This window comes from Equus asinus, chromosome 14, assembly GCF_041296235.1.
Source record: "Equus asinus isolate D_3611 breed Donkey chromosome 14, EquAss-T2T_v2, whole genome shotgun sequence".
In the NCBI taxonomy this organism is placed as follows: Eukaryota; Metazoa; Chordata; class Mammalia; order Perissodactyla; family Equidae; genus Equus; species Equus asinus.
The window spans coordinates 14,445,797-14,658,757 of record NC_091803.1 but is presented as its reverse complement, the minus strand read 5'-3'; the positions used below and the strand labels follow the sequence as shown (position 1 = coordinate 14,658,757).

Below are 212,961 nucleotides of genomic sequence, written 5' to 3'. Positions count from 1 at the left end.
GAGGGCTCAGAGGGAAGAGGGGAGGGGAAACAGTTGAATCCTCTACATTCTCTCATTGCAGTTCTCAGAGTCCCATTCGTTCCCCATCGGCACCCTAACTTTCACATAAGACAGCCGGCAAAACGACGAACTTCAGCTGACGCTGTGCTTTGGTAAACATGGGATAAACTCTGTTTTTGAACTTTGGCTCTCAGTAAGGAGGCTCAAGAGACAAACTAACAGGGTCTCTGAGTTTCAATCCATGCCTTGAGTCAAGATTTGCGTTGGTCCTTCTCCTGTAGGCTGCGTTGTTCTGTTGGAAGCAGTCACCCCAACCCCCATGTTCATTCATGTTCTTGTTGCCATTCATTTATTATGACCACTTTGTCCCAAGAAATCTTGCCTTCAGTGGGCACTTTATTCCCAGGGACCACAGATGATCATTGAAGTAGCTGTTTCTATTACTGCATGATACTAATTCTACGCCTTACTATTTACTAACTGGGTCTCTAATGTCTTCAGCCCCACTGAGCCAGACAACTAATCCCAGATTCTTACATTTCCTGAGGAACTGTTTGATGAGGATCAAGGCCGCCCCAGGGAGAGAAAAGCCCAAGGCGTCCTGGCCTTACCAATCTATATCATCTTCCGGGAATTATTGGACGTATTGACCTGATTTGACCTGATTCGTATCCAAAGTTATACGACCACCCCATAACCAGACCCCACCTGCACTGATACCGTTTTAACGACTTTTTTTACATGATCTTTCCTTTGTCTTGTAAAGAAGTAACTCATATACCTATGCCTTATAAATTTAGCCCTGCCCTCAACCCACTGCAGCTCTTCACTGCCCACGGGTCCTGTCTCCATGCTATTCTCTGAATAAAAGAGCACTACTACCAGACCTTAAGAGTCCAAGAAATCTTTCTTTCAGCTCCTCAGCTCGCCAAGCCCACATCATTGTTGTCTACGACTCACTCACTGGCCCCAATTTCTACACTGAACAGTGTTCTTGGTTGCAAAGAACAGAAGCAGAAATTGCGTTTATTGGAATGTTATTAAGTAGCTCAGGGAATTTAGGTGGCCAAGACTATAGTCAAATCACGCAATGGTTAAAGTGTAGTTGGTTGCTTCTCCACCCACAACCAGCACCACCACAGGTGCCAGCCTTGGACACTGATGCCACAGTCAGCACTGCACCAAGACACAAGATGCCACTGCCACCTCCTACCACCATCGTCAGAATGAATTTCTGAATAATTCCCTGCTTTATGCAACACTCATTCCACATTCAAATATCTAATTGGTCCAGTTTAGGTCACAAGCCCATGTTCTAACTGCCAGAGAACCCGAAGGGGAACTCGATGCCTCCATCCAGTTTCCATGATGGGAGGTGAAGCTGGGATTCCACCATCTTAAGATTTCCCAAAATGAGATTGGATATTTCTATACTTGCCAGCCAAAAGCAACAGATTACCTGATAGGTCTGTTCTATTAGAGAAAAATCAGAAAAACTAGTCTGTTAAGTAATCATCCTAGGAATTTTAGTAGAGGTGGTGATAGTACTAAATATTGTTTAAGTGTTGAGAAAGTATAAGCAATGTTGATGATCATTGTGGAAATTGTCCATGCACTAGAGATATTGGGAGTGGTGGCCATATCACTTGTGTATGGTATTCCTAGAACAAGGGTATTTAGGAAAAAATTAGTGGTGTTGACAATAAAATACCAGTAGCTGGCTGTTGGTTACTTATCGAACATCTATCCTCTGCCCTTTTTCCTTTCTAACACACTCCTTTTTTGTTCCCATAGTCAGTATGAGTCAGGGAAGAGTGACCCCATCCCAGCGCTATGGGTAGATCCTGCGTAGTCGAAGGCAATCAGCGCGATCCCATCGCCCTGCCAACGCCCAATGGGTGAATGACACCATTCTGATCAACAAGGCGGTGAGGGAAAATCTGCTAGGGGCTCCCGGGAAAGAGTCCCTAGCAACTAAGAAAGAGACACAGGAAGGATTATCTCTCTTGTTGGTCTGGACCTTCCAGTTCTGGTCCATTCCCTACTTTCAGCCTGAGTTAGGCAGATAAGAGAATTGGTAAGAACCTGGGCTCTTGATGACGTCACTGAGCTACTGACTTTCTCATTCCTAGAGCCTGATCTGTCTCCGGACTTTTTATAAGATAATACAAATGCTAATGTTTAACCAGTTTGAGTCATAATTTCCATAACTTGCAGCCAAAACATCCTAAGTGACATATAACTAAGGAGCCAGTTGTAGGTGAGACAGTGTTCGTTTGACTACTTAATATCAACACCACACTGTTGATTACTGTAGCTTCCTAAGTCTTGAAAGCAGGTAGTGTTAACTCTTCAACGTCATTGTTTTTCAACGTTGTTTTGGGTAGTCTATGTCCTTTTCATTTCTACAGGAAATTTATAATCAGCTTATCAATTTCTAAAAATAAAAAAGCCTTCTCGGATTTTGATTAGGATTACCTTGAACCTATAAGTCTGTTTAGGAAGAATTGACATTTTAACAACGTCATCTTCCAACCGATGGACAAGTGATAGCTCTCCATTTGGTTAGATCTTTCATTTCTATCAGCAATGTTTTATAGTTTACAGTGCACAGATCTTGCATGTCTTTTGTCAGATTTTTCCCTAGGATTTCATATTTTTAATGCTGCTGTAAATGGTATTATTTTTCATTTTAATTGAATTTTGTTCATTGCTAGTATATAAAATACAATTGATTTTTGCTTTTGGATTACATTCTACAATCTTGCTAAACTCACTTATCAGTTCTAGTAACACTTTTGTAGATTGCATTGGTTTTTCAAATAGATGATCATGTCATATGACAATAGTCTTACTTTTTCCTTTCCTATCTGGATACCTTTTGTTTCTTTTTCTAGGCTGATTGCTCTGTCCAGAATCTCCAGTACAATGCTGAAAAGAAGTGATGAGAGCGGACATCCTTGTCTTTTTCCTGATCTTAAAGGGAAAGCATTCAATCTTTCATCATTAAGTAGGCAGGTTTTCCGTAACGCCTTCAGATGTAGAGCAAGTTCTTTTCTAATCCTAGTATGCTGAGTTTTTACCAGGAATGGATGTTAGACATTACCAAATGCTGCTTCCAGGTCTATTAAGATGATCATATGTCCAGTTTTAAAACAAATAAGTTGTGAGGATGTAAAGAATGGTGACTATAGATAATAATACCGTCGTCCCCCTTATCTGTGGGGGATATGTTCCAAGACTCCCAGTGGATACCTGAAACCACAGGGAGTACAGAACACTATATAGACTGTTTTTTCCTATACATACATACCTATGACAAAGTTTAATTTATAAACCAGCTGCAGGAAGAGATTAGCAACAATAACTAATAATAGAACAATTATAACAATATACTGTAGTAAAAGTTACTGTGCATCTTGGCAATCTCAGCATATGATTTTTTTTCTTTCCTTATTAAGCTGAGAACTTTCACCTTTTCACTTAAAAAAAGCGCCTTACGGCTTCTCTCTGGCATATTCGAATTGCTGGCATCACTACTCTTGCACTTTGGGGGCCATTAAGTAAAACTGTGGTAAGGACAGTTGATCTGATAACCCAGCCAGCTACTAAGTGATTAGCAGGCTGATAGGTTATAGAGCATGGATTTGGAGGACAAAGAGATGATGCAAGTCCCAGGCGGGATGGAGCAGAGGCACAAGATTTCATCATGCTACTCAGAACACCAAGCAATTGAAAATTAATTATTGTTTGTTTCTGGAATTTTCCATTCAATATTTTCAGACCACGGTTGACTGTGGGTAACTGAAACCTTAGAAAACGAAACCTAAGACAAGGGGGGACTACTGTACTGTTTTGCATATTTAAAAGTTGCTAAAAGAGTCGATCTTAAAAGTTCTTATCACAAGAAAAAAAATGTGTAGCTATGTATGGTGACAAACATTAACTAGACTTATCGTGGTGATAATTTTGCAATATATACAAATGTTGAATTATTACATTGCACATCTGAAACTAATACAATGTTATATGTCGATTATATCTGAATGTTAAAAAAAAATTTTAAGATGACCCTGTGCTTTTTCTTTTTTTTTAGTTTGTTAAGATAGTGAATTACATTGATTGATTTTTAAGTGTTAAAACAACCCTGAATTCCCGAGATAAACTCCTCTTGGTCATGATATTTTATTCTTTGAATACAGTGTTGAATTCAATTTGCTAAAATTTTGTTTAGAATTTTTGCATCTGTGTTCATTTGGGATATTGGTCTTTAGTTTTGTTCTTCTCTTCTATTTTCCGGAAGAGTTTGTGCCCAATTGATATTATTTCTTCCTCTAATGTTTGGCAGAATTCACCACTGAAGAGATCTGAGCCTGGAGTTTTCCTTGTGGAAAGTTTTTTAACTACAACTTTAATTTTTAAAATAGATATAGGGGTATTCAGGTTATCTATCTCTTCTTGAATAAACTTTGGTAGTTTGTGTCTTTCAAGAAATTTTTCCCGTTCATTTAAATTGTCACATTTACTGGCATAAAGCTGTTCATAATATTCTCTTATCGTCCTTTTAAAAGCTACAGAATCTGTAGTGATGTCACTTCTCTCATTTCTTTTTTTTTTTTTTTTTTTTGAGGAAGATTAGCCCTGAGCTAACTACTGCCAGTCCTCCTCTTTTTTCTGAGGAAGGCTGGCCCTGAGCTAATATCCGTGCCCATCTTCCTCTACTGTATATGTGGTCTCATTTCTAATATTGATAATTTGTGTCTTCTTTCTTTTTCCTGATTAGTCTGGTTAGAGACTTATCAATATTATTGATCTTCTCAAAAAGTAAGCTTTTGGTTTCCCTTATTTCCTTGATTTTTTTTTCTGTTTTCTATTTCATCAATATTGACTTTGATCACTATTATTACCTTTATTCGGCTGGCTTTAGATTTAATTTACTCTTGTTTTTCTAGTTTCTTAAGATAGAAACTGAGGTCATTGACTTGAGATCTCTCTTCTTTTCTAATATAGGCATTTAGTGATATAAATTTGCCCGAAATATTCTTTTTCTTTTTTTTCTGCTGAGGAAGATTCACCCTAAGCTAACATCTGTGCCAATCTTCCTCCACTTTGTATGTGGGTCACCACTTCAGCATGGCTGATGAGTGGTGTAGGTCCACAAGCGGCTCTGACCCACAATCCTGGGCCACCGAAGCAGAGCAAGCCAAGCTTAACCACTATGCCACAGGGCCAGCCCCACCCCTGAGATATTCTTTAGCAACATCCTACAAATTCAGATCTGTTGTGTTTCCATTTTCACTCAGTTCAAAATACTTTTTACTTTCCATTTTGATGTCTTATTTGATCTATGGATTACTTGGAAGGGTGTTTTATTTTTAAATACTTGAGAATTTTCCGTAGATCTTTCCGTTATTGATTTTTAATTTAGTTTTATTGTAGTCAGAGAACATACTTTGTGTGATTTGAATCATTTCAAATTTATCAAGACTTGTTTTACGGCCCAGAATATGGTCTATCCTGGCAAACGTTCCGTGTGCACGAGGAGAATGTTTACGCTCCTGTTGTCAGGTGGAGTCTTGTGTAAATGTCAATCAGGTTAAGACGGTTGACGGTCTTGTCCAAGTCCACTTGATCTTGCTGATTTTCTGTGCAATTGTTGTCTCATGATTGAGAGCATCATACTGAAGTCTCTGACTATAATTGTGGATTGGTTCATTTCTCCTTGCAGTTCTATCAGCTTTGCTATGTATGTTTTGAAACTCTGTTATTAGCGGAATTAAACATCTAGGATTATTATCTCCTCTTGACGAATTGACCCCTTTATCATCATGGAATGACCTTCTTTATCCTTAGTAATATTCTTTGCTCTGAAATCTACTTTTTCTCATATTAATATACCCACGGCCCCTTAATTCTTCCTCTCAATCTACACCTATCGCTTTATTGGAAGTTCTTTATGACCAATGGACAGAAGAATAAAAAATTCACACCTGGCTTACAGATGGTTCTGCACAATGAGCTGGCATTACCTACAAGTGGAGCCATACAGTCCCACTGTGGGGTGGCCCGAAAGAAGAGTGGTGAAGGAAAATCCTCCCAGTGAGTAACAGTCCAAGTGATGTGCCTGGAAGGAGAGATGGCCAGAGGTACTGACATACACTGATTTGTGAGTAGTACCTAATGGCTGATGATTTGGCTTGACTTGGAAAGAACATGACCGGAAATTTGGTGACTCTGGTGACCAGGAGGTCTTGGGAAGAGGTATATGTATAGAACTCTTTGAATAGGCACAGAGTACAAAGATATTTGTGTCCCAGGTAAATGTCCACTCAAGAATAGCCTCAGCAGAGGAGAGTCTGAATAATCTGTGGACAAGATGATCTGTTCTGTGAACCTCAACCAGCCTCTTTCCTTAGCAGCCTCTGTCTTTGGTCATGAACTAAGTGGCCAAAGTGACGGAATTGGAGTTCATGCGTGAACTCAGCAACATGGACTTCTACTCATCAAGGCCAATCTGGCTAAAGCAACTGCTGCGTAAGTAACCTGTCAACAGCACAGACCAGCACTGAGCCCCTGATAAGGTATCAACCCCCATGAGATCAACCAGCATCTGGTGGTGGGTTGATCTCACATAAGATCACTTTCAACATGGAAGGGACAGAGCTTTGCTCTCAGTGGGATAGACACTTATTCTAGATAAAGATTTTCCTTCCCTTCCTGCAAGGCTTCTGTCAAAACCAAAAGCAAAATTTATGGTATTCACCATCACAGCACTCCACATAGCATTGCTTCTGACCAAGGAATTAATTTTACAGCAAATCAAGTACGGCAATGGGCTCATACTCACAAAATTACTCATAAAATTAACTGATCTTGTGATGTCACCCATCACTTTGAAGCAGCTGGCCTGATAGAACAGTGGCCTTTCAAAGACTCAGTTATGGTGCCAGTTGAGTAACAATACCTTGTGAGAATGAAATAATGTCTCCCAGGATATAGAACAAATTCTAAATCAGTGATCAATCCTCCTGTTGCCAGGACTGGTGGGTTTGGGAATCAAGGGAATGAAATGGGAGTGGCTCCTCTCACTGTTGCCCCTAATGATTACCAGCTTCTCAACTCCTCAACGTTGAGCTTTCTGGTCAAAGGTCCCAGTTACCAAAGAAGGATGCTTCCACGAGGAGAACAGTTCAATTAAACTGGAAGTTGAGGCTGCCACCTGGTTCAAGCCAGTGAACAAACAAGCAAAGGATGAGATTATTGTACTAGCTAGGGTGATCGATCTTGACCAACAAGGGGAAATTGAGTTACTGTTATTCAGTGGAGGTAAGGAACAGTATTCTGAAATACCAGGGATCCTCCAGGATGCCTCTTAGTACTCCTACGACCTGTGGCTAAAGTTGATGGAAATCTACAACAACCCAATACAGGCAGAACAACTAACATCCCAGACTCTCCAGGAATATATATTAGGGTTACTCCATCAAGAAAGAAACCACAATCAGCCAAGGTACTTTCTGAGAAAAAATGGAACACGGGATAGGTCCTGGAAGAAGATAGCTATAAGCACCAGCTATGACCATGTGACCAGTTGTGGAAAAGAGGACTATGGTAGCTATAAGTATTACTTTGTTATGAATATACTTATTATATATTAACCATTTTTTTCTTCCACTCTCTCATCCCCCTAGCATCTGAAACAAGCTGTGGTTTTAGTAGTTAACCATATATTTCAATACGTAAGTGACAGGATACCAAAGAGGGAATGGACTCAGCTAGAAAAGGAATGAGCATGACCCACAGAGGATGGGGGACTTTGAATTCTCTCTTGGGGGAGAGAGTTAGCATGTTTTCACTTGCGTAGGAGATAATTTAATCATGACAGGCAGAAGCAGGATTTTGCTAATGTCTCAAGTTGGAATTTAATTTAAATATGGTTAAAAGAGGTGTATATATAGGACTTCCAGTTGATAAGGGGTGGACTGTCATGCATTTTCACTGGCACTCAGCTGAAGTATGTTTCCTAGAATCCCTCCCCTGCATAATCCTGGGTTTGCACAGCCACGTCACCTCACACTAGATTTGTCAGGTGGAAGCGAAGCAGTCGCTATATTCTTTTTATGCTCAAAAGGTCTGTGCGGGCACCAAGGCGCTGTTGCAGCTCATGCACAGACACTGATCTATAGGCCTCCTTCATTGGCATGGGACGGCAGCTGGGCCTGTAGCTCCTGACGTTCCCTGCCCCCCGACCTCTGACCCCTGAGCCAGCTGTGTGCTTAACTCCTTGACCTGCTTCTCCTGCGGATCATTTGTATCATCAAAGCTGGAGGCTTAGAGACTGGGAGAGGCCGACGTGTGGTCCAGCTCATCACTGTGGGCTCCAGTTTGCTCTCCCCACTTCATGTTCCTCTCTCCTTTCCAAATGCCTGCGCTGCTGGCTCCAGGCCCAGAAGCAGAAGCAACAGCTATACAGAAACTGTTCAACTTGTTTCTACAATTGTGAAAGTCCCTATAATAAATTTCATATTCTGTATCATTCCTAGTGGTTCTATTTCTCTGACTGAACGCTGGCTGATGGAAGAACCTTCCTGTGGCGAGAGATTTTTCAGATGTGCCGTGAGTGCTAATGTGTGTCGTTCAAAATGTGGAAGTTGACAGAGGTGGGGACAGCTGTTCAGTGCCAGCAGAGCTATGACTGTGATTGAGAACTGAGTTGTGGATGTTGTCAATGAAGTGCTGATGGTGGGACAAGATGTAGTTGGCAATGAACTTTTGACTGTCCTAGTGGTGACAGGCAGTAGGAAGGTGTTGTCAAAGGATAAGAAGAGAAGGAAGAGTTTGTTTCAGTCGTTAATGTTCTCTAATTGGTAACCAGCGATTGTAGGAGAAGAGAGGATTGTGAGTACAGGTGGCGTCCTGCTGGGGTGTATGTGCATAGAAACGACGCTCATAAAAATAAGTGTAGTCTTCATGGTGCCACTTTGTTCTTGAACTTGGGCAAGGAGATGATGATGCCTGTCGATATTGTCAGCATATTGGTGGCAAGGGGAGAAATGGTGTTAGACAAAACCATAAAGATTTTAGAAGAATATCTTCATGACCTCAAGGTAAGAAAGAATTTCTTACACAAAACATAAAAAGCACTAGTCAGAAAGATAAAGATTAATAAACTTGACCATATTTAAATTAAGAACTTTTCCTGAACAAACAACCCAAAAAAAAGCCACATAGAGAAAATCCCTTCAACATATAAACAAAAAAGACTCGTTAACACAACATATGGAATTCCTACACATCGAAAGGAAAAAGACAACCCGATAAAAAAGTGGACAAAGGACTTTGTAGGCTCTTCACAAAAGAGGAAAATCTGAATGGCTAGGAAGCATATGCATACTTGCTTAATTCCTTAGTAATCAGAGACAAATTAAAATTAAAATTATAGTGAGATACTAGTTTACCACTGACCAGATTGGCAAAAATGTTTAAGTCTGGAAACACCAAGTGTTGGCAAGAATATGAAGCAACAGGAATTCTCCTGTACCGTAGGCGAGGTATAAATCGGCGTCAGTATTTTGGAAAACAGTCTGGCATCATTTAGCACAGTCAAGGATGCACACACCCGATCACAGCCCTGCTGTCCTGTGGTTAAGATTTGGTGCTCACGGCCACCGCGGCCTGAGTTTGTTTCCTGGTCAGGGAACAGCTGCGTGTTGCTGTGATGCCAGGTATTTCAAATACCAGCAGGGTCACCCACCATCCAGCCCAGACTAAGACAGGCTAGGAAGAAAGACCTGGCCACCCACTTCCGAAAAAATTGGCTGTGAAAACCCTAGGAACAGCAGTGGAGCGTTGGCTGATACAGCACCAGAAGGTGAGAGGACAGGGCAAAAATCTCAGGGTCTTAATTCTGTGGAGAAATAAAAGCACGTTTCTCCCTCAAGTCTGATAGAGCATGGAGGGTCAAAGTTCTTAAGGGCCAGGCCACACATGGTGGTTTCCCTAAAAAAGGAGAGCCTGGGGACAGTGACAGCCCACATCCTAGAGACCTGCTCAGATTAAAGAGATTCAGGCTTGTCATGTGGGGCCGTCATTAGGAAAGAAAACGCAGGTTTCGACTATAAAGGTCAAGAAAGGCCTCCCAAGGGCTTCCCACTTGTAGTGAGTGAGCTGGCTGGACAACGGGTCCATTCAGCCACTCACTGTGGAACAGCTAGGCTTCCAGGGCAGACTGAAGAGCGGCAGCAGCGGCTGTGGTCGGGGCAGTTAGGGGACACTGATTTGCAGAAGGGTCCTGCAAAAGGTTGAGAATCCTGGCCCTTTATGAGTTTCCTCCAGTGAGAACCCAACAGATTACCCTCATCTATACCTCATCCTGCTGGTTCCAGAAGCCCGGGTGGACCCGAGAGCTCATACCACCTCCCAGCAGGCTGATGGAAATCCCTTTTCCAGCCAAGAAGCACAGAGTCGTTCCCAGCCCCAGTCATAGGATTGCCCGCAGCGTGTGAACAGAGGCCTGGCCAGCCAGCGCTGGCCTTGAGCTCTGAGTGTCGGGAGTGGGAGCAGAAGGCTGCACGCTGGATTGTGTCAGCAATGGGAGAAATCCAGCCCCCTTGGGGAAAAAAGACAGATACAGTTGTGTTTTGTCTTATTATAAGAGAAATGCATTCGCATTGCCAAAAAAAATGTGAGGAAAAGTTATAAAGAAGAAAATGTAAATCACCTATAAAGCCATATACATCACTCAGCATGAGTCACTGTTGCAATTCTGGTTCATCTCTTCATACTTTTATCTATGCGAATAGATTTTTTTCCTGTAAAATGGGATAACAGCTAACTTACTCCTTTGCCATTTTCACTTAATTATATGTCATGGGCATTTTTTTACTCTTTTTTTATTGTGAAAAATATACGTAACATAAAATTTATCATTTTAACTATAACCTGCATTTTAACCATACCACGCAGTGGCATTAAGTCCATTCACAATGTGGTGCAACCATCACCACCATCCATTTCCAGAACTTTTTCATCACCCCAAGCGGAAACTCTACCCATTAAACACTGACTCTCCATCCCCCGCCGTGCGCCCCCCGCTCCCCGCCCGCCAGCCCCTGGTAACCTCTAATCTACTTTCTATCTCTATGAATGTGCCAGCTCTTTCTCTGTGAATTCCACCTCACGATAGTGGAATCATACACTTATTGTCCTTTTGTGACCAGCTTATTGTACTTAGTATAATGTCCTCAAGTTTCTTCCATGTTCTAGTATGTGTCAGAACTTCCTTCCTTTTAGGCTGAATAATATCCCATTGTGTCTTTATACCAGGTTTTGTTTATTCCTTCATAAGCTGATGGACATTTGGGTTGTTTCCACCCCTGGCTGTCGTGAGTAGTGCTGCTATGAACATGGGTGTGCAAATATCTGTTGAAGTTCCTGCTTTCAACGTCTCTCTTGTTTCCAGCATGAAGCGGGGTCAGCAAGAGTCACCCAAAGCACTGAGAGGGACAGGCGCTAAAGCCTCGTCTCTCCTGCAGTTTGGGTTTGGGGTTTTTTTCACTTAGAATATGTTTCGGGCACCTCTGTATGTCACTGTAGCCGTGGCAGACTGTTCCTAATGTGGACACCTCACAGCTTCTGGAAGCAGGCCAACTCAGTGGACGTTTGGGTCATTTCCTCTGTTGCACTAATACAAACAATGAGACAATACACTTTCCTATTTACATCTCTTGGCAAAGGGGCAAACAATATTTTTTTAGTTTTAAGAAATATTCCCAAGTTTACCTCAAATTGCCATTTCTCCACATTCTTGCCAAAGCTATGTGGTAGGTTCCAGAGGCTTGTCCAGAACCTGGCAACTGGGACTTTGCCAAAGAACATAGAAATTGGGACACCAAACCTTAAACGACGATTATTAACGCAACACTTGTCTAGCAAGAACAGGTAGACAAGACGGGAAGTGACTAGATGGCTGACTGTTTTTGACACTCCACATACACACAGACACACAGACATGAGCCTCCTTAGAAATGCTGAAGTTGTGATGCTCACCCGGGGGCCAAAATGACTATTCCCTCCTCTGGGGCACAGATTAGGTACACACACTGCCCACAGGGGACCCATAGCTGCCCCTTCCCCACCCAGCAAGCTTCTAAGTGCTTCTCTATAGATGGAAGGATTCATAAAGGCACCTTTTAGTGAGGCTCATGGCTGTGACCCCCTTGAGGGGTCTCCACCTCTTGTCCCTGCACAGGGTGGAATCTTGAGTTCCCCATCTTTACTCATCAAACGAGCTAGCTGGCCAGGAAATCTCAATGCTGACAGATGCTCTGGGATCCCATCGTGTGGAGCTAATGATGGGTGGGCTCTGAGGAGGCCTGGCACGGACATTGGTAAATGTGGCCACAAAAGCCAGACGCTGGCCTGACAAGGACAATGAAATCACAAATGGATCATCCTCCTTGCCACCTCCACACACCATGCCCATGTTCTTAGTGCAAGAGAGAAAAGAAGATCAAGGAAAATATTTGGATTTAAGCATATTCTACTTCTTTTTTTCCTTTCCTGATGGCCAAAATGTGCACAGCCAAGACTCCAATTTGTCCCCCACTATCAACTTTTCCCTTCTTCCTTCCTCACTGAATTTTGGTAGGAAACATGATCACCCAGCCAGGAGATTATTCCCCAGGCTCTCTTGCAGTTAGATGTGGCCATGGACTCAGGCCAAAAAGACATCAGTGAAAGTGATGTGTGCATCCTCTGGGTCACATCCTCAAAAAGGAAGCTGTTTCTGTTCACTTCCTCTTTCTCCTTTACTGCTGGCTGGAGCATGGTGATAACCAAGATTGTGACATTCCCAGATAAAGAGAAACTGAGAGAATTTGTCACTAGTAGGTCTGTCCTACAGAAAAACAATACAGGCAGTCTTTCAGGCTGAAATGAAAGGACTCTAGACAGTAACTCAAATTACACGAAGAAATAAAAAGCCCCAGTTAAGGTACCTACATAGGTCAATATAAAAGACAGTATAAATTTATATTTTGTTTGTGACTCTTTTCTTCTTCTACATGATTTAAATGACAACTGCATAAAGTAATAATTATAAATCTATGTTGATGAGCATAGAACATATAAAGGTGTATTTGTATAAGCATAAGAGCACAAACACTAAAATTCATATGGAAATTCAAGGGACCCAGAATAACAAAAACAATCTTAAAAAAAATAATAACAAAGTTGGAGGACTCATAGTTCTCAGTTTCAAACTTTACTACAAAGCTGTAGTAGTCAACACTGTGTGGTACTGGCATAAGGATAAATATATAGATCAATAAAAAAGACCTGAGAGTCCAGAAATAAACCCTTACATTTATGGTCAATTGATTTTCAACAAGGGTACCAAGAAAAGTCGACAGAGAAAGAATACTTCTTTCAACAATATCTTGATAGGACATTATCAAGAAAGTGAAAAGATGATCCACAAATTGGAAGAAAATATTCGCACATCAGATATCTGATAAGTGCTAGTATCTGGTATACACAAAGAACACTTACAACTCAATAATAAAAAAAACAAAGCAGGGGCTGGCCCCGTGGCCGAGTGGTTAAGATTGCGCGCTCCGCCACAGGCGGCCCAGTGTTTCGTTGGTTTGAATCCTGGCCGCGGACATGGCACTGCTCATCAAACCATGCTGAGGCAGCGTCCCACATGCCACAACTAGAAGGACCCACAATGAAGAATATACAACTAGGTATTGGGGGGCTTTGGGGAGAAAAAGGAAAAAAAATAAAATCTTTAAAAAAAAAAGCACTGAATTTTAAAATAGGGAAAGGATTTAAATAGACCTTTCTTCAAAGGAGATACACAAATAGCCAATAAGCACGTGAAAAGATGCTCAACATCATCAGTTATTAGGGAAATGCAAATCGAAATCACATAATACTACTTCACACCCACTAGGATGGCTATAATCAAAGAGATGGACAATAACCAGTGCTGGCGAGGATAGGGAGAAATTAGAATCGTCATCCATTGCTGACGTGAACGTAAAATGGTTCAGTTGATGTAGAAAAGAATTTGGAAGTTTCTCAAAGAGTTAAATACACAGTTACCACATGACTTAGCAATTCCACCCCTAAACATATATCCAAGAGAATTTAAAACATGTGTCCACACAAACACTTGTACATGAACGCTCATAGCAGCATTATTTATAACAGCCAAAAAGTGGAACCCAGTCAAAATGTCCATCATTTGATGAATGGATAAACAAAATGTGGTATAGCCATACAATGGAATATTACTCAGCCAAAAAGAAACGAAGTTCTGATACACGCTACAGCATGGATAAACCTTGGAAACATATGCTAAGTGAAAGAAGGCAAACACGAAGGCCATATATTGTGTGATTCCATTTGTACGGAAAGTCCAGAATAGGCAAATCGATAGAGATAGAAAGATAGTTGTGATGGCTGCACGACTTTGTAAATATACTAAAAGCCACTCGATTGTACACTTGAAAAGGGTGAATTTTATACTATATCTCAATCAATAAATGTAAAAAAAACCTAGAAAATATTGCTCTCATGAGCCCTTTTTGAAAGGAAAAAATACTAAAAGAAAAAGTTCAGTCAACCAAGAGATGAATGGAAAAACTATTGACTCTGATCATTGAGTCTCTCTAAGTGATAACATAAGATTACAAACAATATGAGGACTGTGGTTAAAAGACAATGTGGGGGTCGGCCCAGTGGCGTCGTGGTTAAGTTCAGTTCGCACACTCTGCTTCCTCGGCCCAGGGTTCACAGGTTTGGATCCCGGGCGAGGACCTAGCACTGCTCATCAGACCACGCTGATGAGTGTATCAGGCGGCATCCTGCATACAAAATAGAGGAAGATGGGCACAGATGTTAGCTCAGGGCCAGTCTTCCTCACACACACACGAGAAAGACAATGTGTGCATTATAAAACCTAACAACCTAAAAATAACACGTATCGTGAATTGAGAGGGGAGGAGGGGAAGAAGACAGGAGGATGTTCAAGTATGCTGATATCCTCACGTTTTACAGCTGGGGCTTTATAGATATTTAAGCTGATCAATCAAGTAATAAACTTATAAAAATATTTAACAGTACCAAGGTCAATAAGAAAGATATTAAAATCAAATCATGGAGGGGGAGAGGAAGACAGAAGAAAGAAAGTATGTTGATCTCATTATTGCTCCTAGCAGGGAATCAGTTCCTAAAGAAATAGAATTACACATCTAGTATTAGTTATATACTCTATAACAGTAGCCACTAGTAAGAAAATTTAAACATCCTGAATTATCAGAAGAAACATACACAAAAGAAAGCAGAGTCCACACAACGAAGGCGTTTTTAAGTTATAAAACATAATGCACAGGGAAAAAATATGAGAAAAAAACCCAACACAGCTGTCTTATAAATAAAAGAAAATGAGCTAAGCTCACCTACTTTTTTAAAAGACTTCAACATTGACACACAAAGGGAAACCCAACTCTGCTGTATACAAAAAGTCACATCAAAGACAAAGGGATTCAGAAAGGTTCCAAATGAAACGAGAGCCAAAATTTACTAGGCAGATGCAAACAAGAAGAGAGCAAGGGTCATAATATTTATTTATTCTTTTAAAAAAATTCTTTTATTCCTCAATTCCTTTCTATCAGTTTTGATTATTTTTCTTTGGACTGCCTGCCAGGCATTCAAGGATAATGATGCTAGCCATCTGTCTGCCAGCACTCTGTGCCTGGCAATTAGAGCACAGTGTTTTGAAAATAGCAAAGATCCAGTATGTTGATTCACACACATAGTTGCAACGCAAAAGACTGCCAGAAAAATCCAAGGACTGAAGTATATCCTGGTTACAATTCTCCCATTTAAATTACATTGAGATGTAACATAATACTGTACAATTTCATTTTTAATCTTATTTGCCATGCCTTAGAATCATTTCTAAATTAAAAATCAAACAACTCTGGAAATTTACACAATGTTATAAGACAATACGACCTCAATAAAATAATTTTTAAAAAAAATTAAACAGAAACCCCACAGAAGAACATTTGTTTAGCATTGCTCTGGTAACCTGTGCAACTTGTGTGCAAGTGTAGAAATTGCTAACCTGCACCTACAATTTTATATTTTAAGATGCTTCCATCTGTTGCTCACCTCAGATTAAATGAAATCCGAAATAAGCATACAGTTAAAATATGCCAAGTTTCCCCACCCAAACTGAGATCACAGAGTAAGCCACAAAATGCATAATGTATCAATCCAAACATTTTAATTAATTGTTATATTTAGCAGAAAGAGAGGTGGCAAATTCTAAGGGTTTCTAGTCAACTAAGTTTTGACTCATTAAAATTTGTTCTATTTTACTGTTTAAATTATCTTACAGTAAAATTGATTTTCTGCTGTCCAGTGCAATGAATTTTAACACGTGCATAGATTCATGCAGCCACCACCACAATCAGGACACAAAACAGTTCTATCGGTCCCAAAGCCTCCCTCATGCTCTCTCATTATCGTCGCCCCGTCCTCCTATGCCAACTTCTGAAAACTACCAATCTGTCCGCTGTCCCTGTCCTTCTGTCTCTTTGAGGATGTCATCTAAATAGGTCTTTTGAGATTGGCTGCTCTCATTCAGAATACTGCCTTTGAGATGCGTCCTAGTTACTGGTGTATCCATAGCTCATTCCTCTTCATTGTTGACTATTATTCCATGGGTGGATGTACCACAGTTTGTGTATTCATTCACCACTGCATGGACATTTGGATTATTTCCAATTTGTGGCCTTTCTGTATGAACTGAAATTTTCACATCTGTAAGTGTAAATACCCAGGAGAGTGATTGCTGAGTAATAAGGTGAGTGTATGTTTACTCGGTAAGAAACTTCCAAACTGTTCTCCAGAGTGGCTGTGGCATTTTGCACTCCCAGCAGCAAGGCACAGGAGTTCTCTTTGCTCTGCATCCCTATCACCACTTTACCAAGTGTCAGGACTTTTTCCATTTCAGCCACTCTCATAGGTGTGTAACGGTATTTCATTGGGGCTTTAGTTTGCATTTCCTTAATGACTGACGATGTCAAACATCTTTTGACATTCTTATTTACCATCTGTATCCTCTTTGGTGAAGTGTCTGTTCAAACCTTTTACTCATTTTTTAATTGGGTTGTTTGTTTTCTTATGGTTGAATTTTGAGAGTTCTTTATATATTCTGAATACAAGTCCCTTGTCAGATACGTGATTTGTAAATATTTTCTCCCATTTTATAGTTTGTCATTTCATTCTCTTAACTGTGTCTCTCACTGAGCGAAAGTTTTTAATTTTGACAAAGGCAAATTTATCAATTTTTGTCTTCTATGGATTGTGGTTTGGGTATCACAAAAGACACTTTTTAATGACAGGATGTACAATTCACAATGAAGACATGACAGTTATGAATATCTATGCACCAATTTGCAAAGCATCAACATTTTTATATCTAAACCTATACAAAATATAAGAAGAAATAGATAGAAACAGATGAGTAATAAAAAACTTTAATTCATCTCTCTCAGCCCATGATAAATCAAATGGGCCAAAAAAGAAATGAATATAGAAAGGGTTTCATAGAACACAAAAAGCCTAAATAACACAGTGAGGCTTATCTAATTGATCAATATAGCGAATTCTGTATCCTGCAAACAGAGAATAGATCACTTTTGCAGGTCCAATGGGACAGTCACAAACTTTACCATGCATCAGACCAGAAGAGAAAACACATTCCCAAAAGAAGAATTATACAGTATTTCATTAGTTCTAAGGTATATGTTTTTTTCACCTGTTGATGTCTCTAAAGTGTGTCCATCTTACAATTGACTGTGTCTTACATTTGTCATTGGCAACACCTTTTTTCTTTCTTAGTGGCATTTAAATAATATAGTGATACTTATTAATTGCAAAGGGAAAAATTGTAACTTTACAGTTGAGAAATCTGGCAGACACCTCCCTAACCAAGTGAATAAGTCATAGCAACATCCTGTACCTCCTGAAATGATGTACCGTGAAGGGCACAAGGTCACTTCTGCAGTATTCTGGCCAAAAGTAGGTAACCTTAATTTGCTGATGAGGAAATATCAGACAAACATAAACTGAGGGACATTCTACAAAGTAACGGGCCAGTGTTCTTCAAATGTGTCCAGGTCATGAAAGACCAAGAAAGACTGAGGAACCGTCTAAACTGGAGGAGCTTCAGGAGACACGACAACTCAATAGACTATGTGGTCCTGGACAGGCTCTTGCAGCAAAAATAGGACAGTAATAAAACAACTGGCAAAAGTTGAATGAGGTCTGTAGATTTTTCCACAGTATTGTATCAATGTTCATTTCCTAGTTTTGATTATTGTACTCTGTTGATGTAAGATGTTAACACTTAGGGAAGCTGGACGAAGATATACAGGAACTCTCTCTGCTATTTTTGCAACATTTCTGTAAACCTGAAACTATTTCAAAAGAAAAAGCTAAAAATTTTCTCAATTTAAAAATAAAATAATGACACATCTGACAACTATAATATCTTAGATTCAATGAAATACGGCAGTGCGAAAAACATTCTCTCATCATAATTCAATAAACCTAGAAATTAGTAGCGAATCCATTAAAAAATAAACCCTATCACTTGGAAATTAAAAACTCTTTCTTAAAAAGTCTTGAGACAAAGAGGAGGTATAAACAAAAATTACAGAACATCTAGAAGACAGAAATAATAAAAAGAATACAGCTAAATACAATGCTCATAGGAAAATTCATAGCATTAATTATATCAATAAATAAGAAAGAATGAAAATAAATTAAACATACAACTCCAGAAGTTCTGAAACACTAAAATAAACCTAAGAAAAGCAGAAGGAAGAAGTTAATAAAGATAGAAGCAGAACTTAAGAAATTGGAAAACAGAAAAATGGGGGCCGTTAAACACATGAAAAGATGCTCAAACTCACTCATAATAAGAGAAATGCAAATTAAGCTTTACAGAAACACCATTCACCTCTTAAATAAGCTACGATCTTTTTAATAAAATTGTGACAGGCTGTATTGGCAATACTCTAGGCAACCAGTAACTTCATAGATTACTGGAAATAATGACCCAGAAACACAAGTCTAAGAATATATTTGTATATACAGGATATACTTGCAACACTGCAAAATGGTTCATGTACAAGGTTTGTAATGGCAAGGAACTGAAAGCAATTTAAATGTCCCGTAGTGGAGGATGAATTAAATTGTGTTACATCCATGCAATGTAAAGTATGCAGCTTTTCATTAAAAAGAAAGAAAATTTAAAAAATGAAGAAGTCTGTATATCAGTTTGGAATTATCCCTAAGATAATTGTTAGGTTAAAAAAAAAAGTCAAAGTGCAGAAGGAGAGTGTGTATAGGATGCTACAATTTACAGACAAATGCGAGTTGGGGGCAGAAGAGTATCTGTTGCTAATAAACGCCACACAACCAACAGAACCTTTGTTCTAGGGATAAGAACTGGGTGCCTGGGGCTTCACACTTTATAGCTTTTGAATTTTACAAATTCGTGAACTGTTCAAATAACACTGACCTGTGACTTGAGACCCACCTCTTTTCATTTCCTGGACTCTAGAAGTTAATTTTCTGGAAGTTACAGAAGAGCTGAGTGGCTGCGAAGCACATCAAGCCCATCGCAGGCCGGAGTTCTCCTCCAAAGTCCAGGGCCTCTACTGTTACCAGGCGATGAAAGTAAGCAAAAGGTGTGTCAGCTTCCAGGCTGTAAAGTTGTCAAGCTAATAGGGCGTTACCCCATTGGAGTGTCGTGAGAATTCAACGAGATGACGTAGAGAGAGCGTTCAGGCCAGTGGCTGGCAAACAGGCCCCCAGGAAATGCCAATGTGGAAGTAACTCTGCATCTGGGCATCTCACCAACTCCACCCTGATGTCCCCGATATTGCGGACATTCACCTCAGGGCTCAGTTGTCTACAGGACCACTGGCCACGCAGCCAACCTGGCAGCCAGCCTGTACTGTCCCAGGCAAGGTGCGGGGTCCCAGACAGGCCCTCCCAGCCCCTGCACCACTCCTGTGTCCCGTGCTTGGTGACTATGGAACCACAGCCAGGTTCAACGGAGGAACTCTGCTTTGGAATGGTTCTCATGGGCTGGCTGGCACCTGCAGGGCAGCCCGGGGCAGCTGGGAACGTTTTCAGGAGCTCTCTGGGCGTCAAACATAAATAGTACCTAGTGGACCCTTGCCAGCTGTTCCCAAGAGATCATCCAAGATACACTGCTAACATCTAAACTAAAACCAGCACCAGGGTTGGCTGGAGCCAAGCTGGTGTGAAACCAGGATCTGAGCAGGCAGCCTGTCGGCATGCCAGGGACCCTGTCAGGTGGGTGCTGAGTCATACTCCAGGATGCTGAGTTCCTACAGGGTTCTGACACCACAGCAGATGAATGATAACAAGGCCTAAATAAATCCCTGTGAATTAAATTACGAATTTCACTCGCTCCAGAACCATTACAGTCCAGGGGCGGAAATCAACAGAGAAGGATACTGTTGTCTATACTTAATCAAACAGAGTGCAAGGATATGAAACCCCCCCTCCACCCTACCCCCAGCTAGAAAGGGGGTGAGAATAAGCAAAGGATATTTGATGAATTGCATGGGGATTACTGTAAACTGGTTCAATATTTAGCAGAATTGGGGGCGGGGGCGGGGGGGGGGGTAGAATGAGACTATCCAGAGACAGGGTAAAAATTGTGAAATGCTCAAAACTAGCAAAAGAGAAAAAGGTGCAAACAGGATGGACAAATGAGTCTGAGGAGGAATCATGTGAAATGGTGTCACTTGGATTAAGTAGGAATTTTAGGCTAACCTTCAGAAAGGGTCACAGGAAGGGGTAAGGAGCGGAGAGGAAAGTCCCGGGCATGGCTCAGGCTCCCAACGCTGCAGGTCAACGAGCCCGCTTTATGGGATTTGGGGCAGTGGCCTCAGCAGGCGCCCTCCAGCCTTAGGTGGGGGCAGCCCCCGAGGTCACCCTTGACCTGAACCACTGCCCGTGCCCTGCTCTACGCACCGGGATGGTGGGAGCACCCATGTCAGGCAGGTTGCGCGGTCAGGGCAGGGCCGCCGCATCCTGGACCCCGGTGCCGCCCTCCACACCACCGCGCTCCCGAGCTTCCGCCTGGGCCGCCCCACCTCCGCGAGCGCGCGACGAAGACGCTCAGCGCCACCACCCGCAGCAGCAGCGGCCGCAGCAGCGCCGAGGCTCCCGCCCAGCGCCCTCCAGCGGACGGCCACCGCAGCACGACCCGAGAACCAATGCGTGTCCGTGGAGAAGCAGCTGGGGGGAGCCCAGGTCACAAGACACAGAAATTGGAAGCAGGAGGCGTCATCCCTGAGTTGCAACATTTTAGAAATGTGTTTCAGCCCTGCGCTGACAGCGGCAAAGGAAGGCATCACGTGGTGTGATGGACAACGGGCTAGCCCCCAGCATCTGCTCCCTCTTCTTCCTCAGTCTTAGGACAGCCAAATTTTAGGTAAGTACACAGTTATCCAGAACAAAGACTACATCTCTGAACCTACTGCATAGCTAGTGATGACCTGAGGATTAAGTTCTGGCCAGTGGGCTCTAAGCCGAAGTGCTGTGTGTGTGATTTCCAAGAAATGTCCCTCAAAGGAGGAGCAATGCCCTTCTTCAATCCTACCTCCTTCCTGCTGGCTGGAATGCAGATGCGATGGCTGATGCTCCAGCAACCATGTTACACCATGCAGTGGGAGCTACGTGCTGAAGACAGTTAACTAACAAAATTCTGTCTAAAGGAAGCTGGTCCCTGACATCGAGGGCACCCTGCCAACCCTGCATGGCCTACTTCTGGGTTTCTTGAGTGTAAGATTTCGTTCAAGCCATTATTGTTTGGTTTTCTGTCTCACAGAGCTGAACTGAATCACAAGCAATAAACAGAGGAGACGAGAATCCTTTTTATTGGCAAAGGCGGGGCAAGGACTGTAATAGAAATAGGCGTTCCCTGTGTTGGCAAAGGCAGGAGACAGAGATGCAAGTGAAGCAGAACTGGCAGACTGGTGGCAGATGTACTCCTGGATAAACAGACGTGGTGAAAGAAGAAATGCAAGACTCAGGGACATCCCTGTAATGGGGTCACAGAGGACATCTGGGAGGTTACTGTGTTGGACCCTGTAGGGAAAGGTGTCATGGCTAGACAGGCAAAGTCCTTGTGTGGACAAAGGTTTGGGCGAGGCTGAAGGTAAAAAGAGGAATCGTTCTTGGAAATTCTATCCATTTTTAAGAACAGGTTCAAATCTTTGTCCATCTCCCTTTGTGGCCAGAGGTGTCCCCGTTAGTTCTTGTACCCACTGACTGCTCACAGCACCTCCTGCTGACCCACACAGCCGGCTGGCCCTCAGGAGGTCAGTTTGGACTGACCTCAGGGGTACCTGGTCCACCATTTTTCTTCATGGGGTCCTCAGGCCACCCTCATGCGACTGCACTGATTACAATAAAAGGACAGATTTACGGACCCCCCAACCCCAAATGGATCAGCCCCTCTGAGTGGCCCCTGTGACTCTGACATACGCCCAAGTTCAATCCTCCATTTCACAAGTGGGGAAACTGAGGCCCAGACAAGGAGCATGACTCCCAAGAGGTCTCACTGCCAGTCAGCAGCGCACTGGGCAAGAATGCAGGACTCAGGACCTTCCAGTCCAGAGCTTACTCCAACGCCCTGTGGACCTCCCAGCACCCGTACCCTTTATCCTGGCTCTCTCGAGTGGTCCCCCTGCTAATTTAAAAACTCTCTGAGCTGGAGACACAATCTGCATGGTCTCGTCCATCCTCACAATCCTGGGACAAACTGCAGGCTGAGGACAACCGTGGCGCCTCAGCACATCTCCCAGAGCTGCGTGCACCTGCAGAGCCCCTGGCCTCCTTCTGCAGCACCTACCTCGCAGACACAGGCCTGCATGCCCCAGGACTCCGTGCGGACTTGCAGATTCATCTGACGGGACATCCAACTGACCCCTCCCTGACTCAGGGCCTGGGGAAGTACATCTGGGGCTCCCGGAGTGGGACACCCTCCTCGGATCCCAATCTACCCCCCTAACGGTCCTGCCTGCCCTTCCTCCCATCTCCTCATGCCTGGGGAATGGGGAGGAGGGTAGTGACATAAATGGTTGCATCGTCTTCCTGCCCCAGACACTCAAGCATCTTGGGAGCTCCCCCTCCCTCTCCTGCTGGCTGACCTTCCATAGCCATACCCCCCACCCCCGAAAAGCATGTGCAAAGTTCTGACTGGCTTCAGAAGGCTCCACAACCCACCTTGTCCTCACCTCCCATGGATGCCCCCATCACCTTCTAAGCTATTACTAGTTCATGATAATCCTGGGCTAGAAGCTGTCCCTGCCCGGTCTATCTCCATGGTACAGCCTGGGAACTCCTGATTAGAGGAGTCACGCGAGGTGCCTGCATCGTACAGCCCCTTTTGGAGAGAGACAGGGAGGCAAGCCCCCATCACTTCCAGGGCCTTTACGGGTCAAAAGTCCCTACAGCCTTGGGACTGGGGTAGGCCTCTGTTCACTCATTGATAGTCTGTTTTCCGCTTTCTAACAATTCATAATTACCACGCTGAGAAACCTGCCTCAGATCCTCTTCTCCCGCAGCAACACAAGACTGTCCAGTTTTCCATCCCTACCCCCGCCCACAGCCCTTTCGCCTGCTCTTCAGGGAGCGGGGCTGGGGACGTAGTCAGATCAGCGGCGCGCTCTCAACCAGTCGGGCCAGGACGCTGAAGGCCGGATGCAGGGAACCTCCGCGTCCAAGCAGGGGATCTGGGGTGCCTGGAGAGTGCAGGCGGAAACGGTGGGAATAGACGGCTGGGCTCGTCTCCGCAACGTCCCCGCCCCATCCCAGTCCTCGAGGCCGGAGAGGCTGCCTACGGCGCCACCTGGCGGCCGCCGCCCGTGAGCGGCACGCGGACCCACCGGGGTCCCCGGGCCTGCGGGGCCCAGTTCCTGCGGGGCGGGATGGGGGACGCCCAGCTTGGAGAGCCGGACGCGCGGCCCAGGGCCGGGCACGTCTCCGGATTCCGGCGACCCCGCGACCCTCCGCGAGACCTCGAGTCCGCGGACTCTCCGCGCCCTCTCGGCGGGGAACGCGGGTCGGGGGCGCCGCAGGGCTCACGGCGGCCAGGGAGCGTGCGCGCGCCCGCCCCACGCAGCGCCCCGCACGGCCGCACGCGCGCACGCACGCCCCGACGCTCGCCCGCCCGGCCGATCTCCCCAGCAGCGGGCCACTGGCTGGCGAGCCGGCCGCCCCGGGAGCAGGAGGTCGTTCGGCGCGGCGCCCGCGCGCGGGCACGCCCTGCACACTTGCCACCCTCCCCTCGGGCGTGGAGACGCCGCTGCAGCCGCATCGTCCCCATCGGTGTCCCCCTGGAGGGTGGGACGTGGGGGTCCGTGCACCCAGGCCCCTCGGAGCAGGCTGGGGGCGCCAGAGCCAGGCCGCTCCCACCTGCCGGTCGCGGCGTCCAATGAGAGCCTGGCCTGGTGATGTCATGCCCTGACCGGACCCGGGTGACGAAAGTCCGAGGTCACCCATCAGGGAACCAGCGCAAACCCACCCGCGGGGGTTCCGGAAGTTTCCATTGCGGCGGGCGGCGGAATGCGGCCTCGCCCCGCAGCGGTGCGCGTGCTACCACGGTGGCCTGCCTTCTCGGGTGTCCCAGAGTCACCTCTCCCTTCCCCGGGGTCTCCTTCCACGAGGGCCCCCTTCATTTCCACTCGTGATCTCATGTCCATATCTTCATTCCCACAGGTGTGCCCTCGGCCCCAGGAGTGTCCCACGTCACCTTTTCTCCACCAGTGCCACCCGGACCCCTGAGGGGGTCCTCCCATGCCACCCCTGCTGTGTCGTGGCCAGGGATGCTCATTTATTCGGACCCCCCCCCACCCAGCCCCGACAGAGGCTGTCAGTGTGTCTGAGTGTGTCCGTCCGTCTGTGAAAGCCGGTCACTGCGTTTGTCTGTGGCTGTCACTGCATGAGGCCGTCTGCGTGCGTCTGTCTCCGCGGGCTTCTGTCCGTCTGTCACTGTGGGCGTCTGCTCCGCCGCTGCGGGTCTCTCGGTCTCGTCTGTCACCGCGGGTCTGTCCGTCTGTCGGCGTCTGTCACTGGAGTCCTTCTGGGCCCCGGGGTCTCTGGGTCTGGGCTCCGAGGGAGGGAGAGGGAGGGGAGGTGGCGGCCCGGGAGGCGGGGAGGGGCGGGGGCGGAGACAGTGGACGGGGGCGGGCGGGGGCGCCGTGCGGCCCGGAGGGGGTGTGTGCGGGGGGCCGGAGGCGGCGGCTGTCAGAGTCGGCTCAGCCTGCGCCGGGGAACATCGGCCGCCTCCAGCTCCCGGCGCGGCCCGGCCCGGCCCGGCTCGGCCGCCTCAGGTGAGTCTCCCGCCCCGCCCGGGGCCCTCCCCCCGGCCCGCGGCCCGTTCCGCGTCCGAGGGACGCTGCGCTCCCCGAGAGATCCAGGCCCCCAAACGGGACGCCCACCGTGCCCCGGGCCTGCCCAGCGACGCCCCCCGCCGCCCCACACTCATCCTTAACTCTTCCCTCGCCGCCGCATCCTTACGGTCGCCCGCGCGGGAGCCGGCACCCCGCAGGGCCGGCCGCCGCCTCTCCTCTCGAATTCCTGTCGGGACCCCCGAGCGCCCCTTCCCCGCTCGCACCCAAGTGTGGGGCCACTGGAAGACTCGCCCTGCTTAGGGCGGCACCCGAGCTGCGCAGGTTCTTGGCGCCGGGCTGGGCCCCCCCGGATCCCGCGCGCCCAGCGCCCCTGCGCAGCGCCAAGCCGAAGCCCCCTTCGAGGCCCAGGCGTCCCCCTTACGCGGGGACTCCGTCTCTATTTTTTGGGAAGGGGAGGCTCAGCGGAAGCCCCGAGTTATAATTAGCCCCACTCGGGTTCCCTAGTTAATCTCCAGCACCACCACCCCAGCTCAGGGCGGCGGGGGCTGGGTGAGGGGTGACCACCGGCAGAGGGGGGAGTTCCGACCCGGGGAATTTTGATCCCTTGGCTGGAGATGCCGGAACCGCAGCAGCTGCTGCCCAAAAATAGCGCCCCCGCCCCTGCAGCCGGGGATCTCCGGAGCTCCGAGAACACAGGCGTCCCGGCTCGCCCTTCAGACCCTCCTGCGATGCCCGCGAGCCCCCAGACCCCCACCCCAAGTTGCAGGCTCCTGGACTCGGGGCGGGGAGCGCCGTCCTTTTCTGGGTCTCTACTGCCCCCCGCTGGCGGCAGCGTGCCTCGCAGCATCGGACGGACGGGGGCTCGAGTCCTGGGGGGCCAGGGCTGGCGAGCCTCTTCTCTGAGGCTAGGCGAGGGGGCTGCGCAGCTGACCGCCACCCGCTGGCACCAGCACGCTGTGCCAGACAGTGGATGAGGCCTGGCAGGGTGGCGCAGGATGTGGAGTCGGCAGGGTTGGGACCTGCGGCTTCCACACCCTGAATGCCCAACCCACCCCCCAGGGCCCCAGCCCTGGCCAACGCAGGAGAGGCTGTGCCTTCATGCCACCGCAAGGTCCCCCATGGGCGCCTCCCATCACTGAGGGCCCCGCCCCTGTCAGGGGACCTGTGTGTGGACTGCGGCCTCTGGTGCTGGTGCCCGCACTGCTCACACTGGGCCCAACCCAGTCCACCCAGCCCTGGGAAGGAGGTGAGGGTGGTGGGCTCTCTGCGGGACAGGGAAGGGTATTGCTTGGCAGGGCTCAGCACCGTCCCTGCTCTTGTCTGTCTGGGTGTGTGTGTGCCTGATCTCTGTGCCCTCTTGTTTCTCCCTGTCTGCCTGTGTCCTTGTCTCTGCTGTCTCCCTCCCTCCATTTCTCTCCTCCTCTCTGCCAACCTGCCCCACCTCCTCTGCAGCTCAGTGATAACCCCTGGGCAAGAGAGTTACCTAATCTTCTCCCTCCTAGCAGCCTCAGACCTTCACCCTCTGCCTTTCTTTCTCTCAGCAGACGCCTGCCTGCCCTGGCAGCCATGAGGCCCCCGCGGTGTCCCCTCCACTTGCCCTCCCTGGCTGCCCCACTCCTTCTTCTCCTCCTCTTCCTCCTGGGAGGAGGGGCAGAGGCTGAGGGCCCGGAGGATCCAGAGCTGCTGGTGACAGTACATGAGGGCCGGCTGCGGGGCATCCGCCTTATGGCCCCTGGGGGCCCTGTCTCTGCCTTTCTGGGCATCCCCTTCGCAGAGCCACCTGTGGGCCCCCGTCGCTTTCTGCCACCAGAGCCTAAGAGGCCCTGGCCGGGGGTGCTGGACGCCACAGCCTTCCAAAGTGTCTGCTACCAATACGTGGACACCTTGTACCCTGGCTTCAAGGGCACCGAGATGTGGAACCCCAACCGTGAGCTGAGCGAGGACTGCCTCTACCTCAACGTGTGGACACCATACCCCCGGCCTGCATCCCCCACCCCTGTCCTCATCTGGATCTACGGGGGTGGCTTCTACAGCGGGGCCTCCTCCCTGGACGTGTATGATGGCCGATTCCTGACCCAGGCCGAGGGGACTGTGCTGGTGTCCATGAACTACCGGGTGGGAGCCTTTGGCTTCTTGGCCCTGCCGGGGAGCCGGGAGGCCCCAGGCAACGTGGGTCTGCTGGATCAGAGGCTGGCTCTGCAGTGGGTGCAGGAGAATGTGGCCGCCTTCGGGGGGGACCCAATGTCAGTGACTCTGTTTGGGGAAAGTGCAGGTGCGGCCTCGGTGGGCATGCACCTGCTGTCCCCACCCAGCCGGGGCCTGTTCCACAGGGCTGTGCTGCAGAGCGGTGCGCCCAATGGGCCCTGGGCCACGGTGGGCGTGGGCGAGGCCCGCCGCAGGGCCACCCTGCTGGCCCGCCTCGTAGGCTGTCCCCTGGGTGGCACTGGTGGCAATGACACAGAGCTGGTTGCCTGCCTGCGGACCCGGCCAGCTCAGGACCTGGTGGACCACGAGTGGCACGTGCTGCCTCAGGAAAGCGTGTTCCGCTTCTCTTTTGTGCCTGTGGTGGACGGAGACTTCCTCAGTGACACACCCGAGGCCCTCATCAATGCCGGAGACTTCCACAGCCTGCAGGTGACTAGTGGCCGGAGCGGGTGGAGCTGGTTCTTCCAGGCCTGTTCTCCCAGCAGCCCCTCCCCCTGGGGACCCAGGCATGAGGGCTCCTCAAGACCTGCTCCCAAAGCCCCTGGCTTCTGGGACCCTGGCCACCCCCTCCTCCCTGAGGGCTGAATCCCCGGGTGGTCAGTGGGAAAGAGGAGAGGAATTGTAGGTATATTTTCTCTTTCTCTCCATCCCTTCCCCAATCTCATACTCTCTGCCTCCACGGTTCTGGGTCTATAACTGTTCATCTCTCTGGCTCTTTGTCTGTTCATCTGTTTCTGTCTGCCTGTCTGTCTGTGCCCACCCCCGTCCCTCCATCCTGTCCCCCCAGGTGCTGGTGGGTGTGGTGAAGGATGAGGGCTCCTATTTTCTGGTTTACGGGGCCCCAGGCTTCAGCAAAGACAACGAGTCTCTCATCAGCCGGGCCCAGTTCCTGGCTGGGGTGCGGGTCGGGGTCCCCCAGGCGAGTGACCTGGCTGCCGAGGCTGTGGTCCTGCATTATACAGACTGGCTGCACCCTGAGGACCCGGCGCGCCTGAGGGAGGCCATGAGTGACGTGGTGGGCGACCACAACGTCGTGTGCCCTGTGGCCCAGCTGGCTGGCCGACTGGCTGCCCAGGGTGCTCGGGTCTATGCCTACATCTTTGAACACCGTGCGTCTACACTCTCCTGGCCCCTCTGGATGGGGGTGCCCCATGGCTACGAGATCGAGTTCATCTTTGGGCTCCCCCTGGAACCCTCGCTAAACTACACCATCGAGGAGAGAACATTTGCCCAGCGACTGATGAGATACTGGGCCAACTTCGCCCGCACAGGGTCAGCAGTGCTGAGGGGAGGAGGGCCTCCGGGAGCCAGGGGGCATAGAGGGGACAAACAGAGAGAGGAAGCAGCAGAGACAGACAGAAAGGGCCAGAGAGAGGGTAAGTTCACAAAGGAAAGGAGACAAAGGGGGAGCGAGCACAGCAAAGGAGACCCAGAAAGGAAGGCAGGTGAGATGGCAGATCCTGAAGAGCCAAGGACGGAGGGAGGCCGAGAGAAGAGATAGAAGAGGAGAGAGTCAGGAGCTGGACCTGTACAGCTGATCAACCAGACCAGTATCAGCTGTGCGCGTTTCTGCACGCACACACACCAGTTTACCTGTCTGAAGAAGGGGACAATAAATCCAACATCGCATGGGTGTTGTCAAAAGGACCCGTGATGTTTGTAGAGATAGGATGGTTGCATAGTAAGGGCTCAATAAATTGTAGCAATTTTTTAAATGGGAGAAGCACAGACAAAGAAGGAGCAGAAAAACTGAGGGAAAGGGAGAGGAGAGACTAAGGGAGGGCAGGAGGAAGGGGCAGAGTCCAGATGATGGGGATACTGGAGAAGAGAAAGAAGGGTTAAAGAGGTGGCGGGAGGGAGGGGCTAGGGTTCACCATGGAGCCGAGGAGGGCATGGGTCAGGAAGCAGTCTGCCTCCTCCTATACTCCAGCCCCCAGGGCGGGGCAGGCTTGCCTGAGGCTGAGCCTTCTCTTTCCTCCCGCAGGGACCCCAATGACCCCCGGGAGCTCAAAGCCCCGCAGTGGCCACCGTACACGGCGGGAGCGCAGCAGTACGTGAGCCTGAACCTGCGGCCGCTGGAGGTGCGGCGGGGGCTGCGCGCCCAGGCCTGCGCCTTCTGGAACCGCTTCCTCCCCAAATTGCTCAGCGCCACCGGTACGCAGGGACCAGCGGGCCGGGGCTGGGAGGACGGGGGAGAAAAGGGGCGCGGAGAGAGAGAGGGGAGGAGCCGGCCGGGTGTAACCCCTCTCTTCTTCCCCCAGCCTCGGAGGCTCCCAGCACCTGCCCAGGCCCCGCCCATGGGGAGGCTGCCCCGAGGCCCAGGCCCGGCCTCCCCCTACCCCTCCTTCTCCTCCTCTTTCTCCTCCTCTCCTGGCTCCCGCGGCTGTGACCACGGCCTCTTCCCTCTCCGGCCTCAGGGGGCCCCTCCTCTAAGGAGTGGTTGGACCGTGGGGAAGGGACCCCCCTCAGGGATCTCCGACCCAGAGCCCCCTCCCTCCTCAAACCGAGACTCAAACTGGCCAGGGATAGAGGGGTGACCTATGACCCGTCTCAGGGACCTACACGCCTTTGTTATTTAAATGGAAATGAAAAAGCCAATTTTCTTTTTTTATAAAATGATTCTTTGGAACCTGAGCCCGGTGTTGGGGGGACAGGGAGGACCTGGGGCTATTAGCACCCCCCAGTGAGGCTATAACCGTCAACCATTTCTGTCTCTTCTCTTTTCCCCACCAACCATGGACCCTCCCCCTTCTGATCCCGTCTGTTCCTGTCTTCCGGTCATTTTCTCCCCTTCCCTCCTCCTTCCCGCCGTCCTTCTCTGGCCCCGCCTCTACCCTCATCCTCCCGCCGGTCCTGTCTGCTGCTTATCCTCCTGATCCTCTCTCCACCTTCCCACGTGTCCTCCCTGCACTCACGCCCCCCACCCCCATGTCCGTTCCCGGACCTTCCCTCCGTCCTCCCCGCACCCACTTGCCGGGCGCCCTGGCCGCAGACACGCTGGACGAGGCGGAGCGCCAGTGGAAGGCCGAGTTCCACCGCTGGAGCTCCTACATGGTGCACTGGAAGAACCAGTTTGACCATTACAGCAAGCAGGATCGCTGCTCCGACCTGTGACCCAGGCGGGACCCCCACGTCCCCCGCCCTGCCCGCCCCGCCCGGCCCCCTAGCTGTATATACTATTTATTTAAGGGCTGGGATGGAACACAGAGGAGCCCGAGGCTCTGCCCACCCCGACTTTTCCCTGGGGCTCCCCGTCCTCTGCATGTCTTGGGCCGAGCCCCGTCCCCCGCGGTGCCTTCGCCCCTCTGGGCCGCCAATAAACCGTTACAGCCACTGGAGTGTGCGCGACTGGGGAGCGGGGGCCAGGGCAGGATGCCTCAACCACCGGGGCCGAGCGACCGGAGGGGTGGGCGCCGGAGGCAGCAGACTTGCGGCTCGCCGCAGGGAGGCGCAGGCACCCGTGTCCCGCCGCCGCCGCGTGCCGCGTGCCGCCCCGCCCCACGAAGTGGAGCTCGCGCCTGCGCAGTAAGAACGGCGGCACGGGCGCGTTGGTGCATTGTGGGAGCCTTGCGGCTCGCCGTCGCCCCGCTGCTGACTGGGTCTCTCCTGCCCGCCGCCACCCCGAGACCAGGGGCCGAGAGGAAGCGCCGGAGCCCGCAGTTCTCCCCGGAGTCCCCGCCGTTCCCGCCCGCCACCCTGGAGCCACTGAAGGACGTCCATGTGGGCCTAGCCCCACCCGGCCGCGACCCCACTCGCCTGGCCGTCCTCTCGGGCCACTACCTCTACTATCACTACGGCTGCGACGGCCTGGACGACCGGGGCTGGGGCTGCGGCTACCGCACTCTACAGACGCTGTGCTCGTGGCCAGAGGGCCGGGCCGCGGGCGTGCCCGGGGTTGCTGCCGTGCAGGCGGCCCTGGAGGACATGGGCGACAAGCCCCCCGGGTTCCGGGGCTCCCGGAGCTGGATCGGCTGTGTGGAGGCCAGCCTCTGCCTCGACCATTTCGGAGGGCCCCAGGGGCGCCTATGCCACGTGCCCCGTGGAGCCGGGCTTGAGAGGGAGCTGGAGAGGCTTTACTCCCACTTCGCAGGGGGCGGAGGGCCTGTCATGGTTGGGGGCGATGCGGATGCCCAGTCCAAGGCCTTGCTGGGAGTCTGTCTGGGGCCAGACACTGAAGCCTACGTCCTGGTATTGGACCCTCACTGCTGGGGTGCTCCGAAAAACTCCACTGAACTGCAGACTGCTGGGTGGGTGGGCTGGCGAGAGGTAAGCACAGCCTTTGACCCCAACTCGTTCTACAACCTGTGTCTGACCAGCCATAACGCCAAAAAGCAACAGCACGCCCTGGACTGAGGCTAAGGTTCCAGAACTGAGACTGGGTCTCTGGCCCCATACACATTCACCTACCCGCCTCTCAGGCACAGGCTGCTTGATGTCAGGCCCCCCAGGAACAGGAAGTCCAAGCAGAGCCTGCGCCCTTTGGGCTCAATAAAGAGGCAAGACCCAGCTAACCATGGCCCCAGCCAATTTGGGGGAGAATTGGGGAAATACATAATATATAGTCAGTCAGGAGTCTGTGGAAGTGCTTTTATTGGCAGTAGGGCTGAACGTACAAAAAATTCTCAGAGCTGGATGGGACAAGGCAGTCAGAAGTACAGATGATATCAGGAATAAGGAAAAGTAGGCGGCTCAAAAGAAATCCACATCATCTGGAGCATCCAGGTCACGATATTCCACAATGGCCCGTGGGTCTCCACGGACCATCCTGTGAGATAAGAAAGAGGTAAGATGGCATGAGAGTTGAGGGTCCCTGAAAGAGTTTGAAGAGGCAAGAAAGCCTGGGCATCTTGGCTCATTCTCACCTGTTTCGAGGTTTTCCAGGATAACCTCCCTGGCCTCGGAAGGCATCATAGTTCCCTCGGCCAGCACCATAGGGGGCATGCGGGTATGGAGGCCCTCCTGTGGGGACTGCAGGGCGCACAGCACCAGCTATGAGAAAGATCAGTGTTGAGTTGGAAAACTATGACCTCAACTACATCCCAGCTAAGTTTTCTTTCTACCAGCCCCTCACAACCACCAAGCCACTCTTTCAGCTCCCCCTTATGCTTACCTCCATATCCCAAAATGGGGGGCCGAGGCTGACCATAGGGCATCAGGCCCTGGGGGGTCTGGTGTGGGTAGGGGAGTCCCGGAGTCAGGCCTGGGGGGAGTACAACACGGACAGGGACATGAATTACTGCGGGGGGGGGGGTGGTGGACGGACACACACACGGAGACAACAGGAAAACGACAACTGGCTTTTAAGAATGTGGCCTGAGCGTAGGGTAGACAGATTTGGAGAACCAGGAGTCTCAATGGTCCAGGGAGAGGAATGTGGCAGACTCTCACGGATCGTATCTTACTCTGGGCAGGGCCAGGTGGCTGAGCTGGCTTGATCTCAGGCAGAGCTGGGCGCTTGGCATCAGTGAGAAAGTTGTTAAAAAAGGCCACCTCCTTCTTCACTTCCTCAATTTTCTCTGCATGCTTGTTAAAGATATGTTTCCGTACAAACTCAGGGCCCTGGGTGAAAAGAGGAGAGGGTCAGAACAGAGCAGCAGTGGGGCTTCCGTAACCCCAGACCCAATCTGGAAGGGTAATCAACCTCCCCTCTCACCAATCCCACTAAGCAATTTCCTCCCCAGGCCTTGAGGCGGCTTCATGGCTCAACCCCCACCTCCCACCATTTTAACACACAACTCTCTAACATTCCAGACCTTGAATTTCTTGCCACTGAGAGGGCACAGCCACTTATCCTTGCCCAGTTCCTGGGTGTTAGAGGTGACAAACTTTTCCACTTCCTGCTCAGGGTCTTTGCGACCCATCTTCTGGGCCTCTTCCTCTGAAAGAGATTCCCGCACACTCAGCAGCGGAGTCAGCTTCTCCTCAAATGTCTTCTGCCACTCTAGCACTGTGGTTTGGGAACAGAAACCGACAGCAGGTTGGAGAAGGGAGCCAGAAGCAAGGAATACAAATGGGATTAGACAAGAGGGTGGTGGAGCACTGCCTCCAGAGGAGAACTAAGACCAGAGGCAGCTGGGGAGAAAGGGAGACCAAAGGGGAATCAGGAGCGGGGGGAGCTGGGAGCTCACCTTCTCCATGACTGATGCGGTTGGGTGGCATGGGCCCCCGAACATGGATGATGCCACAACGGTTGGGCATTTCATCCTCATTGGGGTACTCGCACGTGTTATAATAATCCAGGGAATGCACAATGCGCAAATAGAGAAGGAGTTTGTCCAAAACCTAAGAGAAACAAGAAGCCGTGAGTTCACCACACTCTGGCCCCTTTGCTGCCCCGAGCCAGGCTCTCGCACACCCCACACTCTGCTCTCGCTGGCACCTTGATAAGCTTCTCATCCCGTTCCACGTTGATCTCTGCTGGGTTCCCTTCCTTAGGGGGCTCCTCAGGGGGGGCACCCCCACTGCTCCCCAGCAGCTCCTCCTCCTCGGCACTCACTTCCTCAATCAGGTAGTCGGTGATATTCTTCAAGATTGGGTTCTGAGAGGGCAGACTCTGGGAGGAAGGGAGATATGGGGCAAGTGAGGCAGAGAAAAGCCCTCAGGGTAGGCAGCCTAGGAAGCCCCCCTCATGTGAGAGGCAAGGTGCAGCAGGAGCTCAGGGCCCACTCGGCCTAACTATAATCGTTGCCTCGTTACTTGTCTTCATTCTTGTATTTGGTCCACCCTAACATACAAATCATCACTAATGCCAGTCTGTTCTGTTGGAAGCAAGAGGTGCTCCCCGACAGAGGCAAACAAGCGGGTGGGTATAAGGATCAATGCCAGAGGTGCCCACACATGAGGTGGTATCAGCTGCTTTTGAAAAAGCCCCATGGGAAGTGACTGACTGTTGGCAGAGGAGGTGTCCCGGGCTCAGAGGCCCAGAGCTGAGTCCTGTCGTCCAGCGTATGGATCAGCTTGGCGGCCAGCTTGATGTCATTGCGCACTATCTGCTTGTGTTGGGTGATGCCGTTGATGTTGCGGACGCGACGGGTCAGGTCTCTGTTCACGCCAGGGCTCAGCTCACACTCTCGGAGCTGGAGGGAACAGAGAGCTTACCAACACTTGCCCAAGAAATGGCAACTCAAAGGCTGGCCCTACTGAGGGCAGAGTGATTAGACCGTGAGCACCCTGAGGACAGGGACCAGGCGTGTCTTGTTCCTGGTCACAGGCCCAGAGCCTGGCCCAGAGATGGAAGTATATAGTTAATGTGAGCAGACTGAATGGATGAAATAGGGGGCAGAATGAATGAAGCAATCAACGAACAAGGGAATCAGAGGTGTGTGCGGCATGGAGCGCCCCACTTTCTCTTCCTCAAAATAGTCCCACTCCCAACACTCACTCGAATATTCTGCAGGTTCCAACAAATCTCCTTGATGTTAACACTGCGGTCAAAGGTCACCCAGCCACGCCGGAAAAACCTATACAAGAAAGAAAACATCAGCATAATCCTGGGGTGCAGATGTTCTTGGCCATTAACCTTCCCTGCACCTTTTCTTCAACTAATCCAGGGTCACACTTCTTTCCATCCCTCACCTCCTCTCGGGCTGAGGCTCCGACAGTGCCACACGCATAAAGCCTGGATATCTTTTACAAAGCTGGAAAAGCAGAGGAACAGAAACCCCATTTAGTGATTCAGGGATTCACTTCGTCCTCCATTCCCCATGTTCTCGGAACCCTGGGGGACTGCCTTTACAACTTTACTCGGGCAAGAAAAAACCAATAAAGGGCTTAAGAATAACAGCACTCGAAAGCAAATGGTGCCGTCAGGGTCAGCCCTCGAAGGGCATGGGCCCATGGAAAGAGGGCCTCCCTATTAGAGAAGTAGGGATATGTGTCAGAAGCAGTGCCAGATCATCCTGTCCCAGCCGTGCCCTAGCTGTCAGCCCCACCCCAACACCATTTTCGCCACTCACAGAAATGATCTCAGCCCGGGAGATGTTGGGGGCGATGTTGCGCATGAAGAGAGAGCAAGTCTTATGCAGTGGCCGGGGCTTACACTCCAGCCCAGGGGTGTCCTTAGGCTTCTCCCTTTCTTCTTCCTTGGGCTTCTCCTTTTCCTTGAGTGCTTCTTCTAAGCAGAAGTGGTGGGAGTTGATGAATTTTTATCGGTGATTTTGCAGTGGACGATATAGAGGTTGTCAAACCCCCACCCCCCAACAATTTCTCACCCCCCCACCTGTTCAGTAGGAAAGAATGGACTAGAAACAGAAAGTAAAACCCACCAGCATCCTCCTTCTCCTCCTCTGCTTGGCCGCTCTCGGACTCCGACTCGGACTCCGACACACTGCCCTCGTCAAAGCTGTCCTCACCACTGTGCTTCCTGTTCCGCTTCTTGCTGCTCTGTGAGAGCCACAGCCAGAGGCGGTGAGGAGACAGGAGGCCCCAGCCCTGCCAGTGACCCCATGCAACAGCTACCCTACCTTTTTGGCTTCTTTCTCAGCGTCGTCTTTCTTCTCTTCCTTTTCCCCATCACCCTCGGATTTCTTAGTTTTGTCATCACTAGAACTGTCATTTTCAGCCTACAGGTGGAGACAATCACTGAGGATGTCGACGTTCCCTTCAACCTCTATCAGAGGGCCCCTCCCATCCTCTACAACTGAGCCCAGAAATTCACCTCTCCTCCACCCAATACACAACCCCCTAGTTCCAGCTTCTCTGGAGCCCACCACCACCCAGGCAGCTCCCTCCTCCCAGGCCCTCACAGGCAGCACCCAGAGGCCCAGCACTCGGACCTGTGTGCCATCTTCTTTCTTGTCATCCTTGTCGTTGGCCTTGCGCTCTCCATCCCCCAGGCCTGGTCCAGCCCGGCCTTCCTCTTTCTTGCTAGGCTCCCCGGGCTTTCCTGCCTGTTCCTCCTCCTCCTCTTGCTCCAGGATGCGTAGGTCATTCTCTGTACCTCCTTCCATCTTAATCACAGCTACCAACAAAGGGAGCAAAGGTCACAATCCAAGGGCCCTGGCCTTCAGCCTTTGGCTTTGTGTCAACCTACTTCTGTTTCCCAACCAAGACCTTGGTCACCAGACACCCCCACCTCTCCCAATCCACACACCTGCATCCAGCATCTTGACAATGGCATCAGCTTTGTCTATGTCCAGGAGAAGATTATCAAACCAGCCACTCTCCATGAGGGACAGGAATACCCTCAGGCGGTTTTGCAGGGCCCCCCGGGCCTCCTGCCTACGCTTCCCCACCTCATCTGGGTGGTACTTAGAGCGAAACCTGGGAAGGAAGGGAGGAGGGAAGAGACAAAATAGTCACTGGAGGCCAGGGCCAGGACATGGGGAGGGGCCCAAGAAAGTTAGGGCATAGCCCCCATCCTCTCACACCCACAAAAGATTAAAAGCAGAGAGACTGGGGAGAGCGGTGCATTAGAACCACCCAATACCCCCAAAAGGAAGCACAGGTTATGCTCGGAGAAGATTTGGGGGAGAGCCAAGAACTAAGAGCTCTGGATTTGGGAAGAGCAATGACTACAGGGCTAGGCCAGGACTGGAGAGGCAGACTGATTGCCTTAAGTCTCTGGGAAACACTAACTTTAAAAAGTGTAGTTTCCCAAAGCTTCTGAGAGGAAGGCTTAGGAAATACAGGCTCCAAAGAACCTCCCTCTCCTCGCCAGCCCCAAACTAGAGTCATTAAAAGGACTGTTCCCACCAACTCCCTCCATCCCTAGGTGGAAGACAGAGGGAAACCTGAAATGCACCAGATAGGAAAAGCCAAAAAGGCAGGATACCTTTCTCCCCCCTTGGGAAGACAAGCAGATGGTAAAGGAATAGGGAGAGACCAAAGGAAGAAACGAAAGTGCCCTTATAACCTTAGGTACTGCCCACAGGGAGAGCGAGAGGAGGGGGGAGGGGGAGCATGAAAAGAGAACATTTAAAGTAGGAGGACCTTGGGGGAAAAAACAGAAGAAATTAAAGAATATGAGAAAAAGGAGAAAGAGAAAGTGTAAAAGTCCCAGAAATCAAAAACAAAGGGAAAAACTAAAGATTAGACTGAGAAACAACAACAGAGTAAATCAGGAAGGAAGTGTTAGGCAGGGAGCAAGAACAGGGACAGAGAAAGAATGAAAGGTACATGAAAGACTGAGACAAAGGGACAGAGAGAGAAGAAAGAGGGGACAGTGAAAGACAGAACAGAACCACGAGTTGAGAATAAGAGCAAAGGAAAGCCGCAGGCGTCACCTCCAGGATCTTTACCTTGGCCGCTTGGTCAAACAGAGCTCAAGATTTAACTAGCCGCGCCCAGGGCCCATGCTGGCAGGTGGGCACCGGCTGGCTCCTGGCTGGGGCGTCCCGGCCCGGATGCCCCACCCCGGCGGGACTCCGCGGTGGGGCCCTGACTGACTAACTGCCTGAGCAATCACATTCAGCTAAACCGCTGCATTGTGCACAGCAGTGCCCTGCCTGTCTGCCTGGCCGGGGCAGCGCGGTCAGCCCAGGGGGCTCATGTATGGGCTGGGTATGGTGGGGGTGGAGGTGGGTTTGCTCCGAGCTCCGTCGATGGGCGGGTGTAGTTCCCAGTTCTGGCTCTTTTCAAGGAGGAGGAGCAGAAAGAGGATGAGGAGGAGGAGGAGCAGGAAGGGGGGAAAAGATGGTTGATTAAAATTAAAACATCCACAAAAGGAAAAAAATTAAAATTCTTTTTCTGTCAAACGACCCTGAGATCTTTGCTTTTCTTGTCTGGATTCACTCGTTGCTTTTGGGAGGACGCCACAGCCACACAGGGTCCCGGCGATCAGGGATGACAATGACCCAATATCAGCAAGTGGGAAGCAGTCTGCCTGCTGCCCCAGGGGAACAGGTGGCTCTGGCCAGCTGCCTGGAGGTGTCCCACTCACTGAGGACAGTGGGGAAGGGAGATGGGGGGCCGTGGCAGACACTGAAGTGACAAGGAGAACCCATCAGCCAGTGCTGCTGTATTCCCATCCCCCACCCCCAGGAAGTTCTGGATTGGGGAAAATGGGAAGAGGACAGGGCTGCAGGCTCCACTGGCGGGGCCAGGGGAAACATGCCAGGGAAAAGACAGCAGGAGGGTAGGGGCACTCACCACTCCTCATCTTTATGAGCCAGGAAGAAATCCTGCATCTGCTGCCTTCGAAAATCCAGCTTGTAGTCATTATAGCGCTTAACTGCCTCGGTCTCATCCACAGAGTCATCCAATGACAGGAGAAACTCCTTGAAGGTCTTCATCACCGGTGGTGGCACACCCAAGTCGATCTCTGCAATGCTGCCCAGCCTGGGGGGGGCCCGGTCAGGAAGTCTTGGTTGTAGGGGAAGAGGGTGGGGGATGGGGGGGCCAAGGTAGCCAGCTGCCCCCTTCCTTTGCCCACCATGGACATCACCCCAGGCACCAACTGCTACCACCCCCCCCAGGCTCTGCTCTGTGTGCCTAACCCACTTCCTGGCTCCAGCCACAGGCTGTAGCAACCCCAGTCCATCCCCCTAGCCTACCAACTCCCTTCTCCCAAGGAACCCCCGAATCCCAGGTCTTTACCTGGCCTGGATAGGCAGAACATGATGCTGCATGATGTGGACGTCTGGGTGGCCCCAGGGCTGAGGGGGGCCATAAGTTGGGCCCCCACCCCCCCCAGCATAGGGCATCTCATAGCCACTGTGGTATGGGTCAGAGCTGTGCTCATCCCTGAGGGTGGGGGGACACAAAAGTCAGACAGAGAAGGAATCATCTCCCAGAGCACGAAGGAGGATGCGACACAGGGAAGGGCATATGGAACATGGTCTCTTGCCCAAAGGTTTAAAGGGACAAGAAGGTGGGTTTACAGCAAGTTTGAGAAAAGGAAAGGACACATAAAGTTCTCAGCAGAAGTGAGGGAAGACAGCGGAGGCCCAGGGGGAACTGAGAGCAAGGAGAGGAGACAGGGAAACTGTTGCCATCTCACCAGTCTCGCCGCATGCGCTTCTGCGGGGGGCTGAGCTCGTGGCGGGGAGGAGAGAAGCGCTCTCGCCGATTCCGGTCATAGTCGCGATATTCACCCCGACTGCGGCGCTCCCGGCCACGGTCCCACTCTCTGGAGACCAGGACGAGCACCAGTAAGTAAGGCACCGCTAGATAACCTGAGTTTACACTCCTGGACAGGGACTTCCTGTCCTATCTGAGACACCAGACTAAAAGCCTAAAATCATGAAACTACTCTCCAAACAGAAAAAGACCCTTGCCTACTTCCATCACTTAGCCATTACCCACAAACTGATGGCTCTCCAACTCTCCCTCCAGTCTGGCCTTTTTCCTGAGCTCAGGACCAACATCAACAATCCCCCGCTAGACAGCCACTGTCACCTAACGTTGCGCATGTCACAACTGAGCCTATTATTTCTACCACTATGGGCCCAAACTTGCTTCCATCCTCCTTGTCCACTCTCAGTTATATCAACGTTATCACCACGCATCCAGTCACCGAGTGTCACCCTTATTTGTTACAAGCTTGTTGATCCTCTGCCTCAAAGCCTATTAAAACTGTCCTCTTCCCTGCCATCCCCAGACACTGTGCCCTAGCCCATGTGCCTGATCCTGGTCATTCCTCCTGTAACTGCAGCATTGGTTTTGGTTACCAGCCCCTGGTCTCTCCCCCTTCTCTACTGTCAAAGTGCTCTTTCCCAAACACAAATCTGCTGATGCCATGCCCTTGCTTAAATGCCCTTGCTTAAATACACAACACTGTTCAAAACCTTGGTTCCTGGGTGTCATTCCAGCCTCTCCACCAGTCTTAACCGTCACAAATCACCTCCATCCCCATCTTAACGAAATAGAAAAAGGAAATCCTTGCTCTAACCCAGTGGGTTTCAAACTTTTTGGTCTTGGGATCCCTTTACACTCTTAAAAATTGTTGAAGATTAAAGAGCTTTTGCGGGGCCGGCCCAGCGGTGCGGTGGTTAAGTCCATAGGTTCTGCTTCTTGGTGGCCCGGAGTTCGCTGGTTCGGACGCCGGGTGCTGACACGGCACCACTTGGCAAGCCATGCTGTGGTAGGCGTCCCACATATAAAGTAGAGGAAGATGGGCACGGATGTTAGCTCAGGGCCAGTCTTCCTCAGCAAAAAGATGAGGATTGGCAGCAGATGTTAGCACAGGGCTAATCTTCCTCAAAAAATAAATAAATAAAGAGCTTTTGCTTATGTGGGTTATATCTAGCCATAATTCTACTCACATTTGAATACTATACTCAAAATCAGAACAGAAAAAAATAATGCCTATTAATTTTGAAGTTAAATATTAACATAAACTACATCTTTTTATGAAAAATGCCTATTTCCAAAAAAACTTCAGTGAAAAAAGTGGATTGTTTTACATTTACAAATCTTTCCAAAGTCTGGCTTAAGAGACAGTTGGATTCTCACATTTGCTTCTACATTCAATCTGTTATATGTTGTTTGGTTGAAAAACATGAAGAAAATCTGGCCTCACAGATACATAGTTGGAAAAAGGAATACTTGAAGAGCCTTTTCAGATAACTGGGGACATTCTTCCATACCACCCAAAACTTGACGAAAGAGCTTCTTAAAGGCTAGCTGCCATGTTGAATCTGAAACCCAATCAATGAACATTCTGTACTCTGCTACATTCGAATCTATTGTTCTACCTGGCTCTTTGAATGGATCTTGACACATCTTTTTATACAATATCAAAACATCATGCTCACTAGTATCACTACGTATCTCCTCAGAAGAGCCTTTAAGTAATGGGATACTGTCAAGCTCACACTGGTAGATACAAGTTTTCCAAAATTTCAGTTTTCACTGGAATGTTTCACTTTCCCACTTGCAACAAAACTGACAAATTTCCTTGAAGTAACAGGTTCTCTTAGTCTGTTTTCAAGAAAATGTCTGTCAAATACCCAAATATGAATAACCACTATTTGACAGTCTTTCATTCAGGTAAAAATGACATCCCACAAAAAAAATAGTTCAGCTCGCAACTCAATCCCACAAATACTCTTCCTCAAGGTAGCCACTGTACTCCTGTATGCAGAAGTGCTTTACGCATACTTTTCATTCATCACGTGTACTAAAACGATGTACAGGGGCCGGCCCCATGGCCGAGTGGTTAAGTTCGCGCACTCCACTTCAGCAGCCCAGGGTTTCACTGGTTCGGATCCTGGGCGCGGACATGGCACCACTCATCGGGCCATGTTGAGGTGGCATCCCACGTGCCACAACTAGAGGGACCCACAACTAAAATGCACAACTATGTACCGGGGGGCTTTGAGAAGAAGAAGAAGGAAAAAAAAAAAGAAAATTGGCAGCAGATGTCAGCTCAGGTGCCAATCTTTAAAATAAAAATAAAAAAGGGGGGGCTGGTCCGGTGGGGCAACAGTTAAGTGTGCTTGTTCTGCTTCGGTGGCCCAGGGTTCGCCAGTTTGGATCCCAGGTATGGACATGGCACTGCTTGGCACGCCATGCTGTGGCAGGCGTCCCACATATAAAGTAGAGGAAGGTGGGCAGTCAAGAATCCAATTTAATAAAATTAAAAATTTCTACTGCTTCATGAAGAACATTAAGTGAAAGTGGATTGGCTGAGGCACCAGCAGTTTCTTTCACCAATGCTATAGCATCAAGAATGTAAATGTCCCTACGGTGAAAACGACAATACCACCCTTAGCGTTAGCATAAAAACAGATGTAACCTCACAGATCCTGAACAGTCTGTGGGCCACACTCAGAACCACCACTCTAAAAAACATTAGAATATGTGCTCTTTTCTGCACACAGCGTTATGTCCCCAACTCCAAGCTGTTCACGCCACCTGTGTCTGGGGAATTCCCATTCGTCTTTCCAAGTCTTGCCAAGTGTCGCTTTCCTGCAGCTCTCCCCTCCCTGAGAAGATCTGTTCCCTCAGCGCTTACCATCTTCATAACGATCTCTCATACACACTCACTCGCAGCATATACCCAAGGCCATTCTGTCCCTGACTTCAAGCCCCAGACTGTAAACTCCTCAAGGGCAATAACCACATCTTATCCATCTTCAGAATTCAGAAGAGCATCTCTGATTTCCTTCCTTCTCAGAAAATACCAAGGAAAACAAAGAGCCACATAGAGCCTCCACGATGAAGAGATTCACTGACGGACAGACTGACTGATTTAGTCACTTTTTCAAAACAATACTGAATGAACAAATGTTATCACAGTAAGTCACCTCAAACTCTTTTTTTCTGGTAATCCAAAGGGAGCCAGTGCCATCAGCTCATTGGATATTTATGATGTCCCTTATATTAAAAAAGTCTTCCACAGTTCCTCTCATCTTGATTACTTTATTTAAAAACACGTTAGACATTTCTTAATGGAAACACCTTAACTATAATTAACTCAAGAACATCCCAGAAAGCTAATCTCTAGCTGACTCAAACCTAATCAATTAACCCAACCATCACCCTCCAAAGAACTCCTTCTGATGTTAGCCAGGACAATCACAAGAAATTTCACCATATTCTGCCAGGCAACTGGTCTGACAACCTCACCCGTCAAGCCAATTCTGTATGACTTTTTTCCAATCCACCTTCTCGAGATATAATTTACAAACACTAAAATGCGCACATTTGAAGTACACGTATAAACACTGCTTTTTCATACTCAAAACTCTCTTAGCTCTATTGCTTTGATCTCCCGGACATTTCAAAACCAAGCCAGAGCGAGCTCTTGGGCTAACAGCAAATAGGCTGAACCGCAGGAAACGGCCAACAACGAGAGGTCTCACCTGGTCCGCCCTGATAAAATTACAAGGGCAGCGCCATGAGGATGGAGGACAGCAGAACGAGACAGGGGCACAAAACTGAGGAAAAGCAGCGTCTCACCGGTCATTCCAATCGTCCCCTCGCCGTCTTTCATCCCTCTCCCTGGAACGGTCATAGTCGCTGCGCTCTCTTCTAAACTTGTCCCTGCGCCTGCGATCGTACTCGTCATCACTGTCACCCATGGCGCGGTCGCAGGGGGCCTGGAGCCCGGACAGGGGCGGTCAGGGCACCGAACAATGACGGGAGGGAAGGCTCGCCCCTCCGCAGCAGCGCGCCCGCCCCGCTCCGCACAGGCCAGCCAGCCGCCGTCCCCGCCATCCTAAGCCCTCTTCTCCGGCGGGTCGGCGGCTCCGACGCGGCGCTCGTCCCCACGGGTCTCCCGCCACCCCGCGGGCCCCGGGCCCCGCTCTCCGGGCGCTCCCCTCCCCCACCTGGGAGCGGCCGCGGCCGTTAGTCTCGCGCTCGGGCGGGCTGGCTTTCCGGGCGACCTGGGCCCGCCTCCGGCCTCGGGCGCGCGACGAGGACGGTGAGGAGGGTGAGAGGGAGACGCGGGGCCCTCAGCTAGGGGGCTGAGGCGACGAGAAGAAGGTGGGCCAGCGACGATGGGCGGTCGGCGCGCGCCGCTCGCGCTGCGCCTGCGTCACCGGCGACACACCGCCTCCAACAGCAGACTGGCCCCCGCGCGGCCCGAGCTGGAACTAAACCTAAGAGGGAAGGACGGGGAGCACCGGGGCATGACGGGAAGGGGCGGGGACCCGGAAGTCTCGCACGCTTTCCAGGACGAGAATTGCGCAAGCGAGAAGACCTACGGGAAGCCGGCTGGACCAAGCGCCGCCTCGAGAGGGCGGTAGAGCCCTCTGGGCGTGAAGGGGCGCTTCTCCGGGCCGAGGGCGACGGCCACGTTTCCTTGGCTTGGTCTTGGGTCTTTTCCAGTTCCCATCCAGCCGTTGTCCGGCCCGCGCTTGCTCCGGGCGCCTTCTAACCTCCTCCTGGGTGGTTGCGCCCCTCTCCTCGCGCAGCGCCGGGGCTTGGGGAATGCGTTCGCTCAGCATGATGGAGCAACCATTTTAAAGCATCCCTCCCACCATTTTGTGCTCCCACCAAAGAACCAGCCTTTATTGGTGACTCGGTGTGAGCTCCGTGGAAAACCCATTGTTCCTGCTCTTCTCCGACAAAGGCGCCCCATCTTTAAGCAGAACGGCCAAATCTCAGTCTTATTCCCAACCAGTACTTTGATGAGACAGGCAGGATTTGGCTTGCCCCAGATGAAACGCACCACCACCCCAGAGATAATACCACGTCCTGCTCAGTGAATTGAGTGGAAAGGCTTAAGAATAGGGAATGCTGCCTCCCCGGAGCATGCTGCTGCAGCTTTGCTCCCGGCACGGAGACCAGTGTCTAGTGTTTGGTGTCTAGACCAAACTACATTCAAAAAAGTGTATGATAGAGTTGCAAAAAACTGGACCAGGACTAAGAAAACCCAGGTTCTGAGCTTGGTTCTGCCATTTTGGAACCATGCAATCTGAGGAAGTCACTTCTCAGCTAAAAATGCAGATAGTCGCAACGATCGTGCTTGTGTTGGGCTGCTCTGAAAATCAGATGAGACAGCAGACTTGAAAGTGTTTTGTAAACTCTTGAGCGATTATTATTTCATGATTGGAGGAAGAGGAGATAGCATTTGGTGACAAGGCTGTAAAGGCAGATGTCAAGGAGGGTGGTCGTGGGAACGGAGAACACAGAGGGTGCTTCTGGGAAGACTCAGCAGTCGGTGGTGACAGTGGCTGAGAGCTCCTGGATGCGCCAGGCACTGCAGGCCTTGCACAAGATATGCCCATCCAGTGGGTAGCAGCCCTGACACTCGCCCTCAGAGGACAGCAGCAGCCCACACTCCTGTTGGGAAAGAAGCAACAGCTTTCCATCAGGCCCAAACCGCTGGATTCCTTCTCCCTTGTTCTCTCCCATACCCAGCACCCCAGACCCCAAGAACCCCGTTTCCCATTGCCCAGGCCCCCTGACCTCGCACTTGTAACAGCCAATGTGAAAACTGCGATCCAGAGCAACAATTCGCACCGTCTCCTCCTGACCTGGTTCAGGCATGATGGCCCCACCACACACTGAGCATCGTGGGGCAAACTTCCTGGGATGGAGGGGAACCAAGAGGCTGTCAAGCTGGGCTGGAGAGGACTAACAGTGGAGCCCAGAGAAGGTGGCATAAAGAAGGGAACAGGAGAGGCCAGAGGTATGGTCTTGGATCTTGGGGAAGAGATTGATGTTAACAAAAATGAGGCATAGCCAGGGGTAGGAAACGGGAGAGGCTGGTACTGAGACATGAAGGAGCGATGAGGAAGATGGGAAAAGCCAGACATCCTGAGACAAAGGTGGGGGACCCAGCCTGACCTGTGGAAGTCCTCAATGCAATGGATCTGGCTAGTGGCATCCACCGTGAAAGGGATGCCGTCGAGGCCACGGTGGCACACCACGCAAGTGAAACAGCCAGGATGGTAGGCCTTCCCCATAGCCCGCAGGATCCGGTCTAGGATGGGTTGGGAGCATGTGGAGCACTTCTCCAGAGTGGCCTGTTGGGAAGGCAGGCAGGAAGGCTGAGGGCTAGGAGACCCATGGCAGCCCCACAAGCATCCTGCCAGCCCACCTATCTGTTCATGGATCCGCCGCACGTGATTGAGTGAAAGGTGGCAAGTCTTGGCACTGTGGTTTTCTGGACAAATTTAACCTCTCTGAGCTTCAGTTTCCTTCAGTGGTAATATGTGCCTCACAGGGGTGTGGTGGGAATTTAACACATTCCCTTAACTCTAAAATAAATGCCTCACATTTGCAATGGGCTGTTATCCTTCCCTCCAGCAGCCAGTATTCAGCTACTTACTTAATCCCTCCCTTCTTGTATATCAGTTTTAGTTCCCCAGCTTCAAGCTCAGTTCCTCTTTGGGGCTTGGACATCTAGTTCCCACCTTGGATGGAGGCCCCCTGCCTCCTGCCCGCCCCAACCACTCACCACATAGCAGCTCTCACAATACGCCCTCCTCTCCACAGCATAGAAATGCTGGCCCCGAAGCTGGGCCCGGCACGTAGAGCACACAAAGCAGCCAACGTGGAAGACGCGGTCCAGGGCCACAACCCCGGCCCCATCCCCAACCACATCTTCTCCGCAGCCACCACACCGGCCTGGGGACAGGGAGGGACACCGTCAATCTGCATAGGCTGGGGAGCTGGATGGCTGTCCCTCTGACTCTCCAGCCCCACCTCCCCCTTCCCACCCCACCCTCCGGGTCAGCTCACCAAAGTACTCCCCGCTGGGCGGGTGGTTCATGTCGTGCACCAGCTTCTTGGTCAGCCTCTCAAGTTCCTCCTCGGGAGGCTGGCTCAGGGGGACCTGGGAGGTGAGAATCAGGGGTTCGGCCCTCCTTCTAGCTCCCGACACTGTGAAAATCACTGAGGGTGACCAAACACGTCTACCCAGAAAGCTCCTCTGAGAACATTTCAGCCCAGGGTCCAGAGCCACACCTTGAGGAGCCAGGGTATAGCTCTAGTCCCCTCCCTCCTGTATTTCCTGACCTGCCCACACCCCTGGGGGATCCAGAGCTCCAACACCCAAGGCCTCTGATGACCAGGACATTAAACACCACCCAAGCCCCACCCAATCAGTATCCTCTTGTCTGTGAGGACCCCAAATCCCAGCACCGGGGCTCACCTGGGGCCCATACCCGCCTCCTCTTCCTCCGCCTGCGTGGCCAGAGACCCCCGCAACCTCCTCTTTACCCCCTGGCCCTGGCTCTCGGTGGCTCCTATAGCCAGGCCCCCAGACTTCACCTCGGCCTGGGAGAGGAAAGTTGGTGCCTGGAAGGGGCCCAGAGGCCTGAGAGGCCCCCCGCCTGGGGGGGCCACAGCCCCTCACTGGTTGTGCCACCTTCACTTGCACAGGGAAGGCAGGGCCAGCAGGGGTGCTGGCTGTTGTGTAGGAGGCCGGAGTGGGGCCCCCATAAGGGGATGCTGGGAGCGGTGGGGAAGGAACACCCCCTCCATTCGGCTTCAGGGAGCCCGTGCGGTAGGCAGGGGGCTGAGGGGCCTCATAAGCCTGGGGAGAAATGGAGACCAGAAGGAGTGAGCTGGGCCCATTCCAGGACACACACCTGTGGAAACCCCCCACCCATGTGTGTGGGACCCAGGTAAGTGCTGGTTTTTATCAAGGGCCCGCCCTCGAGTAACTGACAACCTAGTAAGTTTTGGTGGCCCAGCTTCTTCCACGAGGTGGAGGTGGGGGGTGGACCAGGTTGAGAATCCAGAGAAGGGACTAGGCTGGGGGTGGGGGGCAGGGGACAAGGAGCAGGGGAGGGACTGGGGCAGGACAAGGGAGTCACCTGCCGGTCAGGCCGCCGTGGGGCATGACCACGACCCCCGTCCAGCTCAGCCAGCATGCTGGTCAGCGAATCGATCTCAGCATCCAGACTTCCTGGGCGTAAGCCCCCTCGGTCTGGGGGGAGCCCCTGGGGATGGAGCAGAAGCAGGGAGAAGGCAAATCCCACGGGCTCTTCTCCTGCCCCACCCCCACCCCCCAATCCCGGTTCTTACCTGTGAGCGCTGGGGTGCTCCATGGCACCCCACCCAGGCCAGCCCCCTATCCTCTGGTCCCCCCGGAGCCTGGTAACACTGCTCAGATGGGAGGGGGCAAAAATTGACCCTGGGGTGGGGCTGGAGTGCTGGGGTGGGGGGAGAGAGAGGGAGGGGGGATGGGGAAGGAGACGAGGGTGACACTTGTGGAGGCCGCCCTCTTGGGTTCCTCTTCTCCCCTTCCCCCCCGCACCTGGGCTCCGAGAATGGGGAGAATGGGGCGAAAGGCGGGGAGGGCTGCGAGAGGGCAGGGGCGGCTGGTCCCAGCGGGCTTCGGGGAAGGGGCGGCGGGCAGGCTGGGCGGGAGGCAGGAGCCGCCGGGCAGAGGTGGCCTCCTCGGCCCAATGGGGCTGCCTTACCTGCTCCGGGGGCTGGCGGCGGCCCTGGGGCGCCCCGGGGGAGCACTCTCCCCTGGGGGGCTCTGGCGGGCTCCGGCTGCTTCGGGGGGAGCCAGGTGGGCCCCGACATGGCCTGGTACGGGGGCCTCCCGACGGCAGTCAGGGTCCCACGGAGCCCCGGACCTCTGGCCTGGACCCCTTCTTCTGTCCCACACCGCGTTCGGGACTCCAGGAAAGAAACTTTTTCTGGCTTTTTTTCCCCCTTCCTCCCCAATTTTGGGGACAGCCACGCCCCCGGTGACGTCACCGCATTCCTGGGGGAGGGTCACGTGGCCCCCTAGGCCCTAAACTGCGGTCCCTCCCTAGTCGGCCCCCTCCTGCCGAGCGGGGAGGGCTTTCCGCCAAGCCGGCGTCTGGGGGGCTGCGGGCAGCCTCCATTTCCAGGAGTCCCCCCAGGCCCCGCGCCCCAAGTCCCGCACGTGGCCACCTCGCCGCTGGGGCGCTCCAGCGCTCCTCTTTGCCACATCCCCCCATACGGATGTCTCCGCGCTCCTGTCCCATCTACCCACCCCCCAGCAGTGCTCCGCCAGCCCTTAGTGTTTTGGTCTTTTATTCACGTTCAGCAGTTAGAAAAATAAAACAGAACGAAAACATCACAACCTCAGGGGTCATCAAGTCTTGTTGAGTGAGGGGGAGACTGAGGTAGCCTAGAGTCACATGCGGAGACCCAGTCCCCGTCAAGGCACCAGTGAAGGGAGGGAGGCCAACGTGGCTGGCGGCTGGGGGGACAGCTGCCCTGCTGAATGCACCGGGGCCCCTCTCCCAGGCATGGTGAGATGCCCCAGACCAGGATCCCCTAATACCTCCACCGGGTTCCATGTACCATCTGCGAGCAGGCCAGAGGCGGCCCTTCCCCTCCTCCTCCACTGATCAAGGTGGGCCTCCCGGACTGGGCACTCTCTACTTCAGGAATGGGACATCAGAGATCAGTACAGGTGACGGGGGTGACGCCATGAATGAGCAGCGTGGGGCCCAGATCACGGCTCAGCATCTCCAGGAGGGCCAGGTATCGGGGGTATCGGGCAGCATCAGCAGGCGGCCGAGGCAGGTACAGGAAGGTGAGGGCGGTGGCAGGCCCCTCCACGCCATCCCCACCCTCAGGCCCACCTGGCCCTCCTCCTCTGCCACGCCCCTGCTGGGCCCGAATCAGGGCGTTGGCACTGCATGCCAGGGCCTCTGCCTCAGCGTCTCCCCGCCTGCCATTCACAAAGTCCCCTTCCTCCTCCTCCTCAGGCTCCTGGGACCCAGCCCCCTCACCCCACACCACCTCCTGCACCTCGGCCCGGATCCTCAGCTGGCTCAGCAGTGCCCGGAGCCGCCCCTCAGCTGCCCCGGGGGCCTCCCGAGGCCCCAGGCACAAGAAGATCCGGAGCCGGGCACTGTGCCAAGCAGGCACCATGCCCAAGATGGTTGCCATCTGCAGCAGGAAGAGGCCGCAGACGTCCACATAGCCAGGCCCACCCCGGGGCCGCAGCAGGTTGAGGGGCCACACGTCCACGTGATGTGGCTGAGAGGTGCCCCCAGAGCCCCGGCTCAGCCGCTCAGGGGGCAGGGCCCCACAGGCTCGGGCCAGAACCACATTCTTGTTCATCTTGAGGGCATCCGCCACGGTGGCCACATAGTCCTGGGGAGTGAGAGCCCGGGGGCTCCCAGGAGCCCGTGGTGGAGGGAACAGGGTGCTCAAGGCTGGGGTCCCACCCTCCTGGGTGCCATCTGCAGGCTCAGAGAAAGCCGGGTCTGTCAGGAAGTGGTCCTGCGGTGCAGCATCATCGTAGAAACCCAGGACCAACGTGTTGGGCTTCATGCCACCTGAGGGCAGAGATGGGGAGGGGAGAAGGAAGGACAGGAATCAGACTCACAGGCTGAGTTGACCCCCAGGCTAATACGGGTGGGCCCACTCCTACATGCTGACATGTGTCAGCCATCAGGTATGACATTCACACTGTGCTTCGGCTCTTAAGGCAACATTATGCACGTTTGCATAATGACTTTTAGTTTTCCCAAACACTTTCACAAGCATTTATTCAATTTAGCCATGACTAATATCTCCCACTTAGGCAGAGGTCGCCTTGGGATTCTTTTAACTAATGAGCACTTCCGGTCCCTGGCAGTCGGATGCATCCACTCCAAGCTACTCCCAGCATACCTTTTCCATGATGGGAGACGAGTCTGACTCCACTGGGTAGACCAGACCCCCGATTAGTCAAGCTCATGGTCTGAATCCCCAGGGAGAGAGCACCCAGACCCTGCTGGGGGAGGATGAGAACTAGGACTGGGGCTGCATGATGTTTCCATGACTGCAAAGCCCTAATGATGGTGGGTCCAAAGCATAATCCCCAGAGAAGAGATGGCTAACATCCACCCACTAACCAGGGGCTCTGTCCTGTTGAAAGAAAGCACTTCGTGTTTTAACTCATCCGATCCTTGAAGCAACACTATGAGGTAGGGACTATTTACTCCACCCCCTCTTACACATAAGGCACAGAGCGGTGAAGTCACTTCCCCAAAGGCTTATGGCTGGTAGATACGGGCCGGCAGGTGAACACGATGCACGCAGCACCAGAGCCCACTCTCTGAGCCTCTAAGTTGGTGTGTGTACCAACCACAATGCCCCCAGTCCCTGCCAGCAGCTCCTGGCTTTTAATTTTTGGACAACCAGTATGGAATCAGATAATTCCCCCTTTAAGAGGGCTGCATTTACAAAAAGACGCTGAGAACTCTTCTGAAACCCCTTCTCGTGAAACAAACGGATTGCTCAAAATCTACCAGCAGATCAAATTTTACTTGCTAGGAGAATTTACTATTTAGAGAAAACCTTTTCCGTTTTATTGGAATCATTTTCCACAGGATACATTTCATGAAAGTAGTGGTCTGTTTGCACAGGTTTGCACGGGTTTCCCCAAAAAAGGTGGGGCTAAGGAGAGACTAGGCCCTCGGATGCTCCAGGGTCTGCCTACTAATGCTTGAAAGCACCCCAAAATACCTCAGCAGGGGTGAACTGCAGCTGATCTTGCAAATTAAGCTAGTTATCCCCCCTCCTGAGCGTTCTCCAGGATTCTGCTATACACGAAACAGGGCAATGTCCAACACTTGAACTTTAGCCAGATTCTAGATGGAGAAGGCAGCATGCACTCTGAGAGGGACTGAGAGAGGAGGAGGCGGCTGATCCTGGCTCTGGAGGAAGCTGGGGGGCAAGGTGGGGGGCCTCCTGGGTACTAAGACGCAGTCGCAAAGATGGGAATCTTCCACTCCATCCAAAAGCATCAGCCCCATGCAGCCTGCACGTCCTTTGCGGCCTCTGGGGACCACGTTACACCACTCCCTACTTCTCTGCCCCTTTCAAGGCCGGGCTGAGATACCATCTCGTCAAAAAACCTTTGCTGACCACATCAGCACACAGTGGTTTTTCTTTCTCTGCACTAGGGTGGTTAGAAACCTTCTGTCCTGGATTTGACGGGGCAGCCCCCAGCCTCAAATAATTGTCCCCAGAAATAGAAAATTCTCTTCAGAGCCTATGCCCCAATTTTTGGATCAGAAAAAAACAAGTGTCATCCCATCTCGAGTCCTTAAGCACCTCCTTTGAGATCTTATCACACACTGTCTGTTATCTTTGAGGCTGTGTCTATCTGCACTCAACTGTGAGTTCCTTTTGGAGTTTACAGTCTGTGGTTTAGACTCTGGGGGAGGGGAGCAGAGATTGAAAGGGGCCAGACAGAGGCCCAAGGGGGCCCAGGAGGAGCAGCTCACCAAGGCCCGAGATCCGCAGCAGATGCTGAGCTCCCTGGCGTACGGAGGGCGAGAGGGTGAGGTCCACGAAGGCCTTCACTTGTGCCCGGTCCACCAGGCTCAGCCACGCCCCGTACTGGGGCTGCACAGGGTCCGAGGGCAGGCAGTCTACAGAGAAGGAAGGCAGCAAATGTGAGCCAAACTCATTACTTTCTCTTGGAGTCCAAACCCCAAATGGGCAGAAGAAAAAGGTCTGGGCAGGGCTGAGGCTGGCAGGGAAGAAGCACAAGCCTCAGGGACACAAAGAACCCAAGGAGCATCTGAGAGGGAGAGGGAGAAGAGGAGTGGAGGGCAGCTCACCAAGGTCTCCCAGGGTGACATGGCCCAGCACGTAGAGTCCCCCCTTTTTGAGCTGGTTGGCCAACCGCAGTAGAGGCAGGGCACCCCGGGGGTTCCCCACCAGGAGCAGCAGCTGGGGCCGCCAGAACTTCACGTGATCCTTCCGGACGTCCAGCCGGAGCAGGTATTTACGCACCTGGGGACAAGAGTGAGGTGGTGGGGAGGAAGGGCTGGAGCGGGCAGCCCCCACTCAACACCTCTCAGCAGGGAACCCCAACTCCAGCCAAGGGAAGAGAAGGCCTCCTTGGGGCATGGGCGTTCCCAGACTGCCTTCTCCCCTCCCCCGCCTCTTTCAAGTCCCCCTGACCTGGTGGAAAAGCAACGCCTGGCTGACATAGCCCCAGCTGCTGGGACCTCCTCGAGCTGTGAGCAGGGCAGAAAGCAGGGCCATGAGAAGCAGAGAGCCACCGGCCGCTCCAGGGCTGATGAGAAACATCATGAGGAGGCAGGAGGCCACCCCCAGCAAGCAGGTATGCCAGGAGAACAGGCTGAAGGTGGGGCTGGGAGTGGATGGAGAGGAAGATGGAAACTCAGGGTCTGCCCTGGACACCATGCCACTCCACTCCATCCCCAACCTCGCCCCCTTGGTCCGCGTGCTTCCCATTCCTCTCTCTTTTTCTCTGGCGACACAGGCATCTTATTCTCTTACCGGAAGTTGGGGGCCGAGGCCCACTCCAGGCTCAGGCAGGACAGGTCCACCGCAGCATAGGCCACCAAGTAGAAGACGGTGACCACAGCGGCCAGTGTGTTCAGCTTCCCAGCCAGGAGCACCAGCTGGACAAGGACCAAGAGGCTGGGCATTGATGCAGCAGCCCCCACCAAATGCCAATGCATCCTGCCTTTTCATTCACATCTCCCAGCCCGAGCGAAGCCCCTCCTGGTCCCGCAAGCGTAATAGCAAGGGGCTTAGGGTGAGAGGAAGGGCAGCTTAAAGAGGAAGGCTCACCTGCACTAGGGCCCAAGAATACAGCACGGCTCCCCAAGGATTCCCCCCTCGGGACACAACCTTGGCCGGTGCCAAGATGACTCCTGTGCAAACAGAAACGCAGCAGATGCACCAGCCTGAGCCAAGCAGGGACGGAGACAGACGCGGAAGGGGGGCTCAGAGCTGGGCAGAGGCAGGGGACAACACACCGAAGAGGTCATCCTGGGCCAGGGCGTGGAGGATGCGGGAGGCGCCGATGAGGGAGCTCATGGAGGCTGAGAGCGAGGTGGCGTAGATACCTATCAGCACCAGCGGGGGCCACAGGCTGATGGCGCGAAAGAACCCATAGTCCTCCTGCAACAGCGTCCTAGCGGGAAGGAAAGGAAGAGGACATGGGTAATAAATGCACACCCATCGTAGGGTCCTCGTGAGAAGGTGCTCACGACCCTGTGTGCAGTTAAGATCCAGGTATTCTCAACTACCCCAGCCTCAATCTCAAGGACCACAGGAACAGATCGAGTGTGCTGGGGGAAAGACTTGGCATTCTTTGGTTATCATTGCGCTGCTTTGCATTTAATCACGTGGTGGACATTCCCTACATTATATGCACAAGAAGCCATCTGTTTCTGGAAGTACAAATTGACTAAAAAGCCATTCCCCACCCCACCCCCAAATAAGAGCCTACAGCAGTACTAGGCACGTGACAAATGCTGGCTGTGGACTGGCTCTCAGCACTTCACCAGCCTTTCCCAGCGGCGGCGGCAGCTCTTTCTCTCTCCCAATGTGAGAAACAGTCCCATTTTCCCTACACCCCGACAACTTGGGACCTGCCCCCTGGCCTGTGTTTCCCTTGGTGATCCAAGTGCACCAACCTTGTCCCGACACCCCACTCCACCCCCTCGGGGGCCAGGCTCACCCCCTCCCCAGGCACCTGTCACAGGTGAAGCTGGAGAGGAAGAAAAGCAAGATGTAGATGAAGAAGGTATAGGCTACGGCGATGATGGTGCCCAGAGGAATCGCCCGGCTGGGGTCCTTCAGCTCCCCTGGAACGGGGGAACAGAGGAGCAAGGTCAGCCTTCCATCATCCCTACACCCCTGAGCCTTCAGCATCCCAGTAGGGACACAGGGTGGCAGCCCCACACCCCTAGGAGACAGCAGGCAAGCCCTTTCACCTGACATGTTGGCCCCAGCCATGATGCCCGTGCAGCCATTAAAAAGGACGGCAAAGACGCCGGCGAAGGTCATCATGGCCCCCGTGGTGTAGTCCTTGGCGTAGCCAGCTGAGGAAGGAGTGTTCCCAGGGAGGAGAGGGTCTCAGCCTCCCTCCTAGGAATCCAGGCATCCTGGCCCTGCCACCTTCTCCTCACATTCCACAACCCCGTGCCTCCCCCAGCACCCTCACCAAGACCCCAGCCCTGACTTGTCTCTGGCCCTGGCTCAGCTGACCTCCTCACCTCTTTCTCCCCCTAAACTGCTCTCTTCCTCTCTCCAGGCCTCCAGCCATGCTCTGTCCCCACGACGCCTTCCCTCCGGCTCCATCTGAATTCCCCAACCCATCTGGGCCATGCCCAGCTCCACCTGCTCCCGCCCTCCCCGGCCGTGCTCAGATCTCCCTCCTCTCCTCTCTTGACTCTTGTCTACTTGACCCACACTCTGTCTGACTGCACTGTTTAATTGTTTCCTGAATGTACATCTTATCTCTCCAACCAAACAAGTTCCTCTAAGGCAGGGATTGTCTTCTGGTCACTCTCATGCCCACCAAGCCACACACACAGTGGCCAACACACGCCTGACAGATTCCCCTGTATGCTCCGGGGCCAGACCTCCTGCCCCTGATGCTCTCTGACATCTGTTCTCATCCGGGGATTCCAATGGCCTGGCCCCCACGAGTGCCCACCCCTCGCCCTGAGAACCCCAGCACCCCTGTACCCAGCTCACCACCCAGATTGGCCTTGAGAGTGCTGCTGTTGAAGCCGGTGAAGTGGCCGAACTGGGGCGGCAGGGAGGAGCCATTGGGACCAGGCCGAGGGGTCAAGGGGATGTTCCTGGGCCCCACAGCCACAAAGCTGACCAGCACCGAGGCCAGAGAACCCGAGACCAGCAGGAATGTGAGGAAGGAGGCGCGGGCGTAGAGGCCAGCCCCTAGTGTGCAGACCCCACCCACGAGGCCCAGCAGCAGGGAGCCGTAGAGCAGGCTCCAGCCGTAGCCCTGGGGCAGGACCCGGAGCCCCCCGGACCCCATGGCATCTGTAGAGGAAGGAACTGAGTTAGAAGGCCAGGGCCACCAGGAGGGACCCCAACCATGACTCAAAGCTAGAAAATAGCCCCTCTTTGGCCCACCTGTCCTCAGAGAGGCTGCCTTTCCCACTCCCCCACTCAACTGTACCCCAGCATCCTAGCCCTCCCTGGGGGGGCACCACCAATCTTGCTCTGTCAATTTTAAGGGTAATTAGCCTGGCCTCCCCAACTAGATGGTAAGCTCCCTGTGGGCCAGGACAATCTCTCAGACATCTAAACAGGGCCAGGCACACAGGAGGAGCTTGAGAACACCAAGCTAATGGGCCACTTTGCCCTTCTCCTGGAAAGGGCTTCTCTCCCTCGTGATCCCAGAATCCCAGACCCTGCAAACCCGAAGAGCTGCCTGGACCAGGGTGGGGAGCACGGACCAGCCCCGAAGGTATCGAGCACAGCTTCCACCAGCCCCAGCAGGGAGACGGCACAGCCACAGACGTTAGCCAGGTAGAACATGAGGCCAATGCTGCCCCCGACCTCAGGCCCCAGGGTCCGGCTGATCATGACTAAAAGTGGAAGCAGGGGCGAGCGTTAAGGGAAAAGAAACTGAAATGGAGGCTGAGGGAGGGCCCTGGCACAGAGCACTCTGCAGCTGGTTGTGCAGGCCTCATCTCCCTGCACACACCGGGACTGTTCCCTTGGCCATGTGTCAATGTGTCCCAGTGCAGCCACTCTCAAGCCACATGGTTTTGCCCAAGCCCCTAATGCTCCTGAGCTCCAGTTTCCTCATCTGTAGAATGAATACTACCTAATTGACAAGACAAGAGAACCAAAATGACAGCTGAGAAGACAGCCAGTGGACTGGAAAGTGGCAGTAACATGTAAGGCCATGTTGGTCACCTTCCCCATACCAGCCTACCCACCGGACATTCATTAGAACTTGCCTCCCTCTTGCCCTGCCCCACAGGAGATGGAGGAAGGGGTCCCTCCCCCTCCCCACAAGACAGAAGAGCCCAGGCCCCAGGCCATCAATGTTGGAGGATACAGTAAGCTCCACCCCCCCGGACAGCTCCATTGGTGGCAATGGCACAGACAGAGAGGACGGTGAGTGCCAGGATGAAGTAGGCAACCAGGAGCATGGCCAAAGCCTGCAGGAGCCCAGCATGGCCCACCACGAACCCTGGGAAAGAGTGGCAAAGCAGGTCAGAGGGTGGCCCACACACCCCAACCCCCAATCCCCACCCCACTGGTTGTCAGTTACCTTCACACTGGAGCTAAACACATGGCCACAAGGAGCCCTCTCCCTAAGCCCTTCATCCACCCACCTCTCCCAGGGCCTTTCCCCAACATCGTCCCAGTCCCACTTCTCCTCGCCACTGGGCCCCAAGTAAGCCCCACCATCCCACTCACCAATCCTCAGGAAGACAACTATACTGAACATGGACAGGACCGTGGGCACCACCACACCCAGGAAGGTGGAGAGCTTCCGGGCAGATGCTCCTCCAGGAGCCCCAGCCCCATTCGCAGGGAAGGCAACCCCTTCCTCCCCCAGGAGCCGGTAAGCCAGCAGAGGAGAGTTCTCACTGGCCATGGCCGAGAGCAGGCAGACAAAGCCACCAGTGAGTTATGAGGCCTGCAAGAGACAGGATGCTGAAGGGAAAGCAGCTCCACAGAGCCCCCCCAAAACACCTCTAACCAAACACCCAGAAGCCTCCCCAACAGGGAAACACACACACACACACACACACACACACACACACACACACACACCTGCAACTCAGAGTTAGTGGGGGGAAGTCTGGTCCTGGCCGCTGCCTGGACAACAGCAGGCTCTAAGCCCCTCAGCATTTGGGTACCAAGGCCCCTCCCAGCTCCTAGGGGCCACCCCTTCCCCCACATCCCTGAGACTAAGGATGGCAGTGGTCCTCAGAAGGGGCAAAGATCCTCTCTTTTCTTAACTGGCAGTGCAAGAGGAAGCAAATCTCCTGAAAGGGAAGTGAGTTATGGGCAGGAAGCCTTCCTCACCCCCGCCTCCAGAGTCCTAAGCCGCCCCCCTAAGCGGCCCCTTGCAATCACCTCACCCAGGACAACAAGAAACTTGCAAATCTTCCAAAGCCCCACCTCCGTCAACCCTCTCCCTCAACCCATCTCAAATCTGCTCCTCCTCTATCCTCAGCCTCACCAGATTCCTTCCACCCACACGAGGCGCCCCTCAGACTCTACCAGCCCCAACACACCCCTCGACTACCAAAACAAAAACACAGGCCGGCCACACAAGCCGGGTCCTCCTGCCCCCACCCGGTTGCTGCCCACTTTCTCCCAGGGCGGGTGGGAGGGGGCCGAGATCCGCTTCTCCCCGGCCAGGCACACCCCCACAGCCCGGGGGCGGCGGGGCGCTCCCCTACTCACCCGGAGGACGCAGCCGCTCGGGGGTGATCCCCGAGAGAGAGCCGGAGGGGGCACGGCTGCCGGAAAGACAGCTGCGGCTACCGGGATGCCAGGCCCGGAGCCTGCCTCCCCAGCGCACGCGCCCCATTGGTCCCCGGGCCGGCCCCGCCCCGTGGGCGCGCCCGGGGAAGCCCCGCCCTCTGGGGGCTCGGGCGGCCGGCGCAGCTCCGGCTCCACGTGCGCCCGGGATGCTACCCCGGGTCGCCCTTCGGGCGTACGTCTCCTCGGGAGTGTGGGCCACGGATCCTACAGCCCCCATCACCCCGGTGCAAACAAGCTCCCGCCGCGCGGGAGGGACCCCACTCCGAGCTCGGAGGCGCGTGGAGGAGCCAACGCTGAAGGGGGAGTGTGGTGACCGCGGAAGGCGGCCTGCAGGTGGGCGGGGCCGCGACATCTGGCCCAGGTGTGTCGCCAGGAACGCGGGGCACGTCGGTTGGCGCCCTCTGGGGTCCTACTCCTCCGGTCTCTCGAATCCCTGGAGTGTCCACAGGTCCCGAGCCTCTGCCCTCACCTCCACGAGGGCTCCCCTCTCGCACCGGGTCCAGCCGACCAGCTGCGCTCTTCGCTTCCGCCAGCGGAGGGAGCCATTGGCCGCCGATCCGGGCGAGCCCTGGAGGCGCAAGCCACCACAGTTCTGTATCGTCCGCCGCCCGCTCTCTCTCGTGCCTCCCCCCACCATGTTCTCCCCTCTAGCAGAGATGACAGGGCTTGTGAACCCCGGAGCTGGGGCCCTCCTCACGCTTTACAGGTACCATCAACTTCAGTGCCACCTGCAACGTTTCCTGATCTGTAAAAGGGGGGAAAACTAGAACCTCCCGCATAAGGTTGCTGTGAGAGTTCAGTGAACGAATAGGCGATGGGAACAATCCCGAAATGTTCAGTAAGTGATTATTTGCATGCAGTACTACATTAAGTATGCATAACCACTCTGAGGTAGAGACTGCTATGATTTCCATTTTTCGTTAGGAATTTATTAATTGAAGCGTGGAGAGCTTCAGTAATAAATTCCTAACTTTTATTACAGTCCTTTATGGTGACACCGTCATCTGAGCCTCAGGAAATGAACACTGCTTTGGCTGTAGATTATCTGCAGCATTTCCCGAGGAGACAAAGGGCTCCAAGCAGCCCAGATATGGCTTTGCCAGATACAGGTCTCATGAGCAGTTAAACTGTGGCATTTCAGTGGTCATCTCTGCTGCCCATGACACAGAGTTTGGCTCCTGGATCTCTCCAACACCTCTCTGGGCACAATTTCTGGTGATTTCAATATCTGCGTGGATGAGACTTCCCACACCCTGGCCTGACAGTTGCTTAAACTCCACTTTTGCATAGATCTCACCCTCCATAATACCCGATGGTTGTGCCTAGACTTTGTCGCTACCAATAACTGCAGCCTCTCCCTCTTTCCATTCGCCTCTTCTAGTACACCTGTTAAGGAAAAAATTAATCTGACACTTGTTAAAACAGGACGGACGACTTTATTCAGGACTGTGGCAATAGATGTCAAGACTATCACAGTAGGGGAAGGATATCAGGCTCAACTCCAAATACAGCCAAGACCGCTGGGGATTTATAGCCAACAAGCAGATGAGGGAGTCAGTGGATGGAAGATTACTAAGAGAAAACACCAAATGTGGGGGATTCTAGATAAACAGACTTAACAGGATTCTTGCTGAAGGCAGACCAGGGTGCTCACATATCAAGGGTTGAGGCATTCTCTCTAAACTGGGCTAGGTAGGCCCAGAAAGGATGGGGACCAAGGGCGAGGCCTAGTCCGGAAGAGGGCTCAGAGGAGCCTCACGGAAGTTTGGTCAAGGAGAGGGTCTTTGTCATGCCTGACCCCAAGGATCCTCCACCTCACTGGACCCCCAACCCAGTGATCCTGCCATCTTCTCACTGTCCCCCATCACTTCCCTTCTTACCCAGCTCGAAGTTCACGGTTAGTGGAAAGCACTCCCTTGCCGTCTCAGACTTTATCACACCTCCTGGCCAAACCACAGCTCTGGTAAACGCAACTCCCCATCTGCCATGAACCTATCCAAGCAGCTGAGTGTGGCTGGGGAAAACACCCAACCATAACCGTCAGTCTCATTTCAAATTTGTGACTGCGACCCTCAAGTGGGCCCTGATGCTGCCCAGCATTTGGACAGGATTTCTCTAGTCTGTTCACTCTCCCACACTCCTGGGTGACTGTTCAGTCTTCACCTGTCTTCAATCCTCTGGTGCTTCCCCCACTGTTCTCACTTTCAGCTCACAATCTTACTTCCCAATTCATTGAGAAAACAGAAGCCATCGGAGAGACTCTAAAAGCTCCTATCCACCCACCACCCTTTGCTCTGCCCTCTCTCCTGTTACTAGGGACGAACTGATCACGCTCCAGCTAAGGGCAACCTGCCACTAGGTCCCATCTCATCATTTTGTTTTCTCTCTCCACTGGATCGTTCCCGTTAGTATAGAAATACACTTTTATTTCTCATCTTAAAAAGGAAAAAAAATTTCTTAAATCCTTTACTCCCCTCGCCAGCTATTGCTCCATTTCTTTGTGGTTTCTTCTCTATAGCAAAACTTCTTACATGATGGTCTACACTAGCTGTTTCCAATCCCCTCCTCCCAGTTATTCTTAAACCCACTGCACATAGCCGCTTGCCCCTCAGCAAAAGGGAAACTGCTCATTAAGTCACCACTGACTTCCACTTGGTCAGTCCAAGGGTCATTGCTCAATCCTCATTTTACCAAACCACCAGCCTCATTGGACACACTTAGTCGCTACCTTCTCCTCCAACACTTTCCTCACATGGCTTCTAAGACACCACAGTCACGGATTTCCTCCTGCTCAGTCTCCCTTGCTGGAACTTCCTCATATCTCAACTCTGGAGACCCCTTGGCGTTGGAGCAACAGCCAAGAAGCCACTGTGGACTGGAGGCTCCACTGAGGACTGGAAGCCCAGTCCTCAGACTTCTATTCCCCATTTATGCCCACTCCCTTGGTGATCCAATCTCATCCAATCTCACAGTTTCAAATACCATCTCCATCATAGTGCCCCCACGGGTGTATGTATCCCCCGCCCAGATCTCTTCTCTGAACTTCAGACTGTATGTCCAACAACCTACTAACATCTCTGCTTGGACGTCAAAGGGGCAACTCGAACTTGGTATGTCCAAAATCGCCTAAACTTACCCCAACAACCTACTCCTCTGGTGGTCTTCCCACCTTTCCAGTTGCTTAGGTCAAAAACCTTGGGGTTATGCTTGAACACTTTCTCACAACCCACATCCAACCCATCAGCAATTCCTTTTGCCTCTGCTTTTAAAATATAGCCGGTACCCAAGCACATCTTACCACCCTAGTCCAGGCCACCATCATGTCTCACCTGCATTACTGCAGTAGCCCCCTAACTGGTTTGCCCGCTTCGGCCCTTGCTGCTACAGTCTATTCTCAACAGAGCAGTTACAGTGATACCATTAAAGCAAGCATCAGTTCATGACGCTTCTCTTTTCAAAACATTCCAATGGCTTCCCATTTTCCTCACAGTAAAAGCCATAGGCCCTTATACATAGGGTAACCATACTTTCCTCCTCATTCACAGACTACAGTCCGTCCGACTACAACAGTTTATGCCTGTTGCCTCGGCGTAAGTATTAACAGCGTTTCCTTTGCTCAGAGTGACCCAGAGTGGTCCGTACATTATATGGCCATCCTACCCAGAAGCCCCATCCGATCTGCATCGTGCCCCCACCTCTCCTCCTCTCCTGCCCCACAACGGCCTCTGGGCTGTCCCCAAGAATGCGCTGTGGCGCACAGGGCATGAGCCTTCTTTGTCTTCTGGATTCAAATATTATCTTCTTAGTGAGCTCTTCTCCGCCAAGCCCAACTAAAATTGAGCCACACCTTCCCATCCCTCTTTCCTAATTTTTTTCTCCAAAGCGTTTAACACCATTTAACTGATATATATCAGTTTATTTGGATATATACTGTTTATTTTGCTCATTGACTGCCTCCTCCCAACAGAAAGGAACTTTTGCTTTCTCCGCTGCTGTGGCTCCGGGGCTTCTAACAGTCCTTGGCATTCGGGGGGCCCGCATTAAGAATCCTTCCTGAGGGAACCATAGCCCACCTGGGCCTTGCTCCTCACGTGACACTGGCCGCCCCGCCCCCGCTGGCAGGGCAGGGAAGATGGCGGCGCCCAGGGTAGCCTCAGAGAGAGGGCAACCAACGAGAGGCGCCCGCCCGCTAGAGCGTCCCCGCTGCAGCCCTGTCTGCGGTTGCGTCCCGGGAAGGCGCGAATTCTGGGGGTCCGTACTGGTCCTCCGCCCAACCGTTTTTTAAGGGGAAAAAAACCTGAACTAATCCTCGGAGACGGCTTGGTCTGACTTGCCTGCGGCCTCTCCACCCCTTGGGATCCCCGGGACATGAAGCTTGTTGGACGAGGATGTTGGGATTCAGTATCTGAGTTTTTCTCCCCTGGTGTTGGCTCCCGGGTCCGCCTGTTAGGTGACTTCGGGGTGTCCGTCCAGCCTTCAGTTCTAGGGATCCCCGAAGACACACCCGGGCCGCCCCTCCGGGATGAGAACGTCCAGTCCGCACAGCCCTCCTCCCCCCACCCCTTCCCGGTGCCCTACTCCCGAGTTTAGACCCTAAATGCAATGCTAATTCCCGGCGAACTACCCTCCCCACCCGGGCCTGAGCTCCCCAGGATTAATCTGGTGAATCCGGACCCCCTCCCCCAGGCCCCAGGGGCAGATGAGCCCTTGGCCACCGCCCCTACAATTTCCTGCAGACCCAACAAACAAAAGGCTCGGGAAGAGAGGCGAGGCTGAGCTGGGCGCCCTTCCTGCAGGAACAGCTGATGGAGCAAAATGGCCCAGGAGGGAGCGGAGGGGAGGGATGAAATTCCAGGGGTCCTGGAGGACCGCAGTGCGAGGCCAGACTCCTGGATCCCGGGAATCCAGCGAAGTAGGTGGGGAGGGCCCAGGCAGGACACCTGAGTTTGCTGGGCTCTACCAGATCCCAAATGCCCTGGTGGAGGTGATGTCAACCTTAGAGAATGGAGGGGGTGGGGGGGACACTAGGGTTCAGGTGAACTCTCAGGCCCCCAGGGTGGAATGATGGGGGCTGGGAGAGGCCTGAAGCCCTGCGTCATCTCCTCCGGGGCCCAGCCCAGCCTACCGTCCCCTGGCCCGACCTGCTACCCTCTGCGCTGGCCCCACCCAGGCCTGGCTTCCTGCTCCTCCCCAGGCACAGAGCTTTCTTTGCCAAGCTCCACGAACCAGCCCGGGGGCTTCTGGTCCCTGCAGGACCCTGGTAGCCTAGCCCCCAGCCAGGAACAGTCCTTATAGTCCCTCCTTGAACCAATGCCCCTGCCCCCATTCCTGTCAAGGACACAATGGTAAGGGAAGGGCCATGTCCAGTGGGTGGGGGGATGCTGGCATGGAGGGGGGGCTTGGCCTCATATCCTGTCAGGCTGCCAAGGGAAGAGAGGAAACAAAAGACTTCCCCCTGCTGGGACAATGAGCCTCCCACTACCTCTCCCCTGCCCCCACTACCACCTCTCCCTTTTAGCTGTGGTCCCCAGCCCCTTTGCCTCCCATCACTCCACCTCCTTGCCCTCTGATAGCCTTGGCCTCTGCGGTGAGCTCCGCCTTCCCATCTGCTGGCACTGATGCTCGCTGCTCCTCCTCCTAGCTGTTTCAGTCCCCTGCTCTCCCATCAGTGCTCAGGGTTGCTTCCTCCATCCCCAACGCCAAGATGAGGGGCTGGGTTGTGAGGCTCCGGTGAATGTTAGGGGGTAATCACACCCCTTTAATGGCTAGTGGGAAGTGGGGGCTCCGAAAGAAAGGCTCCAAGGCAGAGGGAGGGAAATGCCCTCCGCCTGCCCTGGCCGAGAGAGGAAGGAGGGAAAGGGCATGCAGTGTCCAACAGGTCCTTGGAGGCGGGGCTGGCAGGCGTCCTGTATGCCAAGTGCAGTGGAAGAAAACCACAGCGGAGTGGGGCGGACCTGCTGACTACTAGCAGAGTGCACTGGACAGGTCACTTAACCTTCTGAGCCTGTCTCATCGTTAAAGTGGATGTCACAATATTGCCCCTCCTGCCTCTCCAACGAGGTACTTATGATGATTTAAATACGCTAATGTTTATTTTTAAAAAAAGAAGGGCCAGCCCTGTGGCCAGGTCATTAAAGTTCCACGCGCTCTGTTTTGGTGGCCCAGGGTTGGGCGGGTTCAGATCCCAGGCGTGGACCTACTCCACTTATCAGCCGTGCCATGGAGGCATCCCACATACAAAATAGAGGAAGATTGGCATGGATGTTAGCTCAGGGCAAATCTTCCTCACCAAAAAAAAAAAAGAAGAAAGAAAAGGTGAAGTAATAAAGCTTTCCTCAGTCTTCCCAATCTGCACAGGCTCCTCCACATCTCGTTCCCACTCCTCACAGCTTCCATCACCATCGTATGCCAAAAACTCCCAAACCTGCATCTCCAGCCAAAAGCTCTCTCTGAGCTCCAGACCCGAATATCTAGTCGACTTCTGGACCTGTTGCCTGAATGATACACAGGGATCTCAAATTCAACATGCTCATCATCTTCCCCCACTGTGGTCCCTGTTTCACGAGCTCCTACCTAGCTGCCCAAGTCTGAAACTTGAATTCTGCTTGATTCCAGTCTCCCTCACTTCCACAGCCAGGCTCCAGGTCCTGCCTGCTAGCTCCCTACTTCTCTTGAATGCTCCCCCAACTTGCTCTCTGTCACACACACACACACACACACACACATACGCACACCCTCTGTCGCTTCAAGCTCTCACGGTCATCAGAGAACCGCATTTGATTTCTCTGCTTTCAGTTTTGATCCCTTTTAATCTGTTCTCCAAAGTTGTATGCGTAGGATCTTTCTATACAAATCTGACAATGTTGCTTCTTTGCCTAAAACCCTTTGGCGGCTCCCAAGGTATTCAGGACAAGCCTGTACTCCCGGAAGTGCCTGTAATGACCAAGGCTGGCCCTTGCTTGCTCACCTCTCCAGTTCATCCATTGTCACTGTCCTTGCACTCTACACCCTGGCAGCATCGTGAACTTTGGCAGCTCAGGGACAGTCTCGCCATGTCCATCCTTTTGTTCTTGCTCCTCCTTCTGCCTTTAAACCAACCTTTCCTGCCAGTCTCCTCTAGGACTCGTTCAGACACCATCATCTCTCCAGAAAACTCACATTGAACCTGCAGGCTGGATTAGGTGTGCTGCCTCTGTGGTCCCATGGGACCCTCTGTGCGCCACCACTTCCGCTCAACGTGTAGCTTCTGGGTTCTGTTGAGGTTTCATGGCTATTTCTACCCCTGGGCTGTCAAGCCCTGGAAAGCAGAGGATGACTTTGGGTCCCCAATCCTGTGGCCCGTAGTAAATGTTCAATAAATAACTGCTGAGTAAATTAAAGAATGATTAGCCAATAAAGGAATAAATAGTTCAATATTTACTACGTATTTACCATGGGCCAGACCTGCACTGGATTTATAACCATAGCAAAACATATGTTGTACCTGCTTTTATGAAACTTTAGGGCTACATACAAGTAGATATAAAATCACTAATAAATTAATAAAGGCTTTATGCGCGTCTTTACAATGTTGTATATGATGAGTTCGGGAAGATCGGTGGTGGTCAGATGAGGAGTGGATTCAGGTTTTGTGGGTCCTGAACTTTATACAATTTGGGGAACCCTCCTGAAGAAAACAAAAACAAAATTATGAATATAAAATTACATATGAAAGTTAATGTTTATTTAGATTGAGAAATCACAACCAGTTGCAAATGTTAAGGTGATGAATACCATAAATATTACAAAATCTAGGAAAACAACATAATATTTGTAGCAAAAAACTGCCTAACATACCTCTATAATATTTTCATGTCCAACCTTTTTCTTTTTTTTGTTTTTGAGGAAAATTAGCCCTGGGCTAATATGTGCCACCAATCCTCCTCTTTTTGCTGAGGAAGACTGGCCCTGAGCTAACATCTGTGCCCATCTTCCTCTACTTTTTAAGTGTGGAATGCCTTGGGGCCGGCCCGGTGGCACAGTGGTTAAGTACACACGTTCCGCTTCAGTGGCCCGGGGTTCACCGGTTTGGATCCCGGGTGCAGACATGTCACCGCTTGGCAAGCCATGCTGTGGTAGGCATCCCACATATAAAGTAGAGGAAGATGGGCACGGATGTTAGCTCAGGGCCAGTCTTCCTCAGCAAAAAGAGGAGGATTGGCAGCAGATGTTAGCTGAGGGCTAATTTTCCTCAAAAAAATAAATAAATAAATGTGGGATGCCTGCCACAGCATGGCTTGACAAGCAGTGCATAGGTCCACACCCGGGATCTGAACCGGCGAACCCTAGGCAGCCAAAGCAGAACGTGTGAGCTTAAAGGCTGCGCCACTGGGCCAGCCCCCAACCTTTTTCTTTGATACGTGCTCTTTGACCACTTCTTCATGTGATAGTCATTTTGTAACATTATTTTCTATTCTTTCTGTATCTCAGTCTTTCCTTTAGTATGGCTGGATGAAATCTTTTTCTTTCATTATTGAGCGCTTATAAAAATTCCCTTGAGCTTTACGACTCATCATTGGTAATGTCAAAACCTCTATCAAATTCATTTTGTGTAAGAGCTGTGAGATTTCGGCCATTTCAAATGCTCTCATGCTGTGACTCACCTTGAAAACTGTTTAAATTGATGGCACTCATTAACCAGGGTGGTGGGAGGAGTCAAGCAGGTGAGGGGGCCTGAACCTTAAACTTCCTGAGCTTCCAGGTAAACTTAACTCCACACTTGACGGGGTTTGGTAGGCTGGACGAGAGGGGCTGGGATATGGGAGAAAGTGTGACGATTTCCACAATTTATGGTGAAAAGGGATGACTTGTTTATTACATATAGGAAAAGTCCAAGCTCCAAGATTGCTTAAAACAGCTATAATGATGTAGACAGCAAAAAGAAAACCCTACCAGCTATTTAGGGGCGCTCCACACAGTACTGCCACAGTGATAAGCGACAGTGTGTTGATCATGGGCAGGGGACAGAGGTGACAGCCTAATATTTGGGGCAGGGGGACAGTGAAGTGCTCTAACAATGAGGAAAGGAGGGCCCAAGATTTGTTTGGGCATGTGGAGCAAGCATGGAACCAGGTAGTCACAGGACGCTCACCTGGGAAATATAATTCGGTGGATACTGAATTAGCTTGCCTGGGAGGTGGTCCTGGGGCATTGGAGGATGCAGGAAAAGACCCCACACCCACGGGACAGACCGAGGGTGATTCCTGAGCACTAGAGTGAAAATTTCAAATATAATCTCCATGGAAAGGGGAAATAATGGGGTTTCCACCAGATTGTAGATCTTTGAGGTCAGGAGCCATGTTTTACAAATCTTGCAGACTAGAACAGTGATCACCCAACACATAGTAGATGATCAATAAAGCTTTCATTGTATTCATTCTTTTATTGATCTATACTGGGTACCAGGAACTGGGTACGAGGATTACATGCTGGGAGGTAGGGGCTGAGGACCCCATGATACGGGATCAACTGGGTATTTTCTTACCTAAGGCACTCTCTTCCTTCTAGCTGGGGGCGGGGGGGGGGGGGGGGAGGCGCCTGGTCCTCAGGGATCAGAAATACAGGGTTCAAACCTGCGGCGAGCTGTTATACCTGTTCACCCCTCAATCTCATCAACCCCTCACTCAACCCTGCCTCATTTCTCTGTGCATCTGGGTCTCTCTCTTCCATTCAGGCCATGCACCCCCTACACCCTCTAGTAAGGAACTGCATCCTCCACCAAATGAGACAATTCAAGCAATCAGGGGCCTGGGGGGGAGAGGGTTGCAGGCAGAGCCCACTAGGAGACAGAGACATAACTTTCAGAGGCTAGAGACTCCGAGTACAGAGAGAGCAGGAAAAGGTGTGTGGGGGGAGATGGGTAACCTGGAGGAGAAGCTGAACAAGAGAAGGCACACCGGGCTTGGATGGGGGGGGGGGGTGGGATTCCCAGCGCCAGGCTGGTCTGCCTGGCTCCAGCCAAGCCGGCTGTTTCCTGCCCTCTGTGACCCCCCACCCCGGAGCAGGACCCAGGCAGGGCGACAAGGAAGGGCAGGGGTGTGGGGAGCACCACTTGTGGCAGGAAGATAAGTGCGCTGGGACAAGAGGTCACTGCAGGTCTGGCTGTGCTCCCTGGGGGGTCAGAGACGCTTGGCAGCCCCCCAAGCGGCGAGAACGCCTGTTTCCCTCTCTCTTGGCTCCTGAGCTCCTCTAGACTCTGTCCCCCTTAACTACGTTGAGGCTAAGCCCTTCCCTTCCAGCTCTCCCACCGGGGCCCTCCTGCGCACCCCCTCCATCCACCCCATGACCCACCCTATAGGTGCCCTGACGTAGAAGGGGGTTAGTGGGAGGAGCACTGCTTTCCTGGACCCTCCCCCTAACTGATGGGATTGGCGGGGAGGGGGGCAATGAGAGGAAGGGCCCTCCCAGTCATCCCGAGGGCCCCCAGGAGCCAGACAGGAAACAGCTTCAGGAAAGACAGCAGCAGTCCGGGCCCCAGGCCCAGGGGTCAGGGCTGCGGGCGGCGCGGGGCCCTCCCCAACGCGGCAGTGAGAGTGACGACGATGATCTGGGAATCCCTCCGGACCCTTCACTCTCTTGGACCCACCTACCTTTTCTTTGCCCTTGCTTCCCCGTCTTTTCTATGTCTCTCCCTGTCTCAACTCAGTTGTCCCATTTCCTCCCCACATTTTTAGCACGACGTTGCGCGCACAGAAGGTCCCCAATACTTAATGTTTGCTGAATGATTTTGTGAACGTTCGCTCCAGGGTTATCTAAGCTGTGATCGCTGCCTCGGGACCCGCTGGGCCATCTTCCATCCTCAAAGTTTCCCCAAACATGGTCCCCTGCGCCAACGAGGGGGTAGTAGGCACATCCCGGAGAAGAATCTGGAGTCCACAGGAAGATCCGAGCGGGCTTCGAGTGTGTAGTGTACTTTTACGCGCACGTCCGTGCGACCCCCCCGTGCTGCTGGGTGTGTTTCTCTGCTCCCTGGCTTCTGCCGGGTCGGACCTGCCCCGGGGGTCCCTGGGCCCCGGCCCCGACACGCGCCGTCCAGACCGGGGCGCACGGCCACTGAGCACGTTTGGGCGGTCCCGGGCTCCGCGCCCGCCGCCCCTCCCCCTTCTCCAAACTTTCTCCCAACTTCCCGACCTGCTCCGCTCTGCACCCTGCTCCGCTTCCCTCATGAATTATTCAGCAGCGTGAGCTCCAATCAGCGCGCCCCAGTCCCCTCGCCGAGCCCCCGCTGGGGTGGGGGGAGCTCCCTCCGCCCCCCGCGCGGCCCTCCCTCCCCCGCTAGGCGCCGCCCGGCCCAGTCCCAGCCCGGCCCAGCCCCGGCCCGCCCGACCCCGCGCCGCAGTCTCCCTCCCTCCCGCTCCCGTCCCCGCTCTGGCTCCCACCCTCCTCGCCGTCGCGGAGCGCACTGGGCCGGGCGGCGCTAGCAGCGCCACTCCAGGGAGGGGGGGAGACCGCGAGCGGCTGGCCCATCCCTAGCCAGCTGGAGTGGGACCCCGAGGCCCCAGAGGGACCCCGACTCCAGCCACATCTCGTTCTGCGTCCGCCCTGCGCGGCCACTGCAAGGACGCCCCCAGCCCGCCTGCCTGCGCGCGCGCGCGGCGGGGACGCGGGGCCACACCTGGGCGCCGCCGCCGGGTGCCCAGCGCGCCCGCATGGGCCCGCGCTGAGGGCCCCGACCGAGAGTCCCGCGCGCGGAGTCGGCGTTCACCCGCTCAGGGGGGGTTCAGACCTGGGGGGGCTAGCGCCCCCCAAACTCGGATCGGATCCAACCGAAGTGAGGCGGCGCCATGGAGCTCCGGGCTCTGCTCTGCTGGGCTTCGCTCGCAGCTGCTGTAGAAGGTGAGTTTCCATGGGGGCACCCCGCCACTCCTGGGACCCCCAAAGTTGGGCCTCGGAGCGGAGGGTCCGACCTCTCTCTACCCCGACCCTGGCACCCCAACCCCGAACACTTCAGACCAATAGTGCTGGACCGGGCTGGGGGCGGGGAGGAGGCGGCCCAGCGGGCAGTGGAGTTTTCTTTTGTTTGGGAAAGAGATGGAGTCGGGCTCCGTCCCGGGACGTGCCCCTGCTCCGGTTCCCCAAACTCTTCCTCCCGACTCCACACGCCCTTGGCAGCCTTTCCTTTTCCCTCTGCTCCTGTCCTCAAAACTCTTTCCAAAGTTTCTGTCCCTCTTCCCACCTCCGCGAAACGTGAGGAAGCATTTCTGGAGGAACAACGCCAGACAAGGCAGAACTTTGTGCTAGGCCGTAAAACTACCCCCGCCCCCCATCCCTGGGCATTCACACCTTGATCCTACGATTCCACACTCCTCTGGGGATGGCCCCCTTCTGCATGCACACTCCAAACCCCCAATCTCCCCCAAAACTGCTGCCCTTGGGCAGAGAGGCCCCCCTCCCTGGTTTCCCCAGGCTGCACCCCAGCCCTTTAAATGCCGTCTACACCCCAGGTCTGCCCCGGTCCTGCCGGAGCCCCTCTCTCCAGCTGTACAACCAGCAGAAACTGACCTGCACAGCCCCCATGTCGCTGGAACTCAGCCTAACCACTACCTCCTAGTCTCTGTACATTTCTAATTTTTTCTGTATTTCTCTCCGATGGATTCATCGGTGAGTCTCTCCCCTCCCCTTACCCCCTAGAGGGGGAACCAAGAGTCCTTTAAACCCTCCTCCTATGGCCCTAATCTCCTTTCAATGAGCTGCTTCCCCCCCTCCCCCTGCCCCACCTTGATTGCCTGGAGTCAAAGGGGTCTCGGGAAGTGGGGCATGGAGGGCTGCTGAGGAGGAGGAATCAAAGATAGTAGAACCCCTCTCCCCAGGCTGGGCAGTGCTGCTCTGGGCTGGGGATCAAAGGCTGGGTGTGGGTGAGAGGGAGACTTGGCTGGCTCAGAGAAACGGGGAAGAGCTGTGGGAGAGAGAAAGGAAGGGCAGCAGGGGGGAAAACCCACCAGGACAAAGTGTGGGGAGACGGACAGAAAGACGGGAAGGGGAAAAGGAAATAATGCTTCTAATTCCTGTAACCTAAGTACTTCCCAAGCTCCAGGCCCGTGCCGAGGGCTTTGTATTTTCGTGGTTCTGACTACTCTGCGGGTGGGAGGTATTGTTGCCCCCATTTTACAGATGAGGACACTGAGGCTTGGAAGAGTTAAGTAATTTATCCAAGGCCATGTGCCCCAGGGGAGGTGAAAGGTGGGACACAAGACAGAGGAGAGAGAGTGACAGTCAGAAAGAGAAGCGGAGGTGGACTGAGAGCAGGAGAGAGAGGTGAGAGGAGAAGAATTGGCAGATCACGGAGGGCGCGAGGCAGGCCAGATGGAGATAGGATGAGAGAAAGTGAGCCGCTCTGGGCGCCAGGACAGCCCTGAAGCAGAGACAGTGTGTAAATTGGAGACAGGAAAACACTATCCAGGCTGGAACAATGGAGGGTGGAGACGGGCAGCCTCTATCCACCCCCTTCCCAGAACCCCAGCATCCTGTCCCCAGTGTGCTGTGCTGTCTCTTGCCACCCATGGGGGCCCGGGCCTCACCTCGGGCTGGCTGGGGGCCCGCCTGACCCCTTACCCTCCCTGGACATCACTTGGTCCCTGAGGGCTGCTGCCCCACCTGCATGCCTTCCCTTCTCTCCCGCAGCCTCCACTGAGGGGGGCAGGCCCTGGTCCCAGGTATGCTGCTGGCTCCCCTGGGGGTACCTCTCTGCTCCTCCCACGCGGCCTCGGCCCCCCACATTGCCCTGGCCTCGGAGGGGATTCCCTTGCTCTCCCTGCACCCTCTGATGCTGCCAGGGGCTGTGCAGTTTCTCCCAATCACCCCTTCTGGCAGAGCCCCACCCCTCCCCTGGTGCCCGGTGCCGGAGCCGAGCCAAGTGTGCTCAGCCCCCATACACACCCCCCGAAAATCTCCTCTTTTCCTTCCCGTAACCAAATACAGATGTGAGCCCCTGCAGGCAGGGGCCAGGGCGGGAACCCAAGCGTCCCAGACTCCAGCACTTCCTCCTCTGACAGCAGTGAGCCGGTGGGGGGCCGGGGGGAGGGCAGTCAGGGCTGGGCCTCAGGAGGCCAGCACCACCTTCAAGGATCTGAAGGACTGGAGTGTTTGCGCCCTTCGCCCTTCAAGTGGGGACTTGGAATAGGAGCAAAGTTGGGGGGAGGGAGGCGGCAACTTTGGATTTGAGGAAGGGACGGCAGAGGTCAGGCCCTGTAGGGAAGGTGTCCCCAGCCTGCAGCCCTTTGCCCACTGCCGGATCAGGGCCAGGTCAGCGCTCTGGTTTAACCCTGTCTGAGCTGTTTGCCCTTCTCTTCCAGCATTTGTGTCTCCCCGCTTCTCCTCCAGGGCACAGTTCACAGCGGCCTCCATCTGGGAGTCCTGAGGGGGCAGCCCAGTGCCTGCCAGCTGTTAGGGGTGGGGCTGGCACTCAGAGGCGAGAAATTGGGCACATGGACACACATACATACACACACACACACACACACACACACACACACACACACACGACTGACAGTGGGGAGGGCTTGCTCCCTCTCATCTCCGTCAGATCCGACTCCTCCAGCTTGGAGCTAAGAGGACCCACCTGTCTCCATTCTCAGGGATCTGGTCTTCCCGGTGTCTCCCCGAAGCACTGACTGACTCTGTCTGTCTGTCTGTCTGTCTTAGAGACCCTACTAAACACAAAATTGGAAACTGCCGACCTGAAGTGGGTGACATTCCCCCAGGTGGACGGGCAGGTAAGTGCTGGGCCCAGGAGCTGGGGCTCCAAGGGAAACTGAGGCGGGAGGGACGAGAGGCGCCTGTGCTGACCTGCTTCCCTGCCCTCCCACATGGCAGCAGCCTGAGCTAGTGTCCCCCAAGCTTTGCTCTCAGAGGTCCTCTCTGCACTTTATGACAAACACCCTCCCCCTGACCTTCCCCCGCTCGGCAGCCCCCAAGCTGACCCCCTTCTCCCACAGTGGGAAGAGCTGAGTGGCTTGGATGAGGAGCAGCACAGCGTGCGGACCTACGAGGTGTGCGACGTGCAGCGGGCCCCGGGCCTGGCCCACTGGCTGCGCACGGGCTGGGTCCCGCGGCGGGGCGCCGTCCACGTGTACGCCACGCTTCGCTTCACCATGCTCGAGTGCCTGTCCCTGCCGCGCGCCGGGCGCTCCTGCAAGGAGACCTTCACCGTCTTCTACTTCGAGAGCGATGCTGACACGGCCACAGCCCTCACGCCCGCCTGGATGGAGAACCCCTACATCAAGGTACCCAGGTGCCCGGTGGATGGCCACGGGCTAGGGGTGGGGACACACCTGTGGTCAGAGGCGACGGATGAGCTTCCCAGGCCCTTGGCGGGGGCCGGGGACTCTGAGGGCTGGAGCAGGAGGCTCAGGTCTGGGGAGGGAAGAAGGTGATCTGCCAGGTAGTGCAGCAGCATGCAGTTGGGCTGCTGGCCTGGCCCCTGGGGGAGATCATCTCGACCACTCTAGTCCACTGTGCTCTGGCCACCCTACATGTCCCCATTCTTCGAGGATACCTCGCCCCTTTCCAGCCCTGTGCCTTTGCACTAGCTGCTGCCTCGCTCTGGAATGCATTCTCTCTGCCTCTTCTACCACCTCCTACTGGTCTTCTAAGTTCCAGCCCCCAGCTGTCCCCTGGGACGTCCTTGCTGACGCAGCCGGCCCTGGGGTTCCTCCTGCTGCAGCACGCACAGTGTTTGCAGTTGTCTGTGTTTCCTTCGTGTCTGCTTCCTCGGCGCTGAGTTAGGGCCTGGTGTGGGTGTGGATAAATGTTTGTAGAATGAGTGAACCGAAAGAGGGTGCAGGACAGAGGCTGGACACAGGAGCTCAGCAAGTATCAATGGTCAGTGTTGGGGCCGGTAGGAAAGTGCACGTTGGGAAAGATGGAGAGAAAGTTCTGGAACAGGAACCGAGGCGGTCAGGGAGAGGGTGCGCTAGGAAGAAGACGACAATCCACTGAGTCCTTGGGAAGTGGAGGACGTCTGTGGTGAGGCTCTTCTCCCACCTGGCAGGTGGACACAGTGGCGGCTGAGCACCTGACTCGGAAGCGCCCGGGGGCCGAGGCAACCGGCAAGGTGAACATCAAGACGCTGCGTCTGGGCCCACTCACCAAGGCGGGCTTCTACCTGGCCTTCCAGGACCAGGGTGCCTGCATGGCCCTGCTGTCCCTGCACCTCTTCTACAAGAAGTGTCCCCAGCTGACCGTGAACCTCACCCGCTTCCCGGACACCGTGCCCCGGGAGCTTGTGGTGCCCGTGGCGGGGAGCTGCGTGGCGGATGCTGTCCCTGCTCCTGGCCCCAGCCCCAGCCTCTACTGCCGGGAGGATGGCCAGTGGGCTGAGCAGCCGGTCACGGGCTGCAGCTGTGCTCCGGGGTTCGAGGCCGCTGAGGGGAATACCAGGTGCCGAGGTGAGGGCTGGCGACTCCCCTGTAAAGCTTTGCTATCCTCGCGGGGGGCGTCGTGCACCCTGCCCTTGGACCCACTTCTTAGATTTCCATTTCCTCACTGTCCTGGGTACTCAGTTACTGGAGGGCCTGTTTTCAGCGCCCCCAGCAGAATTCTGAGTTCTTCCACACTCTTCCTCTTAACTACGACCCACTCCTTTCTGCCCATGGGAGGCTGTCCTGGGATGCAGGACTGTCCTCAGAGTGGGGGGACCTTGTTGGGCTCAGAGGACAAAGTTCTCATGGTCTCTCTTCTTGTTCATCATAGTTTCCTCTAATTTCCTGATACTGAGTTCTCACTTGGCTTTTTCTCTAGAGCAGGGGTTCTGAACTTGGGTTTACACACAGAATGTAGGGAATCTGTGAACCTGGGTGGAGGAAAAAAATGACCTCTTATTTCCACTCACCTCCGCCTGAAATTGGCCACTCCTCCCATGTGGAATGTGGGCAACAGAGCCCAGGGGTCAGAGCGGGACCTGGGACTCGGGCACCATTCAAATCATGGGTATTTTCACAGCCCGTGACCGAGGATGCAAGACGGTCAAAATGCTCTTTTTGCTCATCACAACTTCAGTGTTAACAGTGGCCATTAGATCTGCCACTACACCATGTTGATAAGGAAACACATTGCTATGTCACAAACTTGTTTTCATCATTGTATTTCAACTTACCTGGTTTCCTTTGTGGTCCTGTGTTTGCTGTGATATGCATTTGAGGTCATTATTCTGAGCAGGGGTCTGTGGGTTTCACCAGGCTGCCATGGCGGGGTGGGGGTGGGGGTGTCAGGGTTAATGAAGGTTAGGACCCCCGCTCTGGAGGGAGGTCTCCTGCTCCTCTTACATCCTCCGTCCTCACTTTGCACTGCATGCAAACATAATTAAGAGCACAGCATGTTTTTGATAGACGTTTTCTCTGTCTCAGCCTGTGCCCAGGGCACCTTCAAGCCCCTGTCCGGCGAGGGGTCCTGCCAGCCGTGCCCAGCCAATAGCCACTCCAACAGCATCGGCTCGTCTGTCTGCCAGTGCCGGATAGGGTACTTCCGGGCTCGCACAGACCCCCGGGGTGCCCCTTGTACCAGTAAGTGACCAGTGACCCCTGGGGTGGACCCCCACCCCAGTTCCATCCTCCCAGGCCTGCCTTCTCTTGACCCTGGCCTGCTGGTGCCCAGCCAAGACGAGAAGTCAGTGTGGCTGCCCGTCTGTCCCACTGCCCCCTCCCATGCCCATCTGCTCAGCCTCTGTCTGACTCCTGGTCTCCCGCAGCCCCTCCGTCCGCTCCTAGAAGCGTGGTTCCCCGCCTGAACGGCTCCTCCCTGCGCCTGGAGTGGAGTGCCCCCCTCGAGTCAGGTGGCCGAGAGGACCTCACCTACGCGCTCCGCTGCAGGGAGTGCCGCCCCGGGGGGTCCTGCACGCCCTGTGGAGGAGACTTGACCTTCGACCCTGGCCCCCGGGACCTGGTGGAGCCCTGGGTGGCAATTCGTGGGCTGCGTCCTGACTTCACCTATACCTTCGAGGTCACCGCCTTGAATGGGGTGTCGTCCTTAGCTACCGGGCCAGTCCCATTTGAGGCTGTGAATGTCACCACGGACCGCGAGGGTGAGACTTACAGCTGGGGGCAGCCCATGGTTGGATGGGAGAGATGTTGTTGGGAAAGGCCAGTGAGGGATGTGGACAGCCTAAAAGACTGAAGGAAAAAGTCAGTGGCTGGGGCATGGGGTCCCCAGAAGTATGGAGGGTCAGAACTTGCAGGGCAAGAGGCAGAAGAAGGAATGAAAAAGATGCAAAGGAGCCTGGAGAGGTAAGGGTGGGGCAGAGGGAGCCAGAAGGAATTCCTGAAACAGCTGGAGAACTGAGACAAGTGTAGTCAGCAGAGAAAGTTGGGAAAGATAAGGGACAGACCTGCCATGAGGAAGTCTCCCAACCGGTCTCTTCTGTCACAGTGCCGCCCCCAGTGTCTGACATCCGGGTGACGCGGTCATCACCCAGCAGCTTGAGCCTGGCGTGGGCTGTCCCCCGGGCACCCAGTGGGGCAGTGCTGGACTACGAGGTCAAGTACCATGAGAAGGTGAGAGCAGGCCCTGACCCCAGGACTAGGGGTGGGCAGTGGGACATCCTCCAGGCTTGGGGGACACCTGAATTGCAGGCATCCGGCAGGCATTAGAATTCCCGCTCTGCCATATGTACTCGCTGTGTGACTGTGGGCCAGCCCTTTGGCCTCTCTGAGCTCATTGTCCCCATTGTAAAATAGTTATAACAGAACCCCCCCCACAGAATTGCTGCAAGGGTTAAATGATATGATGAATGCATATCTAAGTGAGCACAAAGTCCTTGCCTGCCACTCAACAGGACTGAGAAGCTAGTGATGGAGACCCAGAGCCCGGGGAGGTGGGAAGAGAGCAGAAACTGGGGGCCCCAAGTACAGCCAGCCCCCTCCTCCTCCTGGACAGGGCGCAGAGGGCCCCAGCAGCGTGCGGTTCCTGAAGACATCAGAAAACCGGGCGGAGCTGCAGGGACTGAAGAGAGGAGCCAGCTACCTGGTCCAGGTTCGGGCGCGCTCCGAGGCCGGCTACGGGCCCTTCGGCCAGGAGCACCACAGCCAGACCCAGCTGGATGGTGAGCTTGGGGCGGGGGCGGGAGTGCTGCCCCCAGGAGGCCAGAGGTGTGGCCTCTGCCCCGAAGGACCCCCCAAAGTCACATTTGCGTGCTCCTCTTCCTCAAAGCCACGAGGCATTTTGGCCTGGTGAGGAGAGCACACAGTGCAGAAACCAAAACCAACAGCTGGGTGTGAAGACCCGCTCACAGCTTTCCAGCTGTGTGACCTTTAGCGGAATCTTGACCCCTGAGCCCCAGCTCTGTCATCCAAAAAATGGAAATATCCCGAGGCCTCTCACAGGGCTCCAGGGATGAAATGAGGTGACGCTTGTGAGTTCTCATATGCTAGCCCAGTGATTTTCTAAAACCTTTTAACTTTTTTAACAGTTTTATTGAGATATGTTTCACATACCAAACAATTTGCCATTTAAAATGCACAAATCAATGGCTTTTGGTATATTCACGGAGTTGCGCAAGCATCACCACAATTAATTTCCGAATATTTCAGCACCCCGAAAGAGACCCCATGCCCCTTCCATCAGCCCTCAGCCCCTGGCAAACACCAGCCTGCTTTCTGTCTCCATGGATTTGCCTCTTCTGGATATTTCATACGAATGGAATCACACAATACATGGCCTTTTGTGACTTCTTCCTTTTGTGGTTTTCGCGGCTTGTTTCACTCGGCATGATGTCTTCAAGGTTCATCCATGTTGTAGCACATGTCAGTGCCTCATTCCTTTTTATGGCCAGAAAATAGTCCTCATACGGCTACAGCGGGTTTTATTTGTCTGTTCATCCATTGATGGATATTTGAGTTGTTTCCACTTTTTGGCTGTAAACCTTTTCATTTTTAGCCTTTGGGACTTTTCATTCAGTTGGGACTTTTTGCGGTCACCGGGATTTATAACTGAACAAAATCAAACCCACTCTGGTGGTAATAAGATTGGGAAACTTCCTTCTTTGCCCTGAGGGACTTCTGGGGGCCAACGGGCCGGGGAAAGCACTTTGTAAACCATTGGGCTCCCCAGGCCCCTCCTCCCTCCTCCCTCTCTCCCTTCTTTCTCCCCAGCCTGCCGCGCTGTGCTTGGGGGCCTGTTCTCAGGGCACTCACGGCCCCTTCCTCAAGGCTGGTGCGGGGCCCAGGGGCCAGTGGGTTCTCTGATCACCAGTTTCTCTCCCCAGAGAATGAGAGCTGGCGGGAGCAGCTGGCACTGATCGCAGGCACGGCGGTTGTGGGCGTGGTGCTGGTCCTGGTGGTCATCGTCATCGCTGTCCTCTGCCTTAGGTGAGGACTCCGGGCCCTGGGGACCCTTGCAAAGCCCCACGTACATGGCCACCTGCCCTCTTGCTCCGTGGCAAGCCTCTTTCGATGCCCCAGGAGGCTGTTTTCACTTGGAATCTTTTCCGATCCCCGCTCCTCTCTTCCTGTTGTGTCCCTCTGGGAACACAGAGATGTGTGACTCAGTTTACCTTTTCTTTCCCATTGGCTATAGGAAGCAGAGCAGCGGGAGAGAAGCAGAATACTCGGACAAACACGGACAGTATCTCATCGGGCACGGTGGGTAGGCCTATCCTGAAGGAAAGAGGGCTGGGGCAAGAGCTGTGAGCCAAGAATCAGGGCAGCTGAGGGCAGGGGATGTTACGTAACTGATGGGCTCTGCTTGATCCCTCAGGTACTAAAGTCTACATTGACCCCTTCACCTATGAAGACCCTAATGAAGCTGTGAGGGAATTTGCAAAAGAGATCGACGTCTCCTATGTCAAGATTGAAGAGGTGATTGGCGCAGGTGAGAGGGAAGATGCCTGGGCGCCCGGGAGGGCAGGCAGGGCCAGACCAGGGCGGAGGAGAGCTGACCCTCGGTGTCCTCCCTGAAGGTGAGTTTGGCGAGGTGTGCCGGGGGCGGCTCAAGGCCCCAGGGAAGAAGGAGAGCTGCGTGGCCATCAAGACCTTGAAGGGTGGCTACACGGAGCGCCAGAGGCGCGAGTTCCTGAGCGAGGCCTCCATCATGGGCCAGTTCGAGCACCCCAACATCATCCGCCTGGAGGGTGTGGTCACCAACAGTGTGCCCGTCATGATCCTCACTGAGTTCATGGAGAACGGCGCCTTGGACTCCTTCCTGCGGGTGAGCCCCCCTGTCCCCAGCCTCCACGTCCATCTGAGCTCCCCCAGCGCAGCCAAGGAACTCAGAACCCAGGACAGACAGTGGGTCCCAAGTCACTCCCCATCCGCCCTTGGTTCTCCCTGCAGGAAAGGTTGAGTTCCTGGGATGGGCCTCTCCTTCCGCCGTGGGTGGAACTGGCCTCTCTATAGGGCCAGCTGACCCCAGGATATAAAGGGTCATCCTTCATCCTTTTGACAAATATTTCCTGAGCACCTTCTACGCACCAGCCAGCATCCTACGCCCCGGCATAGAGCCATGAGCATCTCTGCTCTTACAGACCTGACAGTGTAAGGGGGAGACTGAGAATTAACAATTCAACACGCAAGCTTTTATAGAAAGTGAACAAAGAATTTTAGAGATGAAAACAATTAAAAAGGATCATGGAAAAGTAGTGCCATTGAGGGGAAAGAGCTTATTTTCTTTTTGTCATTTTAACAGGTTTTAGTGAGCTTTATTATTTTGTTAACTTTACAATGCATTTTTAGAAAAATCAAAATGTTTTCCCACATAGCAAAATAACGTTACATTGAACAGAATTACAACACTCCCCTGGTATCATCCAGCCCCCAGTGGACATTCACTTTTCCCCAAAATGTCCCTTATTGCGGGTTTATCCAAACCAGGATCCAGTTCAGGATCAAGCATTGCACCTGGTGGTTACTGTTTTGAGCGTCTTCGAAATCCCTTGTCGTGACACTGACATGCTGAAGAGCTAGGCCACTTGTCTCCATCAGTGTCTCACTTCTGGATTTATCAGGTTCTTTCCTTCAGGGTCATTTAGCTTGTTTCTCTGTATTTCCTGTAGGAGAAGCTATATCTAATGCTTTGATAAGTTCAGAATTAAACGTGTGTGGCCAGCCTACCCCGGGGGTGCTGTGTACTTCACACGGCCCCCCATGAGGAGACACAGGCTGCCTGGCTCCCCCCATGAGTGATGCTGAGGCAGAGCTTGGGGTGGTGCGATGACGGCCTGACCCTCCCTTTTGGACACAGGAGTCTGTTCCATTGGTAGTGGACAAAGATCCGTTTACAAGGAGGGGAAAGAAGTCTGTTTTAGCAGCGACATTTGGATAGATGAGACAGAGGCAGCCCTGAGAAGATGGGGGGAGAAGCGTGTTGGGGGCAGAGAGGAGAGCCCCAGAGTGGGCAGGAACTCAGCATGTTTGAGAAGCAGAAAGGCCCATGAGGCTGAAGCTGGTGAGCGGAGGAGCGACCGTGACATAGGTGGTGGCCCGGCCAAGTGGGCCTCGTGGCCTTAGTCAGGAATTTGGCTTTGATTCGAAGTTGGAGGGGAACCCTTTGGAGGGATTCCGGCAGGAGTGTGAGACGATTTAAGGAGGTCCCTGTGGCAGGTGCTGGCGAGCAGGAGCAGAAGCCAGGAGCCGAGGGGGAGCCGTGCCGTCCTTCAGGCCGGGGCGGGGTGTGGTGGGGTGCGGAGACATGGTTGGACTTGGGGTGTGTTTTGGAAGCAGGGCCAGCAGAACTCGCTGAGGGATTGATTGTAAGTGGCAGGTGAAGGAGAGAAAGGAAGGAATCACAGTGATGCCTGGCTTTATACCCTGAGCATCTGGCAAGTGGTGTTTCCACAAACTGAGTTGTGAGGCCTGGAGTAGGTGCAGGCTGTGAGGACGGATTCAGAATTCGGTTTTCAGACTCTGTCCCTGGCCCTGCAGGGCTGCCGAGGGTCCCCTGCATTCTGGCTGAACCCAGAAGATGGGGTTAGTTAACTGTCCACGAGTGGTTGGCTTACCTGGTAAAGGCAAACTCAGTCAAGGTCAAGGCCGAGATTTAGACCCTGGTTTTGGCGCTGTGGTCACCGGTCACGCCCCGACTCCTCGCTGTTCTCTTGTGCGCTACACGTAGTTGGTCCAAGAGGGCTGAGGGAGATGCAGCTGGGTCAGCACCGGTGCATCTCCACCTGTGGACAGGTAGCTCAGAGCACTCCTAACCGTCAAGAACTCTGTTGCTGTCAGATAAAAAGAACATATCGGATCAAGAGCATTTGTTGAGAATTTCCTGGGTGTAAAGCATTACATAGGTTAAATGGAAGAAAATTTTAAAATATCTCCAATATAATCTCATTAAGAGAGACTGCTGCATATATTTGAAACAAGAACAATTATAAGCAATGTGTCATGATACTGCAGTAAGGGCCGAGAGAGCTCAGGGTAAGAGAGAGCAGGAGGGCTTCCCAGGCAGTGGGCAGCCCTGCCCTACAGGTGAGCATGAGATGGGTCTGGAGATGGCAAATACGGCTTAGAAAGAAGAGGGAACGGTGGGCCAGCTGTCCTAACCATGCCCCCACTCTCCCTTGTCCACTCTCCAGCTGAACGACGGACAGTTCACGGTCATCCAGCTGGTGGGCATGTTGCGGGGCATTGCCTCGGGCATGCGGTACCTTGCTGAGATGAGCTACGTCCACCGAGACCTGGCCGCCCGCAACATCCTGGTCAACAGCAACCTCGTCTGCAAGGTGTCAGACTTTGGCCTCTCCCGATTCCTGGAGGAGAACTCCTCTGATCCCACCTACACAAGCTCCCTGGTGAGGCCGGGGGATGGGCGTATGAACTAGGTTCTTAGGGCCAGGTAGGGAGGGAAGGTTGGAAGGGCGGGGCGCTGAGGGATGGTCAGCTCTGGTCCAGGGACAGCATATAGGAGCAGACCATGGAGGGGACGGTCAGCTTCGGGACCTGTGTTCCAGGTATCTAGGCAAAGAACAGAGTTGAGCTGGGTGCTGGGGTCCCAGAAGGAAGGGAGGCCTGAGCCAGGGGGAAAAGCAAAGGCGGGGGGAGGGGGCCTGGTTCTGTGGGTTCCTCAGCTCACCTTCTTCTCCCCCATCTTTAGGGAGGAAAGATCCCCATCCGATGGACAGCCCCTGAGGCCATTGCCTTCCGGAAGTTCACATCTGCCAGTGATGCCTGGAGCTACGGGATTGTGATGTGGGAGGTCATGTCATTTGGGGAACGGCCATACTGGGATATGAGCAATCAGGATGTAAGTGTCCCGTGGTCCTACCAACTGTTCCTGGAATGTTCTTTCACCTGGGCTGTGGAGTGGGGGGTGGGATTCCCAGAGTGCTCATCACTGCCGGATCTTTGAGATGGTGAGGGTGGCACGAAAAAGAGCTGGTCTTTGTATCCAAGACTTTGGTACAGCAGGTCTGGTCACAGAAGGACACAGAGATGGACAGAAGGGTTGAGAGGTTACATGTCTGGATTACAACCCAAGAGCTGCTGGGGCATCGAGCCACAGCTAGACTCGGCCTGGCCAGGAGGACCCCCAGATCTATCATTCTGGAGGGCTGTGGCACCGTCCCAGCATCTGCTCAGTCACCGTCTCCTTGGGGTCCTTTGGCATCGTCATTCTCCCCAGACATCTTCACCCAGTGCTTCTACTTGTCATTCCAGGTGATCAATGCCATTGAACAGGACTACCGGCTGCCCCCACCCCCAGACTGCCCCACTTCCCTGCACCAGCTCATGCTGGACTGTTGGCAGAAGGACCGGAATGCGCGGCCCCGCTTCCCCCAGGTGGTCAGCGCCCTTGACAAGATGATCCGGAACCCTGCCAGCCTCAAAATTGTAGCCAGGGAGAATGGCGGGTGAGGACCTCAGAGAAAGGGCCCTCCTTCCTGCACTCTGCCGCCCCTCAGAACCTCTCTTTCTCCCTTTGGTGGTATGTGGGATGGTCCCCACTGCCTCTCCAAGGCTGGGCTCAGCATCCCTGCCCTGGTACAGGCCTGGTACTCAGCACGTCCTCCCCATCCTTGCCTCCCAGGGCTTCACACCCGCTCCTGGATCAGCGGCAGCCTCACTACTCAGCTTTTGGCTCTGTGGGTGAGTGGCTTCGAGCCATCAAGATGGGAAGATACGAAGAAAGTTTTGCAGCCGCTGGGTTTGGTTCCTTCGAGCTGGTCAGCCAGATCTCCGCTGAGTAAGTCGTGGCAGGGGCTGGAGGTGGGGGTGAGGGCCGAGCAGTCAGAGGGGCACCTGGGGACCAGAATCAGGCCCACAGTTTGAGCAGGGGCCTTTGAGGTCAACTCCTGGTGCCAACTCTATTTTCTAGAGCCCCTCAAAACAGTAACAGCTGCTGGGGCTGAGAGCCCAGGGAATCTTCCAGACCAGCTGTGCCCGCCTCACCCCCTTGCACCATCTTAGCCCTGAGCTATCTCACTCCTGGCCTCTCAATCTGTATCTCTCTTTGTGCATCTATCTGCATTCCAGACCCTGCTCTCACATTAACAACGTGTCAACTCTGGATGTTTTCCCACCCATAAAAGGAGAAGGTTGGACTGGGTTTTGCAGATCCTTTCCAGCTTTAATATTAAATGGTTTTATGATTCCAGCACCTCCCAAAGACTGTCTTTCCCTAGTTGGCCTCTCTCTGGTACTCCTCCTTTCTGCCTTCTCATTTCTCTTTCGAGGACTCTTCTTGCCGAAGGTTTGAATAACAGAAATCCGGAACCTGAAGGTCCGGGAGGCCCTCCCTCTCCCCCCAGGGCAGGGTGCTCTCCTCCCTGACTTGTCCCAGCCTCATCTTGACACAGGTTCTTGCTCTCCATTTCCCACCTCATCTTTTTTCCCTTATCTCAGTCTCCAGGCGTCAGGATGGGGGGAGCAATTTGTTTTCACCCCTTCCCTCCCTTTCCTGTCCACCCAGCCCCTTCCTCTGTCTCTGGCCTTTTCCTTCTGACTTCTCCTCTAACGCAATCTGTGCAGTCCCTTCCCCCAGCCTAATCTTGTGGGCTTTTTTCTCTCTTTCGTTCCTCTCCTCTGATTCTTCTTTTCCTAATCCTTGCTCCAGCATCCAGGCCGCAGCCCCCACCTCGAAGCCGGCAGCCCCCACCTCGAAGCCGGCGCCTCCCGCCTCTGGGCTCCTGCGGGATACCTAGCCCCACCCCTTACTGCGGCTGCGCGCTTCTGCAGCCTGGCTCCTAAACCCTCCGGAAACTGCCTGGCAACTATTGACGTGTGCCCCGCTTCCCTGCTGGCCTTTCTGATTGGTTGACAGTCCCGACTCGGGACGGTTTCTGGAGTTAAGCTAAGAGAGCCGCTGGGAGCCCTATGGCCCGCCTCACCTAGCTCTCCGTTCTTCCCTAGGGACCTGCTCCGAATTGGAGTCACTCTGGCGGGACACCAGAAGAAAATCCTGGCCAGTGTCCAGCACATGAAGTCCCAGGCCAAGCCTGGAGCCCCAGGCGGGTCGGGAGCGCCAGCCCCCCAGTACTGACCTGCGCCTCCTCGCCTGGCCCCACAGCTCTGGAGCGGCAGGAACCCCCACGCCAGGGACCTAGCTCCCCTTCTTCCCTGAGGCAGAGTCGGGGGGTGGTACCCAAGAGGCCCCCTTCCGTGTGCCCCACTGGATTGCACTTTGAACCCATGAGGGTGGGGAGCTGGCAGTTTGGAGAGACAGGATCTGGGGATTCTGCCATATGGGAGTGTAGAAATGACATGCCCCCCGGGCAGGGAACCCCACACCGAGGGTGCGGGAGCCCTTCCCTCAGGACTGGGTGTGACCAGAGGGAAAGGAAGCGCCCATGCTATGCCAACTTCCCCGGGGTGGTTGGGCACGATGCCCACAGCCTCCCTCGGATCCCCAATTCGGGCCCCGGGTGCCCCTCCTCCCCTTGAAGGGCCGCGGCCCTGCAGACCAAAGAGAAGAGGGTGGGCAGCCTGCGAGCTCGGGGGTGGAGCGCCCTGGCGGGAGGCAGGGACAGCTGTCATGGCCCAGTGACAGAATCATTGGGCTTGGGTGTCCCGACCTTGCTGCTGTCTCCACCCAACTCAGTTTTCCCTTGTAAATGCCCCTCCCCAAACTGCTGCCTTCATATTGAAGGTTTTTGAGTTTTATTTTTTGTTTTTGGTCTTATTTTTCCTTCTTCCCTTCCTTTTTTTTGTTTTTGTTTTTGTTTTGTTTTTCTACCGTCCTTGTCATAACTTTTCGTGTTGAGGGGACCTGTTTCATTATCACCTCCTTTGCCCAAGTTGAAACAGGGACCCATCGTTGTGTCTGTTTTCAGAACAGTGCCTTGGTCACGCCGCCACCCCCCCAGACATTTCCCTGCCCCCCAAGTACCCCCAAGCTGTGTCCATGAGGGGGTGTGGGGGATGAGGTAGTGTTGTGGAAGCCAGAGACAGCCACTGGTGCTTGGAGGGGTTCTTAAATTATATTTAAAACAATTTTTTGTATAAATAAAAGAAAATGGGAAGTGTCGCAGCTCTGGGGGTGATTGTGGGCGGAGGATGGGATAGATTTCTGAGGAGAGTGAGGTCTGGGTATGGAGAAGCTTTCCAGCCAGGGGTCGAGGCCTTGAGACAGGGTTGTGGGGGGCTGGGTGCTCTGTTCGCATCCCCAGGGTGTGTTTGAGGTGGTGGGGTGGGGGCAGTGGGAGATGAGTCATTGGCAGCTGCTTCTAACGGCTCCAGATGGCTCTGCCAAGAGCCTGGGGCACCTCCGGAGTGGGGCTGCCCCCTCCCTCCCTTGTCGTGGTTCCCTGTCCCTGGCAGAGGCCTTGAGCTTACAGCCCCGCCCTGCAGCCCCCTGAAGGGGAGAAGGGGGTATTGGCTGGGGTGGGGTCCAGTCAGATGAAGGAGACAGATGTGGGCCAGATGTTGACAGCTGGGGTTGGTTTAGAGGCAGTGGGGGGAGCGTGTCTGCACTGGCTGTGGGGGAGGGGCAGAGGGCTGATGTGGAGGCCATGGATCCCCCCCTCCCCATGTGTACACGAGCGCGCACACACATTGATTCTGGGCTGGGTTGGGAGGACAATTCCTCCTTTCAAGATGCTGCCCAGGCAGGTTCTCCCAGCCTCCTGGGAAGAGGAGGGGAAAACCACCTGAGCGTCTTCCCCCAACTTCTCCCTCCCAAACAGGAAGACGAGGATGGGGTCAATCCCCCATTGTCTTTCTCGCCATCTTCTGTTTCCTTCTTTGCTCCCAATCTCTGCCCGCCCTCAGGGGACACCTGCAGGGGCAGGCCTAGGCCCCGCCAGCTTTGTTCACCTAGTGTAGCTTTGCCATATCTGTGTCTCAGTTGCCCCCTGGTGTCGTGTCAGGGTTGGTGCAGGACCCCACATCACAGTTGCTGCTCCTCCAGGCCAGGTAGCGTCGGGCGGTGATCCTGTCCTGGATTTCCTGCCTCTACAGCCCTCTTCTGGAGTCCCTAGTACCTCTGGAATCCTGTCCCCTCCCTGGATGACACACTGCCCATACCTCTGTAACCCCAAGAGGGGGTGGAACTCATTTCTGCCAAGAACGAGGAGGCTCTGGGTATAGAGGGAGGTTGTCTGGAGAATGCCAGCCCAGGCCACCCCCTTCCTTTGCCTACTAGAAATCCTGGCTACATAAGGTGACCTTAGCTAGCAAGGGAAGGAGCAGAGGTCAAGGGAGCAGGGCACGGATGAAGAACAGAGGCAGAAGGTCAAAGACCAGGTGAAGGTCAGGGCAGGTGTGCAGCGGGGAGCCCGTGATGCCCAGGTTAGAGCATGGCCAGACCAGTTCCAGAAACTGCCCAGACCCTTCCTGCCATGGCCAGCTCCAGAGTGTGAGCTGCTCCCTGCCAGCTAAGGGGATGTGGCCTGGCCAGGGGCAGCCCTCCCTTCCTGGGCTCCCTTCCCCACCCAGGTTGGGTCTCACTTCCTTAAACGAATGCGGTTGCAGGGGCCATCTCAGAGAGTAAGCACAGAGTAAGGATTCCTTTCTAGAACCCAGTGCCCTGCTTGATTTGGCATCCCCTGTCCCCTGTTCCCAGGGGTCCTACACCCACCCCTCACCCCTCCTCCAAGTTAGTAGCCTCTCTTTACTTAGAGCCCAAGCAGGATGTCCCAGCCCCTCTCCCAAGCAAGGACCTGTCCAGTGGAAAGTACAGGCATTGGGGGAGGGGTCAGAATGTTTGCCTTTGGCCTGAGGCTGAGTTGAGGGGTCACTCCTAGGATGGAGCTCAAAACTCCTCAGCATGCCGGCCCCCAGACCCCACCCTCAGTTACCACAGTAACCCCCAGGCACTTTTGGGAAATGGACCCGTGCAGAAGGTGGAGGCCTCCCCAGAGGGTCACAGGCTGGTTCGCCCTTTCGAAAAAGCCACATTCCCCATTCTTAGCCGCTACCCAGCGATTATTCTCATCGTTAGAAACGTCAAACTTCTCAGGGTCACCTTTCACAGCCCCTGGTGGGAACTCAGAGGCCCTGGGGTGAAGACAGGAAAAGTGCAGTCTCTTCTCCTGTGTCCAAGAAGCCAGAGGGCTGACAGCCCACCCCCACGTGGCTTTGTCTAAGGGACAGACACCTCCTCAGACCTCGGGTCCCCTCCCCGTTGGACATTTTGCAGAGCACCCAGCCCGCAACCCCGCACACCTGTCTCCCTCCTATTTCTCTCCCAAGACCCACCTCACAGACCCTTCCTCCACCATAATCATGTGGAAATTCACACCTCAATAATAAATCATTTTATTTTCTCTCTCCTTTTTTGAGGATAACTCAAAACTGAGTGACTTTGAAGGCACGCCTGGGAACATAATCTGAGGAGGAAAGCAAGAATACCCATATTAGAGGCTGACTCGACTCCTGGCCTCCAGGGTTCAGTGGGGTTGGTTCTCACCTGCGTCCGCCAGCCGGTCTCCATTCTGGCTATGCATTTCCTCCCTAGGGGGCAGTGGGGAACAGACAAGTGTTGGTGCCCACTCCCCGTGTTTATGCACCCCCAGCCGCCCCTCCTTGTCCCCTTTCCAGAACTCACTTCCTCCTCCTCCGCCTCTTCCTGGAAACGCATTCTCTGGTCAGTGCAGGCACCACGACTATCACAGGCACCAGCATTCCCAACAGGATGGCCACCAATGCGAATACTTCTGGGGTGCAGGGAACAGAAAGGGGCATGGGAGAGGAGGGGATGGGGGCAGAGACTCCCTTTAAGTTCTCAGTTGCCTCCAGGAAGGGACCACATCCCCCTAAATCCTGGGTGTGGCTGGTTCTCTCTCCTGGAGGCCATGGCTCCCAGGGCTCCAAAGCCTTAGCGCCACCCCCGGGAACCCCTTCTGTTTCTGAACACACAACTCCCACACGCCTTTTTAGGGGGCTGTTCATCCAGCTGGTTCCCTGGAGCCCAGAGTACCGTCTCGGCCAGTGCCTCTCAAAGAGTGGCAGCCCTGGAATCATGTCCTTCAGTTAAAATGCAGATTTCCAGGTCCACTGCAGACCCACCGAATTTGGATCTCTGGGGGTGAGACCCGGAGTGATATGGAAACAAGCTCTCCCCACCCCAATTCTGCCTGGGCAATCTTGGGCAAAAGGTAAAACTGGGGAACCAGTGGCCCAGAGGCTCAAGGAATGATAACTTTGAATAGAGAAAAACAATAAAAGGTACTGGAGAGGCTTAGAGGAATACGAGAGGGGGAAATAAGAGCGGGGCGAGGCATACAGGGGCCGTGAGGACACAGGGCTTGGGATGAAGTTCTTACCTGGCTTTTCAGGGGGTGGCACATCCCAAGGCTCCGTGCAAAGGTCTCCCCCGTAACCAAGTTCACACTCACAAGTGAAGTGGGGTCCCTGTTCCTGGCACCGCCCGTCATTCTGACAGGGGTTCCGTAGACACGGGCTTTCTGCAGGGATGGGGGAGGTTGGGAGGGGGTTCTAGGAGGAAACCTGCAGCCAGGGAGAGGCGCTGGGGGCTGGGACCCCAGGGAAGACAGCAGCGGCTCACAGAGACTGGCTGGGGTTCCCTGGCCTGGTGTCCAATGCTGGTCTGCACTCAGTAGCCCAGGGCTCTGGGGAAATCGCTCACCCTCTCTGAACTCCATGTTCTTGACTATAAAATGGGGCTGCTGTGCTTACCCCCAAGTGCTGAGTAAGGACTAAAGGAGCTCACAGGAGGCTAACGCTGGGAAAAGGGCCCAGCACAGTGTCTGGCAGATAGCAGATGCTCGAAAGCCAGGTCCTTGCCATTTGCCCCTCCCAAAAAAGGCAGGGAGCCAGTGAAAAGAGCAAGATTAAATGGCGTGAACTTCCTCACATCGATGGGGAGGAGTCGCAGGCAGAGGACTGGGAGGGAGGGTCCTCAGGCCTGGGGCCCCCGGGGTATGGGGGCAGCTGGAGCCAAGGGCCAGTCCGGGCTCACCTCGGAAGCAGCCACGCGTGAAGTTGCCCAGGGTGCAGATCTCCCCAGCGCGGCAGCTGAAGGGCTCACACAGCAGGACCCCCGAGCTGGCACAAATGCAGCGCTGAGAGCAATCCTCAGTCACAAACCTGTCACCCCGCTGGAGCGGGGAGGGGAGAAGGGCGGGGAGGAGAAAGTCGGGTTTCCTCTCTCATGTGGCTGGCCCCTCCGCCACCCCAGGCCTCCCCCTCCCAGCCCAGACCTGGTAGTAGATGCCGTTGTGGGTGCAGCCACAGTGGGCCAGGGGCAGGCTCCGAGCGCCGCTGTAGACGTAGCCGGGGAGGCTGGCACAGCCTTCCACACAGGGGCCCTCGCAGTCCCCGGGGGCGGCCAGGTTGGCACAGGAGGCGGGGCAGGGTGTCATACAGCTCTGATAGACAGTATTGGCCGGACACACCAAGGCTGAGGGGACAGAGTTGCAGTCAGAAGGTGGCTGGGCCGGGGCCAGCCCAACAGGTCTGCGGAATGTGCGGCCGGAAGCTAGAAAGGGACCAAGGTCAGCCAACAGAACACAGAGCTCTGTGCTGGCCGGGAAGCCAGGCCAGGGGGCTGGCTTTGGTTGGGTGCCTTTCATCTGGGACATTAAAGCATGTGAAGGAACTGGAGGAGCAAAGATGGGCATTGGTGAGGAGTGGGATAGGGTAACGTGGGTGGGGGTGAGGCTTCCCAGGTCGAGGCAGAGGGGGCGAGGTTGGGAGGACGTTGACAGGGTGAGAGTTGAAAGATGGGGAACCAAGGTTGGGGCAGCGGTGGGGGCTCAGAGCTGAGGGTAGAAATGGCTGATGGGGTCAGGGGCCAGCTGCTGGGGAAGATCAGCGCCTCACCACAGTGGGTGTGGTCTCGCCAGCTGGCCAGGGCGGCGCCCGCTTCCTGGCAGATGATGGCATACCCGCTGAGGACCTGGCAGCGCAGTTCCTCCCACTGTCTGGGGTCCCAGGCGGCACACAGATCAAACACACAGTGCCTGGGGGTGGCGGGGACAATTGGGGGGCTGTCAGAGATGGGAGGCCAGGAGACCCAGCCCTACAGAAGAGGGCCTGGAAGTCCAGCAGAAAGACATCAGGCCATGTGTGTGTGGGGCGGGTGGGGGGTGGCTTATAAGGAACCAAGGCCACAGAGAGAAAGAAGGGAGCCCAAGGGAGCACGAATCCCAGATGGCAGCAGGACCCAGAGAAAGGCCATTCCCGCATGTCTGGGGTCCTTGACTCACTCGTGGAAGGGATCTGGGGCCACAGTCTGGTGACAGGTGGCAAAAGGGCCCTGGGGGTCCACCAGCACCCCACAAGCCTGGGTGCTGTTGCTGAGCTCCAGCTGCTCCGGGCTGCATTCTGTCACCTGGAAGCCTAACTCCTCCTCTCCATCTTCCTCCTCTGGTATGGCCCTGGGGCAGAGACAGCGCAGGGCCAGGTGAGGCCCCCCAGGACTGTGAACTTAGGGGGAGGGAGAACTGGGAAGGGGGCGTAAGGGAACGCACGCACAGAATGGACGCCCACGGCAGGCGCCCCACAGCCGGTCTGAGGAGAATCAAGCATGGCTGGCTGGCTGGCTGGGTGCGCGCCTTGCGTGTCCTCCTCTGCTGAGATATGGCGTAAGAGAGTCTGGACAGATATTGGGCTGCTGCTCATCTCCCCAGGGCCTGGGCCTCCCTGCTTAGAGCCCCAGCCCTCTCACCTTGAGACGCGGGCAAGGTCTTCCTTGATCTTGACCTCCCAACTGTTGCCAAAGGTGTTGAGGTTCTGGGTGAGGGTGCCATTGGGCAGCATAAACTCGTTCCTCCGGTTCTTGTCGTAGTTCCCACACAGGCCGCGCACAAGCCCCTCGTACATGCTGGGCAGAGAAATCACTGCAGGAGGAGGGGGCGTCCAGAAGTCAGACTCCCCCCTCTTCTCTTTCCCACCCCTCCTGTCTGTTCCCCTGGAACTCGGGGCCTCACTCCCAGCCCACTCGCACCATGTTCAGCCTAAGACGTGGTTTCCCTCCCCTATTCCAGAAACATCTCTTCGGCTCTCCTGTCCCCACTCGCAGGTACCTGCGTTATTTCTTCCATCGAAGCTCACGACCAGCTCAAAGTTGGTGATCAGATACAGGCGATGGCTCCGCATGGTAACCCGCAGATGCTCGTTGACCTTGTAGGGGATGGCCATCTTCTGGTTGTTGACCTGGAGAAGGAAGACGGGAGCCCTAGGGCATCCTGAATCAACCTGACCGTCTACCACTTTTGCCTCTGCCTCTCTCTGCACATCTCAGTACCTCTCCATGCCGTCACTCTGTGGAACAAGATACCCAGCAGCCTTTGCTATCGCAAGTAGCAGAGGCCTCTCTGAGGTCTGCTCCTTTTGCGGCCCCAGCCCCTTCTTTGCAAAAAGCTTGGCAGAGTTCATGCCCCTGGTGCTTCTTCAGCCTCACTCCACCTTCACCCTGCACGCTCTCTCCTCTCTCTGCTCCTGTCTCTCGCCAACCTTTTGCTTAATCCCACTGCCCCTTCTACCTCTCCCCAGGAGGGGAGTGTGGCACTGATTCTGACTTCTAAAACTAGGCAGCCCCTGCAGGGACCCTCCCAGGGAACACAGAGTCCTGGCTTCACCTGCTGCAGGAGGCCCCCCATGGCCCAGCCTACCTCCCCAGACCCTCCCAGCCCCCCGGCTCCTACCACAAGCTCCAGGTTGGTCTGGAGCTGGATTGTATAGCCGTAGACCATCACGAGGATTTCGTGCAGGAAGATGGAGGTGAAGGGGGGAATCATCTTGTTGCGTCCCTCCACGACCAGGGGCTCCACCCCATCGGGGAGCACATCCACGGTCTTGACCAGGGTGTAGGTCATGCGGCCCTGGAAGCGGTAGCTGAGGCCATCAAATGTGCGGTAATGGGGGTCCCCGAAAACTGAGCATTGTTCCGACTCTGCCGAGAAAGGCCAACGCTGAGAAGGCACCCTGCCCGGATACAAAAGTCCCAGAATCCCTCACACGCCTCGATGTCTCTGTCGCCCTCACTCTCAGCCCTGGCCTCCCTGGGTACTTGATCTTTCAACTTCCTCCCTCTCCCAGCCCCAGTTAAAAACCTGAGAGGATCTCCTATCAGGGCCCCTCTTTTTGCCCTCAGTGTAGCAAATCCTAGCCAGGGGCATGACTTGCAGGCGGCCTCAGAGCTGGGGAGAGCCAGGATGAGAACAGCGGGTGGTGGGGGTGGGGGGGGGATTGTGACGGGAGCCACCACCCTTGCCTGCCCCTGCCGCTCTCTCTCCCCAGAGCATCCTAGCGGAAGCCCTGCCTCTTGCTCCACCTCAGCCCTGAGCACGCCTCTCCCCACCTCCCTGAGGGCCATCCTCACTGTCGGGAGCACAGGTGTCAGTGCTGGTGGCGTCGGGCTGGCAGTGGGAACCAGAGGGGCAGGTGAAGGGCTGGCACTGAATAGCTCCTGCTTTGCAGACACATCTCTGGGTGCAGCCATGGGACAGCCAGGTCTTACCCACCTGTAGAAGCCACAGGAAGAACAAGGGAGGGAGCATGGAAGAGCCAGTTCACCCTCTCACCACTACAGCCCAAGTCCACAGTCTGAAAGGTTTAACAGTTACGGGGCTGTTTGCACCTTATGTCCCTGGAGCACCCCCCAGAGGCACTGTGCTTGGGGTCTTACAGATGTTGTTCAGGAGGTACCACTGGACCCATCTTACAGATGAGGAAGCTGAGGTAACAGGGGTCCCTGACCCATGACTGGTACCGTCAGGAGTCGAACCAAGGCTGAGCCTCTCCCACTACATCATGCCACATCCCAGCTGTTTGGATTCCTCAGATCCAAAACCCAAATCATGCACCTCTAGCCATGCCTGGCTGGAGACCAGCCTGCCCTGTCCCCAACCTTCACACCCCAGGGCCAGCGAGACGCCCCAGCCGATGGAGGCACAGAAAAGGAGAAAGCTCCATCCTCAAGGTGTCTTATCTCCACTCACGGGGAGCAAGCCGCCCTGGGCGTCCTTGCAACCACACTGACTCCAGGGCACACAGTGCTGCTCACTGAGCACGTAGCCGGGCTGACAAACGCAGCCCTCCTTGCAGGTGGCGGGGACTTCGGTGCCCTTGCACCAGCCTTCCGGGTCCTGGCAGGAAGGTGAGCAGGCAGGAACACAGGTCGTGAAGGTGCTGTAGGTGGGGCACTCCAGAGCTGGGGGAGGGGGAGGGGAGACATTGACTGAGTGCGCCACATGCCAGGTCCCAAGGAAAGATGGGAACAGCAATGGTTCTCCCAGTTCCGCATGGGAGACGGCTGTCGGCCAGCAGCCACCGTGAGCCCTTGATGCATATGGTCAGCAAGCAGGTGGCAGGCATGCGGGTACGAGGTATAACAGGAGCTCAGAGCAGGGAGGCAGTGACTCAGGGAGGAGTTAAACAGAGCCCTTTCAGTAAAAGTGGTTGTGAACCAATGGAAACGTCCACGCATAGGAAGAGCCCGCAACATAAAGATGTCAGTTCTCCCTAAGTTAATTTATGCATTTAATATAACGCCAGTGAAATACACCAACAGGATTTCGTTTTGTCGTTTAATAGGACAAGACGATATTAAAGTGGAGATGAAGCTATAAACAAATCAGAAAAGCCAAGACAACTCTGAAAAAACAAAGAGTGGGTAGTGAATGTCGCCACCAGAAATGAAAATGCATTTTAAACTCTCAAGGAGCACGACATTGGGTTCCCGGTAAGTAATGAAAGATGGAGCAATGCAAGAGGAGAAAAACCTCAGATAGGGACCCAAATATGTATGAGAATTCAGTGTAGAATAAACTGTGGCATCTCAGTCAGTGGGAAAAGACGACACTAGTCATTTAATAATGCTGTAAAAAACCAAAAACAACAAAGTCAATTCATATGTCATACTACGCATCAGGATAAATCCCCGTGGATCAAACACTTAAATATAAAAAAATGAAATGATAAAAATACTAGAGCCAAACATGGGCAAATTCTTTTTGAACTTCAGAGTGCAGAAGGCATTTATAACTATGGCTTAGAATGCAGAAGCCATAAAACAAAGCCTAGTATATTTGACCCCATAAATACATATATATATATATATATTCTTTTTTTTTTCTCTGCATGGCAAAAAAAAGAGTCAAAGATGAAAAGAAAAGACCTGGAAAAATTTTTGTAACTCATGGCATTAATAAAAGGCTACTCTCTGTAACAGATAAGGGACTTCCATGAAATAGTTCAATAAAGACCAACAAACCAGTGGAAAATGGCGAATGGGTAGGAAGAGATAGTTCACAGAAAGGGAAATTCAAATGGCTGCTAAATATTTGAAAGAATGCACAACCTCCCTCATAATAGGAAAAACGCAAATTAAGACTCTTTTTATTTTTTACTTATCAGATTGGCAAAAATCCAAAAGCAGGATAACGCTCCGTGTTGGCGAGGCTGTGGGGAAACGGACACTCTCATATGGGGCGTGTGAGAATGTAAATTCCTCAAGCCCTGTGGAAAGCCAATTGGCAGCATCTCAAAGCACAAAGGCACACAGTCCTTGACCCAACAATTCCACTTCTAGGAATTTATCCCACAGACAGAAACATACGCATAGAAAATCATTATCTGCGTAAGGTTATCCACCGCAGCACCATTTGCAATAGTAAAAGATTGGAAACAACTTTGCCAATCGGAAAGTTCACCAAGAGGAGACTAGTCAAATAAATTATGATGAATTATGATATGATAATGGAATATCAGCTACAAAAGAGAGTATCTGACGCCAAAGGATCTGTAAGCCAGGTTGTTAAGTGATAAAAACTGCAAAATACTGTGTCTTGTATGCTGTTTGTAAGAAAATAAGGAAAATAAATTACACTTGTTTGCACGTGCATAAATACAAGATCTTTGGAAAAATACTCAGATGCTGCGAAGAGCAGGCTGGGAACTGGGCCCACAGGGTCAGGATGGGAGGGGACTTCGCACTGGGCATCTTTAAAATACTTTTTAAGTTTTTGAACCATGTGAATCTATCACATACTAAAACCACTTTAATCACTGTCGTAAAATTTAAAAGCTTCTGGAATCACATAGCAGTAGTGGTTGCACAATCTGGTGGGGATCCTAAAAGCCAGTGAATTGTACACTTTTAAAGGGGTGAATATTATGGCATGTGAATAATAATTTTTTTTTTAATTTTAAGGAAAGAGCTACAGAAGGATGCCTAGGCGTCTTCCAGGAGGAGAGAAGGAGGAACCTTCCAGCTGCAGGGAGCAGTGTGTATAAAGGCAGGGAGGGGTGGAAAGCGAGGCCCGTGTGGGGAATGGGGTCATGCGGTGCAGGGCATGCACAGGTGCCCGGAAACAGGGGTGAGAGAGGAGAGACTGGGGCAGATTGCAGGATCTCGTACATCTCAGAGAGGAGCTTGGACTTAATCTTTCAGGCAACAGCCATGCAGGGGGCTAACTCGATTACACTTCCTTTGGAAAGGCAGCGTTGGCGAAGGAAGAGATGAGAAGCAGCCCGCGCTCTCTTGTTGGCAGGGGCCCTGGCTAAGAGGTTACTGTAAATGGTTCACATCAGAGACATGAAAGAGTCAGAAATAGGTCAGGAATCAGCGGAAAGGAGCTTTAAGGGATACACAGAGGGGAGCAGGGCTTGGGAGCAGTTTTGGGGTGACCATAGGGGACACTCACGGCAGAAGCTGCTGTTTCTCCAAATGGGGGGCTTGAGCCCCTGGGCCTCGCAGGCGGCCCCGAAGGCTTGCAGAGCCTCGCAGAGGAGATGGTTTAGCCCTCCAAACTCACAGAGCTTATATGTACAGCCGAGCAGGAGGGGTTTGACAATCACACGGGTGGCGCACTCAGCCCAGGCCGGAGCGTGAAAGGCCGCTTCGCATTCCTTCTGGGCTGTCACTAGGTCAGCTGGCCTGCAGTCTGTAATCGGTTTCTCCTGCTGTTCTGTTGGGGTCACCGTCTGCTCATCTTGTTGGCATCTGGGAACGGAAGGGGGTCATCACAGGGACAGCCACTGCCCCACCTATGACAATGATTTGGCACTCCCAAATGACCCGAAGACCCCTCTGTCTTCCCCGCAAGCTGCTCTGAGCTCTGGCCAGCCTTCCACACAGACTTGGGCTCCTCTCACATTTCAAAGCCGAGAAAGGAAGACATCCATGTTTCCCCAAATAGATTCCTGGGACCCGGAAGCCACTGCCGTCAAGTTACACACGTAAAGGAATGCTCCTGTCTTCCTATCCTGGGTGTGCCAAACAGTCTAGAATGCCAGCTCGTGCTCCTATGAAAAGGCAGAGAGTCTCCGGGGACAATTACTTTGGGTCGGACTCCTTATCTCGCCAACTGTCCACAAATTGGGTGTCATTCTCGGCCAGCTCGTCACTGGGCATCATTAGTTCGTCCTCTTCCTCTCCGTTGAAGTTCCCGCACATGCCGCAGACCTGGGGGGACACGGGATTTTTGAGCACCAGGGGAGCTAGAGAGCATTTTCATTGGCGCCCCCTCTTCCAGGGTAAAGAGACAGGCACAGCCCTCCTCCCTTCTGGGAAGTGACCTCTTCAGTGTGGCATCAGCCCCTGGAGGCTGACTCTCCTAGAGAAGAGCCAGGTGTTTTCCCCACCTTTTCGTAATAGGCTCTAGGGAGTTTGATTTCTAAGAAACCACTGCCGTCGAACTTGACTTGCACCCCGATGTTAATGCTGAGCACGGTGTAGGCACCCCTGGCAGTGATGCTGACGCCCCGGATTTGGGAGGTCAAGGGGAGGCTGACTTGTGTGCCATTGATCTACAGAGGAGGACATGGGAGAAGGAAGAAGGACCAGAGCCCTCTCCCCAGAGCTCACGTCATCCCTCCCTGCCCACGCCACCCAGCTCACCAGCACACGGTGGCCCTGCTGCAGGGTGACCAGGAAGCCAAAGATGTTGACGTTGAGCTGGCGGAGGTAGAAAGTGGAGGTTTGGCCTTCCCTTTCCCCATTCTTGCCAGTGATCTTGAAGAAGGGTAGGTCCATGGTGGAGTGGCACACTTTGGCCAGGACGTAAGTGCAGGTGCTCCCCAAGGCATGGTAGGCGCCATCGAAGCTCACGTAGTTGGACTCCTCCAAGATACGGCACACTCCCATATCTGAAGGAGAGAGAGGGGGCTGAGGATGGCCCAGCCTCGAGCAAGAATAGGTGTTCTCCCCACCTTCAAGGAAACGCTATGAAGGGGGTGGGGAGGGGGTGCCTGCAAAGGGAAGGAAGACAAAGAAAAGACGAGAATCGAAGCACAAGGGCCAGCAGGTGTGAGGCGTAGGGTGGCGCGGGTGTTGTTCTGCCAGGGAGAGACTAAGTTCACAGGCACTTCGGAGAACCAGGGGTGAACCCCGAGAAGCCCTTCCCGACAGCGCAGGGGTCGTCTTTCCCCGCCAGAAGCTCTGCAGTACAGCGGGACTAGGAACCCAGAGAGGGTGTGAGGGGGTGAGCTCTTCTGGGCAGCTGTGGGTCCTCCTACCTGCGGCCCGGCAGCGCATCAGCCCATCCAGGGGCCAGCACATCTGGCTAGGCTTGCACGCCGTCTGGAGGCAGGAGATGTTGTGGGTGGAGCAGGTGCAGAGCTTGGAGCAGGTGTTGTCTGTGTACCAGCTCTCCCCGACCTGTGGGGCGTGGGCATCAGCGGAGCCAACAGAAACTTGGAAAGCGGAGATGGACGGGAGGCTCCCCCAGGCCGGGCCCCCACGAGGCTCACTCCACTTGGGTACTCTCCTCCATCCCTAGCCTTTCTCAGCCTTTCGGCTTCTGGACTTGCTCCTCAGCCCCTAGCACTGCCCGGCCCTACCCCTTCTCTGGCTCTGAGCCTTCCTGCCCCCATACTCATGGAGCTGAGCAGGGCAGTGTGCCCCCTGCGGTCTGGCCTCTCACCGGGTGATAGGAGCCCCACTGGTCGGTGCAGCCACACTGGCTGAGGGGCACACAGGAGACCCCACTCAGAACGTGCCCTTTCTGGCACTCGCAGCCCTCAGCACAGGGCAGCGCTGCCGGGCAGTCTTTTGGGGTGGTCAGGCTGAAGCAGGTGACTGGGCAGGGGTTGGCACAGTGGCTGTAGCTGCTACCCGATGGGCACTTCAGAGCTAAGAAGAAACCAGTGTTAGGAAGGCAGAGTGATTTCCATCTCCCTGACCTTGGGACATGAAGAGTTCCCGGGAATATCCATCAGATGAATGGATCAACCAAATGGGCTTGATCCACACAAGGGAATATGATTCAGCCCTAAAAAGAAGGAAATTCTGGCCACACTGCAAAATGGATGAAACTTGAGAGCATTATGCTGAGTGAAATAAGCCAGTCACAAAAGGACAAATACTGTGACTCCACTCATGGGGGGGTCCCTAGAATAGGCAAATTCATAGAGACAGAGGGGAGAATGGCGGGTGCCCCGAGCTGGGGGAAGGGGGTATGGGCGTTAGTGTTTAATGGGGACAGTTCAGAAAGATGAAAAAGTTCTGGAGATGATGGTGGTGATGGTTGCACAACAAGGTGAACATACTTAATGCCACAGAATTGGACATTTAAAAATCGTTAAAGTGGTAAATTTTATGTTACGTATCTTTTACCACAGTTGAAAAAAAAAACGTTCCTGGAGAGCCAGCCCTGGTGGCCCAGTGGTTAAGATTTGGTGCTCTCACTGCCGAGGCCCAGGTTTGTTTCCCGGTCGGGGAACCACACCACCTGTCTGTCAGTTGTCATATTGTGGCGGCGGCTCACGTGGAAAACTAAGCTAATAACTAGGAAACGCAACCATGCACTGAAGCTTTAAAAAAAAAAAAAAAAGTTCCTGGGAAAGAGAGGGAGAAAGGGAACAGAGCTGGCCCAGGTAAGCAGAGAAGGAGGCAGTAACTAAACAAGGGAGGAACTTTTCAGTGAGGTGAGAATCAGATGGAGGAGGCTGCCAGGGCAGGGAGACTAGCAGAGAAGGGGAGTCGGGCTTGGAGCGACTGGAGAGCCAAGAAGGGAGGAGGGTCCCAGTGGCGGCTGAGGGTCAGGCTGTGGAGGGAAGGGCAGAGGAGCAGAGTTCAGGGAAAGGAAGAGAGGACAGGGCTCCGGGGCTCTCCTCCAGGCTGCAGGGGTGGGACATCAGGTCACTCACGGCAGAAGGTGCTATTCCTCCAATCAGGGGCCCTGCCGGCCCGGGCGCACAGGGACGCATAGGCCTGCAGGGAGCGGCACAGGGTCAGGGGGTCGCCCTTGCTCCCACACTGGCCATACACACAACTGGCGAAGCTGGAGTGTGGTGGCACCACCTCATGGCACTGGGAGAAGGGACCTGGAAGATGAAACAACACTGGTGTGAGAGAGGAGAGGAAGCTTGGGAAGGGAGCAGAACCATGCCACTGCTTTGGGGGGAATTCGACATCCATTTTGATCAAAATCCATATTTATCGAGAACCCGTCAGGCTCCCAAGAAGGTGAAGGCAGCCTCGGCATGCCATTTGCCTTCCTCCTGATCGTCTATCTATGTCGTGTCTCACTCTCCCTCCCTCCCTCACCAGTCCCCCTCCTCTGTCTTCCGCCCTGGGGGAAGGAGAAGGGGCCAGCAGGGGATGTGGCTCACCCACAGGGTTCATTAAGATATCACAGTTCTTATTCCAGGTGTCTGCCGCTTCCTTCTCCTGGCATCTGGAGGGCTGGCCACCAGCGCCACCGACAAAGCAGCTGGATGAGGAGAGGGGGAAGGGCAGGAGTTAGGACTGCAGAGAACTTCCCCAAAACTGAAGCCAAAGTGGAGAGGGAGACAGGGCGGGGAATAAGGACAGGAGAAGAGAACAAGGTGGTGCCCTCAAGTAGGAAGGTCAGAGGCTGCAGCAGGAAGGTAGAAGGTCAGATCTCAAGATAGCTAATTTGTGACAAAGGAGCCAAGAACATACAGTGGAGAAAGGAAAAGTCTCTTCAATCAATGGTTGGGAAAACTGGACAGCCACATGCAAAAGCATGAAAGTAGACCATTATCTTACACCATACACAAAAATTAACTCAAGATCAATTAAAGACTTGAATGTAAGACCTGAAACCATAAAACTCCTAGAAGAAGACACAGGCAGGACGCTCTTCAACATCAGATAGAAGTATCTTTTTGAATATCACGTCTCCTCAGGCATGAGAAACAAAAGAAAAAAATTAACAAATGGGACTACATCAAACTAAAAAGCTTCTACACAGCAAAGGAAACCATCAACAAAATGAAAAGACAACTTACCAACTTGGAGAAAATATTTGCAAATCATCTCTCTAATGAGGAGTTAATATCCAAAATATGTAAAGAAATCACACAACTCATCAATGAGAAAAACAAACAACCCTATCCAAAAATGGGCAGAGGATATGAACAGACATTTTTCCAAAGAAGATATACAGATGACCAATAGGCACATGAAAAGATGTTCAAGATCACTAATTATTGGGGAAATGCAAATCAACACTGCAATGAGATATCACCTGACACCTGTCAGAATAGCCATAAATAACAAGACAAAAAATAACAAATGTTAGAGAGGTTGCAGAGAAAAAGGAACCCTCATACACTGTTGGTGGGAATGCAAACTGGTGCAGTCACTATGGAAAACAGTATGGAGATTTCTCAAAAAATTAAAAAGAGAAATACCATATGATCCAGCTATTCTACTTCTAGGTATTTATCCAAAAGACAGGAAAACACTAATTTGAAAAGATATACGCACCCCTATGTTCATCGCAGAATTATTCACAATGGCCAAGACTTGGAAGCAACCCAAGTGCCCACAAACAGATGAATGGATAAAGGAGATGTGGTACACATATACAATGGAATGCTACTCAGCCATAAAAAAGACAAAATTGTGCCATTTGTGACAACATGGATGGACCTTGAGGGTATTATGCTAAGTGAAATGTCAGACAAATGTGGATGACTTCACTCATATGTGGAAAATAAACAAACACATAGATGAAGAGAATAGATTGGTGGTTACAAAAGGGGAAGGGGCGGGGGAGGGTGTAAGGAGTAAATGGGCACATGGTACAGCGATGGATGGCAACTAGACTTTTGGTGGTGATCACGATGCAGTCTATGCAGAAGTTGAAATATAACGATATACACCTGAAATTTATATAATGTTATAAACCAGTGTGACCTCAATTAAAAAAAAAAACAAGCAGATTAGATCTCAGGAGAGACTTCCTAAGAGGGCTCTGCAGGGAGAGGTCAGTCAGCACGGGAGAAATCAGCCAGCAAGGGCATGGGAGGTCAGAGCAGCACCTCCTCGACCCCAGGCTCGGAGATTGGGACACACAAGGACACCTCTGGGCTGCCCACAGAGGCTCCTCTCCAGTCCAGCTCCCCGAGCCTGGCTGCCCCCCTTTCCAGCTCACCCTGGCTCAGAGTACTCATTTGACTTCCAGGAGATCCCCAGCTGGACAGAGCTGCCTACAGGCCTTTTATGCGGGCTCAGAATGTCGTCCAAACTGTTGTTGTTGTAGTTCCCTGGAAGAAGGAGCGGTTAACAGAGGCACCCTGCCAGCAGACCCGGCCCCAGGACCACCACCTTCCTCCCCAGAAGAGGCAGCCCTCGCTCTTCACTCAAGAGACCAAGGTCAACCCTTTCTTCTTCTTGTTCTTCTCCTTCGGCTTCCCCTAACACCTACCCTCACACACAACAGCCTCAACCGATTAACTGGTGGACAGGCACTTAGGACTCCTAAATGATCTGATTTAGGACCAAGATAGGCTCCTTGTCTTAGGACCTCGTCTTAGGATCAAGACAGGCTCCTGTCCACCGTCCCAGCTTTGACCGCAGGTGTCCAGGGAACGCACCGCACAGCCCGCAGAGCCGGCCAGCGTAGGTGGAGGGCACTGTCACTTCGACCAGGTGGTTCCCGTCATAGCGAACTTGAAGCCCAAAGTCCGTGTAGAGGAGGACAAAGGAGCCACTGGGCCTTATGCTCACCCGGCCGTGTGCGGGCCACAAAGGCAGGGCCACCCGGCGACCGTCCAGCTACAGAGGCAGGGAGGACCAGGTAGGGAAAGGCGCTTGGGACAAGGACAAGAACAGGGCCAAGACCAGGGAACAGGATGGGGATGGCGGGTGTGTCTCAGGAACTGGGGCTGGATCTGCTGTGGGCTACCCCCAGGGGCTCCAGAAGCCAGATGGGTGGGCCTGCGGGCAAGGAGGTGCAGAGATGCTGAGCGGGCGGTGGTGTGGGGCCTGGGAGGTGAGCAGAGGCACGCACCACGACCTTGTGGCCTTTGATCAGCGAGATTCTGAGGTTGAAGACCTGCACGTGGACAGCCTTGACGTAGGAGGCCTCCAGGTTCCCACTGCGGAACTCATTGGTGGCACTCACAACGAAGGTGTTCTCTAGGGACCTGACCAAGCACAGCTGGGTCAGGACGTAGGTGCAGGTGCCCAGGAAGTGGTGCAGGGCTCCGTCAAACGTCAGGTAGTGGGGGTCCCCTGAGACAGTGCAGGTGCCAGTCCCTGGGGAGGAGGAGATGGAGTTCAGAGAGCCGTGACCTCTGAGCTGCCATCCTGGCGAGTCCACATTGGAACGGTACCCATGGCTCATCGGTGTGGTTGGCTTGGCTCGGAGAGGTCAAGGACAGCGACTAGATCAACCTCACTCTCTGGGTCCTTGAAGACCTGCTCGGCTTGGGGAACTGCCTTCTAGCCCCTGGTTATGGCTCAGCTCTCTGGGGAACCTGCTTTAGGGCAGGGCTACACCCTTGCTGCATGGGCTGCACGGGCATTCCCCTGCTTGCCTTCCCCGACTGCTCACCTTGGGCGTGGCAGCCATAGATGCCACCCTGCAGACTGCAGACCTCCTGGGGCTGGCACCTCCAGAGCTCGCAGCGAATTCTGTTGTTGCCCTCACAGATACAGAGCTGTCTGCAGCCTGGCTTGAACCACTGCTGCCCTATCTGGGGGATGGAAGGAAGGAAGAGAAAGAAGTGATACCCAGGTCTGACTCTTAGCCACTGTGTTCAGATCACTGGCCTGCTCGCTGGGGAGGCATCCTGTCATCCCAAAGCTCCAGGCTTAGTTGCATAGGTCTGGCACTGGCTTGCTTATTCAGGCATCTCATGATGTCTTTGCTCCTTCACTGTTTCAACAGATATTTACCTGTCTACACTGTGCCAGGCGTTAAGGATTCAGGAATGAACCAGATGGATGATGTCCCTGCCCTAAGCAAAACTCACAGTCTAGTGGCGGGGGGTGGGGGGGGCAGGAAACAAGTAAACTAACAGACTTTGTGCTCCAACACGAGGTGGACCCAAAGAAGACAATCAGGGCACCCAGTGAGAGCTTTCTGCCATTGACAGACACTCAGCACTCCCTGCAAGATGCTTTCTGCCTTTGCTTATCAAGAAGGCTTCGGGGCTGGCCCCGTGGCCGAGTGGTTAAGTTCGCGCGCTCCACTGCAGGCGGCCCAGTGTTTCGTTGGTTCGAATCCTGGGCGCGAACATGGCACTGCTCATCAGACCACGCTGAGGCAGCGTCCCACATGCCACAACTAGAAGGACCCACAACGAAGAATATACAACTATGTACCGGGGGGGCTTTGGGGAGAAAAAGGAAAAAAATAAAATCTAAGAAAAAAGAAGGCTTCAAAGAGGAGGTAGCATGGCAACAGGGCCTCAAAGGAGGGGAAAGATTCCAATAGGCATGGTGGCTGGGAGGCAGAGTAGGGTGAAAAGGGGCACAGAGAAGGGGAAATTGAGAGGAGAGCCAGGCATGGACAAAGAGCACACAGTGGGCCAGCCTGGAACCAGGGTGGGTGGATGTTGGGTGGGGAGGAGAGCCAAAGGGGCATTAGGTGGCAGAGGGCTTTACCGGACATCTGTGTCATTCTCTGGCCTTGGGAGAGGGACAGGCAAAGAAGGAAGAGAGAAGCACCCCAGAAGAAGATGTGTCTCTAAATGCTGCTTCTGAGAAGACTGTGATGACAGCGCCCAGGGAGGGGCCAAAGTGCTTCAGCGGAGAAAGAGACCCTTAGCAGGAGACGTGATGGGCAGGGGGATGGACGGGGAGAGAACCAGGGGTGTCAGCTTCTGCCAGGCGGTGTGGGAAATAACTGTGTTATGACCCCCTGGCTTCCCCTCTTCTCTCTCTGGCCCACGAGCCTGCACAGACTTCAGAACGGGGGGAGGGCTTTCTGGCTGCCCAGCCCCGGCGCTCACCTTGAAGTAGCCAGCCCCGGGGGTGAGGCACCCACACTGAGACCGGGGGACGCACTGGAGACCACTGAGGACGAAGCCCGAGTTGCACTCACAGCCCTCCACGCACCGGTCCTGACAGGACATGCCGGAGAAGCCGGAATGGCAGGTGTCAGGGCACACCTTGGCACACAGGGTGTAGTGGCTGTTGGGTGGGCAAGCCAGAGCTGGGGGAAGGAGGGGCCCAGGTGAGAAGGACATGAGACAGGACAGGGCAAAGAGAAAGAAGGTCCATAGCTAGTTCACAGCCGAGTTCTGAAGGCCCGCAGCTAGCGGCTCATGCCCAATCTCGAGAAGAAGAGAGCGACTGGGAGAAGCCAGCTGAGATGCTCAGCTTTCACTGTGCACCCTCCCACGCCACGCGTCCATACTTCACATGTGGTCGGTGACCTGGGCATGCGTGTGCACACGTACGGGCACTGCTCTGCAGAGCTTCAGGTAGCTGGGAAGGCTGTGTGATTTTCTCAGTGGCTATTTCTGACAACAGCTTTCCCTGTCCTGGTGTGCAAGTGAAGGGGTCCAACTAGGGACCCCCAGGCTGGTGCTAGCATTCCTAGATGCCAGCCCTCCGCTTGCATCTGCATCTTGAAGGAAGGGGCCCTGCCCTGGGAGCGACTCACGGCAGAACTGCGGTCCTCTCCAGGGCTTCACTACATAGCCAGCATCCTGGCAGGTCTCAGTCAAGGCCGCCATATGGGCACACAGCATCAGCTGCAGCCCCTGGAAGTTACACAGGTCAAACATGCAGCTCTCGAAGAAGGGAGAGGCCCCGAGGTGAGGCAGGCATGCCCTGAAGAGAGAGGCCAGGTCAGAGGGAATGAGGGGACAGAACCTCCCACCTCCCACATCCCGCCCAGGAGGACCCCAGGTGCCAAGTGGCCGCCTGCACGGCCCTTCCTGGCCTCATTCATACTCAAAAGTTCCATGGGAGTCCGCGAGCCGTCCACAGAACTCTGGCCCCGACAGACCGTTCAGCAAGGCTGAGGTGCAAGACGGGGGAGTGGCCTGGTTCTTCTGGCACCTGGAAGAGACCCATCCCAAATGCCCTGAGGGCCGAGGGTCATCTCCATCCTGGCCCCTCCCACTGCAGCCCCGGTTCTCGGGCACCCCTAGTGGAGATCATTTGAACACCAAGCCCTAAAGGAGGGGGGAAGACCTGGAGTCCCCAAGTGAGAGGCAGGGCTGTTCAGAATGCCTGAGGACGACGGACAGTGGGGGTGAGCCGAGTGGTCGAGTTCGTGAACTTGGCCAGGAACAGGATGGGGAGAAGGACAGAAGTGGGGGGCGTGCAGGCGAGGAGAAAAGGCATGATGCCAGTTTTTGGTGTTTCGTTCTTAGAAGGGGAAAGGAGCAAGACGGTGGAGACGGAGATGGGGATGTCCCCACTCACTCCACGTCCTCATCCTCCACCATCTGCCAGCTGTGGCCCAGCTCCTCGTCATCTCGTTCCGGGCTGCCATCCGGCTCCTGGTTGTCATTGCTACTGTCGCCATCATAGTTGCCACACAAACCACAGAGTTTGCCAGAGTAGGTGCTAGGGGCATGCCAGGAGTGGAGGAGGCGTTAATGGAGACAGGGGACCTCAGTCATCTGAGGGAGCACAGCAGAGAGGGGATGAGCTGGGGGACCCAGGCTCAAGGTGGGCAGAGCACAAAGAGGTGCCGACTCAGAGGAAGGTTCCGTGCCAGGCGCCAGGCACACAAGGACCTCACAGCCCTTGCCCCCGAGCCATCTTTACAGTCTCTTCTTGAGCCCCCTTCTTCTCACACCACTTTCTTCCAGCCCTAACAAACCTCTGGCTGGCCCTAAGACATTCTAGTTTCTTCTTACATTTGCTGTCCACTGTTTCTATAAGGTCTTTTGGCCCTTGTTTGTGCATCTGGGGAGCCGCTCTTTCTTGAAGACAGGGGTCAAGTGACCACTCTTCTGAAAGCTCCCACAGCCCTTTAGGGACTCCTTCAAGCACATTCCCAAAGCATTGTGTGTATATCCTGCTATTCTCACGCTGCCCTGAAACCATTTCCTGCTGTCTCCTCATCCAAAGGGAGGCCTCTGCCAGCTGAGCGTGGGGGCTTCCTACCCTTGAGTGAGAATTAGTGCCTAGAGTGGAAGGGGAAGGGATGCAGGGGTCCTGGGGGTGGGGGCAGAGCGGGGAGAAGTGCCAGCTGCCTCGCTGGGTCGCCCCCTCACCTGGACACACTTATAAACAGCTGCTGGTCACCATCCCATCTCACCCGCAAACCAAACGCTGTCTGCAGCTCCACAAATCGCCCACTTGGAGCCAGGAAGACGCCTTTAGAAGGTATCGCTGGGAGGGTGACTTGCTGACCCCCAACCTGGAAGGCGGGGTCCAGGGAGGAGGCAGAGACACAGATCCGGAGTTCAAGGAGAACCCCCAGCAGACTCCCACATCCACGCTGGAAACCACAACACCCCCCACAGCAATCCTAATGACTTCTTCCACTGCAGCGCCCTGGAACTGACAAAGGGCCCCCGCCAGCCTTGTTTGATTTAAGCTCGTCCCTGAGAGGGTCTGGAGGCTGGAGGAGCCGGCCAGGACCAAGGCCACAGCCGCCCACAGGACAGGCTGCAAGCATAACTAAAGAAAGGGACTCACCAGCGTGCGCCTGCCCTTGAGCAGCGTGATGGTGGTGTCGGGCAGGGTGACATAGACTTTGCTCAGGCAGGACACACCTTCCTGTCCGCGCTCCTCGTTCTTTGCTGTCACCCTAAAGAATGGCTCTGGGTGGAGAGAGGGATGAAGAGGGCCCAGAGGCTCATTCGACAAGCATTTCTTGAGGCTGGGAGAGGTGAGGGTGGTACCCACACCCGGCACTGCGGGACCACAGACACAGCGGCTCTGCAGTTCGAGAGGAGCGCAGGGGAACTGTCCGTCTCTCCCAGAACAGCCTGCAACCATGCCGCGAAACTGGCTCCCCTCAGTTCCCTGGGACATCCTCCAGGGCAGCAGGTCTGTGCTACTTCTCTTGTCCCTTTATTGTCACTATGGAAGGCGGGCCCTCAATAAAAGTTGGCCAAGGAAGCAACTGATAAGGAGAAGCGTCTTAAACTGTATTTTTCCTGTTCATCTGGGCCCGAGGAAGTTCTGCTTCTGGGGTGGCTGCGTCAACCCTAGCTTTCCAGAAGGCCCTGCTCCCATCTGCTCTGGGCCCTTTCCTGCCACCTATGGGGCTCCCATGTCCAGCTATTCTGACCTCGGCCCCATGCCCAGGCCAGGGGCATCTCTAGGGCCCTACCTGTCAAATTGCCACGGGCCTGGGCCAAGATGTAGGTGCATTTGCCCATGAAGCCGAAATGCCTCCCGTCAAAGGTGAGATAATGAGGGTCCCCGTAGACAAAGCAGGTGGCAGTGCCTGCAGAGGGGAGAAAGGGGAACGCATGAGGCTGGTTCCACTGCCACCAGGCAGGCCCCATACACAGCCACCTCACCCACCCAATGCAACACCCCGGCTCCTCCGGTCAATGGAGGGCACCCTGGTGTTACACCCACTCTGGCAGGCTGGCAGGGGGGGCATGAGGGGAGGGGCTTACCATAGGGGTGGCATCCATACTCGCCATTCTTTAGCTGGCACACTGTGTGTGTTGCACACTGAGAGAGCTCACACTCCATCCGACTGCCCGGCCAGCAGCGGCAACGTTCCGTGCAGTTGGGGCTGAACCACTCTACCCCAGGCTGGGGGCAAGGGATCCGGGGTCACAGTGCTGTGGCTCTGGGGTCCTTTCCCCTTATCCTCCACCACTGCACCTGCAGATCTAACCTTGCTCATACTCTTCCACTTCCCACCACTCACCAGCTATTCCCGCACACCACAGGACATTCACACATGCCATTCTCTCATCCTTGAATGCTCTTCCCTCTCTCTCTAAATCATTCCTACGCAACCAGCAGAATTCAGCTCAAGGGTCACTGCTTTCTCAGGAAGACTTTGAAAACCTCTCTGACTAGGTCATCCTCATGGGTCATAGCTCCTTTCCAGAACTAAGGAAAACTGCACATTTATGTTTATTTTTGTGATGGTTTGATTGTAAGCACCCTTGTGAGGGACCACGTCTATCTTTCCTGTCTTAGCCCCAACACGCAGCACAATGCCGAATGAATAAATTCAATAAATAAATACGTGCTGAATGAAAGAGTGAACCAAGACACAGGGTGTCCCTCAGAATCTGACGGCATCAGGAGAGAAGGACCATGCCCTCTTCCTGGTGACCCCAACACCAGGAGGGCTGAGAGCACTCAATCAACATTTGCTGAATAATAAATGGATATATAATAAGTTAATACATGCGTCCCAGGGCAGAGGGAAGAGATGTTTGATGCTGATGCTTGCGACAGATCTTTCTACCCAGGCTGTGGCTGAAGCTAATCGGGGACACCCAGGAGACTGATTCAAGGGGGTTGGGAAGGAAGTGGCTCCCGAAGAGACAAGCAGCATGGCCCCCAATGACAATGGGAAGGACACCCAGAGCTGAGAAGAGGCACTGGACACTGATCAATAGCTTCATGCACTTTTAATTAATAGGCAGCATATGATATTTATCATAAATTGCTAATAATAATGACAATTAACATTTATTGAGTAATTGGCCTGTGTCAGGATCTAATTTCATCTTCACAACAATCTTAGGACGTAGGAAATCTTATCTGCACATTTTATAGATACAAAGACAGATGTAAAGAGCTAAAGAACCTTGCCCAACGTCACCCAGTGAACGAGTGCTGGAGCTGGGATTCAAGCTCAGACAGGCCTGACTCTCAGGTGGCTGTGGCCAAGACAGTGGCCACCAGCCACTTGTAGCCACTAAGCCCTTGAAATGTGGCCGGTCTAAATTGAGATATAGTGAAAGTGCAAGATACACACTGGGTTTTGAAGACTTAATATAAAAAAAGGAATGTAAATATCTCATTAATAACTATTGATTCTATGTTGAAATGAGAATATTTGAGATTGAGTAGATTATTGGAATTAATTTAACCTGTTTCCTCCTCCTTTTTGTGTGTGTGTGTGTGAGGAAGACTGTCCCTGAGCTAACATCTGTGCCAATCTTCCTTTATTTTGTATGTGGGATGCTGCCACAACGTGGCTTGATGAGTAGTGTGTAGGTCCATGCCCGGGATCTGAACCCACGAACCTGCGAACCCCAGGCCACCAAAGCGGAGTGTGCAGACTTAACCACTACGCCACCAGGCCAGCCCCCCCCTTTTACTGTTTTTAATGTGGCTATTAGGAAGTGTAAAGTGATGTTTGTGGCTTGCATGCTGTCCCTTTTGGACAGCGCTGGTCCAGAGTCTGTGCCTCTTCAGAGCCTCTGCTGTGTATCTCCCCGGGGGGGCCATCAAGGAGGGGAGACGAGAACAGTAACTTCTCTCCTTTGACCTTTCCTATTAGGATTTGCAAGTTCCTTTGGAAGAAGATTCTGGAATGTCATATTCTGCCTGGAACAACATGCCTGAAGCTCAACTCAGTGTGTGGGGCTCTCTGTATATGCAGGGACCCCCAACTTTCCTCAGGATGGAGAGGAGGGCGCTGCACCACCTGGCTGGTCTGGTGTCTCTTGCATCAGGGCTGCCAGGATGGGACACAGAAGTACAAAAATATCAAGACACTTAGGAGCACTTAGCACAGGGCCATGGGATGATTGAACCTTCTGTGTGCCCTAGCATCATGCCGGGCCAAAGCGGGTGCTTACCAAGTATTTATTGTACGAACAAGATGACAATCCAAAACCACGCACGAATGAATGACTCCACCATTGTGGAACCACTCCTGTGACCTGAGCTCCTGGGCACATTCCAGGGATCCAAATTCCCCTCCCTCAGGGAGCAGAGGGAGCCAGAACCCAGGTGTTGGGCTTGCAATCTCCCTCGGGCGTCTGGACACCCCCGTGGTCTCACCTTATAGTAATTGTTGTTGTACATGCAACTGCAGGAAGAGGCGCTGATGCAGCGGGAGTCGTTGAACAGAAAGCCAGGGTTGCAGACGCAGCCGGGCTGGCACACGAACTCACAGGTGGGCTTCGGGCTCTCGCAGGAGGCCGGGCAGGCACAGGATTCGTAGTGGGCATTTGGGGGGCAGCTCGCTAAGGGGAAAACAGCCTCAGTAAAGCCTCCATTTACAGCTTTTCTCAAGGAGACTTCCCCTCTCTCCTCTTCCCCACACTCAACTGCTTCTCTAAGAACTAGATCCTTATTATTCAGCCACAAAAAGGAATGAAGTCCTGCCACACACCACAACACGGATGAACCCTGAACACGTGATGCGAAATGAAAGGAGCCCCTCACAAAAGACCACGTACCATGTGATTCCATTTGTATAAAATGTCCAGAACAGGCAAATCCATAGAGACAGAAAGTAGATCAGTGGTTGCTGAGGACTAGGGGGTGAGGGGGAATGGGAGGTGACTGCTAATGGGTATGGGCTTTCTTTCAGGGGTGATGAAAATGTTCTGGAATTAGAAAGGGAGGATGTTTGCGCAATCCTGTGAATATACTGAGACCACTGAATTGTACACTTTCCAAGGATGAATTTTATGATATATGAATTACATTGCAATAAAAATATAAGAAGTAAGCTTAGTTCTGGGTTCCCAACAACCCCCACCCTACCTGTGCCCTGTTGACCCTCTCACTCAGGGTCATCAGTCCTCAACGTTTCTTCTAAAGTCACCATGTCTGATTCACTTCTCCTCTAAGACTGCAGTTTTCTTCTAGAAGCATCCCTTTTCCTAATTCTCTCTCCTAGTCACTGTTTCCTGCCTTCAGCTCATTGTCCAGTGCTCCATCACATACCTGGAGTGGGGCGAGGGCCTTCAGTGCTGGCCAGGGTCACAGCGGTCATGGGCATACTTGGAGCACCAAGAGGCATGGCCAAGACTGTTGGTTCAGTGGGTACAAGTGTTGGGCTGGGCTGGGGTGTCAGAGGAGCTGTGGGCCTTTCACTGGGGACGGTGGGCCTTTCTGTGGGGACGGTGGGCCTTTCTGTGGGGAAGGTGGGCCTTTCAGTGGGGACAGTGGACTCTTCAGTGGGGACGGTGGGCCTTTCAGTGGGGACGGTGGGCTTTTCAGTGGGGATGGAGGGCTTCTCTGTGGGGACGGTGGGTTTTTCAGTGGGGACGGTGGGCTTCTCTGTGGGGACGGTGGGCTTTTCAGTGGGGACGGTGGGCTTCTCTGTGGGGACGGTGGGCTTTTCTGTGGGGACTGTTGGTTTTTCTGTGGGAACGGTGGGCTTTTCTGTGGGGACGGTGGGCTTTTCAGTGGGGACGGTGGGCTTCTCTGTGGGGACGGTGGGCTTTTCTGTGGGGACTGTTGGTTTTTCTGTGGGAACAGTGGGCTTTTCTGTGGGGACGGTGGGCTTTTCAGTGGGAACAGTGGGCTTTTCTGTGGGGACGGTGGGCTTTTCAGTGGGGACGGTGGGCTTCTCTGTGGGGACAGTGGGCTTTTCTGTGGGGACTGTTGGTTTTTCTGTGGGAACAGTGGGCTTTTCTGTGGGGACGGTGGGCTTTTCTGTGGGAACAGTCGGTTTTTCAGTGGGGACAGTGGGCTTTTCTGTGGCGACGGTGGGCTTTTCTGTGGGAACAGTTGCTTTTTCAGTGGGGATAGTGGGCTTTTCTGTGGGAACAGTTGCTTTTTCAGTGGGGATGGTGGGATTTTCTGTGGGGATGGTGGATATTTCACTGGGGACAGTAGGTTTTTCTGTGGTGGCCATATGTTTTCCTGTGAAGACAGGGGTTTCAGAAGGGCCAGTCAGGGGAACCGGAGATTTGGAAGGAAGCACTGTTGGTGCAGGTCCTGCAAACAAAAAAATCCCTGGGGTTTAGTCAAAATCATACCACCACTCTCTTCACTCACATCTAATTAAAGTGGGTGGGCTCAAAGGGGTGACTTATTCACACCTCTCCTTCTACTCCCAACCCCAACCTTCACTCAACAAACACTCAAGAAACACTGTTTCTAATGTATGCCAGATATCGTGCCGAGTACAGGAAGCACAAAATGAACAGGATATCGGTCCTCCCATCAGGATCACCATTCACTAGGTAAGAACTTCTGGATCCACCATCAGAAATTCATGGCATCAAAGTCACATTCACTCAAGCGAGCAGCCTGATGGGGCCGGGAAGGTAGAGGTGGGCAGACTATAGAAAACAAAGCTGTGAGGGAACTCACACAGAGAGGACTCACTTTTTAAGCAGCAGATATAGAGAAGCCCAAGAGCTGGTCATCCCAGAGCATGGCCCCCTTTCTGGGGCCTTGGGTTTTGTCTTACCTTGACATGTCCCATGATTGATGAAGATGAAACCCACAGCCATGACGAAGGCACTGTTGGTACCCCTGATGGCCTCAAGTATCAGCTGAAGGTAATGAGGGAGCGAGAGGGAAGAAAGAAATGAAGGTGAATCCCTGGCAACTCGGTGACTCTGCTGGGCATGGAGTCTGTCCTCTGCCAGAACACCACTTTGTTCTAGCCTCGACAGTCCAACTCCACACTGCCCCTTTCAGGAGCTGGATAGCCTTCTCAGGAACACCAAGTTCACATCCACTCTGCTCCCTTGCCAGCATCTTATCTTCTCATGGTTGGGCTCCCAGATCCCAGGCATCACGTCCCACTCACCATGCCCCTTACAGACACTTCCAGGGCCCACTCTCTCCATCTCTCACCTGTATGGGCTGTTGACGTCCTGAAGGGATGGTGATGGAGGTGTTCAGCCAGTCAGGGCTCTGAGACCCCACGCAGTGCCAGAGAGGAGTTGGGGAACTGCCCGCAGGACTCTCCAAGAGGAGCCTGAGCTTGGCGCCCTCTCCGAAGCCATACATGTGGTAGGAGAGCTCCACACAGATCGCACCCGGGGCGCAGAAGGGCCGGCTCATCAGTCGGAAAGACTGGCCCGCCTGGGAGAACTTGCCAGGCTGGAGGTAGATATAGTGACTTTCTGGGCAAAAGGGAAGGGGTAAGATGAGAAGTCCCTACAGGACAAGTCTAGCGCTGCTTTCTTTAGCAACACCTTGCTTTCCAGATGGGGGTTTGACGAAAACACCAAAACTCCCTTCATTGTAGCACTGTTTTTTTTTTTCTGCCCATTTTGGCTTTCTAACTAAGAAGGAAGGATCAGAGAGAAAGGGAAAAACAAACCAGCAACCCAGAATCCTTTGTTAGCTGTACCACTAAATGTCTTGACTGACAATGAGATAGTGGATTTTGAAGCCCCGAGCTCAATGGAGTGAGATGCCTGGATTTTCTGGGGGTTTCAGTGACCCCACAGCCCTGAGAACCCTCAACTCACTCTACCTCTATCGTCTCCACAGCTCTGGCCCCATGGCAGCTTCCCAATAAACACCTGCTGGCTGACCTTCAGCCCCTACAACATCTTATTCCACCAATCACACCAGCCAGTCCCCTAGCTGGGAGCACATTCAGTAACTCATTGGCTTGAGGGGTCCCCAATCTCCTCACCGCCGTTAAGGGAAGCTCCGAAGGGGCCTGGACCCTGAAGGGACTGATTTTTACTTCCCCGGGCCCAGTGTCCACCATTTCCTGATGCCTGGGCCCAGTTACAGAAGGGACGGGCATCATCTTCAAAGTCACACTCAGGAAAGCTCTCTAGGGGATCAAAATGGGAGATTTGAGAAATTTTGGCCGTACTCTCCATCCCTCCTCCATCCCACCCCAGATTCTGAGAGATCTGAGACTTCCGGGGCCTCGCTCTCACCCCCACAGGGAGCAATGACGATTGCGTCCACTGCCACAGCTGGCTCTGGGACCACGCCAAAGACGCCCACCACGGCGAACTGAAGAGAGTGGGAGAGGGGCCAGGAGTGAGAAAACAGCCCACATGCCCAACCCTCGTCTGATTTGACTCTACTCTGGGACCCAGGCAAGCTCCTCCCGCGCCCAGACCCTCAGTCCATTTCAATATCGGGGGTGCCTACCACATGCAAGGAAACCTAATCTCTTGCTCCTCTGTACCTGAATCTGTCCCTGGCCTGTGTAACTGACAGAAACAGACTGCCAGTAGGGTCTGGGTTGTCCTGAGAAGAGAGTGTGTTTCCGGATGCTGCCTGCAATGGAAGGAATCCGGGAGAGAAGTGAGACTGAGGGGACTGGAAAATGACTTCAAACCTATACTCGGAAGGATGAGCAGCAAAGGGAATACTTGGAGTGGATCTCCCCACCCCGGTAAACTCAAGCACATCGTGTTTTCTCACTCGTCTGCACTTTTACCTATTTTTCCAGAACCCAGTGCCCTCCTGGCTCCCCAATTCCCATCTGTGGAATAATCTTGCACGTATCCCAGATTTTCCTAGACTCTGAGGGATGCCCCATATTTCCCTGTCAACTCAAGCCTGAAGATGAGCCTCAGGTCAGGGTAAACCCCGGAACCTCTCCACTCTTACCCAGGACAGAAGCATAGACCATGAGGGCTGCGCCAGGAGACTGGCCATAGAGGGTGTAGTGGAAGGACAGGGTCAGACAGCCAGAGGACCGGCTCAGAGGACTCAGGAGAACACATTTCTGCCTTGGTTTTGCATCCTTGGGGTCCAGGAGCATGTAGAAGCCACCTGCGAAGGAAAAGGCCAGTAAGGAGCGGCGCCTGCAACTGGGCGACTATGGTACAGGGAGAGGACCCTGCGAGGCGAGGGGGCCTGGCCCTAGGGAGCCCCAACAGCTGCCTAGAATCAACCGGCGCTGAGGTGGGCCTACACCGGTCTCACGACGGGCCGAAGCATTCGATCCTTCCAGAAGTGCTTGGCAGGGCCGGGTAAGGATGCGGGTGCCGCCATACGAAACGCAGCGTCCTCTCGGAAGCAGCGGCCAGAACCTTGTCCTTTGGGTTCTGACTTTTTAGGTCCCCCAGAGTCACATCTTCCTTTCCTTGATCCACTGGACATAAGCGGTTCACAAACTGGTGAGAGAGGGTCGGTCTGACACTGAAGACTGGGCATCTTCCACCCCAACCTCGGCCACCAGCTGAGGCAGCCAATCAGCGTGGACCGCGCTCCGTGACGCAACTGGTAGCTGGGGGGACATTGAAGGGGCCGCCGGCAGCGCGCGTGCGTGCACGTGCCCGACTCCCAGAGGGTCCACGTGGTGAGCGCGCTCCCCGGGGGCGGGAAAGTGGGCTTGGGAAAGGGAGAGAGGGGCTGAACAGGAGGAAATGGGCAGGAGTGGGAGAGAAGAGAAAAGAGAGGAAGCAACAGGGAAGGAGGAGGGAAAGGAAAGGAAGTGGTAAACGGTGAAAGAGAACGCAAGGAGTGGCGTGCTGGGACATCTGCGAAATGGAAAAGGAGTGAGACGAAAGGAAAGGTGAAAAAATATAAGGAAGCGAGCAAGATGGAAAAAGGAAGAGAGAGAAGAACTCAAAACAAAACAAAACACATTTACTGAAACTGCGGGGCCTGGGATATGTGCTAAAGGCTCCCGGGGATGCAGAGATGCGGGGATACAGAGATGGGCAGCCCGGCCCTGCTCTCCAGGGGCCTAGAATGAAGGAGGGTGGGGGGTTCTCAAGGTCTTTCTGGAAGGCAAACCTCAGGCAGCAAGAAAGCTCAGAGGAAGGAAAGCGTGGAGTTGGAGGGGACAGAAAGGGCTGTGGAGTAGGGGAGGGGAACATGGAGAAGAGAAAAGAAAATGAAAATGAAAAGGTGGAAGGAAGGGAAAGGATGGGGAATGGAGAGAGGCAAAGGCAAAGAGAAGAGAGAAGAAGTAGAAACTCAGAAGGAAATTAGGGAGCACGATTCTGTTTGACCTGCAAAGCTTGGCATGACGCCCACTCAGTGAGGGCTGCAAATGCATGTTGTGTGAAGATTGAGAGAGGAGGTGGCTGCTGTGAGGGAGAGAGAAGGAGCCAGAGAGCAGGGAGGGAGGAAGGAAGGAGGAGAGGAAAATGAGAGGCAGGGGGAGAGAAGGAATGGAAGGAGGGAAGGAAGGAAGGGGTGAACACTAGAGAGAAGAAGAAAAGCCAAGCTGAGAGCATAGGGAGGTGGTGGAAAAGAAGCTAGAGATGGACATGGATGAAGTAGAAGAGGAAGAAAGAGAATCGCCTGGATTATTGCAGAAGCCTCCTAAATGGCCCCCCGGCCTCTGCTCTTGCCGGGTCCGTTCAGTAGCTTCTCAATGCAAAAAACCCAGGTGATCGTTGTAAACATCCGTCAGATCAAGTCACTCCTCTGCTGCAAGTCCTGCAAAGGCTCCCTATCCCCTTAGAATAAAAGCCACAGTCCTGAGCATGGCCTTCAAGGCTCCACATAATCTGCCCCTCCTAGTGGCCGTCTGAGCTGATCCTCTCCATCCCAGGCACACGGCTCCTTGTTGTACCTCAACATCCGCCCCCTAGCCCACTGCTACCTCAGGGCCTTTGCATGGCTGACCCCACTGCTTAGAATGTTCTTCCCCTTGACATTTTCATGCCTCACTCCCTCACCTCCTTCAAGTTTGGGCTCAAATGTGACCCAGATGAGACCTATCCTGACCACCACCTGAGGTTATTTAAAACCTCCAGCCAACCTCCCCTTGTACGCCTAAGGCCCTTCCTTTGTTCAACTTATTTTTCCCATAGCACTGCTCACCTTATAACTATAGAATTTACTTCTCAGTTGTTTCAGGAGTTGTCTCCCTGTCGTCCTGCGCCCCACCTTGTCTGTTTTGTAAACTGATGTATCTCGGCTGCTTGGGACGGTACCTGGCCCATCATCAGTGCTCAATAAATACTTGTTAGGTGAATGAATGAATGAATGAACGGTGCCAGGGAGAGGAGGCAAGGAACAGGCTGTGTTGGGTCAGCCAGGTAGGCTTCTGGGGTGGCAGCGGAGGAAGCTGGCCGGGTGCTTGGGGTTTGCTTTCTGGCGGGGAGCTTGAGCTGGTGGAGGTTGGAGGTTGCTGGGATTCACCTGAGACTGTCCAAGGGAGTTCCCACTGGGTCTTCCAGCAAACATCATCAACTCCCACAGAGGTCACTAGAAGCCCAGAGTGTCAGAGGACGATGGGAGTGTGGCCATTACTCACAGCCAGGGCTAGAGAAGTCTTCCTCAGGCCCCACGTTCTGCACCCCCGACGACCCCTGCTTCTGGACCCACTTGGCCCCAGAGGCCGTCGGGATCCAGCTCCAGCCACAGAGATCATTCGGAGTGTCGAAGTCGCACATTTGCATCATGCAGACTGAGGGGGAAAAAGGAGGGAGGATTTAGCTCCTTCTAAGAGGGGACAGCTCAGAAAATCTCAGTCCAGAGTCAGAATTCTGAGTCCCAGTCTGGAGGTCTTTCAAGCTAGATCCGGTTCCACTCCCTAGTGGCTGTGTTCCTGACGCAGACTACGTAACCTGCCCAAGCCTCAGTTTCCTCGTCTGTAAACTGGGAATATCCGCCTCTTGTAAGCTGGATCATGTACAGGGAGCATCTACCACAGCGCCTGTGCTCAGTAAGTGTTAATTCCTTGCACCCAGCTTCTGGAATGTTCCTTCACTTAAATTTGCTCCCCTTGAATCTTTAACGTCAGCTTAGCGGGCTAATTCTGGATGGATCTGGGGTAACGGGGTGACCAAGCGTCCAGGCTTGCCCAGGACTGGGGGTTTTCCCAAGATGCAGGACTTTCAGTGCTAAGATGGGGGCAGCCCAGGGCAAGCCGGGATGGTTGGTCACTCTAGGACGGCTATCACCCCAACTCTGTGTTAAAGGAGAACCTCTCTTTAGGGGTGGCCTCTTCGGGAGTCCAAGGGTGTGGAGGGAAGCAAGGAACCCCAACCCTGGGAGAAACCAAGTCATGGTCCCTGAGCTGCTCCTGCCATCCTGGGCAGATTTTTGGGGCCGGGAAAAAGAGGAGGAGGGACAGGCTCACTCGGATTGCAGAAGCCCCGACGGACAGAGATGGCGTCCAGAGCGATGTCCAGGTAAGCTGTGCTGCCCCTCCTTCCTTCAAATATCAGCTGTGGGAGGGAGGAAGCGACCACTCACCCTGTGAGCCCCTTTGCCTCAGGCTCCCAGTTTCCTGCTTGAATTCAGATGGCCCAGCCCCCACGCCCCCTCCTTGTCCCAGCCCCTCCTGGGCCTGTCCGCCCCCACCTTGCCCCCCAGCACAGAGAATCCCCCTGGGGTCCTGGGCCCTGCCCTCGGCCTCACCTGGCTGGGCAGGGTGGACCTCCTAGGCACAGTGACGGCGGTGGGCATCCAGGAAGGGCTCTGGGTGTTACTGTGTTTCCAGAGCAGTCTGGGGATCTTGCCCTTCGGGCTCGTGAGCAGCAGCAGCCTGAGCTGGGCGCCCCACGACAGCCCAAACATGTGGTAGGCGAAGTGAACGCACAGGGGGCCTTGCTCCCAGATGCGGGGGCTGCGCAGGCGGGCCACCTCGCCCTGGTGGAAGGTGTCCGAGTCCATGTGCAGGTACTTGCCCTCTGCGGGAGGCAGAGCCCACCCAGCACAGTAAGGCCCTGCTGCCTCTGAGGGCTGCCCCTCCCACCCCCTTCTCAGAGCCGAAGCATCCACTTCCAGCTGCCTCCCTGCTCCCTGCACCCAGATCTGCCCGTGCCCACCTCCCAGCTGCCTCCCTAAACCTTAAGCGTCCTCACCGCCATTGGGGTACCCCCCAGGAGGTCCAGTGCCACTGAGGGAGGGCCCGCTGGCCGGAGTCCAGTCCCCATCATCTGTGGATGCTTGGCTCCAGTCACAGAGGGGTTTGGAGTCATCCTCAAAATCACAGTGGGTGAGAATGGCTGGGAAGAAAGGGCCACTGTGAGGCCAGGAGAGGGGGGGAGGGCCGTCACAGAGCCAGATGGGAAGAGGGGGCATAACAGCATTGCTAAGCTTAGAGAAGGCGCCCACCAAGATGTAGGGTCCAGAGCAGCTATTTGGGAAAGAATCCGAGAAAGGCCATCTCTTAGGAGAAATTGGGGGGGTTGCGGGGAGGTGCTGGTGCAGAATGACTAGGGCAGGGGTCGTATGTAAACTGAGTTCCCAGGGGCCTGGATTCAGCTGGGCAGATAGGCTGTGTCTGGGCAGCACACACTGTGTTCATTCAATGTGAATCTTTTTGGGCAGGCCTTGTGCTCTCCTCCGCCGCCCTCGATCATCTCAGGGCTGCCCTTCACACATTTATTGCATGTTTATGTCGTTGCCCGGCCCCCAGGGTACTTGAGGGCCCCCCGCCCCTCCCCCACCAGGGAAGGACAGAGGTCTGAGCAGTCCTGGTATCAAACTCACAGTCGTCCCTAGAGCTGCGGGCAACTGGCTTCCCGTCTGGAACCTTCTGTTTCCTTGGGGTTGATTTGGAGAAAGAAAAAATGTAATACTTGTCATTGTCAAGAATTACAGGCCTCAGTGATTGTGAGCTTTCTGAATGGTCGTTTATGGAGGATTGTCCCCTTTTTTTGGTATCCATTGTGGTATCAGTGTGTATGCAGTGAATCTATATTGATTTGTCTTCTTTAAGGTTTTCAGATAGGTCACCCATAGCCTCCTCGCCTTACGTTCCCATCTAGCTCCTAAAAAGTGTGTCGCCTCCAAGCTCCTCACATCCCCACCAGTTCCCTCCACTCCTCTGTGCCCTAGATGTCATGCGTGGTTGAGTCTCACGTGAGGGGGACCTGGTTTACACCTGGGGGATCTCCTTCCTTTGGGTTCAGGTCTTCTTGTGCTACGGCCCGGGTTGTCCCCATAGAGCAGGGACTACATGGGTTGCCAGATGGATGGCAGGGGTGGTGTTGTCCCAGCTGCACGCAACGGAGCGTACAGATGAGTAACACAGGGGTCGCCCTTCTTCACCTTACGAATCCACAGAGAAGCTGTCTGTCCCTCCCCAGGTGGCGAGGGCCATGTAAAACAGCCCTTTGTTTCAGTTGTTCAAGTTCTACTTGTTCAAATCCCCCCAAACGAGCTCCAGGACACCAAGCCGTCCATCACTTCTTGCTGCCTCCTACTTGAAGTCTCTCTTATCTGCTGGGTCTGCCCTGGATTTTGTCCCTTTTCTGAGGGCCTGACCTCTCTCTGCTCCCCTGCCATCCTAGGACCTGTCTTCCCAGCTCTGCGCCTCCTCCCTCTCTCCTCACATTTCATCTCTGTCCCACTCCTGTTGAGCTCTCGCGACACTTCATTCTGGGCTCTAGGGCTGTGGGGCTCCCCCTATTTCTGCTTATCATCTTTTTCCCACCCCGTCGTCGGGCTCCTGCCTTCCTCCCCAGGGCCACGCCCTTCATCGTTAGCCTGCTTGCCTCCTCCAGCTTTGCCCCTCGCTCTTCCTCAGAGCCACTCCCAGTCGCACCCTGAGCCCAGCTTACCGGACAGGCTGAGGCATGTGGCCCTGGCCCCAGGCAGCCCCCACCAGCAGCACCAGAGTCCAGACTGGAGGAGCCATGTGGGATCTCAAGGCAGCTCTCAGGGGAGAGGGGGAAAGCAAAGTGAGAAGCCCAGGCCACTTTATACCCCCCGGGCCCTCCTCACTTGGCTGCCTCCTGAGGATGCCATGAAAACTAGACAGTCAGGGAACATGAGACCACTCTGGGAAATGAACACTACCGGGGCTGAAATTTAAAATCCAATGGAAGGGTTGTAAGCTGAAATCAAGAGAAATAAAATGAGAGAGAGCGCAAAGGAAAGAAAGAGAGAAAAGAGAAAGAGACTTAGAGGATCGGTCCAGAGAGTCGAACACCCAATGAAAAGAGTTCAAAAAAGAAAGAACAAAGGAAAAGAGGTTACTTAAGAAAAAACGCCAGATTTCCCAGAATGGAAATATATGTCTCTTGATTAAAAGGGGTCCAGTAGGATGCGTGCAAAGAGACCCATGAAAGGCATGTCATGAAATTTCAGAATCTCCGGGGTGAAGAGAAGATCTTAAACACTTAGACAGCAAAAGGGAGGTCACCTACTGAAGATCAGGAATCAGCATGGCATCGAACTTTTCAACAGCAATCGTAGATTCTAAGCAGCTGTGGAACATTGTCTGCAGAATTCCAACAGAAAATCATTTCAAACCTAAAATTCTATAGCTGGCAACAGTGGCAGAGGCGACTGGAAGGTCAACGACAGTGAGAACTGAAAATGCTTGTTGGCGAAAAATCAAAAAAGACAAGTCACAGAGAAAGACATAAAACCACCCAGGAAACATTGGAAAAGATGTTCCGCTTCACTGGTAATGAGGAAAATGCTAATCAAAACGACAGCTGTCACCTTGACGACAATTTAAAGGACTGATGGCCTGAAGTGTTGGCCAGGATGCCAGTAGACACACTGACGTATGTGGATGCTAAGACTGTATGTTGGTGGAAACTTCTTAGAAGGTAACTTGACAATGACTGTTAAACTTTCAAATGTACGTGTCTTTGACCCAGCATGACCTTTCTAGGAATCTTCCCACAGAAATACATGCGTATTTGCACAAAGATGTACTTGCCTTGAAGATGTTCATTGCAGCATTGTTTACAATAGGGAAAAAAATCAAGATCACCTAAATGTTTAACAGTAGATATGTGGTCGTTAGATCATATTTAAGGAATATTATTCATATGAAAGAATATTATGCAGATATTAAAAAGAATGATGTTCCTCAAAAAATTAAAAATGAAATTACCATATGGTCCAGCAATTCCTCTTCTAGGTATATACCCAAAAGAATTGAAAGCAGGGGCCCAGCCCGGTGGCATAGCAGTTAAGTTCGCACACTCTGCCTTGGCAGCTGGGGTTCACCAGTTTGGATCCTGGGCGTGGACCTACACACCACTTATCAAGCCATGCTGTGGCAGCATCCCACATATAAAATAGAGGAAGATGGGCACAGATGGTAGCTCAGGGTCAATCTTCCTCAAAAAAAATTGAAAGCAGGGATTTCAAGAGATACTTGTACACCCATGTTTATAGTGGGATTATTCACAATAGCCAAAAGGGGACAGCCACGCAAGCGTCCAGAGACTAATGAATGGATAAACAAAATGCGGTCTATACATATAATGGAATATTATTCAGTCTTCAAAAGGAAGGAAACTCTGACACATGCTACAATATTGAGGACATTATGCTAAGTGAAATAAGCCTGACACAGAAGGACAAATACTGTGTGATTCCTCTTACATGGGGTACCTAGAGTCATCATTCATAGAGACAGAAATTAGAATGGGGGGTGCCCGAAGCTGGGGGACAGGGGGTGGAGAGTTAGTGTTTGATGCGGGCAGAGTTTCAGTTTGGGAAGACGAAGAGTTCTGGAGATGGATGGTTGTACTTAATGCCACTGAACTGTACACTTAAAAATAGTTAAGAAGATAAATTTTATGTTATGTGTATTTTTTCCTTTTTTAAAAAATTTGAGTTCATAATAGTTTACATCATTGTGAAATTTCAGTTGTACATAATTTCTTGTCTGTCACCACATAGGTGCTCCCCTTCACCTGGTGTACACACCCCCCCCCACCCCACTTCCCCTGGTAACCACTGAACTGTTTTCTTTGTCTGTGTGCTTGTTTATATTCCACATACGAGTGAAATCATCTGGTGTTTGTCTTTCTCAGTCTCGCTTATTTCGATAAGCATAATTCCCCCCAGGTCTTTCCATGCTGTTGCAAATGGGATAATTTTGTCTTTTTTTCTGGCTGAGTAGTATTCCATTGTATATATATACCACATCTTCTTTATCCAGTCATCGGTTGATGGGCACTTGGGTTGCTTCCATGTCTTGGCTGTTGTGGATAGTGCTGCAATGAACATGGGGTGCATGTGTTACTTTGGGTTGTTGATTTCAAGTTGTTTGGGTAGATGCCCAGTAGTGAGTTAGCTGGGTCATAGAGTAGTTCTATTTTTAGTTTTTTGTGGAATCTTCATACTGTTTTCCATAGTGGCTGCACCAGTTTGCATTCCCACCAGCAGTGTGTGAGGGTTCCCTTCTCTCCACACCCTCTCCAACATTTGTTATTTTTAGTCTTAGTGATTATAGCCATTTTAACAGGCGTAAGGTGGCATCTTAGTATAGTTTTGATTTGCATTTCCCTGATGATTAGCGATGTTGAACATCTTTTCATGTGCCTATTGGCCATCTGTATATCTTCTTTTGGAAAAATGTCTGTTCATATCCTCTGCCTGTTTTTTGATCGGGCTGTTTTTTTGTTGTTCAATTGTGTGAATTCCTTATATATTATGGAGATTAACCCCTTATCGGATACATGATTTGCAAAAATTTTCTCCCAGTTGGTGTGTTGTCTTTTGGTTTTGATCCTAGTTTCCTTTGCCTTCCAGAAGCTCTTTAGTCTGATGTATTCCCACTTGTTTATTTTTTCTTTTGTTTCCCTTGCCTGAGAAGACCTGGTATTTGAAAAGATCCTTTAAGTTCAATGTCAAAGAGTGTACTATCTATATTATCTTCCAGGAGTTTTATGGTTTCAGGTCTTATCTTCAAGTGTTTGATCCATTTTGAGTGTATTTTTGTGCATGGCGTGAGATAATGGTCTACTTTCATTCTTTTACATGTGGCTGTCCAGTTTTCCCAGCACCGTTTATTGAAGAGACTGCCTTTCTCCATTGTATGTTCTTGGCTCCGTTGTTGAAGATTAGCTGTCCATATACATGCGGTTTTATTTCTGGGCTTTCGGTTCTGTTCCGTTGAGCTGTGTTCCTGTCTTTGTACCAGTACCATGCTGTTTTGATTACTGTAGCTTTGCAGTACATTTTGAAGTCAGGGATTGCGATGCCTCCAGCTTTGTTCTTTTTTCTCAGTATTGCTTTAGCAATTCGGGGTCTTTGGTTACCCCATATGAATTTTAGGATTCTTTGTCACTGGGATTCTGACTGGGATTGCATTGACTCTGTAGATTGCTTTCGGTAGAATGGACATTTTAACTATGTTTATTCTTCCAATCCATGTGCATGTAATCTCCTTCCATCTCTTTATGTCATTATCTATTTCTTTCAGTGATGTCGTATAGTTTTCATTGTGTAAGTCCTTCGCCTCTTTAGTTAAATTTATTCCTAGGTACTTTATTCTTTTTTGTGTGTGTGATTGTAAATGGAATTGTATTCTTGAGTTCTCTTTCTCTAAGTTCGTTATTAGAGTAGAGAAATACAACTGATTTTTTAAGTTGGTTTTGTACCCCACATCTTTCCTCTAGTTGTTAATTATTTCTAATAGTTTTCTGATGTATTCTTCAGGATTTTCTACATATAAGATCATGTCATCTGCAAACAGTGAGAGTTTCACTTCTTCACTCCCTGTTTGGATTCCTTTTATTCCTTTCTCTTGCCTAATTGCTCTGGCCAAAACCTCCAGTACTATGTTGAATAAGAGTGGAGAGAGTGGGCACCCTTGTCTTGTTCCTGTTCTCGGAGGGATGGCGCTCAGTTTTTCCCCATCGAGTATGATGTTGGCCGTAGGTTTGTCGTATATGGCCTTTATTATATTGAGTATGTTATGTGTATTTTACCACAATTTAAAAAAATAATTGAAAAAATATTACTTAATGTTGTAATACTGTTTATTAAAGTTTGTTCCTGACTTAAAGAAAAAAGGAATGGTGGTGGATCTGTATAGTCTGATAGTGGAAAGAGCCCCTGGCTGTATTATTAAAGAGGTGAATCATAGAAAAATAATTTATAGTATGGTCCCATTTATGTAGAATGCTCAAATAAAGGTATGTGTCTATGTACATATATTTAGGTCGAGGTGTAGGGATGGAAGTAGAAGGACCCCCAGCAAGCTGTGCATGGTGGTTCCCTCTGGGAAGGGGTGGCTGGGATTTCCATGTGGTCTGCATATTTCTGCACACAGTGAGCGTGCTTCCAGGCCTTCCTGTGGAACAGATTTGGTTCATTATAGAGACCCTAGTGAAAGCCGCTTGAGGGGCCTAGTTGGGAGGAAGCCAGACTGGACGGTTTGAGGAGGGGGTGGAAGTTGAAGAAGAGGTCCCAATGGAGACTTGGAGAGTAGGTGCAGAAATTGGGGGCACAGTAGGGTCCTTTCAAGATAAGAGAAGTTTGAGCCTGCGTAAATGCTCATGGGAAGGGTCTGACAGCAAAGAGATGAGAAAGGGGCTCCTGAGGAGGAGGGTGAGAAGAGTCTAGAACACAGACAATAGGAGGGACAAGCCCGCTCTGTGAGGGGAGGGCGTGGGGAGGGCAGCTTTGATTCATCTGTGAAGTAGGAGGTCAGTGGAGAAGGCCCTGGTGGCGAGAAGGCACAGTGGTACCCCCCTCAGGCAAGCTCCATGCCAGTCCCACCCATGGCCAGCTCATCCCTCTCTCCAGCTGTGTGGTAACACCGCCGCTCTCTCTGCCCCACCCCTTCCCACCTTTCTCCACACTTGCATTGCTCAAGACTTCACTCCAACCAGCATTCCTCTGTGGGCAGACAGACAGGTGGCCAGGCAGACGAGTGCTTTGGGAGGGAGTGTGTGGAAGGAGTCCCTGACCCAGGTCACTGGCGACAGGAAGGGAAGGGAGCTGGTTAGGAAAGGTTTTTTGCAAGAGAGGACACCTGAGGGGCTTTCTGAACTACAAAGAGATGGTAAGTAGGCAAAGAAGTTGGGAAGGCACATTCCGTGAAGAGGGAATGTTCCAAGCTTACGGGGAGCACGAGCCTTGGAGAATGGCTAGGTGTGTGCGTGAGTAGACGTAACACTGGGAGGAGGCAGGGGCCGCAGCAGGGGCCGCGTCTTGGAGGACCTGGAATGCCATAGATTTGAGGACGAACCAAAAGTTTTTAAGCAATGGGGGTGACGATCTCATTTGCCTTTTCAAAAAGCTGCCCCAGCAGCGCCCCGCCTGCCCCCGGCAGAGATACATCAAAGAGGGGCTGGTCAGACCTCGGGAGTCAGGAGAGGAGGTTGTAGAGAGTGACAGATGGTGGTGCCAAAGAACGCTCACAGGGAGGCAGGGGGAATGGGGACATGAATGGATGGAGGGCTTCCAGGAGCCGGAAACAGCAGTTCTTGCGGCTAACCTAACTGAGTCTCGTGTCCTCTTCATGGCAAAATTATCGGCCTCTTTTTCCATCTGTGGATACGAAGGTCCAGAGAAATGACAATTGCCCAGCATAAGAGCTGCACGCTGACAGTCCCCACCCTGTGTCCTGCTGAGTCCCATAGTTCTGCGAGGTGCCCCTCGGGGGCTGTTAGGGGGCATCCAAATGGGGGCGGGGTCCCACCACCACCAGAGCAGCTCTGCTTTCATCAGTCTCATAAATGGCAATTCTACATAAGATTGCCACTAAAAGGACGATTTTGCCGCTTTAAAGAGCCCTATTGACTCCCATTGCGCACAGAGCTAGATCTAGGCTGGAGGGCTGGCCCCGCAGTGAGCTGAGCTATCCAGGGTCCAGATTTCCTGTATCCCACCACAGCCAGGTGTTCCTAGAAGCCTTCACTTCAGCAGCCCCCCCACTCCATACTACCAAATCTGTGCCTGGGGCACCAGGCCTTTGCCCCTGACAAGTGACAGTGATGCCTGGCCAGCCTTCCCGTGAGCTGTAAGGAAGAGACTGGCACAGTCATGCACTAGGCATTGAGAGGGAGGTCCCAAACCCCTTCGCAGTCCTGGGCACTCCTCCTGCCCAAATAAGCACCAGTAGGGCCCCTGCAGGAGTCAGAACCTGGGAGAGCGATCCTCTGTCCATTTACAGCAAAACTGGGGATACGAAGGCTGCTGGTCACGAGCCCTGGTCTACCCTTCCTCCACACCAGGTTAGAAGAACGATCAATGGAAGGACAGAGGCAGGAAATGGTTAACCCAGAGAAGAGCCTCAGAAGCCAATTGACCCCTCCCGGTTGGGCAATAAGGCCTCTGAGGGCTGCTTTTGCTGACCTCCCTTTGGCGCCACAGAGCTGGACAGCCAGAGCTTCCAACCTGTCTGGAGGTGGGGGTTGGTGTTCAAGGCAGGACAGGAAGGGATGGTGGTGGGAGGGAACCACTGGGATCTGCATTTTGGGGAATCAGGAACCGGCAGGCCCCAGAGGGTTTGTCCCTTGGCAAGACTGGCAGCTGCAGGAATAGATGTGAGAGACTTCAGTTGTGGAAAAACCTGGGAATCACTGCAGAGAACTGGAGCCAGTCTTGGCTTCACTGTGTGTCTTGGGCACTTTGCTCTCCCCCTCTGGGCCTCAGTTTCCTTATCTGTAAGATGGAGAGGCTAGCACAGCCAAGGTTTTTTAAAAATCAGAAATGTTTTGTGGGTCCTATAATTTTTTTAATAATCAATTTTAAAAATCAAGTTTATAGACCTTTGGGCGTATCTCACATAAGTTGAGAAACCGTACTGCTGTTTGTTGCCAATAATCTTTCATAATGTCACAGTTTTATGATGGAATTTTGGAAGAATTACTTTTGGCCAACTGGAAATAATATAGTTAACATTCAACTTAGATTCCAATGTGTAAGAGGCCCCATTTGGCTGACTCAACTCCAGCAACAATCGCCTTCTGTGGTGAGGCCTTTAGACTGTGTAGGAAAATCTTAGGTGGCCTGCGAGCTGGGATCAGGCAGGTGCATTTGGTCAGCCTGCTGCGCAAGCCTAGGGAGAGGATTCGGGCCAGTAGTACCCAAAGTGGAGAGACTGAAGGTGAGGTGGGAGCTGCGGCTGCAGGAGGTGGCTGAGTTGGCCCCTAGTGGTGGGAGACTCGGGCAGTAGGCACCTTCTGCCTATCTAGGGAGCAAGTGGGAGCCCACGACAGGAGACAGAATGGGAAGGAGTTGGTAGCGAGAGATGGATGAGCATAATGCCTCATTTCCTCCCCTCTGTCTCCTCCCTCTACTCTCTCCTCTCCCTAATGATCCGTGATTCAGGTGGAAGAGGGACTGGGAGTCAGAGCGCCTGGCTCCTGGTCCTGATGCTTCCTCTCAGTGGCTTGTGACCTGGGCAAGCCCCATGGACTCTCTCGACCTCGGTTTCCTCCTCTGCCAAAATGGGGATCCTCTACCGTCTTTGCCTTCCTCATGAGGTTAGGAGAGCCAATGAGAGAATGCTCTGGAAAGCACCTTGTAAATTGCAAAGCTCTCTACAAACAGAAGGCATCTCCATTGAACAATTATGTAACCCGCTGACTCAGAACTGGGCTGCGCTGGCTCCTCTCCCGCCAGGACGTCAGAAGAGCTGGCTCGGTCCCTCACCTGGCACAACTCAGTTATAGTTTCCCATCTGACGAATGGAGAAGACACTCATTGTCCTGCTTTGCGGATTTGTGGCAAGAATCACAGAAGATCATGTAGGTGCCAGAGATTTAATGTGTTGTTAGTGATAATAATAATGGTACAGAAGAAACTTCCCCCTCCCGGCCTGCACTTAAAAACCCCTGAACTCTGGGAACGCCCTCCCTGCAGATCTGTGTCTCTTCCCAGGGACTCTGATCCTCACCAGGTTCTTCCCATCGCGGGCCTCTCTGCACTCAGTCGCATACCAAGCTGACTATGTCTAAATTAATGAGCTCCCATCTTTTTGCCCCTTGGGACTGCCCACTCTCAGAGGACACTGGGCGGTGAGTGGCACAGTGGCGCAGACGATTTCATGTTTTGTAGCTCTTAATGCAAAGGCTGGCACACAGCAGTCATCCCATAAATCTGGAATAAATGAATCATGTTTTAAATGTTCTTAACATACTCGCCCGTCACACCTGGCCTAGGTCCGATATGTAGTTCAGTTTCCACTATTATTTTTTAACTGAAAGCAGTAAGCGGTTTGAAGAGAAGTCGAGGAATGAGATCAGTGGCCCTAAATTCTGGGGTAAAAAAGAGCCAGGAACTGGCTAGACAGCCAATCAGGCTGAAAAAGAGGTGGACAAGTTTTGGGGGTTGTGAGTCCTAAATCTTAAATTCAGGTCCTAGTTGTCATTTATTAGCTGGATTCCTTGGCCTTCAGGACACGTCTCTTAGCTTGAATTTCACCAGCAAGGAAGAGTAATTCTTCCCTTACTGATTCACAGCGGTGGGGCAAGAACTAGACGCCATGCGTGGAAACCACAATACAAATTTTTATTGAAATGTAGGCAATCCCTAAGGAGTCCATTGCTTGTAGACTTCGCTAACATTTCCCAATACAGCCTGAAGAGGGCAGTGTAGCCCAGTAGCCGGTTTGGCCGGAGTGAAAATTCTGCTTTGGATCCACCCCTTCGCTGACTCCTCCCACCACAGCTTCACCCTCCTACCCGCCCACCCGCAGACACACAGAATTGGCAAATACCCTCCAACCCCTCAACCTGCCCATGATTTTTCCTGCGCCAGATTGCAAACCGTTCTCCCTCTTTTGCATACGTGCAGGGGCGCAGGCTGACGTCTCTGAGTTTTGTGATAGAAGCATAAAGACTGATTCCCACAAAGAGGATAATGGCCAGGATTGGGGTCCCGATACAGTTTTGCGACACCTTTTGCTGTCTGCACAGGTCTCTCTTGGGCAATACTTTGCAGCGTTATTTCTGGCAAGGAGTTTGAAGTCGGTTGCCTGAGTAAAGGGTAAAATTAGAAGTGGGGATCAGGAGTGAAGGTCGAGTTAGTTTGCTGTGGGTCCCCCTTCCCCCGGGTCAGAAGCAGGTGGGGACTGTGTGGAAGAGGGAGGGGGTGAGTGCTGGGGGAATGGGGATTCCTGTCATCTTGGTCTTGGGCAAGTTACTTTACTTCCTCATCTGTGCAATGGGAGTAACGGCAGTAACTTTCTCCTAGGGTTGTGTAAGGAACAAAATGAGGTCACAGAAGTGAACCACCCAGAGTAGCATCGGGCTCAGAGCGAGTTGGCAATGAATCAGCTGTCTGGGAAGGTGGCTCCTGCGGCCCCACTGTCTACTGCCTCTTCTGCAGGATTCAGCATAGCGCATTAATGGTGACCGTCCCCAGGCAAGGAAAGAGTCAGCTGGATTTAGAGGGAGTCTGCGCACTGCAGTGGCAAAGGCTGATGCCGGGAATGTGCTTTAGCCAAAGGGACCACAGAGAAGAGGCTGGAAATAATAAGGGTCCAGCGGCCCCCAAAGGGGCCCTTCTGCCTGGTTCCTACTTCCTCAGTGGCAGCTGTGGCTCACTAAACACTTGTCCTGGGCCAGTGGGTAGCTGCCTACTGAGGGACAGCCTTGAATGGAGCCACCTTATTGACCAGTGTGGGCAGAGCTTGTGGCCTCAGGCCCTGTGGGGTCAAGAGGTCAGACAGGCCATGCGAGGCAGCACGTAGGGCCCTCCCCTCCCCCTCTGGGTTCCCAGGCCTGCTGCCTGCTGCCAGGATGGGGCAGAGCCAGGCAAGTAGGGTGCTCTCAGGAAAACAGAACCGCCAACAGCCATGTTGTGGTTTCAGTTCTTGCCAATGAGATTGAAAAATACAAAAACTAGGACCCCGTGAGAGCCAGGGGCCAGCCCCCATCCCACCTTCACGGCTCCCACCATCCTCATTGTCCAGTGGGCTCTTGCTGTCATGGGAGTCCCCATGAGACCTGGAGAATTCATGGCTTGCCGCCCAAATTCTCCAGTCCATCCTGCCCCTCCTTGGTAGGGGCAGAAAGAGATATTTGCCCTCCAGCTTGTCCTGGCATCACAGTTCCGCAGGGCACCGAGATGAGTTAGGGGTCTCCCCAGCACGGCGCTATCCCCGCGTTTAAGCTGATCAACTCTGAATTCCTCCTGCTTCGGGGCCGCAGGCTGGCCCTGTGACATCCTTGGATCTGGGTTGAGCTCTGGACAGTTCCTCTGGCCCCTGCGATGTCACTGCTGGCCCTGGAGTGTCCAAGGGATAGGCTGGCGCTGAGCTGATAGCTCCTCAACAGGGGTCAGGAGTGGTGGCGTGGAAGGCGTGGCACAGGCAGTGGTGGTGAGCGAGGTGGTGGACGTGCCCAGGGTGCAAGCACCTGGTCACCTGTCCCCTCTCCTGCAGGCCTCCCCTGTGTACAGCTTCAGCTTTCCCCGCAGGAAATTGGAGTAGATTCGGAAGAGTTTGCACAAAGTATCAACAGCGAATGTTCGGAGTGGAGCAGCAGAGGCTGCATCTGGAGGGGAGATGGCTTCCTTCTACCAGGGAGAGAACAGAAGGTTACTGCAGTCCGGGACCCCAGAGTGAGATGGGATTCGGGGTAGAATCGGAGGGGGGGATGAGGAGCGTCTCAGTGTTCCTGGGCAGAGCCCTTCTCCCACTTTACAGAAAGGGCAGACGGAAGAGTGTGGGAGGGTCCTACACACCTGGGCTCCCAGCGCCCGAAGCAGGGAGGTGAGGCTGCGCAGGCTGCTGACGGCTTTGTCCACATGCAGCCGCAGGGTCTCAGATGGCTGGGAGGAGTTGGCCAACAGGGCCTGGCCCTGCAGAATGGCTTCTGAGAGCAGGGCCAAGCCCTGCCAGACTTCCACAGCCTGCTGCTTCACCTAAAGGGAGCAGAGACTCGAGTCAGCTGGCCCAAGCCGCCCTTTCCCACCTCCCTCTCAGCAGCCCCAAGCACCAAGCTGAGCAAACAGAAGGCATGCAATAAGGCTTGTTGAATGAATGAATGAATGAACGAACATTTTTCATTCAGCCCTTATCTTTGCTGCTTAATTTCTTCTCTGTCGTCATCATTCTCCCTCCCACCCTGTCAGGCTCCCAAAATGAGACTCTCCAAGAGGAAGGAGAAAATGAACTCACCTCCATCCTCTTCCAGGAGTAGAAGTTAACCTTGGTGTCTGGAACGGTGACATTCTCACCGAAGCTGCAGCCTTCGGCACAGCCCATCTGAAATGCACAACTGGGGAGTCAGAACCTCCAGGGGCCCCAGTCCCAGGCCATAGGACCCTCCGCCTCTGCCCCTCACCTGCTTCCAGGTATGCGTCGGGGGCTACCAGTTTTATCAGTTTTACTGAGAGCTCTGGCTTCCAACCTCCACCCCTGAACCAAGTGCCAGGAAGGAGTCCGGGCTCCCAGATCTTGGAGGAGACCCCTGGGCCCCTGAGAGTGAGTCCTGTGGAATGTCCTGGGGAGGGGACCTCACCGTGACATTTTCGGCCTCCCTGGCCTCCAGGATGTACCTCTCCAGGACTCGGCTGTCACAGATGAGGCGTGGAGGGGCGCCCAGGGCTGGGAGGCCCAGAGGAGGCAGTAGCAGGGACAGCAGAAGCAGCAGGGCAGGACATTCTGGAAAGGAGATCCGGGCTGAGTGTGAGGCAGCAGGGAGGGGAAGGGGAGGGTTGGTTTGGAGGGGCAGGTTCACGCATCCCCCTCCTCAGCCCCCAGCTAGTGGCTCCTGCCCCCAACCTTCCCAGCGCTCAGGGTCTGTCTCCTCTGCCTTCATTCAATCCTGCTGCCGCCTGCACACCCCACCCCCCAGCTACCGGCATCCACCTCTCCCGGCCAAACTTCAATCCCGGTGTGACAGAGGCTGCCCCTCTCGCAGATCCGGGTTGTTGCTCCGAGACCCAGGTATCAGCTTCCTCCCCACCCACCTGGCAGCCCCTCTTCTCCCTGAACCCCCAAACCTCGTCCCCATCTCCAGGTCAGATTTTCACCTCTCCAGGGACTCCCCGGCACGTGGAGGCTGCCCCACCCCCCTTGCCCTTCCAGGGTCCTTGGCAAGTGGCTGAGTCCTTGAACCCAGTCACCTCGGGGCCAATAGCCCCGGCGGTAAATCCCTCTTCAAACAGGGGCCCAGGACGGGCGGGAGCGCCCCAGCCCGCGAGCACTCACCGCGCACCCCCATCTCCACGCCTCGCCCGCCGGTCAGACGCCAGGGGCTCGGCCGGCGCCCGCGCCGGGAGCCCTCATCCCGGGAAGCTCGGCGGGGCAGAGCCAGCCCCGCGAGTCGAAGGAGGGGGCCGCGGTCCAGGGGCCGCCGAGCCGGGGTCGGGGCAGAGCGAGCGCAGGGCCCCTGGCCAGGGTCCGGAGGACGGCGCGGCCAGACGAGGCGACCGGCCGGGGTTGGCCCGGGGACTGCGGCTGCTGCCGGGGGTCGGGCTGTTATCAGGCTGTGTGCGTGCGTGTGGGGGGGAGGCTGCGCGCGTGAGGGGTCGCGGGAGGTGGGGGCCAGAGGGGTCAGAGCAGGGGGCAGGACGCCTGGGTCGGGGGCTCGCGGGGCGGGAGCAGAGCTGCCGCGGGCGCGGGGCACCCGGCTCCCGTCGGACCCCGGATGCCGGGAGAGCAGCCGGGTGCGCACCAGCAAGACGGGCCGAATGCCTGCGCCTGGGACAGGAGCGCCATTCTGCGAAAGGCTGGGGACCCCCACGCCTCCCTGGGGGGCGTCCCAGTCTTGGGCGGGGGCTCAGAGCTGGGAGTGCCTGGGCCCTCCTTCAGGTTGCCCTCCTTCTCCATCCCAGTAGTTGTTCTAGAAACCAGTGTTGTTCCTGTGAGGGATTTGATGGGGGTGCCTGGCGCAAGAAATCTGGGGGTCTTCTCCCAGGACTTCTCATTTCTAGGACCCTGAAGTCCCAGACACTGAACTTTTAGGGCACAGAGCACATGGCATGCTGTGCAGGACACACATGCACTTTGCCGTCCATTTTTCTGACCTGTGATATAGGTTAAACACCTGTGTGGCAAATTCTTCAGAACCCTGAAATAGCACTAACCCCCAGAGTGGTGGCAGCTCGGATTTGCAGTTAAGCCGCTGTGGCTCCTAGGAAGCCCTGTGGCAGGGGGCAAGCTCCCCCGAGCAGGAGTCCAAGGCTGACCAGCCTCTCAAACCTTGGAAAGTGGCCTCAGTTCCTGAGCCAGAGGGCCCTCACCTGTCAAATGGGCGTGCTGCAAGTACCAGTCAGATCCTGTGCAGGGCTCACAAAGGACAGGAAAGTCCCACAAATACAGGTGGTTACATATATATATGTGCTTTCACTCCCTACCCAGTCCCATGACCTTAGAGGTATTTCATTCATGCATTCAGTGTCTTTTTTTGTGCAAGATACTTGATCACACACTTTGCAGGACAAAAAGGTGTGTTGAGACCTAACTCCTGCCTCCTGGAGTGTGTAGCTTAGGACAGAGATGAGTAGACAGGGCCGTGTGTGAGGACTGACTGCAGCGCCAAGCCGTAAGAGTTTGGAAGAGGAAGAGCTCACCTTGAGCTGGGGAAATCAAGAAAGATTTGATACAGGAGGTGACAATGAGCTTAGCCTTGTAGGGCGGGTAGGATTTCAATGGGAAGAGATGTGAGGTGGGGGGGGAGGCGGATCCAGCTAAGTGAGTGGTGGGTCAGGTGTGTCGGGGCGGAGGGTGTGGAAGGGAGAGGCGGAGATTTAGGCCAGAATGCTGTCTAGGGAGGGGTCAGGTTGTGAAGGGCCTTGAATGCCACTCTGAGAAATATGGATTTTGTTCCAAAAGAGTGGGAACCATTCATTCATTCATTCAAGAAATATTTATGGAGTACCTCCTCTTGGCCAGGGACCTGGGGATGAGACAGACAATGCCTGTCCTGGAGGAGCTGACATTCTAGTGGAGAGGTAGATGGAAAACACAAAAATGAATAAAAGATAGAGGCTCTCCAAGGGCAATGAGGACTAAGGAGAGAAGGCATGGGGCAGGGGTGGGGTGGGGTGGGGTGGGCGGGGTTCTGGATGAGGTTGCGGTTTTAGATGAGGCAGGCAGGCAGGGGTGTCAATGAGAAGGTGACCGGAATAAAGACCTGATGGAGGGGAGGGAGGGAGCCATAAGGTGTGGGGAGAGCATGTTCAAAGAGGGGTTCAGAGAGGTGAACGGGAGGGCTGGGGGACAGAGGCTGGTGTGCGTCTGGCGGGAATTAATGGGGGCCCTGGACCCTCTGCTCACCTCGAGCCTCCTCTTGGGGTCCTCCCTGAATCTGGCGTCTGCACGCCCCGCTATGCCCTCTGGTCCCAGCTTTCCTCTCCACACCCAGGCAGCCTCCCAGCCCCACTTAGCTCTCAGAGCCCATTCTGCTCCCTTCGCAGATCCCAGCTGTGGGACAAGCACACGCACACTCACGTCCACACACGTCCGCACATGTGTTCTGCCCCGACCCCCCACTTCCCAGGCTCTGCGTTCCCGATCCCCTGACTCCTGCGTCACTGCCCTGACCTGACCATGGAGAGGGGGCCAGCGACGGATGGGGGCTAGACACGGCCTCAGGAGAGGAGGAGGCTTTCAGGCTGTGCGACCTGCTCCTCCCCTCATGGCAACTTGTCAAAGGCGCCTGCCTTCACGAAAGGAGAGGACGTGGGCCCTGAGCACCCGTCCCTCGGTGCTGGGGCCTGCTGGACAGGGGTGGTGCGGGCTCATCCCCTGGGGCTTTTGGAGAGAGAGCTACGATCAATCGCAGCTTGGGAGACAAGGTAGAGGAGAGGATCTCGGTTCCCCCGCACCCAAGAGTAATCCTACCAAGAGGACAGAGGCTCGTTTGGGGGCCAACTTCAACCCAGGTGCTCTTGGGTACTGCCCAGCAGGGTCCATCTACCCGTTCTTGATGGTGGGAGACCCTGAGGAAGAAATCGGGAAGCCACCTGGGGCTCCCCGCCCAAGGCCTACAACCCCCCTACCAGTGCCCCCTCCATCTGCCTGCTTATATTCCTCTGGCATGGGGCTGACCCAGTCCCAGGGCCACCACAGAGGGTCTCCTAGCTGAGCTCTCCCGTTGACCCCCAACCCTGCTGCTAGATTAACTTTCCCATTGAATAGCTGTCTTCCTGTCACTCTGGAGCAGGAGCCAGCAATGGCTCCCGGTTGCCTCAGAACTAAAACCCCGTGTTCTGCCATCCACCTACCTTTCCAGCCTCTTCTCCCACTTTGCTCATTCCCACTCCCTCCATCACGGGAGCTCAGTTAGATGGTTTGCTGCTTCCTGTCCTTTGCTCATGCTGTGCCTTCCACCTGGATCACCCTCCACACCATCTCCCCGTGTTCTTCAAAGGCCAAATCCAAGCATTACCTCCTCTATGAAGCCTTCCCTGATCCCCCCGCAGGAAGTTGTCCCCTTCCTCCGTGCTGCCATCCTTTATGTACATGTCTTAGGCCTCTCCTGGCTGGGCCACCATGTCCAACTGTCAGGGTTGAGCACTGCACAACTCCAGGGAGTGCCATTCACATAGACTCTGATGAGAATGGTACTCTCTGGAGTCAGGCAGCACAGGTGTCCTGTTAATCAGAGAAGGGAGCAAAGGACAGTCTATGGCAGGTCTCGTTCACCTTGGTACCCACCAGGCACCCAGCATGTTGCCTGTTTACGGTCATCACTCCTACGTGGCTTGCCTTGTGTGGTCCCTCCACTCCAGACACCTCAGCCAGAGAATGGGCCTCCCAGGGGGAAGTGAGCTGCTCATCCTGTGAGTGCTTGCTGGAACCATGCATGGACAACCTAGCTCTGGGATCTCGGGGGCTTGCGAGGCGGCCATCCACTTCCTAAGCAGGCAGTCACAGAGGCAGGGTCTGAAAAGGGACGGTTGTGACAGAGGATGGCGGGGGTGGAGGCAGGCTCTGTTCCATGAAGTCTTCCTGGCAGCCAATTCAGACTGAAAAATCCAAGGAGAAGCAAATTTACAGCCCCCCTGAGCTGTCCCAGAGTCCCAGGCAGCACGAAGCCCCAGCTGCCTGGAGTCGTGTTGGGGACAAGGGGGGCCTCCAGGCCTCTCCTCCTTCCTCCTTTCCAAGCAGCGGTTTCTTGGTTTGGCTGGGGAGTTCAGCCGGCAGCCCAGAAGCCCTTCTGTGCTGGGAAGTGAGGTGGCCCGGACCCTGGAGGGTACGGTGGGGGAGGGCTGCCGGACCCTGGGAAACTGGGAAGGGAGCAAGAACGCTTTAGAAGAGATTCCTGGTGGAGAATCAAAGAAAGTCCTGTGCGAAGGTCAACTTGGAGAAAATGAGGCAAGGGCTACTTTCTTGGCTATAAAGTAGCCAGTATCACCAGACATCCGGGTTTCTGTTCTCAGCCAGCAGCTCTGTGGCCCAGCAGCGATTGGTGGCCTGAGCTCTGCCACTTGCTAGCACCCGACTTGGACAAGTGACTTTATCCCCGAGCCTGGGGATGGTGAAAATGATAGTAATCGCTTCCCAAGCTGTCATGGGATTATGTAACGCCTGGCATAGGGTAATCGATAAACGCTGCTGTTACTCCTGCACGCTCTGCTTTAGTATCCTTCCTATTTGTCTCCACTTTGGAGGCCTGGAGATCAAATCTCCAGCATATTCTTCAACCTTCCTCCATCGTCTTCCGCTGTTCTCTCTGGGGAGCTGGGCACAGGTTCATGGCACCATATCTCTGGTATTGTCGCTGTCCACCCCCTCCCCCAACCCCAAGCAACTCATTAGAATTGTGAGAACAGTGCAGTGTGGACAGAGGCATTCCTGGGTGTGTACAGTGACTATACTTTAGAGAAACTTGCCCCTGAACACCACTGAGTGAAATGGCGTCACTGCGGGAGTTGGAGGTGGGTTAAGATGCAGATATCAAGACAAGTCTTCAACCTAGTTTATGCAAAGCCTGGCGCCAACAGGGATTTCTTGCCCTATCAATGTGGGTCTCCTCCTCGGGAGGCCCAGAGAAGCCCCAGAGACCTGGGACTGAATGAGGCCTTTGGGCCCACCCCAGACAAACCTTGAAGCATTACAGGGCCATCTTCCTCGGTCGCTTGTCTCTTGAATCCCTCCCATGCCACAGTCCTTGAAGGATGGCTCCTGGAGCACCAATACCTCCACCTCCAGCTCCAGAACTTCTTCCCCTGGTTAGGTTTCTGTAAAACGCGTCGGCCTACATCCTAGGATCTCTAACTTACAAGTAGTGCTGAATGTTCCTAAGCCTCTTCCTGTATCACCCACCCTATATCAGAAGATGGAGCTGCTAAATTGGCCTGAGTAGCTTTCCTGTCCAAAAATAAAACGAGAGGATCCTAACTAAATTAAAACACTCCTGGCAACACTAGTGGGAGTGATGTTTTTCTCCCACGAAAGACCTCTGCAGGTGTGCAGTTGTGAATACAAAAGTTTCCTTTTGTTAACCTGGCCTTGGGGACTTTCTAAGGATTCTGCACGCATTCTACTGGGTGGTCCTATAGGCTCTTCCTACTTGGAGGAATAAAGGCCACGATCTACTCAAGGCAAGTTTATAGAAGCCTCAGACATACTCTTAAATATCCAAATTTAGCAAATGTTTTCCCAAATTGTTCATGGTTCACTGAGAACCAACAAATTACAAGAACCTATTGCTTGACCCCATCGGCATCCCCCGACCTGAATGTAAGCGAGCCTTTCTGCTCATGTTTTATTTCATGGATCAGCAAATAATTTTAGTACTTTTGCAAAAGTATGTTTTTCTTGCATCAAACAAGATTCATAGACGCTGAGCTGAAAGGGACCTAGAAGGTCCCCTAAAGATGAAGGTCCACTCTCTGCTCGCATAGTTCCAGTGACAAGACAGGTGGCGTTTCTCAAGGGGACAGAGACTTGTTATAGAGTCAAAAGCAAGCCATCCTGGACATCCGTCAACAAATGCATGCATCCATCTATTCATCCATTCATCAGCTATTTATTAGTTATTGGATTTGGCAATGGAGTCACTTCGACTTTTATCTCATCCGTTTGATAACTAAACCCCCTGATCACCCCCCCTAGAGAACAGAACAAAGGAATGGGCTTTGTAAAAAATTAACTTTTTCTTATTACAAAAACAATACGTGGGGCCGGCCCGGTGGTGCAGCAGTTAAGTGCGCACGTTCCGCTTCATCGGCCCGGGGTTCACCAGTTCGGATCCCGGGTGCAGACATGGCACCACTTGGCAAGCCATGCTGTGGTAGGTGTCCCACATATAAAGTAGAGGAAGATGGGCATGGATGTTAGCTCAGGGCCAGGCTTCCTCAGCAAAAAAAGAGGAGGATTGGCAGCAGATGTTAGCTCAGGGCTGATCTTCCTCAAAAAAAAAAAAAACAACACAATACGTGATCACTGAAAAACTAGAAAATGTGACTAACCCAAAACAAATTAAAAAGGACCCATAACCCCATTAGGAAGATCATCTTCAGTGCCATTTTCACCGACTTTTTCCTTGGTGGGATAACCTTTGCCTCCCCCCACATCTCTGTGCAGGTGGACATCTGTTCCCTAAGGAGTTACTTTTTTGTGTGTGTGTGTGTGAGGAAGATTAGCTCTGAGCTAACTGCTGCCAATCCTCCTCTTTTCGCTGAGGAAGACTGGCCCTGAGCTAACATCGTGCCCATCTTCCTCTACTTTATATGTGGGATACCTACCAGAGCATGGCTTGACAAGCGGTGCCATGTCCACACCCGGGATCCAAACCAGCGAACCTCAGGCCGCCGAGAAGCGGAACGTGTGCACTTAACTGCTGCCCCACTAGGCTGGCCCCTAGGAGTCAGATTTGACACATACTCCAGTCCAACTTCTCCAGAGGTTGGAGGGTTTGTGGAACATGCCATTCTTCCCCGGGTCCTGACCAAGCACCAGGAACTCACAGGGACAGAGTGTGGGGACCTTCCCAGGAGGATCATCAGCACATTCAAACCAGTTCCTATGTCCTGAGGGCCTGTCTTCTGCCCCCGCAGGTGAGACACAAATAGAAAAGCTCACAGAACTAATAACCCGGCCTCGTAAGTCAAACACACACACACACACACACACACACACACACACACACACACACACGAATGACCTTCCTGCCCCTCCCCCATCCCCATTAAGAGGCCCTAAACCATTTTCCAGCAAAATGTCTCATACTAACAATAGCAGCCATTACTATTTATTGAGCCCTTACTAACACCAGCACAGTTCTGAGCACTAGGTAAATTATTTGTCTTTTTAAATCTATCTGCTTCTTGTTAGACTTTGCAGGACCACTGGCTGGTACCTCCCCGGACAGGCCTGGCGCCTAACAGATCCTTACAGCTAGTGGATGCTCAAGATGCTATGGGTGATGAGCCAACGTCTACAGCCTCCTCCAAGACAAGCATTTCGGTCCTGGCCTCTGGGGATCTGTTTTTGAAGCAGGAGGTCATTTCGTACTTATTGTGGGCTCTGCAGTTGTCAAGTAAAAACAAGGTAGAATTGCATTTGGACGTACCTTCTGTCCCATCCTCTTCTGCTTCCCAAGCTTCCACGGAAGACGCTTCAGGGAGCCAGGAGAAGGGAGAGGAACAGAGGCCAGGGTTGGCGTCCCTATGGGAGGAAAACCGAGTTCCTGGCCCGCCCACCGTGCATGCACTCAGACAGATGCAGGAGCCTTCCCCACACCCCCTACCTGCCCACACACACTACAGGGTGAGCCCCCAGACCCTCTCTTCCTTCAGGGGCAACGTCTAGGGGCTGTTTCTGCAGACCTGCCACTGAGGGAAGCCCCATTGGCAAGCAGTGAGAGAACATGGAGTAGAAACAACAAACAAACAGGCTGAAAGAGGGAGCTGCCAAAATAAACCAAACGCAGAAGGGCTGCCTGCCACCACCTCGGCTGGGCCTAGGCCAGGAGCACAGAGACACAAGAATACATACGTGCAGGGAGACACAGAGCTCACTGCAGTTCCCTGCTGGCTCCCCACTCTGCTACTGCAGAGCCCCAGGGCAGGGGAGCCTTGTAGTCAAGGCTGACAAGGGAATGAGGTGGGGAGTCTACTGGGGTGTGATAGAAATGTCTCTGGTCTTGTCTGCCTCAAGTCTCCCCAGTGCCTCCTGCTTTCTAGCCACCCTGAGTGACCCTCTAGTCCCAGAACATGCCCTACCTATCCATAAATCCCCTTTGTGCATGCTGACCCCTCTGCTGGATATGTCCTTTCTTTTTTGCCTGGCAAACTGCTATTCATCCTTCAATACCCAGGCCAAAGGTGAAACCATTTTAGACCCCACCAGGAAGTTAGCTGTTGCCTTCACATTTCCCTATCGTGGCTACTCTTACTTCTTATGTAACACACCTTACTCATACACAAAAATTTGTGTATCCACCTTCCCAATGAAATGGTGAGCTCCTTGAAGCTAGGAGCTATTTTATACTCATCTTGTATCCCTCCCCAGGGCCCAACCCAGGCCTTGGCTTCCAGGAGGCACTCAGCATGTGTCGTGTGAATGAAGTGACAGTCCTTCCTGTAAGAGTCTGCTTTCCTGAGTGGCTGGCAGTCAGTCATCCAGCATCAGAGTCCCTCACCAACACGAACACTCAAGCCGGAGGAAGGGATTTCGATAAATGAGAAGCCCGATTTTCAGAACCCCAAACCAAACTGCCTTCAAGCAAACTAGAGTAAAATTCTGTTACTAACCTTTTGATCTGAGGCTTTCAAACTCTTGTGACTCGACCGACAGTAAAAAAACACAATTTACATCACTAGTACACATGTATATATACACATCTATAACTGAGTGTCAACAAAACAGTGCGATTTCAGTTGCATTTTTTCTTCTGTACTTGCTTTTAAGTCTATGACCCAGTAAATTGATTTCAAGACCCACAAACGGGTCATCACCCGCTTTGATAAACATTGCTTTAGGTGACTCTGGTTGGATAAACATGAGAAATCAGATCCTCCTCCAAACACGCAAACAAAAAAGTATCTATTACCTGTGTGCCCAGTCATTCAGGGGGCAAGCTCTCCTTTCCCACTAGAACAGCCCAGCCAGAAGGGTCTGATGGGCTCTGGACCACAGCTGCTTGGATGAATCTGGGCCCCGCAGGACCAGGAATCAAGTGAAACTTGTGTCGGTCCCGACGTCAGAGACCGACACAAGAGGCCCCGGTCTTTGCTTCCTTCATCCTTAAACCCTCACCTTTTCCGTGCCTGGGAACCGCCACTAGAGAGCCTGATGCTTCTCGAGCCTACATCTATCCCAGCTGGACTTCAGCCGGCCTTCCTCTGAGAGGACATTTTAAAGCAAACACTGGGATCGTCCAGCTTCTACACTGTAAAGTTTGTTTTATGTTACACCGTCCGTAGTAAACCTATGCTCTCTGTGAAGGCAAGAAACACTTGGGTTCCCCTCCCGTACCCAAATACTTGAAGTTTCCGGCTCTCCTTTCCAGATACACACAGAATTTACACAGGCGAGAGGCAGTGGCAGTGGGGTGGCCGGACACTAGCACAACTTGACACTTTTTATTGTATAGGACAATGGTTACAGACCACAAAGATTCAGGAAGACCCACTGCTTGGGCCCAAAAAGAGACAAGACTCCCCGTGTCAGTTCAGTCCTCTGGGCTGTGAGGGGACAGGCTTTTTCTTACATGGGTCTGGTAAGAAATCCACGACAGTACTCAGTACAACGACAGCCTCAGCTGAGCCCAGCTGCGTGAAGGGGCACGGAAAAGGCAAGCCAGCCTCATTTCAGTTACTTGGGTGTGACCCTGAAGACTCGGATGTGGATGGCCGAGTTGTTGCGGATGCGGGTGAGCGGCTCTCGCGTATCAGTCTCTGGTTCCAGCTCATCGACAAGCTCTACCGTGGAGGTATTGGCAGCCACCTGCAAGGACCCGAAGCTGCCTGCCTGCAGCTGTAGGGCAATGTTGATGGCACGGTTGATGGCCAGGCCCAAGCCGTGAATGTAGATCTCAGTGCATGAGTTCTGACCGCGCGCCCCGCCATCCAGCAGCTTTTGGCAGCGGGCCAACTGGGCCTTAAAGTCAGTCTTCATGTTGACATAAATGTCATTGGGTCTCCGGGGCAGGCGGTGGGGCAGCCGCTTCCGAAGGGTGTACTCCACCGGGTCCAACTCAGCCTCGACAGCCCCGCGGGGTTCTCGGTTTTCTGCCATGCTGTGTGCCCTGGCACGGGAAAGGGACAAGATCAACGAGGGTGACTTCGCCTCCTTTCCCACCCAGTTTCCTTCCCAAAGCGTGCAGCCGGGAGGGGGCGCAATCGACGCCCCTCTTCCCTTCCAGCCTCTCAGTCCCCTCCCACTCCCCTCCAGTCCCCGTATCTCCCCCACCCCCGGTTCTCAGTTCCTATTCATCCATGACATCACCAACCTCAAGCCCTCCGCCGCCCCTTCCCCGCGCCTACTCTCCCCAGTCCACAGTACCCTCTGCGCGCCCGGGGCCCGCTCCCCAGCCGGGCCACTCAAGCGCTGCGCCGACCGGCCCGAACAGAGGGCGCTGCTCGCGACCCCCAGGCCCCAGGAGCGGAAGAGAAGCAAAGAGCAGCGCTACAGGAACGCCCGATCACGACCGCTCCGTCGGCGCCCGGCTCTGGAAAGGGCTGCGGAGCGCGCACGTGCCCCCCGCCCCAGCCAGACCCCTGCGGCGCACGAATGGCCTTCCCGGCTTCCGTCCTCCCCGCCCCTTTCCTGAGCGCTCGCGCGACCGCGCGGTGTGTCTCAGTAACGCGAGGCTTCCGGAGTTGACGGGATCTACCACGTGTACGCCTCGGAGGCGGGGCGCGGGGCCAGGGGGCGTGTCCCAAGTCGAAGCCGGGGAGGACTAGCCGGGGAGGGTCCGCTTTCCCAGGCCAGGCCGAGTCCCCGGCCCGCGAAGGGGTCCTGGAGGAGAGAAAGGCGGGGAGGAAGCCACTGTAGCGGCGTGTAGGACTTGAGGGAGGGTCTTTCAAAGAGAGCAGAGAGGGCGGCGAGTTCAGGAGAACGTGATCGCGAAGGGCCTGAAGGCACAACTGGACTCCCGCGCCCATCACTTCCCTCCTCCGGTCAGAGGCGGCGTGGCGGAGCTGGCAGCGCTGGCCTCCGGCCCGAGGGCCCTGTTGCCCACAGATGGGAGAGTTGAGTGGCGAGGCGGCGGATGGCGCCTCGGGACTCCCTTGCAGTTCCCGGGGACCCGCCCCTCTCCCTTATCTCTTGCCGGGCTGACCCCACCCCAGGCCAGCCCTTGGGGACCCACGGCTTCCCCGGGGCACGCAGACCCACCCACACGCCTCAACCACGGCCCACCAGCGCGAATGTTGCCCGCGACCCGGGAGCGGGGACGTGCGCCCCCTGGCGGACAGGGTGGAGCAGCGCGCGGGGGTCGTGGCTCCCCAAGGCCAGCAGGGAGGGGTTTCCTCTGCCTGGGGAGGGGATTCTCCCCCGAGATTGGTGTAGCTTCTGGCGAGTTCCTTTCGGAAATGAGTTAGACATGCACTGGGGACCTGGAACTACTCTCCTCTTGAGTTTCCCCATCATTTAAATGGAGATAATTCCTGTCTTGCCATTGGGTCGTGAAACCCAATGTGACATTGTAAACTATAAGCCTACACATGTGCGTTGGCATTTTTATGCCCCCCTGCCCACCCCCAGACCCCTGTCTAGTTGCCTAGGGGTGGAGTCTGATCCCATTTGACTGGGGGCTGGAAAGAGGTCAGATCCCTGAGAACTTCTCTCTCAGCACCATTTAAATCCTATAGTTCTTTTAGCGTCAGATTCCTTCCTTAATCACAAATTTGGGGGTTTATGCGGACGTGAGGAGGAAAGGCTGGGTACAACCCTATTCTGCCTCAGAAGTGACATCTGAGCTGAGCTTTGATGGATAAACAGGAGTTCTTCAGGGAACCAAGAAGTATTCTGGAAACACTGAACAGTATTTTCAAAAGAATGGAAGCATAATCTAAGCTTCCACCGCAAGGAATTAGAACAAGAAGAGCCAAATAAAGCCAAAGCAAGAAGATGGGAGGAAATAATAAAGAGCAAAAGACAACGAAACTGAACACAGAAAAACAATAAAGAAACTCAAAGTAAAAACTGGTTCTTGGAAAATATCTGTAAAATTGATAAGCCTCTAGTCTAGCAAGACTGACAAGAGAGTACACGAGAAAGAAGACAAGTTAAATTATCAAACATGAAAGAAGGGATAACACTAAAGATCCCTTATACATTAAAAGATGGTTAGAAAATAATACAAACAATTCTACATCCATAAATTCCACAACTTAGATGAAGTGGACCAATTCCTAGAAAACTACAAACTACCAAACTCCTCCAAGGTGAAATAGATCATCTGAATAGTCCTATAACTATTAAAGTAATTAAATTCATAGTTAAACCTTTAGAAAAAGAAATATCTAGGCCCACATGGTTTCACTGGTGAATTCTACCAAAAAAAGAAATAACAGAAATTCTACACAATCTCTTCCAGAAAACAGAAGAGGAAGGAACATTTCCCAACTACTTTTATGAGGCCAAAACCAGAAAAGACAATACAGAAGAAGAAAAGTACAGACTGCTATCTCTCATGAACAAAGACGCATAAATCCTCAGCAAAATGTTAGCAAATTGAATCCAGCAGTATATAAAAAGAACTACACACCACGACCAAGAAGAGTTTATTCCGAAGATGCAGGACTGGTTCAGTATAAGAAAACCAATCCGGACCGGCCCCAAGGCCGAGTGGTTAAATTTGTGCACTCTGCTTCAGCAGCCCCGGGTTTCGCCGGTTCAGATCCTGGGTGCGCACATGGCACCGCTCATCAAGCCATGCTGAGGTGGCATCCCACATGCCACAACTAGAAGGACTCACAACTAAAAATATGCAACTATGTACTGGGGGACTTTGGGGAGAAAGAAGAAAAATAAAATCTTAAAAAAAAAAAAGAAAACTAATCAATATTATCCACCATAATAACAAGCTAAAGAAGAAAAATCACATGATGCTATCGATTGATGCAGAAAAACCATTTAACATAATTTAGCACCCATTTATGATAAAAAACTCCCAGCAAACAAGGAATAGAAGGAACTTCCTCAACCTGATTAAGAGCATCTACAAAACATCTACAGGGGCCAGTGGTTAAGTTCACACGTTCGTTCGCTTCAGCGGCCCAGGTTCGCTGGTTTGGATCCCAGGTGCGGACATGGCACCGCTTGGCAAGCCATGCTGTGGCAGGCGGCCCACATATAACGTAGAGGAAGATGGGCACGGATGTTAGCTCAGGGCCAGCCTTCCTCAGCAAAAATCCCAAGGAATCTGCAAAAAACTCATAGAAGTAATAAGTGAGTTTGGCAAGTTTGTAGGATACAAGATCAACATACAAAATCAATTATATATATATATTTTTAAAGATTTTATTTTTTCTTTTTCTCCCCAAAGCCTCCTGGTACAGAGTTGTATATTTTTAGTTGTGGGTCCTTCTAGTTGTGGCATGTGGGATGCCACCTCAGCATGGCCTGACGAGCAGTGCCAGGTCCTCACGCAGGATGAGAACTGACGAAACCCTGGGCCTCAGAAGTGGAGTGTGTGAACTTAACCACTTGGCCACGGGGCCAGCCCCCCTCAATTATATTTCTATACACTGGCAATAAACAATTGGAAACCGAAATTTAAAACACAACACCAGGGGCTGGCCTAGTGACGCAGTGGTTAAGTTCACACATTCCGCTTTGGGGGCCTGGGGTTCGCCAGTTCGGATCCCAGGCACGGACCTACGCACCGCTTGGCAAGCCATGCTGTGGCAGGCGTCCCACATATAAAGTAAAGGAAGATGGGCACAGATGTTAGCTCAGGGCCAGTCTTCCTCAGCAAAAAGAGGAGGATAGGCAGCAGATGTTAGCTCTGGGCTAATCTTCCTCCAAAAAAATAAATAAATAAAATAATAAAAATAAAACACAATACCATTTACAATCACTCCAGGGGAGGTGGGAGAAATATTTAGTTATAAGTCTAACAAAACATGTACAAAATATGTATGCCGAAAACTGCAAAATGCTGATGAAAGAAATCAAAGATGATTTAAGTAAACGGAGAGATAGACCATGTCCATGTACTAGAAGATTCAGCATAGTAAAGACATCAGTTCTCTCCAAATGGATCTGTAGATTTAATGTGATTCCTATGAAAATCCCAGCAAGACTTTTTGTAGATATGGACAAGTTTATTCTGAAATCTGCATGGAAAGGCAAAGGAAATAAAATAGTTAAAGCAATTTTGAAATAGAAAAAGTTGGAATCACAATACCTGATTTTAAGACTTACTACATAAACACGATGATCAAGACGGTGTCGCATCTGCCAAAGGATAGAACTGTGGAATAATTCTATTCAATTAAGTGGAATAGAGAACCAGAAATAGATTCACACAAGTACAGCCAGCTGATTTTTGACGAAGGTGCAAAAGCAGTTCAATGGGGAAGGGACAGTCTTTTCAATAATTGGGCAAATAGGCAGAGAATTGAACCTCAGCCCTATGCAAAAAATGAACACAAAATGGATGGTAGATTTAAATATAAAATGTAAAACGAGAAAACTTTTAGAGGAAAACATCTTCATGACATGGGGTCGGGTGAAGAGTTCTTAGACAACTCCAAAAGTACCATCTGTTAAAGAAAAAAAGTGATAACCTGTACTTCATCAAAATGAAAAACTTCTACTCTGTGAAAGACCACATTAATAGGATGAAAAGAGAAGCCACAGACTGGGAGAAAATAATCGCAAGTCACATATCTGACAAAAGACTGTATCCAAAGAACTCTAAACTCAAGAGTTACAAAACAAACAACCCAAGTAGAAAAGTCGGGAACAGACACTTTAGCAAAGATGGTCCTAGGATGGCAAAAACACACATAAGATGTTCAACGTCATTAGCCATTAAGGAAATGCAAATTAAAACCATGTTGAGATACCAGTACACGCCTATTAGAATGTCTAAAATAGCCTTGACGATACCGAGTATTGATGAGAATGTGGAGAAACTGGATTTCTCATACACTGCTTGGAAATGTCCAAGGGGACAGCCACTCTAGGAAATAGTTTGGCAGTTTCTTCTAAAACTAAACATACCCAGCAACAGCACTCCTGGGCATTTAAAAGCTTATCCACAAATGTCCACAGCAGTTTTATATGTAATAGCCCCAAACTGGAAACAACCCAGCTATCTTCCAATGGCTGACTGGTCCAACCAACTGTGCTACGGCCATGGGATACCACTTCGCAATAAAAGGTCGATCAGGAGAACTGTTAGGCTGTTGGAATACTGGTGACATCATAGAATATTGTGCTAAGCAGCTCCCAGTTTAGCGTGGAAGGTAAACAAGATGGGCAAGAGTGTGACCAGCGTTCAGGCGGGACCATGTACAGGATTTGGTGGACCCCCAAGGAGGAACAGCCCACATGACCTTGGGGCATCCAAGGTTTTCCAAAGGAGGCAACGACTAAGCTGAGGCAGGAACGTCTAGCAGTGGGGCTCATGTCCCGTGCAGTCCCTCCCGTTACAACAGAGAGGTCTGGAAGGACTGAGCCCTGGGAGGTAGGGGAGAAGAGGAGGAACCAGCAAAGGACTCAGCAGGAGCAGCTAGTGAAGTAGGAGGAAACCCAAGGAAGTACGATGTCCTGGAAGCCAGGTGAAGAAAGCATTTCCTGGAGGAGGGAGGGACTGGCTGTGTCATATGCTGTTGACAAGCCACATAAGATAATGGACCAGTCGATTCAGCAACGTGGAGGTCATTGCTGACTAGACAAGCAGTTACATTTGGTCGACCAAAGAATGTAGCTCATGGCCGAAAGTAATTCTGAATGCAATATATTAATTTCAGGGCCCATTTTGTCTGATAATTAACAGTAAGCACAGTTTATGAATTATCACTCCACGACTCAGACTGTGCCTTTTCGTGATATTTAAAATACATTTTCCAAACTTTGACATCCAGATAAATACAAAGGTTCACAATTCAGGTGGGTGAAGCCGGGCTCTGTAATAAACCAATCTGACACTAGATGGTCCTTATCTTTTTGCATTTCATTCAAGGCAAACACCGCAGAGGAATCTGCCGTTAAGAAAAAAGGCAGAGCTTGGCTGTCTAGTCTTCCTGGAGACCTCCCTTTCATCTCCATTAATCATCTAACCAAATCTCTTTGTTTAGTTCAAAAGCTTGCAAATCTAAAACAACACAGACCAAGACATTTTACAGCATAGCACCTGAATAAACAAAAATATTTTAGGTCCAAGTGATTTCTTTGTAATTTTTAAGCACTGTATGGGAGATGCACAATTCTGATTTCATTAGTTGCCTTTCCCAAAGAGGGCGCTTCTATCATCCAATTTCCAGTGTTCTCTGCAGCAGCAGAGGCCCAAACTATGAGAGGTACCCTCCCCCACTGCAGAGTACCTCTCCAGGGTCAAACGCTGGTCCCCAGGGAACCTGGGCAAACACTCTGATCTCCCACTCTGGAGCCGAATGTGCTCTTCCTGCCAGGCAGCATCTAGTGGGTGCTATTCTCAGATCAAAGACATTTTTGTGGGCCCACCTGGTAGCACAGCGGTTCAGTTCACACACTCTGCGTCAGTGGCCTGGGGTTCACAGGTTTGGATCCCGGGCAGGGACTTACATGCTGCTTGTCAAGCCACGCTGTGGTGGCGTCCCACATACAAAATAGAGGAAGACTGGCACAGATGTTAGCTAAAGGACAATCTCCCTCAAGCAAAAGGAGGAATATTGGCAACAGATGTTAGCTCAGGGCCAATCTTCCTTACCAAAAAAACCCAAAACATTTTCATGGAGGCCCTCAACCGAGGTTCACTTCACCTCTCATCCAACTAGCAATCCAGGTCCTCTTCTCCTCCAGCCTGGATTGTGGCTATTCTCCAGCTCATACCCGCTTTTCCTAAATCTACCCAAATCCTTCCAGCTCAGCACAGGCTGCCCCTGTCCCCGACTGCTTCCACTCCACAGAGGTCGCCCTCTTTTTCCTCTGAGCCGTTTCTCTCCTATAATCTGCAATCTCACATTTGCCAATTAACAATTAAAACATGCCAAGACCTCATTTATTCAGAGGTTAGGCTGCTAGTAACTTCAATCACCTAGAACACGATGTAGAAAAGTTCAGAAACAAAACGCATCAACAGCAAAAGCTTTTGAGTAAGAAAACACAGCCATCATAACGTTAGGAGAAGAATTCTGACCCAAGTTGGAGTCTGTTGATAGATTTTCACACAGTGCTAACAGTCTGAATGTTGTGGACCCTGTGGAACCAGAAGTCCCTCTTAGCTAACTTTTGTGGAGCGCCTGCCCTGTGCCAAGTGCTTAACCACACAATCCAGAGACCCCAGAGATTAATTAACCTGCCCAAGGCCACAGTCAGGAATGGATGGAACCAGCACAGGAGCCCTTCCTTTAAACAATTGCCTTTTCCAGCCTGTGAGCAAGCCTGTGAGCAAGCAAGCAGCTTGACTGACAACACTGGAGCGGGAATCCTGGCTGCAAGAAAGTGGAGGGAACTGAAAAAGGAGACACTAAAACTCCAAGTGCACAGAAGCCGCGCGGCTGGGGTGGGCGGGTATTCGGCGCAGGAACAAAGGGCCTTCGTGGGAGCTCCCGAGGTCCGCACTCCATTATGGCACAACTGTCCCCTGTGGGCACTCGAGTTCCAAGTCAGAACTCACCTTTCCCCGTCTTGAGGAGGATTATTGTGTACTTAGTAACGGTTGTTTTAGGAAGCTGGAAAGGAGAATATACATTCTGGAAAGACTTGGGAGGAAAGTGATGAAAACACACACAAAGCTTTCTCAGCCTAAAAAGTTCAGGGATTCGGAAAAGTCGTTCTCGAAAACCTCTTTTTTAAACAAAGGAGGTGTCAACCTACCTCGCATATTTGCATAGCAGTTTCCCTCTTTTCAAAGCCTTTCACATTCACCTATTCTAATTCTTCCAGCTCGCCGGGATGGGAGCGGGATGGGGGCCGGGGATAGGATGGAGAACAGCATTCACACCTTACTAGAAAAGAGAAACTGAGGCCCGAAAGCGTCAACTCCTTTGGCCCCTGAGGTCCAGGAGCCAGTCAGTGGCGGAGCCAGACAGACACTCCAGGTCTCACCAGCCAGCACTGCCTCGGGCTGTTTCTAAATCATTCGGCTCTCCGCTCCTTTCGTGTCTTCCAGGCCGTCTGACGGACGCACCTCTGGAGTGGTTAAGGTTTTCTTCAATCCAGGCGGCCTCCCCGGAGGAAGCCGACTGGCCGGGAAACACCGACGAGGCCACTGGGAGTCGCGACGGTCGCGCGTCACGTGCCGGGGTGCAGCGCGGGATGCCCCCAGGGGCTGCCCCCTACCCCCACCCACTCCCCCGGGGCGCAGCTGGCCCCGCGTCACGTGACGAGCTGGGCTCCCGGGTCACGTGCCGGGGGGGCCGGGGGCGGCGGGTGTCCGGGCCGCGCCCGCGGGGCTGGCGGGGAGCGCGCGAGGCCGGCGGGCCGGGGCGGCCGGGGCCGGGGAGGGAGGTGGCGGCGGCGGCGGCGGAGGGGGCGGCCCCGCGGCCCCGCGTCCGCGTCACGTGGTGCGAGGCGGGCAGCCATCTTGCTACAAACACAAACAGAGAGGAGCGGCCGCCGCGGGAGCGCCAGCGCCCCCTCCCCCGCCGCCGCCGCCGCCGCCGCCCGGCCCGGACCCCGCGCCGCCCCCCGCCCGCCCGCCGCGGTAAGGCCCGGGCCCGCCGCCGCCGCCCCCGCCGCGCCGACCCGCGGAGCCCGGGCGCGCGGGCCGCACGGACCCTCCCCCGCCGCCTGCGGGCCGCCGCCGCCCCCGGCCCGCCGCCCGCCCGCGCCCCCGCCCTGAAGGGCACGCCGTCCTCGGCCCCCGCGCCCGCGCCCCCGCCGGCCGCCCCCCGCCCGGCGCCCCAGCCTCCCCGCGCGCCGCCGTGCTCGTCGCGGGGGCCGGGCCCTGCGGCTCCGCTCGGGCGGCCGGGACTTCGGCCGCCGGGGCAGCCGGGCCCGTCCGCCGGAGCCCCCCGGCCGCGTCCTCGCCTCAGTTTCTCTCCAGCGCTTGGTCATTGGTGCTTGGTCATTGGGGTCTCCTTCCTCCCCGTCGCCGTCGCCGGACTGGGCCCCTCCCAGCGCGTCCCCCGCGATGCTGCAGCCCCCGCCCCGCACTCTTGGCCTTTGATGATTTTTTCAAGTTAACTTTCGAGAGACCCTCCTCTCGCGCCTCTCGCCTGGTCACGGCTCGAATGCCGCCGGGTCTGGTCCAGCAGCGCGCCCGGCCCGGGGAGATGCTCCATCAATACTTGTTGGCCCCTTCTCTCGTCCATCCTTGCCGGTCTGACCCCCCTCTGGCTTCTCGGGGGCTGCCCTCGCAAGGATCAGCAGCCTCTCGGCCGCCCCTCCGAGCTCACACGCCAGTTGCATCTTAGCCCCCCACCCCTTGCCTCTGCGGCTGAAGCCCCGTGGGGACGAACAGGCGGGTCCCCTGACTCCCCACTCGGTGTGGGAGTTTGCTGTCTGGCTTCATCTGTGCTGGTCCCTGTGCGGTCCCAGGCCCCCCACCCTCACCCTGGCTCCAGTCCTGTTTCCTAGACTGTGGGTCTAGCATGTCATTGCCAAGGGTTTGGGACAGATCTGGACTTTGCGTTGCTGCCGTGGCCTGGGGACCAGGGGCCTCAAGGGTCCCGCGTGGCGCTTACGGTCAAGTGGGTCCTTAGACCCCTGGCCTGGCTTTTTCAGCCAGTGGATGCGTTAGTCTTGTGTGCCATTTGATGAATTAGACGACCCCAGTTTGCCTTCGGTTTTACCTCTGTGGTTGGAATTTGGGATAGAAAAAATAGCCCCATTTTAGAGCAGAGGAGGTGGCTATGTGAAGGATTTTAAAAATTCTAACGGGAAATTGAAAATGGTTTAAAACTCACAAAGTGTGCTTGTGAGTTTGGGGTGGTTCCTGCTGCTTTTGCACCCGCTTCTGCTTCTGCAGGCTGGGATAGAGTGTTTGGGGTCGTCGGGGTCCTCTGTCTGGGCAGCTGCAGCCTCCCTTCCTTGTTTTCCCTGGCTGGAGCCCAAGACTGGGCAAGTGGGCAGAGGGATCAAATGAGGTAAAGTGTGGAAGTCCTTTGAAACTGGTAACGAGTAGGCAGATGCCAAGGGGCGTTATTTGTGGTGATGGCTCAGAGTGGAGAGCTGGGATAGCCCACCCCCCAGGAGGCATGCGGGCTTGCACCCCTTTTTAAGCCTTGGAGTTCTCGTCCTGCGGCGCCAAGAGACTCTTTCCATCTTGAGAAAGGGTGGAGTCACCTCCAAAAGGCTTGGGGCTGGGTGCTTTCTGAAATGTTGGGGAATCTGGGCCTCTACTTCTGTTAATAGTGGTAGTTTTCTGTGCCAAGGCACATTGCTCTGGATGGGGGCTAATTTTAGGGGTGATGGAATGAGGAAATGATGTTCTTAACTTAGCGTGTACTGGAACCGCCCCATCTCTAGATCTTTTCCTTCTCCCGTGAGTTCTGAACCCCAGAGAACAGGCCCCCCCTCCTCTTCCCTCAAGCCTGTTGTGAGCACCCAGGACCAATGTGTGTCCTCTCCCCTTGAGTCCGGCAGGGGGCAGCCTTTTAATAGCAATAATCCAGATGCCAAGGGAGTGAGGGTATACTGAGGCCAGAGAGAGAGAAGAGGGCGAGGAGGGAGCAGGTGGATGGGCAGACAGATGCCGAGGGCGGGCCGAGGGGTAGGGGCGAAGCTGGAGCGAGTTCCAAGAGACCCTGAGACCAAGCAGCCGGGAAGGCTGCTGCCCCTGTCCTCTGCCTGCCGCCTCTCCTGCTCTTTCCTTCACTGTAAAGGGATACAGATGCTTGGCTTTGAGAGTTGTGTTAGAGAAACTTAAGTCAATTTTTTGTAAACTTGTTCCTTTCTCGAGGATTTCCCTCCTGGCAGGATTTCAACTTTCTCTCATGGGGCAGTGTAATTAGGGGTGATTTCCTTGCTCTTCAGAGGGGAGAATGAACTGGAGTAAATTTGGTTTCTCTTCTCTTTCATTCTTCCGCGTAAACAGAGATTAGGCTTTACCTGTGCTGGGGCATAGAGGAGGGTTTCCCAGGCGTGGCACTGTTGATATTTGGGGCCAGATAATTTTCTGTTGCAGGGTCGGGGGGTGGGCTGTCCTGTGCACTGTAGGATGTTTAGCAACATCCCTGGCCTCAACCCAGGTAAAGTGTGGAAGTGTAGATGCCTGTGGTACCTCCCAGTCATGCCAACCAGAAATGTCTCCAGATATTGCCAGATGTCCCCTGGGGAGCAGAGTCGCCTCCGTCGAGGCTTCGAGGAAGCATGTGGAAAAGATGCGCACCTGTTGGGAGGGATGGAAACCAGGGTGCCATGCATGCTTCCTTTAGCCTGAGGAAGGACCAGGCAGCCACCAGCTTCTGGGACCAGGTCCTCCTCTGGCTGGACCTGCCCAGAGCCATGGCCGTTTTCTCCGGCTGCTCCCCTGCTTCCTCTCGGCCCTGACTGCGTCTCTCTTGCCTCTGCAGTGTCTCTGCCTCTCACCTGGGAGCCGCTTCTCCTCGGTTTGCTCCTTACAGCCAGGACAGAAGGGGGAAGGCCGGAAGTAGACAGCACCGCGGCCAGCCGCCCTGCTGCTCCCTGGAAGGGGGGGAGGGTGAGTGGTCCCCTTTGCTGTCCCCTGTCCCCACAGCAGCCTTCCACGCCCACGGGACTCTTCTGTCCCTCTAGAAGCCCCTCTTCTGGAGTGAGCTGGAGGCGGCTCTGAGCAGCTTCGCCAGAGGTTTGTTCAAAGGAATGTGAGGTGTTTTTCTTGGAGTGGGGAACACATAGGTATGCAGTAGCTATCCCCGAATGTCTTTTTTTTCTCTAAACCTTTTTTTTTAATGCTGGTAAGAATATAACGTACCCCATTTTAGCCATTTTTTTTAAAGATTGGCATCTGAGCTAACAACTGTTGCCAATCTTTTTTTTTTTTCTTCCTGCTTTTTCTCCCCAAATCCTCCCAGTACGTAGTTGTATATTTTAGTTGTGGGTCCTTCTAGTTGTGGCTTGTGGGACACCGCCTCAGCATGGCCTGATGAGCGGTGCCATGTCTGTGCCCAGGATCCGAACCAGTGAAACCCTGGGCCGCTGAAGCAGAGCGCTGGAACTTAACCACTCGGCCCCGGGGCCGGCCCCATTAACCATTTTTAAGTGTATGGTTTTGTAGCATTAAATCCATTCACATTGTTGTGTAACCATCACCACCATCGTCTCAGAACTTTCTCGTCTTCCCTGTTTTGGCTGGAACTGTCCCTGTTAAGCACCAACTCCCCACTCTGCTGGCTCCCAAGCCCTGGCACCCACCATCCTACTCTCTCTCTCCCTGAATCTAGGGATCTCATATGAGAGGAGTATTGGGTCTTTTGTGACTGGTTTGTTTGACTTAGCATAACGTCTTCCAGATGCATCTGCTGACCACATTACATACAGGTTGTAGTGTAGAAAGGATTAACCTTACTCTGCTGTCCTGAGGCCTCCTTGAATCCAGGGAAAGGAAGAGCTTTTCAACTGATTTCTCTTCTCTGTCGCCCGGGTGTGCCGTAGCACGCTCCATCACCAGAAATGTCCAGCCGGGGCTGTTGTAGAAGAGATGTTCATGCCCCGGGAGGTCAGCCCTACTCTAGAGGGTCCCCAAAGCTGCATTTCGCCCTGGGATGCTGGGGTTTGGGGAGTGGGTCCTTTGTCTGTCCTAGAGTTAGCTTCGTCTTCCAGTCTGCCATTGTAGGTGACAGCCTCTTTCCCTTGGCCCCTCTGGTGGAAACCCTTCTTCGTTCCAGAGTTGTGGAGTCGAGGAGTTTGATGGGAACCCTGGAGGCACTCCGGTCCAGCCTACCCCCGAGCCAGTGAGGGCAGCCCTCGTGCAGCTCCCTGGGACCCTGCCCCGGCCGTCCTCTGCTTGGAACCACCAGGGATGAGCCACCTCCTGAGAGCCTTTCCTGCTGTTCTTTAGAGGGACAGGTCACTGCCACCGCTGCTGCTTCTGTCAGCCTCAGGAACTCTGCCCTTATTTCTGCTTTATGGTGAGCAGCCTTCCTTCCAGCTTGTACCCTGATAACATGTTCCCTCTTGGCCTTCATCCTTACAATCAGGCCTCTCCTGATCCTGGGGAAGGAGTCTGAGGGTTGAGTCCTGTTTGGTCCATCAGCCCATGGGGGCGCAGCTGGACTTGCCTGCCCGGGTCCTTCAGGAACACCCCCTGCCTCCCTTGTGCTGGGTTTCTTCCCAAACTGAACCCCTGGATTCTAGCTGCCAAGCAGCCAGCCCTGAGTATTTTCAAGAGGGAAGTAATTTTGCTTCCAGATTAGTTTCTAACCCTTCTCTCCATAACTCACCTTTTCTCTCTCTAGAATATTTGTGGTGCCAGGGAGTTTTTTTGCTTGTTTGCTTGTTTTCGTTTCATCGTTGTCCTGAACACCCGTGCATACCTGAACCAGCCTCTTACCAGATACTGTGCCACACGGCGAGCGAGCTGGGCCTAGTGAGGTGCCTGCGTGTTTTTGCCGCACCTCCAGCACCCCACTCAGCGTTTGCTGAGTGAATGATGAGCTGCTCTTGAGGCCTAAGGTGGGGGGACTCAAATGAGGAGGAGCAGGGGCCGTGGGCCCCTGTGTTGGACAAGCAGCAGCCTCCAGGCAGCTGGGAGTCCCCCTGTTGCGCAGGAAGAGGAGGGCCCGAAGCAGGGAGGCCCGTCTGACCCATTGACTTAACCCCGCCTTGCTCCCCTCGTCTCTCATTAGGGATTTTTCCCGATGTGAAGGTCCCTCCCCGGCACCACTGTGGTTAGAGCAACATCCAGTAGTTTGGGGACCCTGGTTCACTCCAGCATAGGCCCCTGCCTGAAGAGAGCCCAGCCCCCACCCTCCCTGCTTCCTGGGGCAAGGCTGCCAGGTGAGTCTGGGGTGGAAGGAGGGTGCCCCTGCAGAAGCTGGAAAGGGCCTTAGCTGCCCTGTGTCCTCTCCTCCCCCAGGTCTGTCCCCACCGTGACTCTTTGGTCAGCTCATGGTGTGAGTGGCTCGTGGCTGCTTACGTGAGTCCTTTTAGAGCCTCTTACTGTGCCCACCCAGGTGGGGACCTATTCTTCACTCTCTTGGGGTTCTCTGGGGTGTGCTGCCACCAAGGCCCAATGTCCTTGTGCTCCACAGGTGTTTGGAGAGAGAACGCCAGGTCCCCCCTCCTCTGCTCAGCCCCTCTGACCTCTAGCACCCGCACAGCCCCACAATGGCAGCAGAGACCCTGAACTTTGGGCCTGAGTGGTGAGTCAGGTGTGCTTTGGGTGGCATGGAGAAACTTGGAAGGATAGGGCTGCTCAGACGCCTATCTTTCTCCTTCCCCTGTGTCATCTTTCTAGGCTGAGGGCCCTTTCCAGCGGTGGCAGTGTGACCTCCCCACCCCCATCCCCTGCCATGCCCAAATACAAGCTGGCTGACTATCGCTACGGCAGAGAGGAGATGCTGGCCCTCTACGTCAAGGAGAACAAGGTGAGGGGAGTGGGAGGGGTATGTCTCCCTTGCCCGTTTGGCCTCAGCAGTGGAGAGGACCCAGGAGCATGTGGTATCTCTGCCCTCCTGCCCCCACTAACAGGTCCCTGATGAGCTGCAGGACAAGGAGTTTGCTGCGGTGCTGCAAGAGGAGCCACTGCAGCCCCTGGCACTGGAGCCCCTGACTGAGGAGGAGCAGGTGGGGCTGGGCTGGGGCAGCTGCGGGTCGGGGTGCTGGGTCTCCACCTTGGTGAGGGGCTGGGGTTGGGCAGACAGGTGGTGGAGGTTGCAGTTTTGGACAGGGGTCAGGGCAGTCTGGTGCCTGGGTCCTTACTGCTGCCCCTGGCTCCCTCCTCAGAGAAACTTCTCCCTGTCAGTGAACAGTGTGGCCGTGCTGAGGCTGATGGGGAAAGGGGCTGGCCCCCCCCTCGGTGGCACCTCCCGTGGCAGGGGCAGCACGCGGAGCCGAGGTAGAAGGGGTGCTGGTGTGTTCTGGGGGCCGGCAGAGGTGGGGCTCGTGGTCTTGAGGATGTGGAGAGAGATGATCTGGCAGGTTTCCCATGTGCCTCTCGTCTTTTCTCCAGGCCGTGGCCGCGGTGACAGTTGCTTTTACCAAAGAAGCATTGAGGAAGGCGACGGGGCCTTTGGCCGAAACCCCCGGGAGATCCAGCGTAGCCAGAGTTGGGATGACAGGTGCAGGCTGGAAGGAGGTGGCATCGAGGCAGAGCAGAGAGAAGCCCTGGGGTTAGGTCCCGGGGTTGCCTGGGGGGGAAGGGTTGGGTCTGTCAGTAGAGGACGGCAGGAGACCCACCAGATAAGCCCTGTGCCCTTTGTCCCCGTGGCCCTGCCCTTTTCCTTCTGATTCTTATGGTACCTGTTTGTCCTGGGACACTCTTCTCTCTGTGCCCCCTTGGGATCCCTCCCAAGCCTGACTTTTCCCAGTTTCTCTGTCCCCTGTAACACTCCCCGCCGCCCCCGCCCCAGGCAGAAAGGACAAGGTGTGCAGAGCTCCCGCAGGGTGGGGAGGGAAGCTCCTTTGACCAGCATCTTTCCCTCTTGCAGAGGCGAGAGGCGGTTTGAGAAGTCGGCCAGGAGGGATGGAGGTATGGAGAGTGGCGAGGGTAGTAGCCAGGCCCTGGAGGTCTTTGAGAGGCGGGGGGAGGGCTGAAATGGCTGACCGTACTAAGGGGGATGTTTCCTGGGGGAGATGGTGGGGTAGGAGGGCCTGGAGCTGGGCTCCTCTTTACCAGGAAGGTTTAGAGTAAGAGTCTTCCAGCGACCGGGGCTGAGTTCACTGACTCTGTCTTTCCCCGCCCCTAAGCACGATCCGGGTTTGAGGAGGGAGGGGCTGGCCCTCGGAAGGAACATGCCCGCTCAGATAGCGAGAACTGGCGTTCTCTCCGAGAGGAGCAAGAGGAAGAGGAAGAGGGCAGCTGGAGAATTGGGGCAGGACCCCGGCGAGATGGAGACCGCTGGCGCTCAGCCAGCCCTGGTGAGATGGGCGCCAGAGGGGTGGGGTGGGCAGTGGTGGCAGGCACTTCCTGGGACGCCAGGCGGAGGGTGCAAAAAGCTCTCTGGAGTGCGGTGGGTGGGGCACCTGCAAGTGCCGCTGTGCCCGGGGGTCCTGGGGAGCAGCAGAACGTGGACGTTCTGGCTTGACCGGGATACCCATTCTCCTTCTCCTCCAACTTTTCCTGTCCAGATGGTGGCCCCCGCTCTGCTGGCTGGCGGGAACATGGGGACCGGCGTCGCAAGTTTGAATTTGATTTGCGAGGGGATCGAGGAGGGTGTGGTGAAGAGGAGGGGCGGGGTGGGGGAGGCAGCTCTCACCTCCGGAGGTGCCGAGGGCCTGACGGTTTTGATGACGACAAGGATGGGCTCCCCGAGTGGTGCCTGGACGATGAGGATGAAGAAATGGGCACCTTCGATGCCTCTGGGGCCTTCTTGCCTCTCAAGGTATCTGTGAGGAGGCGAGGGGAAGGTTTCTGTTAGAGGTTGGTGGGCACCTGCCCTGATGGGGTCCTCTCACTCCTCCCATCTGTCGGCTGCCCCTCACCTCCCCATTGTGTTCCCTAACCCCATGCAGAAGGGTCCCAAGGAGCCCATTCCTGAGGAGCAGGAGCTCGACTTCCAGGGCCTGGAGGAGGAGGAGGAGGAGCCTCCAGAAGGGCTGAACCAGGAGGGGCCCGAGTCAGGTACGCCTGGGGGTGGGGCAGGGATGAAGCCTGAGGGGTCCCTCGGCTGGACACTGGCTGTCCGTCCACCTTGCTTAGAAACTCGAGGACAGCCAGTGCTGACAGATGTGGGGAGGAACCCGGAAACAACAGGGCTGGGTCTTAAAGGCAGCGTGTCAAGTGAAACAAGCATCATTAAAATGACCTTTGAGAATCCCTTGAAGAATCTGTGGAAGACAGTACTACATCTCTAGTACTACATATACAGCCCTGGACAGTGACGTGGTCACATGCCCAGTATCTTAGGGGCGAAAGAGTAAACGTACACCGTGGGTTTGTGCTGGACGTTAGGGGAGTTGACCAAAGTTAAGTGGGTGGGCTCAGTATCCAGAGGCCCAGGCTCTGGCCACAAATGGAGGGTTTGTGCTGAATCACTTGCAAGGCCTTCCAGCCCTCGGTTTTGCATTCTGGTAATTCCCCTTCTCTTTCAGGTGGGAAGGAGCTGACCCCTCTGCCTCCTCAGGAGGAGCAGCCCAGCGGCCCCTCCCCGCTGCCCACCTTGGGCCCGCTCTGGGGAGCGAATGGCGAAGGTGATGATGCTGGGGAGAAAGACCTGCCGGCCGCTGAAGGTACAACCAGAGAGCGGGGCCACCCTTTCCCTGAGCCAGGGGCTGGTGGGGCAAACGCTCCCCTTCCTTGTGGGAAGGAGGTGTGTGGGGGCTAGAGATAGAGCTTTCTGGACTGAGGGTGAATAGGGGACTGCCTTACCTCCTTCTCCAGACCCCACATCCTACCTTCCTTTCTTCGCTCCTTCTAGGAGACGATATGAGGGGAATGCAGCTGAGTCCTGGGGGGGGCTCGCCCCCTGGCCCACCCGGAGATCTGGAAGATGATGAAGGCTTGAAGCACCTGCAGCAGGTGTGGGGGCCTAAGAAGGTTCTAGGGCTCCTCCCCAGCTGGGCACAGAGAGCCGTTCCACCTGTCCCTGCCCATGTTCCAGGCTTTTCCCTATCTGCCCGCTGTATCCAGGACGTGAGCCCCTGACCCCAGCCCCAGCCCCGTCCCTGTGTTGCTGGGATTGGGCGGTTGAGCCTTCTCTCCCTGGGCTTCCAGGAGGCGGAGAAGCTGGTGGCCTCCCTGCAGGACAGCTCTTTGGAGGAGGAGCAGTTCACGGCCGCCATGCAGGCCCAGGGCCTGCGCCACTCTGCAGCTGCCACTGCCCTCCCCCTCAGCCACGGCGCGGCTCGGAAGTGGTTCTACAAGGACCCCCAGGGAGAGATCCAAGGTGCCCATGTGGAGCTGGGGTCATGCAGGAGGGGGCACGGGGACACCCCCCTTCTCATTCCGGGCTTCTCTGGTGCACATTTCTAACTGAAACCCCCCTTCCCTTGCCCAGGCCCCTTCACAACACAGGAGATGGCGGAGTGGTTCCAGGCGGGCTATTTTTCCATGGCTCTGCTTGTGAAGCGGGGCTGTGACGAGGGCTTCCAGCCACTGGGTGAGGTGATCAAGATGTGGGGCCGTGTGCCCTTCGCCCCGGGGCCCTCACCACCCCCACTGCTGGTGAGCATACCCCCTTTGGCGTGGAGCAGGGAGGGGAGGCGGGAGCCTGATGGCCGGCAGCGGGTGGTGCAGAGCGAGACAAGGTTGGAGCCGCAGGAATGCTGTCCCTCTCCCTCAGGGAAACATGGACCAGGAGCGGCTGAAGAAGCAACAGGAGCTGGCAGCGGCGGCCTTGTACCAGCAGCTGCAGCACCAGCAGTTTCTTCAGCTGGTCAGCAGGTATGGGGGTCCTGGAAGGGACTGTCTGTGGGGCCAGGCCCTGGCCGTGTGGCCGGCCCCCCAACACCTGGGTGCGTCTCTGCAGCCGCCAGCTCCCGCAGTGTGCCCTCCGGGAAAAGGCAGCCCTGGGGGAGCTGACGCCGCCGCAGCAGCAGCAGCTCACCGCGTTCCTGCAGCAGCTCCAAGCTCTCAAACCCCCCAGGTCTGTGGGCTGGTCTTCGTCTCATCGCATCTCTGTGTGGCTGTGTGTGTGTCTGAGCCCTCGGGATGTGTACAGGGGGAGATGGGGCAGACCGTAGCTGTGTCTAGGGTGCTGAGGATCAATGCTTTGCTCCTTAGAGGTGGGGACCAGAACCTGCTCCCGACGATGAACCGGTCCTTGTCAGTGCCGGATTCGGGCCCCCTCTGGGACATACATACCTCAGCCTCATCACAGTCAGGTGTGTGGCCAGCCAGTCCCTGCCTTGGCCCTTGAGCCCTCCCTCCCTGGCCCTTCTTGAGTCCCAATGCCTCCTGCCATCTCCAGCATGCCTTCCCACCCCCCGCCCCTGCCGGGCTGGCTCCAGGTGAGCAGGAAGTACGGGGTGCTCCATCCCTCCCGCTGCTCTGGCCCAGGGGACCCAAGCTCCCTCCTGCAGCTGCCTTTGCCTCCTGCAGGCGGTGAGGCCAGTCTTTGGGACATACCAATTAACTCTTCGACTCAGGGTCCAATTCTAGAACAACTCCAGCTGCAACATAAAGTGAGTAGGCGTCCTTGGGCATCAAGGGCATGACTGAGGCAGGGAAGGCCAGGTGCCCCAGGTCTGACGTCTGGTCTCGTTGGCCCTGCCAGTTCCAAGAGCGCAGAGAAGTGGAGCTCAGGGCGAAGCGGGAGGAGGAAGAGCGCAAGCGCCGCGAGGAGAAGCGCCGCCAGCAGCAGCAGGAGGAGCAGAAGCGGCGGCAGGAGGAAGAGGAGTTGTTTCGGCGCAAGCAGGTGGGGGTCCCGCCAGCCCTTGGCCAGCCAGCCTGAGCCTGGGGCCCGGCCGCGCACCCTCACTGCATCCCTCCCGTCCAGGTGCGGCAGCAGGAGCTTCTCCTGAAGTTGCTGCAGCAGCAGCAGGCAGTGGCCACTGTGCCCGTGCCCCCTGCGCCCAGCTCCCCGCCCCCACTGTGGGCTGGCCTGGCCAAGCAGGGGCTCTCCATGAAGACGCTGCTCGAGCTGCAGCTGGAGGGCGAGCGGCAGCTGCATAAGCAGCCGCCGCCTCGGGAGCCATCGCGGGCCCAGGCCCCCAACCACCGTGTGGTGAGCAGGCTGGGCCCTTCCCTGGTTGACTGGCACCTTTCGGGCCCTCGGGAACCCCTTCCATTCAGCTCCCAGGTGACCCCGGGGTGGGGCGTCGCTGAGCCCAAAGCTTCCAGCCGAGTGCTAGCCTGTGTCTGGCTCTGAAGGATCTCTTTTGTCTGGGGCCCTCACCTTGCTCCCCCCATCCCACCTAAACCAGCCTCCCTACTTAGCTCTCTTGAGTGTGTGTGTCCCTGTTTGGGCCACCCTGACTTCCTGCCGTCTGTAGCAGCTTGGGGGCCTGGGCACTGCCCCCCTGAACCAGTGGGTATCTGAGGCTGGGCCGCTGTGGGGCGGGCCCGACAAGAGCGGGGGCAGCAGCGGTGGCCTGGGGCTCTGGGAGGACACCCTCAAGAGCAGCGGGAGCTTGGCCCGCAGCCTGGGCCTGAAGAACAGCCGGAGCAGCCCCTCTCTCAGGTACCCACCAGGGCCTGCAGGGTCTGGGCGAGGGCCAGGGCTGGAAGGATGTGGAACACCTGCGCTGATTTCTTGTCTCTGATTCACCCTGTCCCGCTCAGTGACTCGTACAGCCACCTGTCAGGTCGGCCTGTGCGCAAAAAGACAGAGGAGGAAGAGAAGCTGCTGAAGCTGCTGCAGGGCATCCCCAGGCCCCAGGATGGCTTCACCCAGTGGTGTGAGCAGATGCTGCACACGCTGAGCACCACGGGCAGCCTGGACGGTATAGGCGGCAGACCCTGGGAGGCTGGGCCGGGCCGGGCTGCATCAAGTGGACCCTGACACCACCCCTATCCTGTCCTTTAGTGCCCATGGCTGTAGCGATCCTCAAGGAGGTGGAATCCCCCTACGATGTCCACGATTATATCCGTTCCTGCCTGGGGGACACGCTGGAAGCCAAAGAATTTGCCAAACAATTCCTGGAGCGGAGGGCCAAGCAGAAAGCCAGCCAACAACGGCAGCAGCAGCAGGTGAGGTTTCCCCGAGCCCCGGCTGGGCGGGGGGTGTCCTCCTGGCTTGCCCTCCTGGCTCACCCTCCATCTCTGGTGCCTTGCAGGAGGCTTGGCTGAGCAGCAGCTCCCTGCAGACGGCCTTTCAGACCAACCACAGCACCAAACTTGGCCCTGGGGAGGGCAGCAAGGCCAAGAGGCGGGCACTCATGCTGCACTCAGACCCCAGCATCCTGGGTAAGTAGGGGCTGGGGCCAGGAAGGAGGCTCTCCCTGAGCATGGGGCAGGAGCCTGGGTGAGTGGTCACACCCGGCTTCTCCCCGGCTTCAGGGTACTCCCTGCACGGCCCTTCTGGTGAGATCGAGAGCGTGGATGACTACTGACCAGCCCGTCCCACCAGCCCCCGGGCTGTAGGCCAGGGCAGCAGCAGCAGCTTGGACCCTCCGGTCCCCAGCCTGCAGGCTCCCCGCAAGGAGCAGAGGAGGAAGCAGGGGCAGGGTCCCCAGCACTTGTTACAAACCACACGATGCACCTTAACTCACCCACCACGAGGCACTTTACAGATTGGGGGGAAGGGGTTTTTTCCTTTTTTTAAAAATTTTAAACAGCATTGAAGAAAACGTTAGGAGAGACAAGAAAAATTGTTAAAAGCTAGACTCTAAGCACCCCTTCCCCCTCTGGGGATAGTGGGGGTGACAATGGAAGGTCCACAGAGGTTCCTTTTTTTTTTTTTAAAAGAAAAAAAACAATGAAAAAAAAAGGTTAGGAGACTGAAAGAAAAAACACACTGTTATTTTGGGGCAGTGGGGACCTGGGCCCCACGGACCTGTCCTGCCTGGCCCCCGAGGCTGCACTTACCCTCCCTGCCCCGCACGGTGGGCCATTGGGGTAACTGGAAGCTGGGGTGCCAGCAGTTTGCACAGCGAGGCCCCCTCAGCCCCGCCGGCCGGACCAGCTGTGAACGGCTCCCTTGTTGCTGTGACTGTGGCAGAGGTGTCCGCCAGGGGGGGGCCAAAGTAGCCCCTGGGCTTTGCTGCTTTGGGGGCAAGTTGCACAAATGGGCCGGCCGCCTCAGACCCCCGGGCTGCTGGCCTGTGCTGGCTGCCAGGCTAGACAGGAGAGGGCCGGTAGGTGCCAACCTCCTTTGGCTGTCCGGGCGGCCGGACTTCCACTCTGGCCCTGGTGGGGCTTCCCCCACCGCTGCCATTTCGGGGGATGGCCAGGTGTGAAGCTGAAAGCCCCAGCTCCCTGCCTTGCCACATGAATGTATTCTTTGGGCCACAAGCCCCTGCTGTGCCCCCTGCCTCAACCCTGAGCGAGGCAGAGGTGGAGCAGTTCCTCCAGGAGCTGGAGAGAGAGGCACCACTTGACTGTTGTTTCTCCTGTGAAGGGGCAAGAGGAGGGGCCTGGGAGGCCAAGGGAGTGGGCAGCTCGCTTCGGGTTGCGGTGCGGGGGCTGGTAGAAGGGAGCCCCACCTGCGGCCAGCTGTGTGGGATGTGGACCACGCAGCTCTGCCCTGACCCCTCCATTGACCAAATGGGAGAGGAGCAAGCGGCCTCTCCCCTCCCTGCTCCCCAATGCATTTTTAATGGCTAAGGTGGGGGCTTAAGACTAGAAGTGTCTGTCTCTCCCGCGTCAGGGGGAGGCGGCCCTTCTGTTACTGCTCACCGACTTCTTATTCCCAAACCTACCTGGGTTTGTCTCCATTTGTTTTTTTTTGTTTTTTTTTGTTTTTTTTAACAGTTCTCTTTTGGGTTTCTCATCTAACTTCTCCCATCGACCTCATTGCTCAGAGCGCAGTATTAGGGCAAGATTCTGCCACTGCCTCCCCTCCATGAATGTATTTATCCTTCCTGCCCTGGGGAAGTGGGGAGTGGCCCCAGTTTTCTTTCCCCATCCATCCCCAGAGAGGCGACTTTTTTTTTCTTTTTTTTTTTTTTTGGCACCAAAGTGGCAACTGGGTCAGTGTTGGGGGATAAAGCTGGCCTCGGGGGTGGAGGGGCCCCCTCTACCTGCTTCTCCCTGGTTTCAACAGTGTTAGCATCCGTGAGAAGACAATATTCTCTCTAAAGCAATAAGGGGGTGATGGGCCAGGGGGAAATGTCTTGCTGCTGCTGGCCCCCCAGCTCCCCCTTTCCTCACGCCAGTCTCTGGTGGCGTTGGAGGTGTGGGGGGAGGACTGTTGTGACTGAATGTAACTGCCCCCACCCCTGCTGCAGCCAATGCAGGGGGCGGGGGATGACACTCTGCCCTGTCTCTTCCTTCCCCTTCCCCCCAGCTAAAGAGACTTTGAACTTAGGGGGCCCTTGAGCCTGGAGAGGCCTTAACCCTGTGAGGAAGTGTAGGGGGAGCCCTCTCCCACCCCCATCCCCTTCTGAGAGTGGTCAATGTTTACAAGTCCCTGAGCCCCCCAGCCCAGGGACTCAGCCCCATTGCTGTCCTTCCCCAGCCCGTCTTCCTGGGCCCTGGCTGCTCTCCCACCCTTCCCAGGGTTGGGGTGGGTGCAGGGGCCATTCCCATGCCCTTGTCTGCCTTGTACCTGCAATCCCCCCCACCCCCCGTGTGACTCCCCTCTCTTCTACCTGCCCCTGTAAATACCCCCCAATAAAACTTGGTGTGTGTTCTCCCTTCCTGTCTCTGTTTTTCTCGGGGGGAAGGGGGCCTTAAGGATGAGAGGCTCTGCTCAGAGTTGGAAACTGAAAGAGCTGTGGGCAGGGGGTGGCTACAGCCTGACCAGCCAGCCTGACCCAAAGAACCCGGCCAGACTAGGGGGTTGGAGGGCTGGGCGTGTGTAGGGACACCTATGACCCTGCTGGGCAGAGAAGGTCCTCCTGCCTGTGACTTCTGCTTTGGTGTGAGGAAGAGTAGGGTCTCCTCTCTGGCCCGGTACTTGGTGGCCCCCCCCCCCCCCCGTCTGCCCTGAGGGACAGAGACCTGGAATGAGGAAGATACAAGCAAGGGTAGAGACCAGGTACAGAGTTGGAATTGGTTCCTTTATGGAAAAACTGAAAATATAATAAAAATTAAAATAAAACCAGTTTTAAAAAAGCCAGCCCCTGGAGTTTCCACCTCCTGCCTCTGGCCCTCCAGAGGGATGAGGCCCCGACCCCAGGGCAGCAAAAGGATGAGGGCTTTTTGCCCCTCCACTTCCCCCGTTCTATCCCCATCTTTATCTCCACAGTGGGGGCCCCGGGAGGAACCAAACCTGGGTAGGGGAGCAGGGACCCAAGGCCCCGTGGCCCGGGGAGGGAGACTCGGCGTGCACCCAGCCCCAGAGCTCCCGGCCTGTAGTGTGGGCATGGGCAGGGCCCCTCCTGGCCTGGGCCCAGTTGGGGTCGGGGCTGTTAGTTCCAGATCTTGAGGAAGGAGTCCCAGGAGCCTGTGGCCACAGCCATGCCATCGTCAGTGACCCCGAGGCAGCTCACGCGGTTGTCGTGGCCAGCGAGGACACCTGTAGGGGGTGGGCATCAGAACTCCCCGGGGCCTGGGTTCCCGGTCCCCGCCCTCCCCCCCGCGGCACTCAGCGCTCACCAGCACGGTCACCCTTCATGGCATCCCAGATGTTGCAGTTGAAGTCATCGTAGCCAGCGAGCAGCAGCCGGCCGCTGCGCGAGAAGGCAACAGAGGTGATGCCACAGATGATGTTGTCGTGGGAATACATAAGGAGCTCCTGGTCGGCCCGCAGGTCAAAGAGGCGGCAGGTGGCGTCGTCAGAACCCGTGGTGAAGGCATAGCCATTGGGGAAGAACTGCAGGACACAGGACCAGAGTGGGATGAGGGCACGGCGTAGGGCCACAGGCTGTGAAAAGACAGCCAGCCCAGCTCGCCCCAGAACTTACAGCCACGGCATTGATGTCAGACTCGTGGCCAATGAAGGTCTGTCTGCACATGGAATCCCGTACGTCCCACAGCTTGATGGAGGCGTCACAGGCACCTGACACAAAGGTGCGGCCATCGGGGGCCAGTGACAGGGACATCACATCGCCACTGTGTCCAGCAAAACCCACCGTCTGCTGGCCTGTTTCAATGTCCCACAGAGCACTGGAGAGGTGATAGGAAGAAGGAAGGGATCAGAATGGGGGGCAGGACTGATCAGTGCCTCCCTGCCCCTCTGCCCTGTGAGCACAGCACTGATAGAGCCTTGGGGGAAGGGGCACTGGGAGCCACTGGGTCACAGAAGCCTGCTCTTGTCCCAGGTCGGGTGGGGGCCCCTTCCCCCTCCTTCCCACCACAGGAGAGGAAAGCTAAGGCGTTCAGAGTGAGGGCTCCGTCCTGCCTGCTCAGGGTGTACACTATGCACTGAGAGCACTGAGGCAGCGGCCCCCCGGCAGGAAGCGTGAACGAGCCCCAACTGCCTAGCCCTGGCAGGGCCTCACCAGGTGGTGTCCCCAGAGCTGGTGATGATTTGGTTGTCATCCAGGAAGCGGCAGCACGACAGGTACCCTGGGGAAAGGGGCTGGTCAGCCGGATCTCTAAGGCAGGGTAGCGAAGCCCCTCCCCCTGCAACAGTGCCTGTGCCCTGCCAGGCCTCTCTCACCAGTGTGGCCAGGCAGCTCCCGGCTGACCCTGACATTGCCCTCACGGGTCTTGAGGCTGTAGATGGAGCAGATGTTGTCCAACCCCCCACAGGCCACGAAGTTCCCTGAGGGCGCGTAGGCACAGGTCATGACCCAGGAGGAGCGCAGTGGGATGGCATGGACCTAGGGAGGAGGGGCGATGCCCAGGGTCAGAGCCAGCCAGGGCCTGCAACCCAGCCCAAGCTGGCCTCAGGCACCACCTCTACCTTGTTGGTGGTGTAGCTGTCCCAGATGATGAGCTTCCCGTCCTGGGAGGCGCTGACCAGCAGCCTGTTGGAGAGTGGCAGGGGAGATAAGGAGGGGTCAGAACCTGAAAGCCCTTCAGGAGACAGGTCACCCTCTCCTCCCCTCCCATCTGGTAGGAGGCCCCTCTGAGAACTCCCAGCAGCAGCCCCGAAGTTCCCGTCAGTCTGGTCCTGTTTCCTATCCCCTGGGGATGTCTGGGAGTCCCGGTCTTCCTAAACTCGGCAACATGGGGATCCTGTTCACCCCACCAGATCTGAAAGGCTGCCCCCTACCCCTGCCCACTCCGCCTGCTATAACCTCAGCCCCAGGCAAAACAAAAGCTCAGCTCACAGCCCCAACCACATACGTACCTTGAGTCTGTCCCCCAGTGCATGGCATAGATTTTTGCCAGGTGCCCACGGAGGGTCCTCCGTGTCCTCATCTGGATCCTCCCCACTGGGTCCAGCCCAGCTGTGATCTGCAGATGGCAGCAGAGCGGGCTCAGGGAGGTTCAGACCACAGGGGCCTCCCAGGAATATACCTGCTCAAACCCTTGCTCCTTCCCCAAAGCCCCAGTGCTGCCCTGGGTTATTCTCACCTGGGTCAGCGTTGAATCCCCACATGCTTTTCGGGCATCCTATGACATGGCAGAACCAGTCAGAGTGAGGCAGGAGAGAAGATGGGAGGGGGCCAAGAGGACGGGAAACAGGAGACAGGCGAGTGGAGAGGACGAGACAGTGAGAGATTAGGGTACCCGCACCCACCAAAACCCTCCCCCCAGCCTAGTACACACAAGCCACCTGGCCCTACCCACTCAGCCTCCCCAGCCCGCCGGCCAAGCCCTCACCCGGATCTGGTTCCGGAGCTGCTCAGCCTCCTGTCTCAGTTGCTCCAGCTCACTCATGGCGCCGGGCCCGTGGGGCGGGGTTGGGGGCGGCTGGGGGCCGCGGGACGGGGGCTGGGGGAGGCAGCTCCTCGCCGCTGGCCCGAGGCCTGGGGGATGCAGGGCTGACGTCAGGCCCAAGGCCGCGGGGGAAGAAGTGGGGAAAGGCGGGGTGGAAGCGCGGCCCGGAAGGGGTGAGCACCGGTCCAAGGGGGGAGGGGGCGGCAGAGGTGGCCGCGGCCCGGGGGCAGAGCCGGGGTCTCTGGCACAGGCGGGATGTTGCCGAGGAATAGCTGACTTCCCCAATCTTCCTCCCGCCCCCCGGAAACGGAGCGGGAAGTGCAAGAGGAAGCGCAGGGGAAACCCCTCCCTCGGACAGCAGCCCGGGCGGGACACTCGCGGCAGGAACTGGGGGTGGGGGGGGGCGGGGAGAGTCCCTTCGAAAACAGACCTGGCGTCCGCCCGGCCCGCACCGGCACCGCCCTCCTAGCGCCTAATTTTAAAAGGGGCGGTGCCTCTTTAAATTCACCCCCACACGCCGCACACCCTCCACACACACCCCCGGCTTCGACTGGGGCGGGGGGAGACCAGAGGGGGAAGCTGGGCTGTTCGTGGGGTTGCCTAGGCAACCGTCACCCGGACTGAGAGCACCTCATTGGTGAAGTGCCCCCACCCTAGCCCAGTTGCCAAGGCAACCGCATCCACGGCAGAGACCTGTAGGGTGGGTGACCCCACCCCCGGCCCCATCGCCCCCGCCCGACCCAGCCTCCCGCCCCTCCCCAGAACCAGCCAGGGTGGCTGTTTACAGGATTTGGGAAAAGCCGATTGGGCACTAATAGGTTCGGGACGGCTCACCCCGGATAATCCCCGGGCCGGCTGCGACCCATTAGCCGCCCGCGGCGGGTGGCGGCGAGGGTGGCGGGGAAGGCAGCCCCGAGCCGCTGCTCCCTCCAGCGCCGAGGCCGCCCGCCCCGGCGCGCCCGCAGAAAGCCCGTGGGAGCGGCTCTCGAGTAATTAGGGCTGCAAGGAGAGGTCCCCGGCACCGAGGAGCGGAGCTGCTCTCTCCCAGGCGCCGGCGGGCGGCCCCAGGCGGCCCGGCCCCTGCGCCCTCGGCACCCCAGGAGCCCAGCCCGCGGCTCCGCGCCGGGGCCCCAGGGGCCGGACTGGCTGCGCTCCAGGGCCCCGAGTCCTGCCCCCGCTTGGGACACCTGTGTGATACGGCCGTGCACACTGCACTCTGCCGACCCAGCGTCCCCCACCCTGCTCCCACTTCCCCCAGGCCTTGGGCGTTCCTCTTCCCCACTGACATTTCCCCTCTGTCAGTTCAGCTTTCTACGCCAGCACCAGGGATGCCCCCCCAAAAGACGGGAGGCAGAGCCCCCCACGCCACCTCCCGAGCGCCGGACAAAGCCCCTTCCTTCCAGCTGCCGGCAGCCTAGGCCGGGCGGCAACGCCAGAGGCCAGGGGCAGAAGGAAGCAGGCCAGGAGGAAGCCGCTGGGGGCGGGGGCGACGCTCCCAGTCCTCAGTCCCCATCACCCTTCAGGGCCCCCTCAGGGGCCCCCGGGTTCTGGGCATACAGCGGCTGGGGCCCCAAGAAGAACTGGGGGTGCCACCGCCTCCGCAGGTCTGGCGGGGCGAAGGGGAGGGGACAGGGAGGGTCCCCGGATCTGGCAGCTGGAAGGCGCGGGCCGGTGCCGCGCTGCGATCGCAGTGGGCCTGGCCCTCCGGCCCCCTCGACCTCCATTTTGCCCAAAAGAAAGCTAGGCGGGGGGCGGGGGCGCCGGGGAGCTGGGCTTGAGGTTACGACTTCTAAAGGAAATAGGGGGTCGAGGTCTCCGGTCTAGGAGAGTGGGGCCAGAAAACACGGGCAGAACCCAAATCGAGGGTAGAGCCGAAGGGAAGGGTGGCCTCGCGGCCTTGCTGCCTCTCTGAGGATTCTGGAGTTTTGCAAGGCGAATGCCGGCGGGGGTGCGAAATGGGAGGACACGAGGGGTGCTACCCAGGGGCAGGAGGGAGGGGGGGAAGGGGGCGGGCCGGGGCCTAGAGAAAGCCCCGAATTTAGCCCCCCAACTTCCCAGGGAGCAAGAGGCAGGAGGGGCTGGGCTGCGGTCTGGGGTCAGGTAAAATGCCCCAATGGTGCAGGGAGTGGGTGCATTGAGGGCGAGGGTCCCCCAGTTCCCCTTCCGGGTCTGGAAGCGACGGGGCCAGAGGAAGGGAGGGGAGGTCTGGGGAGTTACGTCCGCTCCCAAGAGGCCAGACCGGAGAGACAGAAGGCAGAGAGGTTCCCCCGACGGGAATTTGGGGCTGGGGGGATGAGAACTCCTTTTGTCAGCGGAGGTACCTGTGGCGGTGGGACTCTGCGAAGGGTCGCTGGAGGAGCGTGGAAGGTCCTGTCTTCCTCCGCGGCGGAGGCGGCAGCGGCGGCAGCGGCGGCGACGCGGATGGATTTCCTCAGTCACCCCAACTCAACCGTCCAGCGCCGCTCTCCCCAGAGCGGAGGGATCCCGCCCGCCAGTGACGCGGCCGTCGCCGCCGCGCCCAGGGCCCGGCTGGGCGAGACCAATTACTGAGTGGGGGGAGGCCGGAAGGGAAAATACCACTTAAGGGGCAAAGTTTGACTCTGTCGCGACAAAGAATTACTCCACACTATTTCGACACAAAACGGACCAAAATAAATGCTTTGCTTCCCGAAAAGGAGCAAGACATCCCCCTGGGACTGGCAGAGGTGGTACCGGCATAAGGGAGGGCGAAACCACTCGCTGGTCACGTGACCTACCCTCCCGGATTGGGCGGCTCCAGACTGGGAAGGGGAGCTCGACGCCCCAGTTCTCGGTTTGGCCACGCCCCCCGCCCTGGTGAGACCACGCCCCCCACAGGGAGCGGATCTAGAGAGATCCCGACCAGCCCGCCACCCGGCCCGCGCCCCGAAGGCTGCCCAGGGAAAGAGCAGTGAGCAGGAATGAGTGGGGCACATTCCTGAGCTCCTACTTATTTAATTCTCATGGCAGTGCTATGAAGTACTGGCATTTCCCCCGCTTTATAGTAGTGGAAACAGATTCAGGGTCGCAGAGTTGAGATAGGAACCAAGGCAGCTTTAGCGACTTTACTGTGCAATGATATCAATACTAGCTTCTTGATGAACTCCCTGTGGACCATCCCTGGGAAGGGGTGAGAAGGTAAGTTTAGCCTCAGTTTCCATATCTGTAAAATGAGAGTGTTGACAGCTACATGCCCTGCGATACACCTTGGATGAGGTGCGATGAGATCCCCACGGAGTGTGAAAATGCTTTGGAAAGTTCGTCAGTGAATAACCTTCCTTGAGTCCTCCTGCAATTTAAAGGCAAAACTATCAAAATAGACACTTTTCATTTAGTCTCTGCTGAAGGCATTACAAATAGTTTTCAAAGCACGATTTTTAAAGGAAATAAGAAAGCCCCCTTTGCAGTCATGCACAAATTCCATTTGTGTGCAATTACCAATTCAATGATATACTAGCAGTAGACAATATATGCCTGTTAGACGTTAGAATTTGGAAGGAACCTGATAGATAATTTGCTTCAATTTCCTCTCAATCTACAGATAGGCAAAGTGACTTCCCTAAAATTACTTAAAAACTAGCAGCCTAGGACTGGAACCCAATTTTGTTAATCTCTCTGGGGCATCTGACACTGCTTCCTCTCACTTTGGTTTCAGTGCTAATATACTTCCTTGTTTTAACTCATTCAGCAAATATTTATTGAGTCCCAGTGATGTATCTGGCGCTGTCCTAGGCACTGAGGATACAAACGTGAACATGTGCACCCTCTGCCCACCGGGAGGTTACACTCTGCAGAGGAGACAGATGGTAAGTGATCGCTGAAATGACAATTAGTGCTGGTGGCTTGGAAGTGCCGTTTACTGAGAGCAGAACATTTGGGAGGGGACACATTTAGGGAGGCAAATCAAGAGTTTTAGGTTGGACGTGTTAGGTTTGAGGTGCCTAGGAGAGGTGCAAGGAAGAATGTCCGGTAGGTGGCTGTTGGAGCAGGGCTGGGGCTCAGCAGAAGAGTCTGAGTTGGAATAGAGCCTTGGGAAGGTGTGGCATTTTAGAGCCGATGAAGTCATAAAGAGGTTCGGGGAAAAGACAAGATGGCCTAATACCAAGCCCTGTGGAACTCCAACATTAGAGGTCAGGCAGAGGAGAACAAGCTGCCAAAGGAGAAGCAGAGAGCTAAGAAAAAAGTCAGGAGAATGTGGAGTTCTGGAACCCAAAAGGAAAGAGGCTTCCAAGAAGGGAATGGGCAACTGTGTTGAGTGAGTGCTGCAGAGATGAAGCAAGACTGGCCTGGGAAGTGCCCACAGGATTGGAAAACGTGGAGGCCCCTGGTGGATGCTCTGCTTGCAGTGGGCTGCGGGTGAGTGAGAAATGAGGCAGTGGAGACAACCGAAGTGGCCAAGACTTTGGGAATCTTGGCTTGGAGGGGGTATAGAAAGTGGGGCAGCAGTGGGAGGAGAATGTAGCATCAAGATGTTTGTGTTTTGATGGGAGCTACTGGAGCTTTTTTAGATGCTAATAGGAAGGACAGCAGGGAGAGAGAGGTGAAGGATGCAGACAAGGAGGAAATGACCAATAGATGACCAGTTTCTCTGAGGAGGCAAAGTCCCTGGGGCACATGTGGAGAAGCTGGCTCGGACAGGTCATGGGACACTTTCCCCTTCCTCTGACTGTTCTTTCTCAGGCTTCTCCTTGGCCTTCTCCTCCTCCTCAGGGCACTCTGTAAACGTTGTTTTTCCCAGGATCCCAACTTCAGCCTCCTCTTCTCACTCTCCATATTATTCACTGGTGACGTCATCCATTGCTGTGACTTTACCCCTTAGTTGCTGTAACTCTCAAATCTCTATCTCTAGCCCACGTGTCTCTCCGCATGTGCAGACTTGGTGATTGTCCAGCTGCAGGCTGAAGATCTCCATCTGGATGCTCACGGACGGTCAGCTCGTGCCAGCTCAGACCAGCTCACAAGAGCCCATTGTATACCTCTCTTCCCAACTCCTTGTTCAGTGAGGTCACGTTGATAGTAGTAACTTGTCATTGTCATGGTGAGAGTGTTCGTACCATGGAAATCGGCAAATACTTCAGATCGGGGCTCCATCTCCTCAAAGAGTTGTTGTTAAAACATTTACTGAACACCGCTGTTCACAGATGTCTTACACTCAACATATTCAAAACTAAATTAATCCTTTTCCACCTCACCCCACCCTGCCCAACCCTACCCCTTCTCTGAATCTCTTGGCCCAGTTAACAGCATCCACCATCCAGCCAGGAGCTTCTCACTCCCTCATTCCCCATATCCAAAGGATAGTCAACTAGTTAGAGTATAGTTAAAACTGCTATAACAAAGAGTCCCAAAACTTCAGTGGCTTAACTGACAACCCCAAAATACATTCTCCGGGACTGCGGGGGCATCTCTGCCAACCTCAACATGTGAGTTCCATCTCTGTGTCCAGTGTGGCCCAGGCAGCTCCCACTGTTGTGTCTGAATCTCATCTATTGGGAAGGGGAGAGGGGTGGGGTGGAAGCACAACTCCTTTTCTGTTTAAGGACACCACTAACTTCTGCTCAGAAGTTAGCCAGATGCAAGGAAGGCTGGGAAAAGTAGTCTGTAGTCATATACCCAGCTAAAACGTTTTTCATAAAGAAGGATGGAAGATGGCTATTAATGTAAGGCTAGCGGTCTGTGTCATCGGTGGACACATCTTGTCAGTGCCACCTCTCAAATTTTGCTTCATTCCATCACTTCCACTGCATGCCGACCGCTATTTCCTGGCCTCTAGGATAGTCCCTCTCTAATCAACCTACCAAATAGCTGCCGGAGATATCTTTCTAAAATGCAAATTGGATCATATAACTTTGTTTTTAAAAGCCATGCGGTAGTTCCCTATTGATTCCAAGAGAAGGGCCAAACTTCTTTGCATGATGCACGGGCTGGGTCTTGTCAGAATGCCTCCCACCCCCACTCCAGCTCAACTGCCTTGTCAGCCAGGAGAATTCAGGTCATTTTCTCAGGCTGAGTTTCCATATTGCCTCCCTGACCACACTGTTGCCGCCCCACTGCAATGCTGGCTCCATTCCCACTGCAGCCTCTACTGGACTGTTCATTTCTGGCCACTTGCCACCTGCACTAGGGGCTTCCTGTGAAGCCAAGGCACTTGGTTTTTCTGGCATAGGGCTGGATAAGAGCTCACCCAGCAATGAACAGACCCTCACGAGCTGCCCAATCATTTCCGAGGTGTGGAGCCTGAGGGTCCTGACTTACCACTTTCAATGTCATTACCAGGTGCTCAGCCAACTGACTGTGGGCCTGGAATGTGGGAACCTCCAGATGCCTTTATTGAGTTAGTCGTTTGATCACCTACCTTCCAGGAGAGACATTAAACTCTGTGAAACTCACGGGAAGCTATATGGGCCAGGCTAGTCCCAGTGCCTATCGGGTACTTAGAGAGCATCTATGAAACGAATAGAAGCAGGGCAACATTTCCCCCAGATCGATACTTTTTGCATGCCCCAGTTCAAATCTCAGCTCTGTCACCTAGCAGCTGAGTGACCTTGGGCAAATCACTGAACCTCTCCATGCCTTTGTTTCCCCTGCAAGATGGGGATAATGATCGAGTCATTATGAGGACTAAATGACTTAGTATTTGTAAAACATTTATAACAGTGCCTGGCAGAGTAGATGCTTGTGTTTGCTAAATAAAAATAGAGTTCAGGCGTGAACAGGTTGGTCTTTGACTACTTTTCCAGTCTCATCTCCCCCTGACACTGCTCTCTGCCACCAGCTCATAGCCAACTCTCCTTCTAGACTGAGCTCCTAACTATTTCAACATATGCCAGAAACATTCATGTCTCTGGGCCTTTGCACATGCTGTTTTCTGTGTGGAAGACCTTCCCCACCTTGTTCACCAGTGAACCCCTATTCATCCTTCACAGTTCAGTTCAAACTTTACTTCTGGCAGCCTCCCTGGATTCTCAGAGACAGGTAGCCCCTTCTTTCCCTGGGCCTCCATTTCACCCCACTTTCATGCATGTCTGAGCTCCTCACTGCACCAAAACTCCTTGAAAGCAGGGCTATCTCTTATACACCTCAGTATTCCTATGCCTCTTGGAAGGCCTGGCATGCCGTGGGCATAAAAGATGTTTGTTGAATCAATGAATGACGAATGAAATATACTTATAACCTTCACCTTAGCCACTTCCGTAATACAATAGAATATCGTGTCAGATCCCATGACAAGTGAAAATGCACCACAGTTGACCAGGAGGTTCTGTAATTAGCCGACTGTCGCTGTTCCACCAGCTAGGAGAGGAAAATTCACTTCTCATTACCAAGTAGACTACAGATTTCCAACTTATGCATAAAAATATGAAAGCCTCAAAAACTCCCCAGGGACATTCTTAGGACTCAGTGTTTACCGAGTAGTCCTGCGTGCCCAGCTCTTAGCCAGGGACTTGATTGTGGCATCAGACTGAGTCCTCATCCCTATACATGGGGACCGTGATGCTTGGAGAGGAAGACAGAGGTATTGTGAAACAAGGTCATCTCTCAACTGGCTGAGAAGAGGTGTGAGTTCTAGTCCTGGCTCTGCCCCAGTGGGCTGTGTGACCCAAGATAGGGTCCTGCCTCCATCTGGGGAAACCCCTGTAAAATCCAGGGTTTGGATCCATGATCAGTAAGGTTTCTCCCAACTGGGGCAGTTTCTGAATCTGAGAGGCTGAGTGGGGTGGGGGAGGGATGTAGAAGTAGTGGGAATTGACAAGTGAACTTACAGGGGAAGGGAAGCAACTCATTAAATGTCAACAAAAGAAGAGTTGCAGGCCGTGAATAGAATCACTTTCCCCTCCTCCAGTGTTCACTTAACCCTCACCTCCCATTTAGAAAGGTGAATAAATACAGGCGCCAGAGGTTTAGGGGCTCATCCAGTTCATCCAGGCCTCAATTTATAGAGAGGTCAATGACTGACCTAGGGTCACTCAGGAATATTTCAGTTTCCCAGCTCCTGAGTCAGCGCTCCCCACTACAGCTCACCCCTTCCCCTGCAGCCTGGACTCCTCCAGTCTGGGGAGCCAGGCAGGACTCTGAACCAATCCTGCGCATGTGAAATGCCACCATTGCCAGTGGGTAACCAATGAGCCAGCTCAAACCTTCTGTCCTTTGGCTGGGGATGGGTGGAGTCCCTTCCAGAGTGGGCATCTGGTGAGCAGAGACCCTTCAGGGGCATGCAGCTATCACACAGTACCCTCTTCTTCTGCCGTCTCTGGTCTTAATGTTCCCTCTACCCCCAAGCAAGTAGGTAGGAGAGCCCTTAACACATGTATTCACATGTACCTACATGCATAATACATATGCACATGCACACATATATCGACACACATAAACACACACACACAGGCACACACCTACACAGCCTCACATAAGAGTCTCACAGCTAAGCAAGGCTGTCAGAGCTGCTCCTTCGCCTTTGCTGTCAAAACTGCTGTGGAGGTGGCATCATGCCAGGCGCCTAGGAGAACCGAAGAACCAACTAGTGGAAAATGTACTTGCTTGATAAATGCCTCCTGAGGAGAGCAGAGGAAGAGAGAGGGCAGGGGAAAGGAAGCTACAGCTGGGCTAGCTGAGCGCCCATGTGTGAATGTGTGTACACGTGTGTATGTATAAGGCCCAGGCACCAGGGGACCAGTGGCCCTCAGAAAGACAAGGGTGGACCAGCTCCAGTGGCATAGTGGTTAAGTTCCGTGTGCTCCACTTCAGCAGCCCTGTTTGGGGGCATGGACCTACACCTGGACCTACACCACTCATCAGCCAAGCTGTGGTAGCAACCCACATATAAAGTGGAGGAAGATTGGCACAGATGTTAGCTCAGGGCTAATCTTCCTCAAGCAAAAAAACAGGAAGATTGGCAACAGATGTTAGCTCAGGGCTAATCTTCCTCAAGCAAAAAAAGAGGAAGATTGGCAACAGATGTTAGCTCAGGGCTAATCTTCCTCAAGCAAAAAAAGAGGAAGATTGGCAACAGATGTTAGCTCAGGGCTAATCTTCCTCAGCAAAAAAAAAAAGGACAAGGGTGGAATGAAACAGGGGAAGATGGAGACACACCTCCTCCTTCATCCCTCCTCTTTCCTTCTTCCTTTCCCTCCCTCTCCCGGTGATTTCATTCAGGCCTGAGTATGGCAAACCTTGCTCAGGACCCTGAGAATGGACGACTCTGCAGGACGATGGCGCCCCACCCTCGACCTCATTTAAAAAAGCAAGGGAGCAGAGGCCCCATCAGTCACCCTGCGGAGTCCTGGTCTCTGGATGGACAAGGTCTCCATCTCTTTCGTTTGTCTGCTCTCTACCCGCCTATCCCTAAGGGCCAGTCTGGATGTCCTTGCCATCCTCCGCCTAATCCCCTCCTGGCTGCCTAACGTTGAGGCGTCTACGCCTTTAAAGCAGCGGCCCCAGGCCGGGTTATTGTCTTGCCTCGCAGCCAATCAGCGGCGCCGTTGGGGGCGGGGGATCCGGCCTCCCGATTGGCCGCCCCGCGCCCCGCCCCGCCCGCGATCCCGGGAGCTGTCCGGCCGCCTCGGTGCTGATCCCGCCGCCGCCCACGGGCCGCGAGCAGCGCTGAGGGCACTATGAGCGGGGGCGTCTACGGCGGAGGTGAGTGAGCCTCCGGCTTCAGGCTCCCCAGCCTGGCGCGGCCTCGCGCGCAGCCCTGCGCCCCGAACCCGTGCGACCCAGGCTCTGGGCACCCCGGGGCCTGTCACCTCGGCGCTCGAGCGGGTCCAGCCCGGGATTTGGGTCCTGCGCCACTCCTACCTTCAACCCTCCCGGGACGCTCGCGCGCACCGGGCCCAACCTGTCCACCATTCAACCTACCTCCTCCCAGTCTCCGGCTCCTTCCTTCCCAGCAAGGAGAATGGCCCGAACAAGGCCACAGGGCAAGAAGGGACTCTGGAGATTTGACCCCCCACTCCCAGGACCCGGGACTCCAGGCCGAGCTCCCACCTGCCCCGGCTGGCTTTGAAGGTGGCGAGACTGTGGCTCTGCCCTGACCTCCTCTCAGAACTATCCAGGGGGAGAGATTTTGGGAGAGGTCCCCTCACACGCCTGTCTCCCCGCACAGATGAGGTGGGGGCGCTGGTCTTTGACATTGGCTCCTTCTCAGTCCGCGCTGGGTACGCTGGGGAGGACTGCCCCAAGGTGAGCCTTCCAGCCCCTTCCCCAAATCCTAGGGGCTCTGGACTCCCCTCCAGGCTTTCCAATGACCTGGAGCTCTCAGAGCCCAGCGAAAAGCTCTGTAGAACGGGAATGTGGGAGTAAACCCAGGGGCGGGCTGAGGGCCTTGCCGAGGTCCTGGATCGGGGCAAACGATTGATCCCTTTTCCTGCCCATCCCCCGTTCCAGGCTGACTTCCCCACCACGGTGGGGCTGCTGGCCGCGGAGGAGGGAGGCGGGCTGGAACTGGAGGGGGAGAAAGACAAGAAAGGGAAGATCTTTCACATCGACACCAACGCCCTGCACGTGCCTCGGGATGGAGCGGAGGTCATGTCGCCTCTCAAGAATGGCATGAGTAAGGAGTCCTCACACACCGTCTCCTGACAAAGACTGGGAGCACCCCACACCCACGGAGTCTTCCTTGCAGCTGCCCAAGTCCCGGGGATCCTCTCACTTCTTCCCACAGCCACCTGGTTCCCAACCCAGAAGACCCACATCAGATTCCTGGGAAAGGGGGATTTCCCGTGGAGCTAGTCTTCCTTCTCCTCACCTGAACTTGGCCTCCCTCCTCCCTTTCCCTCCTGTCCCCGGACCCCTGCCTGCCTGCCTGTCTTCATTTCTTCACACTGGTCTCCTGGCCCCAGTCGAGGACTGGGAGTGCTTCCGTGCCATCCTGGACCACACCTACAGCAAACACGTCAAGTCCGAGCCAAACCTGCACCCAGTGCTCATGTCAGAGGCCCCGGTAAGTGTCTCCTTGTCTCATCCACCCCCTAGTCCAAACCTAGGGTGGAGCACCTCCTTTCCACAATTCACCTCGCTCCTCAAGCCGCTGCCATCAATCACTCCACCTGGCTTTTCAGACTTTCCTTCCAACTCTATCATCTTCAACCACTTTCCTTCCTCCCTGGTTGAATCTCCATGCCTCTCTCCTCCTCCTGCAATAATCTACTCACCCTTCCCAAAGTTGGCCTTATCCACTGCCCTTTTTTCCTCCCAAAGCCCTTTTTTGACCTTTTAACTTAAAATTTTTGTCAATATTGTATATGCACATAAAAATCAATTTTCTTTAAAAGTAGGTGAAGAAAAAAACTGCCATTCTCACCCTCCTTCCATTTCCCCTTTTCTAGACGCAACTGCTTCTCTCTTTTGGCTCATTTTTTTTGTCATTTCCTTTCATATCTCTAAATATCACACTTAAATAGCTGCTTGTGGATTTTTTAGTTTTAGGCATTATATATGGATTTCCCACAATAGAAAATGAAAATTTAGCTCTCTTTCCTCCCCCAGTCCGCACACATATTTCTCATTCCCCGTCTTTAAGTACAGTTGTATTTTCAGTTTCTTAAAGATCAATATTCAGTATTTACACTCTTATTATTTTGTATGCTAATCAGGGCTGAACCAGGCAATAAATTATGGTTACTCTTGCTTTCTTAAACAACTTTTTGTTTTTTCTAGAACTGAAAATTGTCTTGGTTTTTATTTTGCATAGTTTTCTATCTACTTAATAATGTGACCCTAAATTATTTATCATTTATCTATACCTTTTCTAAAGATGTTAATTCCTTTAGGTGTTCTATCAATTTCATCTTCTTGAGGCAATCTCTCCAGGAGCCCACTGATCTGCTCCATTTTGCACTAGTTCCCTTCTACTCAGAGGACATAGCTATCATCCTGACATCTCCATTCACCATCATTTTAGGGAATCCCTTTGCCTCTCTCCTGTGCTGGAATTCCTGTTTCCTGTATCTCATGACTCCTTTTCTTGATTCACTCCCTTGTTTTCATGGAGCACATCCTCCAGTAACTGCCTTAGAAAGGTCATGGGAGGTAAAATTTTTGAGACCTTGCATGGCTAACTTTGGTTGGATATCTTAGCTGGGTATGACACTCCAGGTTGGAAATCATTTTTCTTCAGAATCTTGAAGGCACTTCTTCATTGTCTTCCAGCATTTATTGTTGCCATCAAGAAGGTGGAAGCCATCTAATTCCTGATTCTTTGACGTAATTTTTTCTCTTCCTGAAAGTTTATAGAATTTTCACTTTGTCCTCAGTGTTCTATAATTTCACAATATTATATTGGTTTATTTTTATCCATTACTCAAGACACTCAGTATGTCCCTTCAATCTGGAAACCTGTGTCTTTAATTCAGTGAAAAAAATTTAATTGCTTATTTGATGATTTATTTCTCTCAATTTTCTCTGTTCTTTCTGTTGTGAAATCCTATTATTTGGATTTCGTACCTCCTGAACTGTCCCCTAATTTTTTAATCCTTTCTCCTCTCTTTATCTTTTCCTCTAATTCTCAAGATATTCCCTCAAATTTATTTTTCAACTCTTCTTTTAAGTTTTTCATTTCTCCTCTTGTATTTTTATTTTCCAAGAGGTCTTTTTTTGTTTCATGAATGTAACTTTTTAGAGCATCCTATTCTTCTTTCATGGGTGCGATATCATCTGTTATCTCACTAAGGGTATTACTTGTTTTGGTTTTGGAAGTTTTCATCTCCCTGTATAATTTCTCTTCTTCCAAGGTGCTTTTTTCTGCCCTTATTTTGGAGCCTCCATCTCATTTTAGAGATATTTATCAGATTTCTGCAAATCTTTGGTCATCTGCTTATGTTTAAGTGTGGGGGACCAGCTTTTTAAAGCTGATTGGAGGCTGTGTGGGGCAAGGGACTTGTTGACTGCCATCTCTGCTACAGGACGATCTGACTGGGATGTTTTCTGAGCAGCCTCTGATAATTGGCATCTTTAGATTTTTGACGTAACCCACAGGGAAGACTTCCACCCTGAAGACAGGCCTGGCCACCTCCTTTCTGGGAGCCAGGTGAGGGAATATGGCTGATGTTCTCAGCATTCAATACGCATGGCATCACTTAATTCCCCTGTTTTTAGGGTCCTCACTCGCAACTATGTCAAGTGTCCCACCAGTTCAGAGACCCTCAGTTTTCTTCTCTCCACAGAATAAACTTCCAGTCTTCTGCTGGGTTGGGGTGGGCAGTAGCGCAGTGACATGGTGTTGGGAGATAATTTAGGGATCTGGTACTTGAATAGCTTTAAACAATCTTATTTTAGCTTTTCCTTTCCCTCTGCTTCCAGAGATACCTGAAACTACCAATTCCTGATCCCTGTGAGGATTCTGCAATTTAACACAGGTTGTTCCTGACTTTTTCCACCACCAGCTTAGGAATCAGCATTCTTGAATCTGTTAAGTCAGTTACTGCTCACCTATCTGATTTTCAACCTTCAAAAGTTTGTTGGGGCTGGCCCTGTGGCCGAGTGGTTAAGCTCACACATTCTGCTTCCATGACGTGAGGTTCGTCAGTTTGTATCCTGGACACAGACCTCCGCACTGCTCATCAAGCCGTGCTGTAGCAGCATCCCACATAGAAGAACTAGAACGACCTACAACTAGGACATACAACTATGCACTGAGGCTTTAGGGAGGAAAAGAAAAAAACGAGGAAGATTGGCAACAGATGTTAGCTCAGGGCCAATCTTCCTGACTAAAAATTTGTTGCTATCTACTCCTTTCTTATTATCCCCAACCCTTGAGGGTGTATGTCTCTCTCTCTCTTTAGGTAAAATTCATATAACATAAAATTAACCTTTTTAAAGTTAACAATTCAGTGGCATTTAATACAGCCACAATGTTGTGCAACCATCACCTCTATCTAGTTCCAAAACATTTGCATCACCACCAAAGAAAATCCATTTTCATTAAGTAGTTTCTCTCCACTCCCCTTGCCCCCAGCCCTTGGCAACCGTCAATCTGCTTCCTGTCTCAATGGATATATCTATTCTCGATCTTTCATATAAGTGAAATCATGCAATATGTAACTTTTTGTGTCTATATTCTTTCACTTAGCACAATGTTTTCAAGATTCATCCATGTCGTAGCATATATCATTACTTTATTATTTATTATGACTGAGTAATATTCCATTGAATGGATGTACCACAATTTCTTTTTCCATTCATTCATTGATGAACATTTGAGTTGTTTCCACTTTTGGCTATTGTGAATAGTGCTACTATGAGCAGTTGTATACAAGGACTTGTTTAAGTACCTGTTTTCAATTCTTTTAGGTATATAAGTAGGAGTAAAATTGCTCGCTCATATGGTAATTCTATGTTTAACTTTTTGAGGAACTCCCAACTGTTTTCCACAGTGGCTGAGCCATTTAACCTTCCCAGCAGTAATGTACAAGGATTTCAATTTCTCCACATCCTTTCTAACACTTGTTATTTTCTGTTTTGCGTGCGCGTGTGTGTGGTTTATTAAAAATTATCATCACCATCCTAGTAGGTATGCAGTAGTATCTCATTGTGCTTTCAATTTGCATTTCCCTAATGGCCAACAATGTTAAGCATCTTTTCACATGCTGGTTGGCTTTCTGGGTTTATGTCTTTTTAAATTGCCCCTTTATTATAGTTTTTGCTGGGATCTTGGAAGGGAATAAAATTAGATGTTTGCATTCAATCTACCATTTTTACCCAGAAATCCTCTTCCCCAGCTTTCTTGCCTGAGATGGTTAGAATGAGGAAGAGGGATGTACTGGGGGCTGGGAGGAGCCTGAAGAGTGTATTATACAATAAAGAGCAGTGGGCCAGGAGTCAAGAAACTATGACTCTAGACCCAGCTCTACCAAGAGCTTTCTGTGTGATCTTGGGCAAGTCCTTATCCCTCTGTGAGTTATGTTTTCTTCAGCTGGGTTTGGATTATGATCTTTAAAATTCTTTATAGTTCTCACATTCTAAAGGTCTAGGTGAGTCAAGGGGCCTGACCTGTGTGTGTGTGTGTACATGTGTATATACCTGCATCTGTGCCTCTCCCTTCCTGAAGCCACCCCTCCTGCACTTTCTCCCCAGTGGAACACACGGGCCAAGCGGGAGAAGCTGACAGAGCTGATGTTCGAGCAGTACAACATTCCTGCCTTCTTCTTATGCAAGACGGCGGTGCTTACCGCGTATCCTCTGGGTTGAACGGCTGTGCCTGGGTGGAGGGCCAGGGTGGGGTGCGTGGCCCACTGAGCTGGGGGTTGGGCCTGATTCTTTGGAGATCAATGTCCTGGATGGGCAGGCACCCCCTTGATCCCCATTAGAGTAGAGGGCCCCTGTGGGCTGAGTGCCTTGAACTCCAGAGTGGCCAGGTCATGGGCCCTTTCCCATTCCTTGGATCAGGCTGAGCAGAGAGAGAGAGAGAGTTGGGCCAAGTAGACAGCAGGGGCTGGCACTGGAGAAGGGAGGGAGAGGTATATGACACTGAGGAGTTCCCTTCCCAAACAGCCAGTCGGCATTTATGTTTTTAAGGATTTACCTTGCATTGAACCCTGTGCTAGGCACTGGGGCCATATGGCCCCTACTTTCAGGGAGCCCCTAGGATGTAGAACCAAGACTAAAGAGAGACTGGGAGCTCAGAAGGAAGAAACAGAGGAAGAAGTTGTGATTCAGACAGGGAAGAAGGGACAGGGGTCCCAGGAGCCTTTCTCCAGCAGATGGGTCACAAACCAGAAAGAGAGATTTATTGACTGGGAATGGGCGAGACCTGGGAGAACAGAGAGTGGCCAAGCCAGACCTGGACTCCAGCCCCCTCATTTGCTGCCGCTGTCTCTTTGACCTACCCATCCCACGCCAGCTTTGCAAACGGACGTTCCACGGGCCTAGTGCTGGACAGTGGGGCCACCCACACCACCGCCATTCCAGTGCATGATGGCTACGTCCTGCAGCAAGGTGGGGTCTCGGCAGGGGTCAGGGGTGCCTTGGGGAACCATACGCTGACACTCCTCCCCTTCCAGGCATTGTCAAGTCGCCTCTGGCAGGGGACTTCATCTCCATGCAGTGCCGGGAGCTCTTCCAGGAAATGGCCATTGACATCATCCCACCTTACATGATCGCAGCCAAGGTGAGGCCTCTGGGGAGTCCTGGGCACTCACCCTATGACTGGCAACCCACTGACCTATCAGGTATCAGAGCGGGGAGCCGCAGGGCCCCCAGAGGACCCTGGATCCGGTTCCTCAGTTAACATCAGTGCATCAGAGACGCTGACAGACTGAAGGATGTGGCTGATGACAGACAGCTAGCTAGTAGCAGGATGTATGAGGGCCAGTGTGGTGCGTTCTGGCATCCAATAGACCCAGGTTCAAGGTCAGTCTTTACCATGTAAAAGCTGTGTGACCTAGAGCATAAGACTGAATCTCCCAAGCCTCAGTTTCCTCTCCTGTAAAGTGGAGTAACAGCGCATACAGCAGCTGTGAGCGTTAAATGAGACACTGCAGGCAAGGGTCCCCCCTGGACCCCCGCATGCAACATGGCCGGGTACAAGGCTGTTACCTTAAGATTCTGGTCTCCCAATGTATTCCCCAGGCCCTCAGCTTTCTCTGACCAGGCACTTCCAGATCAGCTACACGCGGGCATTCACGGGGAAGGTTCTCCTCATTCTCTCTCCTCCAATGGGGAAGGGAGAGAAACACCCTTTGTGGGCGACAGCACAGAGAAGCCAACACCCATGAGCACAGAGCCGAGAGTGCTAGGAAAGCAGGGATGGTCAGGGTGGGCCCGCCAATGTGGGATGGGGAAGGCGCTCATAGGCTGTGCCCCTACAGGAGCCCGTACGGGAGGGCGCCCCCCCAAACTGGAAGAAGAAGGAGAAGCTACCTCAGGTTTCCAAGTCCTGGCACAACTACATGTGCAACGTGAGGAACTGGAGAGGATCCCCTGAAACACCCTGCCTCTCCCCAGCTACTAGTCCCCTGCACTGTGTAGAGGGGAAGGGAGGGAGGCCCTGCGGGTGGGCTGGGGGGCTGAGGAGGGAGCCTGGGCCCTCACTCCTCCCTGGGTTCTCAGGAGGTGATTCAGGACTTCCAGGCCTCCGTGCTGCAGGTCTCAGACTCTCCCTACGATGAGCAGTGAGTGGGGCCCATGGCTAGGCGGGTGGGCGAGAGGGCAGAACTGGGACTCAGGGGGCACCTCTGGTCCTTTGGGAGCACCCCCAGGCAGAGTCTTACTCCTTCCTGGGCAGGGTGGCTGCACAGATGCCCACAGTGCACTATGAGATGCCCAATGGCTACAACACAGACTACGGCGCTGAGCGACTCCGCATCCCTGAGGGCCTGTTTGATCCCTCCAATGTCAAGGTTGGGCTGGCTGGAGTCTCCGGATGCTGGGGTGTGGGGGAGGCTAGGAAGGATCACAGGGGATCTGGGGAGATGGGGCAGAGGATACAAAGCCCAGGTCGCCTTTCTCCGCAGGGCCTGTCAGGAAACACCATGTTGGGTGTGGGCCACGTGGTGACCACCAGCATCGGCATGTGCGACATCGACATTCGCCCGGTGAGGCCCAAGCCTGTGGCTGGGCAAAGGGGCCCAGAAGTAGGGGGGAGACAGGGAGGGGCTGTACCCTGGGGGCTCACTCCTCCTCTCTGCCCTCAGGGCCTGTATGGCAGTGTCATTGTCACCGGGGGGAACACGCTGCTCCAGGGCTTCACTGACAGGCTCAATCGAGAGCTTTCCCAGAAGACCCCACCGGTAGGAGCCCACCCCACTTCCCCACCAGGACCTTGGACCTCAATCCTGGCTTAGCCCCTTGAGACTAAGTTCTTCCTCCTTCCCCAAGGAGCATCCTGGCCTCCAGAGCAGACCCTCTCCCCTATGGCTTCCCAGTCTTTCTCACCCCCAGCCCTGTCCCTTCCCAGAACCCAGGCGTCTGCTTCCCCCAGCCCCTATTTCCCCTCAGAGCATGCGCCTGAAGCTCATCGCCAGCAACAGCACCATGGAGCGCAAGTTCAGCCCCTGGATTGGGGGCTCCATCTTGGCCTCACTGGTGAGAGGGAAGGGTCCTGGCCTAGTACTGAATGTGGGAAAGGGGAAGACCCAAGACGGCCCCGCCATCTTGCCTCCCTCCTCATTCATTCATTCAACAAGCATGTCTTTTTGAGAAAGGGCGGTCAGTGCTCCCAGAAGGGTAAATACTCCATCAGGACACAAATCAGGGAGCAGAAGGGACAGGAAGCTGGAGAGGTTGGTTGGGATGGGATTGTGGTGGCCTCGTGTGCCAGGAAGAGGCAGCCACGGTACTCAGTTAGCGGAGGGGAGACACTGAAGGTTTGGTGCAAGGCGATGTGACAGTCATGAGCATGTTTGGGAAGACTACCTCAGGCTTGAGTGTTTGGGGATTGGGGTACATGCTGGACTCAAGGGGACCTTGCGAGGAGGCTCCTTCTGTCACCCTGGAGTCATAGGCTGGGTAGCAGTGGGGATGAGGTGGCGAGCAAGGGGCAAATAGAGGGGAGGCAGGCGGCTTGGTTCTGGGGCAGGAGGTGGTGAGTTCAGTCCGGACTGGCTGCAGGGGACGTTGAGCGGGGAGCTGGAGATGCAAACTGCATCTGGAGTGTCAGCCACACAGAGGGGACAGCAGGGCCATGATAGGACAAGGAGGACATCCACTGGAGGAGAATCCCCTAAGGAGACAGAAACAGGGGTCAGAAAGTCAGGAGGCTGCCAGCCTGAAGTTATCTCGGGGCTAGGAGCATGTGAGCCACACCCAGTTATTGCGGGCGTCCTGTGCGCCTGATGTGGAGCCAGCCTGACGTAGTCCCTGCCTCCAGGAGCAGAGATGGTCTAGAGGCCAAGACCGTTAATAGGGAAGTAACCACGAAGTGTGAGGGTGTTCTTTCAAGGGAGGACCTGATCTAGTTCAGGGGTCACTGAAGGGCCTCTAAGGAGCATTCAAACTGAGATGGGAAGATTGAGTAAGAACTCATGAGGCCAAGAGAGAGAGAGGGTGCTGGGACCACGGGGAGGGCAGGCAAGGCCAAAGGTGATGGGCAGACATGGTGGCTCTGAGTGCAGGGAACTCACATGGGCTGCAGAGTGGAGAGTGGCTTGGAGAGGGCTGCTGTGGTCTCCACTGTGACGGGTTCAAGAGGAATGGATGTCGGGGGTGGAACTGGGAGGTCCAACTGACAGAATGTGGACATTGTTTAGATACAACAGGTGAGAGGGAAAGAGTCCAGGACAAGGCCCAGGACACCAGCTTCTGGCAGCTCTGTCTGATGGGGACATAATGGGAGCCACATATGCAATTTTTTTTTTTTATCAAGATTGGCGCCTGAGCTAACAACTGTTGCCAATCTTTTTTTTCCCCCTGCTTTTTCTCCCCAAATCCCCCAGTACATAGCTATATATTTTAGTTGTGGGTCCTTCTAGTTGTGGAATGTGGGACACCGTCCAGTGTGGCCTGATGAGGGGCACCATGTCCAAGCCCAGGATCCAAACCGGCAAAACTCTGGGCCGCTGAAGCGGAGCACACGAACTTAACCACTTGGCCACAGGGCCGGTCCACATATGCAATTTTTAATTTTCTAGTAGCCATATTTAAAAAGAGTCCAAAGAATCAGGTGAAATTAAGTTTAAAAGATATATTTTACTTAATCCAATATATTCAAAATATCATTTCAATGTGTGATCAATATAACAGCAATTGAGATATTTTACATTCTTCTTTCTGGACTTAGTCTTCAGTATCGGGTGTGCACTCGGACTGGCCTCATTTCAAGTGCTCAGTAGCTGCAGGTGGCGAGTGGCCCCTGTATCGGCAGCGCTAGTGTAAAGGTGAGAAAGACCAAAGAAGCAGGTCTGGGGGAGGCCTGAGGGAAGACGGTGACCTCTGGCACCCGCACCCATCGAGGTTTGTACTGGAAACAGGCGAGGGGTGTGGTTTTAGCGCATGAGCAGAAGCCACGGGAATGGATGAGCTGGTCCAGGGTTTGTTCTGTGAGCCAAGGAGACAAACAGGGGCAGAACCAGGGACGCAGACATTAACTTTAGGGCAGAGACAGAGCAACCATCAGAGAAGGGACAGTCTGAGATGCCCAGTGCAGGAGACCCTCAAGGAGAAAGTTGCAACAAGTGTGGGGGCGGGGCCCAGAGAGAAGACAGCTCCATCTAGAGGTTAGGTGGTGCCGGAATGGTGAGGGTGGAAGAAGGATTTTTCTCGGGAATGAAGGAGACTTGACAAGTTTGTGACCCCTGAGAGAGTGACAGAATACCTGGTGAAGGAGGAATGTGTGTGTGTGTGTGTGTTTGGGGGGGTGTTGGGATGCTGGTTGCCTGGCCGGGGCAGACAGGTGCTCAGTAACTACTTGTTGAATGACTGAATCGTGGACTGAACGATATGAAGAGGAGTATTCACCCTCTGAATATGAAGGGGGGGACGGGAGGAGGGGGCGGGGAGGTCGTTGCGGGAGAGATGTGGGACTGAGAGACGGGAGAGACCAGGAGGAGGGTTTCAAGGAGCTGAGCCTGCTGGGGTGTAACGCGGGGAGGCGCACACCCCCTTCCTCCAGGGCCGCCCTGACCCCTGACCGCCGATGTTGTCCCCCTACCCAGGGCACTTTCCAGCAGATGTGGATCTCCAAGCAGGAATATGAGGAGGGCGGGAAGCAGTGCGTGGAGCGGAAGTGCCCCTGAGGGCGCCCCCTCCCCACCCACAGGCCCGCCTGCAGCCGGGCGGGAGGGGATGCAAAAGCAAGGGGAGAGGGTTTCACGGCCCGGCCTCCGCAAGTGCAGATCGAAGTCCCCTAACCCGCATCGCCCTCTTCTCTTCCCCTCCCCTCTCGTTCTCTTCGATTGTGATGTTTCTGGGTTGAAAGGGAGTAAAAATCTTTTAAGAAAAAAAAAGTCTGGGCTCCCTGGATGTGGGGAGTGGGGCAGGGCTCTGGGGGGAGGCGAGGGGAGGGCCACACCTACATCCGTTGGTGATCCCACAGTGGACGCCGGGGCGAAGTCTGAGGGCCAGGCCGAGCCCCAGGAACCACGATGCCTCAGCTGTCAAAGGGGCCGCGATCCAGCGTGGATCACGCAGCGAGGACCCGGCAGAGTCGCGCGAGACCACCGGGTGGCGAGGAGCGGGAAGGGGGCGCAGGAGAGAGGATGCAGAGGGAGGGGCGGAGCCGGAGGTGGGGCCTGGAGTGGGCGGGGCCTCGGGCCTCGGGCCTCGGGCCTCGGGCGTGGCAGCGCGTGAGCACCCCCGGACCTGCATCCCTGGTCAGCCTGGCTACGCCGCTGTCCTCCTTCCCGGGGCTCTTGGCGGTGGCAGGAGTGGGGCGGGGACTGGGGCGCTGCTGCGCTCCAGCAGCTCAGAGCTTTTCTCCCGACTTGGGTAGGAGCTGAGGTTTCCCAGGGGAGACCCCCAACTCGGTGACCCTGAGCCCTTCTATTCCAGAGCTACTTGTCCAGGAGTCCTCTGCGGGGCTTGGGGGCCTACGCCTCCTGCCTGAAACCCTAGGTAGAACTTAGCAGTTTGTGCCTGTGATGTGTTCTTGGGGTCCCCAAGCCCCAAAGAGATAGAAACCCATGTGTCCCAAGTCCATTGGTCACCAAAGCGGCTCGGGTGCCCAGAGAGGACTATGACTTATCCATGGTCACTCAACTGTGCCCACGCCTGGGCCAGGACTCTTTCCATCCATGCCTGGAGGGCCTTGACCGACAGATCCCTGACTCCAGGAGTCCCATCCTGGAGCACTCACTGGTCCTGCTTGACCATGTGCTCCTATCCATGCCCCTCCCTCCTCAGCAGCCAGCAGGAGCCTGAGACCTCGCTTTCAGCCTGATTCCAAGGAGACAGACATCCACGTGGCCAGACCAAACCCCCAGTTCACACTGAGGCATCTTCAGCTTAGGATCCCACTGGGGCGGGCATCTGAACAGGGAGAGCAGCTAGTGTGTTACAGGGCCTGGGCATCCGGGGCCTGCAAGCCAGATGAGAGAGGGGAGCTTCCTTTCGTGATGGGGAGCTTAGGAAGAGGACCCCCAAGGACACGGGGAGGGGTGGAAGCGGGAGAGGGGAGGGGCATCCGTGTCTCCGCCCTCCCCAGCTATCAGCTCTCCTCCCCCACCCCTGACGGGAACCTGGAGGCCAAAGTCTGCCCCAAGGTCAAAAAATTGATTGTTTTGCAGGCAGGGGGCAGGAGCGGGACCGCGGCAGGATTGGCAGGGGAGGGCACAGCCCCTTGTCCTCTGGCCTGGGCTGGGGGGCCATGTCCGGAAGGCTGGACTGAGGCCAGGGCTGTGCTCCCACCCTTTGCGCGGGGCGCAGGCTGCCTGCCAGGGCTGATAAGAGGCCCTCTGGGGGCTCCCACAAACGGTTTATCACTGGGGCCGGGAAGGGGGGGACAGCCGGTACGGCTCAGGAGGGGGCGTGAGCATGGAGCGGCTTTGGGGTCTACTCCAGAGAGCGGTAAGACTGAGTGGGGTTGGGGGACACCTTAGACCCTCTCTCTTCAGGTCCTTCAGCCCCCTCCCGAACCCCACAGCCGGTCCCTCCCCTTCCCACTTCCATCTCTCCCCTCCAGCCTGCCTCTCAGGGCTCTCTCCCCTGCCCAGTGCTCATTTGGCACCCAAAGCCACTTGACCCCATTATTGTCTGATCCCTCCCTATCGCCAAGGCCTCTTTCCCCACTCTCATGCCCACCATGCTCCCCACAGCAAAGATTGTCCCCAAGACTCTCTCAGACCATCTACAGGCGTGTGGAGGGCACCCAGCAGGGGCGTCTGGAGGAGGAAGAGGAAGACGGGGAGGAGGGGGCCGAGCCACAGGCCCACTTCTGCCACATGGAGCTGAGGGGCCCTGAGCCCCTGGGCTCTCGACCAGGACGTCAAAACCTTGGACTCTGGGCGGCAGCAGGACGAAGGGCCACCCCCTACCTGGTCCTGACAGCCCTGCTGATCTTCACTGTGGGTGAGAACCATCCTCCACACCCAGTGAAGGGCTGGGGGGGGGGGGATTGCTGGGGTCCAGAGGGGCGCAAGGAGAATCTCCATCTTGCCACCCGCCAGCCTTCCTCCTGGGCTACGTGGCCTTCCGAGGGTCCTGCCAGGTGTGCGGGGACGACGTGTTGGTGCTCAACGAGGACATGAACTATGAGCTGGGCCCGGACTCCCACCAGGGCATGTTATACTGGAGCGACCTCCAGGCCATGTTCCTGCGGCTCCTGGGGGAGGGGTCTCTGGAGGACGCCATCAAGTAAGGATCAGCCTGGCCCCCTTCCCGGCCCTCCAAAACCAGTCACCTGCTCAGACTCCACCTCCCTTCCTCCTCGCCCAGGACCCTGGTGTCGGGGTCCCCCTTCAGAGTCCTTCTACCAGCATCCCTGGCCTCTCTGTTCAGTGGTCCTGGGAAGGATGCAGGCATTTGGAGCTGAGAGGGAGGGAGGGCGACTCTGGAAATGAGACTGCAGAGGGCCTAGGCTCTGAGGGTGGCACATTCAAGAGCAGAGGGCGCTGACTGTCTGAATGAGGACAGAGGAGGCCAGCATCCAGATATGAGGTAGGAGAGACCCAGAAAAGTCTTGAATGCCATATCGAGGAGCTGGGATTTTGACCTGTGGCATTGGGGAGCTCTGGAGGGGTTCTGAGAAGGGTCATTTTAAGGAATTCGAAAAACAAGCAAGCAAATGCATTGTGGGTGCAGACCATCCCCACATCTACATCATGAGGGATGCCAGCAGGCACAGACTGTGCGGGCCCGCAGCACAGCACAGCAGGCCAGCGTTTTGTCTGTCTTACTGAGGTCTGCCTTTCTCTGCTGGGAAGGAGCTGCCCGGGAGGGCCAGAGATGGGGTCAGGCCACCAATAGCCTTCTTTTAGGTCAGGAATCGCTTTTCAGTGGATTCTCTAGGGTTTTCTAAGTAGAAAAGTGTATAAGCTATAGTGAGGGACACATAGCGTCTTTTCCAATGCTTATACCTTCTCTGTCTTTTGCATTTCTTATTGCTTGGGGAGGACATGAGTTTAGGTAATGATGGCAGTAAATATCCTTGAGTATTTCCTGCCTTTCCTAGGACCGTTTTTATAGTACTTCGTCATTGAGTCTGAACTTTGCTGCAGACCCTGGGTAACTTTTTAAAAGCAAATTAAGGAAGTTTCCTTCTATTCCAAGCTTACTGGGGCTTTTTGTTTTAATGATCAGGAAAGGAGGGAAAGGTATAGAATTTTTTTCCAAATATTTTTCCAGAATGTGCTGAGATGATCACATGATTTGTCTTCTTTAATGTTTATGTAGCAATTTGTATTAATAGATTGCGTTGTCTTCCTGAGGTCAACGTAAACTTGATCGAGATGTATTATTCCTCTTCTGATTCACTGCTGGATCCACCTTGCTCAAAGACCTTAAATCTGAGGCATCAGTAACACGCAGGGCTTCCTTATTTTCTTGAGCACATTTGGTAGTCTGGGGACAGGCCACGCAGGTGGATGGTTTGACAGGTCTAGGGGTGGGGTATGGCACAGTGGATGCCATCAGAGGGCAGGGAGGCAAGAGCGAACCGAGAAAGGGAGCAAGCAATGAAGTGAGGTGTGACCCTAGGTTGGATGGGGAAGGAAGGGAAGCCAGGGAGGAGCTGAGGGACTTGGAGAAATTGGACCCTCTGGAGTGTTCTGTGCAGTTGAAGAGCAGGTACAGGAGGGCGAGGGAGCGCGTCAGAACCTGAAAAGCTCTAGGCAGAGAGTGGGATTCTGGAACTTTCAAGATTGATCTGATCAACTGTGTCCTATTGATCCCAGAGTCTCCAACACCTACCTCAGTGCCTGGCACTCAGTAGCTGTTCAGTAAATCCTCCAAGATAGGATTCTGGAATATTCTGGAAGATTTCCAAGATAAATATTCCAGAGATGGAGTTCTGGCTAATAAGATCCAGGGTGTGGCCAGGGAAGTAGGTGGCTGGACTAGAGGTGACACCAATGAGGTCATGCATTCAATTATACTACAGATATTTTTGAGCACCCACTATGTGGCAGATGCTGGGCTAAGTAGGTAGTGGCGATATAGCAGAGAACCAAAGTCTGGACCTCGCCCTCATGGAGCTAATGGTCTATTGGAGGAAATCAGTACTAACCTAATAATCACATCCTGACTACGTACGTAATTATCACGGGGATCTTTGCTTTGAAGGAAAAGTACAGGATGTGACGAATGACTATAGCCAGGGGAGCTGATTTAGTTTGGGGTCAGGGAAAGCTCCCTTGAGAAAGTGACAAGCGGAGACCTGAGGGGGTGAGTCGTTCGCCAGGCAAAGAGAAAGTGGAAAAGCACTTCAGGCCAGAGAACAGCAGGTACAAAGGGTCTGAAGCGGGAAGATGGTGGCCTCTTGGAGGAAGTGAAGGAAGGTCCATGTGGCTGTCGAGGTGGAGCTGGCTCAGGCCTTAAAGGGTCTTACTGGCTACATGAACTGTTCTGGATTTTGTTCTAAGAGGAAAGAGAGAGAACCTCAGCTAGTGTGTTTGCTGCATGCCTCTAAATACGCATGTGCCTTCGTCATCTATGTAACGTTTCATGTGCATATGTAGATTTTTCAAAACACTGTTTGTGTAAAATGCTATATGTTCATTATCTTAAAATTTAAGCAACATGGAAAAATACAAAGAAGAATGTAAAGAAAAAATCACTCCAGACCCACTATTCAGATATAGCTGTCTCTAGTGTGTGTTTTTAATTTAGATAAAGTTTTTTAACACTGTTTTCAAGGTCTGTCTATATTGCAGTGTGTCCTCTAGTTTGTGTATCACCTATTATTTTATGGCTGCGTTGATAGGGGCAGTTCCAAATGAACACTTGAGCTCCTTGATGGGGACGGGATGGGGAGAAGGGGGACAGGAAGGGTGCTGAGAAAACCCCTAGGACCATGGATCGCAATAGTCCCCGAGAGAGCCAAGAGGAGGGTGGCTGAGACTAAGGTGCACCATCCACGTGGATTTTGAAGTGGTGCAGAAGCTTAGTGGACCTCAGTAGGGGGAACAAAATGATAAGCCAGATGCCAGATCCTCAAAGAAAGCAGATAAGGGACCAATTGGCTAGAAGATAGCAGTGAGGAGGGACAGAGGGTGAGACTGCTGCCCGACGGCACTGAAGAGTGTTACTGGAGGAGAAATGGTCAGAAATTTGAACAACAGAGCCAGGAACATGCCTCCACTCCAAGCCTGGGGAGGATGAGAACCTGAGCTGCCTTCTTCAAGAGTCCCCTGGGAGACTGGGCCTCTAAGGGACAGCTGGGTTTCTGCCAAGGCCAAAGGCAGAAGGGATAGTCAGTGAGGATGCTGGGGAGGGAGAAGTTTGTTTGACACGGAAAGGGCACAGGTGGAGTTGGTCTACAGGCAGGCCAGGCAGAGGCAGCCTGGCAGAGGTGACATGGAAGAAAAGGGAGAGTTCAAGTGACAACAGGCTTGCTAGTTAGTGGTGATTATGGAAGAAGCCAGGATGAAGTCTCCACCGAGACAAGTGGCCCCAGATTCCACGGGGATTCTTGGTGTAAGGTGTCTCCATGGGGCCCAGGTGGAGATGGGGGAGATGGAGGGTCCGCCACCTCTGCCCAGATAGCCCTTTGAAAGAAAAGTGTTTTCGTGTCTGGGGCAAAGCACAGGCCAGTGTGTGTATGTGTGGAGGGGACGGTGGCTAGATCCGTGAGTTTGGCCTGAGCCAGGAAGAACCTAAGGGATGGTGGACAGGACCCTAGCTATCAGAAGCTAAGGTTTAACCAGAAGGAGGCCCTGGAGCCCGCGGGCACACCCCTGGTAGTGATGGGGTGGGTGGCGATGGCATGGTCAGCGAGAGACTTGGGAGCCCCGCAGCACCCAGGGCATCCTTCCCCCCTCCCTCCCTCTCCTCCAGGCGCCCAGAAGTCCTAGCCCCTCTCCCCTTCCGCACCCCAATCCCAGCTCTCCCCGCTCAGGCAAATCAGCCTTCGGAAAAGGGTAGCCGGCTCGGCTGGGATGGCCGCCCTGTCTCAGGACATCCGCGTGGCGCTCTCCAGCCAGAAGCTGGACCACGTGTGGACAGACACGCACTACGTGGGGCTGCAGTTCCCGGACCCGTGAGTGCGGGGCGGGGCGGGGGCGCGGCAGTGGGGCACGCGGGGAGGGGGCGCTCACCATCCCCGGTCCTCAGGGCTCACCCCAACACCCTGCACTGGGTGGATGCGACCGGAGGGCCGGGGGAGCAGCTGCCGCTGGAGGACCCCGACGTCTACTGTCCCTACAGCGCCACGGGCAACGCCACGGTGAGTGGCCCCGCCCCGGCCCCAAGACGGGGCAGCGCGCGCCCTTCCCCGGACGGCGCAGGAGGGACGCTGGGAGCGCGCCTCACTGTCCTCCCGATCCCCAGGGAGAGCTGGTGTACGCCCACTACGGGCGGCCGGAGGACCTGCAGGACCTGCGGGCCAGGGGCGTGGAGCCAGCGGGGCGCCTCCTGCTGGTGCGCTTGGGGGTGATCAGCTTTGCCCAGAAGGTGAGGGTCCCTGGGCTGGGGGGAGATGGAGCGCGGCGGGGAGGGTGGGAGCTGGGGAAGCCGGAGATCGGATAGCGGCAAACAGGAAGTGGCTAGGAGGCTGTCAGAGGGAGAAAAGAAAGAACTAAGTGGGTCGTAAGCAAATGTGGGTGGGAAACAGTCAGGAGGTTTGGGTGGGGATCAGAGACCTTGGGGAATGTGGGGCACAGTGGAGGCTGAGGGCTGGCGAGGCGCTGCCGGAGGGCGGAAGATGAGGGCCAGGCGGTGCCTGTAGCCTCTCTGCGGCTCCACAATTGCAGATCAAAGGCCATGCCATTTCACTGTTTCTCCTGCCCTTCTAAATCGGTTTTCTCTGGGAGAAGGAGTCCTTTAGCTGCCTCCCTTCCCCAGGTGGCCAGTGCCCAGGACTTTGGGGCCCGAGGCGTGCTCATATACCCCGACCCAGCAGACTTCTCCCAGGACCCACACAAGCTCCCCCTGTCCAGCCACCGAGCTGTGTTTGGACACGTGAGTCTGGGGGTAGCCAGTAGTGCCTTCCTGGGGTGCCATGGCCGCACCTCCTCGCCCAGGATGAGGCTGGCACACTATTCCTGGGAGCCCCGCTCGCCGTTTCCACGTGGGCACCCCTCTCTCCACAGGTGCACCTGGGAACTGGGGACCCCTACACACCTGGCTTCCCTTCCTTCAATCAAACCCAGTTCCCTCCAGTGCAGTCCTCGGGCCTCCCTAGCATCCCAGCCCAGCCCATCAGTGCAGACATTGCCACCCTCCTGCTGAGGTGAGGGGCATGTGGGGACCAGGGGAGGAGGAGGCAGGGGGAGGTAGGCTGCAGCCGGCCCCGTAAGATGCCTTTCGGTGAGTTAGAAAATGTGGCTCCTCTGGGTGGGCACGGCCTCTTGCCAGGGCCCACTGTTTGGTGAGTGGAGCTCCAGTTGGATGTCACACCCATCTCCACTGGGCACCCTTGAGCAGGACACAACCTGCACAACTGTCCAAGGCCGCAGGCAGAGTGCAGAGGCAGACAGCTGGAGCCAGAGGATGGGAGGGAGAGAAAGAGTGAAGAGGGGGTTTTGAGCTCTTCTCTAGCCTCGCGTCTCTGCCGCTTCCAACCCTTTCTGCTCTACCACTCTCCAGGAGGCTTGAAGGTCCTGTGGTCCCCCAAGAATGGCAGGGGAGCCTCCCAGTCTCCCCTTATCACCTGGGCCCTGGGCCAGGCCTGCATCTGGGGGTCAACAACCACAGGGCCTCCACCCCCATCAGCAACATCTTTGGCTGCATCGAGGGCCGCTCTGAGCCAGGTGTGCTCACTTGCCCAGCATCGCCTACAGCCTGCAGGAGGGGAACTGCTCATAACCCACCCTGGCTGGAGGCGGGGCTGGAGGGGGAGACCCAGGAGACTGGGCAGGTGTGGTGCTCAGGGCAGGGAGGCAGCTTTGACTGAAGTGGAGGGTGTGGCAGAGGTCAGCAGGGAGGGAGGGAGGCCAGCAAGTTGAGGCTGGACTGGGACCGAAGGGAGTGGCTGTGAGGAGACCTCATGGTCAAACCTGTCCAGAGACAGAATGGGCACTTCTGCACGGTAGTGAGCTCCCCAGCACTAGGGGTGAGCAAGCATCAGTTGGGTGATGTTACAGCATGGAAGGGAGGTCAGATTCCATAGCCAAGCCTTTCAAGTGAACTAGATGTGGACAGCCATGGGAATCACAGTGGGCTCTTGAGCCGAAGAGTAGGGTCTTGACAGCAGCTATTTGGGAAGAGGAGTGTGGTACCTGTAAGCACTGAGGGAGAGGCACAGAGAGACCTGTGATGAGGCTCAGATGAGGATGCTGGCGGCGGGAGTGTGGAGGGGCAAGGGTTAGGGATTTAAAAGAGGAAAGCCTATCTGGACCCGGGAAACAGCAGGACATGGCCAACCGGGAAGGTTCTGGAGTCTAGAATGGCCCCTGGCACCCCGATGAAGGAGCAGGCCAGCCAGGGAGGGCCAAGGGGAGGAGGGGCGCTCCTTTTAGGGACAGCAGGGATGGCAGGGCTGTGAGGGGCTGAGAGATGGAGACTGGAGAAGCGGGAGGCCTGGAGAAATGGTGGTGAGGCCCTGGGAGCACCCACCCTCCCAGAGTGGGGGTGCGGAGAGAAGCCTCTGGGTTCTGCCCATGTAAGAGGTGGACCCCAAACATCCCCTCTCCCAGATCACTATGTTGTCATCGGGGCCCAGAGGGACGCATGGGGCCCAGGAGCGGCCAAGTCCGCCGTGGGGACCGCCATACTGCTGGAGCTGGTGCGGACCTTTTCCTCCATGGTGAGCAATGGTAAGGCCAGGGCCTGGGCCCGGGCTGGGCGGAGGCAGGATGGGGCAGAGGGACAGTTAGGAGCACAGGCTGGAGGGTGGCCACTCAGACCTGGGCTCCAAACCGGGTCACTCATGTCCTATCTGCGTGGCCCTAGCATCACTGCATGTCCATTTCCTCATCTAAATATGAAGGTATTACTACTCCGTGGTCTGAGTGAAGGTTAAGCGGCAGATTCCATATGTAAGCAATCTCCATCGCCGTTACAGTTGAGTTGGGGCAGACCCAGGAGAGATGGGCTGCCATGGGGGCTTGATGAGAGGGAAGGAGATCCCAGGGGCCCAGGACAGAGGAAGACAAAGAGGGGGTCTTTGCTTGGCCCCCAGTGGAGCCCATCCTCCCTCCCCCCCTCCCCAGGCTTCCGCCCCCGCAGAAGTCTTCTCTTCATCAGCTGGGACGGAGGTGACTTTGGGAGTGTGGGCTCCACGGAGTGGCTAGAGGTAACGTGGGGTCCTGGGGAGGCAGCCAGGCAGTGGGAAGAGCTGGGGGGGGGGGTTCATACTCCACACCCATCACCCACAGGGCTACCTCAGCGTGCTGCACCTCAAAGCGGTAGTCTATGTGAGCCTGGACAACGCAGTGCTGGGTGAGCGGGGGCAGTGCCACCACCTGGGCCCCCTCAGGTGCACCCCTGCCCTTGGGGCCAAGCCTTGAGCCTAGCATCCTTCCCTCTCCCTCTCTGCAGGGGATGACAAGTTCCATGCCAAGACCAGCCCCCTTCTGATCAGCCTCATCGAGAGCATCCTGAAGCAGGCAAGAGCCCAGCCAGGAGCAGGGGAGGAGGGAGACTGGTGGCGGACAGAGCCTGACCCATCCCCCCACCCCTGTCCCCAGGTGGACTCTCCTAACCGCAGCGGGCAGACCCTCTACGAGCAGGTGGTGTTCAACAATCGCAGCTGGGATGCTGAGGTGTAAGTTGAGATGAGGGGGAAAGGGAGAAAGCCAGGTGTGTGTGTGGGTAGCCCGGGAGCGTGAACCCACAGAGCATTCCAACCTGCCCACCCCCAGGATCCGGCCGCTGCCCATGGACAGCAGTGCCTATTCCTTCACGGCCTTTGCGGGGGTCCCTGCCGTCGAGTTCTCCTTCATGGAGGTGAGACTTCCTGGCCCTGCCCCCGAGCAGCGGTCCCTCAGCCTCTCTGCACCCTGCCCCTGCGCCAGCCCGCGCCCTGTCCCGGCAGGATGGCACCCCGTACCCGTTCCTGCACACGAAGGACGACACGTATGAGAACCTGCACAAGGTGCTGCGGGGCCGCCTGCCCGCCGTGGCCCAGGCTGTGGCCCAGCTCGCTGGCCAGCTCCTCATCCGGCTCAGCCACGATCACCTGCTGCCCCTGGACTTCGGCGGCTATGGGGACGTGGTCCTCAGGCACATCGGCAGCCTCAACGAGTTCTCTGGGGACCTCAAGGTCCAGGATGCCAACCCTGCTCCCGGCTTCTGGGGGTGGGGGGCGCTATATCCCCTTAGTGCTGCCCAGGCGTGGGGTCTGGTCCCTCTTTCTCCCAATCCTTGGGGTCTAAGTCCCCTCTCCAGTCTGGCCCCTTTCCTCCTGCCCCAGTCACTGAAGTCCCTAGGACCCTGCTGGTACCTCCCAACAGCCCAAGTCTTCTTCCCTCGCCCTTCGATCCACACCAGCATCCTGTCCCCCATACCTCTCCACTCCTGCCAGGCCTGGGGGTCCCAACCCCAGCCCGGACCCCCATCCTAGGCCAGGGTCCTGGCCCCTGCCGCCGGCCCCAGCCTGCGCCTCCGCCCTCAGGCTCGCGGGCTGACCCTGCAGTGGGTGTACTCAGCGCGGGGGGACTACATCCGGGCGGCCGAGAAGCTGCGGAAGGAGATCTACAGCTCGGAGGAGAGCGACGAGAGGCTGATGCGCATGTACAACGTGCGCATGATGCGGGTGAGGCCCCGCCCACTGCCGCGCCCCCGGCCCCGCCCCGCCGCCCGCGCTGCCCCGCCCTCCTCCACGACCCAGGGACCCTCTAACCTGCCCCGAGCGCCGTGCGGTCGCGTCCCCTCTGCCTCCTCGGGGCGCTGGACGGGCAGTGCTCACAGACCCAGCAGGCTGGAGCGACCACCGAGGCAGCCTCCGCAAAGTGATGAAATAGACAGGGAGGGCCAGCCCCTTGGCCACAGTCACTGGGCCAACGCGTGGCAGAACTGGGACAACCCTACCCCCCCTCCCCGCCCTGCCCCCACCTCCCCGCCACACTCACACAAACAGGCCCCCACTGCCTCCCCACCCCTCTAGAGAGAAAAAGCTTGTCCATAATAGTCCACAGTACAAGAGGCACAAGGTTACTTCCCGGAAAGTGCAAAAGGCTTAAGAAATCCAGGGCGTGGAGAGCTCTCTTCCTTCTGGTAATAAGATGGGTGAAATCTAGAAAGACTGCCTGGAGGAGGTGTCATGTGAAAGTTATACAAGAGCTTATTCTCTCGCCAGTTTAGCTTTGAATACTTTGCAGCCGCACCCATTCTCCAGCTCCAACCCTCTTCCTTCCATTTCCTCACTCCAAGAACTGAACCCGGCAACCCTTTGATCTTGGGAAATGGAGGGGTAGGGACTGTGGGCGTGGGAAAAAGTCTGTAGGGCAGAATTGTAAGCAGGACCATCCTTAGTGAGTGCGGGGTGAACAGGGAACTCATAGGGTCTGCACTCGCCGGCCGTTTGCGGACAACATGTCTGCCCCTTGCAGGTTCGTGTTCTTTCTCCTCCTGGCTTTTTCCTGTTGTTTCCTTGCCTGATTCCCTTGGCGTCACTCATTCCTCCCTTCTGTTCACAAACCCATCCCTCTTGCTCTTTCCTCCTCACTCCTTTCTCCTCATCTCTCTCTTTCTCCTCTCTCCTCAGGATCCTCTTGCTCCTCCCCAGCTTCCTGACCTCTCCTCGCCTTCCCTTTGTCCCCTCCACCGATATGTGTCACCCTGTGGTGAGACAAGACATTGGGGCTGGTTCATTTTCATCCACAGATCTTGCTTTAATCCCTGCTGTGCCAGACTCCAGGAACACAGAGACACCCCCCTCACCCCACCCCTGAAGTTGCCACACGCCTCCCAAGGGAAGAGGGACTCCTGTGTGTAAGGAATGTGATTCAGACTCAGGGCTGGAGAGTAACAGACTCAGGACTTCAGAACCTGAAACACTGGGCTGGGCCAGACCCAGGGACCTTTGTGGCTCTAGACCGGGGGTTGGTAAACTATGGTCAAATTTGGCCTGCCTTCTGTATTTGTAAATAAGGTTTTATTGCAGGATGGCCATGCTCATCGGTTTTCATATTGTCTATGGCTGCTTTCCTGCTACAGCAGCAAAGTTGCGCAGTTGCAACAGAACCAGAATGGGCTGCAAAGCCTAAAGTATTTACTATTTGGCTCTTTGCAGAAAAGTTCGCTAACCCCTGCTTTAGACTGGGATATGGGTCTTGAAGCGTGCACAGAACTTGGGTTGGTGCAAAGAAAAGACATTTCAGAGTGGAGAGACCCCGAATAAGGGTGTGGCAGTGAAATAGGCCTGGCTGTCCTTGAGAGAAGGGTGTGGACCAGCAGAGTCTGGACAGAAGTCCTGTGGAGAAGCAGAGGGGAAAGGAACACCCAAGAGTGGTTAGGGATCACGTATGGGGAGCCTTGAATGCCGGGATAAGAAGTTTGGGTTTTTAGGGTCTGGGCATCAAGGAAATCAGGAAGGTTTTTGAGCAGGGAGATGATGTGGGCTAAGTGGAGTTTTAAGAAGAATCTGGCCAGAGTGAAAATGGCCTGGAAAAGGAATGAAGTTAGGGACGGCTGAGCTTTGGGTGAGGGTGGCCGATGGAAGCAAATGCCACTGTGGGTGAGGGGACCCGACTGATGTGAGACATTTGGAGGGGAAAATGGACAGACTGGGTGTTGAGGAAAGAGGAGGAGAATAATTCTAGCAGCTGCCATTTATCGAGGGCTACCGTGTGCTAGGGTTTTGCTTCACTGACTGCTCCAAATCCTGTGAGGTTGCTAGTGTTGTACACAGAAGCTGAGGCTCAGAGAGGCTAAGTCATTTATCCAAGATCACAGAGTAAGTGGCAGAGACTAAATTGGAAACCAGGCAATCTGACCCCAAAGCGTGGGCTCACCCTACTCTCACTCACCTCCGAGGCTGAGAGCCTGGCACATGGGGAAGATCGCGGCGTTTCCAAAGGAATGTGGGTGCTCACCAGGCCAGGTTTTGGAGGAAGTTGGTGCCAATGTGTGTGAGGCTGTGTCCAGGTGCCCCTTACCCCAGTGGGGCGGTCCAGGAGGCTAGAGGGCAGGATTCCAGTGGATGATATGATGAGTAGACAGCAACTGACCCCGCAGAGGTCCTGGTTGGAGCCAGGGGCGTGGCCGAGCTCTTTGAATGAATGATGGAGGTGTAAAAAAGATGAGAGGTGTGAGACCACCCCCAGAGACTCTGATTTTGCTGGAGGGGCCCCCAGGCAATGGTAAAATAAAAACCTTCCCCGAGTGATTCTAATATGCCGTCAGGGTCGAAAACCACTGATTGTCGGGAAAGGGAAGAGCCGAGGTGGAGGTGGAACCTTGGGCCTGCCCACAGATGGGAGCAGAAGGAACCAGAAAGGCTGGCGGAAAGGTGGGAGGAGAACCCGGCTAGGAGCGAGGCCATCTCGGGAAATACAACCGCATCTGAGTCAGAGGATGAGGCTGCAGAGGCAGGCGCTTCATTAGGACTGGCCTGTCCCCTTGACCCTTGACTCTGGGCTGTGGACATTGGCAGAGGCGGGGTGGAATGACCGGGGGTCAGGAGGCGAGGAACAGCAGGAGGGCAGACCGTTCTCTGGGGTTTTGGGCAGGGAAGTGAATGGGGGAGAAAGGCAGACGGGGGAGACCTAGATGCAGGTTGGAGGCTCAAAGGATAGAAGAAAAGGATGGAACCGAACACAGCTGGAGGACTCAGCCTACTCGGCTGTTGGTGACGTCACAGAATGGCCATTCCTGATTGGGTGGCCAGATGGAGGCGGGACTTAAAGAAGCTGCACGACAGTATTTCTTAAGCGCTTGGCTACGAATTACTGTTCGGGCCTTCGCTCCCGGACGGAGCCTCCACCCCGACCCGATCCCCATCTCGGCGCAGGTGGAGTTCTACTTCCTGTCCCAGTACGTGTCGCCGGCCGACTCCCCGTTCCGCCACATCTTCCTGGGCCGCGGAGACCACACGCTGGGCGCCCTGCTCGACCACGTGCGGCTGCTGCGCTCCGGCTCCGGGGCCCCTGGGGCCGCCTCCTCCGGGGTGGCGCCCGGCCTGGGCTTCCAGGAGAGCCGCTTCCGACGTCAGCTGGCCCTGCTCACCTGGACGCTGCAGGGGGCAGCCAACGCGCTTAGTGGGGACGTCTGGAACATCGATAACAATTTCTGAGGCCCTCCGGGGCCCCCACCTGCCCCGGGGCCCCCACCTGTCCCTGCCCCCTGCCGACAGCTCCTGCTCTCCCTGCCTGGGCGATTTCTGGGTGACCGAGGTGCCCCTGCACCACCTCTCATTGCTGACGGGTTTCTCATGAGCCCTTCCTGTCTCTTAGGGGGCCTGACTCCAGCGCAGACACCCACATACCCCTGGTCCTGAACTGTAGGAGTAGGTGAGCGGTGCCTTCCTCAATGGGACGTTCATCCTATCAGCTAATCAAGGAGCAACATCCTCTCCGTCTGTCACAGTCCCTTTGCCTTCAGGAGCAGGGTCCCCCACACCTAGAGACCACTCTGGAATGTTTCCTGGGCCCTGGGACCTGGCCAGCCCTCCTAGTGGGGAAGATGGCTGGGACTAGAGCCTTATGGCCAACACGTGGTCTGTGGTGGGACGAGCTGGGGTTTGGACTTCAATAAACCACCTAGTGACATCCTTGTTCATAAGCACATTTATGCTCCTTCCTGCCCCTCCCCCCACCCAATCATTCTTCCCTTGAGACCTAGGGAAGTGTTGGGCAGAAGGGGCCAGAGAGGTTGCGAGCGGGAATGCTGACTCCATGGGGAGAACTGAGCTGTTCTTGTACCTGAGGAACTAAGGGAACCGCCTAAGGAAATAAGGAGGCCCTTCTCCAATGACCACCATGGGGTGGGGGGCTGGCTCTGCACCTTCTCCTGGAACCAGGGAGGGCTACATAATTTGCAAGGCCTGGTGCGAAATGAAAATGCAGGGCCTCTGGTTGACGAAGCAAGCACAAAGCTTTTTCCTTTCTCCCACAGTCTCTTAACCTGTCATGGTGTTTTTTTATTTGCTATTTAATGTCCAGATTCCTCAGACAGGGAAATAGTCTGGGGCACATCCTCACAGGCACCCAGGGTTCTGCCCCACAACTTGGTACGGATAGTGCACGTGGCTGACCCTGACCCTGACCCAGACCTTCCCTGTGCCTGCGCCTGAGCCCAGCTCCCTGCTGGGGAAGGAGGGTGGCAGCTGTCTCCCATCCAGGGGAGGCAGGACCTCCAGCACATGCTCCATGGGCCCCATCGAGCTGCACTTCCAAAACATAAATTCGTTAGGAATTTCAAGACGGCAGCTACATAGCATTAACCCCTCTTCTGAGTGGTCACACACCTGTTACGTTGGCCCAGCCTGGGACCCCTCCCGCCAGGGTCCCCTTTGGCCACTCTTTGTCCAGTGAGGTGGGAGCTGCTGGAGGGCAGCTGCATAAATCCTAGGGCTCATCTCTCAGGCTCCTTGGGCCTCTTGGTCCCACTATGGTGGGAGAAGTCCTAGTCTGCCCCTCAGGACACCGGGAAGTGAAGGCCTCTTCATCTATGGCTTGAGATGCCCCAGCCCCTGGGTTCCAGGATGGAACCAGCCCCTCCGTAGCCCCCCGAGCTGACTTGGTGGGTTCTCAGGAGACCCAACCAGGGTCAGAACCCTCCTGGACTATGTGTTTCTGTGACATACAGTCCAGAACAAATTTCCCAAAGTGGCTTCTCAGCTCTTCTTCACCTTGTCCCTTTGCTTCGTGTAGCAGACAGAATAACGGTCTGGACAAAGATGTCCACTTCCTAATCTCCAAAATTTGTGATTGTTACCTTGCACAACAAAAAGGGTTCTGCAGATGTGATTAAATGGAGGGTCTTGAGATGGGGTGTGTCACAGGCTGAGCTGTGTCCCCCCAGATTCATGTGTTGAAGCCCCCAGTCCCTCAGGATGTGTCTGTATTTGGAGATGGGGTCTTTAAAGAGGTGGTTCAGTTAAAATGAGGCCGTTAGGGTGCGTCCGATCTGACCAGTGTCCTTATAAGAGGAAACTGGACCTACAGAGAGACCCCAGGGATGTGCGTGTGCAGAGGAAAGACTGTGTGAGGACACAGCGAGAAGGGGGCCAGCTACAAGCAGAGGAGAGAGGCTTCAGGAGAAACCAACCCTGCTGCCACCTTGATCTCGGACTTCTAGCCTCCAGAATTGTGAGAAAATACATTTTTCTTGTTTAAGCCACTCAGTCAGTGGCAGCCCTAGTGGGCTAGCACAGGAAGATTATCCTGGATTGGGGGAAGGAGGACAATGTAATCATTAAGCCCCTTATAAAAGGAGGCAGGAGGATCAGACAGACAATGGAGATGTGATAACAAGGAGAGGGTCAGAGTCAGAGACAGATGTGAAGATGTTACACTCCTGTTTTCTTTTTTTTTAGTGATTTAAAGCAATGATCATTTATTAATGCCACCCCTGGCTTTAAAGATGGCAGAAGGGGCCCTGAGCCAAGGAATGCACATGGCTCTTAGTGCCTGGAAAAGACAAGAAAACAGATTCTCCCCTGGTCCCTCTGGAGGGGACACAGTCCTGCTGACACCTTGATTTTAGCCCCAGAAGACTCATTATGGATCTCCGACCCCCAGAACTGTAAGAGAACTAAAATTGCCTTGTTTTAAGCCGCTACGTTTGTGATAAATTGTTACAGCAGCCACAGGAAACTAATACACACCCACTCCAATTGCTACAAGCTCAGTATTGTTTTCTAAAGAATTTACTTAAAAAAAAAGACTGTGTCCCAAGCTCCTCCCACCCCTATACTGTCCCTTCAAAGCTGTCTCAGAAAGCTTTCCAGATCCTACTGGCAGCAAGGCCTGTTCACAGCACATACCAGCAGCATCATAATGACTGGTACTACAAATGCCTTTTTGGGGTCCTGGGCACAGCCAGCCCAGTGTGAATGGTTATCACTCATACACATGTAATTTGGCAAGGGGCTCGCTGGGCCACGATGAGAGCCCTGCTCACACTCCTAGACAAAGGCTCCAGAGCACGTCTTTGCACACTATGGGGGCCACACCCCATGGAGGCCAGCTCTGGGTGTGGGAGGGACAAGAGTCCCTGGGGAAGTGGGGCAGGTCCCAAGGCCCCCAAAGTAAAGGTGGAACAACTGATAACCTTCTAGCAGCCTAACAGACCGAGTCTGTCTTTACAACATTATCTGGCTGATTTATGCCCCCAGTCAACAATCTGCCCGTGTCACTGGCTGCCCCCACCCCCCATCTGAAGGAAGGCTGGGAGCCTGCCTTTCAAGATCCTGTTCTTTCCCTGTGCCTTAGTTTCTCCTGCCTGGTTGAGTTGAGGTTATGTCAGGCAATGCCATTTCCTTCATCTTGGCAGGGACCTTAGTGTTTCTGACCCACAAGAGTGGAAGTCTTACAGGAAGAGACAGGGGCCGGCCTGGTGGTGCAGCAGTTAAGTGCACACATTCCGATTCGGTGGCCCGGGGTTTGCTGGTTCGGATCCCGGGTGCGGACATGGCACTGCTTGGCAAGCCAGGCTGTGGTAGGTGTCCCACATATAAAGTAGAGGAAGATGGGCATGGATGTTAGCTCAGGGCCAGTCTTCCTCAGCAAGAACAGGAGGATTGGCAGCACATGTTAGCTCAGGGCTAATCTTCCTCAAAAAAAAAAAAAGGAAGAGACAAAATAAACCAGAGAAGTGGTCGAAAAGGCAAAAAAGGATTCTGGGGATTGGAGGCAACCAGGCAGCTCTGGCAAGGGGCTCTGATGGCTCAAGATGGTGAGACAGTTCTACAGCGGGTGGGATGAGGTGGTATTTTTGTCTGCTGCTTTTTAGCTGAGGCACTGGATCCTATTTCAGGGCTAAAGGGGATCTTAAGAATCAACTTGCCCAATTCTCTCATTTTAGAGGTAGAAACAGAAGCTCAGAGAAATTAAATGACTTGCTTAAGGTCACACAGCTTTTTTGGTGCAGCAGCAGGACCAGAAGCCAAGTCTTCTAAGTCCTCACTGGGCCTCTTCACTGGCCCAGGTGCCTGGGCCCCCTGGGAGTGGAAGCAGGAGGAACCGGAGGAAAAGAAGTGGGAAGAAAGGGGCACCTTCCTTACATTTCTCAGTTTAATTTTAAAAATTTATTTTATTCAACTTGGAAAATGAATACAAATCCCTGGGTATTTCTGGTAGGGGGGTGGGGTGGGGGGAGTGGCCAGGAAGGAGGAAGAAGGGAGCAGGAATTGAGCAAGGGATGAGGGCACGGTGTTGCAAGTCCGGTCCCTGACCAGGGAAGGGGGTGGACGTTGAGCAGCGAGCTCAGGTGCGGAGGAACACCATGGTGAGGAGGCCTGGAGAGGCAGAAAGAAAAGGTTGTGGGTGTAGCCGTGGGGCTCTGTTAGCCTTCCTCCCAGCCCCCACCCCTCCCCCCCCAGCCACTACTGTGCTCACCCAAGACATAGGCTGCCACCAACTTTTGTCCCAGGGAGACATGCAGGATTTGGGGCAGCTGGCTGCCGAGTTCGTCCTGGAGCGGGAGCAGCAGGAAGGCCACAGAGACGATGCCCGTCAGCACAAACAGGAGGAAGGAGCTGGTGGCCAGTTGTGGGCGGGGGTCTGGGAAACAAGGCTTGTCAGAAGCTCCAGCCCCCCCTGCCCGGCCCAAGGTCCTCCAGGGAGGAGGCTGAAGATGGAAGGTGTATCCATTTTTTTACTGCCCTCCACGGGTACACTGCCAAGTGTCCTCTTCTCTCTGGGGCCTCTGTCCCAGCGGCCACAAGAAACCCTCTCTCCTCTGGTCCCTCAGCATTGTTTTTCTGTCTTCACCGGGCTTTGATTACTGGCTCCTGTATACCTGTCTGTCAGGCAGGGACCTCTAGCCCCCATACCCAGCACACAACTTGGTACAGCATAATTGCGCAATACAGCCTTCTTATTGAACTGAACTAAGCTGGCATGTGATAGGAAGTACTGAAGTTAGAGCTAAGGAAGAACTTTTCCCTCTCAGTAGAAGCCAGAAACGAGGGAAACTGTAGTCTGCTTTTTCTCTAACCTGATATAAAATCTCAACTCCTGGGAATGTTTCCACCAAAAAGCAAAAGATTGAACCAGAAGTTCTCTTCGACTCCAGCTGAGCTCACCTCTGGGGGAATGCTGGGTCCTCCCTCCCTGCAGAAGTCAAGAATTCCCATTCCCCAACTCACTCTCCGGAAAGTGTCTGGCCGTGGGTGGTGCTGTCCAGGAAGGAGGCCCTGGGTGGGGTGTTGGGTCGGGCTGTGCCTGAAGCTCAAGGGGGTAGGCTGGGGCTCTCAGGACCGAGGTGATGTCCTTGCGCCCCACCACTCGGCCCTCAGCTCCCTCCTCAGACAGCTCAATGCGGAAGCGGTCCTGGACGTCATAGTGGCTGGGAATGGGGGCCACATGGCGAATCACACTGGTCCCAAGACAGGAGAGAGGCCCATTGAGAGGAAGGGAGTGAGAGGCAGTGATCCAAGTGGATCCAGGCCCCACCTTCCCAGGAGCCTTTCCCTTAGGGACACAGACAGAGGGTGGGGAAAACAGGTTGAAGAGGATTAGGTCTCACACCTAAGACCACGGCAGGATAATTCAGAGAAGGGTGGCAGCGACCCCTGGCTTCCCTCTGCCTCCCCACTCTCCCAACTCACATGTCAATGCAGGACTGAGGCTTCACATATCCTTCTGCGTCAAACACTGTGTATTTGGCAGGTGCTGTGCACAGGACTGAGGGATAAAGGCAGACAGAGAGCGACCGTTGCTTCAGAGATCCTACAAGCCTTGCCCCTAGAGGGACACTAGAGTCCCCCTTGCCTTCTACCCCAGGGCTAGACATGACTCTTTAGTCTGCCAAGGCTGGACGTCTGCCTGCGCTTGTCTCACTCTTCCAGCCCTCACAGCTCCTCAATGTCCTGCCGCCAGCCCCCCCAATCCCTAGCAATGAGGCGCCCATCCCTTCACCTCGGAAGCGAAGCGCAGCTCCCGTGGGGTTATAGAGGGTCAGCAGCTGCCGGGGTCCGCTCCGCTGGTCCGCCCTGAATACTAGATCCGGGGGAAAGACGAGGACCGGGACAACAGGTCCCGAGGGAGAAGGGGCGCCCCGGGACCCCCGCCCAGGAGCCCCCGGACCCACCAGCTCCTGGTCCTGGAGCGCCCCACGGCGCATGCAGGCTCTGGACGGTGGGACATCCGAGGGCAGAGCTCAGGGGACAGGGCCTGGAGTCTAGAGCTGGCAGGAGAGGGGCGAAAGGGAACGAGATGAGATCGCGGGGCAGGGCCTGGACCGATGCCGCCGCCGCCTCGGAACCCCGCTAGATCAGGCTCCCGCAGATCAGGCCCAGGCCCCCCAACTCCTCCCTTCCCCAGCTCTGCCCCAGGTCCCTTTAGGTCCCGCCCCCAAGCCCCACCTCGATGGTCACGCCCACCCCGCAAACCCTGCCCCTCGCGGCTCCCAACCCGGGACCCGTCTCCAGGCCGGGCTCCCGATCTCCAGAGCCCGGCCCCACAGGCCCCGCCCCTTCCGGGCGCCCCGGGACTCCCGCCTCCTCTCTCCGGCCAGACCCCGCCTGCCGCCGCGGCCGCCTCCGGAGCCGCCCTTTCCGCCTCCTGCTCCCCAGGGACCTCTGTGCGGCCGACCCTCCCTGAGCTCGCTTCTGCCTCCGAACGGCCGCTCGTGCTATGATGCTCACCTTCTGGTCACAGAACCTGCCAATCAACTTTGGCCAGACCGAGGCTGCCATCTTCCCAGGAGAGCATCTCTGCGCTTCCGCCGTACGGCCTCTGTCACTGGCCAGGGCGGCTCGTTTCCGCCGTAAGCGTGCGCCGATTGGTGCGCCTAGAGACGTGATTGGCTTGTTCCCCGGGGCATAGAAACGTGACCCGGGTTTCTGGCTAGGACTCTAGCCCGGGGTAACTTGGTGGCCTCGGAGCTGGTCTTTGCCCCGGCTTTGAGACGGTCCGGATCTCCGGCTCTGCCACGAGGAAGCCCTCCTTCTCCGCTTCCGTCCCGGGCTCTCCTGGAAGCCTCTGCAGCAGCCAGAGCCGTCTTCCCTAGTGCCAGGTGGAGGTCGCTGCCAGCTGGAACTCGGATCTCAGCCCACGGCTGCTCTCCTGGTTCTCTCCTTCCTGCACAGGACTCGGAAGTCACTCACATTTCCACAGGGAGTTCAGATTTACCAACCCTGCCACTTACATCATCCCACCGAGTCTTCAGCTACTTTTACAGACCAGGAAACAGGCGAGGTTGAGAATCTCACCCGTCTCACTACACAATTGGTTAGCAGTGGAGCAAAACCAAATGATCTTATGCGAAAGCCTTCCCTGAGCACCGTGTCAAATGTAGAGTCCCCCTTTGTCTGGCTTTTTCTCTTGCTTTTGTTTTCTTCATAGCACTCGGGGCTACTTGAAGTCTTACGTTTATTTTGTTGTTATCTCTGCTGCAGTGGAAAGTACTGTCCTCTTCACAGGAGCAGAGGCCTTTGTTTTGTGTATGTTCGGCACCTTTATAAAACAGTGCCTGTTATTTGGGATGAACCAATAAAAGAGTGACTAGGGTGAACTTTGGGCTGAGATCTGATTGAAGTTAGGAAGGGAGCCATGAGATATCTACGGAAGAGAATCCCAGACAGAGGGAACAGCAGATGTGGACCAGAATGGTCAAGGAGCCAGTGAGACTGGAGCGGAGGTTCTAAGCGAGACAACAGTCAGAGATGAGAGGTGGGGGGAGGACGCAGATCACCTAGTACCTTAGAGCCCACAGCAGGACTGTGGATTTTATTCTGAGACTGATGGCAAACTATGGGAGAATTTTTTTTTTTTAAAGATTGGCCCCTGAGCTAACAACTGTTGCCAGTCTTTTGCTGCTTCTCCCCAAATCCCCCCAGTACATAGTTGTATATTTTAGTTGTGGGCCCTTCTAGTTGTGGCATGTGGGACACTGCCTCAGCTTGGCCTGATGAGCCGTGCCATGTCCACACCTGGGATCTGAACCGGTGAAACCCTGGGCTGCCGAAGCAGAGCACACAAACTTAACCACTCAGCCACGGGGCCGGCCCCTGGGAGAATTTTTTAAAAGTTTTTTTAACAGCTTTATTGAGATATCTTTGACAAATAAAAATTGTTGATATTTAAGGCGTACAACTTGATGTTTTGATATATGTATACATTGTGAAAAGAACACCACAATCCATCACGTCTACATAACCCTTTTGTGTGTGTGTTGAGAATATGGGAGAGTTTTGAGCCAAGGGGCGACAAGATCTG

The 212,961-nt window shown here is 54.2% G+C and overlaps 14 protein-coding genes and 2 long non-coding RNA genes across 56 annotated transcripts; 8 read left to right on the top strand and 8 right to left on the bottom strand.

Moving 5' to 3' along the window:
- Positions 1–24,585: 24,585 nt before the first annotated feature.
- ACHE (acetylcholinesterase (Yt blood group)) lies at positions 24,586–30,824 on the top strand. Of its 9 annotated transcripts, none has more exons than XM_044747776.2 (5): positions 24,586–24,720; positions 27,032–28,121; positions 28,480–28,964; positions 29,677–29,846; positions 29,954–30,810. In XM_044747776.2, the coding sequence occupies exons 2-5, from the start codon at positions 27,054–27,056 to the stop codon at positions 30,079–30,081; spliced, it is 1,851 nt and encodes a 616-aa protein (XP_044603711.1). In that variant the 5' UTR covers positions 24,586–24,720; positions 27,032–27,053; the 3' UTR covers positions 30,082–30,810. The 9 variants fall into 9 exon arrangements, with proteins under 9 accessions (XP_044603711.1, XP_070340464.1, XP_070340463.1 ...); XM_070484363.1 differs by lacking the exon at positions 24,586–24,720 and adding an exon at positions 25,023–25,179 and having other exon boundaries at positions 30,685–30,824; XM_070484362.1 differs by lacking the exon at positions 24,586–24,720 and adding an exon at positions 25,026–25,179.
- A 194-nt stretch (positions 30,825–31,018) lies between these two features.
- On the top strand, positions 31,019–32,257 carry UFSP1 (UFM1 specific peptidase 1). Its single transcript, XM_014853945.3, has one exon. It carries the CDS (start codon positions 31,065–31,067, stop codon positions 32,043–32,045), a length of 981 nt encoding a protein of 326 aa, XP_014709431.3. The 5' UTR covers positions 31,019–31,064; the 3' UTR covers positions 32,046–32,257.
- An 8-nt stretch (positions 32,258–32,265) lies between these two features.
- Positions 32,266–44,191, bottom strand: SRRT (serrate, RNA effector molecule). Of its 4 annotated transcripts, none has more exons than XM_014853941.3 (20): positions 43,907–44,191; positions 43,536–43,675; positions 39,631–39,759; positions 39,228–39,374; positions 38,781–38,969; positions 36,784–36,953; positions 36,467–36,651; positions 36,155–36,253; positions 35,957–36,074; positions 35,648–35,805; positions 35,268–35,329; positions 35,074–35,152; positions 34,580–34,768; positions 34,072–34,245; positions 33,821–33,974; positions 33,446–33,639; positions 33,095–33,251; positions 32,803–32,904; positions 32,555–32,681; positions 32,266–32,457 (listed from the first exon to the last, which is right to left on the bottom strand). In XM_014853941.3, exons 2-20 carry the CDS (start codon positions 43,655–43,657, stop codon positions 32,382–32,384), a joined length of 2,631 nt encoding a protein of 876 aa, XP_014709427.1. In that variant the 5' UTR covers positions 43,658–43,675; positions 43,907–44,191; the 3' UTR covers positions 32,266–32,381. The 4 variants fall into 4 exon arrangements, with proteins under 4 accessions (XP_014709427.1, XP_014709429.1, XP_014709428.1 ...); XM_014853943.3 differs by having other exon boundaries at positions 32,803–32,892; XM_014853942.3 differs by having other exon boundaries at positions 35,648–35,802.
- Positions 44,192–45,095: 904 nt separating this feature from the next.
- Positions 45,096–48,929, bottom strand: TRIP6 (thyroid hormone receptor interactor 6). The gene is made up of 9 exons (XM_044747777.2): positions 48,458–48,929; positions 48,060–48,187; positions 47,849–47,974; positions 47,182–47,565; positions 46,770–46,863; positions 46,486–46,655; positions 45,873–46,051; positions 45,492–45,612; positions 45,096–45,365 (listed from the first exon to the last, which is right to left on the bottom strand). Exons 1-9 carry the CDS (start codon positions 48,564–48,566, stop codon positions 45,234–45,236), a joined length of 1,443 nt encoding a protein of 480 aa, XP_044603712.1. The 5' UTR covers positions 48,567–48,929; the 3' UTR covers positions 45,096–45,233.
- A 100-nt stretch (positions 48,930–49,029) lies between these two features.
- On the bottom strand, positions 49,030–58,635 carry SLC12A9 (solute carrier family 12 member 9). 9 transcript variants are annotated; one of them, XM_070484355.1, is made up of 15 exons: positions 58,188–58,308; positions 57,549–57,763; positions 57,189–57,411; positions 56,824–56,958; positions 56,213–56,344; positions 55,485–55,793; positions 54,719–54,826; positions 54,478–54,589; positions 53,756–53,913; positions 53,568–53,650; positions 53,271–53,395; positions 52,929–53,121; positions 52,583–52,757; positions 52,244–52,390; positions 49,030–50,305 (listed from the first exon to the last, which is right to left on the bottom strand). In XM_070484355.1, exons 3-15 carry the CDS (start codon positions 57,367–57,369, stop codon positions 49,416–49,418), a joined length of 2,748 nt encoding a protein of 915 aa, XP_070340456.1. In that variant the 5' UTR covers positions 57,370–57,411; positions 57,549–57,763; positions 58,188–58,308; the 3' UTR covers positions 49,030–49,415. The 9 variants fall into 9 exon arrangements, with proteins under 9 accessions (XP_070340456.1, XP_070340454.1, XP_014709425.1 ...); XM_070484353.1 differs by lacking the exon at positions 57,549–57,763 and having other exon boundaries at positions 54,463–54,589; positions 58,188–58,300; XM_014853939.3 differs by lacking the exon at positions 57,549–57,763 and having other exon boundaries at positions 58,188–58,300.
- A 10,961-nt stretch (positions 58,636–69,596) lies between these two features.
- Positions 69,597–85,693, top strand: EPHB4 (EPH receptor B4). The gene is made up of 17 exons (XM_014853946.3): positions 69,597–70,142; positions 72,948–73,018; positions 73,241–73,528; positions 74,296–74,692; positions 75,650–75,805; positions 75,991–76,323; positions 76,668–76,792; positions 77,175–77,340; positions 78,502–78,604; positions 78,813–78,877; positions 78,993–79,106; positions 79,195–79,442; positions 81,808–82,023; positions 82,326–82,475; positions 82,889–83,082; positions 83,259–83,414; positions 84,581–85,693. The coding sequence occupies exons 1-17, from the start codon at positions 70,091–70,093 to the stop codon at positions 84,708–84,710; spliced, it is 2,964 nt and encodes a 987-aa protein (XP_014709432.1). The 5' UTR covers positions 69,597–70,090; the 3' UTR covers positions 84,711–85,693.
- Positions 85,694–87,909: 2,216 nt separating this feature from the next.
- On the bottom strand, positions 87,910–120,207 carry ZAN (zonadhesin). Its single transcript, XM_070485389.1, is given in 47 exon segments — positions 87,910–87,996; positions 88,077–88,120; positions 88,215–88,320; positions 88,933–89,073; positions 89,589–89,727; positions 89,830–89,874; positions 89,876–90,029; positions 90,517–90,591; positions 90,838–91,008; positions 91,299–91,470; positions 91,657–91,786; positions 92,278–92,525; positions 92,955–93,096; positions 93,574–93,785; positions 96,280–96,578; positions 96,916–97,040; positions 97,220–97,384; positions 97,476–97,723; positions 98,093–98,234; positions 98,500–98,708; positions 99,725–99,901; positions 100,190–100,290; positions 101,983–102,094; positions 102,425–102,605; positions 102,841–103,088; positions 103,387–103,528; positions 104,789–104,991; positions 105,445–105,614; positions 105,738–105,845; positions 106,215–106,358; positions 107,015–107,160; positions 107,442–107,566; positions 108,082–108,198; positions 108,377–108,518; positions 110,739–111,196; positions 111,633–112,631; positions 113,110–113,194; positions 113,502–113,773; positions 114,295–114,441; positions 114,551–114,629; positions 114,808–114,899; positions 115,236–115,400; positions 117,844–117,996; positions 118,672–118,759; positions 118,953–119,224; positions 119,399–119,542; positions 120,030–120,207. Coding segments are annotated over 47 exon segments (8,256 nt in total). The 3' UTR covers positions 87,910–87,955.
- Positions 120,208–129,738: 9,531 nt separating this feature from the next.
- Positions 129,739–133,631, bottom strand: EPO (erythropoietin). The gene is made up of 5 exons (XM_014854015.3): positions 133,408–133,631; positions 132,716–132,858; positions 132,373–132,459; positions 131,937–132,116; positions 129,739–131,768 (listed from the first exon to the last, which is right to left on the bottom strand). Exons 1-5 carry the CDS (start codon positions 133,418–133,420, stop codon positions 131,613–131,615), a joined length of 579 nt encoding a protein of 192 aa, XP_014709501.3. The 5' UTR covers positions 133,421–133,631; the 3' UTR covers positions 129,739–131,612.
- On the top strand, positions 133,080–141,908 carry LOC139040159 (uncharacterized). The gene is made up of 3 exons (XR_011494140.1): positions 133,080–133,143; positions 140,485–140,700; positions 141,664–141,908. It is a non-coding gene; the product is annotated as an uncharacterized lncRNA (long non-coding RNA).
- Positions 141,909–142,714: 806 nt separating this feature from the next.
- POP7 (POP7 homolog, ribonuclease P/MRP subunit) lies at positions 142,715–151,699 on the bottom strand. Of its 6 annotated transcripts, none has more exons than XM_044747241.2 (2): positions 151,259–151,699; positions 142,715–143,401 (listed from the first exon to the last, which is right to left on the bottom strand). In XM_044747241.2, exon 2 carries the CDS (start codon positions 143,389–143,391, stop codon positions 142,969–142,971), a length of 423 nt encoding a protein of 140 aa, XP_044603176.1. In that variant the 5' UTR covers positions 143,392–143,401; positions 151,259–151,699; the 3' UTR covers positions 142,715–142,968. The 6 variants fall into 6 exon arrangements, with proteins under 6 accessions (XP_044603176.1, XP_014709434.1, XP_014709435.1 ...); XM_014853948.3 differs by having other exon boundaries at positions 151,132–151,638; XM_014853949.3 differs by having other exon boundaries at positions 151,363–151,634.
- Positions 151,700–151,824: 125 nt separating this feature from the next.
- On the top strand, positions 151,825–165,035 carry GIGYF1 (GRB10 interacting GYF protein 1). Of its 4 annotated transcripts, none has more exons than XM_070484346.1 (28): positions 151,825–151,960; positions 154,773–154,900; positions 156,066–156,308; positions 157,026–157,315; positions 157,431–157,541; positions 157,637–157,766; positions 157,870–157,965; positions 158,125–158,236; positions 158,351–158,459; positions 158,829–158,869; positions 159,088–159,258; positions 159,469–159,722; positions 159,853–159,961; positions 160,432–160,569; positions 160,758–160,858; positions 161,054–161,225; positions 161,337–161,503; positions 161,622–161,722; positions 161,808–161,924; positions 162,062–162,162; positions 162,380–162,462; positions 162,555–162,695; positions 162,777–163,004; positions 163,276–163,460; positions 163,562–163,722; positions 163,806–163,969; positions 164,056–164,185; positions 164,279–165,035. In XM_070484346.1, exons 5-28 carry the CDS (start codon positions 157,507–157,509, stop codon positions 164,329–164,331), a joined length of 3,099 nt encoding a protein of 1,032 aa, XP_070340447.1. In that variant the 5' UTR covers positions 151,825–151,960; positions 154,773–154,900; positions 156,066–156,308; positions 157,026–157,315; positions 157,431–157,506; the 3' UTR covers positions 164,332–165,035. The 4 variants fall into 4 exon arrangements, with proteins under 4 accessions (XP_070340447.1, XP_070340446.1, XP_070340445.1 ...); XM_070484345.1 differs by having other exon boundaries at positions 163,273–163,460; XM_070484344.1 differs by having other exon boundaries at positions 158,351–158,510.
- A 1,887-nt stretch (positions 165,036–166,922) lies between these two features.
- Positions 166,923–172,415, bottom strand: GNB2 (G protein subunit beta 2). The gene is made up of 10 exons (XM_014853958.3): positions 171,976–172,415; positions 169,598–169,743; positions 169,349–169,387; positions 169,122–169,228; positions 168,732–168,795; positions 168,486–168,648; positions 168,325–168,391; positions 167,788–167,989; positions 167,480–167,696; positions 166,923–167,399 (listed from the first exon to the last, which is right to left on the bottom strand). The coding sequence occupies exons 2-10, from the start codon at positions 169,652–169,654 to the stop codon at positions 167,293–167,295; spliced, it is 1,023 nt and encodes a 340-aa protein (XP_014709444.1). The 5' UTR covers positions 169,655–169,743; positions 171,976–172,415; the 3' UTR covers positions 166,923–167,292.
- Positions 172,416–172,502: 87 nt separating this feature from the next.
- On the top strand, positions 172,503–176,384 carry LOC139040158 (uncharacterized). The gene is made up of 3 exons (XR_011494139.1): positions 172,503–172,810; positions 173,361–173,478; positions 174,522–176,384. It is a non-coding gene; the product is annotated as an uncharacterized lncRNA (long non-coding RNA).
- A 2,765-nt stretch (positions 176,385–179,149) lies between these two features.
- Positions 179,150–190,536, top strand: ACTL6B (actin like 6B). 8 transcript variants are annotated; one of them, XR_011494138.1, is made up of 14 exons: positions 179,150–179,308; positions 179,775–179,851; positions 180,056–180,221; positions 180,511–180,611; positions 184,742–184,839; positions 185,508–185,602; positions 185,668–185,774; positions 186,475–186,564; positions 186,716–186,777; positions 186,891–187,005; positions 187,120–187,200; positions 187,300–187,395; positions 187,587–187,690; positions 190,258–190,536. XR_011494138.1 is itself a non-coding variant. In XM_070484348.1 (14 exons), exons 1-14 carry the CDS (start codon positions 179,284–179,286, stop codon positions 190,336–190,338), a joined length of 1,401 nt encoding a protein of 466 aa, XP_070340449.1. In that variant the 5' UTR covers positions 179,150–179,283; the 3' UTR covers positions 190,339–190,536. The 8 variants fall into 8 exon arrangements, 6 of the variants coding, with proteins under 6 accessions (XP_070340449.1, XP_070340450.1, XP_014709448.1 ...); XR_011494137.1 differs by having other exon boundaries at positions 187,563–187,690; positions 190,258–190,396; XM_070484348.1 differs by having other exon boundaries at positions 187,484–187,690.
- A 1,277-nt stretch (positions 190,537–191,813) lies between these two features.
- Positions 191,814–205,357, top strand: TFR2 (transferrin receptor 2). Of its 3 annotated transcripts, none has more exons than XM_044747398.2 (18): positions 191,814–192,106; positions 192,355–192,607; positions 192,706–192,892; positions 196,593–196,733; positions 196,808–196,919; positions 197,024–197,146; positions 197,537–197,653; positions 197,785–197,924; positions 198,281–198,444; positions 199,330–199,449; positions 199,846–199,928; positions 200,011–200,074; positions 200,174–200,241; positions 200,323–200,399; positions 200,497–200,581; positions 200,670–200,897; positions 201,249–201,389; positions 204,588–205,357. In XM_044747398.2, exons 1-18 carry the CDS (start codon positions 192,074–192,076, stop codon positions 204,867–204,869), a joined length of 2,418 nt encoding a protein of 805 aa, XP_044603333.1. In that variant the 5' UTR covers positions 191,814–192,073; the 3' UTR covers positions 204,870–205,357. The 3 variants fall into 3 exon arrangements, with proteins under 3 accessions (XP_044603333.1, XP_044603334.1, XP_070340448.1); XM_044747399.2 differs by having other exon boundaries at positions 191,848–192,106; positions 205,030–205,357; XM_070484347.1 differs by lacking the exon at positions 204,588–205,357 and adding an exon at positions 202,460–202,601 and having other exon boundaries at positions 191,848–192,106.
- Positions 205,358–208,811: 3,454 nt separating this feature from the next.
- MOSPD3 (motile sperm domain containing 3) lies at positions 208,812–211,965 on the bottom strand. 5 transcript variants are annotated; one of them, XM_014853966.3, is made up of 6 exons: positions 211,389–211,965; positions 210,661–210,928; positions 210,351–210,426; positions 209,889–210,118; positions 209,137–209,301; positions 208,812–209,036 (listed from the first exon to the last, which is right to left on the bottom strand). In XM_014853966.3, exons 2-6 carry the CDS (start codon positions 210,863–210,865, stop codon positions 209,005–209,007), a joined length of 708 nt encoding a protein of 235 aa, XP_014709452.2. In that variant the 5' UTR covers positions 210,866–210,928; positions 211,389–211,965; the 3' UTR covers positions 208,812–209,004. The 5 variants fall into 5 exon arrangements, with proteins under 5 accessions (XP_014709452.2, XP_070340442.1, XP_014709453.2 ...); XM_070484341.1 differs by lacking the exon at positions 211,389–211,965 and adding an exon at positions 211,107–211,229; XM_014853967.3 differs by lacking the exon at positions 211,389–211,965 and adding an exon at positions 211,125–211,228.
- Positions 211,966–212,961: the final 996 nt, after the last annotated feature.

Coding starts and splice junctions, on each gene's coding strand:
- TFR2 (XM_044747398.2), top strand. CDS start 192,074: ATGGAGCGGCTTTGGGGTCTACTCCAGAGAGCG. Junction 197,147..197,536: donor TGATCAGCTTTGCCCAGAAG/GTGAGGGTCCCT, acceptor TCCCTTCCCCAG/GTGGCCAGTGCCCAGGACTT. Junction 199,929..200,010: donor GCTCCACGGAGTGGCTAGAG/GTAACGTGGGGT, acceptor CATCACCCACAG/GGCTACCTCAGCGTGCTGCA.
- ACTL6B (XM_070484348.1), top strand. CDS start 179,284: ATGAGCGGGGGCGTCTACGGCGGAG. Junction 185,603..185,667: donor TGGCTACGTCCTGCAGCAAG/GTGGGGTCTCGG, acceptor CTCCCCTTCCAG/GCATTGTCAAGTCGCCTCTG. Junction 187,201..187,299: donor GCGACATCGACATTCGCCCG/GTGAGGCCCAAG, acceptor CTCTGCCCTCAG/GGCCTGTATGGCAGTGTCAT.
- UFSP1 (XM_014853945.3), top strand. CDS start 31,065: ATGCCTCAACCACCGGGGCCGAGCGACCGGAGGGGTGGGCGCCGGAGG.
- EPO (XM_014854015.3), bottom strand. Junction 132,117..132,372: donor ACTCCTGGAAGAGGATGGAG/GTGAGTTCATTT, acceptor TGCTCCCTTTAG/GTGAAGCAGCAGGCTGTGGA. Junction 131,769..131,936: donor TTCGGGCGCTGGGAGCCCAG/GTGTGTAGGACC, acceptor TCTCCCTGGTAG/AAGGAAGCCATCTCCCCTCC.
- EPHB4 (XM_014853946.3), top strand. CDS start 70,091: ATGGAGCTCCGGGCTCTGCTCTGCTGGGCTTCGCTCGCAGCTGCTGTA. Junction 74,693..75,649: donor GGGGAATACCAGGTGCCGAG/GTGAGGGCTGGC, acceptor TCTCTGTCTCAG/CCTGTGCCCAGGGCACCTTC. Junction 83,083..83,258: donor GTAGCCAGGGAGAATGGCGG/GTGAGGACCTCA, acceptor CTTGCCTCCCAG/GGCTTCACACCCGCTCCTGG.
- POP7 (XM_044747241.2), bottom strand. CDS start 143,391: ATGGCAGAAAACCGAGAACCCCGCGGGGCTGTCGAGGCTGAGTTGGAC.
- TRIP6 (XM_044747777.2), bottom strand. CDS start 48,566: ATGTCGGGGCCCACCTGGCTCCCCCCGAAGCAGCCGGAGCCCGCCAGA. Junction 47,566..47,848: donor CACGGCGGCCTGACCGGCAG/GTGACTCCCTTG, acceptor ATTTCTCCCCAG/GCTTATGAGGCCCCTCAGCC. Junction 45,613..45,872: donor TGCATTGAGGACTTCCACAG/GTCAGGCTGGGT, acceptor CCTCCATCCCAG/GAAGTTTGCCCCACGATGCT.
- MOSPD3 (XM_014853966.3), bottom strand. CDS start 210,865: ATGCGCCGTGGGGCGCTCCAGGACCAGGAGCTGGTGGGTCCGGGGGCT. Junction 209,302..209,888: donor GGCCAGACACTTTCCGGAGA/GTGAGTTGGGGA, acceptor CTTGTTTCCCAG/ACCCCCGCCCACAACTGGCC. Junction 209,037..209,136: donor GGTGGCAGCCTATGTCTTGG/GTGAGCACAGTA, acceptor CTGCCTCTCCAG/GCCTCCTCACCATGGTGTTC.
- GNB2 (XM_014853958.3), bottom strand. CDS start 169,654: ATGAGTGAGCTGGAGCAACTGAGACAGGAGGCTGAGCAGCTCCGGAAC. Junction 169,229..169,348: donor GGGATTCAACGCTGACCCAG/GTGAGAATAACC, acceptor TGCCATCTGCAG/ATCACAGCTGGGCTGGACCC. Junction 167,400..167,479: donor CATGAAGGGTGACCGTGCTG/GTGAGCGCTGAG, acceptor CACCCCCTACAG/GTGTCCTCGCTGGCCACGAC.
- SRRT (XM_014853941.3), bottom strand. CDS start 43,657: ATGGGTGACAGTGATGACGAGTACGATCGCAGGCGCAGGGACAAGTTT. Junction 39,375..39,630: donor AAGCGCATGCGGCGAGACTG/GTGAGATGGCAA, acceptor CCCCACCCTCAG/GGATGAGCACAGCTCTGACC. Junction 36,954..38,780: donor GCTCATAAAGATGAGGAGTG/GTGAGTGCCCCT, acceptor CTTCCTTCCCAG/GTTTCGCTCTAAGTACCACC.
- ACHE (XM_070484362.1), top strand. CDS start 25,076: ATGAGGCCGTCTGCGTGCGTCTGTCTCCGCGGGCTTCTGTCCGTCTGT. Junction 28,122..28,479: donor GAGACTTCCACAGCCTGCAG/GTGACTAGTGGC, acceptor CTGTCCCCCCAG/GTGCTGGTGGGTGTGGTGAA. Junction 28,965..29,676: donor GCCAACTTCGCCCGCACAGG/GTCAGCAGTGCT, acceptor TTCCTCCCGCAG/GGACCCCAATGACCCCCGGG.
- SLC12A9 (XM_070484353.1), bottom strand. CDS start 57,369: ATGGCCAGTGAGAACTCTCCTCTGCTGGCTTACCGGCTCCTGGGGGAG. Junction 56,959..57,188: donor AGTTGTCTTCCTGAGGATTG/GTGAGTGGGATG, acceptor ACTCTTTCCCAG/GGTTCGTGGTGGGCCATGCT. Junction 53,914..54,462: donor GACAGGTGCCTGGGGAGGGG/GTGAGCCTGGCC, acceptor CCTTCCCGCTAG/GACGCTGTTGCAGGAGGACT.
- GIGYF1 (XM_070484343.1), top strand. CDS start 157,507: ATGGCAGCAGAGACCCTGAACTTTGGGCCTGAGTG. Junction 158,870..159,087: donor GTCGGCCAGGAGGGATGGAG/GTATGGAGAGTG, acceptor CCCGCCCCTAAG/CACGATCCGGGTTTGAGGAG. Junction 162,463..162,554: donor AACTCCAGCTGCAACATAAA/GTGAGTAGGCGT, acceptor TGGCCCTGCCAG/TTCCAAGAGCGCAGAGAAGT.